Genomic DNA, 288358 nt, shown 5'->3' on the forward strand with positions numbered 1-288358 from the left:
GTCAGAAAGACTGAAGGGGCCGTGTAGCCAGAGTCACTACAGCTCCTGGAGAAAGAGAATTTAAAAGGAAAGGACAGCTTGTGGAAAGTGTGCAGGAGAGAAAAGGCACAGGAGAGTGACACCAGGGGAGCAGAGCAGTGATTTGGCTACCTCCCTGGCTAAGCGCAGATACTGACTAAGGCCGTGTCGGACTCTAAGAGACATAGCTGAAACCGGCAGGACAGCTGAACTTTAAGTTACCTGTCCGCCTTTACACTCAGGAGGCACAGTGACACATAGGGCCCGGGTCGTGATAGAAAACCTGTAAAAAGGCTCGAGTCACCTGTCATACGAGTATGCGTCCTAACCGATATGGGGGACAGAGAGGAACTGTGAGTATCTTATCAGAAGTCATAGGCAGTAAGGGAGTACAACACCACCGTGCTTTGAGGAAGGCTTTCATCTCCACCTGGTAAAGAGGACTCTGGATTCGCTTCCAATCCGGCCAGACCCTGCTTGTACCTGTTCTGGTGCCCTGGACTGCGGTTGCCTGAAGCCTACAGTAAACCAGGTAAAGAGACTGTGTCTTCCATTTTGTACCGCACCACTCACCATCTAAACCTACACACCGGGAGCCCGGGGACCTACTTCACCTGTGGGAAGTTATACCATCTAGCTGCCATAACATCACCCCAGAGGACCCCTTTAAGCAGCATCGGTCCTTACTTACTGAAAACCACAGGTGGCATCACGAACAAACTTTATTCTCAAAACCCCTTAAAAGACATCTCCCTTTAATTGAGCACCGAGAGCCATGGACTGGGTTGCAGCCACTGTGACATCCTCCTGTGAGTAAAGGACCCAGTACCAAGTACCCCACGGCCCTGGTGGGCGACTCATTAGCAGCACAGTTTTGGTAGAGGCATGTTTTTTAAAGTGACGGTTGTATGCTGACGTATTTAAATGAGGCAAAGATACTGAAAGAGAGAGGGGTTGAATATTTTTGCTATGTGAGTAGTGACAGCTGGGGAAATGAACTGGAGGAGATATGCGGGAATAGGGTCACTGGTGCAAGCAGTAGGGCGAGGAGATGCAAGGAGCCTGATCACTTCTTCTTCCATGACATCAAAGACAGAGAGTGAGCTAGATGAGGTAGGGGAGGGAGGACAGTGCATAGTATGAAGGGATTGGGAGAACATGTTCATAATCATTTAGAAACAACAATACTAATGCTTTAACTCAGGAAGATTTCAGAAATCAATATTTTGTGGCATGCTTTCCACCAGTCTTTCACACTGCTTCTGGCGCAAAAATTTAAGCAGTTCTTCTTTGTTTGATGGCTTGTGACTATATACACTGCTCAAAAAAATGAAGGGAACACTTAAACAACAGAATATAACTCCAAGTAAATCATACTTCTGTGAAATCAAACTTTAGAAGCAAAACACTGTTTTGACAATCAATTTCACATGCTGTTGTGCAGATGGGATAGACAACAGATGGAAATTATTGGCAATTATCAAGGCACACTCAATAAAGAAGTGGTTCTGCAGGTGGGGACAACAGACCACATCTCAGTACCAATGCTTTCCGGCTGATGTTTTGGACACTTTTGAGTGTTGGTTGTGCTTTCACACACGTGGTAGCATGAGACGGACTCTACAACCCATTCAAGTGGCTCAGGTAGTGCAGCTCATCCAGGATGGCACATCAATGCGAGCTGTGGCAAGAAGGTTTGCTGTGTCTGTCAGCATAGTGTCCAGAGGCTGGAGGCGCTACCAGGAGACAGGCCAGTACACCAGGAGATGTGGAGGGGACCGTAGGAGGGCAACAACCCAGCAGTAGGACCGCCACCTCAGCCTTTGTTCAAGGAGGAACAGGAGGACCACTGCCAGAGCCCTGCAAAATGACCTCCAGCAGGCCACAAATGTGCATTTGTCTGCACAAATGGTTAGAAACCGACTTCATGAGGATGGTCTGAGTGCCCGACGTCCACAGATGGGGGTTGTTCTCACAGCCCAACACCATGCAGGATGCTTGGCATTTGCCACAGAACACCAGGATTGGCAAATTCGCCACTGGTGCACTGTGCTCTTCACAGATGAAAGCAGGTTCACACTGAGCACATGTGACAGATGTGACAGACACTGGAGATGCCATGGAGAGCAATCTGCTGCCTGTAACATTCTTCAGCATGACCAGTTTAGCAGTGGGTCAGTAATGGTGGGGGGTGGAATTTCTTTGGAGGGCCGCACAGCCCTCCATGTGCTCGCCAGAGGTAGCCTGACTGCCATTAGGTCCCGAGATGAGATCCTCAGACCTCTTGTGAGACCATATGCTGGTGCGGTTGGCTCTGGGTTCCTCCTAATGCAGGACAATGCCAGACCTCATGTGGCTGGAGTGTGTCAGTAGTTCCTGCAAGATGAAGGCAGTGAAACTATGGACTGGCCCGCCTGTTCCCCAGACCTCAATCCGATTGAACACATCTGCGACATCATGTCTCGCACCATCCACCAACGTCACGTTGCACCACAGACTCTCAAAGAGTTGGCAGATGCTTTAGTCCAGGCCTGGGAGGAGATCCCTCAGGAGACTATCCGCCACCTCATCAGGAGCATTTGCAGGCATTGTAAGGAGGTCATACAGGCATGTGGAGGCTACACACACTGCTGAACATCATTTCCTTGTCTTGAGGCATTTCCACTGAAGTTGGATCAGCCTGTAACTTAATTTTCCACTTTGATTTTGAGCATCATTCCAACTTCAGACCTCCGTGGGATATTAGTTGTGATTTACGTTGATAATTTTCAGGTTTTATTGTTCTCAACATTCCACTATGTAATGAATAAAGATTTACAACTGGAATATTTCATTCAGTGATATATATGGTATGTAGGATTTTAGTGTTCCCAGTATATTATTCTCTTGATTACATTCAAGAGGTTTTCAATGAGGTTCAGGTCTGGAGATTGGGCTGCCCGTGACATGGTTTTGATGTTGTGGTCTCTTAATTTTTACCAGAGCTGTATACCATTAAATATGCTTGCAGAGATGGAAATAAGGTTTCAGGATACATGCAGGACATATGCAGCAGATGAATGAAATATATACCTGTATGAATAGAATAGAGGTCAGTGTTAGATTATGGCTTGATTAACTACAAGGCACTTTAAAAAAAAAAAAGAAAATCAAGATAAAATGTAACTTAGGGAAGGATTTTTGTGACAAAAAGATTAAAAAGTTGATCTATGAGGGCAAATGTAGCTGACAATGATCAGATGAGTGACAAACAGCTACTTCCTGCTCCAGAAGCTGAAGTAACCAGATTTATACGATACAAATAGCTGCACGTACTAACCTTATAGTCATCTGGCACTTGGTTCACGGTCGAAATTTGCTTTCCGGTCAGAAGAATGATTAAAAAAGGGTTGTGCCAATAGTGTTGACTCTTTTTCTAAAGCAAGAATGCCGATGATTAGATGATGGCTATGGTTTCAGTTGCAAAATTTCCCAGTGATTAGTGGAAGAAGTAGATTTTCACATTTCATAATGCAGTGGCTGCTATATGAGTAATGTAGCATTAGATGGCATTTGTTCAAAATAATCTTGACCTCTTAGTTCAGTATCGGTAGAAACATTTCTATGAAATCCAAATGTCCTACTCATAGACATGGATTCACAGACGAGGATTTAGAATGCACGGTTTCAACATTATACAATGTACAGTTTTTAATGCTTCTTAAAATGGGGAAGCTTAAACAGTTCTTGTTCTTCTCTTTACTGCTTCTTGTTCTTATCACATTACCACAGACAGGGACTATGTAACTGTAAACTGTTAATCGATATACATCACTAGATTTCTTATCACATTGTTTAAACTGAAGATGAATACTAATTTTTTGCAAAAAAGTGAGTTCATTATTGGTGCTGACCTCTTAAATCAACGGTATAAAGGAAAAAGGAAAGTCAAGTTAGCAGAAAATACAAAAATATTGGACATTTTTATTTTTGTATGATATTGACATGATCTCACTTATTTCCTAGAAAAAATCAACCACATCCATCAGGATATCTCAGCCCAATCTCCTCAGTGCTTGGATCCCCTTCCCTGGTGCACTTCAAGCTCACTAGACATCTTTGAGCCTGCTTCAGAAGAAGAAGTTTCCAAGCTCCTCGCTTTTGCTTGGCCTACAACCTGCAACAGTGACCTCATTCCTTCACATCTCCTGCAGTCTCTCTCACCAGTGGTCACCACTCACCTGACTAAAATATTTAACCTCTCTCTTTCTTCAGGTATCTTTCCCTCCTCATTTAAACATGCCATCATAACCCCTTTACTTAAAAAGCCATCCCTGGACCAGAACTGCACAGCTAACTACAGACATGTCTCTAACCTTTCCTTTATCTCTAAACTCCTGGAACGCTTGGTCCACTCCCGTCTAATCTGCTATCTCTCAGATAACTCTCTTCTTGACCCCTTACAATCTGGTTTCTACTCTTTACACGCCACTGAAACTGCCCTCACTAAAGTCTCTAATGATCTAATAACAGCTAAATCCAAAGGTCATTGCTCTCTGCTGATTCTCCTAGATCTCTCTGCTGCATTTGACACTGTGGATCACCAGCTCCTTCTCACTATGCTCCGCTCCATAGGCCTCAAGGACACATCCCTCTCCTGGTTCTCCTCCTACCTCTCTGACCGCTCCTTCACTGTATCTTTTGCCGGCTCCTTTTCCTGTCCTCGTCCCTTTACTATCGGGGTTCCGCAGGGCTCAGTCCTAGGCCCCCTCCTCTTCTCTCTATACACGGCCCCTATTGGATAAACAATCAGCAGATTTGGGTTCCAGTATCATCTCTATGCTGACGACACCCAATTATACACTTCTTCCCCTGACATCACCTCTACCCTAATTCAAAATACCAAGGATTGTCTGTCTGCTGTCTCTAACATCATGTCCTCCCTCTATCCGAAATGAAATCTCTCCAAAATGGAACTTCTTGTGTTTCTCCCTTCTACTAACCTCACTCTACCCAACATCGAAATTACCCTGGAGGGTTCAACCATAACTCCCAAGCAGCATTCCCGCTGTCTTGGGGTCATATTCGACACCGAACTTTCCTTTACTCCCTATATCCGACCACTCATTCGCTCTTGTCACCTGCATATTAAAAACATCTCCAGAATCCGACCTTTTCTCACCTTTGAAACTGCTAAGACTCTTACTGTCCTTCTTATTCATTCTCGTCTGGACTACTGCAACTCTCTTTTGATTGGTCTCCCTCTTACCAAACTTTCTCCTCTCCAATCCATCTTGAATGCGGCAGCCAGAGTCATATTTCTGTCCAGACACTTCACCGATGCCTCCATCTTGTGCCAGTCATTACACTGGCTACCCATTCACTACAGGGTCCAGTATAAACTCATCTCTCTCATCCACAAAGCCCTCCACAGTTCTGCACCGCCTTATATCTCCTTTCTCATCTCTGTCTATCACCCTACACGTGCCCTATGTTCTACAAATGACCTAAGACTAACATCCCCCGTAATCCGAACCTCGCACCTCTGTCTCCAAGACTTCTCTCGTGCTGCGCCAGCTCTCTGGAATGCACTTTCCCAGATGATCAGATTGATACCTAGCCCCGACCTATTCAAGCGTGCTTTAAAAACCCATCTCTTCAAACAAGCCTACCACATCAACTACTCAGTAAACTAACTTTGCCCTGTTCCCTCCTTCCAAATATTATTCTGAATCTGCACCCTACTATTCATCTGTCGCCTCACCCTCCATGCACACGATAACTGCACTTGATACTTGACTATTGCACTTAAACACACGGGCTGATGACCAGATCATGCAGCTTTGTACGAAAATCCCTATTTATTATAATTGCCAGACCTGAAATAACAATCACTTTTCACCTATTGTGTCCCCCCATTTCCTTGTAGATTGTAAGCTTGCGAGCAGGGACCTCACCCCTAATGTCACTTAAATTGTCTTATCTTGTATTGAATTTGTCTGTACATGTCCCTGCTTAATTGTAAAGTGCTGTGGAATATGTTGGAGCTATATAAATAAAAATTATTGTTATTATTATCTCACTATACTTTCAGTTGCATCCCATGTATAGAGAGGTGCATGTGGCAAACTTACCAAGCAAGTACTCTATGAGTATGGTTGGTTACCTAGTAACAGGGTTAGCCTGTTCCAAAAAACTATTTATAACCAGAATGCTACCCATACACCGCAATGCAACATACACTTATGATAATGTCAGCAAAACGCTTTGTTAATGGTTTCTTTTTTGAGCAAAACTGGCATATCAATATAAGTCTTGTTAAAGGGGTTGTCATAGACTTTAACATTGGTGGTCTATCCTTGGTATAGGTCATCAATGTCTGGTGGGGGTGTGATACCTGGCACCCTTGCCAATCATCTATTCAAGGTGTCGGCCGTGGTCAGAGCTGCTCAGTTGCTGAGCTGCACAGTTCTATTAGTGGAATAGTGGCTGTTAGGGTTGAGCGACTGTTTCTTCTTTAAGGTCGAGTCGGGTTTCGCGAAACCCGACTTTCTCAAAAGTTGAGTCGAGTGAAATCGGCCGATTATCGCGAAAAGTCGGGGTCGGGGATCGACAGAAACACGAAACCCAATGCAAGTCAATGGGAAATATATAATCCGCATGGCATCCGTACTGCGAGATTTTCTCGCAGGCTTGCAAAACCGACATATGGACATACAATGGATCCATGTGCTCAAAAAATCCTAAAAACATATGTACTGTCTATATATATATATATATATATATATATATATATATATATATGAAAAGAAAAAGGGAACAGCACAGAAATACTTATCTTCAGGTGCAGGGCCCCCAGACAATCAGTCGAACGATCATCCAAATTTTCATAAAAGTTCAAAAAAGTGGGAACTTTTCTGAATATTTTCACAGCCTCAAGGTCATATGAGGACATCTAGCAGAGGGCGCATCACCGCGAATGAAGGTAACTACAGGTCATTGACCTACTTTCCATTCATTTGCTGGAGTTTTACTGGCATGAGCACAGCTGCATTAGCAGAGCTCCTGCCTGTAAAATAATTTAACCCCTTCAGATGGATTTACATTGTGGGATGTGACAGATCATCGGAAGGTATGGGATATTGTTGGTTTATTATTTTTAATTTGTTACAGGTTGAGTGTCTTCAGGTGGATTGAGAGTGGAATAAAATATTACAACAACCTGTGTGTTTATTTCATTAAAATACTTTGCAATATTGTGTGTGTGTTTTTTTTAACCATTTCATACTATTGGATTAATAATGGATAGGTGTCATAATTGACGCCTCTCCATTATTAATCTGGCTTAATGTCACCTTACAATAGCAAGGTGACATTAACCCTTCATTACCCTATATCCCACCACTACACGGGAGTGGGAAGAGAGTGGCCAAGTGCCAGAATAGGCGCATCTTCCAGATGTGCCTTTTCTGGGGTGGCTGGGGGCAGATGTTTTTAGCCAGGGGGGGCCAATAACCGTGGACCCTCTCCAGGCTATTAATATCTGCCCTCAGTCACTGGCTTTACCACTCTGGCGGAGAAAATTGCGCGGGAGCCCACGCCAATTTTTTCCGCGATTTAACCCTTAAATTTAATTACATTATTAATTAACATTAGTAGTGTGTAATATGCAAAAAAATGGGAATATGACATGGTTTATTGTATGTAAGGAGAAATGAAGGAGAAATGTAAATTTAATAGCTACAGCGCCCAAATTTTGCACATACACACTACTAACATTGGTAGTGTGTAATATGCAAAAAAATGGGAATATGACATGGTTTATTGTATGTAAGGAGAAATAAAAAGCCGGCAATTGAATTACTGGCTTTTCTGCAATATCCCGCTGAAGTAAATATAAATATATATATATTTATATGCGATCTTCGCACCAAAGTCGGGTTTCGTATGACGCGTTCAGCGCCATTTTTATATATATATGTCATTGAGACACATATATATATATATATACATATGCGTCTCAATGACATATATATATATATATATAAAAATGGCGCTGAACGCGTCATACGAAACCCGACTTTGGTGCGAAGATCGCCGACCGCATGGTCAATCCCACACTAGGATCGGGTCGGGTTTCATGAAACCCAACTTTGCCAAAAGTCGGCGACTTTTGAAATTGTCCGATCCGTTTCGCTCAACCCTAGTGGCTGTGGCTAGGTACTACACATCTAACCCCTATTGATTCAAATAGTGGTTTGATGTGGAGTACTCAGTCATGTCTACTATATATCTGACAAAGCCGTGCAGCTCTCAACTGAGCTGCTCCATAAGCCGATATCGGGAAGAATTAATCAGCGGGAGTGCCGCTTATAATTAATGCTGGATCCTACCTGCCCATTAAATTTGTAGTCTTATAACACGGAAGAGGAATGGTGGATAAATATTAGGTTTAGAGTCCCATCAAAGAAAGGCCAGTGAGCCTTGCTACTGTACCAGGAAAGATCTTTGAACAAGTTATTAAACAGCATGTATGTAATTACTTGGATAAGAATACAGTAATTAATCAGAGTCAATATGGGTTTGTAGCAAACAAGTAATGCCAGACTAATCTATTTTCCTTCTATGATGGAATCACCACTTCCTGGGTGGATCAGGAAAAATGCAGTATAGTATTTCTCGACTTCAGTAAATCATTTAATAAAGTATCTCATACTATCCTTAATGAAATAATGCCCAAGTATGGGATTGACAAGGCTACGGCTAGGTGGATTCGTAACTGGCTCAGTGATCGTACTCAAAGAGTGGTGATAAATGGTTGCATGTCCAATTGGAAGACTGTTTCAAGTGGAGTACCACAGGGCTCTGTTCTGGCCCCAGTGTTGTTCAAAATTTTTATAAATGATCTAGATAAGGGAACTGAAGGTAAACTAATCAAATTTGCAGATGAAGCAAAGCTAGGATTGATAGCTAACACTTGATAAGACAGAGAAAGGATCTAGAAAAGCTTGAACAATGGGCAGCAACTAATAGAATGGTATTTAATGGAGAAATGCAAGATTCTACATTTGGGCAAGAAAAACGAAATTTACATCTACAGAATAGAAAGAATGGAACTAAGCAACAGCACATGTAAAAAAGACTTGAATATCTGAAGTAATTTCACAGTATTCAGGGATCATCCATATTCTTATTTGCACATGGAAACACAAGAAGCAATGGAATGACACTGAAGGTAGCAGATACAGATTAGATATTATTAAAAAACTTTTTGACAGTGAGGGTGATCAATGAGTGGAACGGGCTACCATGTGAGATGGTGAGTTCTCCTTCAATGGAAGTTTTCAAACAGAAGCTGGACAGACATCTGTCTGAGATGGTTTAGTGAATCCTGCATCGAGCAGGGGGTTGGACTTGATGACCCTGGAGGTCCCTTCAAACGCTAACATTCTATGATGCTGTGAAAGATCATATTTTATGGGCACACAAGAATTAACCAATTTATACACTGTGAATCTTCATTTTTATAAATATATTCTATATAGAAGTAATGCAGTTCAACATTCATATATTCAATAGCTACATACATCTTAGCGTTTAAAATGTGCTACTGTATTCTCTTGTTTATATATTATGCAGTCATGGCGGCTTGCATCTGCTCACACTTTATCCTGTTCATAGGTGCTAGTCAGTTTTTTGTTTTTTTTTTGTAATTAACTATTGGTGGTTGTGACTGCCTTCTTTTCTGACTGAGTACTCCTCCCATCATTCTATGGCTGTTTTTAATTAATGCTGGATCCTACCTGCACTATGTTTGTAGGCTTATAGCTCGGGAGAGGCATGTTTGGATAAATATTAGGTTTATGGTCCCATCAAAGAAAGGTCACCTTGCCGTCGTTGATAGGTACAAATGAATTGGGAAATTTACATGTTAAGTACCTTCATTGTTATAAGTATATTCTATATAGCAGTAATGCAGTTGACATTTCATGTATTCAATGTTTGCATACATCTTAGCGCCTGCAGAGTGCTGCTGTATTTTCTTGTTTGTGGACCCCCAAATTTGTCACACAGGGTCTTCATAGTAAGATATCTTAAAAGGACTTTTCTAGTGAAAAATAAAAGTGTAAATATAATGACTATTTCTGTCTTGTGAAGGCTTTGTGCTTCCTATTACTTGTTATTACAGCATAATTTTAGCATTGTGTTACCAAGTGGTTGTCATGTCTATGACACAGGGATTTCCAAGTCATTTCACATGTCAGCTTTATGAAGAGGTGTAACTATAAGGGCTGTAAAATGAGCTGTAAAGGGCTATATTAGGGCTGTAAAAAGACAAGAGTAATTTGAAGGAAATCTGTCATGTTATTTTTAGATATTAAACTGGTTCCATTGTGTTGTTAGTGACGCAAAGTGCAAAACATGTTGTTTTCAAGCAAAACGGCGCAGAATTTATTCCAAAAAATAACTTTGCATAGTTACATTCTAGCTTGTCTTTAAGCCATAGGGGTGGGCTTCCATTGCTTTCAGTCATGGTCTCATCATCTTATCCACGCCCATGCACTTTGATTGATCTGCAGTACTGGCCCTACGTCACGGAAATCACATTGCACGCTAACAACAAACTGGGGCCAGTTTAATAGTGAAAAACGACGTGACAGGTTCCCTTCAAATAATAGCTTATCAAAGGCTCTGATACAGATCTCTTATTAAAGGGGGTGTCCACTACTCGGTCAACACCTACTGAATGATATGTTTCCCCAATAAAATATTAACACTAATACTAACTAACACTAATACTCACTTCCAGACTTCCAGTGCTTGTGCCATTCCAATGGTGTCGTCACTGGCTCTCTCTGGGCTCACATAATATTGTTATGTCATGGGATCCCTGTGGCCAATCAGCACTGGCTATACTATTAATCTTTCGACATCCAGAGCAGAGTGAGAGGGCATACTCCGGATGTCTGGTTAGTGGACACGAAGTTTATGCTGCCCAATCTAAGGCAAAAAAAGTAGGGATATATACCGCGATTTTGGTGTACTTACTTACTAGGCTTCTTCCAGTAGTGTTAATAGCTTTGGAAGCGATTTACTAAGCTAAATGTGCCATGGCATGTAATATGTTTATTATGGATTTTAAACACTTTGGTTTAGATTCCTCAATTGCGGTCACTTTTCTTCTTTACCTTCGTTGGTATTTGTTACTGTTTTTGTGGCAAATTCTATAAAATGACGGACGTGGTTCATGAATGTCCGGTGTGTATAAAATCATTGCAGGAGACACTGGAGTACATTTATGCCAAATGTGGCAATTTTTTAAGTTGCAATTTAAGAATCAGCTGAAAACATTTTGAAACTCCAACCTCCACCCACAATAACGAACATAAGAAAAAACAGGCATACATATAAAATGGACTTTAAAAAAAGGTGCAGGTGAAAAGAAGAAATAGGAGCAAATGTTGAATAGGTGAAAAACACCAAACACTGGACAAAAAACAGTGCAAATGCAATAGTGAATTAGGCCCTTAAGGGTCTGGCTTTACAAATATGAAACAATTGGTTCCCGACTTGATGTGCCACACTGTGCTCCAAAAATGCTATAGAATTTTAGCTCATTTTTCTGGCACATGTAATCCAAATATTAGCTAATGTAGCCTTAAATTAGAGAGACTAAATATGTCCAAAATTCAATAGGCAAAACGCATCCCTCATCAGCTGACAATGGTGGATCTTAAAGTAACCCATGTTTCAGCTTGGCTGCTGCATGATATACTCCGTCACTGCTTTATTCTGCTTGCACAGACACTACCAACATATGCAGCATCACATTCAGTGACTGGAGAACATGTTTTGTCTCATATGAAATTAGCAGACCAGCTATAGCCACCACCTTCCTCAAGCAGGAATATTTATTTAAGACATTTTGCTAAACTGAATTTAAGATGAAGACGATGGAGGGAGTGTGAGTTACTTTTCCTAAACGTAAGGCAGACAGAATGTTCCATGCATTGTTTCTCAATGCCCAGCTGCAGCTAATACGAAGCCATCCCGTGTGAGTTTTGCTGCTTGATGCATAGCAGCATCTTGTCTACTATATAGCTTTTGTCCCGCATGGCAGTGCTTTACCTTGCATGTATGAAAAGAATGAGAGCAGCATGACCTCTTGTAGGTGATGGGGTCATGCCATTTCAGTAGGATGCAGAGGAAGTGTAAGAGCCTAGTGGTAGAAACAGGCATAGCTCCCAAGTACTCTGAAATGACAAGTATTACTAATGGATGATGACAATGGCAGAGCCGGCGTTAGGGGCAGGCAGACCAGGCATCTGTCTGGGGCCCCCATCTAGCGGCACATCACGCAGCCGCTATGGGAGGCAAGGGGGCCAACCTGCCACCAGTGCCGACTCTCCCTCCGCATTGAACTATACCGGCGTCTGCCGGTACAGTTCAAAGCAATGATGGAAGAGCGTCACCTGACGCTTCCTCTCCCATCATTCTCCGCTGTGCCTCTGACACTGCGGGTGCGCGATGACGTCATCGCGCACTCACTGTGTGCCAGGCAGTGCAGCGGTAGCTGCCGAGACAGGAGCAGGAAACAGCGCGGGCACGAGGAGATGTGAGGAGTGTGTTGTTTTTTTACTGGACTGTGGGGCCATTCTCGGAGGGGGGGAGGAGAGATGTGGGGTGTGCTGTATACTACTGCGTGGCCTGTGCTGTATACTACTACGTGGGCTGTGCTGTATACTACTACGTGGGCTGTGCTGTATACTACTACGTGGGCTTTGCTGTATACTACCACGTGGGCTGTGCTGTATACTACTACGTGGGCTGTGTTGTATACTACTACGTGGGCTGTGTTAAAAAACTACTATGTGGGCTGTGCTGTATACTACTACATGGGCTGTGTTATATACTACGTGGGTTTTGCTATATACTACTATGTGGGCTGTGCTATATACTACGTGAGCTGTTTTATATACTACTATGCGGGCTGTGCTATAAACTATGGGGGGTATATTCTGTGGGGGAGGCCATGTTATATACTATGTGGATGTGTTATATACTATTGTGGGGGTATATTATATTCTATGGGGGAGGCTGTGATATACTATGGGGGTATATTATATTCTATGGGGGAGGCTGTGTTATATACTATGGGGGCTGTATTATATTCTATGGGGGGGCTACATTATACAGTGGGGCAAAAAAGTATTTAGTCAGTCAGCAATAGTGCAAGTTCCACCACTTAAAAAGATGAGAGGCGTCTGTAATTTACATCATAGGTAGACCTCAACTATGGGAGACAAACTGAGAAAAAAAATCCAGAAAATCACATTGTCTGTTTTTTTAACATTTTATTTGCATATTATGGTGGAAAATAAGTATTTGGTCAGAAACAAAATTTCATCTCAATACTTTGTAATATATCCTTTGTTGGCAATGACAGAGGTCAAACGTTTTCTGTAAGTCTTCACAAGGTTGCCACACACCGTTGTTGGTATGTTGGCCCATTCCTCCATGCAGATCTCCTCTAGAGCAGTGATGTTTTTGGCTTTTCGCTTGGCAACACGGACTTTCAACTCCCTCCAAAGGTTTTCTATAGGGTTGAGATCTGGAGACTGGCTAGGCCACTCCAGGACCTTGAAATGCTTCTTACGAAGCCACTCCTTCGTTGCCCTGGCGGTGTGCTTGGGATCATTGTCATGTTGAAAGACCCAGCCACGTTTCATCTTCAATGCCCTTGCTGATGGAAGGAGGTCTGCTCTCAAAATCTCATGATACATGGCCCCATTCATTCTTTCATGTACCCGGATCAGTCGTCCTGGCCCCTTTGCAGAGAAACAGCCCCAAAGCATGATGTTTCCACCACCATGCTTTACAGTAGGTATGGTGTTTGATGGATGCAACTCAGTATTCTTTTTCCTCCAAACACGACAAGTTGTGTTTCTACCAAACAGTTCCAGTTTGGTTTCATCAGACCATAGGACATTCTCCCAAAACTCCTCTGGATCATCCAAATGCTCTCTAGCAAACTTCAGACGGGCCCAGACATGTACTGGCTTAAGCAGTGGGACACGTCTGGCACTGCAGGATCTGAGTCCATGGTGGCGTAGTGTGTTACTTATGGTAGGCCTTGTTACATTGGTCCCAGCTCTCTGCAGTTCATTCACTAGGCCCCCCCACGTGGTTCTGGGATTTTTACTCACCGTTCTTGTGATCATTCTGACCCCACGGGGTGGGATTTTGCGTGGAGCCCCAGATCGAGGGAGATTATCAGTGGTCTTGTATGTCTTCCATTTTCTAATTATTGCTCCCACTGTTGATTTATTCACTCCAAGCTGGTTGGCTATTGCAGATTCAGTCTTCCCAGCCTGGTGCAGGGCTACAATTTTGTTTCTGGTGTCCTTTGACAGCTCTTTGGTCTTCACCATAGTGGAGTTTGGAGTCAGACTGTTTGAGGGTGTGCACAGGTGTCTTTTTATACTGATAACAAGTTTAAACAGGTGCCATTACTACAGGTAATGAGTGGAGGAAAGAGGAGACTCTTAAAGAAGAAGTTACAGGTCTGTGAGAGCCAGAAATCTTGATTGTTTGTTTCTGACCAAATACTTATTTTCCACCATATTATGCAAATAAATTGTTAAAAAAACAGACAATGTGATTTTCTGGATTTTTTTTTCTCAGTTTGTCTCCCATAGTTGAGGTCTACCTATGATGTAAATTACAGACGCCTCTCATCTTTTTAAGTGGTGGAACTTCCACTATTGCTGACTGACTAAATACTTTTTTGCCCCACTGTATATTATGAGGAGGTGGGCTGTATTATATTCTATGAGGGGCTGTATTAGATTTTATGAGGGATGATTGCATCATACTCTTTGATGGGGCTACATTATATTCTATGGGGAGGTGGGCTGTATTATTCTATTCGGGGCTACATTATATTCTATGGTGGGCTGTATTATATTTAAACTCTATGAGGGGTGATTGCATCATACTCTATGAGGGGGCTACATTATACTATGAGGGGGCTGCATTATATTCTATGGGGGGGTTACATTATACTCTGCGGGGTGGCTGCATTATACTCTGTAAGGTGGTGGCTGCATTATGCTATATGTGGGCTGCATTATACTGTATCGAGGATTATGGGGAATACATTATACTATATGAAGAACTATGGGGTGCATTATACTATGGGAAGTGAATTGTACTACATTGATGACTATGGCGGTGCATTATACTAAATGGAGCACTATGAGGAGTTTATTATGCTATATGGAGGACTATGAGGAGTGTAGTATACTATGTGGAGGACTGAGCAGTGTATTTTAATATATGGAGGACTATAGGGAGTGCATTATACTATATGGAGGACTGTGGTGTACATTATAACCTATGGAGGACTATGGGGTGAATTATACTAAACAAGTAAAATGCTGCATATTCAGATTGTTTTTGCCGGAACAAAAATCATTGTTCTCAGCAGCACATCGCTGGTGTAAACTTTAGATGTGCTGCTGATAACATGATACTGTATGGTGATCCGTTAGTGATCTATTAGTAATCATTCTGTCCCCATCATTCTTTCTCAGATAGGTGGAAAGAGGCCGAGAAACAAGCGTTGAACGACTTCAGTATTATCAATCAAACTCATTTAGCGGCCTGAACTCAGCGCATGTCTATACAACCGAAATGCTTCTGTGTGATGTGCAATATGTTAGCATTTGGGGCCCCATTTTAAACTTTGCCTAGGGCCCCACTTTGCCTAAAACCGGCCCTGGACAATGGAAATGATGACACCGACTATGTGTACTTCTTGAGGATGCAGCCTGGCTGACAGAAAGATGAGTGATTGGAGAAAGGGTAGGAGGACAACTCGAGGCTTGCTTTTCTTGGTGGCCAGCCTGCTTTTTCCAAATGAGTAGGTGATATCGCTTAATGTTCTAATGGAGAACTGTAGTTCTTTGTCTATGCAAGCCTAGACATCTACAGCTTATTTTCCACCTTCAAAGCCTGTAGACTGCCAGAAATTCATGTTGTAGTAACTTTCAAACCAACTTCCACACCCAAGATTTCCACATTTATAACTCACCACTACCCGGACTGGAGCTTTCAGGTGTTGTTGAGTCTCCTCCACCAACTGCACATGCGGCATTATCTGCTCTAGAGCTAGCCTCAGAAATAGCAAATTTTGTCCATTAGTATTGTTTAGCTGTATGTCAGTTCTCCTGTGTATTGCAAAGTCAACACCCTATATCAGTGCCACTTTTTAATTTAGTATACTTTTTAGATACAAGTATAAAGTTTGCAAACATTTTTAACACATCCAACCAGGGAAAAATATGGAATCAACCAGAAATACTTAGTATGGTATACATGACATCCAAAACTGCAAAAGCAACAACAGCCTGCCTGTGGGGACAGTGTTGCATGCAGGTGCCTCCAAATTGCCAACTTAAAGGGAACCTGTCACCAGGTTTGGCCGATGCGAGTTACAGCCTCCCCCTTTCAGAGCTTATATACAGCATTCTATAACGCTGTATATAAGCCCCAACTGACCTGTAAGAGAAGAAAAATAACTTATACTCACCTACGGGGCGGTCCAGTCAAATGGGCATCGTCGTTCTTGGTCCGGCGCCTCGAATCTTCTTACGATCCTGGAGCTCCTGCTTGCTTCATGCAACAGGGCAGGTAAGAACGCGATTTCGGGGAGCCTGTGTGGATGATGCAGGGATGCATCATCCACATGACGCAAGCAGGAGGGCAGCATCGCAAGAAGATGGGAGGCGCTGGACCAAGATGAGCGACACCCATCGCATCGGACCGACCGCAGGTGATTATAATGGAAGTTATTTTTCTTTTCTTACAGGTCGGATCGGGGGCTTATATACAGAATTATAGAATGCTGCGTATAAGTCCTGAAAGGTGGTGGTCGTAACTCGTATTGGCCAAACCTGGTGACAGATTCACTTTAAACAGACCTACACAGATAAATGTCTTGATTTAGTGTAATAATTTATTTTAACCGTAGATTTTTTGTTAAGCAAATTAATTCCCATTGCCCAAAAAGGATGACATAACAAATGCCAGGTAGGTACATGGCTTCCAAATGCGCCAACAGCTCACAGTATAGTTGTGGGGTGCACTGTTGCAAAATTGGACTACAGGTATACAAAAAGTAAAACGCATATACAATTGTTTAAAATGTAATTTTTTTTATTTTAAACACTATTTTCCCCTCTCTGACAAAGACAAACTAAAATTTAGTTGGTATTTACATGCTTAGAAAGGAATATACGGCACCAGCCTCAACAGCTATTGTAGCTGTTAGTGTTGTACACGTACGATTGTTAGATTGGACTAGTAAAACAGTTATGCAAAACGTTAAACAATTTTTGCATTTTTTTTAGTTCTCACCATGCCAATGACAGAAATTCCGTAACCATAAAAAAACTACATTGCTAGGCAGGTTCACGCCAGGAAAGGAACTTATGGAAACAGCATGCAATATTTTTGTGATGCGTATGGTTGTTAAATTGGACTGATAAAACAATTATGCAAAATGTTACCTTTTTTTTCTATTTTTTCCCATAGCTTTGTTTCATATAGTTAAGCCACACAAACTACATTGCTAGGTACGCACACGTAAATACATGCCCGGAAAGGGACATGCACCAACAGCACACAGTAGTGTCGGTAAAGAGTGAAATGGCGCTGGGAAGTTTTTTAAGCAATCCACACAAACCAGAAATTGTTGACATTCGCTGGGACCTGTGAATTTCATGAAATTAGACTTAATCTTTATTCAATCATCTCTAGCTCTAATACCATGCCTGTAGCGGTATGTTATCTTTTATCTGATACTGTCAAATCCAGTATGAGAAGGACCTTGATTAATGTTTTTTCTTCCAGTTCTTATAACATTATTTGAACTAAACCTAGCCAAGAAGCTACAAAAGTTAGACTTTGCAGATGTCGCTGACTCCATTCTTCCATTAGTCAGAATCCACTGCTATTCCTTGATTAATCACATCACGTTGAGCCTTGAGCTCTGTTACATCAGTAAAGTACCGCTCCTCTTCCGCATCTGTTGATGTTTTCAGTTTGTACCCTGCACTTATTTATTTTAACCTTGGGAAGCGATTCATGCATTTACTGTCATATTTCATGTGGGTAAGTTATACATTTCTAAGTAACAAAATATTCTTCCCGATTTCTGCTTCTACTGGTGACCTACTTGTGAATGGATTGGATTTCATTTTGTCTAGTCAAGTCAGACATTTATGAGCACAATGAAATCATTCCCTTTGAATTTCTAGTACAATTCGTTAAATTTCTAGCAGAATTTATCTCCACCTAAAGAACTGTACCTTACTAAAAAAAGGCTTTGCCTACACCTGGTTTTGCCACCCTGTGACTAGTGGGCAGGACTCCTGTATTGTGCAGAGCATTATGCAACATGTATGTTGCACACATGCAGTCAAGGGTAGTTGGGATCTATGAAAGGTAATGGCAGGGTATGCTTTGGCAGTAAGTAGCCTTTCAGAGACCCATACAGGCAATGCAGCATGGGCTGAAAACTGACAGCTTGATGCAGCCTGATGATCGGCAGAGTTTGAGATCCCCAATCTCAGTTTAGCCTTTTATTGACCTGTGAAGTACATTTTCACCACAGGTTGTGTATGACGTGTATGGTGAGGGCTCAGGGTCTGTAAGAAAGCTCCATCTGTGTGTATCCTTCTGCTTTTTCCTCTGCTCCTCTCACATCCTCTTAAAATGCATCTGTAATCTGATACCTCAGTGTGCTAGCAATCCATCTTGTATTGAACAAGAAAAATTTTCATATTTTTCATGAATTCAAGAGGCAGGTAGAAATGGTTCAGAAGTGCAGAAAGAACCATGTTTTTCTGATAACACACATTATAAATCTTCTTATATTTGCTCATGCAATTAATTATCGTAATTTTTTGAATGTAGGACATATTCTACTGTAAGACCCACCCCAAGTTTAGACAGCAGAAAATAGGAAACATTTCCAACTTCCTTGTCGATGATAAGATGTTGAAATGTCAATATCAGTCATTTTAACCCCTTCATGACCCAGCCTATTTTGACCTTAAAGACCTTGCCGTTTTTTGCAATTCTGACCAGTGTCCCTTCATGAGGTAATAACTCAGGAACGCTTCAATGGATCCTAGCGGTTCTGAGATTGTTTTTTCGTGACATATTGGGCTTCATGTTAGTGGTAAATTTAGGTCAATAAATTCTGTGTTTATTTGTGATAAAAACGGAAATTTGGCGAAAATTTTGAAAATTTCGCAATTTTCACATTTTGAATTTTTATTCTGTTAAACCAGAGAGTTATGTGACACAAAATAGTTAATAAATAACATTTCCCACACGTCTACTTTACATCAGCACAATTTTGGAAACAAAATTTTTTTTTGCTAGGAAGTTATAAGGGTTAAAATTTGACCAGCGATTTCTCATTTTTACAACGAAATTTACAAAACCATTTTTTTTAGGGACCACCTCACATTTGAAGTCAGTTTGAGGGGTCTATATGGCTGAAAATACCCAAAAGTGACACCATTCTAAAAACTGCACCCCTCAAGGTGCACAAAACCACATTCAAGAAGTTTATTAACCCTTCAGGTGCTTCACAGCAGCAGAAGCAACATGGAAGGAAAAAATGAACATTTAACTTTTTAGTCACAAAAATGATTTTTCAGCAACAATTTTTTTATTTTCCCAATGGTAAAAGGAGAAACTGAACCACGTACGTTGTTGTCCAATTTGTCCTGAGTACGCTGATACCTCATATGTGGGGGTAAACCACTGTTTGGGCGCACGGCAGGGCTTGGAAGGGAAGGAGCGCCATTTGACTTTTTGAATGAAAAATTGGCTGCACTCTTTAGCGGACACCATGTCACATTTGGAGAGCCCCCGTGTGCCTAAAAATTGGAGCTCCCCCACAAGTGACCCCATTTTGGAAACTAGACGCCCCAAGGAACTTATCTAGATGCATAGTGAGCCCTTTAAACCCCCAGGTGCTTCACAAATTGATCCGTAAAAATGAAAAAGTACTTTTTTTTCACAAAAAAATTCTTTTAGCCTCAATTTTTTCATTTTCACATGGACAACAGGATAAAATGGATCCTAAAATTTGTTTGGCAATTTCTCCTGAGTACACCGATACTTCACATGTGGGGGTAAACCACTGTTTGGGCACATGGTAAGGCTCGGAAGGGAAGGAGCGCCATTTGACTTTTTGAATGAAAAATTATCTCCATCGTTAGCGGACACCATGTCGCGTTTGGAGAGACCCTGTGTGCTTAAACATTGGAGCTCCCCCACAAGTGACCCCATTTTGGAAACTGGACCCCCCAAGGAACTTATCTAGATGCCTAGTGAGCACTTTAAACCCTCAGGTGCTTCACAAATTGATCCGTAAAAATTAAAAAGTACTTTTTTTTCACAAAAAATTTATTTTCGCCTCAATTTTTTCATTTTCACATGGGCAATAGGATAAAATGGATCCTAAAATTTGTTGAGCAATTTCTCCCGAGTACGCCGATACCTCATATGTGGGGGTAAACCACTGTTTGGGCACACGGCAGGGCTTGGAAGGGAAGGCGCGCCTTTTAACTTTTTGAATGGAAAATTAGCTCCAATTGTTAGCGGACACCATGTCGCATTTGGAGAGCCCCTGTGTGCCTATGCAATGGAGCTCCCCCACAAGTGACCCCATTTTGGAAACTAGACCCCCCAAGGAACTTATCTAGATGCATACTGAGCACTTTAAACCCCCAGGTGCTTCACAGAAGTTTATAATGCAGAGCCATGAAAATAAAAAATAATTTTTCTTTTCTCAAAAATGATTTTTTAGCCTGGAATTTCCTATTTTGCCAATGGTAATAGGAGAAATTGGACCACAAATGTTGTTGTCCAGTTTGTCCTGAGTATGCAGATACCCCATATGTGGGGGTAAACCACTGTTTCGGCGCACGGCAGGGCTCAGAAGGGAAGGCACGCCATTTGGCTTTTTAAATGGAAAATTATCTCCAATCATTAGCGGACACCATGTCGCGTTTGGAGAGCCCCTGTGTGCCTAAACATTGGAGATCCCCCACAAATTACCCCATTTTGGAAACTAGACCCCCAAAGGAACTAATCTAGATGTGTAGTGAGCACTTTGAACCCTCAAGTGCTTCACAGAAGTTTATAACGCAGAGCCATGAAAATAAAAAAAAAAAATTATTTTCTCAAAAATGAATTTTAGCCCGCAATTTTTTATTTTCCCAAGGGTAACAGGAGAAATTTGACCCCAAAAGTTGTTGTCCAGTTTCTCCTGAGTACGCTGATACCCCATATGTGGGGGTAAACCACTGTTTAGGCACATGCTGGGGCTCTGAATTGAAGTAGTGACGTTTTGAAATGCAGACTTTGATGGAATGCTCTGTGGGCTTCACGTTGCGTTTGCAGAGCCCCTGATGTGGCTAAACAGTAGAAACCCCCCACAAGTGACCCCATTTTGGAAACTAGACCCCGAAAGGAACTTATCTAGATGTGAGGTGAGCACTTTGAACCCCCAAGTGCTTCACGGAAGTTCATAACACAGAGCAGTGAAAATAATAAATACGTTTTCTTTCCTCAAAAATAATTTTTTAGCCCAGAATTTTTTATTTTCCCAAGGGTTACAGGAGAAATTGGACCACAAAAGTTGTTGTCCAGTTTCTCCTGAGTACGCTGATACCCCATGTGTGGGGGTAAACTACTGTTTGGGCACACGTGGGGGCTCAGAAGGGAAGTAGTGACTTTTGAAATGCAGACTTTGATGGAATGGTGTGCGGGCGTCACATTGCGTTTGCAGAGCCCCTGGTGTGCCTAAACAGTAGAAACCCCCCATAAGTGACCCCATTTTGGAAACTAGACCCCCAAAGGAACTTATCTAGATGTGTGGTGAGCACTTTCAACCCCCAAGTGCTTTACAGAAGTTTATAACGCAGAGCCGTGAAAATAATAAATACGTTTTCTTTCCTCAAAAATAATTTTTTAGCCCAGAATTTTTTATTTTCCCAAGGGTTATAGGAGAAATTGGACCACAAAAGTTGTTGTCCAGTTTCTCCTGAGTACGCTGATGCCCCATGTGTGGGGGTAAACCACTGTTTGGGCACACGTGGGGGCTCAGAAGGGAAGTAGTGACTTTTGAAATGCAGACTTTGATGGAATGGTCTGCGGGCGTCACGTTGCGTTTGCAGAGCCCCTGGTGTGCCTAAACAGTAGAAACCCCCCACAAGTGACCGCATTTTGGAAACTAGACCCCCCAAGGAACTTATCTAGATATGTGGTGAGCACTTTGAACCCCCAAGTGCTTCACAGACGTTTACAACGCAGAGCCGTGAAAATAAAAAATCATTTTTCTTTCCTCAAAAATGATGTTTTAGCAAGCAATTTTTTATTTTCTCAAGGGTAACAGGAGAAATTGGACCCCAGTAATTGTTGCGCAGTTTGTCCTGAGTATGCTGGTACCCCATATGTGGGGGTAAACCACTGTTTGGGCACACGTCGGGGTTCGGAAGTGAGGGAGCACCATTTGAATTTTTGAATACAAGATTGGCTGGAATCAATGGTGGCGCCATGTTGTGTTTGGAGACCCCCTGAAGTGCCTAAACAGTGGAAACCCCTCAATTCTACCTCCAACACACCCCTAACCCTTATCCCAACTGTAGCCGTAACCCTAATCACAACCCTAACCCCAACACACCCCTAACCACAACCCTAACCCCAACACACCCCTAACCCTAACCACAACCCTAATTCCAACCCTAACCCTAAGGCTATGTGCCCACGTTGCGGATTCGTGTGAGATATTTCCGCACCATTTTTGAAAAATCCGCGGGTAAAAGGCACTGCGTTTTACCTGTGGATTTACCGTGGATTTCCAGTGTTTTTTGTGCGGATTTCACCTGTGGATTCCTATTGAGGAACAGGTGTAAAACGCTGCGGAATCCGCACAAAGAATTGGCATGCTGCGGAAAATACAACGCAGCGTTCCCGCGCGGTATTTTCTGCACCATGGGCACAGCGGATTTGGTTTTCCATATGTTTACATGGTACTGTAAACCTGATGGAACACTGCTGCGGATCCGCAGCGGCCAATCCGCACCGTGTGCACATAGCCTAATTCTAAAGGTATGTGCACACGCTGCGGAAAACGCTGCGGATCCGCAGCAGTTTCCCATGAGTTTACAGTTCAATGTGAACCTATGGGAACCAAAAATCGCTGTACACATGCTGCGGAAAAACTGCACGGAAACGCAGCGGTTTACATTCCGCAGCATGTCACTTCTTTCTGCGGATTCCGCAGCGGTTTTACAACTGCTCCAATAGAAAATCGCAGTTGTAAAACCGCAGTGAAATGCGCAGAAAAACCGCGGTAAATCCACGATAAATCGGCAGCGGTTTAGCACTGTGGATTTTTCAAATCCGCTGCGGAAAAATCCGCATAGGACCAGAATACGTGTGCACATACCGAAACCCTAACCCTAGCCCTAACCCTAACCCTAACCCTAACCCTAGCCCTAACCCTAACCCTAACCCTAGCCCTAACCCTAGCCCTAACCCTAGCCCTAACCCTACCCCTAACCCTAACCCTAGCCCTACCCCTAACCCTAACCCTAGTTCTTACCCCAACCTTAGTGAAAAAAAAAAAAATTCTTTATTTTTTTTATTGTCCCTATCTATGGGGGTGACAAAGGGGGGGGGTCATTTACTATTTTTTTTATTTTGATCACTGAGATAGGTTATATCTCAGTGATCAAAATTCACTCTGGAACGAATCTGCCGGCCGGCAGATTCGGCGGGCGCACTGCACATGCGCCCGCCATTTTGGAAGATGGCGGCGCCCAGGAAAGAAGACGGACGGACCTCGGGCGGCCAGGTAAGTATAAGGGGGGGGAGATCAGGGCACGGGGGGGCGTCGGAGCACGGGGGGGTGGATCGGATCATGGGGGGGGGTGGATCGGAACACGGGAGGGAGGATTGGAGCACGGGGAAGGATTGGAGCACGGGGTGAGGGATCGCTGTGCGGGGGGGGGTGGATCGGAGCACGGGGGGGTCGCTGTGTGCGGGGGGGGGGGGTCGCTGTGTGCGGGGGGGGGATCGGAGTGCGGGGGGTGTGATTGGTGCACGGGCAAGCGGACAGGAGGACGGGGGAGCGGAGCACAGGACGGAGGGGAGCGGACCACAGATCGGGGGGCTGGGGGGGCGATCGGAGGAGTGGGGTGGGTGCACATAAGTGTTTCCAGCCATGGCCGATGATATTGCAGCATCGGCCATGGCTGGATTGTAATATTTCACCAGTTTTTTAGGTGAAATATTACAAATCGCTCTGATTGGCAGTTTCACTTTCAACAGCCAATCAGAGCGATCGTAGCCACGAGGGGGTGAAGCCACCCCCCCTGGGCTAAACTACCACTCCCCCTGTCCCTGCAGATCGGGTGAAATGGGAGTTAACCCTTTCACCCGGCCTGCAGGGACGCGATCTTTCCATGACGCATATGCTGCGTCATGGGTCGGAATGGCACCGACTTTCATGACGCAGCGTATGCGTCAAAGGTCGGGAAGGGGTTAATGCACAAGCTTAGAATAGGGAACTAATACTTATGTTATTGTTTCTCTGCAGCATACCGTATTTTTCGGACTATAAGACACACCAGACCATAAGACGCACCCCAAATTTTCAAACTTATCGTCAGTACTTGAATACAGTGCGAGAACTACTATCAGTACATGAATGCAGCACCAGACCCACCCTCAGTACATGAATAAATCACCAAACTTAGTACAGCAATCAATTGCAATGTCAAGTCAGCCCCTTTTACTGTACAATTGTATCATATGAACCTGCAACTCCCAGAATGTCTTTAACAATGGTAAGTAGTGACTAGAAGTTGTTGTTACCAGCCATCCTCAGACTGCGGACCATACAGGAACCACAGTACTGATGAGAAACAGGCAGGATCACACGTAAACATTTACATCCAGGTATCTTATAGGTGACATCTTCTCAGAAGTCAAGGGTTAAAGGTACTGCGTCATTGTAAAATATTTCAAATATACACAGATTACTTTACGTCTATTGCAGGGGCGGACATACCATTGGTGCAACCTGTGCGACGGCACAGGGGCATGAGAGGTAAGGGGGCACATTTTCACCTCCAAAGCAAGGTGGAAATGTACATAATGGTGAGGTACTGGACTGCAAGGGGCTCATTCATTGTTCTTGCAGGGGGCACGGTTCTGTTTGTGTCCGCCAGTGGTCTATTAGTCACATGATTCAGAAAATATGGGTAAATGAAAACTGTAAGTCATGTAATAGGTCATTTATGTAGCACAGCATTATGTTGTTGTTATTTTCAATTTATCAGTGATTGCAAAATGCATGAAATATATTGAAACAAGAGCCAGTACTGATGGGTCAGAAACATCTGAATCATCGTAATAGTTTTTATGTTCCTCTTTCATAAATTACTGTGGTATAAACAAATGTCAGTGACTTGCCTTTTGTATTTTTTTAATTGGGATTTAATACATTTTAAAGGGAATCTGTCACTTAATTTTGGCAATATAAGCTACGGCCTCCACCATCAGGGGCTTATCAACAGCATTCTGTAATGCTGTAGATAAGCCCCCGATGTAACCTGGAAGATAAGAAAAACAAGTTAGATTATACTGAACCAGGGGTGGTCCGGTCCCATGGGTGTCGCAGGTCTGGGTCCGGCACCTCCCATCTTCATACGATGACGTCCTCTTCCTTGCTGCTGTCGCGGCTCCTGCGCAAGCGTAATTCTCTGCCCTATTGAGAGCAGAGCAAAGCACTGGCCCAGGTGCTGGGAAAGGTCAGAGAGGCTTGGCGCTTGCGCACTGCCGTACTTTACGCTGCCCTCAACAGGGCAAATCAGTACGCCTGCGCAGGAGCCGCAACAGAAGCAAGGAGGGTGATGACATCGTATGAAGATGGGAGGCGCTGGACCCAGACCGGCGACGCCCATCGGACCGGACCGCACAGGGAACCGGACCATCCCCCCCGGTGAGTATAATCTAACTTGTTATTCTTATCTTGTCAGATTACATCAGGAGCTTATCTACAGCATTACAGAATGCTATAAATAAGCCACTGATGGCGGTCGCCGAAGCTTATAGGTCCAAACTTAGGTGACAGATTCCTTGTAATAGATACAAATTTGCAAACAGGTAAACTGTTATGGCTGGCAATCAGGCAACACAGCGTGCAGTAATCAGCGCACATACAGAGATCTGGCAATAACCAAAAACAATAGGACGAGCTCTGAGACGTGGAATCTCTGTAGACTGCAGTACCTGATCTATCCTCACACAACTATAAGCAGCAGTGGATTGTGCCTATCACTACCTATGCAACTCGACACTGCCTGAGGAGCTGACTAGCCTGAAGATAGAAATACAAGCCTGACTTACCTCAGAGAAATACCCCAAAGGAATAGGCAGCCCCCCACATATAATGACTGTTAGCAAGATGAAAAGACAAACGTAGGAATGAAATAGATTCAGCAAAGTGAGGCCCGATATTCTAGACAGAGCGAGGATAGCAAAGAGAACTATGCAGTCTACAAAAAACCCTAAAACGAAAACCACGCAAAGGGGCAAAAAGACCCACCGTGCCGAACTAACAGCACGGCGGTGCACTCCTTTGCTTCTCAGAGCTTCCAGCAAAAGTTAATAGCAAGCTGGACAGAAAAAACAGAAAACAAACTAGAAGCACTTAACTAGCAGAGCAGCAGGCCCAAGGAAAGATGCAGTAGCTCAGATCCAACACTGGAACATTGACAAGGAGCAAGGAAGACAGACTCAGGTGGAGCTAAATAGCAAGGCAGCCAACGAGCTCACCAAAACACCTGAGGGAGGAAGCCCAGAGACTGCAATACCACTTGTGACCACAGAAGTGAATTCAGCCACAGAATTCACAACAGAACCCCCCCCCCCCGTTGAGGAGGGGTCACCGAACCCTCACCAGAACCCCCAGGCCGACCAGGATGAGCCACATGAAAGGCACGAACAAGATCTGGGGCATGGACATCAGAGGCAAAAACCCAGGAATTATCTTCCTGAGCATAACCCTTCCATTTGACCAGATACTGGAGTTTCCGTCTAGAGACACGAGAATCCAAAATCTTCTCCACAATATACTCCAATTCCCCCTCCACCAAAACAGGGGCAGGAGGCTCCACAGATGGAACCATAGGTGCCACGTATCTCCTCAACAACGACCTATGGAATACATTATGTATGGAAAAGGAGTCTGGGAGGATCAGACGAAAAGACACCGGATTGAGAATCTCAGAAATCCTATACGGACCAATAAAACGAGGTTTAAATTTAGGAGAGGAAACTTTCATAGGAATATGACGAGAAGATAACCAAACCAGATCCCCAACACGAAGTCGGGGTCCCACACGGCGTCTGCGATTAGCGAAAAGCTGAGCCTTCTCCTGGGACAAGGTCAAATTGTCCACTACCTGAGTCCAGATCTGCTGCAACCTGTCCACCACAGAATCCACACCAGGACAGTCCGAAGACTCAACCTGTCCTGAAGAGAAACGAGGATGGAACCCAGAATTGCAGAAAAATGGAGAGACCAAGGTAGCCGAGCTGGCCCGATTATTAAGGGCGAACTCAGCCAACGGCAAAAATGACACCCAATCATCCTGGTCAGCGGAAACAAAACATCTCAGATATGTTTCCAAGGTCTGATTGGTTCGTTCGGTCTGGCCATTAGTCTGAGGATGGAAGGCCGAGGAGAAAGATAGGTCAATGCCCATCCTACCACAAAAGGCTCGCCAGAACCTCGAGACAAACTGGGAACCTCTGTCAGAAACAATATTCTCAGGAATGCCATGTAAACGAACCACATGCTGGAAGAACAAAGGCACCAAATCAGAGGAGGAAGGCAATTTTACCAAGGGCACCAGATGGACCATTTTAGAAAAGCGATCACAGACCACCCAAATGACCGACATTTTTTGAGAAACGGGAAGGTCAGAAATGAAATTCATCGAAATATGTGTCCAAGGCCTCTTCGGGACCGGCAAGGGCAAAAGCAACCCACTGGCACGTGAACAGCAGGGCTTAGCCCTAGCACAAATTCCACAGGACTGCACAAAAGCACGCACATCCCGCGACAGAGATGGCCACCAGAAGGATCTAGCAACCAACTCCCTGGTACCAAAGATTCCTGGATGACCGGCCAGCACCGAACAATGAAGTTCAGAGATAACTTTACTAGTCCACCTATCAGGGACGAACAGTTTCTCGGCCGGACAACGATCAGGTTTATTAGCCTGAAATTTCTGCAACACTCTCCGCAAATCAGGGGAGATGGCAGACACAATGACTCCTTCCTTGAGGATACTCGCCGGCTCAGATAACCCCGGAGAGTCGGGCACAAAACTCCTAGACAGAGCATCCGCCTTCACATTTTTAGAGCCCGGAAGGTATGAAATCACAAAATCAAAACGAGCAAAAAATAACGACCAACGGGCCTGTCTAGGATTCAAGCGCTTGGCAGACTCAAGATAAGTAAGGTTCTTATGATCAGTCAAAACCACCACGCGATGCTTAGCACCCTCAAGCCAATGACGCCACTCCTCGAATGCCCACTTCATGGCCAGCAACTCTCGGTTGCCCACATCATAATTACGCTCAGCAGCAGAAAATTTCCTGGAAAAGAAAGCACATGGTTTGAACACTGAGCAACCAGAACCTCTCTGTGACAAAACCGCCCCTGCACCAATCTCAGAAGCATCAACCTCGACCTGGAACGGAAGAGAAACATCAGGTTGACACAACACAGGGGCACAGCAAAAACGATGCTTCAACTCCTGAAAAGCTTCCACGGCAGCAGAAGACCAATTAACCAAATCAGCACCCTTCTTGGTCAAATCGGTCAATGGTCTGGCAATGCTAGAAAAATTACAGATGAAGCGACGATAAAAATTAGCAAAGCCCAGGAATTTCTGCAGACTTTTTAGAGATGTCGGCTGAGTCCAATCCTGGATGGCCTGAACCTTAACCGGATCCATCTCGATAGTAGAAGGGGAAAAGATGAACCCCAAAAATGAAACTTTCTGCACACCGAAGAGACACTTTGATCCCTTCACGAACAAGGAATTAGCACGCAGTACCTGGAAAACCATTCTGACTTGCTTCACATGAGACTCCCAATCATCTGAGAAGATCAAAATGTCATCCAAGTAAACAATCAAGAATTTATCCAGATACTCACGGAAAATGTCATGCATAAAAGACTGAAAAACAGATGGAGCATTGGCAAGTCCGAACGGCATCACCAGATACTCAAAATGACCCTCGGGCGTATTAAATGCCGTTTTCCATTCATCTCCCTGCCTGATTCTCACCAGATTATACGCACCACGAAGATCAATCTTAGTAAACCAACTAGCCCCCTTAATCCGAGCAAACAAGTCAGAAATCAATGGCAAGGGATACTGAAACTTAACAGTGATCTTATTAAGAAGGCGGTAATCAATACACGGTCTTAGCGAACGATCCTTCTTGGCTACAAAAAAGAACCCTGCTCCCAATGGTGATGACGATGGGCGAATATGTCCCTTCTCCAGGGACTCCTTCACATAACTGCGCATAGCGGTGTGTTCAGGTACGGACAAATTAAATAAACGACCCTTAGGGAATTTACTACCAGGAATCAAATCGATAGCACAATCACAATTCCTATGCGGAGGTAGGGCATCAGACTTGGACCCTTCAAATACATCCTGAAAGTCCGACAAGAACTCTGGGATGTCAGAAGGAATGGATGACGAAATAGACAAAAATGGAACATCACCATGTACTCCCTGACAACCCCAGCTGGTTACCGACATAGAGTTCCAATCCAATACTGGATTATGGGTTTGTAGCCATGGCAACCCCAACACGACCACATCATGCAAATTATGCAGTACCAGAAAGCAAATAACTTCCTGATGTGCAGGAGCAATGCACATGGTCAGCTGGGCCCAGTACTGAGGCTTATTCTTGGCCAAAGGTGTAGCATCAATTCCTCTCAACGGAATAGGACACCGCAAAGGCTCCAAGAAAAATCCACAACGTTTAGCATAATCCAAATCCATCAGATTCAGGGCAGCGCCCGAATCCACAAACGCCATGACAGAATACGATGACAAAGAGCACATTAAGGTAATGGACAAAAGGAATTTGGACTGTACAGTACCAATAACGGCAGAGCTATCGAACCGCCTAGTGCGTTTAGGACAATTAGAAATAGCATGAGTAGAATCACCACAATAGAAACACAGTCTGTTCAGACGTCTGTGTTCTTGCCGTTCTACTTTAGTCATAGTCCTGTCGCACTGCATAGGCTCAGGTTTACTCTCAGACAATACCGCCAAATGGTGCACAGATTTACGCTCGCGCAAGCGACGACCGATCTGAATGGCCAAGGTCATAGACTCATTCAAACCAGCAGGCATAGGAAATCCCACCATTACATCCTTAAGAGCTTCAGAGAGACCCTTTCTGAACAAAGCCGCTAGTGCAGATTCATTCCACAGAGTGAGTACTGACCATTTCCTAAATTTCTGACAATATACTTCTACATCATCCTGACCCTGGCATAAAGCCAGCAGATTTTTCTCAGCCTGATCCACTGAATTAGGCTCATCGTAAAGCAATCCCAGCGCCTGGAAAAATGCATCAACATTACTCAATGCAGAATCTCCTGGTGCAAGAGAAAACGCCCAATCCTGTGGGTCGCCGCGCAAAAAAGAAATAATAATCAAAACCTGTTGAATAGGATTACCAGAAGAATGAGGTTTCAAGGCCAAAAATAGCTTACAATTATTTCTGAAGCTCAGGAACTTAGTTCTGTCACCAAAAAACAAATCAGGAATCGGAATTCTTGGTTCTAACATCGATTTCTGATCAATAGTATCTTGAATCTTTTGTACATTTACAACGAGATTATCCATTGAGGAGCACAGAGCCTGAATATCCATGTCCACAGCTGTGTCCTGAAGCACTCTAATGTCTAGGGGAAAAAAAAGACTGAAGACAGAGCTAAGAAAAAAAAATGCTGTCAGGATTTCTTTTTTCCCTCTATTGGGAATCATTGGTGTGGCTCCTTGTACTGTTATGGCTGGCAATCAGGCAACACAGCGTGCAGTAATCAGCGCACATACAGAGATCTGGCAATAACCAAAAACAATAGGACGAGCTCTGAGACGTGGAATCTCTGTAGACTGCAGTACCTGATCTATCCTCACACAACTATAAGCAGCAGTGGATTGCGCCTATCACTACCTATGCAACTCGACACTGCCTGAGGAGCTGACTAGCCTGAAGATAGAAATACAAGCCTGACTTACCTCAGAGAAATACCCCAAAGGAATAGGCAGCCCCCCACATATAATGACTGTTAGCAAGATGAAAAGACAAACGTAGGAATGAAATAGATTCAGCAAAGTGAGGCCCGATATTCTAGACAGAGCGAGGATAGCAAAGAGAACTATGCAGTCTACAAAAAACCCTAAAACGAAAACCACGCAAAGGGGCAAAAAGACCCACCGTGCCGAACTAACAGCACGGCGGTGCACTCCTTTGCTTCTCAGAGCTTCCAGCAAAAGTTAATAGCAAGCTGGACAGAAAAAACAGAAAACAAACTAGAAGCACTTAACTAGCAGAGCAGCAGGCCCAAGGAAAGATGCAGTAGCTCAGATCCAACACTGGAACATTGACAAGGAGCAAGGAAGACAGACTCAGGTGGAGCTAAATAGCAAGGCAGCCAACGAGCTCACCAAAACACCTGAGGGAGGAAGCCCAGAGACTGCAATACCACTTGTGACCACAGAAGTGAATTCAGCCACAGAATTCACAACAGTAAACTTAAAGTGCACAAAGTGGGTGTTAGGACTGGCGGAACGCACCAAGTATAAGGTGTAATGGTATTAGGTGCGTTCGCCGTCCGAGGTCCACCGTGCAGGTGAAAACCCTGCTGCTAGTAGAGACGGACGAGATGGCGGTACAATATGAATACACACTTGGGTTAACTTCACCCAGTGTGAAGGAAGCGAACCCTGTTGAGTCACAGGGCCGCGGTACCGCACCAAGAGAATATATTTAGAGGCACGAGAGTGCGTGCGGTGCCGCACTGGCGGACGCCACTAACCACCCAGGCTTGGGTTAGGAAAGCGCAGAGAAAGCGCACGGCGCCGCACTGGCGGTCACAGCAATAAGACGCTGTAATGTGTGTACCGTGCTGATGGCTAAGTCGGGCGCTAGGTAGCAATCACCCACCTTCCGCGAGCAGTCATACAATAGGGAGGGGATTTTAAAGAACGACTTTCACTCACAACACACACACATTTACAAAAGACAATACTAGCGCATGGCCGTGCGGCCATGCGAGGCTTAAATAGCTGCAGCATGTTTAGGACCTTCCAAAGAAGGACCAATGGAGTGCTGCAGCACCTGAGCATGTGACCCTGGATCTCCACTGAGAGATCTCGCCCTGGGCATGCTCAGAGTGCAAAGCAGGATTTAGTCCTAGCAGCTACAAGGACCTTAGCTGCAGTATCTGATCATGTGACCCTCGATCTCCACTGAGAGATCTTACTCTGGGCATGCTCAGAATGTAAAAAGCAGGACTTAGCCCCAGAAACGTCCGCTCGCCGCTGCCCAGCACTGACTTCAATGGGAGAAGCAGGAAACGCAGCAGTAACTCTAAGCACAGAGTCAGACTGAGCGAGACGCTGGGATCGACGTCTCTGCTGAGCAAGCTCCACTGCGGCAGGAGAAGAATGGGAGACCGCAGTGGAGATGACCCGAGATTCCCCCTGTGCAGAGGCAGGAACTCGACCCCTAACATTACCCCCCCTCCTAGGGCCCCCCCCTCCTTGGGCCTCGCTACGTTCGAAGGCAGCAATGAGCTGCGGAGCCCGAATGTGCTAAGCAGGCTCCCAGGACCTGTCCTCAGGGCCATAACCCTTCTAATCCACCAAATAGAATTTTTTACCACGTACCACCTTGTACCCCAAAATAGCGTCCACCTCGTAATCATCCGTAGACGAACCCGATGTCCCGGCAGATGACTCAGAAAACCGGGACATGTATACGGGCTTAAGGAGGGACACATGAAAGGTGTCGGTGATACCAAGGCGTGGAGGAAGGGCCAGACGGTAGACCACAGGATTAACCTGTTCAAGGACCTTGAAGGGACCCAAGTAGCGAGGTGCAAACTTAGTGGACTCTACACGCAGCCTGATGTTACGGGCGGAGAGCCACACTAAATCGCCAGGAGCAAAGGTCGGGGCAGGGCGCCGATGTGCATCGGCCGAGGACCTCATTCTCTCCTTTGAGGCCCGAATGGCATCCTGAGTGCGGTCCCAAATGTCCCGTGCCTCCACTGCCCAGTCTGCCACCCTGGAGTCAGCAGAGGACACGGGCATAGGCACAGGAACCCGCGGATGCTGGCCGTAATTAAGGAGGAAAGGTGTCTGACCAGTGGAGTCGGCTACAGCGTTATTAAGGGCGAACTCTGCCCATGGTAATAAAGATGCCCAGTCATCCTGCCTGGCAGAAACAAAATGTCGTAGATATGTGACCAGAGTCTGATTGGCCCTCTCTACCAACTCATTCGTCTCGGGATGATATACGGAAGAGAGATTTAACTCCATGCTGAGAAGACGACAAAGCTCTCTCCAGAACCGAGACGCAAACTGGGGACCCCGGTCACTGACAATTTTGTCTGGCATGCCGTGTAGGCGGAAGATGTGTCTTATGAACAACGCTGCCAAGGCCCGTGCAGAAGGTAACCGTGGGAGCGGCACCAAATGCACCATTTTCGAGAAATGATCGGTAATAACCCAAATGACGGTACAGCCGCGAGACTTGGGCAAACCCACTACAAAGTCCATCCCGACCATCTCCCAGGGCCTGTCTGCCACCGGCAAGGGATAGAGTAACCCAGACGGCCGTTGTCGAGGAGACTTATTTTTGGCGCATGAGACACACGCCAGAACGTAATCTCTGACATCTCGGAGCATATGCGGCCACCAGTACGTCCTCGCCAGCAGCTCAGATGTCCTTTTTGTCCCAAAGTGTCCACCCACCCTGGAAGAATGAGCCCAAGAGAGAACCTCCGGTCGCAAATTTATGGGCACAAAAGTCTTGCCCGGAGGCACAGACTCAAGCGACACCGGAGCCACGGTTCTCAAGCTCTCAGAAGGAACAATAAGCCGAGGCTCTCCTTCCTCCTCCTCAGATGACACAACAGAGCTCGATTGTTCTTCTCCCCAGCGAGATAATGGAGGGTGAAGTGGAATCGGGAGAAGAATAAGGACCATCTGGCCTGGCGAGAATTTAGCCGCTGGGCTGTTTGCAAATATAGCAAATTTTTGTGGTCTGTGAAAACTTGAAAGGGAAAACGAGCCCCCTCCAAGAGATGTCTCCACTCTGAGAAAGCCAATTTCATCGCTAGCAACTCCCTGTCCCCGATGGAATAGTTCCTCTCCGCTGGTGTGAAGGTCTTGGAGAAGAAGAAGCACGGATGCTTCCGACCTTGAGCATCCTTTTGGAAGAGGACTGCTCCAGCACCAACGGAAGAGGCATCCACCTCCATTATAAACGGCTTATCGACATCGGGACGATGTAGGATGGGAGCGCTAGCAAAATGAGACTTAGTAGAAGAAAAGGCCCTGGAGACCTCTTCAGACCACACTTTGGGATTTGCTCCCTTCTTGGTGAGGGCTACCAAGGGAGCTACCAGAGTTGAGAAGTGGGGAATGAACTGGCGGTAATAATTAATGAACCCCATAAAGCGCTGCACCGCCTTAAGAGAATGGGGCTCTTGCCAGTCCATCACAGCCTGTAGTTTGGCAGGATCCATAGCCAATCCCTGGGCGGAGATGATATAGCCCAGGAACGGTAAAGACTCCTGCTCAAACATACACTTCTCCAACTTTGCATAAAGAGAGTTTGCCCGTAGGAGGTCGAAGACTCTGCCAACATCTCTCCGGTGGGAGTCAATATCTGGAGAAAAGATGAGAATATCATCCAGATAGCCTACAACCGAGGTGGAAAGCATATCCCGGAAGATGTCGTTGACAAAGTCTTGGAAAACGGCTGGGGCATTACAGAGCCCGAAGGGCATCACCAGATACTCATAGTGCCCATCTCTGGTGTTAAACGCCGTTTTCCATTCGTCCCCCTCACGGATGCGAATCAGGTTGTAAGCACCCCGCAGATCTAGTTTGGTAAACACCCTTGCTCCCCGAAGCCTATCGAAAAGCTCAGATATCAAGGGCAAAGTATACTTGTTCTTAACGGTGATAGCGTTAAGACCCCTGTAGTCTATGCATGGACGTAGTTCCCCATTCTTCTTCTGCATGAAAAAGAACCCTGCCCCAGCAGGTGACACTGACTTCCTGATGAACCCTCTTGCCAGATTCTCTTGAATGTACTGAGACATTGCCTCCGTCTCCGGGAGAGATAATGGATAGTCTCGACCCCGGGGAGGCTCAGCACCAGGCAAGAGATCAATAGGACAGTCGTAGGGGCGATGGGGCGGAAGGGTCTCCGCCGCATTTTTGGAGAACACGTCTGCATACGACCAATATTGCTTGGGGAGAGAGGATAGATCTGCGGGTACCTCTGTAGTAGCAACCTGAACGCACTCTCGGTGACACCTACCCCCACATGATTCACCCCATCCCAGAATTCTGCCTGAGGACCACTCGATGTGAGGAGAGTGGTACCGTAGCCAAGGTATCCCCAACAGGACCTCATCAATCCACCCAAGGAATGATGAGCAGAGATATAATCTCCTGATGGGATGGTGACATGGACAGAGTAAAAGGGATGGTCTGATGTGTTATCTGTGCAGGCAGTGTCGACCCATTCACCACTCGTACCGTTACTGGTTGAGGTAGCATAACCAGGGGTATTGCGTGACGTTGGGCGAAGGCAGAAGACATAAAATTGCCCTCCGCCCCAGAATCCACGCAGAGGTCTACCGAGTGGGAGGATGAGCCTAATGTTATTGTCCCCTTAAAGGATAATTTGGAGGCAAACGTCGCCGTGTCTAGTGCACCTCCACCTACTACCACTAGACGCTGACGTTTCCTCGACCGCTGGAGACATCTGGTGGCAAGATGTCCTGACTGTTGGCAAACATGACAAACCTGGAGTGCACGAGCGGTCCGGGACTTAGATCCCGCTTGTGACACTACCATAGGCTCATGGGACTCAGGAGCCTGGACTGGAGATTCCAAAGGTTTGGCGAAGGTGGGAGCCAGCCGAAACCTCTGCCTACACTGGGCTCGCTCTAACCTCCGCTCGTGAAAACGGAGGTCAATACGAGTGGATACTGTTATTAATTCCTCCAGTGTGGCGGGAATCTCCCTAGTGGCCAGGGCGTCCTTAACGTGGTCAGCCAGCCCCCTCCAAAATATAGGAATAAGGGCCTTATCCGACCACTCCAGCTCAGATGCTAAGGTGCGGAAGTGGACGGCAAACTGGCTGACCAAGGACGAGCCCTGAGTCAATGCCAACAGTTGGAGCGCCGTATCATGGGTGACACGAGGTCCTAAAAAGACCTGTTTCAGAGTGCTCAGGAATAATGGAGCACTCTGCACCACATGATCGCCACGCTCCCACAGCGGCGTAGCCCACTGCAACGCCCTGTCCGACAATAAAGATACGATAAAGCCCACCGTAGCCCGCTCTGTAAGGAAACGAGAGGCCAGAAGCTCGAGATGTATTGAGCACTGACTCACGAAACCCCTACAGGACTTACTGTCACCAGAAAATTTCTCTGGTAGCGGGAGGCGAGATAGCGTCGGTACAGGGGCGGCAGTGGACAAGGTAGCTGCAGCCACACTTGCAGCCTGAACAGCGACAGCAGTAACATCCACAGCTGAGGTTGAACGCTCAAGAGCCGCCAACCTTCCCTCCAGCTGCTGGATGTACCGCTGTGAACGCTGATCGTCCGTCATTACTAGCCAGACCTTGGCGGTAGTATTATGTTAGGACTGGCGGAACGCACCAAGTATAAGGTGTAATGGTATTAGGTGCGTTCGCCGTCCGAGGTCCACCGTGCAGGTGAAAACCCTGCTGCTAGTAGAGACGGACGAGATGGCGGTACAATATGAATACACACTTGGGTTAACTTCACCCAGTGTGAAGGAAGCGAACCCTGTTGAGTCACAGGGCCGCGGTACCGCACCAAGAGAATATATTTAGAGGCACGAGAGTGCGTGCGGTGCCGCACTGGCGGACGCCACTAACCACCCAGGCTTGGGTTAGGAAAGCGCAGAGAAAGCGCACGGCGCTGCACTGGCGGTCACAGCAATAAGACGCTGTAATGTGTGTACCGTGCTGATGGCTAAGTCGGGCGCTAGGTAGCAATCACCCACCTTCCGCGAGCAGTCATACAATAGGGAGGGGATTTTAAAGAACGACTTTCACTCACAACACACACACATTTACAAAAGACAATACTAGCGCATGGCCGTGCGGCCATGCGAGGCTTAAATAGCTGCAGCATGTTTAGGACCTTCCAAAGAAGGACCAATGGAGTGCTGCAGCACCTGAGCATGTGACCCTGGATCTCCACTGAGAGATCTCGCCCTGGGCATGCTCAGAGTGCAAAGCAGGATTTAGTCCTAGCAGCTACAAGGACCTTAGCTGCAGTATCTGATCATGTGACCCTCGATCTCCACTGAGAGATCTTACTCTGGGCATGCTCAGAATGTAAAAAGCAGGACTTAGCCCCAGAAACGTCCGCTCGCCGCTGCCCAGCACTGACTTCAATGGGAGAAGCAGGAAACGCAACAGTAACTCTAAGCACAGAGTCAGACTGAGCGAGACGCTAGGATCGACGTCTCTGCTGAGCAAGCTCCACTGCGGCAGGAGAAGAATGGGAGACCGCAGCGGAGATGGCCCGAGATTCCCCCTGTGCAGAGGCAGGAACTCAACCCCTAACAGTGGGTACACGAAAACATTAACAATCGAGAGAAAAGAAGCCTTGGTGAAAACAAGTTACATAGAACATACATATTGGAAAACAAAATGGTTTACAATATTTTGTTCAATGGTAAGATTGTGGGGGTCTGCATTCCTCGCAATGAATATGAAGCCTCAATGCATGGCTCATATTTGCCTATTGGGCCACAATATCATATCTTGTTAAAGGGAACCTGTCACCCTCCTCAGGCGTTTGTAACTAAAAGAGCCACTTTGTGCAGCACAAATGCTGCATTCTGACAAGGTGGCTCTTTTAGTTATGATGCCTGCACACGCTGAAATAAACGTTTATAAAATGTGCTCCCTCATACCATGAAACCATCCCGGAGGCGGGACTTAACTAAAAGAGCCACCTTGTCAGAATGCAGCATTTGTGCTGCACAAGGTGTCTCTTTTAGTTACAAACGACTGAGGGGGGTGACAGGTTCCCTTTAACCCCTTAGCGACCGCCGATACGCCTTTTAACGGCGGCCGCTAAGGGTAATTAAACCACAGCGCCGTTAATTAACGGCGCTGTGGAAAAAGTGAATAGCGTCCCCCAGAGGCCGATTTTCTCCGGGGTCTCGGCTGCCGGGGGTAGCCGAGACCCCAGAGAACATGATTCCGGGGGTTTTTAACCCACCCCGCATTTGCGATCGCCGGTAATTAACCGTTTACCGGCGATCGCAAAAAAAACAAAAAACGCGGTCTCTTTTTAATTTCTCTGTCCTCCGATGTGATCGCACATCGGAGGACAGAGAAAAGGGGTCCCAGGTGGCCCCCCAATACTCACCTATCTCCTCCGATGCTCCTCGTGTCTCCCGGTGGGCGCTGCCATCTTCAAAATGGCGGGCGCATGCGCAGTGCGCCCGCCGGCCGGCCCCGCGAGAATCTTTTGGGTCTCGGCTGCCGGGGGTAGCCGAGACCCCAAAGAGCATGATCGGGGTCGGTTTAACCGACAACTGTTTTGCGATCGCCGGTAATTAACTGTTTACCGGCGACCGCAAAAAAAAAAAAAAAAAAAGTAAAGTGTAATTCTCCGTCCTCTGATGTGATCGCACATCAGAGGACAGAGAAATAGGGGAATTCGGGGACCCTACAATACTCACCTGTGTCCCTGGATCCTCTTGCTGCTCCTCCTGGCCGCCGGCAGAAGAAAATGGCGGGCGCATGCGCAGTGCGCCCGCCATCTGTCTCCATCTGCCGGCCGGCAGGAGAACAGCAGTTGGGGCTAAAATTAGGGTTAGGGGTAGGGTTAGGGGTAGGGTTAGGGCTAGGGTTAGGGCTAGGGTTAGGGGCTAAATTTAGGGTTAGGGTTGGGGCTAAATTTAGGGTTAGGGTTGGGGCTAAATTTAGGGTTAGGCTTCTTTCACACTTACGTCGGTACAGGGCCGTCGCAATGCGTCGGCCCGACATACCGACGCACGTTGTGAAAATTGTGCACAACGTGGGCAGCAGCTGTAGTTTTTCAACGCATCCGCTGCCCAATCTATGTCCTGGGGAGGAGGGGGCGGAGTTACGGCCACGCATGCGCGGTCAGAAATGGCGGATGCGACGTACAAAAAAACGTTTCATTGAACTTTTTTTGTGCCGACGGTCCGCCAAAACACAACTGATCCAGTGCACGACGGACGCGACGTGTGGCCATCCGTCACGATCCGTCGGCAATACAAGTCTATGGGCAAAAAACGCATCCTGCGGGCACATTTGCAGGATCCGTTTCTTGTCCAAAACGACGGATTGCGACGGAATGCCAAACGACGCAAGTGTGAAAGTAGCCTTAGGGCTAGGGTTAGGGTTGGGGCTAAAGTTAGGGCTAGGGTTGGGGCTAAAGTTAGGGTTAGAGCTGGGATTAGGGTTAGGGTTTGGATTAGGGTTAGGGTTGGCATTAGGGTTACGCTTGGGATTAGGGTTAGGTTTGGGATTAGGGTTAAGGTTAGGGTTGTGATTAGGGGTGTATTGGGATTAGGGTTAGGTTTGAGGTTAGGGTTGAGATTAGGATTAGGGGTGTGTTGGATTTAGGGTTTTGATTAGGGTTATGGTTAGGGTTGACATTAGGGTTGTTTTGGGGTAAGGGTTGTGATTATGGTTAGGGTTAGTGATTAGGATTATGGATCAGGTTGGGATTAGGGTTAGGGGTGTGTTGGGGTTAGGGTTGGAGCTAGAATTGGGGGGTTTCCACTGTTTAGGTACATCAGGGGGTCTCCAAACACGACAGCCAATTTTGCGCTCAAAAAGTCAAATGGTGCTCCCTCCCTTCTGAGCTCTGCCGTGCGCCCAAACAGTGGGTTACCCCCACATATGGGGCATCAGCGTACTCGGGATAAATTGGACAACAACTTCTGGGGTCCAATTTCTCTTGTTACCCTTGTGAAAATAAAAACTTGGGGGCTACAATATCTTTTTTGTGAAAAAAAAATATTTTTTATTTTCACGACTCTGCATTATAAACTTCTGTGAAGCACTTGGGCATTCAAAGTTCTCACCACACATCTAGATAAGTTCCTTGGGGGGTCTAGTTTCCAAAATGGGGTCACTTGTGGGGGGTTACTACAGTTTAGGTACATCAGGGGCTCTGCAATCGCAACATAATGCCCACAGACCATTCTATCAAAGTCTGCATTCGAAAAAGGCGCTCCTTCCCTTCCGAGCTCTGCCGTGCGCCCAAACAGTGGTTTACCCCCACATATGGCGCATCAGCGTACTCGGGATAAATTAGACAACAACTATTGCAGTCCAATTTCTCCTGTTACCCTTGTGAAAATAAAAACTTGGGGGCTACAACATCTTTTTTGTGGAAAAAAAAATATTTTTTATTTTCACGACTCTGCATTCTAAACTTCTGTGAAGCACTTGGGCATTCAAAGTTCTCACCACACATCTAGATAAGTTCCTTGGGGGGTCTAGTTTCCAAAATGGGGTCACTTGTGGAGGGTTTCTACTGGTTAGGTACATCAGGGGCTCTGCAAACGCAACATAATACCCGCAGACCATTCTATCAAAGTCTGCATTCCAAAACGGCGCTCCTTCCTTCCGAGCTCTGCCGTGCGCCCAAACAGTGGTTTACCCCCACATATGGGGTACCAGCATACTCAGGACAAATTGGACAACAACTTTTGGGGTCCAATTTCTCTTGTTACCCTTGTGAAAATAAAAACTTGGGGGCTAAAAAGTCTATTTTGTGGAAAAAAAAATATTTTTTATTTTCACGGCTCTGCATTATAAACTTCTGTGAAGCACTTGGGCATTCAAGGTTCTCACCAAACATCTAGATAAGTTCCATGGGGGGTCTAGTTTCCAAAATGGGGTCACTTGTGGGGGATTTCTACTGTTTAGGCACATCAGGGGCTCTCCAAACGCGACATGGCGTCCGATCTCAATTCCAGCCAATTCTACATTGAAAAAGTAAAATGGCACTCTTTCTCTTCCAAGCTCTGCGGTGCGCCCAAACAGTGGTTTACCCCCACATATTGGGTATCGACGTACTCAGGAGAAATTGCACAACAACTTTAGTGGTCTAATTTCTCCTGTTACCCTTGTGAAAATAAAAATTTGTGGGCAAAAAGATCATTTTTGTAGAAAAAATGCAATTTTTTTTTTCACGGCTCTACGTTATAAACTTCTGTGAAGCACATGGGGGTTCAAAGTGCTCGCCACACATCTAGATAAGTTCCTTAAGGGGTCTAGTTTCCAAAATGGTGTCACTTGTGGGGGGTTTCCACTGTTTAGGCACATCAGGGGCTCTCCAAACGCAACATGGCGTCCAATCTCAATTCCAGCCAATTCTACATTGAAAAAGTAAAACGGCACTCCTTCTCTTCCAAGCTCTGCGGTGCGCCCTAACAGTGGTTTATCCCCACATATTGGGTATCAGCGTACTCAGGAGAAATTGCACAACAACTTTTGTGGTCTAATTTCTCCTGTTACCCTTGTGAAAATAAAAATTTGTGGGCAAAATATCATTTTTGTAGAAAAAATGTGATTTTTTTTTTCACGGCTCTACATTATAAACTTCTGTGAAGCACATGGGGGTTCAAAGTGCTCACCACACATCTAGATATGTTCCTTAAGGGGTCTAGTTTCCAAAATGGGGTCACTTGTGGGGGGTTTCCACTGTTTAGGCACATCAGAGGCTCTCCAAACGCGACATGGCGTCCAATCTCAATTCCAGCCAATGCTACATTGAAAAAGTAAAACGGCGCTCCTTCACTTCCAAGCTCTGCGGTGCACCCAAACAGTGGTTTACCCTCACATATGGGGTATCGACGTATTCAGGAGAAATCGCACAACAACTTTTGTGGTCTAATTTCTCCTGTTACCCTTGTGAAAATAAGAATTTGTGCGCGAAAAGATCATTTTTGTGTAAACAAAAGCGATTTTTTATTTTCACGGCTCTACGTTATAAACTTCTGTGAAGCACTTGGGGGTTCAAAGTGCTCACCACACATCTAGATTAGTTCCTTAAGGGGTCTAGTTTCCAAAATGGTGTCATTTGTGGGGAGTTTCCACTGTTTAGGCACATCAGGGGCTCTCTAAACGTGACATGGCGTTCGATCTCAATTCCAGCCAATTCTGCATTGAAAAAGTCAAACGGCACTCCTTCACTTCTAAGTTCTGCGGTGCGCCCAAAAAGTGGTTTACCCCCACATATGGGGTATTGGCGTATTCAGGAGAAATTGCATAACAAAATTTATGGTTACATTTCTGTTTTTACACTTGTGAAAATAAAAAAAATGGTTCTGAATTAAGATGTTTGCAAAAAAAAGTTAAATGTTCATTTTTTCCTTCCTCATTGTTTCAGTTCCTGTGAAGCACGTAAAGGGTTAATAAACTTCTTGAATGTGGTTTTGAGAACCTTGAGGGGTGTAGTTTTTAGAATGGTGTCACTCTTCATTATTTTCTATCATATAGACCCCTCAAAATGACTTCAAATGTGATGTGGTCCCTAAAAAAAAATGGTGTTGTAAAAATGAGAAATTGCTGGTCAACTTTTAACCCTTATAACTCCCTAACAAAAAAAAATTTTGTTTCCAAAATTGTGCTGATGTAAAGTAGACATGTGGGAAATGTTATTTATTAACTATTTTTCGTGACATATCTCTCTGATTTAAGGGCATAAAAATACAAAATTTGAAAATTGCAAAATTTTAAAAATTTTCGCCATATTTCCGTTTTTTTCATAAATAATCGCAAGTAATATCGAAGAAATTTTACCACTAACATGAAGTACAATATGTCACAAAAAAACAGTCTCAGAATCAGCGGGATCCATTGAAGCGTTCCAGAGTTATAACCTCATAAAGTGACAGTGGTCAGAATTGCAAAAATAGGCCTGGTCATTAAGTACCAAATTGGCTCTGTCACTAAGGGGTTAAGGGCAGACAGGGTCCAATTAGGAATAATGTTGAACAAGTAGACAGGTAGACAGGAGCGGCTTTGGGAGAGTGCAACATGGTAATAAAGCAATGCTTGGGTGGGGCATTGGGGGGTGCACTGTGAGAAAACAAGGGGAGGGTGGAGATCACTCTAGAAATTTTGTTGTTATTTTGTTTTTGTAAATTTCCACTGTACCATGCTGTTTATTTCAATAGAAAGGGTTCTTCTTACTCTATATTGTTTTTTGTGTAAACTTATGAAAAGAATTTCTAGATAGAGATAGGGATCCAATCCTTCTCAACCGTTTTTGTCTGAGGCAGTTACATAGATGAGGTTATCATTCTTATAATGTAACAAATATTGAATATATATGGGTGATGCCAACCACGAGGAGACATCTTGAATGTATGCTATTGGCCTTTACTATGACCAGTTAATAGAAATTCTCTAAAACAATTTTTTTATTAATACAAAATAATTCATAAACATACAATTATCATGCAAAAATATTTAGTTCATCTATAAATATAGCTATGGACAGTATGGGTTCAAGACAAAAAATATGATACTAAATCCTAATAGTCCTCAAAGATGTGTCACTACCTAGCCGCAGAGGTTGGCACACTAAAGTGAATGCAAATGGCACTCCTGCCCATTGATTCCTTCAATGCTGTATTAAGACCATAGACACCCATCAGACCGGACTGTGCCGTCTGTGAGTATAATAATAGGTCTTTTTTGTGCCTTGCATAGGGAATTGAGGATATACAGTGGGGGAAATAAGTATTTGACCCCTTGTTGATTTTGTAAGTTTGCCCACTAGCAAAGACATAAACAGTCTATAATTTTAAGGGTAGGTTAATTTTAACAATGAGAGATAGAATATCAAAAATAAAGTCCAGGAAATCACATTGTATAAATTATAGAAATTTATTTGCATTTTGCAGTGATAAATAAGTATTTGATCCTCTACCAACCAGTAAGAGTTCTGGCTCCTACAGACCAGGTAGACGCTCCTAACCATCTCATTCATTACCTGAACTTTTATAAAAGATTCCAGTCCACAGACTCAATTAATCAGTCAGACTCTAACCTCTACAACATGGGCAAGACCAAATAGCTTTATTAGGGTGTCAGGGACAAGATCATAGACTTGCACAAAGCTGGAATAAGTAAGACGCTAGGTGAGAAGGAGACAACCGTTGATTCATTAGTAAGAAAATGGAAGAAATACAAAATGACTGTCGATCGACATCAGTCTGGGACACCATGCAAAATCTCACCTCGTGGGGTATCTTTGATCATGAGGAAGGTGAGAGATCAGCATAAAACTACACGGGGGGACTTGTTAATGATCTCAAGGCAGCTGAAACCATAGTCACCAAGAAAACCATTGGTAACATATTATGCCGTAAAGGTTTAAAATCTTGCAATGCCGCAAGGTCCCCCTGCTCAAGAAGGCACATATGCAGGCCCATCTGAAGTTTGCCAATGAACACCTGGATGATTCTGTGAGTGATTGGCAGAAGCTGGTCAGGTGAGACAAAAATTGAGGTCTTTGGCATTAACTCGCCATGTTTGGAGGAAGAGAAATGCTGCCTATGACCCAAAGAACACTGCCCCCACTGTCAAGCATGGAGGTGAAAACATTATGTTTTGGGGGTGTTTCTCTGCTAAGTGTACAGGACTACTTCACAGCATCAATTGGAGAATAGATGGAGCCATGTACTAGAATAGAGCATAACCCCTATGTAGCAGAGCCGATCATGGCAAAAGCAAAAAAAAATGCAATAATGGGCGATCCAAAGAACGTATCTGCAACAAAATGGTATCACAAAAAACCTCAGCTTGCCACGCAAAAAATAAGCCCTCACCCAACCCGAGATCATGAAAAATGGAGACGCTACAGGTCTTGGAAAATTGCGCAATTATTTTTATTTAGCAAAGTTTGGAATTTTTCTACCACTTAGGCTTCTTTCACACTTCAGTTGTTTGGCGTCAGTCACCTCCGACATAGTGACGGATCGACGGATCCGTCACAATTGTTGAGAAAACGGTTCTAACGTATCCGTTTTTTTGACGGATGCGTTACTTGGGGGTTGTCTGGGAAAAGTATCTACTTTTTGAGCATGCGCAATTGAAAAAGCGGATTGGGGCGACGGATCCGCCGAAATGACGGTCGCAACGGATCCGTCGCCCATAGGCGGCCATTCTATGGAATGGCAGACGCGATGGATCCGTCGCGATCCGCCATTTCGGCGTTGACAAAAACGTTATAATGTCCGTCTATGTCTAGATGACGTCCACCAAATTTCGACGGATCCGTCGCATGGCGGATGGAACGGACGACCATCCGCCACAATCTGTCGCTAATGCAAGTCAATGGGAAAATAGCGGATCCACCAAAAAAAAATGGCGGATCCGCTATTTGAGGAAAATGGCGGTTTTTGACTGACGCCAAAAGACTGAAGTGTGAAAGAGGCCTTAGATGAAAAAAGAACCTAGACATGTTTGGTGTCTCATAATGACCTGGATAATCAAAATGGCAGATTAGTTTTAGTATTTAGTGAACCTAGCAAAAAAGCCAAACAAAAAACAAGTGTGGGATTGCACTCTTTTAGCAATTTCACCGCACTTGGAATGTTTTTCCCGTTTTCTAGTACACGACATGGTAAAACCAATGGTGTCGTTCAAAAGTACAACTCATCCCGCAAAACAATAAGCCCTCACATGGCCATTTTGGCAGAAAAAGAAAAAAGTTCTGGGAAGAAGGGGAGCGAAAAACGAAAATGCAAAACCGAAAAAGCTCAGGGGGTTAAGGGGTTAAAAATGGGTCGTAGCTGGGTCTTCCAGCAAGACAATGATCCAAAACATACAGCCAAGGCATCATAGGAGTGGCTCAAAGAGAAGCACATTAAGGTCATCGAGTGGCCTAGCCAGTCTCCAGACCTTAATCCCATAGAAAACTTATGGAGGGAGTAGAAGCTCCGAGTTGCCAAGCGACAGTCTCAAAATCTTAATGATTTAAAGATGATCTGCAAAGAGGAGTGGACCAAACTTCCTCCTAACATGTGAGCAAACCTCATCATCAACTACAAAAAACGTCTGACTGCTGTGCTTGCCAACAAGGGTTTTGCCACCAAGTATTAAGTCTTGTTTTATTTTTGATATTCTATCTCTCAATGTTAAAACTAACCTACCCTTTACATGATAGACTGTTCATGTCTTTGTCAGTGGGTAAACTTAAAAAATCAGCAAGGGATGAAATACTTATTTCCCCCACTGTACCAGAATGCTGCAACAGAGGGCGTATAGGTGTTGGCCGTACTTTATATGGGGAAAACCTTGTCATATTCCCTTTAATTTTATTGTGCCTTAGTTATGTGTGCATTATAACAGGAAAAGGGAAAATGTCCAGTTCCATGTACATAGGCATTAATTACGGAATTGCATCTTTGCATCTAAAAGAGCTTTGCATTCTTTTGGGAAGGCTTTCTACTGGACTTTGGAGGGTGTCTCTGGGAATTTTTCCTAGTTATCCAAAGAACATTTGTAAATTCAAACACTGATGTTGGACAAGAGGGCCTAGTTTTCAATCTCTGTTCTAGTTAATCTCAAAGGTGTTTGATGGGTTGAGGTCAGGAGTTTGTGCGAACCAGTTAAGTTCTTTCTCACCAATATCGCCCAACCATGAATGTATGGACCTTGCTTTGTGCACAGTGTCATAGTCAAGTTGGAACCGAAAAGAGGCTTCTTTACACCGTTCCCACAAAGTTGGAAACATACAATTGCCCAAAATGTTTTCTGTATTCTGAAGAATTAAAGGGAACCTGTCACCAGGTTTTTCCCATATAAAGAAGGGCCAGCACCTGTAAGCCTTAGGCCTCTTTCACACTTTCGTCTTTTTCCTCCGGTCGAAATCCGTTGAGTTTTGAAAAAAAAGGATCCTGCAAATTTTTCTGCTGGATTCTGTTTTTTCCCATAGACTTGTATTAGCGACAGATTGTGAGGGATGGCCATCCGTTTCATCCGTCATGCACTGGATCCGTCGGAAAATATCGGTCCGTCGTGCGGAGAAAATGTTCAGAGGAATGTTTTTTCTGAACGTCGGAAAATATCTCAGTGATGGGTCCTGCCCTGTCCGTCGTTGGCTATAATAGAAGCCTATGGACGCAGGATCCATCACTGACCGTCAAACACAGGACTCCAGCGACGTATCTCGTTTCTTCATTCTGAGCATGCCCGGAAGGATTTTTCAAGTCAGGGAAATATCTCTCTCTCTCTCCATCATAACACTGGATGCGTTGCACACGTTTTTCACTATTTTCACAACATCCGTCGATACGTCGCTTCACTGCATTATGACGCACCCCGACCGACGGAAGTGTGAAAGAAGCTGTCAAGGTAAAAATATACGTCTTTATACACTTTTGTACTTTTATATATTCTTATGCTGTGAAACAATAAGTTTTTCCCCTTCGCTTGCTAATGCAAATTTAACTGTATTTAAGATGGCTGCCAGTATTCACCTTTGCCCCACTTTCAGGCTGAAGAAACAAGTTTCACATTCCAGAAGGACAAGTATCATTTCTCTGGAAATGATACTTAAAGCGATGTGGACAAGATGTGGACAAAGGAAGATTCATCAGATGATGTCAGAGCCAATCAGAAGGACTGAATACTAGATACATTGCTTAACCCCCGCCTAACCCCGCCCTCTGCACACCTTCCCCCAATGGACCATGTAATATTGTGTTTTAGGAAATAAAGTTCAGTAGTTGCTGTGAGGTTACCACTACGTGTGGAAGCATAAGCAGACTCTGAGTTTGAACCAGATTTTGTCTGACTCATTCTTCACTCCGGTACCACTGCTTTAAATCTGATTTGGAATGACTGGTGGATGAAGGGTATTGTCGTGACGACCCCGACAATTTGGCACAACCAACGTGGGGCGTGGCCCGCGATCCGAGACCCCCTGGACCCATGCCTGGACGTCCGTGGACGACACCCGTAGTGGCTGACCTCGAGGACTGATCACCCTCTAAGCACGGTAAGTGGAGAATGCATACTATGTATGTGTCACACTTGCTAGTGTTTCAGCCGTTATTGGTTAGTCTGTGGTCTCCTTGGGTCCGGGGAGTGACCGGTCGAGTGGTGAGACCGAGCGCGATCCCGTGCCACGCTTCGAACCAGCAACTGAGAGACGTCGCACTCTGCGTGTCCTCGTGTACACCACGCCTCCTCCACCGGTCATTGTACTCCATTCAACCACCCTACCCGTGACTGTTGCCTAGTAGTGATAGAGTGAAAGATTGAGGAAGTTTGTGGATTGGGGGCGGCTGAGAGAAGGGACAGGAGACGCAGCCTCTGTGATATTGTACCAACTAGGTAATTAAGACGTCCCGAGAGGGGACCACCTGTTTTTCTGTGGAGGGCTCTCACTAGGAGACCGCCTCCCGACTGGTTAGAATATCGTGACAGGGTAGACTGTTAATCACGGGTGTTCAGGTTAGGGACAGGATATCGAGCGCGAGGCTCTTTATTCATGACACGTCGAACGAGAAGCTCCGTGTTAAGGACACACGTGTTGTTACCGCTGTCAGTGATCCTGGGCTGCAGCAGGGCATAGTATTCTGTGAGTCATGTTGCGTCTCTTATGGCAGAAGAAGTCCGTGCCCCACAAGTTAGATGAGGATGCTGTGGAAGTCAAGACAATAGTAGAGTCACGGGAGGGCAAGAAGGCAGTCAAGAATGTTGAGAGGTTGTACAAGCATGTAGGATTGCCCTCGAAAGGGAGATTGCAGCCGTCTATATGGCACAATCTCATAGAGAACAAAAAGGGCATATTGAAAGATAAAGGACTGTTAGAACAAACGCAAGCTCATCTGCGAGTTGCGCGAGGTTTAAAGAATGAGAAATGGAAAGAGGTTGATGGAGAGGAAAGATGAAAGGATGCAGAGCCCGTGTTTGGTTATAAAATATCTCAATCATTGGTTTTTCTAAGGTGTTTTGGTATATGAATTCTGTGAAGGTTTTGTAGAAATTAATTGAGTCTGAGAATTGCTGTATTCCGTTACTGTGGTTTTCCAAAACACCCGATGGGAGGGGGGAGTCAAATAGCTGCGTTATTGTTTTCTTTTGTGTTGAGGAATGCTGTAAATTCTTATCTCTGTGTTTACAGCCGATGGGAGGGGTGAACCCCTGCGTGAATTGTTTTTTTTTTACTTCTCCTCTTTGTGCTGCGGGCCAGAGAAAGGGGGGCCAAAGTTTTCAGAAGAACTTAACCCAGTCTGTATCAGCAGCTGCAGCAATTTTTACTCGCTCTCTAGTCCTCCCCCCCGCCGCAGCTTCAAGGACACGGCACGCAGCTCGCTTCCTAATCAGTGGCCCAAGAAACAGATTTCAGCTCCAGCCCCCCTCCCTTACACAAATCCAGTGTCATATTCCAATATCCATTTTAACCCTATGTCTGGAAATCTCCCTCCCAAGCCTCGCTATGTTAATTCTCAGATCAAGAGCTTGTTTTAATTAGAGTAGATGGCAGACCCAATTGATAGACTCTCACAAAACCCATCCCTGTGGGACCTTCCCCTGAAGTTACTGCTCAGTTTGTAATCTCTCCCTTATGTCCGGTAAATTTACTGGGGACAGATTTATTATCACAGTTCCACTCGAGTATAATTCCAAGATGATGGTCAGATGGTATTTACGTTATATAACCCCTATGTAGATGAGTATAATGAGATGCGTTATAAAAAAAAAAAAATAGTGGGGATAGTGTCTCTAACCCTGGCAGTTAGAATATCCCTATGTTATGCTGCTTCAGTATGCGGGTAATTTTTTTGTTTTTTTGTTGTGTGCACAGACAGAGCAGGAAGCCATTGTTGCCACTGTTAGTTTTCGCAAGTATCTGGCAGATCTGAACTGTCGGGTTTCGGCCTTGAAACTTCGGTTCTGCCTTGGTCAAGTGATATTTTTGGGTCACTGTCTCCTTCAGGGTGCCAGACACCTCACAGAAGAAAGAAAAATAGCCGTCAGCTACAAAGGATGAGACTGAGCTCCAGCGTTTCCTTGGACTATGTACTTATTGTTGTCAGTGGATACCGGACGCATCCCGGATAATGCAATTTCTCTACAAGGCCCTGAAAGACTGTTCAAGATGTGCTGATGATTTTGGCAGACTCCACACTGGATACGCTGTTACTACGGATGACACTGTAGTGCACGGAGCTGCACTCACTCCCTCCCAACCTGTCAACACAAGAAGCAGAATTTCGGGATCTGTCTACTGCATGTGTTCTGGCCAAAGACAGGCGGGCTAATATATACACGGACTCACAGTATGCATTTGGTATTGTTCATGATTTCAGAGCCCTATGAGCCAATCGAGGATTTGTTACTACCGCCGGGACTCAGTGAAGAATGCTGAAGCTGTTAAAGCCCTCATGGACTCAATCGAATTACCTACCCAGGTGGCCATTATCAAAGTTAAGGAGCACGGTACTATGGAACAGTCCACAGACTGGTGGTAACGCCTTTGCGGATATGCAAGCAAAAGCCGCTGCTCTTCTGCCCGTTGAACAGACCATACCAGCTATGGTGACCACACGCTCTCAGCGTAAACAGTTACAAGAAACACTGACTCTACAGGAACCTGATGATCTATGCCAGACTGAGGTTTTCTGCCGGACCCCGCAAGACCGCTTAATGACGATGCAGAGAATGTCTCCAAAGGAAGAAGTGAAGCAGTGGAAAGCTGATGGAGCACGTATGGACAATGGTCGCTGGAAAAAGGGCCAACTTGTGTGTCTCCCTAAGCGGATGTACCCTGCTATTGTCACGTGGGCGCATGGGCCCACACATCGAGGTATCTGTCAGATCTGCAATCCCGGTCAACTTCAACGTGTACCCCCGAAGTATCTTGCTAAGCCCGACTATCCTTTACAAAAGCTCCAGGTGGACCTCATCACGTTGCCGAAGTCTGGAAGGTATGAATATTGTCTGGTGGTTGTCGACATGTTCTCCAGTTGGCCAGAAGCATTCCCCGTTACCAACGTGACTGCAAAGACCACAGCAAAGAAACTGGTGATGGAAGTTATATGCAGATATGGTGTTCCAGAAGTTGCTGAAAGTGACCAAGGCCCGGACTTTTCTTCTCATGTGTATCAGGAGGTTCTGACAATGCTTGGATCCACTGTAGCGCTCCATACTCTCCACAATCCAGTGGGAAAGTTAAGAGGCTGAACGGCACACTGAAGGGACAATTGACCAAAGTGATGCAGGAGACTACGGCTCCATGGCCAGGGCTCTTACACATTCGTACTACCCCTATTTCAAAACATAGCCTGTCCCCATATGAGATATTGTTTGGTGCTAGGTTCTCAGTTGTAAATTTTCAGTCTCAGTAGTTGTCAGAAGAAATTGACTGTGCTGTTCAATATGTTATTCAGTTTAGTAAAAAATGTTGCTAACACCCATGTTTTAGTTTCTTTTTCCCTTCCAGATTCAGCAGAAACCGATATTGGTCACAATTTGAAGTCTGGTGGTTTTATGGTCGTGAAAAGCTATGTCAGTAAAACTTGAAGGAAAGAGTACCTGGAACTACGCTTCACACTGCAAAAGAGACCGAACCAGCGCTTAGTCACAGTGGTGATCGAAGGAAAATGTTGTTGTTTTTGGTCCTGAGGCTTGGGGTCATCCTCACCCCTACCTCCTCGGCCCCTATTGTAAATAAGAATTCCGGAGCCACTTTTCTCTGGGTAAATCTAACGGCCCCGGTAAATATCTGGTGATTTGATTTCTGCAATGTAGTCAAGTGCCCCGAGACTCAGCGGGTGGTAGAGGGAATTATCCAGTATTATATATGTGTTACCAGAGATAACAATTGTGCTGGGAAGATATTTTCATAATGTGTTTAATGGTGGATACTATGGGAATTTAGGCCATATACAGCTCCAGGATATTAGTTTCAGACCAACCAAGGCCCCCATTACCAGTACAGCTAAAACAGGCCCAGGTGAACGTTTGCAAAATATAGTTAATGAAGTAATCCCCATTCCAGGTCTCAGTTGGCAAGAAGTTTTCTCCATAGAAACACAAACAGTCCCAAGAAAAAATTTATGGTTAGAATGGGTAAGATACAATGTAAGAATCCAGAATATCTCTGTAGGATGTGTTGCTTGTGCTGCAGCGAATACACATCTATACACACATGCATTGTTTTTTCCTGATGACAATACCACTGCCTGTGTTATGAATCTGTTGAAGGGTTTAAAGCCCACTAATTGCTCAGATTATGTCCCACTAATTCATGAAGCACCTAAACTAAAGGTCCCAGGGGGAATAACTGTATTAGCTGATAATTATACCTGCTATAATTCCCACGACACTACAGGTACACCAGTAGGGGTCTTCGAAACAGGTTTCTGCAAAGAGAACAGTTCTCTAGATACTGATTTGCTAGCTAATCATACACAGTATATGTACGACATTTATTGGTTATGTGGAGATGGTAAGTTCCATCCTAGGTTGCCTAATACCTGGACAGGTCAATGCACCCTTGTTAAACTAGCTGTGCAGTTCAAGATTTTACCTTGGGATCCAGAGACACCTGATGAATATACCAGAAATAGGAGAAGTCTCGATCAGCTCCACATGAGTTATGAAGAAGATCCATTGGTGTACATTGATGGCATTGGAGTGCCAAGGGGGGTGCCTGACCAATTTAAAGCCCAGAACCAGATCTATGCTGGCTTTGCTTCCATAATCCCGCAGGTGCAGATTAATAAAAATGTTGATTGGATCAATTACATATATTACAGTGAACAAAGGCTTGTCAATTTTATCTGTGATGCTTTCCAAGGTATAGTTGAGGAATTGGGCCCTAACACTAGAATGACCCTTCAAAACTGACTAGCCCTTGATATGATCTTAGCTGAGAAAGGAGGAGTCTGTGGGATGGTGGGAGAGGAATGTTGTACCTATATCCCTCAGAACTCTGGGGTAAATGGAAAGACCATGATAGCCCTTAAAAAGATAAATGGGTTAGCAGCAGAATTAAAATCTAATGCTGGAGTAGACACATCTTTCTTTTCCGGTTTATTGGGAGGGCTCAAAGGATTCCTTCAACAAGCTTGTCTAGTACTGATTGCCCTTCTTGTAGTTAGATCGATAATCCTCTGTTGTGTTATTCCCCTGTATAAAAAAGGTTATCACTGAGGCAACTCCGACTGGCACCTTCCTCAACCAAGAAGTAGACTCACCAGAGTACGATGGTACTGATCCAGGGGAAATCTCTAAGTACGCCCCCTCAAGATGTTAGACAAAACCCCTTACTCTCAGATGATGCAAAGAGAGTTAGTTTAGGGACAGCGGGAGAACTTCATGTGAAGCTAGTGAAGGGTTCAGCTGCCTGGAGGCCTCTCACAAGGGGAGAGCTTCTGAGGTGTCTGGATGAAGAAATCCACCTCCCCTTTCCCCATCACATGGACAGTCTCGAAGGATCTTTCTTTTTAGGGAAAAACTTAGTGTTTAGGGGGGATTGTCAAGGTAAAAATATACGTCTTTATACACTTTTGTACTTTTATATATTCTTATGCTGTGAAACAATAAGTTTTTCCCCTTCGCTTGCTAATGCAAATTTAACTGTATTTAAGATGGCTGCCAGTATTCACCTTTGCCCCACTTTCAGGCTGAAGAAACAAGTTTCACATTCCAGAAGGACAAGTATCATTTCTCTGGAAATGATACTTAAAGCGATGTGGACAAGATGTGGACAAAGGAAGATTCATCAGATGATGTCAGAGCCAATCAGAAGGACTGAATACTAGATACATTGCTTAACCCCCGCCTAACCCCGCCCTCTGCACACCTTCCCCCAATGGACCATGTAATATTGTGTTTTAGGAAATAAAGTTCAGTAGTTGCTGTGAGGTTACCACTACGTGTGGAAGCATAAGCAGACTCTGAGTTTGAACCAGATTTTGTCTGACTCATTCTTCACTCCGGTACCACTGCTTTAAATCTGATTTGGAATGACTTGTGGATGAAGGGTATTGTCGTGACGACCCCGACAAAGCCTTATGTGACAGCATTCTAGATTGTTGTCTATATGTCCACAATGCGCTGTCCATAATTTATTATACTTACCTACGGGGTGGTCAGGTCCGATGGGCGTCACTGTTCTTGATCAGGCGCCTCCTCTCTTCTTGCTTCATGTCGATAATGCATTCTATGTCATCACGTATCCTTGGCATCACATTCCTGCGCAAGTGCACTTCTGTCTTGCCAAGAGTAGAGCAAAGTATTGTAGTGCACATGCGCCAGTGCTCTTTGACATTTCCCCACTCATCTGCATTGCCATGAAACACATATCATGAGCTTTTGTGCTGATGTGAATCTCAGAGGAGACATGGAATTTTGCAGGTATTGAGTCAGTGATATGTTCGAGTCTTTTATATAGAGAATTGTTCATAATCAAGCCAAACTATTGTTAAAGGGGTTATCCGGTCCAAATCAATAAGTCTGCAGTCAATTTGTGTGGATGCAGACTTATGAATCCCACCAGCGTATTCACTCTGCACTGTCGGGATTCTCTGGTTTCTGTGGTGGGATCAAAGGGTATGTATGAGTTATACATACTCCCGGGCAGAAGCTATCTAGTGGGCATGGCCTCGCTCCATATGCTTGTATAGAGTGAGGATGCGCCCACTGGACAAACTCTTGCTGGAAGCATGTATAACTCATAGATATCTTTCTGTCCCAGGTTAGAAATTGGCGAATCCCTGCACCGCACAGTGCGTGTGCTGGGGGGATTCATAAGCCCGCAATCACACAGAGTGTTTGCAGACTTATCGATTTGGAGCGGATAGCCCCTTTAAGCAAATTCATGGAGAGAAAGAATCTAGCGAGGTGATTGTTGAATGAAAATACAGCACTACATCATGACCATTTTAAATATTAATGTAATGCATGACAGAAGAGACAGTTTTACGAAGAATTCTCAAGGGTGCAAACATTTTGGAAATATCCAACCATATATAGCACATGGATGTTACACTAGTGTGTGATATCATTCAGCAAATTCTTCATGTAAGAAGTAATGTTTAGAATACGCTTTATCAGAGCCCAATGTAGGAAAGCTAAAACTGTGAGGCATCTTTCAGACAAGCATATTTCAGGGTCCATACATGGACTACTATGCCCGGACTGACTGAAGGTCTTCAGACCTGAACTTACTTCCTCATGGACATGTGTGAGGCTGTGAGACTGAGAGACCCACATTTATTTTGGGCATTGCAGTTCGTATACGCTCATGTGAATCTGGACTCAGGCTGGTCTCACCAGTGAGGTTCCCCCTAGTTGTTATTGAGGTTCAACTGAAGAATCAGTAATGACAAAAGGGATCATAAGCTGCATAATGCTTTTCTGGCTTCAAATATCTCAAGTTTAGCAACACAATTCAGGAAACAAAAAAAAAATCAACTGAGCAGTAATTTTCATCTTGGCCTAACCTTGCTTCACCCTTTAAGAGGCCCAGGATCATCTCGGTGTCTCTGGTAGGGCACTAGAAAAAAGGGTTGAGAAACTCATTGTTAACAATAGTTGAGTTATAAGGACAGCAGTTTCCTTTCTATGGAAATGTCTTTCTAGTTTCATTTCTCCTCCATCGTGTAAAGAGGAGTGGTTGCTGGTAAAGGGTTATTGTTATGTGTTAAGAGAGAAATATCCAGTAGATAAACACAGTTCTTAATTACACAATTGTAAGTTAGTATTGCAAAATCATATAAAGAAGAATCAACTTGCATTGCAAAGGTCAAATTGCATAACATAAATCATTGTAAAATGTAATATACACTGTAGTGCAGTGGTGTGCAGTGAGAGGGCAGTGACCCGGCAACAGTTCAAAATGAAGTCTCGTTTAATGTACAGCATACTCACAAAACAAAGTAAAATGGATCCTCTGGATCGCAGTCGGGAAACAACAAAGACAGTCCGTGACCAGTTGCTGAGGACTACAGTACTGCCATGTACGTTGAGGGTGCCAGACTTCTTGTCTCTGCTTTGCCCTGTGTTGCCTTACATGGGAAGTGCTCCACAGAGCTGTCTGCTCTGCCTGCTTTCAAAACAAAACTGACCCCCCAAAACCCCTCTTGCAGGGTTTTTCTCTAAAAAATCTGTGGCCATAGACCACTTACAAGATCCGGTCTGGAGGAAACGGACTGGCCCCACTTCCTTCCTGCAGTCCGTTTTACAAATAAAAGCCCATACCAGCTTTTCCTGAACAATACCTAGGCCAAATAGCTTGACCAGGTCCATGCTTTTTTTTTTTTTGCCCTGTGACTCACAGGCGTCCTGCTGCTGTGACCACAAGGCAATCCAGCCGGTTTAATAGGACTCTGTATGCATCCTTGGGGATACATATCAAACCTGGTATACGATCCCCCTAGCTGCCACACATATCTCCCCAGCTATGGAAACTTGTGGTGTTGGTGTTGAACACTCATCATCACACAGTACAGGGGGCTTGTGGCATGGCATCTGCATGTCCCTGCGACTTCCTAGCATGATGTTCAACGGGGAAATTAAAATTCTGCAGGGAAAGAAACCATCTGGTGACCCTCGCATTCCTCTCCTTGGCATTCCTCATCCATACCAAGGGTGAATGATCTGTCACCAAGCAAAACTGACGCCCGAGTAAATAGTAGCGTAGGGACTCCAAGGCCCATTTAATTGCCAAGCACTCCTTCTCCACAATGCTATAATTTTTCTTTGCCGGTGTCAATTTCCTGCTCAAGTAGGTGACTGGATGCTCATCCTCATCCACCTCTTGCGAAAGCACCGCTCCTAGGCCTACGTCTGAGGCATCCGATTTCTAGAAGTTGGGGCTGATGATGATCGGCTGTCCACACAGCGCTGACTTCAGGGACTGGAATGCTTCCTCCACTTGAGGATTCCACCAGACCATCACTGTCTTCTTACCTTTTAACAGGTCCATTAGGGGTGCTGATTTCCCAGCAAAATTGGGTATAAATCGATGGTAGTACCCAATGATGACAAGGAATGCCCTCACCTGATTGGTACTTAAAAGCTTGGGCCACTTTTGAATGGCCTCAATTTTGTTTACTTGGGGCTTGATAATCCTGCAGCCGATCACGTAACCTAAGTACCAGGCCTCCGTGAGTTCTATCACAGCATTTCTTTGGGTTTGCTGTAAACCCTGAGATTCTAAGAGACTCCAGCACTGCTTGCACCTGGGACAGGTGGGTATCCCAGTGGGTAGCCTACAGCCTACAGTGATCCTCAACCTACTGAACAGCCGCACAGCCAGCTCTTCCCTCTCCTAGTGTATCCTCACCCACCCCCTGCAGACTGTGAGCCCTCGCGGGCAGGGTCCTCCCTCCTTATGTACTTGTGTGCCTTGTTATCTGCTCATGTTTAATGTATTTGTCTATATTTGCCCGTATTCACATGTAAAGCGCCATGGAATAAATGGCGCTATAAAAATGTATAATAATAATAAATAATAATACTAAGGGTGACTATGTCATCCAAATAGGCTGACGCGTAATCCAGAGGCTCTAACACAATGTCCATCAGCCTCTGGAATATGGCAGAGCCCCATGTAACCCAAAAGGCAAGACAAGATACTGGTAGAGACCTTTTGGTGTGGTAAAAGCGGTCTTTTCTTTCATCGCTGCTGTTAATGGGACCTGCCAGTAACCTTTGGTGAGATCGAGCGTGATGACGTACTGGGCTTCCCCCAGTCTCTCAATTAGCTCATCCATTCAGGTCATTGGATAGAGGTCAAACTTAGATGCCTCATTTAATTTCCTAAAGTCATTACAAAACTGTAACAACCCGTCTGGCTTTGGGATCAGCACAATGGGGCTAGCCCACTCTGGGATTCCTCAATGACTCCCAACTGAAACATTTGCTTCACTTCGACCTTGATGGCCTGCCTCCAGGCTTCTTGCACTCGGTACGGTTTCATCCGTACCCTTACCCGGGGCTCAGTGACGATGTCATGTTGTATCACAGAGGTCTGCCCCAGCAGTTGCCCCAGAGCCCGAGCCTCCCGCCACTGCTGTTTGGTGAGGGCATAATTTATTTTAACCTGACCCCCTGCTGGGTCCTTGGCTGGTGCCAGTGGCATCCCCGTTGGCACGACCGGGAATGTTTGGTCGCGGAGGGTCCGGTCACCTCCGCGACCAAACATTCCCGGTTCTTCCAGACTTTTAGCAGGTTGATGTGGTATAGTTGCTCAGGGGTTCCTTCTTAAAGGATGGTACACTCTATAATTCACCTCTCCTACCTTACCCTGTACCTCATATGGCCCTTGCCACTTGGCCATGTGCTTACTCTCTGGGGTGGGCACTAGTACCAACACCCAGTCCCCTTCATTAAATGTCCTGACCGTGGCTCTCTTATTGTACGTGCGGCTCTGTGCTGCCTGGGCATCCATTAAATGCTCTTTTACTATGGGCCGTACTGCCGCAATCTTGTCCTGCATGCTCGCCACATGCTCAATTATGCTCTGATGCGGAGTTGGCTCCTGTTCCCACGTCACCTTTGCTACATCCAGCAGCCTCCTTGGGTGCCTGCCATACAATAGCTCAAATGGAGAGAACCCCATAAATGCCTGTGGTACCTCAAGGATAGCAAACATTAGATAGGACAGTAACATGTCCCAATCCCTCCTGTCCTTGGCGACAAACTTTTTTAGCATGGACTTAAGAGTCTTACTAAATCTCTCCACCAACCCATCTGTTTGTGGGCAGTACAGCAACGTGCATAGCTGTTTAATCTGGAGCAGCTTACATAGCTCCCTAGTCACCTTGGATATAAAAGGAGTCTCCTGATCTGTAAGGATCTCCTTGGCAGCCCAAGGCAACAAAACACGGCAAATAGCTCGCGGGCTATTAACTTGGCCAATGTGTGGCAGAGAGGTATTGCCTCTGGGTACCGGGTAGCATAGTCCACTATGACCACAATATGTTGATGGCCACGGGCGGATTTTACTATTGGGCCTACCAGATCCATTGCGATCTGCTCAAATGGCAGAGCTACCAATTGACTCCAGTAGTTTGTGGTGGGTGAGGATAATTGGCACTCTGGACACGTATCACAGTACCTCTGGACCTCCGCGTGGACCCCAGGACAAAAATAAGCTGCAGAATGCGTTCCTGCATCTTTTTGGAACCCAAGTGCCTTTCTAGTATATGGGTGTGAGCCATGTCGAGCACCGCCCGATGGTAGGGTTGGGGCACCACCAGCTGTTCATCACAGATTTTATCCACCCAGTACAACTCCTGGTGGATAGCCATGTGAGAAAAAATTGTCTCAGCACCCGGTTGTTGAGCTATCTCATTGATTTCAACCACCCTTTCTCGTGCCTGAGCCAGGGTGGGATCCTGGAGCTGAGCTGTCCCGAACTTACCAGGGGACACCTCCAGCTCAGGGATCAGTGGGGTCTCCTTGACCTCCCCTGCCAATACCTCTAGGGGAAGTCTATCGGGATTACACTCTGTCCATATGTTGGCGACCCCTTATAGCAGGTATCTCTGACTTGGGATCTTTGCCTGCAATAGCAATTAACTTGGGGCGGTTAACCCTGGTCTCCCACAGGGACCAGAACAGGGGCATGTTTCCTCCCAACACAGTCCCATACAGAAGAGTTTTTACCACTCCCACCACATCTTATTTACCCACATGGTGTGGAAAACATAATCTCCACCGTTGGGTACTCCTGGAGATCACAATGGATACACACCACCCCCACTTTACGTCCATTGGGGTTGTCCCCGGCAACAAGGGACCCATGAACCCTAGCCGCTAAGGTCCCTAAGTCCAATAGAGCCTCTGTCTGGTACTCATTGATGAGTACCTGGCACAGTTGAGGTTCACTGATGGCATTGCCTGTAGTTGAGGTGCAGACAGGCTAAGCGTACAGAGACACTTGGCAAATATACTCACAATCTCCATGGGTTCAGTTGTTAGGAGGCAGTTGGCAGCCACATGTCCGAGCCCTTGGCACTGCAAACACTTAATAGCTGCGACACAAAGGGACCTCGAGGCCGATTTAGGGCACACAGGTTTGTTGTTCCTCTCCTTTCAGGAAACCCCCTCAGTACCGTCTTGGTTCGGATTGGCCCGATGGAGGATTGCAAACTTCTCGCAGGCTCCTGAGCTGGCGGAGCCTTACGTGACAGCCAAGGTGAAGCAGTGTCCCATATAAAATCCAGAAAAGATGTATACAGCTCAACAAGTCCAACCACCTGGTCCAGAGAGCCCGGCTCCCACCCAACACTGCATGGCTGCTGGCAGAGACCTCACCAGCCATTGACTTGCATTGGCAAGTCTCGGCCGATGTTCGCAGCAAATCGAAGAATGCTGCAATTTCACTCGCATGTATAATATGGTCGTGAAAAAAAAATGGTGATGGGAACTGCCCCATAGATTAACAGCGGTCTGAGTGCTATGCGATTTTTTTTCCGCATAGCATTCATCCGTATTCCTCGACAGTGTGACTCCGGCCTTTAGAATTTGCAGATAAAATTCTGAATGAATTGTTCTATCAATGAAGGTAAGCTATCTTGACCCAGATGCATCAAAACACCCCCACAATGATACTGCTGCCATCATGATTCATAGATATTATGAGGCTTTAAAGGGAACCTGTCACCCCGAAAATCGCGGGTGAGGTAAGCCCACCGGCATCAGGGGCTTATCTGCAGCATTCTGTAATGCTGTAGATAAGCCCCCGATGTTACCTGAAAAAGGAGAAAAAGACGTTATATTATACACACCCAGGGGCGGTCCCGCTGCTGGTCAGGTCGGATGGGCGTCTCTGGTCTGCTCTGGCGCCTCCCATCTTCATTACAACATGTCCTCTTCTGATCTTCAGCCACGGCTCCGGCACAGGCGTACTTTGCTCTGCCCTCTTGAGGGCAGAGGATAGTACTGCAGTGCGCAGGCGCCGGAAAGGTCAGAGGCCCGGCGCCTGCGCACTGCAGTACTTTGTCTGCCCTCAACAGGGCAGAGCAAAGTACGCCTGCGCCGGAGCCGTGCCTGAAGATCAGAAGAGGACGTCTTGTAATGAAGATGGGAGGCGCCGGAGCGGACCAGAGACACCCATCCGACCTGACCAGCAGCCGGACCGCCCCTGGGTGAGTATAATATAACGTCTTTTTCTCCTTTTTCAGGTAACATCGGGGGCTTATCTACAGCATTACAGAATGTTGCAGATAAGCCCCTGATGCCGGTGGGCTTACCTCACCCGCGATTTTTGGGGTGACAGGTTCCCTTTAATGCTGTAATACAATGTTTTTCTGTTTCCAAACATAAAGCTTCTTATTTAACTTAAAAAGCTCTGTTTTGGTCTCATGTGTCCACAATAGGCTTGTGGCTTATCCTGATGATTTTCTCAAATTGTTCTTTTTGGAGAACAGTGGCTTCCTCTTTGCAATCCTGCCATGCACACTACTAACGTTCAATGTCCTGATTGAGGACTTTTGAACATTAATATTAGCTATTGTGATAGACACCTTTAGTTGCTTAGGGGTATCCTTGGGTTCCTTTGTGACTTCACAGATTATGTTATTTGTTCCTGGAGTGATCTTCTTGGTTGAACACTCCTGGGGAGGGTAATAATAGTCTTGAATTTCCTCAATTTGTACCCAATCTTTCTGACTGTAGATTTATGGCATCTAAACTCTCTAGAGATGGTTTTGTAACAACTCTTCTTCTGATATCCTTAGAAATATTCTTTGTTTGTGCTTGACATACTTCTACAAATGTGTTGTGAAGATCAAACTTTGAAAGATCCCTGTGACTCGATTTTCACCTTAAAATATCTGTTAATCTTAAAGGTTTGCATACATTTGCCACTCACATACATGTGATAGTGGATCATTTTTATTAGTAAAATATGACAAAGTGTATTTTTGGTCCATTTGGTTATTTGGTTCTTTTTATCTACTTTTAGGGCTTCTGTGAACATCTGATGTAGTTATAGTCAAATTTATGCAGAACTATGGAAAATTCTGAAGCGTTTACTGACTTTCAAGAACCACTTCATGTGCATGTTCTAAGACAAAGCAGTGAGACAAGTAAAGTTGTTCAAAATCTATTACCTGTACCACAGGACCTACTGTTCACGCAGCTGATTTTAACAGATAAGCTTCTTTTAGCTGGTCATTTTTCTTTGCCTCCTTTAAGAGCCTATAAAATAAACTGGAATAGTATTTTTGGATGAGACAAGCAAAAAAAAAACTGTTACCACTCCACCAAGTTGTTTTATTGCTAAAATATAAAAAGTATGTGCCATCACTTTTTGACGCTTGTAACAGGTTTTTTTTCAATACTATTTGTACTTTTTAAAAATGTCACTATACTGAGATGCTTATTAAGGGTATGTTCACACGTTCAGGATTTCCATCCTTTTTTTTTCAGGACTGTTTTTTTAAAAAACTGCAGCTCTTGGCAGAAAACGCAGGTCCTTTTTTTGGTCCTTTTTTGATGCGTTTTTTGATGCGTTTTTTGATCCTTTTTTTTTTATGCAGTTTTCTAACCCTAACCCTAACCCTAACCCTACCCCTAACCCTACCCCTACCCCTATTCTAACCTTAGTGAAAAAAAAAAAAAAAATTCTTAATTTTTTTATTGTCCCTACCAATGGGGGTGACAATTTACTATTTTTTTATTTTGATCACTGAGATAGGTTATATCTCAGTGATCAAAATGCACTTTGGAGCGAATCTGCCGGCCGGCAGATTCGGCGGGCGCACTGCGCATGCGTCCGCCATTTTGCAAGATGGCGGTGCCCAGGGAGAAGACGGCCGGACGGACACCGGGACGCCGGGTAAGTATAAGGGGGGGAGATTAGGGCACGGGGGGGGCATCGGAGCACTGGGGGGGGCATCGGAGCACGGGGGGGGGGGGGGCATCGGAGCACGGGGGGGGCATCGGAGCACGGGGGGCGGGATCGGAGCACGGGGGGGCAGCCACACTCCGCCCACGCACTTCCGCCCGCTCCCCCGCACTTCCTGCTGCAGCGGTTCTGCACATCAAATCGCAGTAAAACCCGCAGATATATTTTTGATCTGCGGGTTTTACTGCGGTTTTGACCTCACAATGGAGGTCTATGGGTGCAGAACCGCTGCGGTTCAGGAAAAAGAAGTGACATGCTCCTTCTTTTTTGCCGCAGCTATTCTGCGCGGCTTTTTAAACGAAATTCCGGATCATGTGCACAGCAGTGACTGTTTTCCATAGGGTTACATTGTTATGTACCCTGCTTGGAAAACAGCTGCGGAACCGCAGCGGCAAAACCGCTGCGGTTCCGCAGTAAAAAACGCACTGTGTGAACATGGCCTAAGGCTACGGTCAAACTATCAGTAATTGGTCAGTATTTCACATCAGTATTTGTAAGCCCAAACCAGGAGCGGGTCAAAATTCAGAAGTGGTGCGGTGTTTCTATTAGACTTTTCCTCTGATTGTTCCTCACCTGGTTTTGGCTTTCAAATACTGAGGTGAAATACTGACCAAATACTGATAGTGGGATCGTGGCCTTATGCTGGTATCTGGAGCCGATGCATAGAATTTTTGCAGGGCAATAATTCATAGTTCAAAGCTAAATTCACGTTGAGTTTTTTAGGGGGATTTTGAAATGGATCCACTCAAAAACCCACATGAACAATAGCTTCAATTACTCTTTTAACACTTTTTAATGTAGATTTTGAACTTGATCATCTTCAAACTCTAAGGGCTCATTCGCACATCAGTTTTTTCACGTATGAATGCTATCCAATATTTTTCACAGTTAGGAATCAATGACAGTCTATAGGGCTGATCACGTCACACTCTTCTCTTGAACCAAGTGGTCCATGCAAAATCTCGGAGACATGTCCGCTATTAATCCTAGCCTAAGATCAAAATCAGCAATGCAAGTCTATGGGTCATTGAAAAAAATCGTACACCACTCAGATGCCATCCGTGTGATGTCTGTTTTTCACTGACAGAAAGGAGAAGGTAGAGAAACTTTTTTTTCTCATCGATGAAAAAACTGATGAAAGTCTAAAGGTACTCTGATAAAAATCATATGTCAAAATACTGATGCCTAAATGAGGCCATTTGTGTTCCATCTTAGCACGTCATTTTTCTATGGGCAGAAGAAACTCGGCAAAGCACCCGTGTGAATGAGCTCTAAAAACAATTCTCTAAAAAGCAAGATATCATGTGCACGTTCCTCACACAAATTGGTATGGATTATATACCAACTCTCCTATGTGGCTATCTCTTATTTCTATTATTCTTTAGCCATTTTCATGTTTCCTAGCCTTTGTGATTTTGTTGGAGCAATTTGCACTTGTGACCTTTAAGCAATTTACTCACAAGATTTTCTCTGTCCAGCTAAATTACCTTGTTAGTTTACCTAGTCATGTAGCATCTATCATCATTACTTTGTACACACACTTAGCAACTACTGCTAAAAGAGAAAAATGTCAAGAAGGAGCTGTAATTTGAAATTGTACCACCGTGTTCTGATTCTATAATTCACAGTGCTACCTTTGCATCTTAACTTTGCTTATTCAAGAGATCTTTTATTACTGATGACCTTATTTTTTCTCCATTTGCTGGCCAGCAAAGACTAATGAAGCCGCTTCCTCCCCAGTAATCCTATTTAGCTGAAGAATGATTGGTCTGGATTATCTTATGGCTGGTAATAGGACATCTCACAGTTTTCCTATTAGAATGCACAACAAAAGGTCATTGGTGCAATAGATAAATAGTCACTATCACTTATATATCTAGTGGATCATCAGAATTTACTATCATCTTTTTATTTTCTGTAAATGTTCAGATAGACAAAGGTTACCCTGAAGGGATAATGTCACTTCTCTGCATATTTGCACAAAATATTGATCTAGAGCTATCAATCAAACCGTATAAACAACACATAGCTCGATAGTGCCTTCACATTACCTAAGGGAAAAACAGCTGGCCAATGGATCTTGAGTGTAATCAGACTCAATCATGGCGTCCAATGGTTCCAGGAGGAGACAACCTAATCTGAAGCAGAGAGAACCTTTCCAATGAGAAGTCAAAGTGCACTGTTGCTGGAGAGTCCTTGGTATCATTAGCTCTAGTATCCCCAGTTACTTCCATTACTGAGTAAGAGTATTTTAAAAAAGAACAGTCACGCAGAGAACACTTAATAAATCAGGTACGTGATACATCATTAAAGTGACACTCCTTGCTAAAATGAATGATGGGCCCATCTGACCTACTGCATATCATATCGTATCTGACTCAATCTGTTCCCCGGCAGCCCATTTTCCAGGTGTTCTGTCCAAGACCCCATAGACAAAAAAAAACCAACACATTGCAGATTAAGACTTGCAGCAGTGACTGTCAAAGCCACTTCTTAGTTTCTTGATGCAGCTGCAGTGCGCTTATGGCATACCTGTCTGCGCTACACTAGGATTCTGATCACACCAGCACTTTTGTTAGTATGTTGGGCTTTCTGGTATCTTTATCTGCATGAATGGTATAGTCGTAGTCTGCAGCAGTATTCTTAGCAAAGATATACTTTTGCTTATACTAATTATCAAACCTTTTAACTATTGGGTATGTTCCCACGATCAGTGTTCATTCAGGCTTTCTCACAGCTAAATTTCCACATGAATACTGCACCTCAACTCACTTTCATTTTTCCTTGCGTTTTTGTATGGGTTTTTGACGCATTCATTTGTGGTATCTGTTTAGATGAACAAAGCTATCGATAGCAGGGATGGACATATCATTGGTGCAACCTGTGCGGCCGCACAAGGGTCCAAGAGGTAAGGGGGCCCATTTCTACCTTCAAAGCCTGTGCAATTTAGCATTTTTAGAAACTCTTGAGTTGAAAAGCGCCCATATATTGTTCTTGCACAGGGGTCCTTTTCTTTCTGTCATTGTCCTCCAGTGATAGACAGATGTATGCAGGCATGCAGATCATAGAAAGCTGAATAAAATGATACTTTGCTATATGCAACTCAATGTTGTATTACAAAGTAATCTTCATTTTTCTTAATATGTAAATGCTGTTAAAATCTATGGGCCGGATATAGATCTTTCCAAAAATCTACCTCCAGAGCTTACTTTAAATGAAACGGGGTGTTCCAGCGTGAGACATGCAATAACTGACAGTCTACTCTCCTGATCTACATGTCTCATACTGGTAACTCCAGCTATCATTTAAAATAAGCTTTGTAGGCAGATTGTCAGGGAGATCCAGGTCTGATCAAGTGGAATAAAATAGAGAAAAATATGCAAATCTGCCACAGATTTTTTTTTTTTACGGTGTTCATTGTGCAGAAACAATGACCTGGTTACATGATTATCCACATCAGTATGATTACAATGTTGTCAAACTTCAATATATATTTTTTTTATTTAAGTGGTGAAAGTAAAACGCTTTTATTCCTCCATCGATGAATCTGTGTGAGGGCTTACCGGTACTTTTTATGTTGCGAGCAGGCAGTTTAATTGATACCCTTTTAGGGCTTTCGTTTAAGCGAGTGTTACACCCGCAAAAAAACACAACTCTATGTTGTGTCAGAAACCTTGCGTTCTCACCTCTAGACGTAGAGAATGTCCCTATGTTATAGACATCATCCTGGGTATATATTTATGATATATTTATACATAGTTATTGTATTACTGAAACTAATCAAAATGGTTTTCTGAGATTGGAATACATTTGGCATCCTACGACGACAAATCCTGAAATTATGCAATATGCACAGTATCAATCATCACTCTCAATATCACACTATCAATCTTCTCTATTGGGAGAAGCTGATTAGAAGTTAATTTGCATGTGACCGCAATTATGCAAATCACATAATAATGCTCACATGACCTCCTGCCTGAGCTGGAAATAGAGAGGATTCCTGACAGTGTGCACATTGCATATTGTCAACAGTCTGATATTTGCAGTTATATAGAGTGGCATTAGAAAAGGATGCTAAAACCAAAAAAAACCCTTAAAACCCTAATTTTGATCATTTTTTTTTTTTTAGGTATTGTAGTCCACCTATTGTATTTATTATTTTGGTTACAGGCCTTAGAATCTTCCAAGAAAGTTGAAAAACATTCTTTCATAACTTATGGTATATGATATGATTGCTTAAAAGTACGAGCTAAAAGTATGAGGATGTACTCTTGAAAGATTCCTAGAAATTGTGATACATTCCTTTTTAGAATTAAAAAGATAGTAGAATAAGTTACTAACAAATGTTTCGTGTTCTGATAAGTAAAAAAATAACAGGATGTAAGATGAAAGCTCTGTGAGAATGTCAAGGGCTTTTCCACTGTGGCAATTATCCTGGTTGACATTTATGCCGTAGATTATAGCTTCAGCAAATATTAGGTTTATGGACTTTGTTTTGGAGTATATCCATGCTATGGCTTACATAAAAGTGTGGATTAGAACATAAGGTCTTTAAGTGTTGGGTTACATAATTGATTTGCCTATTTTTCTTGCCTCTGGATTTTGGCTAATTGCTTAGGATTATATAGCTCTAGTAATTTAAACTGTTGCATACACAAAATGAAAAAAATTCTGGTCACGGCTTTTGCCATGCTTCATTAATTATTTTCTTTCTATATTATAGAAAGGATAGAAAAGGTGTTTCCACCAACATAGGAGAGGATTCTTTACTGTTAGGGCAGTGAGAGTCTGGAATTGCTTGCCTGAGGAGGTGGTGATGGCGAACTCAGTTGAGAGGTTCAAGAGAGGCCGGGATGTCTTCCTGGAGCATAAGAATATTGTATCTTACAGTTATTAGGTTCTTTAGAAGGACATAGATCTGGGGATTTATTCTGACGGAATATAGGCTGAACTGGATGAACAATTGTTTTTTTTCAGCCTTGCTAACTATGTTACTATGTTACTATATACGGCATACCCTGTTTTCTTGAAAATAAGCCCTACCTCGAAAATAAGCCCTAGTAGGAATTTTCGGCCTTTTTGAAGTAAGCTTGAAATAAAAGTCCTTCTCCAAAAATCAGCCCTAGATGAGGTTAAATGAAGAAGTGTCCAGGCAGCTAAAAGAAATAGAAATGGTAAAGAATACAGCAGGACCCTTAAGCATGGAGGAGGTGTGATGGTGTGGGGGTGCTTTACTGGTGACACTGTTGGGGATTTATTCAAAATTGAAGGCATACTGAACCAGCATGGCTACCACAGCATTTTGCAGCGGCATGCTATTCCATCCGGATTGCATTTAGTTGGACCATCATTTATTTTTCCACAGAACAATGACCCCAAACACACCTCCAGGCTGTGTAAGGGCTATTTGACCAAGAAGGAGAGTGATGGAATGCTACGCCAGATGACCTGGCATCCACAGTCACCAGACCTGAACCCAATCGAGATGGTTTGGGGTGAGCTGGACCGCAGAGTGAAGGCAAAAGGGCCAACAAGTGCTAAGCATCTCTGGGAACTCCTTCAAGATTGTTGGAAGACCTTTCCTGGTGACTACCTCTTGAAGCTCATCAAGAGAATGCCAAGAGTGTGCAAAGCAGTCATCAAAGCAAAAGGTGGCTACTAGAACCTAGAATATAGGACATATTTTCAGTTGTTTCACACATCACATAAGTATATAATTCCACATGTGTTAATTCGAAGTTTTGATGCTTCCAGTGTGAATGTACAATTTTCATAGTCATGAAAATACAGAAAAGTCTTTAAATGAGAAGGTGTGTCCAAACTTTTGGTCTGTACTGTATAATTATTGTACCAGTCTGTCATTGTAAATTTGTTTACTGTAAACGATATCTATAACTCTGTACGTAACCCCTTTCTCATGTACAGCACCATGAAATTAATGGTGCTATATAAATAAATAATAATACTACTAATAATAATATATTTAGCTAGTACATGGCACCACATACAACAGAGAAAAAACAATAGTGTGTGAATAAGTGCCCACCTCAAAGTTCATAGGACCTCACAATGTCAAATACAATACAGCAAATTATGAGAGTTTATATTAAAACTTAACTTTTACTAGGTCACTAACATGAAAAATAAGTGCTCCCTAGGATATGTGACCTTTGGCATTAGGTGGAGGCCCAGGATCCTACAGAATTAGATAGTAAACGCACAGAGAGAGAGTGCAGGGCCTCCATATTAGGGCTACTTGTGGACTAACTTAGGCTATTGCCATATCTCCTGGATGGATTCTTACCAGGATTGATATTGCTTTCCCCTACATGAATGAACATCAATTGGGTGAGGATATTCCTATTCTTTTCATTGTTTGGTGGTGTTACATGCCATAAACTGTTTATAGGATTGCCGCCCAAACAGGCACTACTGTCATCTGCACTGTTTCTCACTTCTATCTTTCATTATGATCTAATATGAGTATTCTGGCTTGTTTCTCTGTACCGTATCTGACCACTGTCAGCTGATATTTCATTATGCCCTTTTAGAATCTGACCACTATTGGCCTATATACTGTCATAATTAATCAGATACCTTTATGTTCAGCAACGATTTGTGATTGCCAGCAAGACATTTTGTTACCCGGATCAGCATTGACATATTGAAGCGTGTGGTTAGATGTCTCGCTGTCATCTGTGTTACTACACCTCATGTGTTTTTTTCTGATTCTGGATTTCACTAATTCATGGTGGACCAGGATTTGAGATTTTGTTACTCTTGCATTTTATTATAAAAGGGTGGGCCTCCACCAGATGCCAAGGGAAAAAAGTATTTAGTCAGCCACCAATTGTGCAAGTTCTCCCACTTAAAAAGATGAGAGAGGCCTGTAATTGACATCATAGGCAGACCACAACTATGAGAGACAAAATGAGAAAACAAATCCAGAAAATCAACTTGTCTGATTTAGCAAGATTTATTTTGCAAATTATGGTAGAAAATAAGTATTTGGTCATTAACAAAAGTTCATGTTAATATTTTGTTATATATCCTTTGTTGCCAATGACAGAGGTCTAACGTTTTTTGTAAGTCTTCATAAGGTTGGCGCACACTGTTGATGGTATGGTGGCCCATTCCTCCATGCAGCTCTCTAGAGCAGTGATGTTTTGGGCATGTCGCTGGGCAGCATGGACTTTCAACTCCCTCCAAAGATTTTCTATGGGGTTGAGATCTGGAGACTGGTTAGGCCACTCCAGAACCTTGATATGCCTCTTACGAAGGCACTCCTTTGTTGCCCTGGTGATGTGCTTGGGATCATTATCATGCTGAAAGACCCATCCACGTTTCATCTTCAATGCCCTTGGTGATGGAAGGTTTGCACTCAAAATCTCACGATACATGGCCCCATTCACTTTCACATACAGTCATCCTGGTCCCTTTGCAGAGCAACACATGATGTTGCCACCCCCATGCTTCACAGTAGGTATGATGTTCTTATGTTTTGTTTCTACCAAACAGTTTGGTTTCATAAGACCATATTACATTCTCCCAATACTCTTCTGGATAATCCAAATGTTCTCTAACAAACTTCTTATTGGCCCGGACAAGTACTGGCTTAAGCAGGGGGACATGTCTGGCACTGCAGGATCTGAGTCCCCTGTGGCGTAGTGTGTCACTGATGGAAGCCTTTGTTACGGTGGTCCCAGCTCTATGCAGGTCATTCACTAGTTCCCCCCATGTGGTTCTGAGATTGTTGCTAACCGTTCTTGTGATCATTTTGACCCCATGGGGTGAGATCTTGCGTGGAGCCCCAGAGCGAGGGAGATTATCAGTGGTCTTGTATGTCTTCCATTTTCTTATTATTGCTCCAACAGTTGATTTCATTACACCAAGCTACTTGCCTATTGCAGATTCAGTCTTCCCAGATACAATTTTGTTTCCGGTGTCCTTCGACAGCTCTTTGGAGTGTGACTGAGGTTGTGGGCAGGTGTCTTTTATACTGATAACAAGTTCAAACAGGTGCCGTTACTACAAGTAATGAGTGGAGGACAGAGGAGCCTCTTGAAGAAGTTACAGGTCTGTGATAGCCAGAAATCTTGAATGTTTTTAGGTGACCAAATAATAATTTTACACCAAAATTTGCAAAAGAAATCTTGCCAATCAGACAATGGGATTTTCTGGATTTGTTTTCTCATTTTGACTCTTATAGTTGTGGTCTACCTATGATGTCAATTATAGGCCTCTCTAATCTTTTTAAGTGGGAGAACTTGCACAATTGGTGGCTGATTAAATTCTTTTTTCCCCCACTGTATATACCCTAGTTGGAGCCCCTTTTCCCTTTTTTATGTAGCATTTTTTTTATTTTAGTGACCTAATAAAAGTTATATTTTAATACAAACTTTCACGTTTTGCTGTATTGCACTACATACAACAAATAGGGAAAGGTATGAACATGCAAAGTTATGAAAGGTCCCAAAATCAACAGACAACCCTGGCACACCAGCCTGACCAAAGAACTGAGATGGGCTTCCAGGGTTGCTGAGCGGAGATGAAAAAGATCACACTCCAACGAGGACATCACCGCATTCAAACAGTCCCTCACTAATTTCACGACCACACTCGCTGCCGCATAACAAACCTATTTCTCATCTTTCATATCCTCCCTGTCTCACAACTCTAAAGAGCTATTCAACACCTTCAATTCTCTCCTCCATCCCCCAGCACCTCCTCCTTCTCCACTCATCTCAACTGAAGAATTTGCCTCATTCTTCAAACAGAAGATTGACAACATCAGAGAAAGATTTGGCCTACAACACTCACAACCTCTATTCCTAACTACTCAGCCCTCCTCCTCCAAAACCAGCTTCGCCACCATTATAGAAGACCAACTTTCCACCCTACTCTCAAGATCACATCTCACCACCTGTGCACTTGACCCGATGCCATCCCACTTCATCAAAAACCTCACCAGTCTTCCTCTCAACACTAACCCATCTCTTCAACCTATCAATAACTGGTGTTTTCCCCTCATGCTTCAAACATGCCTCAATCACACCTATCCTCAAGAAGTCCTCTCTTGACCCATCCTCTGTATCTATTGCCCAATATTACTTCTCCCCTTTGCCTCAAAACTACTGGAACAACATGTCCATTTCGAACTGTCCTCCCACCTCTCTTCCTGCTCCCTCTTCGACCACTTACAATCTGGCTTCTGGCTGCACCACTCCACTGAAACTGCCCTAACTAAAGTCACCAATGACCTGCTGCCAAAGCCAAGCGACACTACTCTGTCCTCCTTCTCCTGGACCTGTCCTCTGTCTTTGACATAGTGGACCATTCCCTATTACTACAAACCCTTTCACCTCTTGGCATCACAGACTTGGCCCTATCTTGGATCGCATCATACCTACAGTAAAAGCCTGGACATTCAGTATCTCCCACTCACACACCACCTCCTCATCTCGCCCCCTATCTGTGAGAGTCCAGAAAGATTCAGATTTAGGGCCCCTGCTCTTCTTCAGTTACACCTCCGGACTGGGACAGCTTATAGAATCTCACGGCTTGCAGTATCACCTCTATGCTGATAACACACAGATCTACCTCTCTGGACCAGATATCACCTCCCTACTAACCAAAAACCCACAATGTCTGTCTGTTATTTCATCCTTCTTCTCTGCTAGATTTCTAAAACTTAACATGGACAAAACAGAATTCATCATCTTTTCCCCATCTCACTCAACTCCCTCAACAGACCTATTGACTAAAGTAAATGGCTGCTCACTCTCCCCAGTCCCACAAGCTCGCTGCCTCGGGGTAATCTCCTTCAAACCACATATCCAAGCCCTTTACACCTCCTGCTGACTTCAACTCAAAAACATCTACCAGATCCGTACATTCCTCAATATAGACTCTGCAAAAATTCTAGTGCATGCCCTCATCATCTCCCGTCTTGACTACTGCAACCTCCTGCTGTGTGGCCTCCCCTCTAACACTCTCATGCCCCTCCAATCTATCTTAAACTCTGCTACCCGGCTAATCCACCTATCCCCCTGCTATTCCCTGGCCTCTTCTCTCTGTCAATCCCTTCCTGGTTCCCCATTACCCAGAGACTCCAGTTCAAAACCCTAACCATGGCATACGCCATTCACAACCTGTCTCCTCCATACATCTGTGACCTCGCCTCCCGGTACCTACCAGCATGCAACCTCCGATCCTCACAAGATCTCCTTCTCAACTCCCCTCTTATCTCTTCTTCCCACAATCAAATACAAGATTTCTTCCACGCATTCCCCTTCCGATGGAACTCTCTACCCCAACATATCAGACTCTCGCCTACTGTGGAAACATTCAAAAGGAACCTGATGTCCTACCTTTTCCAACAAGCCTACACCTGCAGTAACCACCGATCCATCAAACCGCTACATGACCAGCTTTGCCCTCACCTATTGTATCCTCACCCATCCCTTGTAGATTGTGAGCCCTCACGTGTAGGGTCTTCTCTCCTCCTGTACCAGTCATGATTTGCATTGATTAAGATTATTTTGCTTGTTTTTTATTAATACATCACGAGAAGAACACAGCCACTATGTCCCCTAAAATATAAACCTTTATTCAATCAATATAAAACACTTGTTCTGATGTTCTGTGTTTTATATTGATTGAATAAAGGTTTATATTTTAGGGGACATAGTGGCTGTGTTCTTCTCGTGATGTATTAGGATTCCTGTCTTACAGTTGTCCCTAGTATTTTGGTCCTTACATGCACACGTATCACATTACACTTTATTATAAATATTAATTATCTGACATTTTTGTATGTGATTTATGTGTGTAATATGTGTACTACAATTGTTTTACCAATTGTTTTTTATTAAGCATACCCCTCCTCACATGTAAAGCGCCATGGAATAAATGGCGCTATAATGATAAATATTAATAACATATTATGAATAAATTATAAAATCATGTTTTTATTAATTGTATTAATTATCATAAAAGGATAAAAACAAGAAAATTACTTTATTTATTCATGGCTATACCTCATTTGTGAATACTGTTTAACTTTTTTTACATGTACCGTATACTGTTACGGTAACTTCATGGATACTATTTTACTGATTCTGCTTTTCTTGGTGTATATGAATAGTTATGCTGATGTTACAGAAGATGATGCCATGACTGTGTTTGAATAAATGTTGATTTTTTGTTTATGAATATCGGTTAATGTAGATTGTTGTATATGGGAAAAGGAAAGACCATAGGGTCTAAAAAAAAATTATCTTGGAATTCAGAGTTTGGAGAGTTATGATGATGCTACAGAATGTGACGACAAGATTATATTTGAATAAATGTTGATATTTTGTTAAATAATAAATGTGGATTGTTGTTCATGTAAAGTTATAAGTCATACCCTGATAATCAGCCCTAGCGCAGATGTTTCTGTCCATCATGTTATGTGCTGAAAGGGGCTAATCAGCCATGACAAGGTTGGGTTTTCCTATGAGTAGCTGTAAGAGATGGGCGAGATAGTTACTTACTATATCTCTACCCCAAGGGTGTGCTGGATTCTGTTGATTGTACCCTGAGCGGGCGGATCCCGCGGGCATAAGGACTGTGCTATGTTATCTTTTTGTTTCCCGGTTTTGCCAGAAAGGCCATATTTATTTTGTTGAACTCTGCACTGGTTTATGCCATGATGTAAATAAACCAGAGGAAGAAATGTTTTTGTGTCTACCTCTATGAGCAGCTGAGTCAACCTACCACAGTTGGTGCTTCGAATGTGGGCAATGTTCCAGGAACATGTGTAGCTGCTACAGATAACCTGTATGTCTTGGATGAAGTTAGCAGTAAGCCAGAAAGCAAAGTCAGACAGCATGGAGGACCTGATTAAGCACATAGCACACTGAGAAAGCACAGCAGCAGCAAGAGCTGGCACATCAGAAGACAAGTAAACTGCTTATTCAACAGATTCAGCAGCGCCAAGACCAGCACCAACAACAGCAGCAGATAGCAGCAGATTGAGTTGAGTTGCTAGCGAGGTGGTTCGTGGAAGACCAGAAGCCCCTTCCCCAAGGCCAGGCAGTGATTCACATGCCCAGAAGGTGGTAAGATGAGCATGCGGATCCCATATGTATAAGGACTGTGCTATACGTTATCTTTTTGCTTCCCAGCTTTGCCAGAAAGGTCATATTTATTTTGTTGAACTGTACACTGGTTTATGCCGTGATTTAAAAAAACCAGTGAAAGAAACGTTCCAGTGTCTACCTCTGTGAGCAGCTGAGTGAGTTAACCTACCACAGTATACACAGTATATCACAAAAATGAGTACTCTCTCACATTTTTATACTTTATTACATCTTTTCCTGGGATAACACTGAAGATATGACACTTTAATACAATGTAAAGTAGTCAACGCACAGCTTGCATAAAAGTGTAAATTTGGTGTGCCGTCTAAATAACTCAACACACAGCCTTTAATGTCTAAACTGCTGGCAACAAAGGGGAGTATACCCCTAAGTGAAAATGGCCAAATAGTGCCCAAAGTGTCAACATTTTGTGTGGCCACTATTATTTTCAAACACTGCCATAACACTCCTGGGCATGGAGTTCACTAGAGCTTCACAGGTTGCCACTGGAATCCTCTTCCATTATGAAATCACGGAGCACTTGGATGTTAGAATAGAATGATAGAATGTTAGAGTTGGAAGGGACCACCTGGGTCATCGTGTCCAACCCCCTGCTCAATGCTGGATTTACTAAACCATCTCAGATGTCTGTCCAGCCTCAGTCTGAAGACTTCCATTGAAGGAGAACTTACTACCTCTCATGGCAGCCTGTTCCACTCATTGATCACCCTGTCAAGGTTTTTTCTAATATCTCATTTGTATCTTCTGCCTTTCAGTTTCATTAAATTGTTTCTTGTGTTTCCATGTGCAAATTAATGTAAGGATAATCCCTCAACACTGTGACATCCCTTCAGATATTTGTAGAAAGCTATTAAGTCTCCATTTAGCCTTCATTTTGCAAGCTAACAATTCCAAAATCTTTTAACTGTTCCTCTGAGGACATACGCTCAGTCCGCTCACCATCTGGGAACCTTTTCTCTGAACTTGCTTTAGTTTTATCAATGTCTTTTTAAAACCTTGTGATCCTCCACCTTCCATTTGAGGATGCCCTTCAGATGCTAGAGACATGCTTGGCCAGTACAGCACCTTTGCTCTCAATTTACTTAGCAGGGCAGCGGTCATTATGAGGTGAGGTCATTATCATGTTGTAATACTGCCATGCTAACCAGTTTCTGAAGAGAGGGGATCATGCTCTCTTTCAGAATGTCACAGTACATGTGGCATTCATGGCTCAATGAGTTGTAGCTCCCCACAGCTGCCAGCACTCATGCAAACCCAAACCATGACACTCCCACCACCTTGCTTGACAGAAGGCAAGACACACTTGTCTTTGTACTCCGCACCTGGCTGCCGCCACACAAAGTTGACACTAAGCCACATAAGATTATCTTGGTTTCATTAGACCACAGGACATGGTTCCAGTAAGCGATGTCCATGGTCTGCTTGTCTTCAGCAAACTGTTTGCGGACTTTCTTTTGCATTATCTTCTGGGAGGATACTTTCTGGGATAACAGCCATGCAGACCAAGTTGATGCTGTGTGTGGTGTATAGTCTGAGTACTGACAGGCTGCCCCCACCATTTTGACCTCTGCAACAATGCACATCTATTTTGAAAAGACGATCTCTGAATATGACGCTGAGCAGGTGCACTCAACTTTTTTGGTCGACCATGGAAAGGCCAGTTCTGAGTGGAACTTCTCTTGTTAAACTGCTGTATCACCTTGGCCCCTGCACTCCGGCTCAGTTTCAGGGTGTTGGCAATCTTACTATAGCCTGGGCCATCTGTGAAAAATGGGGGGGGGGGGGGTTAATGGCAGCTTGCAATCCTCCTTCAGCATGTATAGCTGCAACAGGACACCAGCTAGTTTCCAAGCTCTCAGTCAAGGTGACCTTGATTATGCTATGTAACTGCTTTGTCCAATCAGAGGGATATTTCATAAAGACATTTAAGATGAATATGAGTTATAGTAAATTCTAGCCACACACCCGTTACATTTTTGAGATCTGTGGAACGGGACGAATGCTTTCCAGGATCTCAATCCATTCTAGCACCACAGAGTGGGAAAATATGCAGAATGGCAAGTAGAGGCTGGGTAGCGAAGCTGCGTTTTGTCCCCAAGCATAACAGGGGCTTGAACGGATCCGATGGAACCAGAACCGTCTCCCTATGACCTTCCATTGGAGAGCTACAATTCTTTATAGGTTTTGGGAGTTTTAGCTTCAAACACCCAGGGAGGAAGTTTAAGGCCACTCCCAGAGGCAAAAAGGGTGTGTCCAACCAAGGAGAAAAATTCTTGTGCAAAGCTATGTACTCTCTCTCTCTCTCTCTTTGTCATGCTTGCTATTCACTTCTAAACCACATTGTGTAACTGCTGGGAGGAACGGGAATCAGCTGACAGCCCATGCCCCCAAGCACACATGGTCAAACATCAACCCAGTAATTAACGATTCATCTGCTTTTAACTTTTGTACTATCACTTGTATTTGCATATCTGTGTATATAGTGCATTGTCTAGTGTGCCCTAACGCCCCCCCAGAGTCAGAATTTCTCTGGGGTCTCGGCTACCGGGGGTAGCTGAGACCCCAGAGAACATGATTCATGTCGGTTTTTACCGACCCCAGTGTTGCGATCGCCATTATTAACGGTATAAAGGTGACTGCAAAAAAAGGCTGATTTTCCATTCAATTTCTCTTTCCTCTGATGTGATCGCACATCAGAAGAGAGAAATAGGGTCACCCGATCCCCCCCCAGTACCTCCGTTGTCCCTGTAACCCCCCGTGAAGTCCCTCGGGCTGCTCCCTACTTCTCCTGGGAGAAAATGGGGGACGCATGCGCAGTACACCTGCCGAGATCTGCTGGCCGGCACCCAGCAACAATAGGACATTTTCCTATTGGTTCATTTTAATCACTGTAAAAGACCCTATCACAGTGACCAAACTAAAAAAAATTATAAATCAAACCCCCCTTTATCACCCCCTTAGTTAGCTAAAAATAATAAAATAAAAAAAAGTATTTATTTCCATTTTTCCATTAGGCTAAGTGCACACATTGCAGAATTGCCGCGGAAATGTCGCAACTCCTGCCGCTGGTATATCGCATGCGGAATTGTCATGTGTATTCCCGCTAAACACTAGCATTTTGCAAGCGTAATTATCTTGCAGAATGCTAGCGTTTTCCAAGCGATCTGTAGCATCGCTTGGAAAACTGATTGACAGGTTGGTCACTCTTGTCAAACATAGTGTTTGACAAGTGTGACCAACTTTTTACTATTGATGCTGCCTACGCATCTGCGTCTCGGTCTCCTCAGCGGTGCACGCGGCGGCTTCCGTTCCCATGGATGCTGTGTGCGAGGGACCTGCGATGATGTCAAGGTCACGTGACCGCGACATCATCGAAGGTCCCTCGCACACAGCATCCCGGGGAAGTGAAGGTGCCTCGTGCACCGCTGAGAGGCGGGAGGACTCCAGGGGCCATCGGAAGGTGAGAATATCACAATTTTTTATTAAAAATTTTTTTTTTAACAATTATATGGTGCCCAGTCAGTGGAGGAGAGTCTCCTCTCCTCCACCCTGTGTAACATCCGCACATGATCCGCTTACTTCCCGCATGGTGGGCATAGCCCCATGCGGGAAGTAAGCGGATCAATGCATTCCTATGTGTGCGGAATCCCCGCGATTCCACAAATTAATGAATATGCTGCGTTTTTTTCTGGAATAAGTTTCCACTCAGGAAAAAAACGCAGCATGTGCATACAAAATGCGGATTGCATTCTTTTAAATAGGATGCTTAATGTGAGCGTTTTCATAGTGAAAAATGCAAATGCTGGGTTCACATTGCGTTAATGGCAATGCGCTGACGGCATCTGTTACATAGCAGCACTAACGCTATATAACGGATGCATTAGCGCACCCATTAACTGCCATTATGTAGCGCATCGCTAACGCATGTCATAATTGGCATGCGTTAGCGATGTGCCGTCATTCTGTGACGGACCCTCGGACGCAGTCTGCAGCGTTTTCGGATCCGTCACCGCTAGCACAGATAGAGCATCTGCGCTTGCGCGATCGCATAAACGCGAACTTTTTCCGCACTTGCGTTAACGCAGTCCGTTTAACGTATGCGTTGAACGGACTGCACTAACGCAATGTGAACACGGCCTTAGGGTTAGAGGTGGGCTAAAGTGAGTTGGGCTAAAGTTAGAGTTAGGGTTGGACAAATGTGACCTGAGCTAAAGTTAGGGTTAGGATTGGGCTAAATTTAGGGTTAGGGTTGGGATTAATTTAGGGTTAGGGTTGAAATAGGGTTAGAGTTGGGCTAGGGTTAGGGTTGTGGTTATGGTTGGGATTATGGTTAGGGTTGGGATTAAGGTTAGGGGTGTTTTAGGGTTAGGTTTGTGGTTAGGGTTGGTATTAGGGGTGTGTTGGGGTTAGGTTTGTGGTTAGGGTTATGGCTGGGATTAGGGTTAGGGCTGTGTTGGGGTTAAAATTGGGAGGTGTCCACTGTTTAGGTACATCAGTGGGTCTCCAAAAGCGACATGGTGCCACCATCCAGCCAACTTTGCATTCAAAAAGTCAAACGGTGCTTCCTCCCTTCTGAGCCCTGCCATGCACCCAAACTATGGCTTTTCCCTACATATGGGGCATCGGCGTACTCAGGAGAAATTGCACAACAAATGTTGTGGTCCATTTTCTCCTGATACCTTTGTGAAAATAAAAAAATTGGTTCCAAAGTAATTTTTTTGTGAAAAAAGTAAAATATTCATTTTTTCTTTCAACATTACTTTAGTTCTCGTGAAGCACCTGAAGGGTTAATAAACTTCTTGAATGTGGTTTTGCGCACCTTGAGTGGTGCAGTTTTTAGAATGGTGTAACTTTGGGGTATTTTTTGTTATACTGACCCCCAAACTCACTTCTAGTGTGAGGTGGTCCTTTAAAAAAATGGTTTTGTACATTTTGTTGGAAAAATGAGAAAACGCTGGTCAACTTTTAACCCTTATAACGTCCTAACAAAAAAAAATTGTTTCCAAAATTGTGCTGATGTAAATTTGACATGTGGGAAATGTTATTTATTAAGTATTTTGTGTGACACCACTCTCTGATTTAAGGGTACAAAAATTAAACGTTTGAAAATTGCAAAATTGTCTACATTTTTGCCAAATTTCCATTTTAATAAATAAACGCAAGTCATATCGATGAAATGTTACCACTTTCATGAAGTAAAATATGTCACAAAAAACAATCTCAGAATCGCCGAGATCCGTTGAAGCGTTCCGGAGCTATAACCTCATAAACTGACAGTGGTCAGAATTGTAAAAATTGGCTTGTCATTAAGTACCAAATTGGCTCTGTCACTAAGGGGATAAATTAAGGTCTTTGTTATTAAGGGAAAAAGAAATCCAAACCTACAGGGCCATTTGTGAAAAAGTGCTTGTCCCCAATCACAAAACATAAATTACCTGTGGTTTATCACATTTTTGGGAGGCGGAGTTCAAATTCAATAGCCACACCCAAGCCTAATTACTGCCACACAACCTTTTCATGAACCAACCACTTATTGAGACTGGCATAAACCACTTCAGTTTTGATGAATAAGGCTACTTTCACACTAGCGTTAACTGCAATCCGCCGCAATGCGTCGTTTTGCAGAAAAAACGCATCCTGCAAAAGTGCTTGCAAGATGCGTTTTTTCCCCATAGACTTGTATTGACGACGCATTGCGACAGATTGCCACACGTCGCATCTGTCGTGCGACGGATGCGTCGTGCTTCTGCGGACCGTCGGGAGCAAAAAACGCTACATGTAACGTTTTTTGCTCCTGACGGACCGCTTTTTCCGACCGCGCATGCGCGGCCGGAACTCCGCCCCCACCTCCCCGCACCTCACAATGGGGCAGCGGATGCGCCGGAGAAATGCATCCGCTGCCTCCGTTGTGCAATGCGTTAAACGCTAGCGTTGAAATCTCTCCCCGACGCATTGCGACGGGGAGATTCCGACGCTAGTGTGATAGTAGCCTAAGGGCTATTGAGCCTGATTACAGAAAGGGAGGGGGGTATTAGTCTCTCTGCTACTGCTCTACTGCAATGAATGGTGGAAAGTGTGGAAAAAGAATTTCCAGCACCTATAGTGCTGACAAAATGCTGATAAAAAGGAATGCTGTCTCCAAAAATGTGAATGTCAGATTACAAAGCATGACATTCAAATTAGTTTCTGGACACAACAGACTAGTAAACTCAGCATGTCTATTTCTGCACATTGTTTAATTTTGCAATGTGCCTGTTGAATGCATAGCAGCAATGGCACTATAATGAGTAGTTAATGGGGAAGCAAGTGAACTAAAGACTTATAATTTTTTTTTTCCATTCTTAACAAACATTAGGTTTGGCTGTTGTATATTGACGTTCTGTGCTCATAGTTGTGACATTTGGTGTTAAGTTCTTCTGAGCCCCAAAGAAAACATTTGTGACCTTATTAACATGCATTATACGTACCTGATAAGTTTAACATCTACCCACACAAGAGGATGAAGATGACGATTTCACAACAACATTATTATTATTTAACATTAACGTATTGCCAAATTTGTATCACACCATCAAGATTCACTTAAATCATTGGGCATTTGACAATTATTTACATTTAATATTTGTTATGCAAACTAATCCAAGAATAAAGGTTCTGTTTGATTTTCCTCTAAGCTCTGCTGCTGAAGAACAATATACAGTAGGACATGAATAGGTCATTACTGCCATATGCGGATGCTTGGAAACCTGCCAACATCGTCAAGACTGATCATTTTAGGTTGCAAAATTACTTGGTGAAACACTATAGTCATTTAATGGCTAATGTTTAACCTTCCCTCACACAATAGGGCACTTTCTGATTGATGTACACATCCCAGTGTTTCTGATTCAGACTTGACCTCCTTTACTAATCGACTAATGTAAAAACTCTTTGAAAACAGAAAGACGCAGGAGAAATCATTTCAACATCCCAGGACACTGAACAGTTATAAAACAACATATATATAAAAAAATGACAATTTCATATAAAATGACTTGTTAGGAATAACTAGGTCATTCTTCAGGAGATATGTTGTTGTTTTTTTGTAGACACTGCAATTGTAATTTTCAGTTTTAAAAATAAAATCATAAACCTCCTCATTTTTTCATGGACTTTTAGAATAAAGACACACAGACAGCTATGGCTGCTCCAGTCGATCATGACAAGGATGTTAGGGTGCATGATGCCCCTACAGCCCCCTTACAGACATGATGGCCTCCACTGAGCCCTCACATACAGTATGATGGCCCCACAGCTGCCCTACACACAGAATTATGACCCCACCCTTACATACAGAATGATGGCTCCATAGCCCTCTATATACAGTACTAGCTATTGAACCCGTTCTACGCCCGGGTGGCGAGCATTTATATTGGTATATGGTCTCCATCCTGGTATGTGCTGCTCCATCCTGCGCCCCCATCCTGTCATGTGCTGCTCCCATCCTGCGTCCCCATCTTGTCATGTGCTGCTCCCATCCTGCGCCCCCGTTCTGTCATGTGCTGCCCTATTCTGTCATGTGCTGCTCCCATCCTGCGCCCCCATTCTGTCATGTGCTGCTCCCATCCTGCGCCCCCATTCTGTCATGTGCTGCCCTATTCTGTCATGTGCTGCACCCATCCTGCGTCCCCATCCTGTCATGTGCTGCTCCCATCCTGCGCCCCCGTTCTGTCATGTGCTGCCCTATTCTGTCATGTGCTACTCCCATCCTGCGCCACCGTTCTGTTATGTGCTGCTCCCATCCTGCGCCACCGTTCTTTAATTTGCTGCTCCCATCCATATGCCCCATACGCTGCTCCATAAAGGTTTATGGCCACCATAAAATGCTCCATAGTATATGGCCTGTACACTGCTCCATAAAGGTTGATGGCCCCCATAAGATGCTCCATAGTATATGCCCCCGTACACTGCTCCATAAAGGTTTATGGCCCCCATAAGATGCTCCATAGTATATGCCCCTGTACACTGCTCCATAAAGGTTTATGGCCCCCATAAGATGCTCCATAGTATATGCCCCCGTACGCTGTTCCATAAAGGTTTATGGCCCCCATAAGATGCTCCATGGTATATGCCCCCGTACACTGCTCCATTATGGTTTATGGCCCCCATAAGATGCTCCATAGTATATGCCCCGTACACTGCTCCATTATGGTTTATGGCCCCCATAAGATGCTCCATAGTGTATGCCCCGTACACTGTTCCACAAAGGTTTATGGCCCCCATAAGATGCTCCATACTATATGCCCCCGTACACTGCTCCATTATGGTTTATGGCCCCATAAGATGCTCCATTATGGTTTGTGGTGTTAGGGTTGGCGGAACGCACCAAATATATAATTTATTAAATGGAATTGGTGCGTTCGCAACCCGGGATCCACCGTGCAGGAAAGCACCTGCTGCTAAATAATGGCGGCTCTATATGGCGGTATATACCAACTCTGTTAGCTTCACAGAGTAACCGCGAGAGGAAAGCTCTGTGCCCTGTTAGACTTTCACAGAGGCACAGGCCAACTACCCAGATGTGAGCAGTGAGTGGTCATGCATGCATACAAAACTCCTCGCCGGAGATGCCAGCATTCTAGGGGCTTATTTCAGCCGGGTCCCTGAACACATTCAAACACATGACCACATTAGCGCAAAGCATATAGCATAAGACGATACTAGCGCATCGCCGTGCGGTCATGCGCAGTTTATATAGTTGCAGCACAGGAAGCTGCTACTGAAGTTTTTGCCCTTTCAGGACCTTCCAGAAGGCCCAATGGAAAGTGCTGCAGTACCTGAGCATGTTTTGCCCTTTCAGGACCTTCCAGAAGGACCAATGGAATGTACTGCAGCACCTGAGCATGTGACCGAACATGTGGCCCTCGACCTCCAATGGGAGACCCTGCCCTGGGCATGCTCAGTGTGTGTAAATAAGGACTTAGTCCCAGAGAGGCCTGCTCACCGCAGATCAGTGCAGGGTACCATAGGAAAGCCAGAAAAGGCAGTAGTGACCCTATGCACAGAATCAGCCTCAGCGAGACGCTGGGAGCGACGTCTCCGCTGAGCAGACCCCACTGCGGCCGATGCTGGATGGGAGACCGCAGCAGACACGGATCGAGATTCCCCCTGTGCAGCAGAGGAAACTCGACTCCTAACATGGCCCCCCCTCCTTGAGCCTCACTACGCTCAAAAGCCGCAATAAGCAGCGGAGCCCGAATGTGCTCCACAGGCTCCCAGGTTCTATCCTCTGGGCCGTGACCCTTCCAGTCCACCAGATAAAATTTCTTGCCACGTACCACCTTGCACCCCACAATAGCATTCACCTCAAACTCATCCGTGGATGAACCCGATGTCCCAGCAGATGACTCAGAAAACCGGGACAAACGAACGGGCTTTAAGAGGGAAACGTGAAAAGTATCGGTGATACCAAGGCGTGGAGGAATAGCCAAACGGTAGACCACAGGGTTGACCTGTTCCAGAACCTTAAACGGGCCAATGTAGCGAGGAGCAAACTTAGTGGACTCAACTCGCAGCCTGATGTTACGGGCGGAGAGCCACACTAAGTCGCCAGGAGCAAATACCGGAGCGGGGCGCCGGTGTGTATCAGCCGAAACCCTCATTCTCTCCTTGGAGGCCCGGATGGCATCCTGTGTGCGGTCCCAGATGTCACGTGCCTCCACCGCCCAGTCTGCCACCCTAGAATCGGTGGATGACACGGGCATGGGCACAGGGACACGCGGATGCTGGCCGTAATTAAGGAGAAAAGGAGTCTGACCAGTGGAATCGGCTACGGCGTTGTTCAAGGCAAATTCCGCCCAAGGCAGCAAAGATGTCCAGTCATCCTGCCTAGCAGAGACGAAATGTTGCAAATATGTCACCAGAGTCTGGTTGGTTCTTTCCACCAACCCATTCGTCTCGGGATGATATGCAGAGGAGAGGTTCAACTCTATGCTGAGTAAACGGCAGAGCTCTCTCCAAAACCGAGACGCGAACTGGGGACCCCGATCGCTGACAATCTTATCAGGCATACCATGTAATCGGAAAATGTGCTTAATGAACAACACCGCCAAGGCCCGTGCAGAAGGTAACCGAGGGAGCGGCACCAAATGCACCATCTTAGAGAAATGGTCGGTGACAACCCAAATAACGGAGCAGCCACGCGACTTGGGTAAGCCCACCACAAAGTCCATCCCGACCATCTCCCAGGGCCTGTCTGCCACCGGTAGAGGGTAAAGCAACCCAGCAGGCCGTTGCCAAGGAGACCGATTCTGGGCGCAAGAAACGCACGCCTGAATATAGTCCCTGACATCTCGGGCCATATGCGGCCACCAGTATGTTCTCGCCAAAAGCTCAGATGTCCTCTTGGTCCCAAAATGCCCACCCACTCTGGAGGAGTGAGCCCAAGAGAGAACCTCCGGTCGCAAGTTAGCTGGCACGAAAGTCTTGCCCGGGGGCACAGACTCTAGCGAAACCGGAGCTACAGTTCTCAGGCTCTCAGAAGGGACAATAAGCCGAGGCTCCTCCTCCTCCTCCTCAGATGACACTACGGAGCGGGAGAGAGCGTCGGCACGAACGTTCTTCTCCCCGGAGAGAAAATGGAGAGTAAAATGGAACCGGGAGAAGAACAGGGACCATCTAGCCTGGCGAGAATTCAGCCGCTGGGCCGTCTGTAGATACACCAAGTTCTTGTGGTCAGTGAAGACTTGGAAGGGAAAGCGAGCTCCCTCCAAGAGGTGTCTCCACTCTGAAAAAGCCAACTTCATGGCTAGCAACTCCCTGTCCCCGATGGAATAATTCCTCTCCGCTGGTGTGAAGGTCTTGGAGAAGAAGAAGCAAGGATGCTTCCGACCTTGAGCATCCTTTTGGAAAAGGACTGCTCCAGCACCAACGGATGAGGCATCCACCTCCAAGATAAATGGTTTATCTACATCGGGGCGATTTAGGATGGGAGCGCTAGCAAAGTGTGACTTAATCGAGAGAAAGGCCTTGGAGACCTCCTCTGACCACAACTTGGGATTTGCTCCCTTCTTGGTGAGGGCAACCAAGGGAGCTACCAAAGTTGAGAAGTGTGGAATAAACTGGCGATAGTAATTGATGAACCCCATAAAGCGCTGCACCGCTTTAAGAGAATGGGGTTCCTGCCAGTCCATTACAGCCTGTAGCTTGGCAGGATCCATAGCCAAACCCTGGGCAGAGATGATATAACCAAGGAAAGGCAAGGACTCCTGCTCAAACACACACTTCTCCAACTTGGCGTAGAGGGAGTTTGCCCGTAAGAGGTCGAAGACTTTGCGAACATCTCTCCGATGGGAGTCAATATCTGGAGAGTAGATATTAGATAGTAGATAGTAGATAGTAGATATCATCCAGATAGACTACGACCGAGGTGGTGAGCATATCTCAGAAGATGTCGTTCACAAAGTCTTGGAAAACGGCTGGGGCATTACAGAGCCCGAAGGGCATCACCAGATATTTATAGTGCCCATCCCTGGTGTTAAAAGCCGTCTTCCATTCATCCCCCTCACGGATGCGAATCAGGTTGTAAGCACCCCGCAGATCTAACTTTGTAAATACCCTTGCTCCCCGTAGCCTATCAAAAAGCTCAGATATTAGGGGTAATGGGTACTTGTTCTTAACGGTGATGGCGTTAAGACCCCTGTAGTCTATGCATGGACGTAAGTCTCCAGTCTTCTTCTGTACGAAGAAGAACCCAGCCCCTGCCGGTGACACTGACTTCCTAATGAATCCTCTTGCCAGATTCTCTTGGATGTACTGGGACATTGCCTCAGTCTCCGGGAGAGATAACGGATAGACTCGACCCCGGGGAGGCTCAGCACCAGGCAAGAGGTCAATAGGACAGTCATAGGGGCGGTGAGGCGGAAGGGTCTCCGCAGCTCTTTTGGAGAACACGTCTGCATAGGGCCAATAGTGCTTGGGGAGAGAGGAAAGATCTGCGGGTACCTGTGTAGTAGCAACCTGAACGCACTCCCTCTGACATCTACCCTCGCAGGATTTACTCCATCCCAAAATTCTCCCAGAGGACCACTCAATATGAGGAGAATGGTAGCGAAGCCATGGTATCCCCAACAGGACCTCATCAATTCCCTCAGGAATGACTAATAGGGAGATTATCTCCTGATGTGATGGAGACACAGATAGCGTGAAAGGAATGGTTTGGTGGGTAATCTGTGAAGGTAGTGTTGACCCGTTTACCACTCGAACGGTCACTGGCTTGGCGAGCATCACCAGGGGTATTGCGTGACGCTGGGCAAAAGCGGAAGACATAAAGTTACCCTCTGCCCCAGAATCCACGCATAGCTCGACCATGAGAGTGGATGGGCCTATGGTAATTGTCCCCTTGAAGGACAACTTTGAGGCAAACGTCGCCGTGTCTAGTGTACCTCCTCCAACTGCCACTAGACGCTGACATTTCCCCGAACGCTGAGGACCCTTGGAGGCAAGATGTCCTGACTGCTGGCAAACATGATGGACCTTATGTGCACGGGCGGACTGAGACTTGGATCCCGCTCGTGTCACCTCTAAGGCCTCATGTGACTCGGACGCCTGGACCGGAGATTCCAAAGGTTTGGCGAAGGTGGGAGCCAGCCGAAACCTCTGCCTACACAGGGCTCGCTCCAACCTTTGCTCGTGAAAACGAAGGTCTATGCGAGTAGATACGGCTATGAGCTCCTCCAGTGTGGCGGGAATCTCCCTAGTGGCCAAAGTGTCCTTCACATGGTCAGCCAGCCCCCTCCAAAATACAGGAATGAGGGTTTTATCTGGCCATTCCAACTCAGACGCTAATGTCCGGAAGTGAACAGCAAAATGGCTGACCATGGTTGAACCCTGAGTCAAAGCCAGCAGTTGGAGCGCTGTATCATGGGTGACTTGAGGTCCTAAAAAGACCTGTTTCAGAGTGTCCAGAAACCTAGGAACACTCCGCACCACATGATCGTTGCGCTCCCACAGCGGCGTAGCCCACTCCAACGCTCTGTCCGACAGGAGAGAGATTATGAATCCTACCTTTGCCCGCTCAGTAGGGAAACGTGCAGCCAGAAGCTCGAGGTGTATACCACATTGGCTCACGAAACCCCTACAGGACTTACTGTCCCCAGAGTATCTCTCAGGCAAAGGAAGGTGAGATAGGGTCGGAACAGAGGTGGCAGTGGGTAAAGCTGCTGCAGCCACGCTAGCAGCCTGAACAGCTATTGCGGTAACATCCACCGCCGAGGTTGCACGCTCAAGAGACGCCAACCGGCCCTCCAGCAGCTGGATGTACCCCTGCAATCGCTGTTCATCCGCCATTACTTAGCCAGATCCTGGCGCTAGTATACTGTTAGGGTTGGCGGAACGCACCAAATATATAATTTATTAAATGGAATTGGTGCGTTCGCAACCCGGGATCCACCGTTCAGGAAAGCACCTGCTGCTAAATAATGGCGGCTCTATATGGCGGTATATACCAACTCTGTTAGCTTCACAGAGTAACCGTGAGAGGAAAGCTCTGTGCCCTGTTAGACTTTCACAGAGGCACAGGCCAACTACCCAGATGTGAGCAGTGAGTGGTCATGCATGCATACAAAACTCCTCGCCGGAGATGCCAGCATTCTAGGGGCTTATTTCAGCCGGGTCCCTGAACACACTTAAACACAATCTCCTCGCCGGAGGTGCCAGCATTCTAGGGGCTTATTTCAGCCGGGTCCCTGAACACATTCAAACACATGACCACATTGGCGCAAAGCATATAGCATAAGACGATACTAGCGCATGGCCGTGCGGTCATGCGCAGTTTATATAGTTGCAGCACAGGAAGCTGCTACTGAAGTTTTTGCCCTTTCAGGACCTTCCAGAAGGACCAATGGAAAGTGCTGCAGTACCTGAGCATGTTTTGCCCTTTCAGGACCTTCCAGAAGGACCAATGGAATGTACTGCAGCACCTGAGCTTGTGACCGAACATGTGGCCCTCGACCTCCAATGGGAGACCCTGCCCTGGGCATGCTCAGTGTGTGTAAATAAGGACTTAGTCCCAGAGAGGCCTGCTCACCGCAGATCAGTGCAGGGTACCATAGGAAAGCAAGAAAAGGCAGTAGTGACCCTATGCACAGAATCAGCCTCAGCGAGACGCTGGGAGCGACGTCTCCGCTGAGCAGACCCCACTGCGGCCGATGCTGGATGGGAGACCGCAGCAGACACGGATCGAGATTCCCCCTGTGCAGCAGAGGAAACTCGACTCCTAACATATGGCCCCATAAGATGCTCCATTGTATATGCCCCATATGCTGCTGCAATATATATAAAAAAATACCATACTCACCTATGGTCGCTGGGCGCCGAGTGCTGGGGGGCTTGAGTAGGCGGGGACACCGGCGCGCTGTGGGGGTCAGGTGCCGGTATCGCCGCCAGCTCAGGCCCCCTAGCACTTACTATATTCACCTGGCCCTGTTCCACCGCTGCGTGCCGTCATCTTCCCGGTCCTCTGGCTGTGACTGGTCAGTCAGAGGGCGGCGCCGGCGCGCATTAAGCGTGTCATCGCGCCCTCTGAACTGAAGGTCACAGGACGAGGACCGGGAAGATGGCGGCGCGCAGCGGTGGAACGGGGCCAGGTGAATACAGCTCATACTTACCCTCCTGGCGGTCCCTGCTTCTCTGTTGGAGATCCCGGTGTGCGTTCAGTGTTTACGCATACCGTGATCTCCTGGGAGCGTCACTCTGTGAGGCCCAGACTGCGCCGGCGCTTGCGCTTGCGCAGTCTATAAAGGCTTCGGACAGAGTGTCGCTCCCAGCGTTATATTATAGATGGCTCCCACAACCCCCTTACATACAAAATGGCAGCCCCCACAGCTGTTTATATACAATGATGGCCCAATCTCCCAGTTACGTACAGAATAATAACAGTATGATGGTACACCCAGCCCCCTTATATAAAGAATGACAGCCCCACTGCCGCCTATATTCAGCATTCTGGCCCCCAAAGACCCCATACATACAAAATGATGGCCCCACTGCCCTCTTACACACAGAATGATGACACCCAAAGTCCCCTTACATACAGAATTATAGCCCCACAGCCACCATACATAATGTAATGCATAAAAAATGATGACTCTCAAAGGCCCCTATGTACAGAATAATCACCCTCATGGCCCCCTTGCATACAGAGTGAGGGACCCACAGCCCCCTTACACGTAGATTGATGCTCTTCCCAGCCACTTACAGTGCCTACAAGTAATATTCAACCCCCTGCAGATTTAGCAGGTTTAATAAGATGCAAATAAGTTAGAGCCTTCAAACAAGAGCAGGATTTATTAACAGATGCATAAATCTTACAAACCAAAAAGTTTTGTTGCTCAGTTAAATTTTTATAAATTTTAAACATAAAAGTGTGGGTCAATTATTATTCAACCCCTAGGTTTAATATTTTGTGGAATAACCTTTGTTTGCAATTACAGCTAATAATCGTCTTTTATAAGACCTGATCAGGCTGGCACAGGTCTCTGGAGTTATTTTGGCCCACTCCTCCATGCAGATCTTCTCCAAGTTATCTAGGTTCTTTGGGTGTCTCATGTGGACTTTAATCTTGAGCTCCTTCCACAAGTTTTCAATTGGGTTAAGGTCAGGAGACTGACTAGGCCACTGCAACACCTTGATTTTTTGCCTCTTGAACCAGGCCTTGGTTTTCTTGGCTGTGTGCTTTGGGTCGTTGTCTTGTTGGAAGATGAAATGACGACCCATCTTAAGATCCTTGATGGAGGAGCGGAGGTTCTTGGCCAAAATCTCCAGGTAGGCCATGCTATCCATCTTCCCATGGATGCGGACCAGATGGCCAGGCCCCTTGGCTGAGAAACAGCCTCACAGCATGATGCTGCCACCACCATGCTTGACTGTAGGGATGGTATTCTTGGGGTCGTATGCAGTGCCATCCAGTCTCCAAACGTCACGTGTGTGGTTGGCACCAAAGATCTCGATCTTGGTCTCATCAGACCAGAGAACCTTGAACCAGTCAGTCTCAGAGTCCTCCAAGTGATCATGAGCAAACTGTAGACGAGCCTTGACATGACGCTTTGAAAGTAAAGGTACCTTACGGGCTCGTCTGGAATGGAGACCATTGCGGTGGAGTACGTTACTTATGGTATTGACTGAAACCAATGTCCCCACTGCCATGAGATCTTCCCGGAGCTCCTTCCTTGTTGTCCTTGGGTTAGCCTTGACTCTTCGGACAAGCCTGGCCTTGACACGGGAGGAAACTTTCAAAGGCTGTCCAGGCCGTGGAAGGCTAACAGTAGTTCCATAAGCCTTCCACTTCCGGATGATGCTCCCAACAGTGGAGACAGGTAGGCCCAACTCCTTGGAAAGGGTTTTGTACCCCTTGCCAGCCTTGTGACCCTCCACGATCTTGTCTCTGATGGCCTTGGAATGCTCCTTTGTCTTTCCCATGTTGACCATGTATGAGTGCTGTTCACAAGTTTGGGGAGGGTCTTAAATAGTCAGAAAAGGCTGGAAAAAGAGATAATTAATCCAAACATGTGAAGCTCATTGTTCTTTGTGCATGAACTACTTCTTAATACTTTAGGGGAACTAAACAGAATTCTGGTGGGTTGAGGGGTTGAATAATAAATGACCCTCTGAAAAGACTTTTCACAATTTAAAAAAAAATAAACAAAGAAATAACATTCTTTTTTGCTGCAGTGCATTTCACACTTCCAGGCTGATCTACAGTCCAAATGTCACAATGCCAAGTTAATTCCAAATGTGTAAACCTGCTAAATCTGCAGGGGGTTGAATACTACTTGTAGGCACTGTACATACAGAATGATGGTCGCACAGTCCTCTTACATACAAAATGATGACCCAGCAGCCACTTTACATACAGGATTAAAGTCGCGCAGCCCCTTTACTTACAGAATGATAGCACACTGCCCCTTACATACAGAATGAAGGTCCCCAAGCCCCTCACATACATAATAATGGCAACGCAGCCTCTTACCTGTAATATGATGTCCCCACTGACCCTTTACATATAGAATGATGGCCACAACAGCCCCCTTACATATAGACTGATGTCCCAATAGCCTCTTTACATACAGAATGACCCCACAGCCTCCTTATACACAAAAAAGGGCACCACAGCCCCTTCAAGCACATAATGATGGTCCCACAGAACCCTTACCTACAGAATGATGGTCCCCAGCCATATGTAATATGATTCTGTTAATGGTAGACATGGAAAACTTATATATGGAGTTTAACTAAAAAAAATAGTGTACTGTTATGTATCTGAAATTTTATGAAAAAATGAGCATAATGAAAAAATATATGATGCAAACAGAGGATCAGTTCCTATGTTGCAGAATGGGGTCACTAGTGATGAAGGATTAAGAGAAAATCTTTTAAGAGTTGTAAGATACCGGAAAGCAGAAGAAAATATGAAGAAAAAACATGTGAGTCACTCTGAGACAATGATAAGTGTCAATCAGCCTTTCAGAATATGAATAATAACATTTGAGTCAACCGACATCTTAATCCCTTTTTAAGGGGAATAGAAATAGTAATATTTCCTGTGAAAATTCAAAGTCAAAATTTGAAGACATTCATAAAAGATGAATTGCAAAAGCTAGTAGAAATCTAATATATAAAGCTGAATGTGTGTGTGTATGTGTGTGTGTGTGTATGTGTGTGTGTGTATGTCCGGGATTGGCATCTGCACCGTCGCAGCTACAGCCACAAAATTTTGCACAGTCACACGTCTGGACCCCGAGAGCGTCAAAGGCTATGTTGAGAGGTGAAATTTTAACCCCGCGCGTTCCAATTCACCAAACAATTTTGCCCCTATCTACATAATGGGGAAAATGTGAAAGGAAAAGTGTTGGAGGCGTCGCAGCTACAGCCACAAAATTTTGCACAGTCACACGTCTGGACCCCGAGAGCGTCATAGGCTATGTTGTGAAATGAAATTTTACCCCCGCGCTTTCCAATTCACCAAACAATTTTGCCCCTATCTACATAATGGGGAAAAGTGAAAGGAAAAGTGTTGGAGGCAAATTGACAGCTGCCAGATGTGAACAAGGGGGACTTAAAGAATGAGAGCGATGGCGCCAAAGAGTATATACCGTACAGTTGCTAAGGTGGGGCCCCGACATGGGATACTCATCACACACAGGGATATGAACACACACACAAAATGCGCCAAACACTACCACGTGCTTGAACACATATTACCCTCAGCACACATTTCACCACACATACACCAACCTCGCCACATAAAAGTCGAAACACAAAAGTCGCCGCTCAAAACTCGCCACACGCAAAACTCGCCACATGCAAAAACTAGGCTCACGCAAAACTCTCCACAAGTGCAAAACTCACCTCATGGAAAACTCGCCACATGCAAAACTTGCACACGCGGAAAAATTGCCACATGCACAAAAGTTGCAACACATGCAAAAGTTGCCTCACACAAAACTTGCACATACTCAAAAGGCACCACACATAAAACTCACCACGCGCAAAACTCGCCATGCGCAAAACTTGCTGCACACAACTTGCTACACTAACCTGTCACATGCAACTCGACACACAAAAAGTTGCTACACGCATGTTGCCACACAAAACTCATCTCACAAAAGTCGCTACATGCATGTCGCCACACGCAACTCAACACACACAACTTGAGAAACGAAACTCGCCCTAAAACACACACAAGTCTGGTATCATCCTTCAAAAATAAAAATCTGATTAATAAGCAGACAAACTACAAGAGCAACAAATGTACCATACAGGAAATACGGCAGTTGTCAGTCACATGACCTGTCTATTATGTGTATGTGTGAGCTAATATATACTACCAGGGGGAGGGCTTCCTGTTGGCTGGGGATTTATCAGGCTGCCAATTTAGCTTACAAATACTGAGGTAAAAATACTGAGCAAATAACGTATGAATGAGGTCTAATACAGGAGGAGATGACACACAGATATATGCTATATACAGGGGAGATGACACACAGATATATACTATATAGAGGAGATGACATGCAGGTACATACTATATACAGGAGGAGATGACATACAGGTATATACTATATTCAGGAGGAGATGACACACAGGTATATACTATATACAGGAGCAGATGACCTACAGGTATATACTATATACAGGAGATGACATACAGGTATATGCTATATATAGAAGATGACATAGAGGTGTATACTATATACAGGAGGAGATGACACACAGATATATAATATATACAGGGGAGATGACACACAGGTATATACTATATACAGGAGGTGATGACATACAGGTATATACTATATATAGAAGGAGATGACATACAGGTATATACTATATATAGTAGGAGATGACATACAGGTATATACTATATACAGGGGAGATGACACACAGCAGGTATATACTATATACAGGGGAGATGGCATATAGGTATATACTATATACAGGAGATGACATACAGGTGTATACTATATATAAGGGAGATGACAAACCTGTATATACTGAGGTGAAAATGAGAGGTGTGAGGTGAAAATGAAAAGGTGTGAGTGCAAAATGAGAGGAGTGAGAGAAAATAGTGGAGTGATCGGAAAATGACAGATGTGAGGTCGAAATGACAAGTGTTAGGGGGGAATGAGAGGAGTGAGGGAGAAAATGAGAGGTGTGAGGGAGAAAATGAGAGATGTAAGGGACAAAATGAGAGATGTGAGGGGGAAAATGAGAGGCGTGATGGGAAAATAAGAGAAGTGAGGTGCTATAACTAACCACAGATATTTACTATGCCCAGGCAATGCCTGGCTCTTCAGCTAGTCTAATATATAAAGCTGAATGTGTGTGTATGTGTGCATGTGTTTATGTCCGGATTTGGCATCTGCACCGTTGCAGCTACAGCCACAAAATTTTGCACAGTCACACGTCTGGACCCCGAGAGCGTCATAGGCTATGTTGTGAGGCGAAATTTTAACCCCACGCGTTCCAATTCACCAAACCATTTTGCCCCTATCTACATAATGGGGAAAAAGTGAAAGGAAAAGTGTTGGAGGCAAATTGACAGCTGCCAGATGTGAACAAGGGGGACTTAAAGAGTGAGAATGATGGCGCCAAAGAGTATATACCGTACAGTTGCTAAGGTAGGGCCCCGACATGGGATACTCACCACACTGGGGGATATGAACACACATACAAAATGCACCACACACTACCACGTGCTTGAACACATATACCACCCTCAGCACACATTTCACCACACATGCACCAACCTCGCCACAAAAAAGTCGAAACACAAAAGTCGCCGCTCAAAACTCGCCACGCGCAAAACTCGTCACATGCAAAACTAGGCTCACGCAAAACTCGCCACGCGTGCAAAACTCACCTCATGGAAAACTCGCCACACGTGGAAAAATTGCCATATGCACAAAAGTTGCAACACATGCAAAAGTTGCCTCACACAAAACTTGCACATACTCAAAACGCACCACACATAAAATTTGCCACACGCAAAACTTGCTGCACACAACTTGCTACACTAACCTGTCACATGCAACTCGACACACAAAAAGTTGCTACACGCATGTCTCCACACAAAACTCATCTCACAAAAGTCGCTACATGCATGTCGCCACATGCAACTCAACACACACAACTTGACACATGAAACTCGCCCTAAAACACACACAAGTCTGGTATTATCCTTCAAAAATAAAAATCTGATTAATAAGCAGACAAACTACAGGAGCAACAAATGTACCATATAGGAAATACGGCAGCTGTCAGTCACATGACCTGTCTATTATGTGTATGTGTATGTGTATGCTAATATATACTGCCAGGGGGAGGGCTTCCTGTTGGCTGGGGATTTATCAGGCTGCCAATTTAGCTTACAAATACTGAGGTAAAAATACTGACCAAATAACGTGTGAACGTGGTCTAATACAGAAGATGGCATACAGATATATACTATATACAGGGGAGATGACACACGGATATATACTATATACAGGAGAGATGCCACACAGGTATATACTACATATTTTTAAAGTATTATCTAGAGAGTCCATATATATGCTGAACATAAATATAACAGATATTACCCAAAGCCTATATACGGCCATGGGTATATTTGTATACTGATAAAGTACATTGATAAAAGTTCATATCTTCTCACAGGGGGTCCTCTTGTTTAATTTCAGAATCTTGGCTCCCTTTGAATCATCCCAGCACTCCTCAGAGACACCGCTCCACTCCAGACCATCAACTCCACACCACCAGGCCCCGACAATCATGCTCCGAAGAAAAAAACTCCAAGAGCCACCGGTAAGTATTTACTGTAAACTAACAAAAAAGGTTATTAAAAACTGACAGTATCCACAATAAAACTAACACAGAAAAGAACACCTCTTAAAAACACCACTCACATAAAACTTAAAGAAAGGGGGCAAAACTCAACTTTTCATTTAAACCTTTTGGATAAACACAATCAATCCTTTTAATCCATTTGGTTTCCAACTGTGCGAGGGTTTTCTTCCAGTTACCACCTCTTTGGTCAATGAGAATTCTATCAATTCCCGATACTCTCAATAATTTGGCATCGCAGTTGTACATAGTAACATAGTTAGTAAGGCCGAAAAAAGACATTTGTCCATCCAGTTCAGCCTATATTCCATCATAATAAATCCTCAGATCTACGTCCTTCTACAGAACCTAATAATTGTATGATACAATATTGTTCTGCTCCAGGAAGACATCCAGGCCTCTCTTGAATCCCTCGACTGAGTTCGCCATCACCACCTCATCAGGCAAGCAATTCCAGATTCTCACTGCCCTAACAGTAAAGAATCCTCTTCTATGTTGGTGGAAAAACCTTCTCTCCTCCAGACGCAAAGAATGCCCCCTTGTGCCCGTCACCTTCCTTGGTATAAACAGATCCTCAGCGAGATATTTGTATTGTCCCCTTATATACTTATACATGGTTATTAGATCGCCCCTCAGTCGTCTTTTTTCTAGACTAAATAATCCTAATTTCGCTAATCTATTTGGGTATTGTAGTTCTCCCATCCCCTTTATTAATTTTGTTGCCCTCCTTTGTACTCTCTCTAGTTCCATTATATCCTTCCTGAGCACCGATGCCCAAAACTGGACACAGTACTCCATGTGCGGTCTAACTAGGGATTTGTACAGAGGCAGTATAATGCTCTCATCATGTGTATCCAGACCTCTTTTAATGCACCCCATGATCCTGTTTGCCTTGGCAGCTGCTGCCTGGCACTGGCTGCTCCAGGTAAGTTTATCATTAACTAGGATCCCCAAGTCCTTCTCCCTGTCAGATTTACCCAGTGGTTTCCCATTCAGTGTGTAATGGTGATATTGATTCCTTCTTCCCATGTGTATAACCTTACATTTATCATTGTTAAACCTCATCTGCCACCTTTCAGCCCAAGTTTCCAACTTATCCAGATCCATCTGAAGCAGAATACTATCCTCTCTTGTATTAACTGCTTTACATAGTTTTGTATCATCTGCAAATATCGATATTTTACTGTGTAAACCTTCTACCAGATCATTAATGAATATGTTGAAGAGAACAGGTCCCAATACCGACCCCTGCGGAACCCCACTGGTCACAGCGACCCAGTTAGAGACTATACCATTTATAACCACCCTCTGCTTTCTATCACTAAGCCAGTTACTAACCCATTTACACACATTTTCCCCCAGACCAAGCATTCTCATTTTGTGTATCAACCTCTTGTGCGGCACGGTATCAAACGCTTTGGAAAAATCGAGATATACCACGTCCAATGACTCACCGTGGTCCAGCCTATAGCTTACCTCTTCATAAAAACTGATTAGATTGGTTTGACAGGAGCGATTTCTCATAAACCCATGCTGATATGGAGTTAAACAGTTATTCTCATTGAGATAATCCAGAATAACATCCCTCAGAAACCCTTCAAATATTTTACCAATAATAGAGGTTAGACTTACTGGCCTATAATTTCCAGGTTCACTTTTAGAGCCCTTTTTGAATATTGGCACCACATTTGCTATGCGCCAGTCCTGTGGAACAGATCCTGTCGCTATAGAGTCCCTAAAAATAAGAAATAATGGTTTATCTATTACATTACTTAGTTCCCTTAGTACTCGTGGGTGTATGCCATCCGGACCCGGAGATTTATCTATTTTAATCTTATTTAGCCGATTTCGCACCTCTTCTTGGGTTAGATTGGTGACCCTTAATATAGGGTTTTCATTGTTTCTTGGGATTTCACCTAGCATTTCATTTTCCACCGTGAATACCGTGGAGAAGAAGGTGTTTAATATGTTAGCTTTTTCCTCGTCATCTACAACCATTCTTTCCTCACTATTTTTTAAGGGGCCTACATTTTCAGTTTTTATTCTTTTACTATTGATATAGTTGAAGAACAGTTTGGGATTAGTTTTACTCTCCTTAGCAATGTGCTTCTCTGTTTCCTTTTTGGCAGCTTTAATTAGTTTTTTAGATAAAGTCTTTTTCTCCCTATAGTTTTTTAGAGCTTCAATGGTGCCATCCTGCTTTAGTAGTGCAAATGCTTTCTTTTTACTGTTAATTGCCTGTCTTACTTCTTTATTTAGCCACATTGGGTTTTTCCTATTTCTAGTCCTTTTATTCCCACAAGGTATAAACCGCTTACACTGCCTATTTAGGATGTTCTTAAACATTTCCCATTTATTATCTGTATTCTTATTTCTGAGGATATTGTCCCAGTCTACCAGATTAAGGGCATCTCTAAGCTGGTCAAACTTTGCCTTCCTAAAGTTCAGTGTTTTTGTGACTCCCTGACAAGTCCCCCTAGTGAAAGACATGTGAAACTGTACAATATTGTGGTCGCTTTTTCCTAGATGCCCAACCACCTGCAGATTTGTTATTCTGTCAGGTCTATTAGATAGTATTAGGTCTAAAAGTGCTGCTCCTCTGGTTGGATTCTGCACCAATTGTGAAAGATAATTTTTCTTGGTTATTAGCAGAAACCTGTTGCCTTTATGGGTTTCACAGGTTTCACTTTCCCAGTTAATATCCGGGTAGTTAAAGTCCCCCATAACCAGGACCTCATTATGGGTTGCAGCTTCATCTATCTGCTTTAGAAGTAGACTTTCCATGGTTTCTGTTATATTTGGGGGTTTGTAACAGACCCCAATGAGAATTTTGTTACCATTTTTCCCTCCATGAATTTCGACCCATATGGACTCGACATCCTCATTTCCTTCGCTAATATCCTCCCTTAAAGTGGACTTTAGACAAGACTTTACATAGAGACAAACCCCTCCTCCTCTCCGATTTTTACGATCCTTTCTAAACAGACTGTAACCCTGTAAGTTAACTGCCCAGTCATAGCTTTCATCTAACCATGTCTCGGTTATTCCCACTATGTCAAAGTTACCTGTAGATATTTCTGCTTCTAGTTCTTCCATCTTGTTTGTCAGGCTTCTGGCATTTGCGAGCATGCAGTTTAGAGGATTTTGTTTTGTTCCAATCTCCTCACTGTGGATTGCTTTAGAAATGTTCTTACCTCCCATCTGAGTATGTTTTCCTGGGTCTTCTTTGTTCAAGTCTAATGTTTTTCTTCCCGTCCCCTCTTCTTCTAGTTTAACGCCCTCCTGATGAGTGTAGCGAGTCTTCTGGCGAATGTGTGTTTCCCAGGTTTGTTGAGGTGTAGTCCATCTCTGGCGAGGAGTCCATCGTACCAGTAATTCACACCGTGGTCCAGGAATCCGAATCCTTGTTGTCTGCACCATCGTCTTAGCCAGTTGTTTGCATCAAGGATCCTGTTCCATCTCCTGGTGCCATGCCCGTCTACTGGAAGGATAGAAGAAAAAACTACCTGTGCATCCAGTTCCTTTACTTTCTTCCCCAACTCTTCAAAGTCTTTGCAGATTGTCGGTAGGTCTTTCCTTGCCGTGTCATTGGTGCCAACATGTATCAGAAGAAATGGGTGGACGTCCTTGGAGCTGAAGAGCTTTGGTATCCTATCGGTCACATCCTTGATCATCGCACCTGGAAGGCAGCATACTTCTCTTGCAGTTATGTCCGGTCTGCAGATGGCTGCTTCTGTGCCTCTCAGTAGTGAGTCTCCCACCACCACCACTCTTCGTTGCTTCTTGGCTGTACTTTTTGCTGTCACTTGTTGCTGTGTGCCCTTTTCTTTTTTGCTTGCTGGTATTGCTTCATCCTTAGGTGTGCCATCTTCATCCTCTACAAAGATTTGATATCGGTTCTTCAGTTGTGTGGTTGGTGATTTCTCCATGGTCTTCTTGCTTCTTTTGGTCACATGCTTCCACTCATCTGCTTTTGGAGGTTCTCTGACACTTTTTTCACCTTCTGTGACCAGTAGAGATGCTTCTGTTCTGTCTAGAAAGTCTTCATTCTCTTTGATGAGTTTCAAAGTTGCTATTCTTTCTTCCAGACCCCGCACCTTTTCTTCTAAAAGGGCCACTAGTCTACACTTCTGACAGGTGAAATTTGATTCTTCTTCTGGTCGGTCTGTGAACATGTAGCACATGCTGCAGCTCACCATGTAGGTTGTCACATCTGCCATGTTGCTCCTAGATCCTGCTGACTTGCTGTGTGTTTTCCTTCTTGTGTAATCTACTCAGCCAAGCTCTCTTGCAATAATATCCTACAGGCGCGCGGTTTGGCGATGCTTTCCAAGCAGCTGGTCCCGGCTGTACCCAACGATCTTCTAGCTTAGGGAGACTTCACTTTTCCCAGAAGGCACCTGGAATATGCAAATTAGCCTCCTCAAGCTTGAATCCCTGGTTGTGTGCTTGTTTAAAATGCCGAGGTATTGGTTTCAATTCCGCCATATCAGTCGCCTCTCGCGCATTCAGGATGTCCCGGACGTGTTCTCGGACTCGTAGTTTCAGTGGTCTTGATGTTAAACCCACATAGATTTTCCCACATGGGCACTTAGCGTAATATATTACGCCCATCGTGTTGCATGTTATGTGTTGTGTGATGGTGAAATTTTTACCCCCATCACTTGACTCAAACATTGACGCTTTCTGCATATTTGGACATGCAATGCAGTCATTGCATGGGAAGAAACCCCATTTAGGTCCTTTAGATCCAAATGCTTTACTTGGGTCCTCCCCAGGATGGTAGCTGTGGACTAGGATGTCTTTTAAGTTTTTTGATCTTCTATACGTAATAGATGATGTGTTGCTGATGTGTTTGCTGAGGGTTTGATCAGTTTTTAATATTGCCCAATATTTATTCAGGGCTTGTCTCATATCTCTCCACTTTTCGTTATACGTTGAGATGAATCTGATCATTGGGTCTTGTGCATTCCGTTTCACTTTCGGCTGTAAAAGGTTAGTCCGATTTTCTGCCGCTGCCCGTCTCCATCCCTTCTTAATGCTCCTGTTTGAGTAGCCTCGGTTTCTAAATCTTTGTGCCAACTCACCCGCTTGTTGGTTGAATGATGTCTCATCAGAGCATATTCTTTTTATCCGCAGGAATTGTCCCGTGGGTATAGCATTCACCACCTGTTGAGGGTGGGAGGATGTGGCGTGAAGAAGGGAATTTACAGCAGTTTCCTTGCGGAACACATCAGTCACTAACACATTAGATTCTCCTTTCAAAATGAGTATGTCAAGCAATTCAATCCTGGTTTGACTATACTTACACGTCAGTTTCACGTTGATGTTGTTGTTGTTCAACATGTTCACAAACGCCAGGAGCTCCTCCTCTGTTCCCTGCCAAATCATAAGGATGTCGTCGATAAATCTAGCCCAAAACAGGACTTTTTCGATGTCAGCAATGGGATTAGTGAAGAATATTTTACGTTCCCACGCCCCTAAAAAGAGATTTGCATATGAGGGGGCAAATGCCGCCCCCATAGCCGTACCTTGCTTTTGTAGGTAGATGGTATTTTTAAACATAAAATAATTGTGTTCCAGTGCAAATCCTAACAAGGCCATGAGGAAGTTAGACAATCCAATATCATAGTCGGACATTCTTAGGAACATTTGTACGGCTTGCATACCGTCTTTGTGTTGAATCGACGTGTAGAGAGATTCTACATCTAAGGATACAAGCCACATGTCATCTTCCATGGGGATACCTTCCACTTTGCTCAACACATCTCCAGTGTCTCTAATATGTGATGGCAGGGTTTGTACAATGGGTTTAAGATGAAAATCTAGGTACTTACACGTTGTTTCGCATAGGCTTGCATTCCCCGACACAATGGGTCTTCCAGGTGGGTTTGACAGACTTTTATGGATTTTTGGGATAAAGTAAATACATGCTGTCATCGGATACACAGGTACAAGGTTGTCTCTCAGATCTTTCGTTATTATCCCCTCTTCGAAGGCTTTGTTAAGGATTTCACACAGCTCATTCTGGAAGGCAGATGTAGGGTTATAAGTTAGTCTTTTATAACAGCATGTGTCTCTAAGTTGTCCATACTATATACAGGGGAGATGACACACAGGTATATACTATATAAAGGGGAGAAGACACACAGGTATATACTATATACAGGGGAGATGACACACAGGTATATACTATATACAGGAGATGACACACAGGTATATACTATATACAGGTGAGATGACACATACATATATACTATATACAGGGGAGATGACACACAGGTATATACTATATACAGGAGGAGATGACATACAGATATATACTATATACAGGAGGAGATGACACACACATATATACTATAGACAGGGGAGATGACACAAAGGTATATACTATATACAGGAGGAGATGACACACAGGTATATACTATATAAAGGAGCAGATGACACACAGGTATATACTATATACAGGAGATGACTTACAGGTATATACTATATACAGGAGGAGATGACACACGTATATACAGGAGATGACATACAGGTATATACTATACAAAAGAGGAGATGACACATAGGTATATAGAGGAGGAGATGACATACTATATACAGGGGAGATGACACAGGTATATACTATATACAGGAGATGACATACAGGTATATACTATATATAGGAGATGACATACAGGTATATAGTATATACAGAAGAGATGACATACAGGTATATACTATATACAGGAGATGACACATAGGTATATACAATATACAGGAGATGACATACAGCAGGTATATACTATTTACAGGGGAGATGACATACAGGTATATACTATATACAGGAGATGACATACAGGTGTATACTATATATAAGGGAGATGACAAACATGTATATACTGAGGGGAAAATGAGAGGTGTGAGGTGAAAATGAGGGGTGTGAGGTGAAAATGAAAAGGTGTGAGTGCAAAATGAGAGGAGTGAGGGAAAATAGTGGAGTGATCGGAGAATGACAGATGTGAGGTCGAAATGACAAGTGGTAGGGGGGAATGAGAGGAGTGAGGGGGAAAATGAGAGGTGTAAGGGAGAAAATGAGAGATGTGAGGGGGAAAATGAGAGGCGTGATGAGAAAATAAGAGAAGTGAGGTGCTATAACTAACCACAGATATTTACTATGCCCAGGCAACGCCGGGCTCTACAGCTAGTGGATGAATAAAATAAAGGTCTCACAATCCCAACATTAAGAGCACTGTGCATTTTTTAGACATTACATAAATCATTTTGAGAAATCCAGACTTCAAGATTTAGGAACCAATTTATTGAGACTAACGTTATACATGCCAGTCTATATGAGGAGACATTTTGAAGTAGCATGTGCCAAATTCATTAAGAGGAACATGACACTTAAAGCACCACTGCAGCGTTTTTTTTTTAAATTTCACCATTGTAATAAAATGTAACGAAAGTTCCCTGACTTTAGTATTATAATATTAGTATTATCCTCACCTTCAGTTGTTCCCAGCACTGTTCTGGTCCTGTGCCACTATCTTGTGACCGTAACTTCTGACTGATCAGAAGTGAAAGGTATCTGGCACAAGTTCTCTATATAAGTTTACAAAAGCCTTTTTCTGGCTCTCATAGTCTTACATTGAGCAGTGACTTCCCGCTCACCCAGCAAACACTGGAACGATCCGGCGGGTCACAAACTGCAGAAGACGAGAGGAGCAGCTGGAAAATATAATACTATGGGAACTTAGCTTAACCCCTCTCTGACCTTAGACATACTATCCCGTCGAGGTGCCCTGGGCCTATCTGACCCTCGACGGGATAGTACATCAAAGCGATCAACCGCGCTCACTGCCTATCGCAGCTGACATCCGGCACAATGTGCCAGGAGCGGTCATGGACCGCCCCCGGCACATTAACCCCTGGAACACCGCGATCAAACATGATCGCGGTGTGCCGGCGGTATAGGGAAGCGTCGCGCAGGGAGGGGGCTCCCTGTGGGCTTCCCTGAGACCCCCGTAGCAACGCGATGTGAACGCGTTGCTGCGAGGGTCTCCTTACCTCCCTCCCTGCTCCAGGCCCGGATCCAAGATGGCCGCAGCATCTAGGTCCTGCAGGGAGGGAGGTGGCTTCACAGAGCCTGCTCAGAGCAGGCACTGTGAAGCCTGCAGTGCTCTAAGTCAGATCACTGATCTGACAGAGTGCTGTGCAAACTGTCAGATCAGTGATCTCTGATGTCTCCCCCTGGAACAAAGTAAAAAAGTAAAAAAAATTTTTTCCAAATGTGTAAAAAAAAAAAAAAAAAAAAAAAACCAAAATAATGAAAAAAAAATATTCCCATAAATACATTTCTTTATCTAAATAAAAAAACAAACAATACAAGTACACATATTTAGTATCGCCGCGTCCGTAATGACCCAACCTATAAAACTGTCCCACTAGTTAACCCCTTCAGTAAACACCGTATGAAAAAAAAAAACGAGGCAAAAAACAACGCTTTATTATCATACCGCCGAACAAAAAGTGGAATAACACGCGATCAAAATAACAGATATAAATAACCATGGTACCGCTGAAAACGTCATCTTATCCCGCAAAAAACGAGCCACCGTACAGCATGATCAGCAAAAAAATTAAAAAGTTATAGTCCTCAGAATAAAGCGATGCAAAAATAATTATTTTTTCTATAAAATAGTTTTTATCGTATAAAAGCGCTAAAACATAAAAAAATAATATAAATGAGGTATCGCTGTAATCGTACTGACCCAAAGAATAAAACTCCTTTATCAATTTTACCAAATGCGGAACGGTATAAACGCCTCCCCCAAAAGAAATTCATGAATAGCTGGTTTTCGGTCATTCTGCCTCACAAAAATCGGAATAAAAAACGATAAAAAAATGTCACGTGCCCGAAAATGTTACCAATAAAAACGTCAACTTGTCCCGCAAAAAACAAAACTTCACATGACTCTGTGGACTCAAATATGGAAAAATTATAGCTCTCAAAATGTGGTAACGCGAAAAATATTTTTTGCAATAAAAAGCGTCTTTCAGTGTGCGACGGCTGCCAATCATAAAAATCCGCTAAAAAAACCCGCTATAAAAGTAAATCAAACCCCCCTTCATCACTCCCTTAGTTAGGGAAAAATTAAAAAAATGTATTTATTTCCATTTTCCCATTAGGGTTAGGGTTAAGGCAAGGGTTAGGGTTAGGGTTACAGTTAGGGTTGGGGCCAATTCTGCGTTGAAAAAGTAAAACAGTGCTCCTTCCCTTCTGAGCTCTCCCGTGTGCCCAAACAGGGGTTTACCCCAACATGTCGGGTATCAGCGTACTCAGGACAAATTGGACAACAAATTTTTGGGTCCAATTTCTCCTGTTACCCTTGGGAAAATACAAAACTGGGGGCTAAAAAATAATTTTTGTGGGAAAAAAAAAGATTTTTTATTTTCACGGCTCTGCGTTATAAACTGTAGTGAAACACTTGGGGGTTCAAAGTTCTCATAACACATCTAGATACGTTCCTTGAGGGGTATAGTTTCCAATATGGGGTCACTTGTGTGGGGTTTCTACTGTTTAGGTACATTAGGGGCTCTGCAAACGCAATGTGATACCTGCAGACCAATCCATCTAAGTCTGCATTCCAAATGATGCTCCTTCCCTTCCGAGCCCTCCCATGCACCCAAACGGTGGTTCCCCCCCACATATCGGGTATCAGCGTACTCAGGACAAATTGGACAACATTTAGGGTCCAATTTCTCCTCTTACCCTTGGAAAAATACAAAACTGGGGGCTAAAATATAATATTTGTGGAAAAAAAATAATTTTTATTTGCACGGCTCTGCGTTATAAACTGTAGTGAAATACTTGGGGGTTCAAAGCTCTCACAACACATCTAGATGAGTTCCTTAGGGGGTATACTTTCCAAAATAATGTCACTTGTGGGGGGTTTCTACTGTTTAGGTACATTAGGGGCTCTGCAAACGCAATGTGATGCCTGCAGACCATTCCATCTAAGTCTGCATTCCAAATGGTGCTCCTTCCCTTCCGAGCCCTCCCATGCACCCAAATGGTGGCTCCCCCCCACATATGGGGTATCAGCGTACTCAGGATAAATTGGACAACATCTTTTGGGGTCCAATTTCTCCTGTTACCCTCAGGAAAATACAAAACTGGGGGCTAAAAAATCATTTTAGTGGGAAAAATTTTTATTTTTATTATTATGGCTCTGCATTATAAACTTCTGTGAAGCCCTTGGTGGGTTAAAGTGCTCACAACACATCCAGATAAGTTCCTTAGGGGGTCTACTTTCCAAAATGGTGTCACTTGTGGGGGGTTTCAATGTTTAGGCACATCAGTGGCTCTCCAAATGCAGCATGGCGTCCCATCTCAATTCCTGTCAATTTTGCATTGATAAGTCAAACGGCGCTCCTTCCCTTCCGAGCTCTACCATGCGCCCAGTGGTTTACCCCCACATATGGGGTATCAGCGTACTCAGGACAAATTGTACAACAACTTTTGGGGTCCAATTTCTTCTCTAACCCTTGGGAAAATAAAAAATTGGGGGCAAAAATATAATTTTTTGTGAAAAAATATGATTTTTTATTTTTACGGTTCTGCATTATAAACTTCTGTGAAGCACTTGGTGGGTCAAAGTGCTCACCACACCTCTAGATAAGTTCCTTAGGGGGTCTACTTTCCAAAATAGTGTCACTTGTGGGGGGTTTCAATGTTTAGGCACATCAGTGGCTCTCCAAACGCAACATGGCGTCCCATCTCAATTCCTGTCAATTTTGCATTGAAAAGTCAAATTGCTCTCCTTCGCTTCCGAGCTCTGTCATGCGCCCAAACAGTGGTTTACCCCCACATATGGGGTATCGTCGTACTCAGGACAAATTGTACAACAACTTTTGGGGTCCATTTTCTCCTGTTACCGTTGGTAAAATAAAACAAATTGGAGCTGAAGTAAATTTTTTGTGAAAAAGAGTTAAATGTTCATTTTTATTTAAACATTCCAAAAATTCCTGTGAAACACCTGAAGGGTTAATAAACTTCTTGAATGTGGTTTTGAGCACCTTGAGGGGTGCAGTTTTTAGAATGGTGTCACACCTGGGTATTTTCTATCATATAGACCTCTCAAAATGACTTCAAATGAAATGCGGTCCCTAAAAAAAAATGGTGTTGTAAAAATGAGAAATTGCTGGTCAACTTTTAACCCTTATAACTCCCTAACAAAAAAAAATGTTGGTTCCAAAATTGTGCTGATGTAAAGTAGACATGTGGGAAATGTTACTTATTAAGTATTTTGTGTGACATATCTCTTTGATTTAATTGCATAAAAATTCGAAGTTGGAAAATTGCGAAATTTTCTAAATTTTCACCAAATTTCCATTTTTTTTCACAAATAAACGCAGGTAATATCAAATAAATTTTACCACTATCATGAAGTACAATATGTCATGAGAAAACATTGTCAGAATCACCAGGATCCGTTGAAGCGTTCCAGAATTATAACCTCATAAAGGGACAGTGGTCAGAATTGTAAAAATTGTCCTGGTCATTGACGTGCAAACCACCCTTGGGGGTAAAGGGGTTAATATCACTCCAGCGGTAAAATAAAAAAATAACGCTGAAGTGGTGCTTTAATGAAATCGGTACATTAGTGGCGTATGCCTTCTTATGCCTTGCCAGAAATGTTAGGCAGGTCAGGGACTGGAGTAGCATGCCACCGCTATTAATGAATGTGATGGGCAGGCGTAGACACACCCTTCACTGGTAGAGCTGCCGGAAACTGGCAAATGATGCAGAATTTTTATGCAGCTTGGTGTTGTGCAATAACTTCAAGACTAGCCAAAACAATCCAACTCTGTACATACCTACTACAACTATCTACGGATACAATTACCATTGCTGCCACCTGAAGAAGGCATCTTTGCCTGTTTATCACCTTGAGGTATTACAGTATCTGTTAATTCACAGTTGCCACCATAACTTGTTACTCATCTGCCTGGCTCCATGCTCTCTTCCATCCTTCCTCTATAGCCAGTTCCCTATGTGCTATTCCATGCCAATGCAATGCTATGGGGCAGTGCAGATCAGCGATTATTTTCCCATGCCGATTCGGCAAGAGAAAACAATCACAGCATGCTGTAAGTGCATCTTAGAATTGGCTTGCATGCACCCATACAAGTCTATAGGTGCGTGTGATAAATCAGACTGAACTCGGATATCATCCGAGCGCAGTTCGATTACCTTGGATGGAGGAAATGGAGAAATTACTTTCTCAGTCTCCTCCGCACCTGTGCTGCAATTCTCTCAAGGAAGAGAATCGGAGCAGTGAGCTGACAATGGGATCAAACTCTGACAGACTCCCTTAGGCCAGTCTCACACGTCCAGATAATTCCGGTACCGGAAAAATTGGTACCGGAATTATCCATGTCCGTGTGCCCGTGCGTCTCTGTGGCACATCAGTGTGGCACACGTGTGCCGCCCATGTGCCGAATGGGTACCACACGCACCGTGCAGGAGACAGCGCTAGAGATAAGCGCTGTCCCCTGCATCTGGTGCTGAAGCCGCGATTCAAATCTTCTCTGCAGCAGCGTTTGCTGTCGAGAAGATATGAAAAATAAAATACTCACCCGGCTCCCTCACAGTGTCCTGTCCTGGCCGCAGCTTCTCCTGTATGCGGTCACGTGGGGCCGCCCATTACAGAAATGAATATGTGGCTCCACCCCTCCACATACATTTACTGAATGTATGTTCAGTAAATGCACTCAATACTTGGTCGGGGCTCCTTTTGCATCAATTACTGCATCAATGCTGCGTGGCATGGGGGCAATCAGCCTGTGACACTGCTGAGGGGTTATGGAAGCCCAGGTTGCTTTGATAGCAGCCTTCAGCTCGTCTGAATTATGGGGTCTGGTGTCTCTCATCTTCCTCTTGACAATATTCTCTAATTTCCTGGTAGACAGCTGTGCTGACTTTGGTCTTGATAAAACACAATGTATCTATACCAGCAGATGACATGGCTCCTCAAACCATCACTGATTGTGGAAACTTCACACTAGACCTTGGAAATCAAGGTCCCAGAGTCTGGAGGAAGAATGGAGAGGCAGACAATCCAAGCTGCTAGAGGTCTAGTGTAAATATATATTTTCTAGTCTATACAGTATGTAAAATAAAGGGCAGGTCACTGAAAGATCAGTGACCTGTCATAAGCCATACAGTTGAATATGTAAGCTGAGCACCACATAAAGCCCCACCCACAGGCCGCCCCGCAGCAAGAGAATTTAACTAACTGAAAATAAAGATTAAACAACAACCACAAGAGGGATTTCATCAACCAAGGTATCATTTTAATCAGTATAACAGTGCCAAACTGACAGAGTATGTAGTTTACTGAGCAAAATCCTGCTGACAGGTTCGCTTTAAATCTCATTTGCTAAGTCCTAGTTACCCGTTCAGTCGTCTTATTCACAATGACTCTTTGCTTCCTGCCTTTTAGCCAGGTCCTTTACCTATCTGCATTTAGTTTTTCCTCGTCTCTGCTTGTGGAGCTTCAGCATAAGGTTAGACGTGACTTATCTTTCATGAATCCGTGCTGGTTGTCAGCTTAGAGTGTGAGCCTGCAGCTGTGATCGGAGGTATAAAGTTTACCTCTGGTCACTGTCGTCGGCTGATGGGCCCTCAACTCCCATCAGCCTATACCTGCTGCCGCTAATAACTGTGAAAGCAGGCTGTGGCTGACAGAAGTATTTATCAGCTGCCGCCTGCGTTATGAATGAATTAAAAAAACTGGCATGGGATCTCCTGTTTTTTGATAACCAACCAGGAAAAACTCACAGCTGGGGGTGCAACACTCAGCTGTCAGCTTCAGCAAGGCTGGTTATCAAGAATAGAGGGGTCCCCACACTTTTTTTTAAATTATTTAAATAAATAATTTAAAAAAAACGTTGTGAGGTTCCCTCGTTTTTGACCATCAGTCTTGGCTGGTAGTCTCAGGCTGGTAAGGGGCCATGGATATTGCACCCCCCCCCCAGCCTCAAAATAGTCCGCAGCCAACCCAGAAAAGGCGCATGTATTAGATGCACTTTGCTGGGCTCTTCACACTTGCCCTGTAGTGGTGGCAAGTGGGGTTCATATTTGTGGGGTTGATGTCACGTTTGTATTGTCCGCTGACATCAAGTCCAAGGCTTAGTAATGGAGACGCATCTATAAGACACCTATCCATTAATAATCCTATAATTATATTGTAAATAAACACACAATCAGAATAAAGACCTTTAATTGAAAGACTGACACAGACTCCTTTAATGATTCTAAATTAAACCATACTCACGTCATCACTTATTCCATTGAAGCCATCGTCTCCTGTAATAAAACAAAAATAAAAAACAACAATATCCCTCACCTGAACAAAGGACTGAGAAAAAGACACATGCTGAAAACTTCCCTGCTCACCAGAAACTGGTGAAACAATTTTTTGGTATTATCTGCTGTGTATCCTTGTAGTTTCTATTGTGGTCTTGTTATTTCATGCATTTATATCCTTTTTCTTCGCCTTACATGTGGCATGCACCTATTCACTTTATATCTATATTGCTTGAACCTATTGAAACTATATTACTATTTGTTTTAAGGCCCCGTCACACATAGCGAGATCGCTAGCGAGATCGCTGCTGAGTCACAAGTTTTGTGACGCAACAGCGATCTCAGTAGCAATCTCGCTATGTGTGACACGTACCAGCGATCAGGCCCCTGCTGTGAGATCGCTGGTCGTGTCGGAATGGCCTGGGCCATTTTTTGATCGTTGAGGTCCCGCTGACATCGCTGAATCGGCGTGTGTGACGCCGATTCAGCGATGTCTTCGCTGGTAACCAGGGTAAACATCGGGTAACTAAGCGCAGGGCCGCGCTTAGTAACCCGATGTTTACCCTGGTTACCATCCTAAAAGTAAAAAAACAAACGCTACATACTTACCTATCGCTGTCTGTCCTCGGCGCTCTGCTTCTCTGGTCTGGCTGGGAGCGCCGGTCAGCCGGAAAGCAGAGCGGTGACGTCACCGCTCTTCTTTCCGGCCGCTGTGCTTACAGCCAGACCAGAGAAGCAGAGCACCGAGGACAGACAGCGATAGGTAAGTATGTAGCGTTTTTTTTTTTTTACTTTAACGATGGTAACCAGGGTAAACATCGGGTTACTAAGCGCGGCCCTGCGCTTAGTTACCCGATGTTTACCCTGGTTACCGGGGACCTCGGGATCGTTGGTCGCTGGAGAGCTGTCTGTGTGACAGCTCTCCAGCGACCAAACAGCGACGCTGCAGCGATCCGGATCGTTGTCGGTATCGCTGCAGCGTCGCTCAGTGTGACGGGGCCTTTAGGGTCTATTATCTGTGTGTAGTAAAATTGATAAGGCAGCTTCATTCTTTGGGTCAGTACGATTAGAGTGATATCACATTTATATAATTTTTTTATGTTTTGGCGCTTTTACACAAAGACTATTTTATAGAAAAAAAGAATTTTGTTTTGCATTATTTTTGTTCCGAGAGATATAACTTTTTTATTTTTCCACTGATGGAGATGTATGGTGGATTATTTTTTTGCGGGACAAGATGACTTTTTAGCAATATAATTTTTATTTACATTTGCCTTTATGATCAATATTGATCATAGCGTTTTAGTTGTTAAACTGATTCGCTGATTGGTCTCGGCAACTGCCTGTCATAGCTGCCGCGACCAATCAGCGACGGCCACAGTCCGGAAGAAAATGGCCGCTCTTTCCTTCCCGCAGTCAGTACCCGGCGTCCGCATACTCTCCTCCAGTCAGCGGTCACACAGGGTTAATGGCAGCGTTGTCCGCGGTGTAACGCACTCGGTTAACGCTGCTATTAACCCTGTGTGACCACCTTTTTACTATTCATGCTGCCTATGCAGCATGAATAGTAAAAATATCTAATGTTAAAAATAATAAAAAAAATAAAAAATAGTTACATACTCACCCTCCGGTGGCCCCCCGGATCAGGAACCGGCCTTTCCCGCTCCGCGCGACGCCCCGGTGACGGCTGCATGCATTGCGGTCTCGCGAGATGATGATCTACGGTCTCGTGAGACCGCTACGTCATCATCTCGCGAGACCGCAATGCAATCTTCAGACCGGAGCGCGCGACACGCATCGGGAAACGGCTGCTTCGATCCAGAGGCTCCAGGAGGTGAGTTTGTAACTATTTTTTATTTTATTTCTTTTTTTTTAACAGGGATGTGGTGCATACTACGTGACTGGCCAATATACTACGTGACTGTGCTGTATACTACATGGCTCTGTGCTGTATACTACGTGACTGGGCAAGCTGGGCAATATACTACGTGGCTGGGCAATATACTATGTGACTGGGCAATATACTACATGGCTGGGCAATATACTACGTGGCTGGGCAATATGCTACGTGGCTGGGCAATATGCTACGTGGCTGGGCAATATGCTACGTGGCTGGGCAATATACTACGTGGCTGGGCAATATACTACGTGGCTGGGCAATATGCTACCTGGCTGGGCAATATACTACGTGGCTGGGCAATATACTACGTGGACATACATATTCTAGAATACCCGATGCGTTAGAATCGGGCCACCATCTAGTGTTCATATATAGCTTCTTCTTTGCATAAAGCTTTAACTTGCATTTGTCGATTGCGCAGGGAAAACTACATTCACAGACAAGGATTTCTGGCAGCATTCCCGAGTCCATGAAGTGACTTGAACAACAGAGTAAGGGTATGTGCACACGTATCTGTGAGGGCTTCGGATTTTCCGCAGCGGATTTGATAAATCTGCAGTGCAAAACCGCTGCGGTTTATCCTGCGGATTTATCGCGGTTTCTATTGCAGATTCCGCTGCGGGTTTACACCTGCAGTTTTCTATTGGAGCAGGTGTAAACCCGCAGGGGAATCCGCACAAAGAATTGACATGCTGTGGAATGTAAACCGCAGCGTTTCCACGCATTTTTTTCCGCACGTGCACTGCGGATTTTGTTTCCCATAGGTTTACATTATACTGTAAATGCATGGGAAACCGCTGCGGACCCGCAGCACAATCCGCAGCGTGTGCACATACCCTCATGCAGTGCTGCTTGAGGGTCCATAGATCATGAGTATCTTAGGCTACTTTCACACTAGCATGGCGATGGCCCCGTACCAACGCAAACTGCGAAAAAAATGAACAACGGGGGCAGCGGATGCAGTTTTACAATGCATCAACTGCCCCATTGTAAAGTCCGGGGAGGAGGGGGCGGAGCTCTTGCCGCGCTTGCGCGGTAGAAATGGCGGACACGACGCACAAAAAAAACGTTACATTCAACGTTTTTTTGTGCTGACGGTCCGCCAAAACACAACGCATCCGTCGCACGACGGATGTGACGTGTGGCCATACGTCACAATGCGTCGCTAATTCAAGTCTATGGAGAAAAAACGCATCCTGCAGGCAACTTTGCAGGATGTTTTTTCTCCAAAACGACGCATTGCGACGTCCGTCACACGACGCTAGTGTGAAAGTAGCCTCATACTGATCACTTACTTTTCTAGGCTTTTGCTAACCCTGCCACAACTTTTTCAGATGTGTGGCTGCTATCAAATTCTAAATAGGCACAGTTTTACAATCTCTAAATAGTGTTCTATGTTCTGTTGTGAGTAAAGTATGGCTATAAAAGATCTCCAAATCCCATTCCCTTCTTGCATTTCAAATATTAGAAAGGTCAGATGTTTGCTTGTGAGCCAATTAGAAACTTTGAATTATCATATACAGCTCTGGCAAAAATTAAGAGACCACTGCAACATGTTCAGTTTGTCTGATTTTTCTCTTTAGGCCGGCGTCACACTGGGGTATCGCATCTGATGCGAGAATATCGGATGCGATATGCTAATGACACTCGGCTCTTGCTCGCAGTGTCATGCGTCTGTGCTCCGATTCTCTCGCACAGGGAGGATCGGAGCACAGCTGCGGAGGAGGCGGAGAAATGAATTTCTCCATCTCCTCCATTGCTGGGGTCCGCTTATAGTGCACATCACTCTGATGATATCCGAGTGGTGTGCGCTGTCTCACTCGCACCCATAGGCTTATATGGGTGCGAGTGAGCTGAGAGTTTTCCTCGGTCCGAGACAATCGCAGCATGCTGCAATTGTCTCGGACCGAGAAAAACGGCCGACAAAAAGTCGGCTGCTGGGAGCGGCCCCATATGGTAACATTGGTCCGAGTGCAATGCGATTTTTTATCGCATTGCACTCGGCCGTTTTAAACGCCAGTGTGACGCCGGCCTTATAGGTATACTAGATGGTGGCCCGATTCTAACGCATCGGGTATTCTAGAATATGCATGTCCACGTAGTATATTGCCCAGCCATATAGAATATTGCCCAGCCACGTAGTATATTGCCCAGCCACGTAGTATATTGCCCAGCCACGTAGAATATTGCCCAGCCACGTAGTATATTGCCCAGCGACATAGTATATTGCCCAGTCACGTAGTATATTGCCCAGCAATGTAGTATATTGCCCAGCCACGTAGTATATTGCACAGCCCACGTAGTATACAGCACAGAGCCACGTAGTATATTGCCCAGCCACATAGTATTTAGCACAGCCCACGTAGTACGGTATATTGCCCAGTCACGTAGTATATTGGCCAGCACAGAGCCACGTAGTATAGAGACTTTAAAAAAAACAAAAAACATATACTCACCTATAGCCCGTTGGAAGTCGTGCTATACTTACCATCCGCCACCTTTGCCGCTCCTCGCCACGTTCCTGGGATCGCTCCATTGCAAGCTGCAGCTTGCAGTGCCAGGGCTGGTGTGAGCAGGACCTATGATGACGTCGCGGTCACATGACCGTGACGTCACGGCAGGTCCTTGCCGCACACCAGCCCTGGGACGGGACCGGAAGCTGCTGCTTGCAATGGAGCGGTCCCGGGAGCGTGGCGAGGAGCGAGAAAGGCAGCAGAGGGTGAGTATAGCAGGATTTTTGTTTTTAATTATTTTTAACATGACATATTTTTACTATTGATGCTGCAAAAGCAGCATCAATGGTAAATAGTTGGGGACACACAGGGTTAATAGCAGCGGCAACGGAGCGCGTTACACCACGGGCGGTTACCACTGCCATTAACCCTGTGTGAGCGGTGGGGATTACGGAGCGGGCGCCGGGCAGTGAGTGCAGGGGAGTAGGGGAGGAACTAATCGGACTGTGGCCGTCGCTGACTGGTCGCGGCAGCCATGACAGGCAGCTGCCGAGACCAATCAGCAAACGAATAACCGTGACAGAAGGACAGACAGACGGAAGTACCCCTTAGACAATTATGTATATAGATTTGTGAGTAAAATGTAAATTGTTCTTTTATTCTATAAACTACTGAAAACATGTCTCCAAATTTCCAAGCAATAAATTTTGTTTTTTTTTCTGAAAAGGAGAAATGGTCAAAATAAAAAAAACAGTGCTTTCAGGCCTCAAATAATGCAAAGAATACAAGTTCATAATCATTTAGAAACAACAATACTAATGCTTTAACTCAGGAAGAGTTCAGAAATCAATATTTTGTGGAATAACCATGATTTTTAATCACAGCTTTCATGCGTCTTGGCATGCTTTCCACCAGTTTTTCACATTGCTTCTGGCGCAAAAATTTAAGCAGTTCTTCTTTGTTTGATGGCTTGTGACTATCCATCATCCTCTTGATTACATTCCAGAGGTTTTCAATGTGGTTCACGTCTGCAGATTGGGCTGCCCATGACAGGGTTTTGATGTGGTGGTCTCCTAATTTTTGCCAGAGCTGTATGTAGTGGGGAAGAAAACTATTACAGTATATTTACCATAGTGTACCAAACAAATGCTTTTCTATCTCAGCCTTCGAGTTTGGAGGCAGAGCACACAGTCATAAAATTTTATGTGCACCACTATACAATAATTATTATTTATTTATATAGCACCATTAATTCCATGGTGCTGTACATGAGAAAGGGGTTACATACAGAGTTATGGATATCATTTACGGTAAACAAATTTACAATGACAGACTGATACAGAGGGGAGAGGACCCTGTCCTTGTGGACTTACACTCTACTTATGCAGGTTATTGGTGTTCCACCATGGGATGGTCTCAGGATGAGAAATATGTTACCATATACCTTATACGCATTAAACATACAGTTATATGAAAAAGTTTGTGCACCCCTATTAATCTTAAGCTTAATGTTTTATAAAAATAGTTTTTTTGCAACAGCTATTTCAGTTTCATATATCTAATAACTGTTGGACACAGTAATGTTTCTGCCTTGAAATGAGGTTTATTGTACTAACAGAAAATGTGCAATCTGCATTCAAACAAAATTTGACAGGTGCATAAGTATGGGCACCCTTATCATTTTCTTGTTTTAAATACTCCTACCTACTTTTTACTGACTTACTAAAGCACTTTTTTTGGTTTTCTAACCTCATTGAGCTTTAAACTTCATAGCCAGGTGTATGCAATCATGAGAAAAGCTACTTAAAGTGGCCACTTGCAAGTTGTTCTCCTGTGTGAATCTCCTCTGAAGAGTGGCATCATGGGCTCCTCAAAACAACTGCCTAATGATCTGAAAACAAAGATTATTCAACATAGTTGTTCAGGGGAAGGATACAAAAAGCTGTCTCAGAGATTTAACCTGTCAATTTCCACTGTGAGGAACATAGTAATGAAATGGAAGAACACAGGTACAGTTCTTGTTAAGGCCAGAAGTGGCAGGCCAAGAAAAACATCAGAAAGGCAGAGAAGAATGGTGAGATCAGTCAAGGACAATCCTCAGACCACCTCCAGAGAGCTGCAGCATCAACTTGCTGCAGATGGTGTCACTGTGCATCGGTCAACTATACAACGCACTTTTCACAAGGAGAAGCTGTATGGGAGAGTGATGCGAAAGAAGCCGTTTCTGCAAGCACGCCACAAACAGAGTCGGCTGAGGTATGCAAAAGCACATTTGGAGAAGCCAATTTCTTTTTGGAAGAAGGTCCTGTGGACTGATGAAACCAAGATTGAATTGTTTGGTCATACAAAAAGGCATTATGCATGGCAGCCAAAAAACACAGCATTCCAAGAAAAACACTTGCTACCCACAGTAAAATTTGGTGGAGGTTCCATCATGCTTTGGGGCTGTGTGGCCAATGCCGGCACCGGGAATCTTGTTAAAGTTGAGGGACGCATGCATTCCTCTCAGTATCAACAGATTCTTGACAATAATGTTCATGAATCAGTGACAAAGTTGAAGTTATGCAGGGGATGGATATTTCAGCAAGACAATGATCCAAAACACCGCTCCAAATCTACTCAGGCATTCATGCAGAGGAACAATTACACTATTCTGGAATGGCCATCCCAGTCCCCAGACCTGAATATCATTGAACATCTGTGGGATCATTTGAAGAGGGCTGTCCATGCTCGGCGCCCATCAAACTTAACTGAACTGGAATTGTTTTGTAAAGAGGAATGGTCAAAAATACCTTCATACAGGATCCAGGAACTCATTAAAAAGCTACAGGAAGCAACTAGAGGCTGTTATTTTTGCAAAAGGAGGATCTACTAAATATTAATGTCACTTTTCTGGTGGGGTGCCCATACTTATGCACCTGTCAAATTTTATTTGAATGCATATTGCACATTTTCTGTTAGTACAATAAACCTCATTTCAAGGCAGAAACATTACGGTGTCCAACAGTTATTAGATATATGAAACTGAAATAGCTGTTGCAAAAAAAACTATTTTTTATAAAACATTAAGCTTAAGATTAATAGGGGTGCCCAAACTTTTTCATATAACTATTAGGTCAACTAGCCATTTTCATTGTTTGTTGCTGTCACGAATGATCTCACAGGGTACAGCCATATTCTATGTTTTTCTTGACTTCAATGCCATACTGAGGATGTTGTCTTCTAGAAAAAAAAGGTATAGGAATAATCCTTATGACTAAAAAGCACACACTAAACATGCAGTTGATTTAATTGTCGCCTCTGTACAGAGTCTTTGATCCTTGCCCAGCATATTCTCATGACATGATCGTGAGGATGACACAACATGCATTAAAATCAGAACTTATCCAACTATCAAAGTTGCAGAGTATTTTCTCTAATTTAGGATTCATATCCATTTGTGCGAGAAACGTCTCATCTGTAATTTTTTTCTCAGCCGAAATCGGACTGAGAAGAAAAAAAAATCACAGCATTCTGCGGTTTGCTACGTATCTCAGATGAGACTCGCCAATGTAAGTCAATGGGTGCGAGAAAAAATCTCACAGCACTCGCACCATGCGAGTGCTGTCTGATTTTTACCTACCGGTGTCCTTTGAAAAGACAGTAATTCATATGCGGCTACTGTAAAATCACACTGACAGGTTATAATAGAAAAGATAGAATAGATACAGTGGGGCAAAAAAGTATTTAGTCAGTCAGCAATAGTGCAAGTTCCACCACTTAAAAAGATGAGAGGCGTCTGTAATTTACATCATAGGTAGACCTCAACTATGGGAGACAAACTGAGAAAAAAAAATCCAGAAAATCACATTGTCTGTTTTTTTAACATTTTATTTGCATATTATGGTGGAAAAGAAGTATTTGGTCAGAAACAAAATTTCATCTCAATACTTTGTAATATATCCTTTGTTGGCAATCACAGAGGTCAAACGTTTTCTGTAAGTCTTCACAAGGTTGCCACACACTGTTGTTGGTATGTTGGCCCATTCCTCCATGCATATCTCCTCTAGAGCAGTGATGTTTTTGGCTTTTCGCTTGGCAACACGGACTTTCAACTCCCTCCAAAGGTTTTCTATAGGGTTAAGATCTGGAGACTGGCTAGGCCACTCCAGGACCTTGAAATGCTTCTTACGAAGCCACTCCTTCGTTGCCATGGCGGTGTGCTTTGGATCATTGCCATGTTGAAAGACCCAGCCACGTTTCATCTTCAATGCCCTTGCTGATGGAAGGAGGTTTGCACTCAAAATCTCACGATACATGGCCCCATTCATTCTTTCATGTACCCGGATCAGTCGTCCTGGCCCCTTTGCAGAGAAACAGCCCCAAAGCATGATGTTTCCACCACCATGCTTTACAGTAGGTATGGTGTTTGATGGATGCAACTCAGTATTCTTTTTCCTCCAAACACGACAAGTTGTGTTTCTACCAAACAGTTCCAGTTTGGTTTCATCAGACCATAGGACATTCTCCCAAAACTCCTCTGGATCATCCAAATGCTCTCTAGCAAACTTCAGACGGGCCCGGACATGTACTGGCTTAAGCAGTGGGACACGTCTGGCACTGCAGGATCTGAGTCCATGGTGGCGTAGTGTGTTACTTATGGTAGGCCTTGTTACATTGGTCCCAGCTCTCTGCAGTTCATTCACTAGGTCCCCCCACGTGGTTCTGGGATTTTTGCTCACCATTCTTGTGATCATTCTGACCCCACGGGGTGGGATTTTGCGTGGAGCCCCAGATCGAGGGAGATTATCAGTGGTCTTGTATGTCTTCCATTTTCTAATTATTGCTCCCACTGTTGATTTCTTCACTCCAAGCTGGTTGGCTATTGCAGATTCAGTCTTCCCAGCCTGGTGCAGGGCTACATTTTTGTTTCTGGTGTCCTTTGACAGCTCTTTGGTCTTCACCATAGTGGAGTTTGGAGTCAGACTGTTTGAGGGTGTGCACAGGTGTCTTTTTATACTGATAACAAGTTTAAACAGGTGCCATTACTACAGGTAATGAGTGGAGGAAAGAGGAGACTCTTAAAGAAGAAGTTTCAGGTCTGTGAGAGCCAGAAATCTTGATTGCTTGTTTCTGACCAAATACTTATTTTCCACCATAATATGCAAATAAAATGTTAAAAAAACAGACAATGTGATTTTCTGGATTTTTTTTTCTCAGTTTGTCTCTCATAGTTGAGGTCTACCTATGATGTAAATTACAGACGCCTCTCATCTTTTTAAGTGGTGGAACTTGCACTATTGCTGACTGACTAAATACTTTTTTGCCCCACTGTATATACACATAGAATACATATATATATATACATATACATGTCAGTGACACACACAAATATATGCTAGTTCATTTTCCCACACTCCAAAGTTTAGCGCGAGTCAGGCTGTGGCGGAGCGCAGCTTCAGTGACGTCACCGCTAGTTACTGAAGCTCCGCTCCCTAATCTCATTCATTCATCAGTGGTTTACAGCCGGGGCAGTCACATCTCGGCACCGTCCTTGTTGTAAACTGTATATACCCCAGTTATGGATTACGGCGTGGGACACATCGACCGACAGGTATGGGTATATTGTTGGTTTATGATTTTATGTTTATTACAGGAGATCGAGGGCGTCGGGGAATTCTGAGTACAGTAAAGATGGGAAACTGTGTAGTTGTATTTTATTAAAATATTTTATTCTGGCTGTGTCTTTATTTAACCCCTTAACTTTTGGATTAGTCATAGATAGGTGTCTTATTGACACCTCTCCATTACTAAGCTGGGCTTGATGTCACCTTTCAATACAAAGGTGACATTAACCCCAAACTAGTATCCCACTTGCCATCGCTACAGGACAAGTGGAAAGAGCGAGGCTAGGTGCTGGAATTGGTGCATCTTACAGATGCGCCTTTTCTGTGGGGGCCGAGTGCTGATGTTTTTAGCCGGGGGGCAATATAGTCGCTTCCTAGACTATTAATATCAGTCCAAAGCTGTCTGCATAGCCTTCGCTGGTTATTAATTATGGGGGGATCCCATTTTGGGGTGGTCCCCATTTTAATAGCCAGTGAAGGCTAAATATACAGCTGTGAGCCGATATTAATAGCCTGGGAAGCTCCATGGGTATTACCCACTTCCCAGGCTATAAACATCTGCCTCCAGTCGCTGGCTTTCCCTCTGCTGGTTTTGAAAATTGCACGGGAGCCCACGCCATTTTTTTTGTAAAATAATCTTTTATTAATTGCATACATGTCCCCTAATTTGCACACACTGTACTAATTGTATTTGTCAGTGACATCTATGAATTTACCTATTCTATATGTATTTACTGTATGTAATCCATCTCTTTTATCCTGTTGGATCCTGCAGTGATTTTCTCCAGGCAGCGGGGCTCTGTGTGCAGGCGCAGGGCAGGTTTAGAATGCTATTGACCTGCAGATTAACCCCAAATCTGCAGGTCAATAGTGTTTTTTAGCATGTTGTGCTAATTATTATTTTTTCTCTCTCACTCTGTTTCATTTATTTATTTTAACCCCTTTCTGACATCAGACGTACTATCCCGTCGAGGTGGGGTGGGCCCCCATGACCACGGACGGGATAGTACGTCTAGCGCGATCGGCGGCGCTCACGGGGGGAGCGCGGCCGATCGCGGCCGGGTGTCAGCTGCCTATCGCAGCTGACATCCGGCACTATGTGCTAGGAGTGGTCACGGACCGCCCCCGGCACATTAACCCCTGGCACACCGCGATCAAAGATGATCGCGATGTGCCGGCGGTGCAGGGAAGCATCGCGCAGGGAGGGGGTTCCCTGCGGGCTTCCCTGAGCCCCCCGCAGCAACGCGATGTGATCGCGTTGCTGCGAGGGTCTTACCTCCCTCCCTGCTTGTTCCAGGCCCGGATCCAAGATGGCCGCGGATCCGGGTCCTGCAGGGAGGGAGGTGGCTTCACAGAGCCTGCTCAGAGCAGGCACTGTGAAGCAGCCTGCACTGCTATCAGATCGGTGATCTGACAGAGTGCTGTGCAAACTGTCAGATCATCGATCTGTGATGTCATCCCCTGGGACAAAGTAAAAAAGTTAAAAAAATATTTTCCAAATGTGTAAAAAAAAAAATAAAAAAAAATATTCCTAAATAATGAAAAAAAAAAAATATTATTCCCATAAATACATTTCTTTATCTAAATAAATAAAAAAAAACAATAAAAGTACATATATTTAGTATCGCCGCGTCCGTAACGGCCCAACCTATAAAACTGGCCCACTAGTTAACCCCTTCAGTAAACACCGTAAGAAAAAAAAAAAAAACGAGGCAAAAAACGACGCTTTATTATCATACCGCCGAACAAAAAGTGGAATAACACGCGATCAAAAGGACAGATATAAAAAACCATGGTACCGCTGAAAGCGTCATCTTGTCCCGCAAAAAAACAAGCTGCCATACAGCATCATCAGCAAAAAAATAAAAAAGTTATAGTCCTGAGAATAAAGCGATGCCAAAATAATTATTTTTTCTATAAAATAGTTTTTATCGTATAAAAGCGCCAAAACATAAAAAAAATGACATAAATGAGGTGTCGCTGTAATCGTACTGACCCGAAGAATAAAACTGCTTTATCAATTTTACCAAACGCGGAACGGTATAAACGCCTCCCCCAAAAGAAGTTCATGAATAGCTGGTTTTTGGTCATTCTGTCTCACAAAAATTGGAATAAAAAGCGATCAAAAAATGTCACGTGCCCGAAAATGTTACCAATAAAAACGTCATCTCGTCCCGCAAAAAACAAGACCACACATGACTCTGTGGACCAAAATATGGAAAAATTATAGCTCTCAAAATGTGGAAACGCAAAAAATATTTTTTGCAATAAAAAGCGTCTTTTCAGTGTGTGACGGCTGCCAATCATAAAAATCCGCTAAAAAACCCGCTATAAAAGTAACTCAAACCCCCCTTCATCACCCCCTTAGTTAGGGAAAAATTAAAAAAATTTATTTATTTCCATTTTCCCATTAGGGTTAGGGCTAGGGTTAGGGCTAGGGTTAGGGCTAGGGCTAGGGTTAGGGCTAATGCTAGGGTTAGGGCTAGGGTTAGGGCTAGGGTTAGGGCTAGGGCTAGGGTTGGGCCTACAGTTTGGGTTGGGGCTAAAGTTACAGTTAGAGTTTAGATTACATTTACAGTTGGGAATAGGGTTGGGATTAGGGTTAGGGGTGTGTCAGGGTTAGAGGTGTGGTTAGGGTTACCGTTGGAATTAAGGTTAGGGGAGTGTTTGGATTAGGGTTTCAGTTATAATTGGGGGGTTTCCACTGTTTAGGCACATCAGGGGCTCTCCAAAAGCGACATGGCGTCCGATCTCAATTCCAGCCAATTCTGCGTTGAAAAAGTAAAACAGTGCTTCTTCCCTTCCGAGCTCTCCCGTGTGCCCAAACAGGGGTTTACCCCAACATATGGGGTATCAGCGTACTCAGGACAAATAGGACAACAACTGTTGGGGTCCAATTTCTCCTGTTACCCTTGGGAAAATACAAAACTGGGGGCTAAAAAATATTTTTTGTGGGAAAAAAAAGATTTTTTATTTTTACGGCTCTGCGTTATAAACTGTAGTGAAACACTTGGGGGTTCAAAGTTCTCACAACACATCTAGATGAGTTCCTTAGGGGGTCTAGTTTCCAAAATGGTGTCACTTGTGGGGGGTTTCTACTGTTTAGGTACATTAGGGGCTCTGCAAATGCAATGTGACACCTGCAGACCATTCCATCTAAGTCTGCATTCCAAATGGAGCTCCTTCCCTTCCGAGCCCTCCCATGCGCCCAAACAGTGGTTCCCCCCCCACATATGGGGTATCAGCGCACTCAGGACAAATTGGACAACAAATTTTGGGGTCCAATTTCTCCTGTTACCTTCAGGAAAATACAAAACTGGGGGCTAAAAAATAATTTTTGTGGGAAAAAATTTTTGTTTTATTTTTACGGCTCTCCATTATAAACTTCTGTGAAGCCCTTGGTGGGTCAAAGCGCTCACCACACATCTAGATAAGTTCCTTAGGGGTTCTACTTTCCAAAATGGTGTCACTTGTGGGGGGTTTCTACTGTTTAGGTACATTAGGGGCTCTGCAAACACAACATGGCGTCTCATCTCAATTCCTGTCAATTTTGCATTGAAAAGTCGAACGGCGCTCCTTCCTTTCCGAGCTCTCCCATCCGCCCAAACAGTGGTTTACCCCCACATATGGGGTATCAGCGTACTCAGGACAAATTGTACAACAACTTTTGGGGTCCAATTTCTTCTCTTACCCTTGGAAAAATAAAATATTGGGGGCGAAAAGATAATTTTTGTGAAAAAATATGATTTTTTATTTTTACGGTTCTACATTATAAACTTCTGTGAAGCACTTGGTGGGTCAAAGAGCTCACCACACCTCTAGATAAGTTCCTTAGGGGGTCTACTTTCCAAAATGGTGTCACTTGTGGGGGGTTTCAATGTTTAGGCACATCAGGGGCTCTCCAAACGAAACATGGCGTCCCATCTCAATTCCAGTCAATTTTGCATTGAAAAGTCAAATGGCGCTCCTTCCCTTCCGAGCTCTGCCATGCGCCCAAACAGTGGTTTACCCCCACATGTGGGGTATTGGCGTACTCAGGACAAATTGTACAACAATGTTTGGGGTCCATTTTCTCCTGTTACCCTTGGTAAAATAAAACAAATTGGAGCTGAATTAAATTTTTTGTGAAAAGAAGTTAAATGTTCATTTTTATTTAAACATTCAAAAAATTCCTGTGAAGCACCAGAAGGGTTAATAAACTTCTTGCATGTGGTTTTGAGCACCTTGAGGGGTGTAGTTTTTAGAATGGTGTCACACTTGGGTATTTTCTATCATATAGACCCCTGAAAATGACTTCAAATGAGATGTGGTCCCTAAAAAAAAATGGTGTTGTAGAAATGAGAAATTGCTGGTCAACTTTTCACCCTTATAACGCCCTAACAAAAAAAAATTTTGGTTCCAAAATTGTGCTGATGTAAAGTAGACATGTGGGAAATGTTACTTATTAAGTATTTTGTGTGACATATCTCTGTGATTTAATTGCATAAAAATTCAAAGTTGGAAAATTGCGAGATTTTCATAATTTTCGCCAAATTTCCGTTTTTTTCACAAATAAACGCAGGTACTATCAAAGAATTTTTACCATTATCATGAAGTACAATATGTCACAAGAAAACAATGTCAGATTCACTGGGATCCGTTGAAGCGTTCCAGAGTTATAACCTCATAAAGGGACAGTGGTCAGAATTGTAAAAATTGGCCCGGTCATTAACGTGCAAACCACCCTTGGGGGTAAAGGGGTTAAGTTTTAAATACTCACCTCTCCATATGATCTTCTGCAACTCTCATCTTCTTGTGGCTGGTGCAATGAATTCATCACGCAGGCGCCAGCTGAGGCATCAGTGCCAGCTAATGATGGACTTTGCCACCTACTTCAAAAAGAAGATAGACCAAGCAAGGCAACCCTTTACTGTTCCACCACTCCATATACCAGACCTCTGCCCTTCCCCAACAACATCCCTCTCCAACATCACTGAAGGAGAACTTACTCGCCTCCTTTCCAAATCACCTCACCACCTGTGCACTTGACCCCATTCCTTCCCACCTGCTCCCCAACCTCACTAACATGGTCATTCCAGCCCTAACCCATCTCTTCAACCTATCGCTATCTTCTGGTACTTTCCCCTCTGCCTTCAAACATGCCACCATCACACCCATCCTCAAAAAAGCTAACATTGACCCAAATGCTATGCCCAGCTATCGCCCCATATCACTGCTTCCGTTTGCTTCCAAACTCCTTGAACAGCATGTCCCCTACTTTTTTCCATCTATACCCTTGGCCTAGCACAACTCAAAGTCCCATGCCTTCCAGGACCACCTATATGCGGACGACACTCAGATCTACCTCTCTGGCTCAGACGTCGCCTCTCTTCTGTCCAGAATCCCGAAGTGTCTGTCAGCCATATCCTCCTTCTTCACTCTCACTTCCTAAAACTCAATGTAGACAAAACCGAACTCATCATCTTTCCCCCATCTCACGTTTCCCCCCTACCTGATCTATCTATTATGGTAAACGGCATCACGCTCTCTCCCGCACCTGAAATCAGCTGCCTCAGGGTAACTCTTGACTCTGCCCTGTCCTTCAAACCGCACGTCCAAACTCTTGCCAACTCATGTCACCTCCAACTCAAAAATATTGCCAGAATCTGTTCCTTCCTCAGCCCACAATCTACCAAAACTCTTGTGCATGCCCTCATCGTCTCCCACCTCGACTACTGCAACACCCTCCTCTGTGGCCTCCCCGCTAACTCTCTTGCACCACTCCAATCTGTCAACTCTGCGGCCCGGCTAATCCACCTCTCTCCTTGCTACTCCCCTGCTTCCCCCCTCTGCAAATCCCTCCACTGGCTCCCAATTGCCCAACGAATCCAGTTCAAACTACTAACACTGATCTACAAAGCCATCCACAACCTGTCCCCTCCCTATATCTCTGAACTAATCTCCCACTATCTTCCTTCACGTAATCTTTGATCCTACTCTCCTTCACACTTATTCGTTCCTCACACAACCGCCTCCAAGATTTCTCCAGAATATCCCCCATCCTCTGGAATTCCACGCCTCAACACATCATATTATCCACCACCCTTGGATCCTTCAGACGGATCCTGAAAACCCATCTCTTCAGGAAAGCCTACCGCCTGCAATAACCATTCTGCCGCCTCACCAACCAACCGAGCTGCCGCCCCACCAACCACCTGAACTGCTGCTGCCTCACCAACCACCCAAGCTGTAGCCTCACCAACCACCCTAGCTGCCGCCTCACCACCACCAGAGCTGCAGCACCCCGACCTCCTGTCTCTTCCCCATTATCCTGAAGAATGAAAGTCCGCAAGTTCAGGGTCCTCTCCCCTCTGTACCAGTCTGTCAATGTAAATTTGTTTACGGTTAATGATATCTATAACCCTGTATGTAACCCCTTTTCACATGTACAGCACCATGGAATTAATGGTGCTATGTAAATAAATAATAATGATGTCATGGCACCGGCACATCACAGAAAAGGCGGTGGAAGCTCCCTAGAGGTGTGCTGTCATTCTGTTTTGCCAGAAGCGGAGCTTCAGGAAAGATCTCTAGAAGAAGACTTGTGCCGCCAATGGTGGCGCACAAAACATTAATAGGGCAATCTGGCCATGGACCCCCTCCGGAGCACTGGGCCCCAGGTGGTAGCCCAGATTGCCCTCATTATCTGCCTATGCTTGTAATAATTTAATTGTATTGCATATTCAACTCCAGTATCGGCTGAACTGCAAAACCTGAAAGAATACTGTAAACATGCCATAGTTTGGCAGTATGCCATTATGCTTTCTATTACCAGAGGGCATCTTCTGCGCTCCGTTTAGTGGTAGCTTTGAATTGAATAGATGAATATCAAAGATACACTGATTATTATGGATGTGATTCTTTTGGTTGTTTGGCAGTGTACTCCCACTAACTTGTCTACAAGATATGACAAAGTTGAGTAAAGACAGTACAAATTCACATGGAGAACCTATTGAAAATGTATGTGTAGCCTTAAGCACATTATAACATTTCCAGTAATATAATTTTCTAATGATTTTTCATTTTGTTCTTTAAGGTATTATACATAGTAACCATTTTGTTCCTGTAACTCATTGTAATGCATTGCCATAATTACATTTTACATGAAGCCTTTTGTTGAAATCATTTATGTAATTTTAGCTTTCTTGAATTACACAAAAAGCAATTAAAATATTTAACATTTTGGTAGCCCTTCGAGCACCATTATCCGATACTCAAAGGTACATTGTTACTGACAGCAGGAACATTTCCTGGAGATAATTTATGTTGCAATTCAGGAAACATAAGTTGTAGATTTACTTACATTTGACAGATTTCAACATATTACAAAATATTTTCTCCTTTTGAAGAATGATAGGTGGGTGCTGCTGGTATTTTAATGTTCACTGATCAGTTGTCAAATATGATCATAATGCACTGTGTAAAATTAAAGATCTCTAAACCTTAGCTTTATTGATTAGTAAATGTGGAGAAACTGCTCTTGTGATTTATCAAAGTGTGTTACCACTACTTGAGATACATAAAGTGTTTCTGAATGAGCTTGAAAAGTTGAAAGTTCTTTAAAAAAAAAAAAACGCTCAAGAGAGTCAGCCCTGGTCCTAACTGAGATTATGGGAATACACATCTATACTTTTCCTTATTTACAGCAGGTCACACTTTAGCTAATAGTTTAATGTAAGGGGAAGAATCAGGGGTTGGTAGAATAGTCAGTTATCCAGGACAACACAAAGGTGAGGCATAATTTAAGCAGTTTAAGACTAGTTCATTTTCGCTTTTCCCTATCACTAGATAGGCCATCAATAGGAGATCCACCAATCAACTGAAAACTCCTCCAACAGAGGTTGGAACTAAGGCTTCTTTCACATTTCCGTCGGACTGCAGGGTGAGGAAAGATCGTGAGAGCGATATTTCCTGCTGGGCATGCGCAGTCTGAAACACTGGAAGCGATGCACAGAAAAACGTTCCCTTGAACGTTTTCTGTGCCGACGGTCCACCAAAACCCAACGCAACCAGTGCACGACGGACGTTTTTTTTCCCAAGACGACGCATTGTGACGGATTAAAAAAAACAGAAATGTGAAAGTAGCCTAAGGGATGGTCAAAACAAAGCAGCCTGATACATTGCTTAGTGGCTGCTGCTGAGTAGAATTACTAGTCTATAGATGCACCAAATTTATCTTCCAGCATTAGATGTGGTGACACATTAGGTGCATTTTCAGACTGTGTAGTCTAAGTTTCATTATTTTTTTTAATCAAGTTAAAAGAAAAAAATACCTAAGTATTTAATACAGTGGTAAGATTTGTGATAGAGGAAGTAGCTAGTTTCCCTAGTGAGAAGAATTATGGGATGCAGCATTGTCAGCATACAGAAACATCAGTAAAATTACTGTATCACATGGTAGTATTTTTTGAAAATTCCTTTTGTATTGAAAAGTGAGGGTATGTGCACACGTTCAGGATTTTTCGCGTTTTTTCGCTATAAACATATACATATGCATCCTATCATTTAGAATGCATTACGCAATTTTTGTGCACATGAAGTGTTTTTTTCAGCAAAAAAAAGCATCGCGGTAAAAAAAGCAGCATGTTCATTAACCCCTTTACCCCCAAGAGTGGTTTGCACGTTAATGACCGGGCCAATTTTTACAATTCTGACCACTGTCCATTTATGAGGTTATAACTCTGGAACGCTTCAACGGATCACAGTGATTCTGACAATGTTTTCTTGTGACATATTGTACTTCATGATAGTGGTCAAATTTCTTTGATATTACCTGCGTTTATTTGTGAAAAAAAGGGAATTTTAGCGAAAATTTTGAAAATTTCGCAATTTTCCAACTTTGAATTTTTGTGCAATTAAATCACAGAGATATGTCACACAAAATACTTAATAAGTAACATTTCCCACATGTCTACTTTACATCAGCACAATTTTGGAACCAACATTTTTTTTTGTTAGGGAGTTATAAGGTTTAAAAGTTCACCAGCAATTTCTCATTTTTACAACACCATTTTTTTTTAAGGGACCAAATCTCATTTGAAGTCATTTTGAGGGGTCTATATGATAGAAAATACCCAAGTGTGACACCATTCTAAAAACTACACCCCTCAAGGTGCTCAAAACCACATTCAAGAAGTTTATTAACCCTTCAGGTGTTTCACAGGAATTTTTGGAATGTTTAAATAAAAATGGACATTTAACTTTTTTTTCACAAAAAATTTACTTCAGCTCCAATTTGTTTTATTTTACCAAGGGTAACAGGAGAAATTGGACCCCAAAAGTTGTTGCACAATTTGTCCTGAGTATGCCGATACCCCATATGTGGGGATAAACCATTGTTTGGGCGCATGGCAGAGCTCGGAAGCGATGGAGCGCCATTTGACTTTTCAATGCAAAATTGACTGGAATTGAGATGGGACGCCATGTTGCGTTTGGAGAGCCACTGATGTGCCTAAACATTGAAACCCCCCACAAGTGACACCATTTTGGAAAGTAGCTCCCTAAGGATCTTATCTAGATGTGTTGTGACAGCTTTGAACCCCCAAGTGTTTCACTACAGTTTATAACGCAGAGCCGTGAAAATAAAAAATCTTTTTTTTCCAAAAAAATTATATTTTAGCCCCCAGTTTTGTATTTTTCCAAGGGTAACAGTAGAAATTGGACCCCAAAAGTTGTTGTCCAATTTGTCCTGAGTGCGCTGATACCCCATATGTGGGGGGAACCACCATTTGAGCGCATGGCAGAGCTCGGAAGGGAAGGAGCGTCATTTGGAATGCAGACTTAAGGTACCTTCACACTAAACGACGCTGCAGCGATCCAGACAACGATCCGGATCGCTGCAGCGTCGCTGTTTGGTCGCTGGAGAGCTGTCACACAGACCGCTCTCCAGCGACCAACGATGCCGGTAACCAGGGTAAACATCGGGTTACTAAGCGCAGGGCCGCGCTTAGTAACCCGATGTTTACCCTGGTTACCATCCTAAAAGTAAAAAAAACAAACGCTTCATACTTACCTTCCGCTGTCTGTCCCCGGCGCTGTGCTTCTCTGTACTGGCTGTGAGCACAGCGGCCGGAAAGCAGTGCGGTGACGTCACCGCTGTGCTTTCCAGCCGCTGTGCTCACAGTGAGTGCAGGAAAGCACAGCGCCGGGGACAGACAGCGGAAGGTAAGTATGAAGTGTTTGTTTTTTTTACTTTTAGGATGGTAACCAGGGTAAACATCGGGTTACTAAGCGCGGCCCTGCGCTTAGTAACCCGATGTTTACCCTGGTTACCAGTGAAGACATCGCTGAATCGGTGTCACACACGCCGATTCAGCGATGTCAGCGGGAGAGCCAGCGACCAAATAAAGTTCTGGCCTTCTAGCCTCGACCAACGACATCACAGCAGGATTCTGATCGCTGCTGCGTGTCAAACTGAACGAGATCGCTAGCCAGGACGCTGCAACGTCACAGATCGCTAGCGATATCGTTTAGTGTGAAGGTACCTTTAGATGGATTGGTCTGCAGGAGTCACATTGCGTGTGCAGAGCCCTTGATGTACCTAAACAGTTGAAACCCCCCACAAGTGACCCCATATTGGAAACTAGACCCCCCAAGGAACTTATCTAGATGTGTTGTGAGAACTTTAAACCCCCAAGTGTTTCACTACAGTTTATAACGCATAGCCGTGAAAATAAAAAATCCTTTTTTTTTTCCACAAAATTTATTTTTTAGCTCCCAGTTTTGTATTTTCCCAAGGGTAACATGAGAAATTGGACCCCAAAAGTTGTTGTCCAAGGTGTCCTGAGTATGCTGATACCCCATATGTTTGGGTAAACCCCTGTTTGGGCGCACGGGAGAGCTCGGAAGGGAAGGAGCACTGTTTTACTTTTTCAACGCAGAATGTGCTGGAATTGAGATCGGACGCCATGCCGCGTTTGGAGAGCCCCTGATGTGCCTAAACAGTGGAAACCCCCCCCCAATTATAACTGAAACCCTAATCCAAACACATCCCTAACCCTAATCCCAACAGTAACCCTAACCACACCCCTGACCTTGACACACCCCTAACCCTAATCCCAACCCTATTCCCAATCGTAAATGTAATCCAAACCCTAACCCTAACTTTAGCCCCAACCCTAACTGTAGCCTTAATCCTAGCCCTAACCCTAACCCTAATGGGAAAATGGAAATAAATACATTTTTTTTAATTTTTCCCTAACTAAGGGGGTGATGAAGGGGGGTTTGATTTACTTTTATAGCGGGTTTTATAGCGGATTTTTATGATTGGCAGCCGTCACACACTGAAAGACGCTTTTTATTGCAAAAAATATTTTTTGCATTACCACATTTTGAGAGCTATAATTTTTCCAGATTTTGGTCCACAGAGTCATGTGAGGTCTTGTTTTTTGCAGGACGAGTTGACATTTTTATTGGTACCATTTTTGGGCACGTGTCATTTTTTGATCGCTTTTTATTCCGATTTTTGTGAGGCAGAATGACCAAAAACCAGCTATTCTTGAATTTCTTTTGGGGGAGGCGTTTATACCGTTCCGCGTTTGGTTAAATGGATAAAGCAGTTTTATTCTTCGGGTCATTACAATTACAGCGATATCTCACTTATATCATTTTTTTATGTTTTGGCGCTTTTATACGATAAAAACTATTTTATAGAAAAAAATAATTATTTTTGCATCGCTTTATTCTGAGGACTATAACTTTTTTATTTTTTTGCTGATGATGCTGTATGGCGGCTCGTTTTTTGCGGGACAAGATGATGTTTTCAGTGGTACCATGGTTATTAATATCCGTCTTTTTGATCGCGTGTTATTCCACTTTTTGTTTGGTGGTATGATAATAAAGCGTTTTTTTTGCGTTTTTTTTTTTTTTTTTACGGTGTTCACTGAAGGGGTTAACTAGGGTTAACGAGTGAGACAGTTTTATAGGCCGGGTCGTTACGGACGCGACGATACTAAATATGTGTACTCTCATTGTTTTGTTTTTTTTATTTAGATAAAGAAATTTATTTATAGGAACATTTTTTTTTATTTTTATTGTTTTTAGGAATTTAGGAATTTTTTACATTTTTTTACACATGTGAATATTTTTTTTTTTACACTTTTACACATCGCGTTGTTCTGGGGGTCTCAGGGAAGCCCACAGGGAGCCCCCTCCCTGCGCGATGCTTCCCTATACCGCCGGAACACGGCTGCGATAGTCAGCTGGCACCCGGCCGCGCTCACAGGGGGATCGCATATGACATACTATCCCGTTGGTGGTCATACGGGCCCACCTCACCTCGACGGGATAGTACGACACGTCAGAAAGAGGTTAATTTTGCGGATTTTTCGCGTTTTTCCCGCTACTTAATGCATTGGGAAAGCTCCGGAAAAAAACGCGGAAAAACGCGCAAAAAATGCGGAAAAAAACGCATGCGGATTTCTGGCAGAAATGTCCGGTTTTTGTCAGGAAATTTCTGCAAGAAATCCTGAACGTGTGCACATACCCTAAAGTTGAGCATCATAAACAATGCAACCTGACACAATAGTCACTGAACATATTACTATGATGCCTTCTGGTCAAAGCCTACAATTTGGGGTACAGGCTTCTTTGAGCAGAATAACACACCATGTTACATAGTATATACCGTATATACTCAGGTATAAGGCGACCTGAATATAAGCTGAAGGACCTAATTTTACCAAATAAATGGGAAAACTTATTGACTTGAGTATAAGCCTGGTATACATTGTCCCCTCATCCCATCCTTGTATGAATGGACCCCTCATCCCTATGCTGGTATGCACGTCCTCCTCATCCCCATCCTTATATGCATGGCTCTTCATCCCCATCCTTATATGCATGGCCTCATCCCCATCTTTATATCCATGGCCTTCTTATCCCCATCCTTGTATGCATGGCCCTATCCTGGCATGCATGGTTCTTCATCTCTATCCTGGTATGCATGACCCCCTCATCCCCATCCTTGTATGCATGGCCTCCTCATCCCTAACCTGGTGTGCCTGGCCCCGTCATCCCTATCCTGGTATGCATGGCACCCTTGTCCCTATCCTGGTATGCATGGCCCCCATCAGAAAAACATTTAAAAAAATCCTACTTACCTTTCCTGCGTGCCCTCGCAGCGTCTTGCTTTAATGTTAGTAGCTGATTTCTGCTTGCAAGCAGCGCATGGCAGGGACGTCATGCGCTCCTTACCAGCAGAGGAAAGCTGCTGGAATACTCACTGCTCCTCACGCCGGGACTATGTGTGTGGAGAGCAGTGAACATTCATTCCCTTAAGTAGCACATGATCACCCGGCAGCTGCAGGAAGCCGGCTGCTGAGGCTAACAGTGTCACCACTTTTAACCCCTTCCCCACCTGTGACAGCACATAGGCGTCATGAAAGTCGGTGCCAATCCGACCTGTGACGCCAATGTGGCGCAATGGAGGGATCGTGTCCCTGCAGATCGGGTGAAAGGGTTAACTCCAATTTCACTCAAACTGCAGGGACAGGGGGAGTCGTACTTCAGCCCCCTGTGGCTACGATCGCTCTGATTGGCCGTTGAAATTGAAACAGCCAATCAGAGCGATTTGTAATATTTCACCTATGAAAACTGGTGAAATATTACAATCCAGCCATGGCCGATGCTGCAATATCATCGGCCATGGCTGGAAACCCTGATCTGTCCCCCACCCCACCGCCACCGATCTCTTCCCCAGTTCTCAGTCCTGTGCTCCGCTCCCCTCCCCTCCATCATCCTGTCCGCTTTCCCGTTCTACTGTCCGCTCCCCCCGTGCTCCGATCCCACCCCCCGTGCTCCGATCTCCCCCCTCATACTTACCGAGCCTCCCGGTGTCCGTCCGTTCATCTTCTCCATGGGCGCCACCATCTTCCAAAATGGCGGGCGCCTACGCAGTGCGCCTGCCGAATCTGCTGGCCGGCAGATTCATTCCATGTACATTTTGATCACTGTGATAAAACCTATCACAGTGATCAAAATAAAAAAAATAGTAAATGAACCCCCCCTTTATCACTCCCATAGGTAGGGACAATAATAAAATAAACAAAATATATTTACTTTTATTTTCCCACTAGGGTTAGAACTAGGGTTAGAGTTAGAACTAGGGTTAGGGCTAGGGTTAGGTTTAGGGCTAGGGTTAGAATTAGGGTTAGAACTGGGGTTAGGGTTAGAATTAGGCTATGTGCACACGGCACGGATTGGCCGCTGTGGATTCGTAGCAGTGTTCCATTAGGCTTACAGTACCATGTAAACCTATGGAAAACCAAATCCGCTGTGCCCATGGTGCGGAAAATACTGCGCAGAAACGCTGCGTTGTATTTACTGCAGCATGTCAATTCTTTGTGCGGATTCCGCAGCGTTTTACACCTGTTCCTCAATAGGAATCCGCAGGTGAAATCCGCACAAAAAACACTGGAAATCCGCGGTAAATCCGCAGGTAAAAGGCAGTGCCTTTTACCTGCGGATTTTTCAAAAATGGTGCGGAAAAATCTCACACTAAGCCGCAACGTGGGCACATAGCCTTAGGGTTAGGGTTGGAATTAGGGCTAGGGTTGGAAATAGGGTTAAGATTAGGCTTGTGGTTAGGGTTATGGTTAGGGGTGTGTTGGGGTTAAAGTTGTGGTTGGGGTTGTGGTTAGGGGTGTGTTGGGGTTAGGGTTGTGATTAGGGTTATGGCTAGAGTTGGGATTAGGGTTAGGGGTATGTTCAGGTTAGTGTTGGAGTTCGGATTGAGGGGTTTTCACTGTTTAGGCACATCAGGGGTCTCCAAACGCAACATGGCGCCACAATTGATTCCAGGCAATCTTGCGTTCAAAAAGTCAAATGGTGCTCCCTCCCTTCGGAGCCCTGACATGCGCCCAAACAGTGGTTTACCCCCACATATGGGGTATCAGCGTACTCAGGACAAACTCGGCATCAAATATTGGGGTCGACTTCTCCTGTTACCCTTGTGAAAATAAAAAAATTGCTTACTAAAACTTAATTTTTGAGGAGAGACAAAATGATTTGTTATTTTCACGGCTCTGCGTTGTAAACTTCTGTGAAGCACTTGGGGTCTCAAAGTGCTCACCACATATCTAGATAAGTTCCTTGGGGGTTAAGTTTCCAAAATGGGGTCACTTGTGGGGGGTTTCTACTGTTTAGGCACATCAGGGGCTCTGCAAACGTAACATGATGCCAGCAGACCATTCCATCAAAGTCTGCATTCCAAAACATCACTACTTCCCTTCCGAGCCCCGACATATGCCCAAATAGTGGTCCCCCCCCCCACATACAGTGGGGCAAAAAAGTATTTAGTCAGTCAGCAATAGTGCAAGTTCCACCACTTAAAAAGATGAGAGGCGTCTGTAATTTACATCATAGGTAGACCTCAACTATGGGAGACAAACTGAGAAAAAAAAATCCAGAAAATCACATTGTCTGTTTTTTTAACATTTTTTTTGCATATTATGGTGGAAAATAAGTATTTGGTCAGAAACAAACAATCAAGATTTCTGGCTCTCACAGACCTGTAACTTCTTCTTTAAGAGTCTCCTCTTTCCTCCACTCATTACCTGTAGTAATGGCACCTGATTAAACTTGTTATCAGTATAAAAAGACACCTGTGCACACCCTCAAACAGTCTGACTCCAAACTCCACTATGGTGAAGACCAAAGAGCTGTCAAAGGACACCAGAAACAAAATTGTAGCCCTGCACCAGGCTGGGAAGACTGAATCTGCAATAGCCAATCAGCTTGGAGTGAAGAAATCAACAGTGGGAGCAATAACTAGAAAATGGAAGACATACAAGGCCACTGATAATCTCCCTCGATCTGGGGCTCCACGCAAAATCCCACCCCGTGGGGTCAGAATGATCACAAGAACGGTGAGCAAAAATCCCAGAACCACGCGGGGGGACCTAGTGAATGAACTGCAGAAAGCTGGGACCAATGTAACAAGGCCTACCATAAGTAACACACTACGCCACCATGGACTCAGATCCTGCAGTTCCAGACGTGTCCCACTGCTTAAGCCAGTACATGTCCAGGCCCGTCTGAAGTTTGCTAGAGAGCATTTGGATGATCCAGAGGAGTTTTGGGAGCATGTCCTATGGTCTGATGAAACCAAACTGGAACTGTTTGGTAGAAACACAACTTGTCGTGTTTGGAGGAAAAAGAATACTGAGTTGCATCCATCAAACACCATACCTACTGTAAAGCATGGTGGTGGAAACATCATGCTTTGGGGCTGTTTCTCTGCAAAGGGGCCAGGACGACTGATCCGGGTACATGACAGAATGAATGGGGCCATGTATCGTGAGATTTTGAGTGCAAACCTCCTTCCATCAGCAAGGGCATTGAAGATGAAACGTGGCTGGGTCTTTCAACATGACAATGATCAAAAGCACACCGCCAGAGCAACGAAGGAGTGGCTTCGTAAGGAGCATTTCAATGTCCTGGAGTGGCCTAGCCAGTCTCCAGATCTCAACCCTATAGAAAACCTTTGGAGGGAATTGAAAGTCCGTGTTGCCAAGCGAAAAGCCAAAAACATCACTGCTCTAGAGGAGATATGCATGGAGGAATGGGCCAACATACCAACAACAGTGTGTGGCAACCTTGTGAAGACTTACAGAAAACGTTTGACCCCTGTCATTGCCAACAAAGGATATATTACAAAGTATTGAGATGAAATTTTGTTTCTGACCAAATACTTATTTTCCACCATAATATGCAAATAAAATGTTAAAAAAACAGACAATGTGATTTTCTGGATTTTTTTTTCTCAGTTTGTCTCACATAGTTGAGGTCTACCTATGATGTAAATTACAGATGCCTCTCATCTTTTTAAGTGGTGGAACTTGCACTATTGCTGACTGACTAAATACTTTTTTGCCCCACTGTATGGGGTATCAGCGTACTCAGGACAAACTGGAAAACAACTTTTGGGGTCCAATTTCTCCTGTTACTTTTGTGAAAATAAAAAATTGAAGGCTAAAAAATAATTTTTTGAGGAAAGAAAAATGATTTTTTATTTTCACGGCTCTGCATTATAAACCTCTGTGAAGCACTTGGGGGTTTAAGGTGGTCACCGCACATCTAGATTAGTTCCATGGGAGGTCTAGTTTCCAAAATGGGGTCACATGTGGGGGAGCTCCAATGTTTAGGCACACAGGGGCTCTCCAAACGCGACATGGTGTCCGCTAAGATTGGAGCTAATTTTTCATTCAAAAAGTCAAATGGCGCTCCTTCCCTTTCGAGCCCTGCCGTGTGCTCAAACAGTGGTTTACCCCCACATGTGAGGTATCAGTGTTCTCAGGAGAAATTGCCCAATAAATTTTAGGGTCCATTTTATCCTGCTGCCCATGTGGAAATGAACAAATTGAGGCTAAAATTTTTGTGAAAAAAAAGTACTTTTTCATTTTTATGGATCAATGTGTGAAGCACCTGGGGGATCAATGTGATCACTATGCATCTAGATAAGTTCCTTGGGGGTCTAGTTTCCAAAATGGGGTCACTTGTGGGGGAGCTCCAATCTTTAGGTACACAGGGGCTCTCCAAACGCGACATGGTGTCCGCTAACGTTTGGAACTAATTTTTCATTCAAAAGTCAAATGGCGCTCCTTCCCTTCCGAGCCCTGTCGTGCGCCCAAACAGTGGTTCCCCCAACATATGGGGTATCGGCGTACTCAGGACAAATTGTACAATAACTTTTGGGGTCCAGTTTCTCTTTTTACCCTTGGGAAAATAAAAAAATTGTTGCTAAAAGTTCAAACGTAAACAATACCGCGCTAAAAGATAAAATATATATGGGGCTGGTAAACTATAGAAAACCACAACTACGCATCCATGTATACATAATTCATTTCAAACCGTTCGATTACCCTCAGAGGTTTATGTGCTGGGGTTCTGTACTTAACTATGCATTCACTACATCAATTGTTATGGACCTGGTGGTTAGGAGCACCCGGAACGACCTGATGGTTAAACTCACACAGGACAAGCTCTGGGAAGTGGGAGCTCTGCTGACCGCAACCCCTAATCCTATCACACAACTAGAAATAGCCGTGGAGCGTACCTAACTCGGCCTAGACGCCTCTTCACAGCCTAAGAGCTAACTAGCCCTAGAGACAGAAAATAAAGCCTACCTTGCCTCAGAGAAATTCCCCAAAGGAAAAGGCAGCCCCCCACATATATTGACTGTGAGTAGAGATGAAAGTCACAAACACAGAAATGAAACAGGTTTTAGCAAAGGGAGGCCAGACTTACTAAACAGACTGAGGATAGGAAAGGTATCTTTGCGATCAGCACAAAAAACTACAAAAAGACCACGCAGAGTGTGCAAAAAGACCTCCGCACCGACTCACTGTGCGGAGGTGCCACTCTGCATCCCAGAGCTTCCAGCTAGCGAGACAAAATCATGATAGCAAGCTGGACAAGGAAACAATGAACAAATAATTAACTAGCAGGGACTTAGCTTCTGCTGGAGTAGACAGGTCACCAGAAAGATCCAAGAGCGAACTGAACCAGTACAAGAACATTGACAGCTGGCATGGAGTAACGATCTGAGTGGAGTTAAATAGAGCAGCCAGCCAAAGAATAAACTACGTCACCTGTGGAAGGAACCTCAGAAGCAGCAGCTCCACTCACAGCCACCAGAGGGAGTCCATGGACAGAACTCGCCGAAGTACCATTCATGACCACAGGAGGGAGTTCGATAACAGAATTCACAACAGTGCACCCCCCTTGAGGAGGGGTCACCGAACCCTCACCAGAGCCCCCAGGCCGATCAGGATGAGCCAAATGAAAGGCACGAACTAGATCGGCAGCATGAACATCAGAGGCAAAACCCCAGGAATTATCTTCCTGACCATAACCCTTCCACTTGACCAGGTACTGGAGTTTCCGTCTCGAAATACGAGAATCCAAAATCTTCTCCATCACATACTCCAACTCCCCCTCGACCAACACCGGGGCAGGAGGATCAACGGAGGGACGCATAGGCGCCACGTATCTCCGCAATAACGACCTATGGAACACATTATGGATAGCAAAAAAAGCTGGAAGGGCCAAACGAAATGACACAGGATTGAGAACTTCAGAAATCTTATACGGACCAATGAAACGAGGCTTAAACTTAGGAGAGGAAACCTTCATAGGAACATAACGAGACGACAACCAAACCAAATCCCCAACGCAAAGTCGGGGACCAACACAGCGCCGGCGGTTAGCGAAACGTTGAGCCTTCTCCTGGGACAATGTCAAATTGTCCACCACATGAGTCCAAATCTGCTGCAACCTGTCCACCACAGTATCCACACCAGGACAGTCCGAAGGCTCAACCTGCCCTGAAGAGAAACGAGGATGGAAACCAGAATTACAGAAAAAAGGCGAAACCAAAGTAGCCGAGCTGGCCCGATTATTAAGGGCGAACTCAGCCAAAGGCAAGAAGGACACCCAATCATCCTGATAAGCAGAAACAAAGCATCTCATATGTTTCCAAAGTCTGATTAGTTCGTTCGGTTTGGCCATTTGTCTGAGGATGGAAAGCCGAAGAAAAAGACAAATCAATGCCCATCTTAGCACAAAAGGACCGCCAAAACCTCGAAACAAACTGAGAACCTCAGAGATAACTCTACTAGTCCATCTATCAGGGACAAACAGTTTCTCCGCTGGACAACGGTCAGGTCTATCAGCCTGAAACTTCTGCAGCACCCGCCGCAAATCAGGGGATATGGCAGACAAAATTACCCCCTCTTTGAGAATACCCGCCGGCTCAGGAACACCCGGAGAGTCAGGCACAAAACTCCTTGACAGGGCATCAGCCTTCAAATTCTTAGAGCCCGGAAGGTACGAAACCACAAAATCAAAACGGGAGAAAAATAGCGACCATCGAGCCTGTCTAGGATTCAACCGTTTGGCAGACTCGAGATAAGTCAAATTCTTGTGATCCGTCAAGACCACCACGCGATGCTTGGCTCCTTCAAGCCAATGTCGCCACTCCTGGAATGCCCACTTCATGGCCAACAACTCTCGATTGCCAACATCATAATTGCGCTCAGCAGGCGAGAATTTTCTAGAAAAGAAGGCACATGGTTTCATCACCGAGCCACCAGAACTTCTTTGCGACAAAACCGCCCCTGCCCCAATCTCCGAAGCATCAACCTCGACCTGAAATGGGAGCGAAACATCTGGCTGGCACAACACAGGGGCAGAAGAAAAACAACGCTTTAACTCCTGAAAAGCCTCTACAGCCGCAGAGGACCAATTGACCACATCAGCACCTTTCTTGGTTAAATCAGTCAACGGTTTAGCATCACTAGAAAAATTAGCGATGAAGCGACGGTAAAAATTAGCAAAGCCCAAGAACTTCTGCAGGCTCTTCACAGATGTCGGCTGAGTCCAATCATAAATGGCCTGAACTTTAACAGGGTCCATCTCGATAGTAGAAGGGGAAAAAATGAAACCCAAAAATGAAACCTTCTGAACTCCAAAGAGACATTTTGACCCCTTCACAAACAAGGAATTCGCGCGAAGGACCTGGAACACCATTCTGACCTGCTTCACAAGAGACTCCCAATCATCCGAAAAGACCAAAATATCATCCAAATATACAATCAGGAATCTATCCAGGTACTCTCGGAAGATGTCATGCATAAAGAACTGAAACACAGATGGAGCATTAGAAAGCCCGAATGGCATAACCAGGTACTCAAAATGGCCCTCGGGCGTATTAAATGCTGTTTTCCATTCATCGCCCTGTTTAATTCGCACAAGATTATACGCCCCTTGAAGATCTATCTTGGTGAACCAACTAGCCCCCTTAATCCGAGCAAACAAATCAGACAGCAGCGGCAAAGGGTACTGAAATTTGACTGTGATCTTATTAAGAAGGCGGTAATCAATACAAGGTCTCAAAGAACCATCCTTCTTGGCCACAAAAAAGAACCCTGCTCCCAACGGTGATGACGACGGGCGAATATGACCTTTCTCCAAGGATTCCTTTATATAACTCCGCATAGCGGCGTGCTCTGGCACAGATAAATTAAACAGTCGGCCCTTAGGAAACTTACTACCAGGAATCAAATTAATAGCACCATCGCAATCCCTATGAGTAGGGCACTGGATTTGGGCTTATCAAATACATCCCGGTAGTCTGACAAAAACTCAGGGACTTCAGAAGGAGTGGAAAGCGAAATTGACAGCAATGGAACATCACCATGTACCCCCTGACAACCCCAGCCGGACACAGACATAGATTTCCAATCCAATACTGGATTATGGACCTGTAGCCATGGCAACCCCAAAACGACCACATCATGCAGATTATGCAACACCAAAAAGCGAATATCCTCCTGATGTGCAGGAGCCATGCACATGGTCAATTGAGTCCAGTACTGAGGCTTATTCTTGGCCAAAGGCGTAGCATCAATTCCTCTCAATGGAATAGGATACTGCAAGGGCTCCAAGAAAAAACCACAGCGCCTGGCAAACTCCAAGTCCATCAAATTCAGGGCAGCGCCTGAATCCACAAATGCCATAACAGAATAGGACGACAAAGAGCAAATCAGAGTAACGGACAAAAGACATTTTGACTGTACCGTACCCTTGCAGTGAGATGATCCACACAAGAGGACAGACCTTGAATATCCATATCTACACCTGTGTCCTGAACCACCCAGAGGTAAAGGGGAAAAGAAAGACAAAACACACTGCAGAGAAAAAAAAATTGTCTCAGAACTTCTCTTATCCCTCTATTGAGATGCATTAATACTTTAGGCCAGCTGCACTGTTATGGACCTGGTGGTTAGGAGCACCCGGAACGACCTGATGGGTAAACTGACACAGGACAAGCTCTGGGAAGTGGGAGCTCTGCTGACCGCAACCCCTAATCCTATCACACAACTAGAAATAGCCGTGGAGCGTACCTAACTCGGCCTAGACGCCTCTTCACAGCCTAAGAGCTAACTAGCCCTAGAGACAGAAAATAAAGCCTACCTTGCCTCAGAGAAATTCCCCAAAGGAAAAGGCAGCCCCCCACATATATTGACTGTGAGTAGAGATGAAAGTCACAAACACAAACACAGAAATGAAACAGGTTTCAGCAAAGGGAGGACAGACTTACTAAACAGACTGAGGATAGGAAAGGTATCTTTGCGATCAGCACAAAAAACTACAAAAAGACCACGCAGAGTGTGCAAAAAGACCTCCGCACCGACTTACGGTGCGGAGGTGCCACTCTGCATCCCAGAGCTTCCAGCTAGGGAGACAAAATCATGATAGCAAGCTGGACAAGGAAACAATGAACAAATAATTAACTAGCAGGGACTTAGCTTCTGCTGGAGTAGACAGGTCACCAGAAAGATCCAAGAGCGAACTGAACCAGTACAAGAACATTGACAGCTGGCATGGAGTAACGATCTGAGTGGCGTTAAATAGAGCAGCCAGCCAAAGAATAAACTACGTCACCTGTGGAAGGAACCTCAGAAGCAGCAGCTCCACTCACAGCCACCAGAGGGAGTCCATGGACAGAACTCGCCGAAGTACCATTCATGACCACAGGAGGGAGTTCGATAACAGAATTCACAACAATCAATTACCACATTGGTGCACTCCACATACTTTTGGAAGAGGTTAAATTAGTGAACGCTGAAGTGTTGTAAGAGAAAGCTTTGTAATTTGCTGGGATGACAGCTAATGCCCATAAATTGGCATCGCGTTTCAACAGGTACACTTAGTTGCTGTGCCACTCATTGACTTGAGTGACAGGCACAAGGAAAAAAAGCCAAAAAGTGCAGAGCCAGAGAGCGCCCCGGCCGGTGGCGTCCCTGGTTGCACAAGGAGGGGAGGAAAAAAAAATGGCTGATGCTTCTCAGCCGCACGACCAAAAAAGTGACGTCACTGGTTTACGGAAACACAGAGGGGTCAGATTAAACCAACGCGTTTCGAAGTGAGTCGCACTTCTTCCCTGATGAGGAAGTGCGACTCACTTCGAAACGCGTTGGTTTAATCTGACCCCTCATAAAAAAATGCAGAAAACTCAGCTTATACCTGAGTATATGCTGTACATCATTTCAAGTCGGTTCCACTGACGTGACACTGAGAGCACTTGGGGAGACCAATAGCACTCCAAACTATAGAAAAAAGAGCTTTATTCACCCAGGAGTGGTTTCATCTTTCTCAAACTAGCCTTGAAACATTGCATTAGTGAATAAAGCTCTTTTTTCCCCAATAAATGTTTGGAGTGCTGCCAGTCCCTACAAATGGATACTGAGCGGAGGTTCATTATTTGAGGCTCAGTGAAGTGCACCCTCTACTGTAGGCATTCACAGTGATTAAAGAACAATGTACTAAATAATTTGTGCAGTTGCTAGATATGAATATAACAGAGCATCTTAGCAATTTGATATAACAAGAGTGTTGTAACCAGAAAGAAAACTCAACAGTGACCAGACTTTCAAAGAAATGTGTCCAGCACCTTGTTCAGTCCACAACGCAAAACATTATGACAGTTCTAGATGCACCTATGGTACGCACTAACATTTGGTAAGGAATGTAGCTTTTAAGTGAACCTACAATTTAATGACTCTACAACTATGTAAAAAAGTGCTAAATATGGAGACTGTTTAACTTACCCTATCGTTACGCTAAGTTTCCACTGTGCAAAAATACAGTGCACATGTCCCCATAAGGCCTATAACTATAATTATAATAATCACAAGACACCTTTAATGGTTGGAATAAATGGCCGTGAGGTTTTATTTTGAGTTACAAAATCCAATTAATTAAATAAATAACCAATAAATAATATCCATAAGTTCATAAGTCCAAATGTCCATAAACTTCCAGAAACCAAATCCACCCAAAGTTGAGTGATTTTTACCCACAAATAAAACCAAACGACAGGTGAATGATAACATAAAGGGAGGGAGGGCGGGTTCTTCTTTTCTTCAAGCGCCGGCGAACTGAGTATCCAACGCCGGTGCTCAGGTATATATCATAACAAAATCTGCCCAGCAACTGATTGACAACCAATCATCCATCAAAAATTTAGGCGGGCAAAAAGCCAGTCAGAACCAGATCTGGCTGCTTTTACATACAGTAACAGTAAATACCCTGACCTCAACTTGACCCCTAATATTCATGGCATAAATGAATGTGCCAGGCCTATGTGGACATGGGACCCCCGCTATATTTCTGCTGTCTGAGCGGGGGGGCTTACATGTCCCCATAAGGCCTATAACTATAATTATAATAATCACAAGACACCTTTAATGGTTGGAATAAATGGCCGTGAGGTTTTATTTTGAGTTACAAAATCCAATTAATTAAATAAATAACCAATAAATAATATCCATAAGTTCATAAGTCCAAATGTCCATAAACTTCCAGAAACCAAATCCACCCAAAGTTGAGTGATTTTTACCCAAAAGGCCAAGGTTCAAAGAGCCGAGGCCCCCCCCAAACCACACAGCCATTTTTCGATTATATTGCCCATGTTAAGATTAAATATATCAAGTCCGATATCGGACAAATGAACCAAATCATTTCTGAACATCCCTGGTAAAAAGCCTTCTAAGTCTGTATGTCTAAAAGAAAACCCAGAAATAAGAGGTAAAAACTTCTTCATGGAGAAATTAACCCTCTTCCGGATCTTATCCAAAAATGAAAGTTGATTACAGTGCCAAGCACGCCTGGGAATGATTTCTGAAAAAACGACACCAGACAATGGAAAAGTCTGTCTTAAATAAGTAAGATCTGACCGCATAATGGCCAGTAAATTCAAAGTGTTGATTCTTCCTAAGTCATTCCCAGCGAGATGCACTACAATTAAATCCGGATAAGGGAACCTCTCCAAACAACTCTTTACCTCGGACACCAAAGAAGGCCATTTCAGGCCGCGAATGCCGTGCCAAAAGACTTGAACTTTAGAAGAATGGAACGACAAATTTTCAGAATATGATCGAAGGCCGGCCCTCTTCTGAGCCCAGAAGACAAATGAATGCCCAACGATCCAAATAACTGCAGGGTATAAGAGAAATAAAAATTAATCGGGATATAAATCAGGACGAACATAAACTTTGAATCTTTTCGACTCCCATCTTCCCATTCTTTTAATTCTATCGTCAGATAGGCCAGCTCTTGAGGCTTCTGTAGCCGCACCTATTCTGAAAGAATGGGAAGTAATTTTGAGATGACTTTTACCCAAAAATGCCAAACACTTCTTCAAAATAAAATTGAATTGAAAAACCGTCACCGGGGAAGAATCTCTATGAATAAATAGGGAGCCTTCAGCCGGAGGCCTAAACGTAATCCATTTAGACAGATTAGCCACAGGACAAATTTTAGATTCAGGGAACGAATTCAATCTTAGTTCAGATCCTCTCCCCAGCTGATCCGTTTTAGACTTCCTGATAAACAAGAGAAGAAACGATTCAAAAATTCTGACGTCCGAAAGCATGAGCCCGGATGAAACAGCTTTCTTGGCTGATACTACCTCACTGACCCTCAGTGCCCCAAAAAAGGAGATAGAAAATATGGAATTAAACAAAAGCGCTTCCTCAAAATTCTTACAAACGTGCGCAAGGGCAGAACAAATGTCAATTAACAAAGAAATAGAAATAGGGCACCTTGAATCCGGAAAAAACCTTTCCCTTTTCAGGCCCTTCAAAAATTGCTTAACTAAGAAAAATTCCGTTAAAGCAGTACCGCCATGTAATTTTAAAAAGAAAGAGACTCCCGCAAAGCTTTTGGCTATTGCGGAGTAAGATAAGCCCTGTTTGACCAGAGACTCAGCGAATTTCAAAGCCGAAGTCGGGTCAGGAACAGAGGCGTCAAAACCGAAAAGCACAGAAAAATCGACCCATTTCTTCCATGCAGCTGAGTAATCAGCCCATGATCTGTTTGATAAAGAATTCTGAATAAAATAAGGAATTATATCGGAATCAGGTCCTGAATTGAAAGGGGGCAATCGTACGCCTCTTTGTCTGCCATTGGGACCTGTAGATAAAAATCAAGCCACTGACGGTGCAATATAAGATCAGTTAAATGACTAACTTTACCACCTCCCGAGACTGCTTTTAACCAAATATTGCAGTTCAAACATTCCAAAACCAATTTTCTCAAAATTTTTGCTGCATTCGCATTTTTGGATGATAGGGTATTGATTGAAAAAATTACTGCCTGATTCATGGAATGTAGTAGAACCCTGGAATTTTGCAATTCACGGCCCCATAAGCAAATACATAGAAGGATTGACAAAAGTTCAGTAATAAAAGGGTTCTTGTTTAATTTTCTAGCAACCCAATTGACAGGCCAGTTCAGGGATACCCAGTGAGATTGAAACAAACAAGCTACTCCTAGAGTGGCGTCTGCAGAAAAAACGAGGGGAATAGAATCCGAAGAGACAAAAGGGGATTGGATTATTGATCTGCCATTAAAACCCGCTAAAAATGCTAGCCAGATTCTGGCGTCCTCTTTCACCTCGGAACACAATCTGATATGAGAATTGGGGGAAGAATGCCCTTTAGTAGCTTCGTAAAGCGACCTGGAAAAAACCCTGCCAATCGGAATGACCCTTAAGGAAAAGTTCAGTAGCCCCAGCAGGGACTGAAGCTCCTTAAGAGTGATTTTGTCTTTTGCTAGTAAGTTTTCCAGAGAACTACGAAGCTTGTCAATTTTTTCCTGGGGCAGGACGGTTTCCATTTTGACCGAATCGATCATGATGCCCAAAAATTCAATGCGACAAGAAGGGCCTACTGTTTTCTCGTGGGCAATTGGGACTCCAAAAAATGCGCACAATTCAAGAAGCCTAGAAAGAGTATTTTCACAAGACATAGATTGGGATGGGCCAACAAAAAGGAAGTCATCTATATAGTGTAGAATACCCGCCTCACAACCGCTAGATTCCAAAACCCAATGCAAAAAGCGGGAAAAATTCTCAAAATAAAAACAGGACAGGGAAAAACCCATAGGAAGGCATTTGTCAAAAAAGAAGCAGTTATCAAAATGAAAACCCAATGAATTAAACCCCTCCGGATGAACTGGGAGAAGTCTGAAGGCAGATTTAATGTCTGATTTGGATATAAGGGCATTAGGGCCGAATTTTCTAAGCATATCCAGAGCGCCATCAAAGGAGGAGTAGGTGACAGAACACATTGTCTTGTCTACCTCATCATTCAGTGATTGGCCGACTGGATAAGATAAGTGGTGAATCATCCGGAAAGAACCAGGCTCCTTTTTGGGAACAATACCCAGGGGGGATAAGCGAAAATTTAAATATGGGGGGGACAAAAAAGGGCCGGCGACTCTGCCTAGCTCAATTTCAGAAAAAATTTTCTCCCTAGCGACATCAGGAAAGTCGGTAATGGACGGGAGATTTTTAACTAAAACACAACCAGAACCTTTGAATTGAGGAACACGAAAACCTAGAGAAAAACCGTCATATAGTAAACTACTGATCTCCCTGTCTGGGTATTTGCTTAGCCAGTGGACCATTTTTTCCAGCCTCACTGGCGATTGAGCCCTTTGAAATTGATTCCTTAGAGGATTGCTGGGCAGCCTGCTTTTTAAAGCATTTGGACATTGAGTGGGAATTCCCACAGAAAGAACATTCATGCCGAAAACGGCAACTATTGTTCCACTTACAGAAAGAATCATTGTAAGCAAAACAAACACCTTTTTTGCTGACAGAAACAGAAGGCTGCCTAGTAACAGCATTCCTCATAGGAAGCATGAGATTGATCCATAAACCAATGTCTTTGGAGCCCCATTTTACTTCGGGATGAACTGACAGCTTATGTCTAAATGCCTCATCATAACTGAGCCATGCGGAGCCACCAAAATTTTTATAAGCCTCCAAAATAATGTCGACGTGTTGGAAGAGACTACTACAAAGGTTAGGTGATTTCTCTCCCAACACGGCAGCATAGATGGCAAACGCCTGGACCCAGTTATTAAAGGACCTAATACTACGCTTAGGATCATCATGGTCAGATTTGTCATCTTTCTTCTCTGACTTAGGGGGGTGATCCCTACTTGGTAACAATGAAAACAGATCGACAAATTGATTATTCCAAATGAGCTCCTTAACTGAGGGGCTCAAATGGAATCCCAGTGGGGAAAGCTCACAAGTTAAAGCCTCCTTGAAAGGATTCAAAGGAGGCATACTAAGGGCAGGAGCTTCTGAGCGAAAAGGAGCAGGAGAAGCTGCTGCCCGAGATGAGTTATTAGCCTCGCTTAATGCTTCAGCTACTACGGATTTAATTAAGTCTCTTAACTGGCTCTGAGGGACAGACAAGGGGATATTACAAGTCTCACCCCTCGCAGGTCGGTCGTCCGGTCTTCTTCCTCCTTCACAGCCTGCGCTCCAGCCCGCAGAATGGGGCGAGCGCAGCTGCCTGGCAAGTCTTGGGTCACGATCCTCCTCTTCATCAGATGACAGGGGGGGCAGAGCAGACCTCGAGCCCCGTGCAGCAGCTGCAGGAGCCGACCGGGCGCCAGCGGAGAGGGGCACCGCAACGCTTTTACGGCCGGTGCCCTTTCTGGCTCTTCCGGCCGCTCCCGATGACGTGGACGGCTCACCCAGCTGATTGTCGCCAAAATCTCGCGGAGGGCTGCGAGACTTCGACGCGCAGCGGCGGCGTGACTTCCCGCTTGCTTCTGACAGACCGGGCCTGGACGCCGCAGGAGACGGAGCAGGGGAGGAAGCCGCCTTCTGTCTTCTGGTCCTCGCCGGAGGGCTCACAGCAGCCGGAGCTCCCATTTCTTGCCCCGCAGCTGGCACCACAGGTTCCGGAACAGGAGGAGGAGCGACGGCTTCGGAGGCTGCTAATGGAGGTTTCATAGCCAAGCAGCTCCTCAGCCAATCCTGCCCGTCCTCCCCGCCAGCTCTTGATAGGAGTTCCTGCAGGAGCTTCTCCATTGCTCGGTGAGGTCTCTTCTTTTCTTCAAGCGCCGGCGAACTGAGTATCCAACGCCGGTGCTCAGGTATATATCATAACAAAATCTGCCCAGCAACTGATTGACAACCAATCATCCATCAAAAATTTAGGCGGGCAAAAAGCCAGTCAGAACCAGATCTGGCTGCTTTTACATACAGTAACAGTAAATACCCTGACCTCAACTTGACCCCTAATATTCATGGCATAAATGAATGTGCCAGGCCTATGTGGACATGGGACCCCCGCTATATTTCTGCTGTCTGAGCGGGGGGGCTTACATTCTGCACATTGATTTGAAAAAAATCTGCTCCGATTTAAAGTGTCACCACAGTGCTTGAGATTTTCCAGGAAATCTGTCACCAGATGTCATAGATAACAGCAGAGAGGAGGGGTTAAGCAGATTCCACCACTGCCATCAGTTTGTCAACTGCCTCCAGTCCTCAGGGCAACTACGCAATTATCTAATGTGCAGCACGGTGGCTCAGTGGTTAGCACTGCAGCCTTGCAGCACTGGGGTTCTCGGTTCAAATCCCACCAAGGACAACATCTGCAAGGAGTTTGTATGTTCTCCTCGTGTTTGCGTGGGTTTCCTCCGGGTACTCCGGTTTCCTCTTACATTCCAAAGACATACTGATAGGGAATATAGATTGTGAGCCCCATTGGAGACAGTGATGATAATGTGTACAAACTCTAAAGCGCTGCGGAATATGTTAGCGCTATATAAAAATTAAGATTATTACTATTAGGCTGCCGTCACACTAGCAGTATTTGGTCAGTATTTTACATCAGTATTTGGAAGCCAAACAATTAGAAGAAAAGTATAATAGAAACATATGCACCACTTCTGCATTTATTACCCACTCCTGGTTTTGGCTTACAAATACTGATGTAAAATACTGACCAAATACTGATAGTGTGACGGCAGCCTGAGCGTATGGTATATACAACGCATGGAATATATACAGTATATATAATACGTACAGTCACTGCCAACTCCACAATAACAAAAAGAACTATCAGCTGCCACAATCAATCATTTATACAGGCTGATTTGACACCCATAACAGGTAACGTATGGCTTCAGGGGTGCAGTTTATATAGCAGGAGGAGCATAGCTATTAAATATTATATATTTAATCAGGAAAAATAGGCAGTATTTATAAAAAAATATATAATGATGATACAAAGTAGGAACAAAACAATATGGTATACACAATTACAAGCAATTAAATGTATAGGAAAAGAAAATTACTAAACCTGATGTCACGGAAATGGCTCACAGATTAGCAAAGGTAGTTACGCCTTAGGAAAATGGAAAGAAACCCCAGCAAGCTGTACCTTCTAGGACTGACAAATGAAAGAAATCCAAATTCTGTCTTTTATTAGATCAAGGTTATGCCCACATACCTCCCCTTTGTGAGCTCATGTAGGGACTGGTTGTGGGATGTGCTACGTCTGTTAGAATTTTATGAGATTCCCATCTTACAGGATACCTTCACCCCTGGATGTCCCAGGTGGAAGATATTGTCGTCATGTTTCTTATCACGATTTTACCTGTCTATAGAGATAACACATGGCATGGATAACACCATCCATCAGACCAATATTAAGGTGGAGCGGTTTTGACAGTCTTACCCCCTAAATGCTGAAATCAAACTCGATCGCAGCTTTCCGGGAGCAGGCAGAGGGATGACAGGCTCCCTGCCCTTGGATCAGAGACCCCGCGACATCATGCTAGGTCACGATTGTTGCCATGGTGACCCTATGTCATCATGACGACATCCAGAGCATCCAGTCACCAGAGCTAGGAAAGTTGCTAAATAAAGCTCAAAGCATGATCCGCAACTTACCCTGTCAGTATAGAACTGACAGTTTGCATAGCACAGGGATGCTGCTGAATCCCCATGCTATACAAGCAAAAATGATAGTCCCATAATGGAACAAAGTAAAAAAAAAAAAAAAGCTTAAAAAAAGTAAAACTTTATTTTTTTTTAATAATTGTAAAGATATCTTCAAAAAATTCTAATAAGAAAAAAAAATATTGTATCCATAAATTAATATTTGTATGAACAAAAATATAAACAATAAGGGTATGTGCACACGATGAGGAAAACGCTGCGGATCCGCAGCTGCGGGTCCGCAGCAGTTTCCCATGAGTTTACATTACATTGTAAACCTATGGGAAACACAACAAGGCTGTGCACATCACTTGTTTCTGTGGATTCCGCAGCGGTTTTACAACTGCTCCTATAGAAAACCGCAGTTGTAAAACCGCAGTGAAATCCGCAGAAAAACCGCGGTAAATTGGCGATAAATCTGCAGCAAAAATGCAGCGTTTTTGCCCTGCAGATTTATCAAATCCACTGCGGAAAAATCCGCAGTGGACCATTATACGTGTGCACATAGCCTAAAAGTACACATTTGCTATCACCGTGTCCGGAACAACCCAACCTATAAAACTGTCCCAACAGGTTATCACCTTCAGTGAACAGCATAAAAAAAATAAAAAACAAGGCAAAAAAACAATGCTTTATCATCATACCACCGAACAAAAAGTGGAATAAAACACGATCAAAAAGACAGCTATAAATAAACATTGTACCGCTGAAAATGTCATCTTGTCCTGGAAAAAACAAGCCACCATACCGGTCTATGACAGGAAAAATAAAAAAAGTTATAGCTCCCAGGATAATGCAATGAAAAATAATTATTTATTTTGTGTAAAAACGCCAAAGCATAAAAAAAGATATAAATAAGGTATCGCTGTAATCGTACTGACTGAAGAATAAAACTGCTTTATCAATTTTACCACACACGGAACGACATAACCCCTCCCCCCAAAAAAGAAATTCCTGAATTTCCACGCAGCTCTGTCATCTGTTAACGGAAATATAGGGGGCTTCCATGTTACTGGTAGTACAAATGCTCTGCAAAAGTGAAATGGCTTCTCACCCGCCAAAAGAAATTCAGCAAATTCTGCTCTCCCGAATCCAAATACCCCCCTCCCTTCTGAGCCCCACAGTGTAACTATGCCACATATAGCATCCACATGTCAGGAATTTCTGAAGCGATGAGAGCCCGCCTAACTTATGGGTGCATGCATCCAGAAGCATGGGCTTGGCATAACGTACTGGTCATTACAACGTGCTGGTCACTACAACGGCAGTTTGCAATTTTCACTCGGCAGTCACAATCGTCACTACACCTGTAAATAGATTCCCAAAGGGGTATAATTTCCAAAATGGGGTCACTTGAGGTGGGATTTTGCTCTTCTAGTCCGCAAACTGTTCTAGGAAAATCTGTGCTCCAGGAGGCAAATAATGCTCCGTCCCTCCAAGTCTGTACTGTACAGCCACATAGCATGTATTGCCACATTCAGTAGAAATTGTGGGACAAATTTTTGTGCCATTTTTAAACAATTCTTGTGTGAAAATGTAAAATTTGGGGCTAAAACTAAATTTTGGTGGTAAAATTGTAGTTATTTATTCTTCACTGCCCAATGGTATAAAATTCTGTGACACACCCGTGGTGTAAATATGATCACTGCACCCCTAGATTAATTCATTGAGAAGTGTAGTTTGCAAAATGGGGTCACTTATGGAGAAATTCTGCTGTTCTGACACCTCATGGGCTCTCCCAGTGGGTCATGGCACCTGCAAACCATAACAGTAAAATCTGGTGTTCCTTGCCTTCTGAGCTTTGTGCTGTGCCTGAAAAATATTTCCCAATTACATGTAGGGTATTGGCGCACTCAGGAAAAAATGGACCTCAGTTTTTTGTAAAAAAAAAAAAAATTCCTATGAGGCTGCCGTTACACTATCAGTATTTGGTCAGTATTTTACATCAGTATTTGTAAGCCAAAACCAGGAGTGGGTGATAAATACAGAAGTGGAGCATATGTTTCTATTATACTTTTCCTCTAATTGTTCCACTCCTGGTTTTGGTTTACAAATACTGATGTAAAATACTGACCAAATACTGCTAGTGTGACGGCAGCCTTAGCCCTCAGAAAAATTAAAACCTTGAGGCTAAAACAACATTTTAGTGGTAAAAATGTAATTTATTCTTTCTACACCGCTCAATGGTATACAATTCTGAGGCAAATGTGATGTCAATATGATCACTGCATCACTAGATGAATTCATTGGGGAGTGTAGTTTGTAAAATGAGTTCACATATAGGGGGTTTCTGTTGTTCTGGCACCTCAGGGGTTCTGCTAATGTGACATGGCACCCTCAAACCATTCCAGCAAAATCTGAACTCCAATATGGCACCTCTTCCCTTCTGAGCTTTGCACTGTGCCTCAAAAATAGTATTTCCACAGAAAAAGTAATGAAAGAAAAAGAGAGCAGTCACCAACTGCTGTGATCGTCCTTACTTTATTGTGGTGATGATATACACATATCAAAAAGGCGGCAGGGAGAAAATGTGGTTCCTGAAGACTACGGCCGTTTCGCGCTGGCGGCGCTTCAACGGGTCTTGAAGCGCGAAACGGCCGTAGTCTTCAGGAACCACATTTTCTCCCTGCCGCCTTTTTGATATGTGTATATCATCACCACAATAAAGTAAGGACAATCACAGCAGTTGGTGAGTGCTCTCTTTTTCTTTCATTACTTTTTCTGTGGAAATAAGTGTTATTTTCTGAGGATGCACCCGGACACTGCTTGGGTAACTGCTTGTTTCTCCATTGGGACATAACCGGCATTTTTTTGACTGATTGTGCGACACTCTGTTTCTCTATTTCAAAAATAGTATTCCCCCACATTTCGGGTATCAGTGTACTCAGAAGAAATTGCACAAATTGTATGGTGCAACTTCTCCTGTTACCAGGGGTGGATTAAGGGTAGCCAGGGCCCCGGGCTGTTCAGACACTGTGGGCCCCCCCGGTCATGTGACGGGGGTCATGTGACGGGGGTCATGTGACGGGGGTCATGTGACGGGGGTCATGTGACGGGGGTCATGATATACCTGAACCAAATTATTCCAGAAAAATGGCCGGGCCCTAGTCTACTGTAACCTATTAAATATTTGTTAAAATATACAATACAATTTAGGTATATTTTGACCAATATCACATACAAGGAACAAATACCACTGCACCATGACCAGACCACAAATTACAACCACAGTGATTGAATAATATCACATACAGGGAACAAACACGGTGCACCATGTCAAGACCACATATTACCACCACTTGGTGACCAAATAGCACATACAAGGGACAAATACCACAACACCATTTCCAGACCACATATTACCACCACATAGTGACTGAATACTACAATACTGATCAGTAATTAAAAAAAAAAAACACAATACTATCACCATAAGTGCCAGTATTCACAGGAGATCTGTACTTAGTATGCAGTGCCTGTGTAGAGGTAATACAGAGATCACTGGTGGTATTATACACAGGAGCTCTGTATATAATGTATAGGTAATACAATGATCACTGGTGACATTATACACAGGAGCTCTGTATATAATGTATAGGTAATACAGTGATCACTGGTGACATTGTACACAGGACCTCTGTATATAGTATACAGTGTATAGTCAGTGTATAGGCAACACTGACTCACCAGTGACGTCTCTAGATGAAGTCCTTCATCTTTCATCCAGCACAGACCGCCATCATTTCTTTCAGCCGGGACTCATCTCTGCAGGAAATAACACAGTTATCTCAAGCTCCGCTTCCAGAACACATTACTTAATTTTTAACAACTTCTACATAACACCACATGAAGAAAAAAAGGCGACAGTGTCACTCTGCACAGTAACAGGACCGCCCCCCCCCCCCCATTTAAAACAGTATACTCAAAAAAATAAAATAAATACATCACTGCAGTAATAATATCCCTTAATTAGTCCCTATGGTAATAATATTCCCCATCCTGGCCCCGTTTATCTCATTCCTGGCTCCAGCCCTATGTTCTCGCATCCTGCCCTCATGAGTATCCATCATACCCCATATGATCTCCCCATCCTGCCCCATCTGTCTCCATCGTATCCATCCTGCCCCATGATCCAATCCTGCCCCATGTCTTTTATTCTGCCCCGTGTCTCCAATCATGCCCCGTATCTACATTCTGCCATTGCCTCCTGTCCTGCCTCCAGTGTGTCCAGCATATTACCCCCAGTGTGTCCAACATATTACCCCCAGTATGTCCAGCAATCTGCCCCAGTGTCCAGCATTGCCCCCAGACAGTGTGTCACGCAATCTGCTCCAGTGTCTGACTCCAGCATATTGTCCCCAGTGTGTCCAGCAATCTGCCCCAGTATGTCCAGCATTGCCCCCAGACAGTGTGTCCAGCAATCTGCCCCAGTGTGTGCAGCATATTACCCCCAGTGTGTCCAGCAATCTGCCCCAGTATGTCCAGCATATTTCCCCAGTGTGTCCAGCATTGCCCCCAGTGTGTCCAGCAATCTGCCCCAGTGTGTCCAGCATATTACCCCCAGTGTGTCCAGCAATCTGCCCCAGTGTGTCCAGCAATATGCCACAGTATGTTCAGCATATTGCCCCAGTGTGTCCAGCAATCTGCCCCAGTGTGTCCAGCATATTACCCCCAGTGTGTCCAGCAATCATCTGCTCCAGTGTGTCCAGCATTGCCCCCAGACAGTGTGTCCAGCTTTGCCCCCAGTGTGTCCAGCAATCTGCCCCAGTATGTCCAGCATATTACCCCCAGTGTGTCCAGCAATCTGCCCCAGTGTGTCCAGCATATTACCCCCAGTGTGTCCAGCAATCTGCCCCAGTGTGTCCAGCATATTACCCCCAGTGTGTCCAGCAATCTGCCCCAGTATGTTCAGCATATTACCCCCAGTGTGTCCAGCAATCATCTGCTCCAGTGTGTCCAGCATTGCCCCAGCGTCTCCAGCATTGCCCCAGTCTCTCCAGCAATCATCTGCTCCAGTGTGTCCAGCAATCGTTAGGTTAGCAAAAAACAAAAAAACAAACCTAGTTCTCCTCACCTGACCAGCGCTCCAGGCGGCGAGCTCCCTCCAGCAGCACACACTCGCCGGCGACTGACAATGACGTCAGACGCCGGTGACGTATGCGCTGTGTGTGCGCCTGACTTCAGCTGCCAGTCTCCAATTGGCTGGCGGCTGTTGTTGTTAACTATTGACATGCGGGCACGCGCCCGCACGTCAATAGGAAACCGACGCAGCGCCGGTAAGGGCCCAGTGAGCAGATGAGATGGGGCCCGATGCGGGCCCCCTCTTTCTGTCCACCGGGCTCATAAATGATACACCAGTCAGAGCACGGGCAGTAATGCCCTGATGGCGGCGGGCAATCTGTGCGGTATCCCAGGGCCCCTCCACACCACTGGGCCCGGGGCTACCACCCATATTGACCCTCTTATAATCCACCCCTGCCTGTTACTTATGAAAATGCAAAATTTGGGGCCAAAATAATCAAAATAATATTTTTTGAGGGGAAAATGTGATTTTTTTTTTTTTACTTCCACGGCTTAACGTTATAAACTTCTGTGAAGCACCTGGGGTTTCAAGGTGGTCACCGCACATCTAAACACATTCCTTGAGGGGTCTAGTTTCCAAAATTGTGTCACCTGTGGGGGGTTTCCACTGTTTAGGCACATCAGGGGTTCTCCAAATGGGACATGACGTCTGCTAATGATTCCAGGAAATTCAAAAACAAACATTCAAAAAGTCAAATGACGCTCCTTCTTCCAAGCCCTGCCATGAGCCCAAACTGTAGTTTTCTCCCTCATATTGGGTATCAGCGTACGCAGTAGAAATTGCACTAAAAAATGTATGGCACAATTTCTCCTGCTACCCTTGTGAAAATGCATCATTTGGGGCTAAAAACATTTATAGGGAAAATCTGAAATAGTTCTCTGAGTTTGCAAATGGTGTCACTTGTATGGGATTTTCACTGATTAGGCACATCAGAAGCTCTCCAATTGCGACATGGCATCCAGCAAATTTTGCATTAAAAAAAAAAGTCAAATGGTGATCCTTTTCTTCCAAGCTCTGCCGTGAGCCCAAACAGTGGTGTTCTCCCTGATATGGGGTATTGGCATTCTTAGGAGAAATTATGGGGGATCGATTTTTTTTCCTGTTACCCTTGTCAAAATAAAAAAAATTGGATCTAAAGTAAATATTTGGGAAAAAAGTTAAATGTTATTTTTTTTTCCATATTCCAAAAATTCCTGTGAAGCACCTGAAGGGTTAATAAACTTCTTGAATGTTGTTTTGAGCACCTTGAGATGTGTAGTTTTTTGAATGGTGTCACTTTGGGCATTTTCTGTCATATAGACCCTTAAAGTGACTTCAAATATGATGTGGTCCCTAAAAAAAATATTTTTGTAACTTTTGCTGGAAAAATGAAAAATTGCTGGTCAACTTTTAACGCTTATGACAAAAAAAATTGGTTCCAAAATTGTGCTGATGTAAAGTAGACATGTGGGAAATGTTATTTATTACCTTAACTATTTTGTGTGACATATCTCTGTGATTTAAAAGGAACCTGTCACCCCCAAAATCGAAGGTGAGCTAAGCCCACCAGCAGCAGGGGCTTATCTACAGCATTCTGTAATGCTGTAGATAAGCCACTGATGTATCCTAAAAGATGAGAAAAAGGTTAATTATACTCAACTGGGGCGATCCTGCTGCGGTCCGGTCCGATGGGCGTCACGGTCCGGTCCGGCGTCTACTATCTTCATCAGATGACGTCCTCTTCTTGTCTTCATGCTGCGATTCCGGCGCAGGCGTACTTTGTCTGTCCTGTTGAGGGCAGCGTAAAGTACTGCAGTGCGCAGGCGCTGGCCCTCTCTGACCTTTCCCGGCGCCTGCGCACTGCAGTACTTTGCTTTGCCCTCAACAGGACAGACAAAGTACGCCTGCGCCGGAGCCGTGGCAGGAAGACAAGAAGAGGACATCATCTGATAAAGATGGGAGGCCTAGGACCGGATCTAACCTTTTTCTCATCTTTTAGGATAGATCGGGGGCTTATCTACAGCATTACAGAATGCTGTAGATAAGCCCCTGATGCTGGTGGGCTTAAGGTACCTTCACACTGAACAACATTACAACGATAATGATAGCGATCCGTGACGTTGCAGCGTCCTGGATAGCGATATCGTTGTGTTTGACACGCAGCAGCGATCTGGATCCTGCTGTGACATCGTTGGTCGGAGCTAGAAGGCCAGAACTTTATTTCGTCGCTGGATCACCCGCTGACATCGCTGGATCGGCGTGTGTGACGCCGATCCAGCGATGTGTTCACTGGTAACCAGGGTAAATATCGGGTTCCTAAGCGCAGAGCCGCGCTTAGTAACCCGATGTTTACCCTGGTTACCATTGTAAATGTAAAAAAAAAAAACACATACTCACATTCCGGTGCCTGCCACGTCCCCGGCGTCCGCTTCCCTGCACTCCTCCTGCATCCTGTGTCAGTGCCCGCCGGCCGGCCGTAAAGCAGAGCACAGCGGTGACGTCACTGCTCTGCTTTACGGCCGGCGCTTACACAGGATGCAGGATTGCAGGGAAGCGGACGCCGGGGACGTGACAGGCACCGGAATGTAAGTATGTGTTTTTTGTTTTTTTTACATTGGTAACCAGGGTAAACATCGGGTTACTAAGCGCGGCCCTGCGCTTAGTAACCCGATGTTTACCCTGGTTACCCGGGGACCTCAGCATCGTTGGTCGCTGGAGAGCTGTCTGTGTGACAGCTCTCCAGCGACCACACAAGGACTTTCCAACGATCACGGCCAGGTCGTATCGCTGGTCGTGATCGTTGGAAAGTTGCTGAGTGTGACGCTACCTTTAGCTCACCTTCGATTTAGCGGGTGATAGGTTCCCTTTAAGGGAATGAAAATGCAAAGTTTGAAAATTTTCACCAAATTTCCATTTTTTTCACAAATAAACAAGTCATATCGAAGAAATGTTACCACTACCATGAAGTACAATATGTTACAAAAAAACATTCTCGGAATCACCAGGATCTGTTGAAGCTTTCCAGAGTTATCACCTCATTAAGTGACTGTGGTCAGAATTGTAAAACTTGCCCCGGTCATTAACGTGCAAACCACCATCGGGGGTAAAGGGGTTAACCCTATCAACACCCTGAATTATGACTGATGTTTGCTATGACAATTCATGGACAAAAAAATGGCCTTAGAGTCTGCTGGCTATAGTGGTTTATTCAAAAGTTTGCAACATTTAGGTTGTAAAAATTACATTTTTCCTTTCTGTTAAGGTACCTTCACACAAAGCGACGCTGCAGCGATACCGACAACGATGTCGATCGCTGCAGTGTCGCTGTTTGGTCGCTGGAGAGCTGTCACACAGACAGCTCTCCAGCGACCAACGATGCCGAGGTCCCCGGTAACCAGGGTAAACATCGGATTACTAAGCGCAGGGCCGCGCTTAGAAACCCAATGTTTACCCTGGTTACCATTGTAAAAGTAAAAAAAAACAAACACTACATACTTACCTTCAGCTGTCTGTCCCCGGCGCTCTGCTTCCCGCACTGACTGTGAGCACAGTGGCCGGAAAGCAGAGCGGGGACGTCACCGCTCTGCTTTCCGGCTGACCGGCGCTGACACATGATGCAGGAGGAGTGCAGAGAAGCAGAGCGCCGGGGACAGACAGTGGAAGGTAAGTATGTAGTGTATGTTTTTTTTACTTTTACGATGGTAACCAGGGTAAACATCGGGTTACTAAGCGCGGCCCTGCGCTTAGTAACCCGATGTTTACCCTGGTTACCAGTGAAGACATCGCTGAATCGGTGTCATACACGCCAATTCAGCGATGTCTGCAGGGAGTCCAGCGACGAAATAAAGTTCTGGCCTTCTAGCTCCGACCAACGACATCACAGCAGGATCCTGATCGTTGCTGCGTGTCAAACTGAACGATATCGCTATCCAGGACGCTGCAACGTCACGGATCGCTATCGTTATCGTTGTGAAGTTGTTTAGTGTGAAGGTACCTTTATGTCACTTTGTAATTACTCCTGAAAAGCACCTGAAGAGTTAATAAATTACCTGATAGCAGTTTTGAAAACACTGAAGGTTTGCAGTTTTTAAAATGCATATAAAACAAAAAAACAGAGTATATAGATCCCAATACACATATTTAAAAATATACGTTTTTTATTAATCAACAATATTCTGAAAACATTACATCAGTAAATACATATATAGCACAGGATAAAGTGAGGAGGAAACAGATGGTAGCGGCGAAACAGAAAGAAAAGTATATATCACATCCCTGGGGCTGCTAGTACAAGATCATTAGTATAAGGATTTCATGTGACAAATGCCACAATCTTCCATAGTTAAATTATTAGTTAAAGTGCCACAGTGCAAAGATATTACCATTCATAAGTACCAAGCAGCTTACCCATCGTGTATGGATGTCTTTCCAAGTTCCACACGCAGCCCCCCCTGACGCACGTTTCGCGGTCTGCTTTTTCAAAAAGGGGTCTGTTTGTTAACTGCTCTCACAGGAGTTAAAATAGGGCACATACAGGAAGTGTAATCAGGCATAACGGCGCGCACACACCCAGGATCAAGCTCCATTGTACCCGGCGGTCGTCAGGGCAACACACACATGGGGCGGAAATCCGCCAGATGACGTCACAAATTATGTGTGTAGCTCCTATTGATAACTGCCCAGGAAGTCAAGAGCAAAAGATAGAGGGCGCGTGCGCATCTGCCTAAAACCCTCCCACCGAAGACCATAGGGGCCGCCATTTTGTAAGTGATACTGGATAAGTGAAAAGGGGGGCTGCTGTATATAGCGGCAACAGGCGCACTATCTATATGCCCATAGCCCACCCATCAAGGGCCACGGGAACCGCCACACCCCAGGTAATATTATACAAATCACTTATATGTTACAAAGGTGAGTACACCACATATACAGCTAAGGACCTCCCACCGGAGACCATGGGGGCCGCCATTTTGTAGGTGACATTAACCAAAAAAAAAAAAAAAAAAAAGGAAAGCGCTGTGTGTTAAAACAATAACATGCACTAGTCATATACCCGCGGTCCTCCCACCAAAGGCCACGGTGAATACCATATTGTGAGTGATAATATGTGGCCTGCTTCCTATTACAGCAGCAATTACACCACATATATTAACTAAGCCCCTCCCACCAGAGACCATGGGAGACGCTATTATATAAGTGATAATGAATCAGTACACAAAACTGTGTTCTACAGTGTCGAGTGCACATTCTACGTGCCCCCCTCACCAAGGATCGTGAGACTCGTCATATTGGTGAATAAAATCAGGAACGCAATAAAAAATCCTAGCAGCACAAAAATGCGTACCTTCCGAACACAGTGTAAACATATAATAAATCTCTGAGGTGAGCACGTGCAAAAGTGGATGAACATATCAGATCACATGTTAATGTCACACACAGACAATATAAAAACTAGCGGCTGAAGAAGAGTCCTTTTCATCCATATGTGGTGGTAAGTTCAAGGCGAATCCGGTAGATGGTCACATAGTGGGCCAGGTTACGATAATGTCCCATATAATTAAAATAACTAAAGACAGAGAACAAACAAAAATTAGAATCAAGATTTTAAAAACATAGAGGAGAGTCACATGAGGAGAGGATATACTCTAATAACCACTAGGGTTATATCCATAAAAATATTAATATAAAATCAAAGCACTCAAAGGAGGGCGAGGATGGCTCCATTGAGACGGATCTCTATCGAAAGGAGACGGCCGTTAATTCTATACTCCATGCCTCCTCGGCACACAACTACTCTGTAATTAAAGCCATCCCAGTTGGCCAGTTCTTGAGGAACAGGCGTGTCTGCTCCACGGAGGCCCGTTCCAAGGGACAGTCCACGATACTCTCAGATAGGTTTAAGGCCAGGGGGTACAGTCGTCGGTGCATTAAGGCAGGCTATAAACGGGCGAAACAAACTAGGAGAGAGGATTTATTGTTACCATCCAGGAAGACCATGAAATCGAGGGACTCTGAGATACGTTTTATCTCCACGGCCAACTGCCGCTGGGATCGGATCCGTGATGTTTTAACCAAACATTGGCCAGTTTTATTGACGGATAGTGTCCTGGCTAAACACTTGTCTCCAGCCCCATGTATGGTACAACGCAGGGGAAGGAACCTTAAAGATATCTTGTAAAAAGCCATTACGTGGCAAAACATGATACCTTTTTGGCTAAGATAAATCCCAGACTCGGGTGCTTCCCCTGCGGGTCAAGTGTCGCGTGTCCTAATATCCTTAGATGTGGGACATTTAAGTCATCTGATGGGAGCAGGGAATATAAAATCCGTGAATATATTTCTTGTAATACCACCTACGTAGTGTATTATGCTACGTGTCCCTGCTCCCTGATTTATGTAGGTCTCACGTCTAGGGAATTGAAAGTTAGGACGCGCGAGCATGTCCGTGACATTGTGGCTGTAAGAGAGACAAGGGATATATCGACATTAAAAACTCTGCCGAGGCACTTCCGTACACTTCATGGGTCCGATCCCGGCGGTTTGAAGGTAAGGGGGATTGATAGGATTCATGGGGGCATCAGGGGTGGCAATATTAAACAACTACTTGCACAATGCGAATGCAGGTGGATTGTCACCCTTGATACTATGTCCCCCAAAGGATTGAACGAACAACTTAATTTTGTTCCTTTCCTATGAGACATTCCCCCAACTTGGGTACAGGCCTTTGTGTTCCGCCGCTCCATCGCCCTCCTTTGAGTGCTTTGATTTTATATTAATATTTTTATGGATATAACCCTAGTGGTTATTAGAGTATATCCTCTCCTCTATGTTTTTAAAATCTTGATTCTAATTTTTGTTTGTTCTCTGTCTTTAGTTATTTTAATTATATGGGACATTATCGTAACCTGGCCCACTATGTGACCATCTACCGGATTCGCCTTGAACTTACCACCACATATGGATGAAAAGGACTCTTCTTCAGCCGCTAGTTTTTATATTGTCTGTGTGTGACATTAACATGTGATCTGATATGTTCATCCACTTTTGCACGTGCTCACCTCAGAGATTTATTATATGTTTACACTGTGTTCGGAAGGTACGCATTTTTGTGCTGCTAGGATTTTTTTATTGCGTTCCTGATTTTATTCACTAATACGATGAGTCTCACGATCCTTGGTGAGAGGGGCACGTAGAATGTGCACTCGACACTGTAGTACAGTTTTGTGTACTGATTCATTATCTAATATATAAAGCTGAATGTGTGTATGTGTGTGTGTGTATGTATGTATGTCCGGGATTGGCATCTGCACCGTCGCAGCTACAGCCACAAAATTTTGCACAGTCACACGTCTGGACCCCGAGAGCGTCATAGGCTATGTTGTGAGGCGAAATTTTTAACCCCACGCGTTCCAATTCACCAAACAATTTTGCCCCTTTCTACATAATGGGGAAAAAAGTGAAAGGAAAAGTGTTGGAGGCGTCGCAGCTACAGCCACAAAATTTTGCACAGTCACACGTCTGGACCCTGAGAGCATCATAGGCTATGTTGTGAGGTGAAATTTTAACCCCGCGCTTTCCAATTCACCAAACAATTTTGCCCCTATCTACATAATGGGGAAAAGTGAAAGGAAAAGTGTTGGAGGCAAATTGACAGCTGCCAGATGTGAACAAGGGGGACTTAAAGAGAGAGCGAGGTGGGGCCCCGACATGGGATACTCACCACACACGGGGATATGAACACACACAAAATGCGCCACACACTACCACGTGCTTGAACACATATTACCCTCAGCACACATTTCACCACACATACACCAATCTCGCCACATAAAAGTCGAAACACAAAAGTCGCTGCTCAAAACTCGCCACATGCAAAAACTAGGCTCACGCAAGACTCGCCACAAGTGCAAAACTCAAATCATGGAAAACTCGCCACACGCAAAACTTGCACACGCGGAAAAATTGCCACATGCACAAAAGTTGCAACACATGCAAAAGTTGCCTCACACAAAACTTGCACATACTCAAAAGGCACCACACATAAAACTCGCCATGCGCAAAACTCGCTATGCGCAAAACTTGCTGCACACAACTTGCTACACTAACCTGTCACATGCAACTCGACACACAAAAAGTTGCTACACGCATATCGCCACACAAAACTCATCTCACAAAAGTCGCTACATGCATGTCGCCACACACAACTCAACACACACAACTTGACATATGAAACTCGCCCTAAAACACACAAGAGTCTGGTATTATCCTTCAAAAATAAAAATCTGATTAATAAGCAGACAAACTACAAGAGCAACAAATGTACCATAAAGGAAATACGGCAGCTGTCAGTCACCATGACCTGTCTATTATGTGTATGTGTGAGCTAATATATACTGCCAGGGGGAGGGCTTCCTGTTGGCTGGGGATTTATCAGGCTGCCAATTTAGCTTACAAATACTGAGTTAAAAATACTCAGCAAATAACTTGTGAACAAGATCTAATACAGGAGGAGATGACACACAGGTATATACTATATACAGGAAAGATGACACACAGGTATATACTATATAGAGGAGGAGATGACATACAGGTACATACTATATACCGGGGGAGATGACACACAGGTATATACTATATACAGGAGCAGATGACCTACAGGTCTATAGTATATACAGGAGATGACATACAGATATATGATATATATAGATGACATACAGGTATATACTATATACAGGAGGAGATGACACGCAGATATATACTATATACAGGGGAGATGACACACAGGTATATACTTTATACAGGAGGAGATGACATACAGGTATATACTATATATAGAAGGAGATGACATACAGGTATATACTATATATAGGAGGAGATGACATACAGGTATATACTATATACAGGGGAGATGACATACAGATATATACTATATACAGGAGAAGACATACAGGTGTATACTATATATAACGGAGATGACAAACATGTATATACTGAGGTGAAAATGAGGTGTGAGGTGAAAATGAAAAGGTGTGAGTGCAAAATGAGAGGAGTGAGGGAAAATAGTGGAGTGATCGGAAAATGACAGATGTGAGGTCGAAATGAAAAGTGTTAGGGGGGAATGAGAGGAGTGAGGGAGAAAATAAGAGATGTGAGGGAGAAAATGAGAGATGTGATTGGGAAAATGAGAGGCGTAATGGGAAAATAAGAGAAGTGAAGTGCTATAACTAACCACAGATATTTACTATGCCCAGGCAACGCCGGGCTCTTCAGCTAGTCACTTATATAATAGCGTCTCCCATGGTCTCTGGTGGGAGGGGCTTAGTTAATATATGTGGTGTAATTGCTGCTGTAATAGGAAGCAGCCCACATATTATCACTCACAATATGGTATTCACCGTGGCCTTTGGTGGAAGGACCGCGGGTATATGGCTAGTGCATGTTATTGTTTTAACACACAGCGCTTTCCTTTTTTTTTTTTTTGGTTAATGTCACCTACAAAATGGCGGCCCCCATGGTCTCCGGTGGGAGGTCCTTAGCTGTATATAAGGTGTACTCACCTTTGTAACATATAAGTGATTTGTATAATATTACCTGGGGTGTGGCGGTTCCCGTGACCCTCGATGGGTGGGCTATGGGCATATAGATAGTGTGCCTGTTGCCGCTATATACAGCAGCCCCCCTTTTCACTTATCCAGTATCACTTACAAAATGGCGGCTCCTATGGTCTTCGGTGGGAGGGTTTTAGGCAGACGCGCACGCGCCCTCTATCTTTTGCTCTTGACTTCCTGGGCAGTTATCAATAGGAGCTACACACACATAATTTGTGACGTCATCTGGCGGATTTCCGCCCCATGTGTGTGTTGCCCTGACGACCGCCGGGTACAATGGAGCTTGATCCTGGGTGTGTGCGCGCCGTTATGCCTGATTACACTTCCTGTATGTGCCCTATTTTAACTCCTGTGAGAGCGGTTAACAAACAGACCCCTTTTTGAAAAAGCAGACCGCGAAACGTGCATCAGGGGGGGCTGCGTGTGGAACTTGGAAAGACATCCATACATGATGGGTAAGCTGCTTGGTACTTTGTTATGGCTGGCAATCAGGCAACACAGCGTGCAGTAATCAGCGCACATACAGAGATCTGGCAATAACCAAAAACAATAGGACGAGCTCTGAGACGTGGAATCTCTGTAGACTGCAGTACCTGATCTATCCTCACACAACTATAAGCAGCAGTGGATTGCGCCTATCACTACCTATGCAACTCGACACTGCCTGAGGAGCTGACTAGACTGAAGATATAAATACAAGCCTGACTTACCTGAGAGAAATACCCCAAAGGAATAGGCAGCCCCCCACATATAATGACTGTTAGCAAGATGAAAAGACAAACGTAGGAATGAAATAGATTCAGCAAAGTGAGGCCCGATATTCTAGACAGAGCGAGGATAGCAAAGAGAACTATGCAGTCTACAAAAAACCCTAAAACGAAAACCACGCAAAGGGGCAAAAAGACCCACCGTGCCGAACTAACAGCACAGCGGTGCACTCCTTTGCTTCTCAGAGCTTCCAGCAAAAGTTAATAGCAAGCTGGACAGAAAAAACAGAAAACAAACTAGAAGCACTTATCTAGCAGAGCAGCAGGCCCAAGGAAAGATGCAGTAGCTCAGATCCAACACTGGAACATTGACAAGGAGCAAGGAAGACAGACTCAGGTGGAGCTAAATAGCAAGGCAGCCAACGAGCTCACCAAAACACCTGAGGGAGGAAGCCCAGAGACTGCAATACCACCTGTGACCACAGAAGTGAATTCAGCCACAGAATTCACAACAGTACCCCCCCCTTGAGGAGGGGTCACCGAACCCTCACCAGAACCCCCAGGCCGACCAGGATGAGCCACATGAAAGGCACGAACAAGATCTGGGGCATGGACATCAGAGGCAAAAACCCAGGAATTATCTTCCTGAGCATAACCCTTCCATTTGACCAGATACTGGAGTTTCCGTCTAGAGACACGAGAATCCAAAATCTTCTCCACAATATACTCCAATTCCCCCTCCACCAAAACAGGGGCAGGAGGCTCCACAGATGGAACCATAGGTGCCACGTATCTCCTCAACAACGACCTATGGAATACATTATGTATGGAAAAGGAGTCTGGGAGGATCAGACGAAAAGACACCGGATTGAGAATCTCAGAAATCCTATACGGACCAATAAAACGAGGTTTAAATTTAGGAGAGGAAACCTTCATAGGAATATGACGAGAAGATAACCAAACCAGATCCCCAACACGAAGTCGGGGTCCCACACGGCGTCTGCGATTAGCGAAAAGCTGAGCCTTCTCCTGGGACAAGGTCAAATTGTCCACTACCTGAGTCCAGATCTGCTGCAACCTGTCCACCACAGAATCCACACCAGGACAGTCCGAAGACTCAACATGTCCTGAAGAGAAACGAGGATGGAACCCAGAATTGCAGAAAAATGGAGAGACCAAGGTAGCCGAGCTGGCCCGATTATTAAGGGCGAACTCAGCCAACGGCAAAAATGACACCCAATCATCCTGGTCAGCGGAAACAAAACATCTCAGATATGTTTCCAAGGTCTGATTGGTTCGTTCGGTCTGGCCATTAGTCTGAGGATGGAAGGCCGAGGAGAAAGATAGGTCAATGCCCATCCTACCACAAAAGGCTCGCCAGAACCTCGAGACAAACTGGGAACCTCTGTCAGAAACAATATTCTCAGGAATGCCATGTAAACGAACCACATGCTGGAAGAACAAAGGCACCAAATCAGAGGAGGAAGGCAATTTAACCAAGGGCACCAGATGGACCATTTTAGAAAAGCGATCACAGACCACCCAAATGACCGAAATTTTTTGAGAAACGGGAAGGTCAGAAATGAAATCCATCGAAATATGTGTCCAAGGCCTCTTCGGGACTGGCAAGGGCAAAAGCAACCCACTGGCACGTGAACAGCAGGGCTTAGCCCTAGCACAAATTCCACAGGACTGCACAAAAGAACGCACATCCCGCGACAGAGATGGCCACCAGAAGGATCTAGCAACCAACTCCCTGGTACCAAAGATTCCTGGATGACCGGCCAGCACCGAACAATGAAGTTCAGAGATAACTTTACTAGTCCACCTATCAGGGACGAACAGTTTCTCGGCCGGACAACGATCAGGTTTATTAGCCTGAAATTTCTGCAACACTCTCCGCAAATCAGGGGAGATGGCAGACACAATGACTCCTTCCTTGAGGATACTCGCCGGCTCAGATAACCCCGGAGAGTCGGGCACAAAACTCCTAGACAGAGCATCCGCCTTCACATTTTTAGAGCCCGGAAGGTATGAAATCACAAAATCAAAACGAGCAAAAAATAACGACCAACGGGCCTGTCTAGGATTCAAGCGCTTGGCAGACTCAAGATAAGTAAGGTTCTTATGATCAGTCAAAACCACCACGCGATGCTTAGCACCCTCAAGCCAATGACGCCACTCCTCGAATGCCCACTTCATGGCCAGCAACTCTCGGTTGCCCACATCATAATTACGCTCAGCAGCAGAAAATTTCCTGGAAAAGAAAGCACATGGTTTGAACACTGAGCAACCAGAACCTCTCTGTGACAAAACCGCCCCTGCACCAATCTCAGAAGCATCAACCTCGACCTGGAACGGAAGAGAAACATCAGGTTGACAACACAGGGGCACAGCAAAAACGACGCTTCAACTCCTGAAAAGCTTCCACGGCAGCAGAAGACCAATTAACCAAATCAGCACCCTTCTTGGTCAAATCGGTCAATGGTCTGGCAATGCTAGAAAAATTACAGATGAAGCGACGATAAAAATTAGCAAAGCCCAGGAATTTCTGCAGACTTTTTAGAGATGTCGGCTGAGTCCAATCCTGGATGGCCTGAACCTTAACCGGATCCATCTCGATAGTAGAAGGGGAAAAGATGAACCCCAAAAATGAAACTTTCTGCACACCGAAGAGACACTTTGATCCCTTCACGAACAAGGAATTAGCACGCAGTACCTGGAAAACCATTCTGACTTGCTTCACATGAGACTCCCAATCATCTGAGAAGATCAAAATGTCATCCAAGTAAACAATCAAGAATTTATCCAGATACTCACGGAAAATGTCATGCATAAAAGACTGAAAAACAGATGGAGCATTGGCAAGTCCGAACGGCATCACCAGATACTCAAAATGACCCTCGGGCGTATTAAATGCCGTTTTCCATTCATCTCCCTGCCTGATTCTCACCAGATTATACGCACCACGAAGATCAATCTTAGTAAACCAACTAGCCCCCTTAATCCGAGCAAACAAGTCAGAAATCAATGGCAAGGGATACTGAAACTTAACAGTGATCTTATTAAGAAGGCGGTAATCAATACACGGTCTTAGCGAACCATCCTTCTTGGCTACAAAAAAGAACCCTGCTCCCAATGGTGACGACGATGGGCGAATATGTCCCTTCTCCAGGGACTCCTTCACATAACTGCGCATAGCGGTGTGTTCAGGTACGGACAAATTAAATAAACGACCCTTATGGAATTTACTACCAGGAATCAAATCGATAGCACAATCACAATTCCTATGCGGAGGTAGGGCATCAGACTTGGACTCTTCAAATACATCCTGAAAGTCCGACAAGAACTCTGGGATGTCAGAAGGAATGGATGACGAAATAGACAAAAATGGAACATCACCATGTACTCCCTGACAACCCCAGCTGGTTACCGACATAGAGTTCCAATCCAATACTGGATTATGGGTTTGTAGCCATGGCAACCCCAACACGACCACATCATGCAAATTATGCAGTACCAGAAAGCGAATAACTTCCTGATGTGCAGGAGCAATGCACATGGTCAGCTGGGTCCAGTACTGAGGCTTATTCTTGGCCAAAGGTGTAGCATCAATTCCTCTCAACGGAATAGGACACCGCAAAGGCTCCAAGAAAAATCCACAACGTTTAGCATAATCCAAATCCATCAGATTCAGGGCAGCGCCTGAATCCACAAACGCCATGACAGAATACGATGACAAAGAGCACATTAAGGTAATGGACAAAAGGAATTTGGACTGTACAGTACCAATAACGGCAGAGCTATCGAACCGCCTAGTGCGTTTAGGACAATTAGAAATAGCATGAGTAGAATCACCACAATAGAAACACAGTCTGTTCAGACGTCTGTGTTCTTGCCGTTCTACTTTAGTCATAGTCCTGTCGCACTGCATAGGCTCAGGTTTACTCTCAGACAATACCGCCAGATGGTGCACAGATTTACGCTCGCGCAAGCGACGACCGATCTGAATGGCCAAGGACATAGACTCATTCAAACCAGCAGGCATAGGAAATCCCACCATTACATCCTTAAGAGCTTCAGAGAGACCCTTTCTGAACAAAGCCGCTAGTGCAGATTCATTCCACAGAGTGAGTACTGACCACTTCCTAAATTTCTGACAATATACTTCTACATCATCCTGACCCTGGCATAAAGCCAGCAGATTTTTCTCAGCCTGATCCACTGAATTAGGCTCATCGTAAAGCAATCCCAGCGCCTGGAAAAATGCATCAACATTACTCAATGCAGAATCTCCTGGTGCAAGAGAAAACGCCCAGTCCTGTGGGTCGCCGCGCAAAAAAGAAATAATAATCAAAACCTGTTGAATAGGATTACCAGAAGAATGAGGTTTCAAGGCCAAAAATAGCTTACAATTATTTCTGAAGCTCAGGAACTTAGTTCTGTCACCAAAAAACAAATCAGGAATCGGAATTCTTGGTTCTAGCATCGATTTCTGATCAATAGTATCTTGAATCTTTTGTACATTTACAACGAGATTATCCATTGAGGAGCACAGAGCCTGAATATCCATGTCCACAGCTGTGTCCTGAAGCACTCTAATGTCTAGGGGAAAAAAAAGACTGAAGACAGAGCTAAGAAAAAAAAATGCTGTCAGGATTTCTTTTTTCCCTCTATTGGGAATCATTGGTTTGGCTCCTTGTACTGTTATGGCTGGCAATCAGGCAACACAGCGTGCAGTAATCAGCGCACATACAGAGATCTGGCAATAACCAAAAACAATAGGACGAGCTCTGAGACGTGGAATCTCTGTAGACTGCAGTACCTGATCTATCCTCACACAACTATAAGCAGCAGTGGATTGCGCCTATCACTACCTATGCAACTCGACACTGCCTGAGGAGCTGACTAGCCTGAAGATAGAAATACAAGCCTGACTTACCTCAGAGAAATACCCCAAAGGAATAGGCAGCCCCCCACATATAATGACTGTTAGCAAGATGAAAAGACAAACGTAGGAATGAAATAGATTCAGCAAAGTGAGGCCCGATATTCTAGACAGAGCGAGGATAGCAAAGAGAACTATGCAGTCTACAAAAAACCCTAAAACGAAAACCACGCAAAGGGGCAAAAAGACCCACCGTGCCGAACTAACAGCACGGCGGTGCACTCCTTTGCTTCTCAGAGCTTCCAGCAAAAGTTAATAGCAAGCTGGACAGAAAAAACAGAAAACAAACTAGAAGCACTTATCTAGCAGAGCAGCAGGCCCAAGGAAAGATGCAGTAGCTCAGATCCAACACTGGAACATTGACAAGGAGCAAGGAAGACAGACTCAGGTGGAGCTAAATAGCAAGGCAGCCAACGAGCTCACCAAAACACCTGAGGGAGGAAGCCCAGAGACTGCAATACCACCTGTGACCACAGAAGTGAATTCAGCCACAGAATTCACAACAGTACTTATGAATGGTAATATCTTTGCACTGTGGCACTTTAACTAATAATTTAACTATAGGAGATTGTGGCATTTGTCACATGAAATCCTTATACTAATGATCTTGTACTAGCAGCCCCAGGGATGTGATATATACTTTTCTTTCTGTTTCGCCGCTACCATCTGTTTCCTCCTCACTTTATCCTGTGCTATATATGTATTTACTGATGTAATGTTTTCAGAATATCGTTGATTAATAAAAAACGTATATTTTTAAATGTGTATTGGGATCTATATACTCCCTTTTTTTGTTTTATATATATTGGGGAGTATCCTAGGCTGTCCCAGAGATTTGGGCAAAAATATTGGGAGAGATATATTTATTTTCTCTCGGCCAAAAATTTATGTTAATTTTTGTGAGTTTTGTGTGGAGTTTTTAAAATGCTCAGTTTTGGGTATTTTTAGGGTACGTGTCCACGTTCAGGATGGCCGGCGGTTTTGACGGAGCGGCGAACTCGCTCCGCCCCCTTCTGGAGACGCGATGATGCCGGATGTGTTCATTGCACACATCAGGAATCATCGCACCCCACACATAGGGCCCTGTGTTATACCTTGCGGCAGCGCACTGTTGCCGCAAGGTAAACGGACATGCTGCGATCTAAAAAAACGCGCTGCATGTCCGGAATCGCAGGGCCACCGGATGCGTGTTACCACGCATAGTGGAGATGGGATTTCATTAACCCCTTTACCCCCAAGGGTGGTTTGCATGTTATGGACCGGGCCAATTTTTACAATTCTGACCACTGTCCCTTTATGAGGTTATAACTCTGGAACGCTTCAACAGATCCCGGTGATTCTGACATTGTTTTCTCGTGACATATTGTACTTCATAATAGTGGTAAAATTTCTTTGATATTACCTGCGTTTATTTGTGAAAAAAACGGAAATATGGCGAAAATTGTTAACATTTCGCAATTTTCCAACTTTGAATTTTTATGCAATTAAATCACAGAGATATGTCACACAAAATACTTAATAAGTAACATTTCCCACATGTCTACTTTACATCAGCACAATTTTGGAACCAAAATTTTTTTTTGTTAGGGAGTTATAAGGGTTAAAAACTGACCAGCAATTTCTCATTTTTACAACACCATTTTATTTTAGGGACCACATCTCATTTGAAGTCATTTTGAGGGGTCTATATGATAGAAAAAACCCAAGTGTGACACCATTCTAAAAACTGCACCCCTCAAGGTTCTCAAAACCACATTCAAGAAGTTTATTAACCCTTCAGGTGTTTCACATAAATTTTTGGAATGTTTAAATAAAAATTAACATTTAACTTTTTTCACAAAAAACTTACTTCAGCTCCAATTTGTTTTATTTTACCAAGGGTTACAGGAGAAAATGGACCCCAAACCTTGTTGTACAATTTGTCCTGAGTACGCCGATACCCTATAAGTGGAGGTAAAGCACTGTTTGGGCGCATGGCAGAGCTCGGAAGCGAAGGAGCGCCATTTGACTTTTTAATGCAAAATTGACTGGAATTGAGATGGGACGCCATGTTGCGTTTGGAGAGCCACTGATGTGCCTAAACATTGAAACACCCCACAAGTGACACCATTTTGGAAAGTAGACCCCCTAAGGAACTTATCTAGAAGTGTGGTGAGCACTTTGACCCACCAAGTGCTTCACAGAAGTTTATAATGCAGAACCGTAAAAATAAAAAATAATTTTTGTGAAAAAAAAATGATCTTTTCGCCCCCAATTTTTTATTTTCCCAATGGTAAGAGAAGAAATCGGAACCAAAAAGTTGTTGTACAATTTGTCCTGAGTACGCTGATACCCCATATGTTGGGGTAAACCACTGTTTGGCCGCATGGGAGAGCTCGGAAGGGAAGGAGCGCCGTTTGACTTTTCAATGCAAAATTCACAGGAATTGAGATGGGACGCCTTGTTGCGTTTGGAGAGCCACTGATGTGCCTAAACATTGAAACCCCCCACAAGTGACACCATTTTGGAAAGTAGACCCCCTAAGGAACTTATCTAGAGGTGTGGTGAGCACTTTGACCCACCAAGTGCTTCACAGAAGTTTATAATGCAGAACCATAAAAATAAAAAATAATTTTTGTGAAAAAAAATGATCTTTTCACCCCCAATTTTTTATTTTCCCAATGGTAAGAGAAGAAATCGGAACCAAAAAGTTGTTGTACAATTTGTCCTGAGTACGCTGATACCCCATATGTGGGGGTAAACCACTGTTTGGCCGCATGGGAGAGCTCGGAAGGGACGGAGCGCCGTTTGACTTTTCAATGCCAAATTCACAGGAATTGAGATGGGACACCATGTTGCGTTTGGAGAGCCACTGATGTGCCTAAACATTGAAACCCCCCACAAGTGACACCATTTTGGAAAGTAGACCCCCTAGGGAACTTATCTAGATGTGTGGTCAGCACTTTGACCCACCAAGAGCTTCACAGAAGTTTATAATGCAGAGCCATAGAAATAAAACAAATTTTTCCCCACAAAAATTATTTTTTAGTCCCCAGTTTTGTATTTTCCCGAGGGTAACAGGAGAAATTGGACCCCAAAAGTTGTTGTGCAATTTGTCCTGAGTGCGCTGATACCCCATATGTGGGGGTAAACCACTGTTTGGGCGCATGGGAGGGCTCGGAAGGGAAGGAGCGCCATTTGGAATGCAGACTTAGATGGAATGGTCTGCAGGCGTCACATTGCGTTTGCAGAGCCTCTAATGTACCTAAACAGTAGAAACCCCCCACAAGTGACCCCATATTGGAAACTAGACCCCCCAAGGAACTTATCTAGATGTGTTGTGAGAACTTTGAGCCCCCAAGTGTTTCACTACAGTTTATAACGCAGAGCCGTGAAAATAAAAAATCTTTTTTTTTCCCACAAAAATTATTTTTTAGTTCCCAGTTTTGTATTTTCCCAAGGGTAACAGGAGAAATTGGACCCCAAAAGTTGTTGTCCAATTTGTCCTGAGTACGCTGATTACCCCATATGTTGGGGTAAACTCCTGTTTGGACACACGGGAGAGCTCGGAAGGGAAGGAGCACTGTTTTACTTTTTCAACGCAGAATTGGCTGGAATTGAGATCGGACGCCATGTCGCGTTTGGAGAGCCCCTGATGTGCCTAAACAGTGGAAACCCCCCAATTATAACTGAAACCCTAATCCAAACACACCCCTAACCCTAATCCCAACGGTAACCCTAACCACACCTCTAACCCAGACACACCCCTAACCCTAATCCCAACCCTATTCCTAACCGCAAATGTAATCCAAACCCCAACCCTAACTTTAGCCCCAACCCTAACTGTAGCCTTAACCCTAGCCCCAGCCCTAACCCTAATGGGAAAATAGAAATAAATACATTTTTTTAATTTTTTTATTTTTCCCTAACTAAGGGGGTGATGAAGGGGGGTTTGATTTACTTTTATAGCAGGTTTTTTAGCGGATTTTTATGATTGGCAGCCGTCACACTGAAAGACGCTTTTTATTGCAAAAAATATTTTTTGCGTTACCACATTTTGAGAGCTATAATTTTTCCATATTTGAGTCCACAGAGTCATGTGAGGTCTTGTTTTTTGCGGGACGAGTTGACGTTTTTATTGGTAACATTTTCGGGCACGTGACATTTTTTGATCGCTTTTTATTCCGATTTTTGTGAGGCAGAATTACCAAAAACCAGATATTCATGAATTTCTTTTGGGGGAGGCGTTTATACCGTTCCGCGTTTGGTAAAATTGATAAAGCAGATTTATTCTTCGGGTCAGTACGATTACAGCGATACCTCATTTATATCATTTTTTTTATGTTTTGGTGCTTTTATACGATAAAAACTATTTTATAGAAAAAATAATTTTTGCATCGCTTTATTCTGAGGACTATAACTTTTTTTTTTTTTTGCTGATGTTGCTGTATCACGGCTCATTTTTTGCGGGACAAGATGACGCTTTCAGCGGTACCATGGTTATTTATATCCGTCTTTTTGATCGTGTGATATTCCACTTTTTGTTCGGCGGTATGATAATAAAGCGTTTTTTTTTTTTTTTTCTTACGGTGTTTACTGAAGGGGTTAACTAGTGGGACAGTTTTATAGGTCGGGTCGTTACGGACACGGCGATACTAAATATGTGTACTTTTATTGTTTTGTTTTTTTTATTTAGATAAAGAAATGTATTTATGGGAATATAGGGATTTTTGTGTGTACTCACCATAAAATCCTTTTCTCCGAGCCACTCATTGGGGGACACAGGACCATGGGTGTTATACTGCTGTCACTAGGAGGCTGACACTAAGCTGAGACAAAAAAAAGGTTAGCTCCTCCCCTGCAGTATACACCCTCATGCTGGCTTCCAGAGACCCAGTTTAGTGCAAAAGCAGTAGGAGAATAACAACAAAATATCAAGAAACATTAGAGTATAACATTTCAAAAAACAGTCAAAACCTGAAAAAGGTAACGAGCCGTAAGGCTAACAGGGTGGGTGCTGTGTCCCCCAATGAGTGGCTCGGAGAAAAGGATTTTACGGTGAGTACACACAAAAATCCCTATTTCTCCTTCGCCACATTGGGGGACACAGGACCATGGGACGTCCCAAAGCAGTCCCTGGGAGGGAAACAATACAACAATTAACTCCGTGTACCATCTGACTACAAATGCGCAACGGCCGCTTGCATAATACGTCTGCCAAGGGCCGCGTCCGCAGAGGAGTGAATGTGGACATTGTAGTGCTTTGTGAAAGTATGCAGGCTGGACCACGTTGCAGCCTTGCACACCTGCTCCGCTGTTGCCTGGTGCCGGATGGCCCAGGAAGCACCCATCGACCGAGTGGAGTGTGCTCTAATCCACGCCGGGATAGGACTGCCCCTGACCCGATAGGATTCCTGGATAGCAGATCGAATCCATCTGGCTATCGTGGCTTTAGACGCAGCCAAACCCTTTCTGTGACCCTCCGGGAGCACGAAAAGGGCGTCCGATTTTCTGAAATGAGCCGTTCTGGAAATGTACCTCCTAAGGGCCCGTACCACGTCCAGGGTATGAAGGGCTTTTTCGACCCTGTGTTTAGGTTGCAGGCAAAAAGAGGGAAGAATGATGTCCTCGTTAAGGTGAAAAGATGAGACCACCTTAGGGAGAAAGGCCGGAGATGGGCGTAGAACTATCTTGTCCTGGTGGAAGGCAAGAAAAGGAGCCCGGCAGGATAAAGCGGCCAATTCTGAGACCCATCTGATAGACGTCACGGCTACAAGGAAGGCAACCTTCCAGGAGAGGACAGAGAGGGGAACGTCCTGAAGGGGTTCAAACGGAGGTTCCTGAAGAACCCCCAGGACCAAGTTGAGATCCCAGGTCTCTAACGGCATTCTGTAGGGAGGTACCACATGGGAGACCCCCTGAATGAAAGTCCTGACTTGAAGGTTGGCAGCGATCCTGCGTTGGAACAGCACGGATAACGCTGAGATCTGACCTTTGAGAGAACTCAGTGCCAAACCGGAACCCAAGCCGGACTGAAGGAAATCCAAGATGCAAGGGATAGAGAAGACTAGCGGAGGGTGACATCGGAGCCTGCACCAGGAGAAGAAGTTCTTCCAGGTGCGGTGGTAAATGGAAGCGGAAGACGCCTTGCGAGCGCTTAACATAGTGGGAATGACCTGCTGAGAGAAACCAGCTCGAGTTAGAATCCAGGTTTCAACAGCCACGCCGTTAAACGTAGGGCCCCTGAGCTCTGGTGGCAGATCGGTCCTTGGCGAAGCAGGTCTGGGCGGTCTGGTAACCGCCAGGGGACATCGGCTACGAGCTGAACGAGCTCCGCGTACCAAGCGCGAGGTGGCCAATCTGGGGCGACGAGAATGACCGGAACCCCCTCCGTCTTGATCTTTCGGATCACCTTCGGCAGTAAGGGAAGTGGAGGAAACACGTATGGGAGTTGAAACTGATGCCACGGGAATATCAGCGCGTCCACTCCGATAGCCTGGGGATCCCGAGAACGAGCAATGAAGTTGTGAACCTTGGCGTTCAATCTGGACGCCATCAGATCCACGTCCGGGGCCCCCCAGCGAAGGCAGATCTGTCGAAAGACCTCTGGATGGAGTTCCCACTCCCCCGAGGCAAGGCCCTGACGGCTCAGAAAGTCTGCCGCCCAGTTTTCGACTCCCGGAATGTGCACCGCGGAAATGGTGGAGTGGTTGATCTCGGCCCAACGAAGAATGTGGGAGACCTCCTGCATCGCCGCCCTGCTGCGGGTACCCCCTGGTGGTTTATGTAACCCACCGCTGTAACGTTGTCCGATTGGACTCGTATCGGGTGACCCGCAAGCAGGGCGTGAAAGTGACTCAGGGCAAGCCTGATCGCACTAATCTCCAGAATGTTGATAGGGAGCCTCGACTCCCGAACAGTCCAACGGCCCTGGGCAGAGTGGTGAAGAAACACCGCACCCCAGCCGAGGAGACTGGCGTCGGTAGTTAGCACTAACCAGCGGATCGGGAGAAAGGACTTCCCCTGGAGAAGAGATGGCCCCAGGGTCCACCATACAAGAGATTGTCTCACCCGCGGAGACAATGGGCAAGGACGGTCGAGAGATGAGACGCCTGTCCCAATTGTCCAGCAGAGCCTGCTGCAAGGGACGGAGATGGAGTTGAGCGAAAGGCACCGCTTCGATTGCTGCAACCATTTTGCCCAGGATCTTCATAGTGAACCGAATGGATCGCGGGTGAGGATGGCAGAGAGTCCGGGCTCCTAGCTGAAGCACTTGGGCCTTGGACCGAGGAAGCAAGACCAGACCCCTTGAAGTGTCCAGGATCATTCCCAGAAAGGAGATGCGCCGGGCAGGAACGGGAGAGGACTTGCTCAAGTTGATCAACCAGCCCAGGCGCGAAAGGGAATCCAAGGTAATGTGGACGCTTGCCTCGCAGGCCTGATAAGACGGACCCTTTATGAGGAGGTTGTCTAAGTAAGGTAGCACGACCACTCCTCGCGAATGGAGAATGGCCATGACAGCTGCCATGACCTTCGTGAATACCCTGGGTGCCGTGGCAAGACCGAAGGGTAAGGCCGTGAATTGAAAATGGTCCTCTAGAATGGCAAAGCGGAGGAACCTTTGATGTGGAGGGAATATTGGAATGTGAAGATAGGCAACCTTGATGTCTATCGATGCCAAGAATTCTCCTCTCTCCATCGAAGAGATGACCGACCGGAACGATTCCATCCTGAAGTGTCGTACCTTTACGCACTTGTTCAGGAGCTTCAGATCCAAAATGGGGCGCACTTTCCCGTCCTTCTTTGGCACGACGAAGAGGTTTGAGTAGAAACCTTTGAACTTCTCGTGTTCCGGAACTGGAACAATGACCCCGCTCTGGCGGAGGGCGTGGATGGCGCAAGGAAGGGTGCGAGACTGAGCTCCCGAACTGGGGAGACGAGAGGGAAAAAACCGAGTTGGAGGAGGAGCAGAGAACTCTATTTTGTAGCCAGACGACACCAGATCCCTGACCCATTCGTCGTGAACGACGGAGAGCCAGGCTTGCTGAAAAAGAAGTAGACATCCGCCTACTCTGGTGGTATCGACTGGCGCCGTTCCCGAGTCATTGTGAAGGGAATCTGGGGGGCCTGGAACCTCTGGTCCTGGGCTGCCTAGGCTTTCCTCGCCATGACGGATTCGGCCTGAAAGAGGGACGAACGTCTCTATCTGAGCGAGCGGAGCGGTCTGATCTGGAAAAACCTGCAGGGTTGGACCAGACTGGACTGGTACGAAAGGGCCGAAAACGAAAATATGGCTGGCGCTGGAAGGCCGCCTTGGGCCTCTGTTGGGGAAGGAACTTGCTCTTTCCCCCTGTAGCGTCGGAAATAAGCTGGTCTAGCTTTTCTCCAAAAAGACGCCCGCTCTGAAACGGGAGAGAAATCAGAGATTTTTTAGAGGAGGAATCTGCGCGCCACTCTCTGAGCCAAATAGACCTTCTGATAGTGATGGCGTTTGAGGCCGCCCATGCTGCGCAATTCGCTGCATCAAGAGATGCGTACATCACGTAATCACCAGCCATGGCAATCTGTTTAGCAAGGTCCGCCATCTCAGATGGGAGATCCTGTTCATGAATGGATTTCGCTAGAGCATCCGCCCAGGAAACCATTGCCTTGGCCACCCAAGCCGCGGCGAAGGAGGGAGATAGGGAAGAACCTGAGGCTTCGTACACTGAGCGAGCTAGGGAATCTAGCTGGCGTTCTGTGGGATTCTTAATCGAAGCGCCATCCGGGACGGATAGGAGCGTTTTGGAAGCAAGGCGCGAAACCGGAGGATCTACTAGTGGGGAATCCGTCCAGTCTTTCACGAGATCTGCCGAAAAAGGATACTTCGATACCAGGTCCTTTTTTCCCGTGAAACGCTTATCCAGACGCTCCCTGTGTCGCCTGACTATATCCAGAAAATCTGGGTGGGAGGCGAAAGTCTAGTGAGAACGCTTGGTTCTAGTAAAGGAGACTGAGTGGTCCGGAGCAGAATTAGAGTCATCATCCACCTTAAGAGCGTGATTGACTGCCTCAATGAGGGAGTCAACAGTAGATCTAAACTCCGGAGCATCCGGGTCTAAGGATACATCGGACTCATATTCAGAGTCGTGAACGCTACGAGCCCCCAAAGAGGGTGAGCGAGAGGTGGAACTGCCAGAAGCTGACTGGTGTGGAGAGCGCTCAGGAGAGGTAGTGCGGATCCGTTTTCTGGATGACCGTGCCTCTTTCTGGAGAGAGCGGCCCCTGCTGGCCGATGATTCCCCTGTTATGGAGGGATCTCTTAACACCTGTAACGGATTGCCCCGTTCCCCAGGAGGGTTCTGAATGGATTTGATGGCATTGGCTTAAAAATCCACCGACTGTGAAAGGGAAGCGACCCACGCGGGGGGACTAGATACGCCGGAGTCGGTGGCGGTGGAGGGCTCCTGGGCACATGGGGCATCGCAGGCTGAGCGGAGGGGGGAACTTTGAGGCCGAGGAAGTGGAGCCTGGCAGGTGGTACACGCAGAAAAAAAGGTCGTATGCACCTTAGAGGATTTTTTAGACCTTGACTGGGACATGGTGTACCTAATGCAAAATAGACCACAGGGTCTATAAACTATGGAAGCGAGGGCGGCACTGCAGAGGAGAGGCTGACGTAGTCTCCTTACCCGAGGTCCTGTGTCCCGCAGGAGATGGAAGACGTAGACGACGGCCGGCGATCACAGCGCTGCATGTGGGAGAAGCTGCGGCTGAGAGAGCTGGAGCTGCGGCGTGCAGTGAAGAGATCCAAGATGGCCGCCGAGATCAGGGAGAGAGATCTCGCAGGCGGCGAGAAGCGCCAGGACCGGGGGGCGGCGCCGCAAGATGATGCGAAAAAGGGGGCGGAGCCTATCGGGATGCGGCCTGCAGCTAGGCCGAAGCCGGGGACTAAATTTGCGGCTTCGGCCCGGCGCGCAGCCGCTGAGGACCGGAATATGCGGGGCCCAGAAGAAAGTGTGCCACTGCTAAGAGGGAGCCCTCCGGACCGCAGAACCGGCGACCCCCCCCCCCCCCGAGAAACTTACCCCGATGGAGCATGCAGCACAAGGGGCCTAGGTGAAGTGTGCCTGGGGTGCAAAAAGGACGGTGCAGGGGTTGGGAAGCCTCCATCCACCAACCCCTAAAAGGGGGGTGGAAAGGAGCCGTCCACCACCTGAATCAGCCGCATAAACAGTGGTGATGCAGTGTGGGCTGCACGGACGCCACAGCAAATAGTGCCTCTGTACAGCCGAGGGTGAAACCTGGTGGACAGGGCAGATGTCCGGCAATAAAAAGGCCTGGCTGCAGAGGAGGATACTGGAGGTAAAACACCAGTGCTCGTCTGTACTTGGTGGGGAGATCGGTGACCGTGAAAGGGTCCGTCGCCCAAAAGGGTCAGCTCAGGCAGTGGCTCCCACGTCGCAGGAGAGGATAGGGAGAGGTGGAACTCCCGTGCTCGCCTGTTGTTGGTTCGGGGGAGATCGGAACATGAAAGAATCCGTCGCCCCCTTCGTCCGGATAGAAAGGATAAAAATCAGTGTGCCTCCTACGGACACTAAGCTTGAACTGGGTCTCTGGAAGCCAGCATGAGGGTGTATACTGCAGGGGAGGAGCTAACCTTTTTTTTGTCTCAGCTTAGTGTCAGCCTCCTAGTGACAGCAGCATAACACCCATGGTCCTGTGTCCCCCAATGTGGCGAAGGAGTAAATAATTTTTTTTTTTTTTTTTCATTATTTAGGCTCTTTTTTTTTTTCTTTTTTTTTTACACACTTGTGTAAAAAAATTTTACACTTTTTTACTTTGTCCCAGGGGGGGAAAATACAGATCGGTGATCTGTCAGTTTGCACAGCACTCTGACACATCACCGATCTGTCTCAGAGCGCTGCAGCGTTACCAAGTGCCTGCTCAAAGCAGGCACTTGGTAAGGCACCTCCCTCCCTGCAGGACCCGAATCCGCGGCAATCTTGGATCCGGGACTTGCTGCAGGAAGGAAGGTAGGAGACCCCCGGAGCAACGCGATCACATCGCGTTGCTGCGGGGGTCTCAGGGAAGCCCGCAGGGAGCCCCCTCCCTGCGTGATGCTTCCCTGCACCGCCGGCACATCGCGATCATGTTTGATCGCGGTGTGTCGGGGGTTAATGTGCCGGGGGCGGTGCGATAAGCAGCTGACACCCGGCCGTGATCGGCCGCGCTCCCCCCGTGAGCGCGGCCGATCGCCTATGACGTATTATTCCGTCCTTGGGAAGTAAGGCCCACCCCACATGGACGGAATAGTACGTCTAATGGCAGAAAGGGGTTAAATCCCCTCCACTATGCTGTAACATCTGGACGCTGCGGGTTTGACGCTGCGTCTCTATGCAGCGTCAAACACGCAGCGTTTCCTGAAGGTGGACACATACCCTTAGACATATAGCTCCCCCAATGTCACTTCAAACCTTAATAGGTCCCTAAAAAAATGGTTTTGCAAATTTCCTTGAAAAAATTAAAAACTACTGCTAAATTTTTAAACATTCTAATTTTCTAACAAAATAAAAGGATATTTTAAAAAAGGTGCTAATTTTTTGGGCAGATTTCTGATATTTTTATAAACGTAGAAAATATTGACAAATTTACCATTAGTACAATGTGTCACAAAAAAAACGCTCTCAAAATTACTTAGATCTGTTGAAGCGTTCCAGAGTTATTAGCACATAAAGTGACTGGTTAGATTTGAAAAATTTGGCCCGGTCCCTAAGGGGTTATACATGTAAATGAGATCTCCTCTGAAGCTAAACGAGCCCAACTTTTCTAACATCTCATCATATGAGAGGCCTTCGATCCCCTGTAATAATCTAGTTGCCCGCCTTTGAACTGACTCATTTCTGAATATACGTCTTAAAAGTCCTGTATCCCGTATTCTAGATGTGGCCTCACTAGTGATATATTAAGGCATAACAATACGTTTGGATTTTTTCTCTTTCTAAGGCCGGGGTCACACTAGACCGTAATACGGCCGAGTGCAATGTGATTAAAAAAAAAAAAAAAAAAAAAATCGCATTGCACTCGGACCAATGTTACCATATGGGGCCGCTCCCACCAGCCGACTTTTTGTCGGCCGTTTTCCTCGGTCCGAGACAATCGCAGCATGCTGCGATTGTCTCAGACCGAGGAAAACTCTCGGCTCCCTCGCACCCATATAAGCCTATGGGTGCGAGTGAGACAGCGCACACTACTGGGATATCATCCGAGTGATGTGCGCTATAAGCGGACCCCAGCAATGGAGGAGATGAAGAAATACATTTGTCCGCCTCCTCCGCAGCTGTGCTCCGATCCTCCCTGTGCGAGAGAATCGGAGCACAGACGCATGACACTGCGAGCAGGAGCCGAGGGTCATTAGCATATTGCATCCGATGCTCTCGCATCAGATGCAATACGCTAGTGTGACCCCAGCCCAACTTAAATACTGCGCTTGAGCAGTTCATATTGCGGTCTTTGTAAAAAAAAAAAAATTACCGTAAGCTTTTACATACAGAGAACTGCTGTATGTAAAACCTCATGTTAAAATCGCATTGCATAAGGATTGCATACGCATGTCATATGGATGTTCTGTGGAAAAAAAATCGCACGGAAATCACAAGACACTCACAAAGCACTCGTCCATTTTTTCAGTCCGGATATCGGACAGTTTTTTCTCACAAATGGGTATGAGCCCTTAAGCTGAAAGTGGGGACTGAACAGGACATTAAAGGGTCAAAAAATGGTAAATTGGTGCAAAATGTTTACAAACCATTACATTTTTATACAAATTTGGATGAACAATGCTCACGATTCTAAAGCGCGATGATGGCGCTGTCACAATATGTCAGGTGTCCACTTTGAGAACATATATGGGTGTGACGCAGCAGCAGTGCTGAATGGCCTTGCCCCACCTGGCCCCGGGCCACTTCTCACATCTGCCCTATGTACGCAGCTGAAGTTGGGGGGATTTGTACGGAGCTTGTTCAGGTGCTGAGCACACTCCATACATGTCGAGTGCCAGCTGTTTTACACGGCAGACACCCATCAGTACGTGCTGCTACTGGAGTAATGTCTGTGCAGCAGGTTAACCCCTTTTGATGAGGTCGTGAACAGGGACCATGGCATCAAAGTGTATGACAGGGAAAGAGGGTGGCATTGCCATTCCGACTGTGCCCCCGTTACACTATTGTGGGATTGCTTAATGATAGCAGGAAGCCTATTAGAACCCCAAATTTGGACTCTTATAAAAGTACCCCTGATATTTTATGCAGCCCTTCTGGGTAAAGAAGCACTCCCAGCAAACTTTCTATTACCTGAACCTGTGTAAATGTATATGTTGTGTAATGTGGGAATATGCTCCCGAAACGCCATCTTTCCCCGTTTCCAGCATCACTCAGGTCTTCTCTTTGGTGACATGACAGCTATCCCACTTGCTGGCTCACACTGGGATCTGTGTGTGAGCCCAAAGTCACTTTAGGCTATGATCAGACGGCCGTAGCGAGAATCTGGTTGACTATGCACATAGAGTGTCAGCATAGTGTGATCTGATTCTCTTAGATGAGGAAAAGGTGGTGAACAAAATTTCCATTGCGTGAGTCTGCGAAAATGGACTGCACTCGGATGTCATCCAAGTGCAGTCAGATGTGTCACACACGTGTAAAGTTGTATGGGTGCTCTCGGTCCGAATATCCGTGCCACTCACGTTGTGATTGTTTTCTCGTGCCGAATAGGCAAAGAAAATAATGGCAGATCTGCGATGCCCCATAGTATAACATTGGACAGAGTGCTATCAGATAAAACATCGCACAGCACTTGGCCACGTTATACGCTAGTGTGAGCGAGCCCTAAAAGTCACGTCTGGGTCATACAGTCAAAATAGAAGTGATGTGAATGAGGAGACATTGCGGCGTCCGGGGAGCACATCACTGCACTTACATTACATATACATCTGGGCAATACTAATGTGGTGTGTGATTTAATGTCTTTGTAAAATATGCCCTGGCAACGAAATGGTTAAAGGAGGGCTAGCTGCAGGCTTCACCTACGCGCTAAAAAGCTTGAGAAACGTGTGCAACTATGAAAGCAAAGTGCTATGAGCCGAGGCGACAAGTCAGCGCCACACGTCGGCCATTACTGGGGTGACTGGCGGCTACAGGTGGTCACTGATTACTGATGGCAGGGGTCGCCCATTACACTGGCCCCCTCAGGTCACAGCGCAGATGAATCATCAGGGAATGGCTCTCCTCACAATGTAATGCTTCCGGTATTTGTACACTGGGAGGTAAAGTAAATGGAGGCATGTGGAGGGCTGAGCCAAGGACTCTGCCCAGCAGTAAAGCGTCCCGGGGACATTACCGGCCATTACTGTTCGGTAGTGACGTGTGAGGGAGAGGCGACAGCACTGAACACACGCAGGCTGTTACCTCACACACTCGGCCGGCTCCACTTCATGGTGACCGACAGCCAGCAGGCGGCGCTGTTGTTCTGCAGCTGACCGCAGCTCCTCGGGCAATGGAGCCAGAGCTGTGACTCAGGGGGCGAGACGAGTACTGTCGGTGTGTGTTCTCAGTGCGACATAAGCATGTGCGCCATGTACCGGGGAGCAAACATAGTACATAGAGTGCCCACACACCCGGAATACACCGGGGAGCAAACATAGTACATAGAGTGCCCACATACCCGGAATACACGGGGAGCAAACATAGTACATAGAGTGCCCACATACCCGGAATACACGGGGAGCAAACATAGTACATAGAGTGCCCTCACACCCGGACTATACCGGGGAGCAAACATAGTACATAGAGTGCCCTCACACCCGGAATACACCGGGGAGCAAACATAGTACATAGAGTGCCCACACACCCGGAATACACCGGGGAGCAAACATAGTACATAGAGTGCCCACATACCCGGAATACACCGGGGAGCAAACATAGTACATAGAGTGCCCACACACCCGGAATACACCGGGGAGCAAACATAGTACATAGAGTGCCCACACACCCGGAATACACCGGGGAGCAAACATAGTACATAGAGTGCCCTCACACCCGGACTATACCGGGGAGCAAACATAGTACATAGAGTGCCCACACACCCGGAATACACCGGGGAGCAAACATAGTACATAGAGTGCCCACATACCCGGAATACACGGGGAGCAAACATAGTACATAGAGTGCCCACATACCCGGAATACACGGGGAGCAAACATAGTACAGAGAGTGCCCTCACACCCGGACTATACCGGGGAGCAAACATAGTACATAGAGTGCCCACACACCCGGAATACACCGGGGAGCAAACATAGTACATAGAGTGCCCTCACACCCGGACTATACCGGGGAGCAAACATAGTACATAGAGTGCCCACACACCCGGAATACACCGGGGAGCAAACATAGTACATAGAGTGCCCTCACACCCGGACTATACCGGGGAGCAAACATAGTACATAGAGTGCCCTCACACCCGGAATACACCGGGGAGCAAACATAGTACATAGAGTGCCCACACACCCGGAATACACGGGGAGCAAACATAGTACATAGAGTGCCCTCACACCCGGACTATACCGGGGAGCAAACATAGGGAGTACATAGAGTGCCCACACACCCGGAATACACCGGGGAGCAAACATAGTACATAGAGTGCCCACATACCCGGAATACACGGGGAGCAAACATAGGGAGTACATAGAGTGCCCACACACCCGGACTATACCGGGGAGCAAACATAGGGAGTACATAGAGTGCCCACACACCCGGAATACACCGGGGAGCAAACATAGTACATAGAGTGCCCACACACCCGGACTATACCGGGGAGCAAACATAGTACATAGAGTGCCCACACACCCGGAATACACCGGGGAGCAAACATAGTACATAGAGTGCCCTCACACCCGGACTATACCGGGGAGCAAACATAGGGAGTACATAGAGTGCCCACACACCCGGAATACACCGGGGAGCAAACATAGTACATAGAGTGCCCACACACCCGGAATACACGGGGAGCAAACATAGTACATAGAGTGCCCTCACACCCGGACTATACCGGGGAGCAAACATAGGGAGTACATAGAGTGCCCACACACCCGGAATACACCGGGGAGCAAACATAGTACATAGAGTGCCCACATACCCGGAATACACGGGGAGCAAACATAGGGAGTACATAGAGTGCCCACACACCCGGACTATACCGGGGAGCAAACATAGGGAGTACATAGAGTGCCCACACACCCGGAATACACCGGGGAGCAAACATAGGGAGTACATAGAGTTTCCACACACCCGGAATACCCCGGGGAGCAAACATAGTACATAGAGTGCCCACATACCCGGAATACACCGGGGAGCAAACATAGGGAGTACATAGAGTGTCCACACACCCGGAATACCCCGGGGAGCAAACATAGGGAGTACATAGAGTGCCCACATACCCGGAATACACCGGGGAGCAAACATAGGGAGTACATAGAGTGTCCACACACCCGGAATACCCCGGGGAGCAAACATAGTACATAGAGTGCCCACATACCCGGAATACACCGGGGAGCAAACATAGGGAGTACATAGAGTGCCCACATACCCGGAATACACCGGGGAGCAAACATAGTACATAGAGTGCCCTCACACCCGGAATACCCCGGGGAGCAAACATAGGGAGTACATAGAGTGCCCACACACCCAGACTATACCGGGGAGCAAACATAGGGAGTACATAGAGTGCCCACACACCCGGAATACACCGGGGAGCAAACATAGTACATAGAGTGCCCTCACACCCGGACTATACCGGGGAGCAAACATAGTACATAGAGTGCCCACACACCCGGAATACACAGGGAGCAAACATAGTACATAGAGTGCCCACATACCCGGAATACACGGGGAGCAAACATAGTACATAGAGTGCCCTCACACCCGGACTATACCGGGGAGCAAACATAGGGAGTACATAGAGTGTCCACACACCCGGAATACACCGGGGAGCAAACATAGGGAGTACATAGAGTGTCCACACACCCGGAATACACCGGGGAGCAAACATAGGGAGTACATAGAGTGCCCACACACCCGGAATACACAGGGAGCAAACATAGTACATAGAGTGCCCACATACCCGGAATACACGGGGAGCAAACATAGTACATAGAGTGCCCACATACCCGGAATACACAGGGAGCAAACATAGTACATAGAGTGCCCACACACCCGGACTATACCGGGGAGCAAACATAGGGAGTACATAGAGTGTCCACACACCCGGAATACACCGGGGAGCAAACATAGGGAGTACATAGAGTGCCCACACACCCGGAATACACAGGGAGCAAACATAGTACATAGAGTGCCCACATACCCGGAATACACGGGGAGCAAACATAGTACATAGAGTGCCCACATACCCGGAATACACGGGGAGCAAACATAGTACATAGAGTGCCCTCACACCCGGACTATACCGGGGAGCAAACATAGTACATAGAGTGCCCTCACACCCGGACTATACCGGGGAGCAAACATAGTACATAGAGTGCCCACACACCCGGAATACACCGGGGAGCAAACATAGTACATAGAGTGCCCACATACCCGGAATACACGGGGAGCAAACATAGTACATAGAGTGCCCACATACCCGGAATACACGGGGAGCAAACATAGTACAGAGAGTGCCCTCACACCCGGACTATACCGGGGAGCAAACATAGTACATAGAGTGCCCACACACCCGGAATACACCGGGGAGCAAACATAGTACATAGAGTGCCCTCACACCCGGACTATACCGGGGAGCAAACATAGTACATAGAGTGCCCACACACCCGGAATACACCGGGGAGCAAACATAGTACATAGAGTGCCCTCACACCCGGACTATACCGGGGAGCAAACATAGTACATAGAGTGCCCTCACACCCGGAATACACCGGGGAGCAAACATAGTACATAGAGTGCCCACACACCCGGAATACACGGGGAGCAAACATAGTACATAGAGTGCCCTCACACCCGGACTATACCGGGGAGCAAACATAGGGAGTACATAGAGTGCCCACACACCCGGAATACACCGGGGAGCAAACATAGTACATAGAGTGCCCACATACCCGGAATACACGGGGAGCAAACATAGGGAGTACATAGAGTGCCCACACACCCGGACTATACCGGGGAGCAAACATAGGGAGTACATAGAGTGCCCACACACCCGGAATACACCGGGGAGCAAACATAGTACATAGAGTGCCCACACACCCGGACTATACCGGGGAGCAAACATAGTACATAGAGTGCCCACACACCCGGAATACACCGGGGAGCAAACATAGTACATAGAGTGCCCTCACACCCGGACTATACCGGGGAGCAAACATAGGGAGTACATAGAGTGCCCACACACCCGGAATACACCGGGGAGCAAACATAGTACATAGAGTGCCCACACACCCGGAATACACGGGGAGCAAACATAGTACATAGAGTGCCCTCACACCCGGACTATACCGGGGAGCAAACATAGGGAGTACATAGAGTGCCCACACACCCGGAATACACCGGGGAGCAAACATAGTACATAGAGTGCCCACATACCCGGAATACACGGGGAGCAAACATAGGGAGTACATAGAGTGCCCACACACCCGGACTATACCGGGGAGCAAACATAGGGAGTACATAGAGTGCCCACACACCCGGAATACACCGGGGAGCAAACATAGGGAGTACATAGAGTTTCCACACACCCGGAATACCCCGGGGAGCAAACATAGTACATAGAGTGCCCACATACCCGGAATACACCGGGGAGCAAACATAGGGAGTACATAGAGTGTCCACACACCCGGAATACCCCGGGGAGCAAACATAGGGAGTACATAGAGTGCCCACATACCCGGAATACACCGGGGAGCAAACATAGGGAGTACATAGAGTGTCCACACACCCGGAATACCCCGGGGAGCAAACATAGTACATAGAGTGCCCACATACCCGGAATACACCGGGGAGCAAACATAGGGAGTACATAGAGTGCCCACATACCCGGAATACACCGGGGAGCAAACATAGTACATAGAGTGCCCTCACACCCGGAATACCCCGGGGAGCAAACATAGGGAGTACATAGAGTGCCCACACACCCAGACTATACCGGGGAGCAAACATAGGGAGTACATAGAGTGCCCACACACCCGGAATACACCGGGGAGCAAACATAGTACATAGAGTGCCCTCACACCCGGACTATACCGGGGAGCAAACATAGTACATAGAGTGCCCACACACCCGGAATACACAGGGAGCAAACATAGTACATAGAGTGCCCACATACCCGGAATACACGGGGAGCAAACATAGTACATAGAGTGCCCTCACACCCGGACTATACCGGGGAGCAAACATAGGGAGTACATAGAGTGTCCACACACCCGGAATACACCGGGGAGCAAACATAGGGAGTACATAGAGTGTCCACACACCCGGAATACACCGGGGAGCAAACATAGGGAGTACATAGAGTGCCCACACACCCGGAATACACAGGGAGCAAACATAGTACATAGAGTGCCCACATACCCGGAATACACGGGGAGCAAACATAGTACATAGAGTGCCCACATACCCGGAATACACAGGGAGCAAACATAGTACATAGAGTGCCCACACACCCGGACTATACCGGGGAGCAAACATAGGGAGTACATAGAGTGTCCACACACCCGGAATACACCGGGGAGCAAACATAGGGAGTACATAGAGTGCCCACACACCCGGAATACACAGGGAGCAAACATAGTACATAGAGTGCCCACATACCCGGAATACACGGGGAGCAAACATAGTACATAGAGTGCCCACATACCCGGAATACACGGGGAGCAAACATAGTACATAGAGTGCCCTCACACCCGGACTATACCGGGGAGCAAACATAGTACATAGAGTGCCCTCACACCCGGACTATACCGGGGAGCAAACATAGTACATAGAGTGCCCACACACCCGGAATACACCGGGGAGCAAACATAGTACATAGAGTGCCCACATACCCGGAATACACGGGGAGCAAACATAGTACATAGAGTGCCCACATACCCGGAATACACGGGGAGCAAACATAGTACATAGAGTGCCCTCACACCCGGACTATACCGGGGAGCAAACATAGTACATAGAGTGCCCTCACACCCGGAATACACCGGGGAGCAAACATAGTACATAGAGTGCCCACACACCCGGAATACACCGGGGAGCAAACATAGTACATAGAGTGCCCACATACCCGGAATACACCGGGGAGCAAACATAGTACATAGAGTGCCCACACACCCGGAATACACCGGGGAGCAAACATAGTACATAGAGTGCCCACACACCCGGAATACACCGGGGAGCAAACATAGTACATAGAGTGCCCTCACACCCGGACTATACCGGGGAGCAAACATAGTACATAGAGTGCCCACACACCCGGAATACACCGGGGAGCAAACATAGTACATAGAGTGCCCACATACCCGGAATACACGGGGAGCAAACATAGTACATAGAGTGCCCACATACCCGGAATACACGGGGAGCAAACATAGTACAGAGAGTGCCCTCACACCCGGACTATACCGGGGAGCAAACATAGTACATAGAGTGCCCACACACCCGGAATACACCGGGGAGCAAACATAGTACATAGAGTGCCCTCACACCCGGACTATACCGGGGAGCAAACATAGTACATAGAGTGCCCACACACCCGGAATACACCGGGGAGCAAACATAGTACATAGAGTGCCCTCACACCCGGACTATACCGGGGAGCAAACATAGTACATAGAGTGCCCTCACACCCGGAATACACCGGGGAGCAAACATAGTACATAGAGTGCCCACACACCCGGAATACACGGGGAGCAAACATAGTACATAGAGTGCCCTCACACCCGGACTATACCGGGGAGCAAACATAGGGAGTACATAGAGTGCCCACACACCCGGAATACACCGGGGAGCAAACATAGTACATAGAGTGCCCACATACCCGGAATACACGGGGAGCAAACATAGGGAGTACATAGAGTGCCCACACACCCGGACTATACCGGGGAGCAAACATAGGGAGTACATAGAGTGCCCACACACCCGGAATACACCGGGGAGCAAACATAGTACATAGAGTGCCCACACACCCGGACTATACCGGGGAGCAAACATAGTACATAGAGTGCCCACACACCCGGAATACACCGGGGAGCAAACATAGTACATAGAGTGCCCTCACACCCGGACTATACCGGGGAGCAAACATAGGGAGTACATAGAGTGCCCACACACCCGGAATACACCGGGGAGCAAACATAGTACATAGAGTGCCCACACACCCGGAATACACGGGGAGCAAACATAGTACATAGAGTGCCCTCACACCCGGACTATACCGGGGAGCAAACATAGGGAGTACATAGAGTGCCCACACACCCGGAATACACCGGGGAGCAAACATAGTACATAGAGTGCCCACATACCCGGAATACACGGGGAGCAAACATAGGGAGTACATAGAGTGCCCACACACCCGGACTATACCGGGGAGCAAACATAGGGAGTACATAGAGTGCCCACACACCCGGAATACACCGGGGAGCAAACATAGGGAGTACATAGAGTTTCCACACACCCGGAATACCCCGGGGAGCAAACATAGTACATAGAGTGCCCACATACCCGGAATACACCGGGGAGCAAACATAGGGAGTACATAGAGTGTCCACACACCCGGAATACCCCGGGGAGCAAACATAGGGAGTACATAGAGTGCCCACATACCCGGAATACACCGGGGAGCAAACATAGGGAGTACATAGAGTGTCCACACACCCGGAATACCCCGGGGAGCAAACATAGTACATAGAGTGCCCACATACCCGGAATACACCGGGGAGCAAACATAGGGAGTACATAGAGTGCCCACATACCCGGAATACACCGGGGAGCAAACATAGTACATAGAGTGCCCTCACACCCGGAATACCCCGGGGAGCAAACATAGGGAGTACATAGAGTGCCCACACACCCAGACTATACCGGGGAGCAAACATAGGGAGTACATAGAGTGCCCACACACCCGGAATACACCGGGGAGCAAACATAGTACATAGAGTGCCCTCACACCCGGACTATACCGGGGAGCAAACATAGTACATAGAGTGCCCACACACCCGGAATACACAGGGAGCAAACATAGTACATAGAGTGCCCACATACCCGGAATACACGGGGAGCAAACATAGTACATAGAGTGCCCTCACACCCGGACTATACCGGGGAGCAAACATAGGGAGTACATAGAGTGTCCACACACCCGGAATACACCGGGGAGCAAACATAGGGAGTACATAGAGTGTCCACACACCCGGAATACACCGGGGAGCAAACATAGGGAGTACATAGAGTGCCCACACACCCGGAATACACAGGGAGCAAACATAGTACATAGAGTGCCCACATACCCGGAATACACGGGGAGCAAACATAGTACATAGAGTGCCCACATACCCGGAATACACAGGGAGCAAACATAGTACATAGAGTGCCCACACACCCGGACTATACCGGGGAGCAAACATAGGGAGTACATAGAGTGTCCACACACCCGGAATACACCGGGGAGCAAACATAGGGAGTACATAGAGTGCCCACACACCCGGAATACACAGGGAGCAAACATAGTACATAGAGTGCCCACATACCCGGAATACACGGGGAGCAAACATAGTACATAGAGTGCCCACATACCCGGAATACACGGGGAGCAAACATAGTACATAGAGTGCCCTCACACCCGGACTATACCGGGGAGCAAACATAGTACATAGAGTGCCCTCACACCCGGACTATACCGGGGAGCAAACATAGTACATAGAGTGCCCACACACCCGGAATACACCGGGGAGCAAACATAGTACATAGAGTGCCCACATACCCGGAATACACGGGGAGCAAACATAGTACATAGAGTGCCCACATACCCGGAATACACGGGGAGCAAACATAGTACAGAGAGTGCCCTCACACCCGGACTATACCGGGGAGCAAACATAGTACATAGAGTGCCCACACACCCGGAATACACCGGGGAGCAAACATAGTACATAGAGTGCCCTCACACCCGGACTATACCGGGGAGCAAACATAGTACATAGAGTGCCCACACACCCGGAATACACCGGGGAGCAAACATAGTACATAGAGTGCCCTCACACCCGGACTATACCGGGGAGCAAACATAGTACATAGAGTGCCCTCACACCCGGAATACACCGGGGAGCAAACATAGTACATAGAGTGCCCACACACCCGGAATACACGGGGAGCAAACATAGTACATAGAGTGCCCACATACCCGGAATACACGGGGAGCAAACATAGTACAGAGAGTGCCCTCACACCCGGACTATACCGGGGAGCAAACATAGGGAGTACATAGAGTGCCCACACACCCGGAATACACCGGGGAGCAAACATAGTACATAGAGTGCCCACATACCCGGAATACACGGGGAGCAAACATAGGGAGTACATAGAGTGCCCACACACCCGGACTATACCGGGGAGCAAACATAGGGAGTACATAGAGTGCCCACACACCCGGAATACACCGGGGAGCAAACATAGTACATAGAGTGCCCACACATCCGGACTATACCGGGGAGCAAACATAGTACATAGAGTGCCCACACACCCGGAATACACCGGGGAGCAAACATAGTACATAGAGTGCCCTCACACCCGGACTATACCGGGGAGCAAACATAGGGAGTACATAGAGTGCCCACACACCCGGAATACACCGGGGAGCAAACATAGTACATAGAGTGCCCACACACCCGGAATACACGGGGAGCAAACATAGTACATAGAGTGCCCTCACACCCGGACTATACCGGGGAGCAAACATAGGGAGTACATAGAGTGCCCACACACCCGGAATACACCGGGGAGCAAACATAGTACATAGAGTGCCCACATACCCGGAATACACGGGGAGCAAACATAGGGAGTACATAGAGTGCCCACACACCCGGACTATACCGGGGAGCAAACATAGGGAGTACATAGAGTGCCCACACACCCGGAATACACCGGGGAGCAAACATAGGGAGTACATAGAGTTTCCACACACCCGGAATACCCCGGGGAGCAAACATAGTACATAGAGTGCCCACATACCCGGAATACACCGGGGAGCAAACATAGGGAGTACATAGAGTGTCCACACACCCGGAATACCCCGGGGAGCAAACATAGGGAGTACATAGAGTGCCCACATACCCGGAATACACCGGGGAGCAAACATAGGGAGTACATAGAGTGTCCACACACCCGGAATACCCCGGGGAGCAAACATAGTACATAGAGTGCCCACATACCCGGAATACACCGGGGAGCAAACATAGGGAGTACATAGAGTGCCCACATACCCGGAATACACCGGGGAGCAAACATAGTACATAGAGTGCCCTCACACCCGGAATACCCCGGGGAGCAAACATAGGGAGTACATAGAGTGCCCACACACCCAGACTATACCGGGGAGCAAACATAGGGAGTACATAGAGTGCCCACACACCCGGAATACACCGGGGAGCAAACATAGTACATAGAGTGCCCTCACACCCGGACTATACCGGGGAGCAAACATAGTACATAGAGTGCCCACACACCCGGAATACACAGGGAGCAAACATAGTACATAGAGTGCCCACATACCCGGAATACACGGGGAGCAAACATAGTACATAGAGTGCCCTCACACCCGGACTATACCGGGGAGCAAACATAGGGAGTACATAGAGTGTCCACACACCCGGAATACACCGGGGAGCAAACATAGGGAGTACATAGAGTGTCCACACACCCGGAATACACCGGGGAGCAAACATAGGGAGTACATAGAGTGCCCACACACCCGGAATACACAGGGAGCAAACATAGTACATAGAGTGCCCACATACCCGGAATACACGGGGAGCAAACATAGTACATAGAGTGCCCACATACCCGGAATACACAGGGAGCAAACATAGTACATAGAGTGCCCACACACCCGGACTATACCGGGGAGCAAACATAGGGAGTACATAGAGTGTCCACACACCCGGAATACACCGGGGAGCAAACATAGGGAGTACATAGAGTGCCCACACACCCGGAATACACAGGGAGCAAACATAGTACATAGAGTGCCCACATACCCGGAATACACGGGGAGCAAACATAGTACATAGAGTGCCCACATACCCGGAATACACGGGGAGCAAACATAGTACATAGAGTGCCCTCACACCCGGACTATACCGGGGAGCAAACATAGTACATAGAGTGCCCTCACACCCGGACTATACCGGGGAGCAAACATAGTACATAGAGTGCCCACACACCCGGAATACACCGGGGAGCAAACATAGTACATAGAGTGCCCACATACCCGGAATACACGGGGAGCAAACATAGTACATAGAGTGCCCACATACCCGGAATACACGGGGAGCAAACATAGTACAGAGAGTGCCCTCACACCCGGACTATACCGGGGAGCAAACATAGTACATAGAGTGCCCACACACCCGGAATACACCGGGGAGCAAACATAGTACATAGAGTGCCCTCACACCCGGACTATACCGGGGAGCAAACATAGTACATAGAGTGCCCACACACCCGGAATACACCGGGGAGCAAACATAGTACATAGAGTGCCCTCACACCCGGACTATACCGGGGAGCAAACATAGTACATAGAGTGCCCTCACACCCGGAATACACCGGGGAGCAAACATAGTACATAGAGTGCCCACACACCCGGAATACACGGGGAGCAAACATAGTACATAGAGTGCCCTCACACCCGGACTATACCGGGGAGCAAACATAGGGAGTACATAGAGTGCCCACACACCCGGAATACACCGGGGAGCAAACATAGTACATAGAGTGCCCACATACCCGGAATACACGGGGAGCAAACATAGGGAGTACATAGAGTGCCCACACACCCGGACTATACCGGGGAGCAAACATAGGGAGTACATAGAGTGCCCACACACCCGGAATACACCGGGGAGCAAACATAGTACATAGAGTGCCCACACACCCGGACTATACCGGGGAGCAAACATAGTACATAGAGTGCCCACACACCCGGAATACACCGGGGAGCAAACATAGTACATAGAGTGCCCTCACACCCGGACTATACCGGGGAGCAAACATAGGGAGTACATAGAGTGCCCACACACCCGGAATACACCGGGGAGCAAACATAGTACATAGAGTGCCCACACACCCGGAATACACGGGGAGCAAACATAGTACATAGAGTGCCCTCACACCCGGACTATACCGGGGAGCAAACATAGGGAGTACATAGAGTGCCCACACACCCGGAATACACCGGGGAGCAAACATAGTACATAGAGTGCCCACATACCCGGAATACACGGGGAGCAAACATAGGGAGTACATAGAGTGCCCACACACCCGGACTATACCGGGGAGCAAACATAGGGAGTACATAGAGTGCCCACACACCCGGAATACACCGGGGAGCAAACATAGGGAGTACATAGAGTTTCCACACACCCGGAATACCCCGGGGAGCAAACATAGTACATAGAGTGCCCACATACCCGGAATACACCGGGGAGCAAACATAGGGAGTACATAGAGTGTCCACACACCCGGAATACCCCGGGGAGCAAACATAGGGAGTACATAGAGTGCCCACATACCCGGAATACACCGGGGAGCAAACATAGGGAGTACATAGAGTGTCCACACACCCGGAATACCCCGGGGAGCAAACATAGTACATAGAGTGCCCACATACCCGGAATACACCGGGGAGCAAACATAGGGAGTACATAGAGTGCCCACATACCCGGAATACACCGGGGAGCAAACATAGTACATAGAGTGCCCTCACACCCGGAATACCCCGGGGAGCAAACATAGGGAGTACATAGAGTGCCCACACACCCAGACTATACCGGGGAGCAAACATAGGGAGTACATAGAGTGCCCACACACCCGGAATACACCGGGGAGCAAACATAGTACATAGAGTGCCCACACACCCGGAATACACAGGGAGCAAACATAGTACATAGAGTGCCCACATACCCGGAATACACGGGGAGCAAACATAGTACATAGAGTGCCCTCACACCCGGACTATACCGGGGAGCAAACATAGGGAGTACATAGAGTGTCCACACACCCGGAATACACCGGGGAGCAAACATAGGGAGTACATAGAGTGTCCACACACCCGGAATACACCGGGGAGCAAACATAGGGAGTACATAGAGTGCCCACACACCCGGAATACACAGGGAGCAAACATAGTACATAGAGTGCCCACATACCCGGAATACACGGGGAGCAAACATAGTACATAGAGTGCCCACATACCCGGAATACACAGGGAGCAAACATAGTACATAGAGTGCCCACACACCCGGACTATACCGGGGAGCAAACATAGGGAGTACATAGAGTGTCCACACACCCGGAATACACCGGGGAGCAAACATAGGGAGTACATAGAGTGCCCACACACCCGGAATACACAGGGAGCAAACATAGTACATAGAGTGCCCACATACCCGGAATACACGGGGAGCAAACATAGTACATAGAGTGCCCACATACCCGGAATACACAGGGAGCAAACATAGTACATAGAGTGCCCTCACACCCGGACTATACCGGGGAGCAAACATAGGGAGTACATAGAGTGTCCACACACCCGGAATACACCGGGGAGCAAACATAGTACATAGAGTGCCCACACACCCGGACTATACCGGGGAGCAAACATAGGGAGTACATAGAGTGTCCACACACCCGGAATACACCGGGGAGCAAACATAGTACATAGAGTGCCCACACACCCGGAATACACCGGGGAGCAAACATAGGGAGTACATAGAGTGTCCACACACCCGGAATACACCGGGGAGCAAACATAGTACATAGAGTGCCCACACACCCGGACTATACCGGGGAGCAAACATAGGGAGTACATAGAGTGCCCACACACCCGGAATACACCGGGGAGCAAACATAGGGAGTACATAGAGTGCCCACACACCCGGAATACACCGGGGAGCAAACATAGGGAGTACATAGAGTGCCCACACACCCGGAATACACCGGGGAGCAAACATAGTACATAGAGTGCCCTCACACCCGGACTATACCGGGGAGCAAACATAGGGAGTACATAGAGTGCCCTCACACCCGGAATACACCGGGGAGCAAACATAGTACATAGAGTGCCCTCACACCCGGACTATACCGGGGAGCAAACATAGGGAGTACATAGAGTGCCCACACACCCGGAATACACCGGGGAGCAAACATAGTACATAGAGTGCCCACACACCCGGAATACACCGGGGAGCAAACAGGGAGTACATAGAGTGCCCACACACCCGGAATACTCCGAGGAGCAAACATAGGGAGTACATAGAGTGCCCACACACCCGGAATACACCGGGGAGCAAACATAGGGAGTACATAGAGTGCCCACATACCCGGAATATACCGGGGAGCAAACATAGTACATAGAGTGCCCACACACCCGGAATACTCCGGAGAGCAAACATAGGGAGTACATAGAGTGCCCACACACCCGGAATACTCCGAGGAGCAAACATAGGGAGTACATAGAGTGCCCACACACCCGGAATACACCAGGGAGCAAACAGGGAGTACATAGAGTGCCCACACACCCGGAATACACCGGGGAGCAAACAGGGAGTACATAGAGTGCCCACACACCCGGAATACTCCGAGGAGCAAACATAGGGAGTACATAGAGTGCCCACACACCCGGAATACACCGGGGAGCAAACATAGGGAGTACATAGAGTGCCCACATACCCGGAATATACCGGGGAGCAAACATAGTACATAGAGTGCCCACACACCCGGAATACTCCGGAGAGCAAACATAGGGAGTACATAGAGTGCCCACACACCCGGAATACTCCGAGGAGCAAACATAGGGAGTACATAGAGTGCCCACACACCCGGAATACACCAGGGAGCAAACAGGGAGTACATAGAGTGCCCACACACCCGGAATACTCCGAGGAGCAAACATAGGGAGTACATAGAGTGCCCACACACCCGGAATACACCGGGGAGCAAACATAGGGAGTACATAGAGTGCCCACATACCCGGAATATACCGGGGAGCAAACATAGTACATAGAGTGCCCACACACCCGGAATACTCCGGAGAGCAAACATAGGGAGTACATAGAGTGCCCACATACCCGGAATATACCGGGGAGCAAATATAGTACATAGAGTGCCCACACACCCGGAATACACCGGGGAGCAAACATAGGGAGTACATAGAGTGCCCACATACCCGGAATATACCGAGGAGCAAACATAGTACATAGAGTGCCCTCACACCCGGACTATACCGGGGAGCAAACATAGGGAGTACATAGAGTGCCCTCACACCAGGAATATACCGGGGAGCAAACATAGGGAGTACATAGAGTGCCCACATACCCGGAATATACCGGGGAGCAAACATAGGGAGTACATAGAGTGCCCTCACACCAGGAATATACCGGGGAGCAAACATAGGGAGTACATAGAGTGCCCTCACACCAGGAATATACCGGGGAGCAAACATAGGGAGTACATAGAGTGCCCACATACCCGGAATATACCGGGGAGCAAACATAGGGAGTACATAGAGTGCCCTCACACCAGGAACACACCGGGGAGCAAACATAGGGAGTACATAGAGAGCCCACACACCCGGAATAGAGCGGGGAGCAAACATAGGGAGTACATAGAGTGCCCACACACCCGGAATAGAGCGGGGAGCAAACATAGGGAGTACATAGAGTGCCCACACACCCGGAATACACCGGGGAGCAAACATAGTACACAGAGTGCCCTCACACCCGGACTATACCGGGGAGCAAACATAGGGAGTACATAGAGTGCCCTCACACCCGGAATACACCGGGGAGCAAACATAGGGAGTACATAGAGTGCCCACACACCCGGAATACTCCGGGGAGCAAACATAGGGAGTACATAGAGTGCCCACACACCCGGAATACACCGGAGAGCAAACATAGGGAGTACATAGAGTGCCCACACACCCGGAATACACCGGGGAGCAAACATAGGGAGTACATAGAGTGCCCACACACCCGGAATACACCGGGGAGCAAACATAGGGAGTACATAGAGTGCCCACACACCCGGAATACACCGGGGAGCAAACATAGGGAGTACATAGAGTGCCCTCACACCAGGAATATACCGGGGAGCAAACATAGGGAGTACATAGAGTGCCCTCACACCAGGAATATACCGGGGAGCAAACATAGGGAGTACATAGAGTGCCCACACACCCGGAATACACCGGGGAGCAAACATAAGGAGTACATAGAGTGCCCACATACCCAGAATATACCGGGGAGCAAACATAAGGAGTACATAGAGTGCCCACATACCCGGAATATACCGGGGAGCAAACATAGGGAGTACATAGAGTGCCCTCACACCAGGAATATACCGGGGAGCAAACATAGGGAGTACATAGAGTGCCCACACACCCGGAATACACCGGTGAGCAAACATAAGGAGTACATAGAGTGCCCACACACCCGGAATACACCGGGGAGCAAACATAAGGAGTACATAGAGTGCCCACACACCCGGAATACACCGGGGAGCAAACATAAGGAGTACATAGAGTGCCCACACACCCGTAATACACTAGGGAGCAAACATAGGGAGTACATAGAGTGCCCTCACACCCGGAATACAGCGGGGAGCAAACATAGGGAGCACATAGAGTGCCCTCACACCAGGAATATAGCGGGGAGCAAACATAGGGAGTACATAGAGTGCCCACATACCCGGAATATACCGAGGAGTAAACATAATACATAGAGTGCCCACAAACCCGGAATACACCGGGGAGCAAACATAGGGAGTACATAGAGTGCCCACACACCCGGAATACACCGGGGAGCAAACATAGGGAGTACATAGAGTGCCCACACACCCGGAATACACCGGGGAGCAAACATAGGGAGTACATAGGGTGCCCACACACCCGGACTATACCGGGGAGCAAACATAGGGAGTACATAGAGTGCCCTCACACCCGGACTATACCGGGGAGCACGTATAGGGAGTACATAGAGTGCCCACACACCCGGAATACACCGGGGAGCAAACATAGGGAGTACATAGAGTGGCCACACACCCGGAATACACCGGGGAGCAAACATAGGGAGTACATAGAGTGCCCTCACACCAGGAATATACCGGGGAGCAAACATAGGGAGTACATAGAGTGCCCTCACACCAGGAATATACCGGGGAGCAAACATAGGGAGTACATAGAGTGCCCACACACCAGGAATACACCGGGGAGCAAACATAGGGAGTACGTAGAGTGCCCACACACCCGGAATACTCCGGGGAGCAAACATAGGGAGTACATAGTGCCCTCACACCAGGAATATAGCGGGGAGCAAACATAGGGAGTACATAGAGTGCCCACACACCCGGAATACACCGGGGAGCAAACATAGGGAGTACATAGAGTGCCCACATACCCGGAATATACCAAGGAGCAAACATAGTACATAGAGTGCCCTCACACCCGGAATACACCGGGGAGCAAACATAGGGAGTACATAGAGTGCCCACACACCCGGAATATACCGGGGAGCAAACATAGGGAGTACATAGAGTGCCCACACACCCGGAATACACCGGGGAGCAAACATAGGGAGTACGTAGAGTGCCCACACACCCGGAATACTCCGGGGAGCAAACATAGGGAGTACATAGAGTGCCCTCACACCAGGAATATAGCGGGGAGCAAACATAGGGAGTACATAGAGTGCCCTCACACCAGGAATACACCGAGGAGCAAACATAATACATAGAGTGCCCACAAACCCGGAATACACCGGGGAGCAAACATAGGGAGTACATAGAGTGCCCTCACCAGGAATACAGCGGGGAGCAAACATAGGGAGTACATAGAGTGCCCTCACACCAGAAATACAGCGGGGAGCAAGCATAGGGAGTACATAGAGTGCCCTCACCAGGAATATAGCGGGGAGCAAACATAGGGAGTACATAGAGTGCCCTCACACCAGGAATACAGCGGGGAGCAAACATAGTGCCCTCACACCTGGAATATACCGAAGAACACGTACAGGGAGTAAATAGAATGCCCTCACACCCGGAATACAGCGGGAAGCAAACAGAGTACAGAGTTCCCTCACACCCGGTATATACCAGGGAGCACTTCGCACGTATAGGGAGTACATAGAGTGTCATCACACCAGGAATACAGTGGGGAGCACATATAGGGAGTACATAGGGTGCCCTCACACCAGGAATATAGCAGGGAGCAAACATAGTGCCCTCACACCCGGAATATACCGGGGAACATGTACAGAGAGTACATAGAGTGCCCTCACACCCGGAATACACCGGGGAGCACATATAGGGAGTACATAGAGTGCCCTCACACCCGGAATATACCGGGGAACACGTATAGCGAATACATAGAGTGCCCTCACACCCAGAATACAGCGGGGAGCAAACATAGTGCCCTCACACCTGGAATATACAGGGGAGCATGTATAGGGAGTACATAGAGTGCCCTCACACCCTGACTATACCGGGGAGCACATATAGGGAGTGCATAGAGTGCCCTCACACCCGGACAATACCGGGGAGCAAACATAGGGAGTACATAGAGTGCCCTCACACCCGGAATACACCGGGGAGCAAACATAGGGAGTACATAGAGTGCCCACACACCCGGAATACACCGGGGAGCAAACATAGGGAGTACATAGAGTGCCCACACACCCGGAATACACCGGGGAGCACGTATAGGACGTATACATTGCAGCCCTATAAGGAGACCCCAGTAGAAGCAGCATAGAGTGTGTAGTCATATAGCAGAGACCCCCTGTGTGAAGTACAGCTAAGTGCATATATATTTGGACAGAGACAACATTTTTCTAATTTTGGTTATAGATATTACCACAATGAATTTTAAACAAAACAATTCAGATGCAGTTGAAGTTCAGACTTTCAGCTTTCATTTGAGGGTATCCACATTAAAATGGGATGTAGGGTTTAGGAGTTTCAGCTCCTTAACATGTGCCACCCTGTTTTTAAAGGGACCAAAAGTAATTGGACAATTGACTCCAAGGCTATTTCATGGACAGGTGTGGGCAATCCCTTCGTTATGTCATTCTCAATTAAGCAGATAAAAAGCCTGGAGTTGATTTGAGGTGTGGTGCTTGCATTTGGAAGGTTTTGCTGTGAAGTAAACATGCGGTCAAAGGAGCTCTCCATGCAGGTGAAAGAAGCCATTCTTAAGCTGCGAAAACAGAAAAAAACCATCTGAGAAATTGCTACAATATTAGGAGTGGCAAAATTTACAGGTTGGTACATCCTGAGAAAGAAAGCAAGCACTGGTGAACTCATCAATGCAAAAAGACCTGGGCACCCACGGAAGACAACAGTGGGGGATGTTCGCAGAATAATCTCCATGGTGAAGAGAAACCCCTTCACAACAGCCACCCAAGTGAACAACACTCTCCAGGAGGTAGGCGTATCAATATCCAAATCTACAATAAAGAGAAGACTGCATGAAGGTAAATACAGAGGGTTCACTGAACGGTGCAAGCCACTCATAAGCATCAAGAATAAAAAGGTTACACTGGACTTTGCTAAAAAAACATCTAAAAAAGCCAGCACAGTTCTGGATGAACATTCTTTGGACAGATGAAATCAAGATCAACCTCTACCAGAATGATGGAAAGAGAAAAGTATGGTGAAGGCGTGGTACAGCTCATGATCCAAAGCATACCACATCATCTGTAAAACACGGCGGAGGCAGTGTGATGGCTTGGGCATGCATGGCTGCCAGTGGCACTGGGTCACTAGTGTTTATTGATGATGCGACACAGGACAGAAGCAGCCGAATGAATTCTGAGGTATTCAGAGACGTACTGTGTGCTCAGATCCAGCCAAATGCAGCCAAACTGATTGTCCATCTGTAGTATGAAACGACGACCAATGACCCAAAACTTAAAGCCAAAGCAACCCAGGAGTTTATTAAAGCAAAGAAGTGGAATATTCTTGAATGGCCAAGTCAGTCACCTGATCTCAACCCAATTGAGCATGCATTTCACTTGTTAAAGACTAAACTTCAGACAGAAAGGCCCACAAACAAACAGCAACTGAAAACCACCGCAGTGAAGGCCTGGCAGAGCATCAAAAAGGAGGAAAAACAGCGTCTGGTGATGTCCATGAGTTCAAGACTTCAGGCAGTCATTGCCAACAAAGGGTTTTCAACCAAGTACTAGAAATGAATATTTTATTTAAAATTATTTAATCTGTCCAATTACTTTTGGTCCCTTTAAAAACAGGGTGGCACATGTTAAGGAGCTGAAACTCCTAAACCCTCCATCCCATTTTAATGTGGATACCCTCAAATGAAAGCTGAAAGTCTGAACTTCAACTGCATCTGAATTGTTTTGTTTAAAATTCATTGTGGTAATGTCTATAACCAAAATTAGAAAAATGTTGTCTCTGTCCAAATATATATGGACTTAACTGTATATAGGGTAGTAATGTAAGGCTTCTTTCACATTTCCGTCAGGACTCTCCCATCCTGCTGTGTCGCCGAGACGTAGCGACGGATGTTAACAAAATAGTGTCAAACGTATGTGACGGGTGCACTGGGCCCGTCTTTCTGACGGACTCGTCGAGGCTATGTGCACCTGTTATATATACGTCTTCGCACCAGTTTTCCGCTGCGAAAACACATATACAACACAAACCAGGTTAAAAATAATTTTAAAAATATCAATATTCTCACCTACCGGCGTCACGCGCAGTGTTACCGATGCTCCCGGCAGCTAGCGTCCCTAGTAATACATTTTGAAATCTCGCGAGAAGGCGACTTCTAGTGAGATTTCGCAATGTATTACTAGGAACGCTAGCTGCCGGGAGCATCGCTGCGGGGGATGCCTGTAGGTGAGAATACTGCGATTTTTTTTTAACCTGGTTTGTGTTGTGTATGCGTTTTCGCAGCGGAAAACTACTGCGAAGACGTGTATATATAACAGGTGCACAAAGCCTCGACGGGTCCGTCAGAAAGACGCGCCCAGTGCACCCGTTTTCCACAATCTGCACAGGATCCGTCATTTCAACGTCTTGACAGATCCTGTGCGGATTTGGGAGACGGAAGTGTGAAAGAAGCCTAAGGAGACAACTTATAAGCTGTATATATGATTGATCATGGAGCACGCCGTACACCAGGGACCCCCTACAAGCTGTATATAGGCCCCCTGCAGCACGCCATACACCAGGGACCCCCTACAAGCTGTATACATATACCCACTGCAGCACGCCATACACAGGGACCCCCTACAAGCTGTATATAGGCCCCTACAAGCTGTTTATAGGCCCCCTGCAGCACGCCATACACCAGGGACCCCCTACAAGCTGTATAGGCCCTCTGCTTCACGCCATACACCAGGGACCCCCTACAAGCTGTATATATACCCCCTGCAGCACGCCATACACAGACCCCCTACAAGCTGTATATAGGCCCCCTGCTTCACGCCATACACTAGGGACCCCCAACAAGCCGTATACATATACCTCCTGCAGCATGCCATACACCGGGGACCCTCTACAAGCTGTATATAGGCCCCCTGCAGCACGGCATAAACCAGGGACCCCCTATAAGCTGTATATCTACCCCCTGCAGCACACCATACACTAGGGACCCCCTACATGCTGTATATAGGCCCCCTGCAGCACGCCATACACCAGGGAACCCCTATAAGCTGTATATAGGCCCCCTGCAGCACACCATACACCAGGGACCCCCTACAAGCTGTATATAGGACCCCTGCAGCACACCATACACCAGGGACCCCCTACAAGCTGTATATAGGCTCCTGCAGCACAACATACACCAGGGACCCCCTACAAGCCGTATCTAGGCCCCCTGCAGCACGGCATACACCAGGGACCCCCCACAAGCCGTATATAGCCCCCCCTGCAGCACGCCATACACCAGGGACCCCCTACAAGCTGTATATAGGCCCCTAAAGCACGCCATACACCAGGGACCCCCTACAAGCTGTATATAGGCCCTCTGCTTCACGCCATACACCAGGGACCCCCTACAAGCTGTATATATACCCCCTGCAGCACGCCATACACAGAGACCCCCTACAAGCTGTATATAGGCCCCCTGCTTCACACCATACACTAGGGACCCCCTACAAGCCGTATACATATACCCCCTGCAGCATGCCATACACCGGGGACCCTCTACAAGCTGTATACAGGCCCCCTGCAGCACGGCATAAACCAGGGACCCCCTATAAGCTGTATATCTACCCCCTGCAGCACACCATACACTAGGGACCCCCTACATGCTGTATATAGGCCCCCTGCAGCACGCCATACACCAGGGACCCCCCACAAGCCGTATATAGCCCCCCCTGCAGCACGCCATACACCAGGGACCCCCTACAAGCTGTATATAGGCCCCTAAAGCACGCCATACACCAGGGACCCCCTACAAGCCGTATACAGGCCCCCTGCAGCACGCCATACACCAGGGACCCCCACAAGCCGTATATAGACCCCCTGCAGCACGGCATACACCAGGGACCCCCTACAAGCTGTATATAGGCCCCTAAAGCACGCCATACACCAGGGACCCCCTACAAGCCGTATACAGGCCCCCTGCAGCACGCCATACACCAGGGACCCCCTACAAGCCGTATATAGCCCCCCTGCAGCACGGCATACACCAGGGACCCCCTACAAGCCGTATACAGGCCCCCTGCAGCACGCCATACACCAGGGACCCCCTACAAGCCGTATACAGGCCCCCTGCAGCATGCCATACACCAGGGACCCCCCACAAGACGTATACAGGCCCCCTGCAGCACGGCATACACCAGGGACCCCCCACAAGCCGTATACAGGCCCCCTGCAGCACGCCATACACCAGGGACCCCCTACAAGCCGTATACAGGCCCCCTGCAGCACGCCATACACCAGGGACCCCCTACAAGCCGTATATAGCCCCCCTGCAGCACGGCATACACCAGGGACCCCCTACAAGCCGTATACAGGCCCCCTGCAGCACGGTATACACCAGGGACCCCCTACAAGCCGTATATAGCCCCCCTGCAGCATGCCATACACCAGGGACCCCCTACAAGCTGTATACAGGCCCCCTGCAGCACGGCATACACCAGGGACCCCCACAAGCCGTATACAGGCCCCCTGCAGCATGCCATACACCAGGGACCCCCTACAAGCCGTATATAGCCCCCCTGCAGCATGCCATACACCAGGGACCCCCTACAAGCCGTATACAGGCCCCCTGCAGCACGCCATACACCAGGGACCCCCTACAAGCCGTATATAGCCCCCCTGCAGCACGGCATACACCAGGGACCCCCTACAAGCCGTATACAGGCCCCCTGCAGCACGGCATACACCAGGGACCCCCTACAAGCCGTATACAGGCCCCCTGCAGCACGGTATACACCAGGGACCCCCTACAAGCCGTATATAGCCCCCCTGCAGCATGCCATACACCAGGGACCCCCTACAAGCTGTATACAGGCCCCCTGCAGCACGGCATACACCAGGGACCCCCTACAAGCTGTATACAGGCCCCCTGCAGCATGCCATACACCAGGGACCCCCTACAAGCCGTATATAGCCCCCCTGCAGCATGCCATACACCAGGGACCCCCTACAAGCTGTATACAGGCCCCCTGCAGCACGGCATACACCAGGGACCCCCTACAAGCTGTAGACAGGCCCCCTGCAGCACGGCATACACCAGGGATCCCCACAAGCCGTATATAGGGCGCCCTGCAGCACGGCATACACCAGGGACCCCTACAAGCTGTATACAGGCCCCCTGCAGCACGGCATACACCAGGGACCCCTACAAGCCGTATATAGACCCCCTGCAGCACGCCATACACCAGGGACCCCCACAAGCCGTATATAGGGCGCCCTGCAGCACGCCATACACCAGGGACCCCCTACAAGCCGTATATAGGGCGCCCTGCAGCACGCCATACACCAGGGACCCCCACAAGCCGTATATAGGGCGCCCTGCAGCACGCCATACACCAGGGACCCCCTACAAGCCGTATATAGGGCGCCCTGCAGCACGCCATACACCAGGGACCCCCACAAGCCGCATATAGACCCCCTGCAGCACGGTATACACCAGGGACCCCCACAAGCCGTATATAGGGCGCCCTCCCTCGGGCTGTCTGTCACAGCGGGGATGCCAGCGTTCAGCATGTCACTGAGGGAGATCCTGGCCCCGCCCACGCTCTCGCACGGCACACGAGCTGCTGACGTCAGAAGAATGTATTTGCGTCACGGCACTCGGATTGGTGGGCATCGTCTGTCTGTCACCGCGCGCAATCTGTCAGCTGTCCGTGGCCCGCAGCAGCTAATAATAGAGGCCGGCCCGCCGTGGGCCCCTGAGGCAGCAGAGGGGCTGCTCTCCCCGCCGGTCTGCCCCGCCGTCATTACCGTGTCTGGGAAGAATCGATTCTCCTCATTAGAAGATTACAGTTCTCCATGACGCAGGCTGCCCGGGTCAGTGTGACAGCCCGGCCCCGCCCCACACGGCGCTATGCTAATAGGGGGCGTGGCCGTGCGCGCAGCCGATCCCCCTATATAAGCAGTGTGGGTGCGCACGGCCCGCAGACGCTGAGCGCAGCAGGTACGGCAGCACGGCATCGCACCATGGCAGACGAGGAAGGCGGCACATGCCAGGGGAACTGCAACGTCCTCAGCTGGGAGCAGGTGCAGCGCCTGGACTCCATCCTCACCGAGACCATCCCCATCCACGGCCGGGGGAACTTCCCCACTCTGGAGATGAAGCCCCGGCAGATCGTGAAGAAGGTGCGCTGCCGGCTGGAGGAGCGCAGCATCCGCGTCCGGGACGTCCGGCTGAACGGCTCTGCGGCCAGTCACATCCTCCATGAGGACAGCGGGCTGGGGTACAAGGATCTGGACCTCATCTTCTGCGTGGACCTGAAGGGGGAGGCCGAGTTCCAGACGGTGAAGGACGTGGTGCTGGACTGCCTGCTGGACTTCTTACCCGACGGGGTTAACAAGGAGAAGATCAGCCCGCTCACCCTAAAGGTAAGCCCCCACCTGTCAGGGTGTGCTGGGAGTTGTAGTTGTGCCCATCCCCGACCATCTCCTGCCCTCCATCATTGCCACTTCTCCCCGCCCCCCTCTGGCAGTGGGGGCCACAGATCAGGTGGGGGGGGGGGGGTTGTCTGCTGAGCTCCTGTCACTAATTACCTCTTGTCTGTCTTTCCAGGAGGCGTATGTCCAGAAAATGGTGAAGGTCTGCAATGATTCCGACCGCTGGAGTCTCATCTCCTTATCCAATAACCATGGCAAGAACGTGGAGCTGAAGTTCATGGATTCCCTGAGGAGGCAGTTTGAGTTCAGTGTAGACTCCTTTCAGATTAAGCTGGATTCCCTCTTACTTTTCTATGAGTGCTCCGAGAACCCGATGACTGAAACGTTCCACCCCACCATTATTGGGGAGAGTGTGTATGGGGATTTCCAGGAAGCCTTTGATCACCTTTGTCACAAGATCATTGCCACCAGAAACCCTGAGGAGATCCGTGGTGGTGGCCTTCTTAAGTACTGCAACCTGTTGGTGAGGGGCTTCAGGGCGGCCTCGGAATCCGAAATGAAGTCCCTGCAGAGGTACATGTGCTCGAGATTTTTCATTGACTTCTCAGACATTGGAGAACAGCAAAGGAAGCTGGAGTGCTACCTGCAGAACCACTTTGTGGGCTTAGAAGACCGCAAGTATGACTATCTCATGACTCTGCATGGCGTGGTCAATGAAAGCACGGTGTGTCTGATGGGACATGAGCGGAGGCAGACTCTGAGCCTTATCACCATGCTCGCCATCCGCGTCCTGGCAGAACAGAACATTATTCCCAACGTAGCCAACGTGACGTGCTACTACCAGCCAGCCCCCTATGTAGCAGATGCCAACTTCAGCAATTACTACATTGCCCAGGTGCAGCCTGTCTTTACATGCCAGCAGCATACCTACTCCACTTGGTTACCCTGTAATTAAGACTGACGATGGGCAGCGTTCCAGATCCATATTAAGCAGGGGCAGACCCAGTTATGTAATACGGTGTGAGTTTGACGACGATGATGATCTGCTCTAGGTTTCTATCTTTGTGAAGCTTGTGGTTCCTATAGAATTCATGAGAGCACGATCCGAATGATAAGCTCCTAATTTATTGGGTTCAGCCCCCAAGAGCACGAAGGCAAGCTGTCAATTAAGGCGACGGCGCCTCCTGCAGTTTGGGGCCTGCTTGATGGAAGTACAGGTTGGCGGTTCCTGCTCGCTTTCCATTTGATAGTAAGAGGTTGGTTAGTGGAAAGAAGTGAATGCTCGTCACACGTCCTTCTGTATTTCAATTGTCTATAGCAACGTGTGAAGGAGGATGCATTGGGTGAATGTATGACCGGCCTGCTCGCTTCCTAAGCTTTCATGGACGCGGTGAACGGCAGCAGGGTGGCACAGTTCTTGCAACTGTCTATCTGACCGATAACGCAGATACTTTCCAGATATCTGCATGGATCGCATTATCACAAATGTGACCGTGAGATGGTAGCAAATGTAACGCTCGAGGACCAAAGATTTCTTAAAGAAACCTACCCAAAACAGGGAAGGAGGGGGGAGAAGAGAGCTGACTTGTGTACCTGTTTATTTACTGTATCAAAGTGCCTGTTTCCTTCAATTACCAACGTATCTTCGTGATTGAACCGCACACTTATCAGGGATTCACAACTGAAAGCTAAAATCCTGACCTTGTGATGAACAGTGCAGTTATGCCATGGTTCTCCTTGGCAGACACTTCTTTGTGAACTCTTTGCCGTAGCGAGGAGACTTATTGAATTCTGGAGGGGGGATAAATGTAGCACTTAGTGTCACACACCTTCACGCTAGAAAAGCCTTCCAGTGAGGCTTCCGCTCCGACCTGGTAATGTCTCAATGTCCCCACCCTTGTCTCCATCTTGGAGGTGTCAGTAGATGTAATCAGTCACTTGTGGCTTTTAGAAGTCTGTTCTTATCATAGTGATGGCAACCATATCTTTTCTCCCGACTATTCACCCCATAAATGCCGCCGAATTCCAGCGGCTCTCCATCTGCTTGGAAGAAGAGCCTTGCAGCGTAGTAGGACCACTAGAGGTATTAATGTGAAGTCTCGCTGAATTGCACGCCTCTCGTAGCTCAGTATTTCTGCCTTTCCCCTCCGGTCAGCGTTTACAATGTTAGTACTGTAACTTTTATTTAAGTAACTTCTCCCAATAAGTCGCCGTTTCGCTGTAGCTAGTGTTAACCCTCCAGGCGCCATTGTGGTGTTACAATCTGTATAGCATTCATCTCAGCAGGACGTGGTGACAAGTAATGTAGCGTAATCCTCTGTATACCCCGACCCCTTGTTTTACAACTCTTTCTGATTTATTCTCTTGGTCTGTGATTGCGCTCACAGTCTGGTGCCTCCATCTGATGTGCAGAGACTTGACTGAAAGATTCAATATCTGGATTAATTTATTGTTTGCAGCTCCTGGTGCTTACTAAATCATCTGCTAAAGTCGAACTATGCAGACACTCTTCTGCCAAGCCTTTTGTTCTGCAGGGTCTCCCATTGTAGATCATTTGGAAGTCCTCATATAGTCATGTATAGTGACAGATTGACTTGTCTTTTTGCAGAAGTTAGTTGAACTGGATTTATTACTACCGTTTTTTTTTTTTTGTTTGTTTGTTTTTTTGAGTAAGCGGCATGAAATATCAGCGATTAGTGCATCTTGCATGACGTTGACTAAGTCTGATAGAACTGTAGTGCCAAAATAATAAAAATTCCAGAATAATCTTAACGGCACAGTCGGGATTGCAAAATCCTATTTGATCTGAGTAGCTGAAGAGCAGTCGGGTCCGGCAGTGGAGTGGTAAGTCTGGCTGGCCCCCAAGGCTTCTTTTCAGACTGTTTGCCGGGATTGAAGTTCTGTCATTGTCTAAATTGCTAGATCGAATATCTGTCTAGTGTTTTTTTTTCTACTTTTTCATATCCAGTCTTTAAAGGCAGTCTTTTTTAGCAGGAATCTGATTTGTTTACTGTAGCACCATTCCTGCGAATTTAGCGGGATCTGTTCAAGCGATTGCACTGCCAACTCTGTTTACACGGAAACTTCTGGCCTCTTCGGTGACGGCTCCTGTTTGGTCAATGGAGAAGCCGTTCCTTGATTAATCGTGAAGAGAGGGGCTCGATTTTCCCAGGTCTCAGTTCCTCCAGACAGTAAATCAGATTTGAGATGGGCTTGTCTACATCAAATCCTATCCATAGATAGATTCACATGTGGTGCAGGGGATGGCTGGGGAGATGGGATCAGCTGGTGATGGGGTATAGCTATTCTTCCCACAACTATGTGCATTGCACAAATAGCTCATCTCCCAGTGGATGGGGTGGAAATACGTAGCGTTCTGACACAAGCACCACTATGATAACCTGCAATCTTTATACCACACTTTTTTTTTTTTTTTTTTTTTCTACACTCTAACATTTCTTTTTTTTTATTTTTTTTTTTTATCTTTATTTGACACTTTCCTGCAGCCGATCTTATTTCCAGCAGTCAGGACATAGACTTGCTTGTTTTATCCATATTTTATTTATCATGGCTTCCCAGCACATTTTTAATTTTTTTTGGCTGTATTCTGTAGGGCCATTTCTTGCAGCAATCGTTGAAAATGACTTGTCTGTCATCCAGTATGTTGGAAAGCCGAGGATTTTTTTTTTTTTTTTTTTTTTTTAGGAGAAACAAAGCCCCCTTTGAAATCATGACTCCTTAAACACCAGCCATTGGACAGTTTGTATGGCGGACGGATTTATTGCTAATCTATGGCGAGATAAACCTTCTAATACAAATGTGATGAAACATCAGAACTCTTTCAAGCCAAACCATTGTATGTTGTTGCACAAAAAAAAAAAAAAAATGCACGGATGTTACGTCTAAGGAAGGGGGGCAGTGTTTTAAATTTGTACTTTTTTTTTTTTTTTTCTTAATATTATTTTGCTTTACACACTGATGCTTTTTGACTTTACGTACCTATATTTTATTCAGAGTTTTAAATGATTCATGTAAAATGCTTTGTACATGACTTGTATTATGTTGTTGGTTGATGACTTTGCCAATTAAAAAAAAAAAAAAATGCAACAGAAAAGAAAAAGCAAAAGCAAAAAAAAAAAATATTTTCTTGTAGACTTTAAATGTCTTTTAGAGATCATTCTGCCAAAGCAGAAATATATTTTACATATCTATAACAACGCGTGGGTTTTATTTGCAAAGCGGAGATTTCAGCGTAAAGTAATTGGAGATGTAACGTGGGGTTGCATGCGAGCGAAAAAGGCTGCAAAGTCTAAAATAATAATAGGAAGTAGCTGGGCTGATTTGGCTCTCCCCCTTTTCTCTCTACGATCTGAAGGCTGCCTCTTCACAGCTGCAGCATCTGCCCTTTTGCTTCCGCTCCTCTTGGAATACATTGACCATATGTTAAGGACAGGCAGGAGAGGGGATGGAGACGCCGGCTGCTGGCACTCATGCTTGGGAGAAAGGATTGTGAATCTTGTTTACAGAGTCCAATATTTGGATTTGTTTTGTAAATAAAGAAGTTATTTTTTTTCTATCGCTGTGGTATGTCTTTGCTTGGGAAGTGGTGCTAAGCGAAATTCTGTAAGGCTGGGAACAGTCTGGTACAGCAGCTTCCGAGTGGGAGCTCAAAGATCTTTTAATCCGATTTTTATAATTTTATTTTTTTTAAAATATAATCAAATGTGTGCAGTCAGCTAGCTTCCGACATGCCAAAAATACTTGGCTCTGTACCCACTTAGCAATGTAGATAGCCTAAAACAACACTTCTGCTCTCTCACTTAACCCTGCTGTTGTCTTCGGTCTGGGGAGACCGATTTTGAACTTTGGTATTTTTTGGGGTGTTCAAGATGCGGTTCTGAAACTTGTGGTTGATTGACTTAAATGAGGATGGGTCGTTCGGCCACGGGTTTCAGAGCCGCATCTTGAATATTGAAGTTCAAGGTCAGTCGTTTTTGACCGAAGACAACAGCAGGGTTTAAGCAACCATTTCATATTTGGAGACATGACCACAGTCCGAAAAAAGTTTTCTTTTTTTCCCTTTTTAAAATAACTTCCTTTATCAATGGTTTGATTTTAAGTTAATGAAATAAGTGACTTACCTGAAGTTCTATTTACATGTTCGCGGTTTTTGTTTTTTTTTCCAAAAGCAAGGCTGCTGTAATTGTGCCGAAATTGCAACAAATACCGCAACACGTGAATAAACTCTTTAAAGAAGTTCTAAGAGTTTTGATCTTGTAATACCATAATTGCTAACTTGATAGATCATGGATTATGCATCAGGAATAAATCCTCTTGCAGTTTAGAAGCCGCTGAGGGGAAAGTAATTAGAACTAGTGCAAAAAAAAAAGTGACGCAGTTGCCGATAGCAACCAGTGATGGAAAATGACAGCTGATATCTGATTGGTTGCTGGGCTTTTCCTTTTGCTCTAGTTTAGACAAATCTCCCTCTTTAATAAGACATTTAAGTAGCTAGTTCCTAAAGAGATTCTCCACTTTAAATTTATTTTTAGAAAAATCTGGTTAATCCTGAAGGCTAATATGGAGAATGGCATTGTCTGACGACAGGTGCCAAGCTGCTTTTCCTGGTCTCCGCAGTCAGCACTGTGCCAATCCTGTTGTTAACTAAACAGTCCTATGAGCGGGAGCAACTTCCTAAGGGCGCAGACAGTCGGCGAGGGTCGCATTGCACTGCACGGACTGGCCCAGCAGCTTGCCTGAGCATGACAGCGGGATGTATATCTATGCAGTGGTCACGCTCAGGTTAGTAGAGCAGACGGTCAGTCTGAGGGTTGCTGTGCCCCCTAACATCCATTCTTTTCTGGCACCTTCCCTAATAGCTAGTCTGAGGCCCCCTGCACACATCCAGGTAAAATTGGTGCCAGAAATACAGTACTGGTGTCCCCACCATCTGTGTTTTTTCCAGAATGGATAATGAAATTACAAAAGCTCCTATATTTTGCAACGATAATGTTGTACAGCACACTGATGCTGTACATGGTATTTATGGAGCCATAGACTTGTAGTCTCCCGTGTCATCAGTGCTGCTGGTTAAAAAAAAAAAAAAACGTCTCCCTGTGGTTTACATGGACATCCGGTTTGTGTGAACTCTCGGATACGTGAAGTTCGCCATAGGTTATAATGGGAGCATGAGGTATCCATGAAAAAAAAAAACGGATGCCACACGTACCGGAAACATGGACATGTGAAGGAGGCCTCAGATGGAGTTGTACCCCAACTACTCCTTAGGCACATTGCCATCTACATGTTTAGAATTTGGCCCTATAATTAATGCACCAACCCTCCCGTCTTATGCCAGACACTGACAATTATGTCTGTGAGGAGACTATGGTGTGTGGTGACCAGCACAGGAAGTGAAGTCATTTGTCAGATGCCAACAGGAGGCCATTTTCTTGAGCAAAAGGGACAATCCGGCAAGAATAATGACTGCCATCCTATCACGTGGTATGTTGTCATGTGTTTTGTGACAGAACTTGGTCATGAAATGAGGGTTCCCTCTTACTACCATATATTTTTGTTACACGGGCGAGTATAATGGAACAGGCTCTTGTTTTGCTGCTGCTCCGCACATCTGCCTAGTTACAGCTTAAAAAAAAAAAGCCTATTATTACAACTGAACAAACATCATTGCCGGGCAATGCACAGTAACGCACTTTGTTGTTTCCACAGGCCTGTGGTCATTAGATTTAATTGTTATTGTGGCAAATGAAAATATCGGTCTTGTGCTCAATTTGCTCATTTTATTAAGGAAAAACCCCGCTTTCCTTCACCACTATGAAGTCCCCCTGTAATATAGGCTAGAAGATTGTGAGTATATACTTGTGGTTGGTGACTTCCACCTAACAATAGCAAATAACAATGTATAACAGCAAATGGCCAAAAAGCCCAAGTAGCCTGACGACATGACAAGCTGCACAGACCGCAGAGTGCGTTGGGTTACGTAAAATGGCTTTTACGGTTCTCTCTGCTGTCCAACGAGCCTATAAAAAACAAGTCCAACCCGTCTAGATGAGTGTGTGCGAGCGACCTAGGACATCTGGTTTAATTACAAATGTATTTCTATGTAATCACTCAACACTTGAGTACTAATGCCATGGATCATCATGTATCATTCTCATGGCAAGTGGTTACTGCATCCAATAAAGAAAGAAACTTGTTAGACAAGTTCATAAATATGATCCTCAATAGGCGGATGCCACCGAGACTTGTTACCTATCATTTACTATTATTTGCAAGTCAAACAATACGCACAAGCAGACAATCTGCTCCTAGATCATTCATTCCATCAGGACGGGTCAGAAATTGTGATAATTAACATTTTGTTATTTGTGACAAGATATTGAGGTTAGTGCACATTTAGACGATAACCAATGCGACATGGCAGTGCATTGATCAGGGTTTTTTTTAGGAACCTAATTTTGTTTTATGATTGCCATAAACATAAGGCTGGGGTTACATGTTTCCATTTATCACAGGAAAGCAATTTTCAGAATATTCGAGTGAGAAAAGGAGTTTTGTGACTTGGCTGTGTCGCCCTAGATTTTTTGGAACATGCTACAAAGGCTTGCTAAAAAGGGGCTGCAGGGGCCTGACTCCAACACACCTGATCAAGACTGGCATGACCATCAATGGTCTTGATGAATCAGGGCCTTAGGCTTAGTTCGCATGTCTGTGTTTTCATGTGCCTGTGCTATTTGCATTTTTTAATAGATAGCAGCACATGAATACATTACAGCAGCCTATTATTCTCATCATGTGTCTTCTTTTCATAGACTGATAGTGTTCCAAAAAAGCCAAGACCTGTCCGTGTTTGGTCCCATTCAGTGAATGGATTCTACAGGTGAATAGACCGCATACTGATGCCATTCCTGTGATGGCTGTGTGAATTCAGCCTTACAAGGAGATAGCATTACTGTATGGGACTGGCAGGAAAGGAAAAACTCTGCTCCCTTGTATGTTATTCTAAGGCTACTTTCACACTAGCGTTTTTTTCAATACGTCGCAATTCGTCGTTTAGGGGAAAAAACGCATCCTGCAAAGTTGTCTGCAGGAAGCGTTTTTGCCCCATAGACTAACATTAGCGATGCATTGACACACGTCGCAACCGTCGTGCGACGGTTGTGCCGTCTTGTGGTGGACCGCCGGGAGCAAAAAACGTTACATGTTTTTTGCTTCCGACGGTCCGCCATTTCCGACCGCGCATGCGCGGCCGGAACTCATCCCCCACCTCCCCGCACCTCACAATGGGGCAGCGGATACGCTGGAAAAATGCATCCGCTGCCCCCGTTGTACAGCGCATTCACTGCTAACGTCGGTAACCTCGGCCCGACGCACTTCGACGGGCCGAGCCCGACGCTAGTGTGAAAGTAGCCTAATTCTAACCCTTCTAGCCAGCATTACCCTATTACTTGTTACTTTGCCTAGGCATGTGGATTATATTCATGCTATAGCCAGCTGAATGTCATTCCTGGGTGAAGGCTCCTGGCATTTTACCTTTCTTTATGCCAGGCATCAGGTAAGTCATAAGGTTTATGTCAGTTTAATGGGCTTGTTTCGTCTAGCCAACATATTCTAATGCCTTTCAGGGGGAGTTAAGCTAATGAGCCGTTTCCGTTGGGATTATCTTCCATTAGCTTCAGCTGGGATCTCTAGCATCTGTTGAAATCGGTGGACTTCATGTTATCAGCGTTTGCGTAGACCACACTATAATGATAGTAGCTAACGGCAGAAGGTCCTATCAGAAGGAGACCCCCATAATCAACTTACCTCTATAGGACAATCAAGTCAGTAGACAATATCATGAGTGATTTTCGGAGCTGCTACTAGGAATCCTCTGTATAACTCAGGATATTAAAATGTTGGTGTAACTATTCATCTACTCCTTTTTTATTGCACATGTGTTATATGTCATTTTAATAATCTTTTGCTCACCCTATGTCATCAGGAGCTGGTTTATAGAACATTTTATAGCAAGTTCTAATGATGAAACTAATAAAAACACCCATATAATAATATAGTAGCGTTCCAGAAATGAATAATGCAGCAGGGCCAGACAAAACATCTCCACACTTCATCTGCTCATTTGGAGGCAATGGCTGCCGGTGCGGAGCCGTGCCTTGTCTTCGGTTCTTAAAGCACCACTCCAGTGTATTTTTATTTGCAGCGCTGGAGTGGTGCCACTAATCTAAGTTCCCTGCCCCGGGATTATACTTACCAGCTGCCGTTTTCAGCTGTTCCCAAAGCCACTTCAATCCCACAGAGACATTTTGTGACCACAACTTCTGACTGACCATAAGCTCTCAATGTAAATCTATAATGTATGTTTTGAGTATCGATTATGATATTTGGAACGTGGACCCCACTATGACATCCTCCAATATGACTTTGAGGCTGTTCTGTAGGGGTCAGGAGACCCGCAGCTGGTCCGGACATTGTGGTCCACACTCAGTCTGTTAGACTTGTGAAACCTAGTTTAAAGCTGCTTCTAATCTAAGGTCCCTGACCTTAGTCTTATACTTACCAGTTGCCGTCTTCATCTTCTATTGGTGTCCTTCCAGTCCCGCAGTGCCATCTTGTGAGGACAACCTCTGACTGGCTGGATCACACACACTGGATCACAAGCTCTCAGTGTAAGTCTATGAAAGCCAGAATGAGGACAAAATGAGGTTCTCATAGAAAACTGACCTCCATCTCTCTCCAGCAAACAGTGGAGGTCACAAACTACTGGAGTCCTATGGAAGCCGTGAAGATGGCGGCTGATAAGTATAATACTAGGGGCATGGATCTTAGATCAGAAGCACCACTCCAGCTCTGCAATAAAACAACACTGGAGTGGTGCTTTACAAAGACTGGCTGATTGCAAACGATGTATCAAGATTGTTCCTCTACAGCTCTTTCTATATATCAATTCCCCTTGTATTGCTAAATGAATGCAAAATCATACAGTTCTCTAATATAAACCAATTTAAACTAGGGCTCACTTACTTTCCTATACCAGGACAGTATCCTCAGATTAGGCCTGTGCTCTGCATCTATGGGACACCTGAATAGGAGTAAATATGGCGTAAGTCTTATAAAACAAGCACATCATGGCTGTGCCGTCACAAGCAGCTAGGCCGAAATAATAAAACCAAGCAGAGCATAATGAGATATTCATATAGGTGTTCATGCGTGTGAGGAGAGGATCCGCAGACACTGCCGCCAGGGAATCACTGAACGCTTCCACCACCAACCCTGCAACATGCTCCGCTCCAGCCGCGGTCCTGTCAGATCTGTGTAAGCTGGTCCTGAGCTTCATCGTTGGGCGTATCTGTAGAGAGGGGGAGGGACTGTGTGGCGATGTGTCCCACTGTGCGCCTCTACCATCAGATATGATATAATAATGCTTTTATAACAGGCATGCATTGAGAATGTCACTGTTTACTTTTGAAAAAATGCTTATCATTTGATGTGAAAAAGGCCATACCCAGTTTTTCATGACCCCTCTGTGTGTAAGGATAGTTCTGTGCACACTCAGATTCAGTACTTGGTACCAATGTCAACCATATACCCTATGAAGTCTATTACTCCTTGCCTTTAAATCTATTCAACTGTAAGGCTATTTGCACACGTTCAGGATTTTTTGCAGAAATTTCCTGAGAAAATCCTGAAATTTTATGCAAGAAATCTGCATGCGTTTTTGGCGCGTTTTTACCGCGTTTTTGGTGCTTTTTTTTTTTTTTGCGGATTTTTTCCGGACATTTCCCAATGCATTATATAGTTGGAAATCCGCGAAAAATCCGCAAAATTAATGAACATGCTGCGTTTTTTTTACCGCGATGCGGTTTTTTTTTTCGCAGAAAAAAACGCATCATGTGCACAAAAATTGCGGAATTCATTAAAAATGATGGGATGCATAATGTATGCTTTTTTTGCGGTTTTATAGCGTTTTTATCGGGAAAAAACGCGAAACATCAGCAGCGTGTGCACACAGCCTTAAGGGAGTCTGTCACTAGGTTTTTGCCACCTAATCTCGGAAGCATAATGTGGGGACAGAGACCCCGATTCCAGAGATGTGTCACTTCCCAGTAGAGGGCTAGTAGACCTTCTGCCAGGTAGTCCTCCATATTCATGAGCCCTGTATCACCAACCCCCACCCCACCCCACCCCCACCGATTGGCAGTTTTCTGCCTATGCATAGTGTATGCAGAAAGCTGTAAATCGAGGGGGCGAGGTTATACAGAGCTCAGCATTTAGCAAACTGCTAGATTTGCAGCAGATAAAACTGTGATTTTCCAAAAACTTCAGCAAGCAGCCTAGTAACTCATACACCTCTGGAATCTGGGTCACTGACTAAATTTTAGTCTGGTACCTGCAGTCATCTGACAGCTTTTCTATGTACAGCAATGAACAAAACCAAGGATAAAAACAAAATGAGCAAATGCCATGGACCATCCCGAGTGTGTATTTTCAGATTCCAGGAGGGAACAGAGTCTGCTGCCCTGGACTAAGGACTTAAGGACCACAACATGACCCCAGGACTTTGGAAGGGCCCCGCTGAAGGGACTAAAAGCGTCCAGATTCCAGCATGTGGAATACTGCTTGATTTCGGCTACCGTGGCTGTGCTGGGTACGGCCATGGACAGTGTCAGGGAGAGAAGCCAGTGTTGTACCTTCGTCTCATCACTGTTTTATTAAAGTTCATTCCCTGTTGGACCGCAGCTGTGATCCTGGGCTTTAATTGCCTGGACTACTGTGGCTGGGGGAAGAAAAGGTAATGGGGGAAGCGGTGTCCATCCTGTGTTTCATGCGCAAGGGGCCAAGGTGTCTGTGGACTGTGTTTTTGTGGGTGAACTCAGCCAGGACTACCACCCTGGTCTCCCTTGTTAGGCTACTTTCACACTTGCGTCGGTACGGGGCCGTCGCAAACCGTCGGCCCGACGTACCGATGGACAGTGTGTTAAATGTAGCACAACGTGGGCAGCGGATGCAGTTTTACAACGCATCCGCTGCCCATTGCGATGAGCGGGGAGGAGGGGGCGGAGTTTTGGCCACGCATGCGCGGTCGAAAATGGCGGACACGTCGCACAAAAAAATGTTACATTGCACTTTTTTTGTGTGTCGCGTCCACCAAAAACACGACGCATCCGTCGCACGACGGATGCGACGTGTGGCCATACGTCTCAATGTGTAAGTGACTGGGGCATTCAACAGGCTCCCGCCTTCTAAGATAACCCGCTGCCTCTGCAATTTGATAGCCGGGGGGTGTGGCTAGAGGGGGCAATAGTAGTCGATGTCTGCGCGCACCAGCAGTTGCATCATTTAAATACCATGGTCAGTGATTGACAGTGACATTTGAATGGATAAACAGAAGTGATCAGAGCTGGCGCCTGTCACTGTTGTTACAGGCTGATGCTGGCTGTATAACACATCTAGCGGTTGTGGGGGCTTACCTGCTGAGCTCGCCCCATGTATGGGTGGGGATGTGGCAAAAGATATAGTGTAATTAAGCTAGTCCCTGTTTGAGGTGGGGCCTAATAGTACAGATCTGTCAGGCACACGGGCCTTTATTAGGTCAGTAGGTGCCGTGATAACCAATAAAAATCACTACAATTGTGTTACAGCGTGCTAATAGGGTGACAGATAGCCCCCCCCCCCGATTAACTATTTCATTGATGCAGTCAAAATAGACTGCAGCAGCTGTGGGGTTAAACTAACAATGTCAGAGCCTGCTCTGATTGTGGTACTTACAGACGGCAAGTGTCAGCGACCTAAAGACAGTCAACCCGCTCACCGTGCATAGACGAGGGTCTGTTTGTGAGCCAGCTCCATACAGATTAGGCCGAGTTCACATTTCGTTAAACAGCAGCCCGTTCAACACATACGTGAACGGGCTGCTGACGCAAGTGCCGACATTCTCCATCGTGCTAGCGCAGATAGAGCATCTGCTAGCTCTATGCGCTAGCAGTGACGGACCCAGAAACGCTGCAGCCCGCGTCTCAGGGTCCGTCACTCAATGACGGCACATCCCTAGCGCACTCCCATTGTGGGCGTGTGCTAGCAATGCGTCCGACATAGGAATTAATGGCGGCCTTAAAGGGAACGGAATATCTCCTCCCATCTTCATTCCATGGCGTCCTCTTCTGGTCTTCACGCCGCGGCTCCGGCGCAGGCGTACTTTGCCCTGTTGAGGGCAGAGCAAAGTACTGCAGTGTGCAGGCGCTGGGCCTCTCTGACCTTTCTGGTGCCTGCGCACTGCAGTACTTTGCTCTGCCCTCAACAGGGCAAAGTACGCCTGCGCCGGAGCTGCATCATGAAGACCAGAAGAGGACGTTATGGAATGAAGATGGGAGGCGCTGTTCCGGACCTGAGACACCCATTTGACTGGACCGCAGTGGGAACGCCCCTGGGTGAGTATAATCTAACCTCTTTTTCTCCTCTTTCAGGATACATCGGGGGCTTATCTACAGCATTACAGAATGCTATAGATAAGCCCCTGATGCTGGTGAGCTTACCTCACCATTGATTTTGGGGGCGACAGATTCCCTTTAACGGACTACCTTACACCGCGTTTATGCCGTGGTGTAACGTAGTCTGTCTAACGGACGCCCATAAGGCAGTGTGAACCCAGCCTAAGAGTAGGATGGAGATAATGGGGATGTCCTCGACAAATGTGTTGGGGACATGATTTTGTGTCACTAGTATAAGTATGACTGGTCCTCCTCTTTATTGGTGTGTCCTTCATACAGTTCTCAAAAAAGTAGAATGTCCATATATTTCCCCTGAACCCTGTATTGCTTATGTGGGAATGTATAGAGTATATCAGATGACTGGTATATATCAGACTGTTAGTTACTGGTATATTACATGAAAAAAAAAAACAGTTCTGAAAAAAGTACAACATCTTGGAAGGAAAAGAAGATCCCTGTCGATGTGGGACAAGAGAGCGCTTATTGCCTTGGCAAAGAACAGTTGAGCTCTGTTCCTGTTTCTGGGTGCTGGATCGCAGGGTGTTAAAATTAGGCTGAAGAAAGAGTGAAACATATGGCAGGATCACAGCATGCATATGAATCCCTTCCCAGCGCTTCTGCATAAATGTATGAAGTTCTCTTGCACACTTCAGCCATGTGTGCACTCGCCTTGAACTCACACCTCCCTGAAGAAAGTACAGGATGCAGATGTGCCTTTCTTCAAAAGCCCCTTCTCATTACAATATGCAGCCCTGATTCAGTGCTCGGAGCCTAATTGAAAGAAGGTCTAAGTAATAGAAATAGTTCAGTATGGGACAGACACAGGCAAATGCGCATCTTGTATAGGGTGGAAATCCGTAACATCTAAAAATAAATCCATGAATGCCACGTCCCCAGTTTAGTTTTAAAGCATACATTATCCGCTAAACAGATTGTCAACCGGCTGATCTTTTTCTATATGTCCGCACTTTACCTAAAAATCTAGTCTTGCCATGGGACTATCATATTACGGTACAATATTGCCACTGTGTACAATCGAGTATTGACTGATGGCACTATGTGGGCATACAGAAGAGCACTGCAGTGTATACGGGGTATATGGGTCAGTTATTGGGGTGCTGCTAGTCTCTGTAAATCTACAATCATTGACAGATACATACATACCTCACATGTAGTGTGACCAAATAGATAAGAATGATCACCACTATGGTACTAATATATAAAAAACAATTTTATTAAATTCAAGTATAAAATATGTAAAAATACAGTAAACAACATGTAAAGAAAGGTGTAGAATCCACAATAAGGGACTATACTGCCATAGGCTTACTCTAAACCAACGGGATAAGCACTGGCATACAGACATAAAGGTAACCCACTAATGAAAACTGCCTAGGTACATCACAGAAAAACTATGTCAGGATCTGTGAAGGCAATGCTAAAATGGCACCTACCTGTGTGCAAATATCCTAATAGGAGAAGCTAACAGCCATCCAGCTCGCAAGGATCAATAGCCGAAAGCCTAAATGGCATATGACAAGTGGGAGATGTAAGCGACAAAAAATATATACCTTTGCTGTGCGTTCCGTGTGAGAGCCCCGGCGTCCCTCTGCCCCGACGCGCGTTTCGCGTTCGCTTCTTCTGTCGCTTACATCTCCCACTTGTCATTGTCCAGCTCGCAAGGATGAATAGCCGAAAGCCTAAATGGCATATGACAAGTGGGAGATGTAAGCGACAGAAGAAGCGAACGCGAAACGCGCGTCGGGGCAGAGGGACGCCGGGGCTCTCACACATAATGTTAATAGTCCTAAACATTGCCCCTTTCACCAACCTGCTACTATCAAAGATTGTCCACACAGGAAACAAATATTTGGTGAGGATACAAAAATCTGAAAGGCTACGAGCAAAGAGCAAATATTATATTATAGACACATGTGGGGAAGAGATTTGGGTAAATGAATTCATGTTGACATTAAAGGGCATCTGTCATCAGGATTTATCCCTAGAAGGTATTGAGAGCACTTTATCAGCCTCGTAATGATGCCTATGTTATCCCCAAATGCTTACTACAAGTGTTTAAAAACTAAGTTTAAGGGGTCGTTCACACAAGGGTATAACACAGCCATGTGCGCTCCTATATTTTATCTGATAGCACTCAGCCCACTATTGTACTATGGGGCAGTGCCGACTAGCACTTTTTTTTCTAATGCCAGTTTGACATGAGAAAAAAAGCGTGACATGCTGTGAGATCCCCCTGAATGGGACCATGTACACCCATACAAGTCTATGTATGCGTGTTAAACATCGGACTGCATTTGGATGTCATCTGAGGGCAGCCCGACATATGCGGCGTCAGGCAATGGAGAAATGAAGTTCTCGATCTTCTCTGTACTGTGCTGCCATTCTCTCATGTGAGAGAATCGGATCACACTAAGAGCATAATCGACCTAATTCTCTCACATGAGAGAATCTACAGTCGTCTGACAGCAGCCTACCGTAATTGTCTTTCTGTCATTGCCTGAGGACTAGTCCACGTACAGTGTCAGTGAAGCATGCTCACTGCAGTGTAACTGACATCCTGACATATATAGGGAGAGCAGGGAGGCAGAGAAGGACAGCTTCTTCCTCCTGCATTGTCTGCGCACATCGGATATCAGTTCTAATGATATGGGCATGCTTCCACTCCAGCGCAGTGACATTGACACCAGTTCTAGATTAGTCCACAGGCAGGGACAGTTAAACTTAGTTTTTAGAAACTTACGTTTAGCGTTTAGGGCTAATACTATCATCATTACATAGGGCATTAGGAGGCTGATAAATCTCTTGTAATACCTTCTAGGAGTTGATCCAGATGACTGGTTCCCTTTAATTACCGTATATACTCGAGTATAAGCCGACCCGAGTATAAGCCGACCCCCCTAATTTTGCAACTAAAAACTGGGAAAACTTATTGACTCGAGTATAAGCCTAGGGTGGAAAATGCAGCAGCTACCGGTAAATGCCAAAAATAAATACCAATAAAAGTAAAATTAATTGAGACATCAGTAGGGTAAATGTTTTTGAATATCCATATTGAATCAGGAGCCCCATATAATTATGGCCCCATAAGATGCTCCATACAAAATAGGCCTCATATAATGCTCCATGCAGTTCTTTATGGCCCCATAAGATGCCCCATATAATGTTCCATGCAGTTCTTTATGGCCCCATAGATGCCCCATATAATGCTCCATGCAGTTATGGCCCCATAGGTGCTCCATATAATGCCTCATGCAGTTCTTTATGGCCCCATAGATGCCCCATATAATGCTCCATGCAGTTATGTCCCCATAGATGCTCCATATAATGCTCCATGCAGTTATGGCCCCATAGATGCTTCATATAATGCTCCATGCAGTTCTTTATGGCCCAATAGATGCCCCATATAATGCTCCGTGCAGTTATGTCCCCATAGATGCTCCATATAATGCTCCATGCAGTTATGGCCTCATAGATGCTCCATATAATGCTCCATGCAGTTCTTTATGGCCCAATAGATGCCCCATATAATGCCCCATATAATGCTCCATGCAGTTATGGCTCCATAGATGCCTCATATAATGCTCCATGCAGTTATGGCCCCATAGATGCCCCATATAATGCTCCATGCAGTTCTTTATGGCCCCATAGATGCTCCATATAATGTTCCATGCAGTTCTTTATGGCCCCATAGATGCCCCACCCATATAATGCTCCATGCAGTTATGGCCCCAAAGATGCTCCATATAATGCTCCATGCAGTTCTTTATGGCCCCATAGATACCCCATATAATGCTCCATGCAGTTATGTCCCCATAGATGCTCCATATAATGCTCCATGCAGTTATGGCCCCATTGATGCTCCATATAATGCTCCATGCAGTTCTTTATGGGCCCATAGATGCCCCATATAATGCCCCATATAATGCTCCATGCAGTTATGGCCCCATAGATGCCCCATATAAAGCTCCATGCAGTTATGGCCCCATAGATGTCCCATATAATGCTCCATGCAGTTATGGCCCCATAGATGCCCCATATAATGCTCCATGCAGTTCTTTATGGTCCCATAGATGCCCCATATAATACTCCATACAGCTCTTTATGGCCCCATAGACGCTCCATACAGCATTGTGCCACATGTAATGCTGCTGCTGCACTAAAAAAAAATGACATACTCACATCTTGTCGCTGCCCGCTGCTCTCTGACTGTCACCTCTCTGACTGTTCAGGCAGAGGGCGGCGCGCACACTAATACGTCATCGTGCCCTCTGACCTGAACAGTCACTGCAGAGGACGTGGAAGATGAGGCGGCGGTGGAACGCGGAAAGGTGAATATGACATACTCACCTACTCCCAGCGCTCCTGGCACAGTCCCACGTCTCCAGGAGCGGCAGCTTCTTCCTGTAGTGAGCGGTCACGTTGCTCCACTCATTACAGTAATGAATACGCGGCTCCACCCCTATGGGAGTGGAGTCCATATTCATAACTTTAATGAGCGGTACCAGTGACAGCTGAACAGGGGAAGAAGCTGCCGGCGCCGGAGACCATGGGACATGCGGTGACCGTGTCAGGAGTGCTGGGAGCAGGTGAGAATTTGTCAGGCGTCACTCCCCCTCACCCGCTGACCCCCCCCGCCTTCCATGACTCGAGTATAAGCCGAGAGGGGCACTTTCAGCCCATTTTTTGGGCTGAAAATCTCGGCTTATACTCGAGTATATACAGTATATTTACCACATTACCCTCTATAACGATAAATGTTAGGATTCTCAGATTTGTACCCTGGCATTAAATTAAAGCCTCCAAAAATACATAGTCAAATGTTGCTTTCTTTATCCATAAAATAAATTATGAAATAATAAAATTATAAAAGATTTTGCTTTTCTTGAGGCAGAGGCGTAGCTAGGGGTTTGATTTGGGTGGGGGGACTTCTGAGTGGGCCCTTAACCAGGTAAACTGGTAGCCCTGATTACAAATATGCTGGCGAACCCAAATAGTGGATGAAGGAGAACCTCAGCAGATGACCACGCTGATAGTAAAAAAAACTCTACACAAAGACCAACATTGATATTACCGCCATATGGTTTTTGGGCCCCACATCTCTCCACACTGTATAGCGGCCCTCATATAGCATGATGGACCCCACACAAACCTTCACACTCTATAATTGCTTGCATACAGTATAATGCACCCCATAGTCCTCAATACCGTATTATGCACTCTCAATAGTCCTGCATATTGCATAATGTACCCCATCTTCTATACAGCATGATGCAGTCGTAGTCCTCTGTATAGTATAATGCACCCCATAGTCCATATAATATAATACACCTAATAGTCCTCCATGCAGTATAATGCACTCCCCTTAGTTCTCCATATTGTATAATACACCCCATAGTCTATACAGAATAATACACTCCACAGTACTCTGTATACTATAATGCACCACATTGTCCTCTGTATAGTTTAATACACCCCATAGTCCATATAATATAATGCACCCCATAGTCTTCCATACAGTATAATGCACTCCACATAGACCTCCATATAGCATAATGCTGTCACGGGGAGCCTAGGTAGGCTAAAGCTAATAACCCGGGCCCCTGCGATATCCCTCAGACTAGGGAAACCCTGTCTGTCCCTCTCCCAGAGATTATACTGATGGTGTGCTTGTCTGGGCCACCAGGCCTGACCCTGACTCCTGTTTCAGTACTAATCTGAAACCTCCACCCTCCACCCAGTGATAAATCCTCACACCAACCCCTACAGAAAGCACAGACAGGGAAAACCAAAAACGCACCATGCCGCAAACACACTCAGGAAAACACTATAATGTGCACAGGGCAAAACAAAACACAAATATAGGAAGGAGAAATATGACAAAGGATCATACACCACCAGATATGATATTTCCACTCCAAGACCACCACTCCGAATCGAGATCACCAGGCACAAGACACAAGCTATAATCGACGACGCCCAAAGTTCAGAAGAACTATTTAAATGCCGTTGGCGTGACCCAGCCTTCAATCCGAGTACCAGCTAGATTAACCCAAGACAACCTAGATAAAATCTAGCCGGCGCCACTGAGCGCATAGTGGACGAATGCAGAATTACCACTGTCTGTCGGACGCCCTAGTGTGAATAGCGTCCGACATGACAAATGCAACCTCCATATAGTATAATGCGTGCCCCATAGTCCTCCATGTAGTATAGTGCACTCCATAGTCATCCATACAGTATAATTCTCTCCCCATAGTACATACATCATAATGCACCCCATAGTCCTATGTATAGTATAATAGATCAAATAGCCCTCTGCATACCCATAGTCCATACAGTATAATGCACTCCCCATAGTCCTTCATATAGTATAATGCTCCCCATAGTCCTCTATATAGTACTAGATGGTGGCCCTATTCTAACGCATCGGGTATTCTAGAATATGTATGTATATAGCAGCCACATAGTATATAGCACAGGCCATGACATATTCTTGAATACCCTATGCGTTAATACAGGCCATGCAGTATATAACAGTGGCCACACAGTATATAACACAGCCCAAATAGTATATAACACAGCCCAGACAGTATATAACACTGCCCATATAGTATATAACACTGCCCACGTAGTATATAGCAGCCATGTAGTATATAATGCAGCCCACACAGTATATAACACTGCCCACGTAGTATAGAGCGATGTGGGCACTATATGCGTGGTTAAAAAGACTTAAAATAAAAAATAAACATATACTCACCTTCTGAAGGCCCTTGAAGTCCTGGCGCCTGGGTCCGGTGCACGCAGCAGCTTCCGGTCCCAGGGTTGGTACGAGCGCAGGACCTGTGATGATGTCGCGGTCACATGACCGTGACGTCATGGAAGGTCCTTCTCGCATAGCATCCTTGGCACCGGAACCTGCCGCTTGCACTGCCGAGGACAGCGCGCCACGTCGGAGGGTGAGAATAACCTTTTTTTTTTTTATTATTATTATTATTTTTAACATTAGATCGTTTTACTATTGATGCTGCATATGCAGCATCAATAGTAAAAAGTTGGTCACACGGGGTTAATAGCTGCGTTAATGGAGTGCGTTACACCGCGGCATAACGCGGTCCATTAACGCTGCCATTTACCCTGTGTGAGGGCTGACTGGAGGGGAGTATGGAGCAGGCACTTACTGCGGGGAGGAAGAAGGGGCCATTTTGTCGCCGGACTGTGCCCGTCGCTGATTGGTCATGGCAATGGTTGTGGGCGTTTTGCCACGACCAATCAGCGACTTGGATTTTCATGACAGACAGAGGCCACGACCAATGAATATCCGTGACAGACAGACAGACGGAAGTGACCCTTAGACAATTATATACTAGATAATGCACCCAAAGTCTATATAGCATAATGCACTCCATAGTACTCTGTGTAGTTTAATACACCAAATAGTCCTCCATACAGCATAATGCATCCCATAGTCCTCTATGTAGTATACTAAACTAAATAGTCTTCTGTATAAAATAGTGCACCCCATAGTCCATATACGGTATTCTAGGCACCACAATGTTCTAAAAAAAAAAATACAATACTCACCCCTCCTCGTTGCCCCGCTTCTCCATTCTCACCAGCGAGCGCTGTGAATCTCAGTGTAGCGGGTGCTTTGTAGTGACGTCATCACTTCACATCAGAGGCCGCGGAATAATGATGGAGGAGGAAGTGTCATCTGGGATGCCAACACAGTTGAATTTACGATGAGGAGCAAAGGCCCGGTGCTGGCCTCATAGCGGCACTGCAGTCAGATCATGTCTCCCTTCACTGCCAGGGAGCTTAACTGTATCGGTGGCACTGTAAACCCGTTTACTGTAAACGATATCTATAACCCTGTATGTAACCCCTTCTCATGTACAGCACCATGGACATAATGGTGCTATATAAATCTAATATATAATTGCCTAGAATACTACTTCCTGCAATTTGTGCCAACTTCCGTGGCTTTGTCCGGAGCTAATGTCCGGAGCTAATGTCCGGAGCTAATGTCCGGAGATTAATTGCCTAGAATACTACTTCCTGCAATTTCTGCCAACTTCCGTGGCTTTGTCCGGAGCTAATGTCCGGAGCTAATGTGCGGAGCTAATGTCCGGAGATAAGTGACGTCAACAGTGTCCAGTGTCTGATTGGTTGCCGCCTGCTGCGAGCGACCAATCAGAAACGTGCCGTACTGTGACACACTCCGCCCGCCATTTTGGTGTGATTTTTGAATTTTTACCTCACAGCAAGTTTCTACTGCGTGGAGGCGGGCCCAGTGACGTTGCTCTTCAAGCTCCTGCCGAATTTCATCAAAAAAATGATAATACCATTTACCAAAACTATTTATATTTAGTTGTGAAGTGGTTCAATGACATTTTCACACCAATTTTGAACTTTTGTTTGGTGTTTTCTCCATATACTGCCTATTATTTTTGTTCTTTCTTACTATTATTTATTAATTGTATTATTCTTACATTTGAATAAATAAAGTATATATGGATTCTAGACTCCCGATTCTTTAGAATCGGGCTGCCATCTAGTAAATAATAATAACGCTGCACATGCCAGTACAGTTAAAAGTAGCATAGCTCCCGCTGTAGTTGCGCTACTGTCTTGAGGTGAAGATAATCAATGATTAAGGGTGTGCAGACCCCTGAACAGCGTTAATGCGTGTGCTATAAGCAGTATTGCTGACTGTATGTCCTTGAAGCATTTTTGTGAATAAAACATTGGGAATTCGTGGAACTGGATTTATCTTCATTTTGCAAAGAATGAAATTACAAAGCTTCTCCTATACTTTGCAATATTAACCTCTCTCTGGCATCCGACGTACTATTCCGTCCATGTGACCAGGGACTTAATTCCCATGAATGGAATAGTACGTCGCATGCGATCATCCGCGGCATGACGCGGGGTCCTGATCGCTCCCATGGTAACCCGATGACGACATCCGGGTCACCGGAGCTGGGAGACTTCCTGTCATGCACAGTGAGGCCGGCGTCACACTACCGTGTTTTACGGACGTATGAGAGGTGCTGAAAATACGAATTGCAAACGGTACAATGCTTCTCTATGCCCCAGCTCCTATCAGCCGTATTTTACTGATCTGTATTATACGGTGTTCTACGGCCGTAGAAAATCGCAGCATGGTGCGTTTGTCACCGTATTGTGCAAAAAATACGCCAATGAAAGTCTATGGGGGCGAGAAAAATACGGATTACACACGGACCAACAGTGTGACTTGCGAGAAATACGCAGCGGTGTTCTATAGAAAAGCCGGCAATTCAGTGCGGTGTACAGTAAAATCACACAGACAGCTTACAGTAGAATAGGTAGAATAAATGTGTACACATAGAATAGATATATATATATATGTCATTAGTAGTGTGGATTAAGCAAAAAAAAATGGGGATATGAGATGGTTTACTGTATGTAAACCATGTCTCATATCATGTCGGGTTTAGGAAGGAAATAGCAAAAGCCGGCAATTGAATTACCGGCTTTTAAGCTATCTAGCGCTGGATGAAATAATATATGTATATATATATATATATATATATATATGTGTCTCACTGACATATATATATATATGTATATATATATATATATATATATATATATATATACAGTACAAATGTTTTTATGTTTTTGGGAGCACATGGATCCATTGTATGTCCGTATGTCGGTTTTGCAAGCCTGCGAGAAAATCTCGCAGTACGGATGCCATACGGATTACATACGGAGGATGCCATGCGCAAAATACGCTGACACACCCTGCCTACGGAGGAGATACGGACCACTAATTTGGGGACTTTTCTGCGTATTACGGCCGTAAATTACGGTCCGTATTTTTATACGCTGAGTGTGACGCCGGCCTGAATGTCATGAAGTCTCTGAGCTCAATGTGCACAGAGTGCAGTGCTGACAGCTGATATGGCATGCAGATCTGCATGCCATATAAGCGATCAGCCTGCACAAAATGAATGTACCATAGTGGGACAAGGTGTAAAAGTTAGAGTGAATGTAAAAAAAAATGTAAATAATTGTAAAAATATTTTAAAAAATAATAAAAAAATAAATATTTATTCCATCAATAAATAATAAATATACCGTAATAATAATCTTTTTTTTTTATATAGCGCTAACATATTCCACAGCGCTTTACAGACATTATCATCGCTGTCCCCAATGGGGCTCACAATCTAAATTTCCTATCAGTATGTCTTTAGAATGTGGGAGGAAACCGGAGAACCCAGAGGAAACCCACGCAAACAAAGGGAGAACATACAAACTCTTTGCAGATGTTGTCCTTGGTGGGAGTTGAACCCAGGACTCCAGCGCTGCAGTGCTATCCACTAATAAATATTTGAATTAAAAAAAATCTAAACAATACACATATTTAGTATCGCCGTGTCCGTAATGATGCGACCTATAAAACTGTGCCGCTATTTAACCCCTTTAATGAATACCAAAAAAAAGGGTAAATAACTCTTTATCATCATACTTCCAAACAAAAAGTGGAATAACACGTGATCAAAAAGCCGGTTATAAATAAACGTGGTACCCCTGAAAACGTCATCTTGTCCTGCAAAAAACAAACTGCCGTATAGCTCCATCTCAAAAACGCAGCGTTTTCTGAATGTGGACACATACCCTTAGAGTTAGAGAAATGCATACCTCCCAACCGTCCTGGATCCAGCGGGACTGTCCCGATTTTGACAGTCAGCCGCGCGATCCCGGGCGGGACATTGGTTGTCCCGCACTGGTTGGGAGGTGTGTAATATCACCCGGTCAGCTCCCTGAGTCCCTGCACCCACAGAGCAGCACACCACATATTGGCTGCTCTGTGCGCACAGGACCTGTGATGAGGTCACAGGATGGGAGGAGTCAGGGGGTCACATGATCGGGAGGACCTCCGTGTACAGGACTCTGCTGGTTGCCATGGCGCCGGACGAGGGTAAGTGAATGTGTGAGGTCAGGAGGTGTTTACAATGTGGATGTAGCAGAGCCGTGTGTGTACGAGGTGTATGGATCGGAGCAGTGTGTGAAAGGTGTATGGAGCGGAGTCGTGTATGTAAGAGGTGTACGGAGCCGTGTGTACGAGGTGTACGGAGCACAGCCGCGTGTGTATGAGGTGTACGGAGCACAGCTGCGTGTGTACGAGGTGTACGGAGCACAGCCGCGTGTGTACGAGGTGTACGGAGCGGAGCCATGTGTGTAAGAGGTGTGCTGATCGGAGCAGAGTGTGAAAGGTGTATGGAGCAGAGTCGTGTGTGTGCGAGGTGTATGGAGCGGAGCCACATATGTATGAGGTGTACAGAGCAGAGCCATGTGTGTAAAAGGTATACGGAGTGGAGCAGCGTGTGCAATGTGAATGGAGCGGAGCCGTGTGTGTACGAGGTGTATGGAGAGGAGCCGTGTGTGTATGAGGTGTACGGAGCAGAGCCGTGTGTGTGCAAGGTATACGGAGCGGAGCAGCGTGTGCAATGTGTATGGAGCGGAGCCGTGTGTGTACGAGGTGTACGGAGTGGAGCTGTGTGTGTATGAGGTGTACGGAGCGGAGCCGTGTGTGTATGAGGTGTACAGAGCGGAGCCGTGTGTGTACGATGTGTACGGAGAGGAGCCGCATGTGCAAGGTGTATGGAGAGGAGTCGTGTGTGTACGAGGTGTATGGAGCGGAGTCGCATGTGTACGAGGTGTACGGAGCGGACGCTGGCTGTGTCCGATCGAAGCAGATATTGCTCCTCTCTCTAACACTGACTGGCACAGGAGACACGGAGATGTCTTTATCAGTGGCGTATCACAGCTGCAGCGACGTGAGCATGAGCAGTCAGCGGCGCAGCTGGATGACACCAGCGCTGTGGGAGTGGAAGGCGCCGGCTGCTGCGAGGGTGCGCGGCGAAAGGTGTGTGTGTGTGTGTGTGTAGTGATGGAGAAGGCAATGATGGGGGTGGGGTAACCATTTGTGGCCATTATACTGTACCCAGCATTGTGTGGGGCCATTATACTGTATGGAGCATCGTGTGTGGGCCATTATACTGTACCCAGCATTATGTGTGGCCATTATACTGTACCCAGCATCGTGTGGGGTCATTATACTGTACAAAGCATCATGTGGGGCCATTATACTGTATGGACCATCACGTGGGGCAAGTATACTGTACGCAGCATCATGTGGGGCCATTATACAGTATGGAGTATTATGTGGCCATTATATAGTATGGAGCATTATGTGTGGCCATTATACAGTATGGGGCATCATGTGGAGCCATTATATAGTATGGAGCATCATGTGTGGCCATTATACAGTACGCAGCATCATGTGTGGCCATTATACAGTACGAAGCATCATGTGGGGCTATTATACAGTATGAAGCATAATGTGGCCATTATACAGTATGGAGCACCATGTGTGGCCATTATATAGTATGGAGCATCATGTGTAGCTATTATACAGTATGGAGCATCATGTGGTCATTATACAGTATGGAGCATCATGTGTGGCCATTATACAGTATGGAGCACTGTATGGCCATTATACAGTATGGAGCACTGTGTGGCCATTATGCAGTATGGAGCACTGTGTGGCCAGTATACAGTATGGAGCACTGTGTGGCCAATATACAGTATGGAGCATCATGTGTGGTCATTATACAGTATGGAGCACTGTGTGGCCATTATACAGTATGGAGCACTGTGTGGCCATTATATAGTATAGAGCACTGTGTGGCCAATATACAGTATGGAGCATCATGTGGAGCCATCATACAGTATGGAGCATCATGTGTGGCCATTATACAGTATGCAGCATCATGTGGGGCCATTATACAGTATGGAGCATCATGTGTGGCCATTATACAGTATGGAGCACTGAGTGGCCATACTTTTTTTTGTTTATAATTATTGTTTACAAAACATTGTGATCAGAAGTGCTAAATGGGTGTGGTTGGGGCGTTTCTAGTTGTGAAATGGGTGTGGTCAGAGGTGTGGCCTAAAATTTGCCGCGCCACGCTGTGCGCGCCGCTAACTTTGTCCCTCTTTCCCTTCCTCGAAAGTTGGGAGGTATGGAAATGTGTGAGCTCAAAAACGCTGAAAGAAGTGACATGCTCTATGTCCAAAACACGCAGCAAAATACTGATCACACAAAAAACCAATGTGCGTGCATGAGATTTCCGAAATCTCATAGGCTTTGCGGGTATTATAAAAGCAGCTGAAAATTAGCATACAAAAAGCAGCAGAAACGCCCTGTGTGAACTTAACCTTAAGGGTCACAAAGAAATGTGTAAGCGTTTTCTGATACATTTATGGTATATCAATTGTATATAGTGCTAAAGAACTGATAGAAACAAATGGTCAAGGTACAACATGCAATGTGTAAATCAATAAATGACCAATATGAGAAAATTGTACCATATATACTGACACTAATTAAGGTTCTGCAAAAATACTCATAATAGGAACAGAAAAATGCATGATGAGTCAAATAATATTTATTAGATGTATTAAAATATCGTACAAAGATGAATATAATATCCAAAATGCAATTATGTATACCAGAGCAATTAAAAACAAAGTGTGCAGCAGCTAACCTATAAGGCTGCCGTCACACTAGCAGTATTTGGTCAGTATTTTACATCAGTATTTGTAAGCCAAAACCAGGAGTGGAACAAATAGAGGAAAAGTATAACAGAAACATATGCACCACTTCTGTATTTATCACCCACTCCTGGTTTTGGCTTACAAATACTGATGTAAAATACTGACCAAATACTGCTAGTGTGATGGCAGCTTGATAAGGGTACACCACACTTTACAAAAATAGGCAAATGCGACAAATGCGAGCAAGAGAACAACAAAACAACGAGTTTCTAAAGGATATAGGCTATGTGCACACGTTGTGGATTCTCTGCGGATCCGCAGCGTCTTTTGCAGTGCAGAAACGCTGCAGATCCGCAATTGATTTAAAGTACAATGTAAATCAATGAGAAAAAAAAAAAACTGTGCACACTTTGCGGAAAATCCACTGCGGAAACACTGCGGTTTAAAAGAAGTAGCATGTCACTTCTTTTTTGTGAATCTGCAGCGTTTTTGTACCCATTCCATTATAGAAAACCGCAGGGGTAAAAAACGCAGCAAATCCGCAGCAAAACTGCACAAAAAACGCTGTGGAACCGCACAAAAAACGCAACAAATCCACAGGTACGTTTTCTGCCAGGAGAGGCAGAATCCGCACAAGAAATTCCTAAGGCTAATCCGCAACGTGTGCACATAGCCATTTAGTAGTAAATACCTTCATACTGCATAGTATATTAGAATTTAAAGTAATTACATAGAAATGTAAGAAAGTGCAAAAATAGTTCAAAAACATACTGTTAGCCATGCAGTGACTAAAGGTCATGATAACTCATAGACAACTGCATGGGTTATGCATCTCAGAAGTGATAAGAAGTAACTGTAAGTTACAAAGTGTGAAAAAGTGCAAAAATAGTGCAAAAAAAAGTGCAATGCCTACAAAAATGTCTATTGGCCATGCAGTCACTTTAAGAGCATATTATGCAAATTGTCTCTTCAGAGAGGAAGACAGCTAGAACTCTAGTGCCACCTATTGGAAGGTAGCAATCCTACAAGTCAATGTTGACTCTTTAACGAGCCTTGTCACATGACTTAAGATAATAGCCAAACCAGAATCTCAATTTGCTGGTTTGGCTATTATCCTAAGTCATGTGACAAGGGTCAACATTGACTTGTAGCATTGCTACCTTCCAATAGGTGGCACTAGAGTTCTAGCTCTCTTCCTGTCTGAAGTGACAATTTGCATAATTAGCATATTACCCAGAGGAGCATTGCGGCTTTAAGTCGGCATGCTTAGCATTTCGATCTCCGCAAGGAGAAACAGCTGCATAAATAATGCATCTCAGAGAGAGTAAAGGTAAAAAAAATGCAAGTAGCAGGTATAATGGTGAAACTATAGTAGCTGATCATAATAGCAACACATGTTAGTAAGGATAAAGTATTTACCCAAGTGTAAGAGAGCCCCAATGCGCGTTTCAGCAACTTGCCTTCTTCTAAGGTGAGTGGCATAACGTCAGACTATATGGCCTTTAATATATGTACTTAGGCAATGAGAACCTAGTTCAATGGTGATGCCAATATGGAATGGCACATGCCTGGATAATCCCATTGCCAGGCACATCACAACTGGCAACCCACCAGGAAATCTGAAGACATGCACGTGTAGATGATGTGAGCAGGTTTCGGGTGATGTGACAGACACCAACGGGGAAGGGGGACCCAAATGGGAATATCAGCGGTCAGCGCGCATGCGCACCATCAGCAAGAATAGCATTATTGAATGTCGGATAACACAGCTCATATACTAACACGGCGGATACACTAATGCTTAGAGTTCAAAGGATGAGCCCATGGAATCTTCAGGAGTTTCAAAGTGTTTGTATGGACGAATGAACCAAAATACCACCTGAGCAATGCATGCAACTAGTTTCTCCATACAGGAGGTGTCTTGAAGCTGTCATCACCAACAAAGTCTTTTTATGAAGTATTAATAACATTTCAGTAAGTGTGTTCAGTACTTTTCCCTGTGTCATTTCTCATTATTACACATAACTTAATTTATAATCATCTATGGTTTGATTTCTCTGCTTGTGTGGATTGGATGGGTTGTTACCGACATGCGGTGAGGATTTCATGTTAATAGCACCTTTTAGAAATATATTTACTTAAAAATTAGTAATATATTCTATACTTATGTCACTCGCTGTATATACCGTATTTTTCGGACTATAAGATGCATCAGAATATAAGAAGCACCTAGGTTTTAGAGGTGGAAAATAGGGAAAAAAATATTTGAAGCAAAAAAATGTGGTAAAATATTTAATAACATAAATAGCATACTATTATATGTGGTGTTATTTTATATAATAGTATGTTATTATGTTGGAAGCTACGGGTAGAAGATGGTGCTGCGGGACCAGTGTGGTGTCTGTAAAGTACTATATGAAGACGCTGGAGGGGTGAGTATAAGAATGGGGGCACAGGGCTTATATTTAGAGCACCACTCCAGAACTGAAAAATAACACTGGAGTGCTGCTTTAAGATTCCAATGGGAGAACTATAACTCCCAGCATATCCTACAGATCCTACGGCATGTTGGGAGTTATAGTTCACCATCAGAGTGGCAGAGTGCTTTTTTGTGTGTTGTAATGACTAACCTTTTAATTAATTCTTAGTTGTACAGGCAGTGCAGGTCCCGTAGCCAGCCAGCCACGCTGTGGTGAGGTAAAGAAGAGCTGGAGCATCCCTTGACCGCACAGAGCCCTCCCTCTTATTGCCTCTCCACAGGTCATAAGAGGAAGCTTGCAGATTCTAGTGCAGTATCTGAAGGTCCTGTGATGACACCATGAAGAGGGAGGGCTCTGTGCTGTCATTTGATGCTCGAGCCCACCCTCTTCATGACCTCACACAGGTCCTATGCTGGAGCACTCAGCATCCAGCACAGCCTGGGCCAGGGCTGTGCTGTTAGATACGCGGCATCCCTCCCTAATCTGGCACCCTGCTGCCGCCTCCTCCACCAGACACACAATCTGCAGGAATCCGGTGCTGGGGAAACCATGTGGGTCCGCTGTTTAAGTGAAGGAATGTTCATTTGCTGCTCCAGCCCACTGCTCGGCGCTGACAGTTGGGCGGGGAAGCGGCTAATGAATATTTCTTCACTTTAAGTATATGGACCACGTGGTTTCCCCAGTGCCAGATTACTGCAGAGGGGACATTTTCCTGCCTCCTATCAGTGGGATCCCAGTGCGATCCCACTCCACCGCTGCCCCATCACCACATAATACATCCGGACCATAAGACGCACCCCACATTTCCTCCCAAATTTGGAGGAAAAAAGTGCATCTTATGGTCCGAAAAATACGGTAATTTTACAGTTGAGATAATATTTAGATATTCTTTCTGGATTATCCATATAAAACAAAAATGGTATAAAAACACAACTGGGGATAAATGAAGGAAAGAAAATATCGTCAGAGGTAGGTAGGAAGTTTAGGGAAAAAGGGGTATAGTCCTGCGGACAATAGAGTCGTTGCTTACTCTTTAACATAAATATTATTGTAAATCAAAAATGGAGAAACTAGTAATCAAGGGTGACCATAGTTTAATTGTCTGATAGTTGTACTTATTACTAAAATCAGATATTTTATTTCTCTAGTACGGTATTTTCTTATTTAACTTTCTACTTAAATTTATAAAAATCTACTGTGCTCAATGTATCATACAAAGCTATAGGTGAGCTCTAATAGAAGTTAAAGATCAGGAGGTTAGGTTAGCTAGATAGAAAAGCCTATTACATTTTCTGTACACTTATGGGGCGGCCATCATTCATCTCAGGAATTTACCCACAGTTTGTCTCAAAGAGTGCTTTGTTACAAATAAGTCAGTAGTAACCCTATCCCTGATGTGATAGTTGTGAGAGGGAGACTTGAATCACAGGGTAATGCTAATGTGATGGGGTTTCAAAATGAAGTACTTTAATAACTAAAGCTAAATAATGCTTCAGATGCGTGTTGGATGTGTATTGCAGAACCGAGACAAAGGGACTTTATTCTTACATCTAGGTGAGCCCATCGTCCTAGCACTATTTCCGGGTGATAACATTTCTTACTTCATTTGTACAGTCTACATTTTTAGTTTAGCAATAATGTGTCTGTAATTTATATAATTTATTTGCTTGGTGAAGAAATTCATTTTTCTGTAACTTTCTAAATAAATTGGACAACTCTACCGAATATTCTTGATGGCTTTCATTTTTTTTGTAAGGGATTCTAATTTCTATTACCCAGAAATAATGCAGTCATTAGAAGGAAAGATATACCCTAATTAAAGCCTTCCTAAATTAAAGGGAACCTGTCACCCCCCCTGGCGTTTGTAACTAAAAGAGCCATCTTGTGCAGCACTAATGCTGCATTCTGACAAGGTGGCTCTTTTAGTTCGGGTCCCTGGCACTGCTGCGATAATCGCTTTTGAAATTTGTCCCTCATACCTGTGAAATCGTCCAGGGGGCAGGTCTTTCCCCCTAATCCAGACGCCTCACATCCGCCACTCATGGCCTCTGCGCGCCGGGCGCCGCCTCCTCTTCCTTCATTAGCGTCCCCGGTGCCTGCGCTGTAAGTTTGAAGGGCACCACAACTGCGCATGCCCGAAAAAAAAAATAACAGCGCAAGCGCCGGGGATGCTACTGAAGGAAGAGGAGGCGGCGCCCGGCGCGCAGAGGCCATGAGAGACAGATGTGTGGTGTCTGGATTAGGGGGAAAGACCTGCCTCCCTGGCGATTTCACGGTATGAGTGACATATTTCAAAAGCGATTATTGCAGCAGTGCCAGGGACCCGAACTAAAATAGTCACCTTGTCAGAATGCAGCATTAGTGCTGCACAAGGTGGCTCTTTTAGTTACAAACGCCAGGGGGGGGGAGGGGGGTGACCGGTTTCCTTTAAATGTGCATACAATATATCAGACTAAATAGAAAAACACAGCACTTTGATGTTAAAATACATGTTAACAAACAGATAAAATAAAACAATTAAGTTACTGTGACATTATTTGTTTGTAAAGGAAACCCTCTAGGATCATCTATGATTCAGTGGCAGATGGCAACTTTCTTCCATGACTCCCAGTTGTGCCACTTGAAGTTCTCATTTATTGGATATAGTGACTGTACAGTAGTACAAGATGCCACGGCACTCGCTTAAATATGCAATTAAAGTTTTCTTGATGAGTCAGCATGTGGAAATACACTGACCAAAATTACAAACTCATCACTTTTGTTTTTGCTCCCTTTTTTCATCAGCTGAACTCAAAGATCTAAGACATTTTCTATGTGCACAAAAGACCTGTTGTGAGGTTGGTTGGACGTACTGTAAAAATTCTCTGAAACGCATTTGGGGATGGGTTATGGTAGAGAAATGAACATTCAATTCACGGTAAACAGGTCTTGTGGACATTTGGGCAGTCAGCATACCAAGTGCACGTCCCTTCAAAACTTAGAAGATCTGTGCTGTGTGATAAAACTGCACATTTTAGAGTGGCCTTTTATTGTGGCCACACTAAGACACACAAAAGTCATGCTGTCTAATCAGCATCTTTATATGCCACACCTGTTAGAAGAAGAAGTGCTCACTAACACAGATTTTGACAAATTTTTGATGAATATTTGAGAGAAAAAGGCTTTTTGTGTTGATAGAAAAAGTCTTAGATGTTTGCGTTCAGCTCACGAAAAATGAGAGTAAAAACAAAGTAAATTACATTTATATTTTTGTTCAGTGTCGATAAGACGGCCAATGGTTCAGTCTGTCTAAGTCTGAAATGTATTCTCTCCTGAAGAAGAAGTCATAATGATTTCGAAGCGCATTGAGTGAATAAACCAGCAATTCTTTCGTACAACCGTGTGGATCGTGATTTGTACAGCAGCGCAGGTGACATCCACAAATTTCTCCAGTTTGATACCACGTTCTTTGGTCATCAAATCCTTTGATCAGTGGATCTTCAGCAGCTGTCAACTCTGAGGAGTTTCCATGCTCTAAAGTAAAGATACGTCAGGTGAGTGCAATCTGATTGCATACCTTACTATCTCCACCGTATAAGACCCTATTTGCCCTTTTTTCTCTCCTACAGTATTTCTTTTTAAGACCTGAAATAGTTACATAGGTTGAAAAAGATCCAGGTCAATCAAGTTCAGCCTTTCTCCACCAGTTATAAATTCTCTATAGCTAGATTGTTGATAACCCACTGTCCCATTTGTTCTGAGAAAAGTATCCAGCCCTTCTTAAAAGCTGTTATATTGTCTACCTTACTGCCTCTTGGTATTCCACAGCCTGACTGCTCTAACTGTAAAGAACCCTTTCCTATTTAGCTGCCGGAATCGCCTCTCCTCCACCCATAATGAATGTCCCCTGGTCCTTTTGAAGGAATAAATCATGTGCCATTACTTTGTATTGACCACACATGTATTTATACGTACATATAAATTGGATTTCCTTTGAGATGTCTTGTTTTTCTAATCCAACTTTTCCAATGTCCCACTCAGATCTTATGAGTGCCCTTCCATTCCATGTAATAATCTGTTTCCCACTCTCCAATATCCTTTTTAAAATAGGGAGCCCAAAGCTACATCCCATACTCTAGATGTGGCCTTACAAATAATTTATAAAAGGGTAACCATATGATGGGATCACAGGATTTTATACACCCTAAAATCTTATTTGCTTTTGCAGCTGCTGCTTGACATTGAGTACTCCCATTTAATATATATGCAGCAATAGGATTCCTCCGTCCTAGATGCATAACTCTACATTTATCTACATTAAAAAAAACTCTTCTGCCAAGGGTTTGTTCATGCAGACACAATATCTAAATAATTCTGAAATATACTGTAAAGCTCAGTTTTTTCTTGCCCTACAAAGTTTTGTGTTATTGGAAAAGACTGACCCTTTACTCTCAATCCTATCCTTAAGGTCATTAATAACGTGGTAAAAAGAATCAGTCCTAGCACAGATCCCTCCGGTACCCCACTGCTGACAACATCCTATTTAGAAGATGTATTAACTATGACTCTTTGTTTCCTGTCCCTCAGCCAGTTCTTTACCCATGTGCATATAGTTTCCCCAAGTCCTTTCATCTGGAGCTCCAGTATAAGGCTGTTATGTGGTACAGTGTCAAATGCCTTCGTAATGTCCAGATAAATCACATCAGCCGCATTACCAACATCCAGATTTGCACTTACCTGCTCATAGAAACCCAACATGTGGGTTGGACATGACTTCTAGTTAGAGCTTGATCACAGCATATGTCCTGAGTCAGCCACTGTTGTGAACTACAAGACACAGGTCATGATCACGATCTGGAACAGACTGAAACATTGTCCGCCCTTTCTATTTCCACTTGTTGACTTACCCATAAAACTTTAATTGCATATTTATGCGAGTGCTGTGGTATCTTGCACTATTTTTTGTAGGGACGTCCCGATACTGCAGGTCACCATTATCTTCTGGTGACCATGAATTAGATTGGATACAGTGACTGTAGCTGCATTTGTAGCTATAAAGTATCTGTGACATGGCAGACAGTGATAACAACTTCTGTCAGTGTCGCTTCACATGTTTTTGTTTTCTTTATTAGTGTTTTTTTCAATATTCATTCCATTTTTTATTAATGTGTCTGTTATTACCATTAGTGTAGCATCTAACAGACGAAGGTTTCCAGATGTCTCCTAACCTATAAGTGACAGACAACACGTAGATGCAAAATGGATGACATCTGTGTGCTGTCCTTTTTTTTCACAGACCTATCACTGTTCTAGTTGCAAAAAAAAAAAAACAGAACATGACACATATGAAATATGGAATGTGGCATTATGGAATGCAGGAGAGGTCTCTGAAATTACTGTGCCGGTCTCATTTATTTGAATTGGAGTTCCCGTAATCCATGCACATGTTGGAAAAATAACTCCTTTCAGATGATGTAATTGGCTTTGCAGGAGTAAAATTTCCAGCTACAAATCTGGGGTGTGTGAATATAACCGGAGGATTTACAGTGGCACTGTACACAAGGATCTCGGAGAACTCTAAAGTATTCATCTTTTCACAGGAGGTACCTTTTTAACTTCTGCACAAATTTATATAGTGAAGGGAACTTTCATCAAATGAGCAGAGCAGAATAAAACAGTTTTTGTTTTTTTACTTTGCCTCCATTGTAGAGATATTAGCAATCAGAATATTTGGCACCTCATGAGATAACTTTTGTAAAGTCCACTTTGGTGTTATCATATCATTTTCACTGGGGGCATGTACTTCTTCTAGTATGATGCTGACCCATCATAAGCAAGCAGCAACACTCAGAAGAAAGTAGAACACTCCCCATACAGAGCTCCGATCTCCTGGTCTAACCTCCTTCATGAGCCAGTGTGGGAGAAAGGCAGCACAGCTGATTTTAACTTTGTCACAGTACAAACCCTTCAATCAGTTCTCCTCCCCTCACAGCACTGTCACCTCGCTATACAATCCCTTCTTCCATCCTGCCTGTCCGTCCACTGCTTGTACTCACTCTGAAGTGAGATCAGTGCAGTGTGTCTTTGTATCTCACCTAGGAATAGGCCAGAACAGACAGCTCCTGTGTGAGGTATAACGACAGCCCTGATATCACTACAGAGTGGTTCCAAATTGCTTGTGCACAGCAGACATACAGTGGTTTGCAAAAGTATTTAACCTTGCCTTTTTAACTATTTTGTTGCATTACAACCTGTGTTTAAATATTTTTGTAATCAGATTTGTGTGTGATGCATCAGCACTAAAGTCTAAGTATATATTACACTTATGGGGTCAAATAACTAAAAATTGTCATGGGCATATGTATTCATCCCTTTTGCTATAAAGCCCAAAAGATTTCTGGTGGAAGCAATTACCTTCATAAGTAACATGCTTAGTGAACGGAAGTCCCCCTGTGTGCAATCTAAGTGTCACATGGTCTGTCAGTATATACATACCTTTTCTGAAAGGCCACAGGGGCTGCAACACCATTAAGCAAGAGGCAACACTAACCAAACAACACCATGAAGTAGAAAGGAGATCTCCAAACATGTCAGGGACAAAGTTATTGAAAAGTACAAGTCAGGGATGGGTTATAAAAAAATCCTAATCTCTGTTGACCCCCTGAGTACCATCAGATCCATTGTCATCAAATGGAAAGAACATGGTACCACAACACACCTGCCAGGAGAGGGCTGCCCATCAATACTCTGAGCCCGCGCAAGGAGAGCATTAATCAGAGGGGCACCACAGAGACCAAAGGTAACTCTGAAGGAGCTACAGAGTTCCCATCCAGAGACTGGAGTATCTGTCCATATGACCACAATAAGCCGTACACGAAATAGAGGTGGCATTTATGGAAAGGTGAGTAGAAAAAAAACTACTTTCACATAAAAATTATAAGCCCTGTTTTCAGTTTGCCAAAATACTTGTGAGAGACTCCCGAAATGTATGGAGGAAGGTGCTGTGGTCAGATGAGACCAAAATTTAATATTTTGTCCGCCAAAGTGAAAGCTATGACTAGCGCCAAACCAAACCTGTGAACACCATCCCCACAGTGAAACAGGGTGGTAGTAGCATCATGCTGTGGGGATGTTTTTTGGCAGCAGGGACAAAGAAAATGATCGGAGTTGAGGGGAAGATGGATGGTGTGAAATGCAGGGATAGTCTTGAGTAAAACCTGTTTCAGTCTGTCAGTGATTTGGGACGAAGGTTCACCTTCCAACAAGACAATGCCCTAAAGCATACTTCTAAAGGAACACTCAAGTGGTTTAAGGGGATACATGTCAATATTTTTCGAGTGGCCTAGTCAAAGCCCAGACCTTAATCCCATTGAGAATCTGTGGTTAGATTTTAAGATTGCTGTCTACCAGAAGAAATCAACTAACCTAAAGGAGCTGGAGCAGTTTTGTCTTGAGAAATGAGCAAAAAGCCCAGTGGCAAAATGTGGAAAGCATATAGAGACTAATCCAAAGCGACTTACAGCTGTTATTGCCACAAATGGAGGCTCTAAAAAGTATTGACTTTAGGGGATGAATAGTTATGCACACTTAAGTTTTCAGTTATTTTGTCCTATTTGTTGTTTGCTTCACGAAAAGAAAAACCAAATGTTCACAGTTGTTAGAGTGCATCTTACATGAACTGATGTAAACCCTCAAAAAAACAGTGAAATTCCAGTTTGTGAGGTAGCAAAGCATGAAACATGCTAAGGGAAGTGAATTCTTTCACAAGCCACTATAAGTGTATTACATTTTATGCACTGAGAAAACCATTGCGGGGTGTGCTCTTTTTCTGCTCTTGCTACCTGTTTATGATTGATGGTTAGCATCATGCAGGGAGAAAAAGTACACGCCCCTAGTGATAACTATCTGATGATTCCTTGAAAAATCACCACAGGAAAATTGCCAACAGGAAAATTGGCCACAGGAAAAATGCCCACACAGAAAATTGCCCACATGGAAAATTGCCCACACGGAAAATTACCCACAAGAAAAATGCCCACAGGAAAAATGCCCACACAGAAAATTTCCCACATGGAAAGTTGCCCACATGGAAAATTACCCACAAGAAAAATGCCCACAGGAAAAATGCCAACAGGAAAATTGGCCACAGGAAAAATGCCCACACAGAAAATTGCCCACATGGAAAATTGCCCACATGGAAAATTACCCACAAGAAAAATGCCCACACAGAAAATTTCCCACATGGAAAGTTGCCCACGTGGAAAATTACCAACAAGAAAAATGCCCACAGGAAAAATGCCCACACGGAAAATTGCCCACAGGAAAATTGCCCACAGGAAAAATGCCCACACAGAAAATTTCCCACATGGAAAATTGCCCACACAGAAAATTGCCCACAGGAAAAATGGCCACACAGAAATTTGCCCACATGGAAATTTGCCCACATGGAAAATTGCCCACATGGAAAATTGCCCACATGGAAAATTGCCCACATGGAAAATTGCCAATTTCAGCATCACAAAATTTCAGATCTAAGATATTTGAAGTGCAAGGAGAGGATGTTCAAATGATATATGATCAACTTGTGATTTACAGCTAACCTAGTGCAAAACTGCAAAAATGCTGAAGATCTGTGGTTTGCAGCAGTCTGTCATTATCAGCAATAGATAGATCTAGTCTGCTCTCCTCTCTCACTGATTCTGCCTCACTCCTCCCACCTGCCCAGAACAGCAGCACATGCAGAACCAGCAGTAGTGTGATCCAGAGGAGTCATCACTGCTAGCAGTACTCACAAAAGTTTCACTGTATTATCTGTGGAGCTACATGGGACTGCAGGTGACATCTAATACATTATCACCTCAGTGGGAGCCCACCAAAAGCAGGGTGCTGCTGGCATAGAGAGTTGATCCTGGAAGCCCAGAAGGCACAGCAGAAAAGTGAGATTCTGTCACTTGTACCACCTTGTGTTCTTGCTGAGAATGTATGATGTTTTTGCAGTGGTGTAACTGGAGGCTGATGGGCCCCAGTGTGAAATTTGGACCTGCTCCCTCCCCCTCACACGTTGGTCAGATGTCTGGGCCCCTATAGTGTTCTAAATTCTATAAAGACTTATTAATTCCCCCCTCACCCTTCATTATGTAGTAATGTCCCCATCTTGGTATATATGCCCATCATCCTGGTGAATATGTCCACATCCTGGTATATATGTCCCAATGCTGGGACCCATTTTGGTATGTATAGTCCACATGATCTCCATCCTGGTATTTATGCCCCCTTCCTGGTATATATCTCCCTATCTTGGTTTACATGGCCCCCAATCCTAGTGTATGTGTCCACATTCTGCCCCTAATGCATAATTAAAAACATTCTACCACCTTTCCTTTGCTCCCACATCGCCCAGTGTCTTTTGTAGCCTCCGCACAGCCTGGCAGCTGACATTGGAGTGTGCGCCATTGTCGTGCGCTGCTCCCTGTGGCTGCACGTCCGACATCAGCTCACAGCCACTGCGGCGGCAGCATGTATCGCAGTGCAGGGACCCCACAGGAGAATTTGCAGTAAAATAGCTGATTTACAGGTGTGCAACGATTGTTTACTAAACTGGAGTTATTGTTGTTATTAGACCTCCTTAATAAACTGTTCTTAATAAACTTGTGGGTAGTTTTCTGTGTGGGCAATTTTCACAGACATTCTTCTGTGCTACAGAGCATCTCACCTATAACTCTATACTATTCTCCTGCCGGGCAGAGCTGTTATGACCTGGTGGTTAGGAGCACCAGGAATGACCTGATAGTTAAACTTCAAGCAGGACAAGCTCTGGGATGTGGGAGCTCTGCTGACCGCAATCCCTAATCCTATCACACACACTAGAAATAGCCGTGGCATGTAAAGCATGCATCTGCATATTTCCCGTAAGGGATGGGAGCAGTGTTCTGGAATCACTGCGTTGAGAAACACGTGATGGTGTCTCCGCGGTGTTGGATGTTTTGGTCTTATCGAGGCCAATCATCTGTGCCTTTATAGAAATAGCCGTGGAGCGCTCCTGACGCTCCCTAGGTGCCTCGTCACAGCCTAAGAACTAGCTAGCCCTAGAGATAGAAAATAAAGCCTACCTTGCCTCAGAGAAATTCCCCAAAGGAAAAGGCAGCCCCCCACATATATTGACTGTGAGTAAAGATGAAAGTCACAAACGCAGAAATGAAACAGGTTTCAGCAAAGGGAGGCCAGACTTACTAAACAGACTGAGGATACGAAAGGTAGCTTTGCGATCAGCACAAAAAACTACAAAAGACCATGCAGAGTGTGCAAAAAAGACCTCCGCACCGACTAACGGTGCGGAGATGCCACTCTGCATCCCAGAGCTTCCAGCTAGCAAGACAAAATCATGATATCCAGCTGGACAAGAAAACAATGAACGAATTAGATAATATCAGGAACTTAGCTTCTGCTGGAGTAGACAGGTCACCAGAAAGATCCAAGAGCGAACTGAAGCAATGCAGAAACATTGACAGCTGGCATGGAGTAACGATCAGAGTGGAGTTAAATAGAGCAGCAAACCAAAGGATAAACCCCGTCACCTGTGTAAGGAACCTCAGAAGCAGCAGCTCCACTCACAGCCACCAGAGGGAGCCCACGGACAGAACTCACCGAAGTACCATTCACGACCACAGGAGGGAGCTCGACAACAGAATTCACAACAGTACCCCCCCCTTGAGGAGGGGTTACCGAACCCTCACCAGAGCCCCCAGGCCGATCAGGATGAGCCAAATGAAAGGCACAAACTAGATCGGCAGCATGAACATCAGAGGCAAAAACCCAGGAATTATCCTCCTGACCATAACCCTTCCACTTGACCAGGTACTGGAGTTTCCATCTTGAAACACGAGAATCCAAAATCTTCTCCACCACATACTCCAACTCCCCCTCGACCAACACCGGGGCAGGAGGATCAACGGAGGGAACCATAGGCGCCAACAACGACCTATGGAACACATTATGGATGGCAAAAGAAGCTGGAAGGTCCAAACGAAATGACACAGGATTAAGAATTTCAGAAATCTTATATGGCCCAATGAAACGAGGCTTAAACTTAGGAGAGGAAACCTTCATAGGAACATGACGAGATGACAACCAAACCAAATCCCCAACCCGAAGTCGGGGACCAACACAGCACCGGCGGTAAGCGAAACGTTGAGCCTTCTCCTGGGACAATGTCAAATTGTCCACCACATGAGTCCAAATCTGCTGCAACCTGTCCACCACAGTATCCACACCAGGACAGTCCGAAGGCTCAACCTGCCCTGAAGAGAAACGAGGATGGAAACCAGAATTGCAGAAAAAAGGAGAAACTAAAGTAGCCGAGCTGGCCCGATTATTAAGGGCGAACTCAGCCAAAGGCAAGAAGGACACCCAATCATCCTGATCAGCAGAAACAAAGCATCTCAGATATGTTTCCAAAGTCTGATTAGTTCGTTCGGTTTGGCCATTAGTCTGAGGATGGAAAGCCGAAGAAAAAGACAAATCAATGCCCATCTTAGCACAAAAGGACCGCCAAAACCTTGAAACAAACTGGGAACCTCTGTCCGAGATGATGTTCTCCGGAATGCCATGCAAACGAACCACATGCTGGAAAAACAATGGCACCAAATCAGAGGAGGAAGGTAATTTAGACAAGGGTACCAAATGGACCATCTTAGAGAAGCGATCACAAACCACCCAAATGACCAACATCCTTTGAGAAACAGGGAGATCAGAAATAAAATCCATGGAAATATGCGTCCAGGGCCTCTTCGGGACCGGCAAGGGCAAAAGCAACCCACTGGCACGAAAACAGCAGGGCTTAGCCCGAGCACAAGTCCCACAGGACTGCACAAAAGAACGCACATCCCGTGACAAAGAAGGCCACCAAAAGGATCTAGCCACCAAATTTCTGGTACCAAAGATTCCAGGATGACCAGCCAACACCGAACAATGAACCTCAGAGATAACTCTACTAGTCCATCTATCAGGGAAAAACAGTTTCTCCGTTGGACAACAGTCAGGTCTATCAGCCTGAAACTTCTGCAGCACGCGCCGCAGATCAGGGGAGATGGCAGACAAAATTACCCCCTCTTTAAGAATACCCGCCGGCTCCGGAACACCCGGAGAGTCAGGCACAAAACTCCTTGACAGGGCATCAGCCTTCACATTCTTAGATCCCGGAAGGTATGAAACCACAAAATCAAAACGGGAGAAAAAGAGCGACCATCGAGCCTGTCTAGGATTCAACCGTTTGGCAGACTCGAGATAAGTCAAATTCTTGTGATCCGTCAAGACCACCACGCGATGTTTAGCTCCTTCAAGCCAATGTCGCCACTCCTCGAATGCCCACTTCATGGCCAACAACTCTCGATTGCCAACATCATAATTGCTCTCAGCAGGCGAGAATTTTCTAGAAAAGAAGGCACAAGGTTTCATCACCGAGCCATCAGAACTTCTTTGCGACAAAACAGCCCCTGCTCCAATCTCAGAAGCATCAACCTCGACCTGAAACGGGAGCGAAACATCTGGCTGGCACAGCACAGGGGCAGAAGAAAAACGACGCTTTAACTCCTGAAAAGCCTCTACAGCCGCAGAGGACCAATTGACCACATCAGCACCTTTCTTGGTCAAATCAGTCAACGGTTTAGCAACACTAGAAAAATTAGCGATGAAGCGACGGTAAAAATTAGCAAAGCCCAGGAACTTCTGTAGGCTCTTCACAGATGTCGGCTGAGTCCAATCATAAATGGCCTGGACCTTAACAGGGTCCATCTCGATATTAGAAGGGGAAAAAATGAAACCCAAAAACGAAACCTTCTGAACTCCAAAGAGACACTTAGACCCCTCCACAAACAAGGAATTCGCACAAAGGACCTGGAACACCATTCTGACCTGCTTCACATGAGACTCCCAATCATCCGAAAAGACCAAAATGTCATCCAACTATACAATCATGAATCTATCCAGGTACTCTCGGAAGATGTCATGCATAAAGGACTGAAACACAGATGGAGCATTAGAAAGCCCGAATGGCATAACCTGGTACTCAAAATGGCCCTCGGGCATATTAAATGCTGTTTTCCATTCATCGCCCTGTTTAATTCGCACAAGATTATACGCCCCTCGAAGATCTACCTTGGTGAACCAACTAGCCCCCTTAATCCGAGCAAACAGATCAGACATCAGCGGCAAAGGATACTGAAATTTGACTGTGATCTTATTAAGAAGGCGGTAATTAATACAAGTCTTAAAGAGCCATCCTTCTTGGCCACAAAAAAGAACCCTGCTCCCAATGGTGACGACGACGGGCGAATATGACCCTTCTCCAAGGTTTCCTTTATATAACTCCGCATAGCAGCGTGCTCTGGCACAGATAAATTAAACAGTCGTCCCTTAGGAAACTTACTACCGGGAATCAAATTAATAGCACAATCGCAATCCCAATGAGGAGGTAGGGTACCGGATTTGGGCTCCTCAAATACATCCCGGTAATCTGATAAAAACTCAGGGACTTCAGAAGGAGTGGAAGGCAAAATTGACAACAATGGAACATCACCATGTACCCCTTGACAACCCCAGCCGGACACAGACATAGATTTCCAATCCAATACTGGATTATGGACCTGTAGCCATGGCAACCCCAAAACGACCACATTATGCAGATTATGCAACACCAAAAAGCGAATATCCTCCTGATGTGCAGGAGCCATGCACATGGTCAATTGCGTCCAGTATTGAGGTTTATTCTTGGCCAAAGGCATAGCATCAATTCCTCTCAATGGAATAGGATACTGCAAGGACTCCAAGGAAAAACCACAGCGCCTGGCACACTCCAAGTCCATCAAATTCAGGGCAGCATCTTAATCCACAAATGCCATAACAGAATAGGATGACAGAGAGCAAATCAGAGTAACGGACAAAAGAAATTTAGACTGTACTGTACCAATGGTGGCAGACCTAGCGAACTGCTTAGTGCGCTTAGGACAATCGGAGATAGCATGAGTGGATTCACCACAGTAAAAACACAGTCCATTCCGACGTCTGTGTTCTTGCCGCTCAGCTCTGGTCAAAGTCCTATCACACTGCATAGGCTCAGGCCTATTCTCAGAGAACACCGCCAAATGGTGCACAGCTTTGCGCTCACGCAAGCGCCGATCGATCTGAATGGCCAAGGACACAGACTCATTCAGACCAGCAGGCGTAGGAAATCCCACCATGACATCCTTAAGGGCTTCAGAAAGACCCTTTCTGAAAATTGCCGCCAGGGCACATTCATTCCACTGAGTAAGCACAGACCACTTTCTAAACTTCTGACAGTACACCTCCGCTTCATCCTGACCCTAACACAATGCCAGCAAGATTTTCTCTGCCTGATCCACGGAATTTGGTTCATCATAAAGCAATCCAAGCGCCAGAAAAAACGCATCAACATCACGCAATGCAGGATCTCCTGGCGCAAGGGAAAATGCCCAGTCTTGAGGGTCACCACGCAACAAAGAAATAATGATTTTTACTTGTTGAGTGGGGTCACCAGAGGAGCAGGGTTTCAAAGCTAGAAACAGTTTACAATTATTTTTGAAATTCAGAAACTTAAATCTATTCCCAGAAAATAAATCAGGAATAGGAATTCTAGGCTCTAACATCGGATTCTGAACCACAAAATCATGAATGTTTTGTACCCTTGCAGTGAGATGATCCACACAAGAGGACAGACCTTGAATGTCCATGTCTGCACCTGTGTCCTGAACCACCCAAAGGTTTAGGGGAAAAGAAAGACAAAACACAGTGCAAAGAAAAAAAATGGTCTCAGAACTTCTCTTATCCCTCTATTGAGATGCATTAATACTTTGGGCCAGCTGTACTATTATGACCTGGTGGTTAGGAGCACCAGGAATGACCTGATAGTTAAACCTCAAACAGGACAAGCTCTGGGATGTGGGAGCTCTGCTGACCATAATCCCTAATCCTATCACACACACTAGAAATAGCCGTGGAGCGCTCCTGACGCTCCCTAGGCACCTCGTCACAGCCTAAGAACTAGCTAGCCCTAGAGATAGAAAATAAAGCCTACCTTGCCTCAGAGAAATTTCCCAAAGGAAAAGGCAGCCCCCCACATATATTGACGGTGAGTAAAGATGAAAGTCACAAACGCAGAAATGAAACAGGTTTCAGCAAAGGGAGGCCAGACTTACTAAATAGACAGAGGATAGGAAAGGTAGCTTTGCGATCAGCACAAAAAACTACAAAAGACCACGCAGAGTGTGCAAAAAAGACCTCCGCACCGACTAACGGTGCGGAGATGCCACTCTGCATCCCAGAGCTTCCAGCTAGCAAGACAAAATCATGATATCCAGCTGGACAAGAAAACAATGAACGAATTAGATAATATCAGGAACTTAGCTTCTGCTGGAGTAGACAGGTCACCAGAAAGATCCAAGAGCGAACTGAAGTAATGCAGAAACATTGACAGCTGGCATGGAGTAACGACCTAAGTGGAGTTAAATAGAGCAGCAAACCAAAGGATAAACCCCGTCACCTGTGTAAGGAACCTCAGAAGCAGCAGCTCCACTCACAGCCACCAGAGGGAGCCCACGGACAGAACTCACCGAAGTACCATTCACGACCACAGGAGGGAGCTCGACAACAGAATTCACAACACAGAGCATCTCACCTATAGGGTAGAGGCACACTAGGGTATGCGTTATCGGAACAATTTTGATACATGACAGACGCGCGAGTGCTTTCCGTATGGTTATGCGAGTGTGATGTGATGAGATTTTGCATTGTTTTCTCAGCTAAAATCAGTGTGACATCAGTGTGACATCTCTGTGGTGTCCATGTGCATTTTTAACATGGTCTTTCCCATGCTGTATAAAGTAAGAAAAGAGAAGACAGACAGATGCATAGATAGATTGAATAGAATAGACAGATAGATAAATGCTAGAAAAGGTAGATCGGGCTTATCAGTCTCCCGCCCATTAAGCCTCATGCATATTCATTACATTGACTGGCATATTATTCTCCTGCCCTGCAGAGCATCTCACCTATAATTCTATATTATTCTCCTTCCCTGCAGAGCATCAGGCCATTGTTCATATGAGCCTAAACATTGACTTTCGAATTGATGTGTTTTTCTTCAGTGGGTTGAGAAATAGACTATTGTTCATATGAGCCTAAACGTAGAGTCTTGAATTGATTATTGTGTTGCTATCCTTGGAAGAAAAGTAATTGAACAATTGATGTCTAACAACCGTGAATCATGCAGCACGTCCGAGATACTTGGATAACACCTGAGCATTCCTGGATAGCACAATATCGAAGCACCTTCACTCATCGCTAGAAAATATGCAAAGGTCCACTTGTACCAGTATATGAAGCAGAGGCCTAGCTAGGGTTTTGGTTCGGGGGGGGGGGTTGGCGAAACTTCTGAGTGGGCCCCTAACCAGGTAACCTGGATTACAGCTGGGTGATGCACCCTAATAGTGGAGGAGATCCTCAGCAGATGACAGCGATGTTACTTAAAATAATCTCTATTCAAAGAGCAACAAATATATATTACCGCTATATGGCCGGAGGTAGATACCAGTCCTGCAGAACATATAAGAGATCACAGCACAGTTACAGATAATGACTTACCGCTGATGTTCTTTATGATGGAGTCATTCACTTTTCACGTCTCTTCCATCTGGCCCAGACCGACATGACAACTTCTTCCAGCTACAACTTGTCTGCAGAGAATACAACAAAGACACATTTCACTTCTCATAATCCAGCCCCATCACCATCTATTCCCAACCTGCACAAACTCCTCATCCTGCTGATACCCCAAATACTGAGCCACTGCTGCTGCCATATGTGTCCCTATTACTGCCCCTGATACCTCAATACTGAGCCGCTGCTGCCGTATGTGTCCCTATTACTGGACCTGCTGTGTGGTTCTCTGTGCCCTTTAACTTCTAAAGCAACCCTCTATAATATAGTAATGCCGGGAGGAAGTGCCCTAGAAAACAGTTCCCACATTTTGCCCCCTAGAAAGTAATAGTGTTCTGTGTGCCCCTTTGATAGTCACAGTAACCTGAGTTTCCCTTTTAACAATAAGTGCCCACTTTACATTTAATAATGTCCCCAGTCTCCCCGCTGTACAGCTCCCCTACACACAGTATGATGCTCTCTTATACACAGTATAATGCCCCCTCACTGTATAGTACTACCCACACAGGATACTGGCCCCTTAGTAGCCCCAAACTGTTTGATGGCTCCAACACTGTATGATGACCCCCCTCACTGTAATCTCCACACTGTATGATGGCTCCCTAGATAGCCTCCATATAGTATAAGGCACCAGATCGTCCTAAATATAGTATAATGCACACCCCATGGGCCTACTGTATATTGTTTAATGCACTCCCATAGGCAGACTCTGTACTGTAAGGCAGCCCCCATAGGCAGACTCTATAGCACAAGGCAGCACCCATAGGCAGACTTTATAGCACAATGCAGCACCCAATATGCAGACTCTGTAGTATAAGACAACACCTCATAGGCAGACCCTGTAGTATAAGACAGAACCCCATAGGCAGACCCTGTAGTATAAGACAGCACCCCATAGGCAGACCCTGTAGTATAAGGCAGCACCCCCATAGGCAGACACTGTAGTATTAGGCAGAACCCCCATGGGCAGACCCTGTAGTACAATGCAGTACCCCATAAAAAACAATAAATAAATACCTCTCTTCCTCCTTGTTCCAGTGGTGCTCTAAGCTCCCGCTCATCATTTGACAGCGGACGCCGGGTGGTGACGTCATCGCGCCCACTGTCAGTGTCGGCATCAGTGACGTCAGACGCTGACAGGGGGATGATGGGAGAAGGAGCGTAGCACTCCTTCCCTCATCAATATGGTCAGCTGTAGCAGCTAAATGCCGAAACAGCTGACCTTGTTGTGACAGGCGGGGGGTGCACTGCTGGCAGCTGGCCCCCCCACCTCCTCAGGGGCGCCATAGTGGGCTGGTGGCAGAGCAGGGAGATCAATTCTCCCTGCTCTTCCACAGAATGTGCGCCGATACAGTTACAGTAGCGTAGCTCCGGGTGGGCCCCCTCTGAGCTTTGGGCCCCGGGCGATGGCCCCCTCTGCTCCCCTGGTACCTGTGCTATTGATATGAAGGGATGGAACCCCTGGGCTGTCTAGGGATCCAGAGAGAGTGTGGAAATTACTATTGCCCATAAGAAAATGAACTCGATGGTACAAGAAGCTGTGGATTTAAAGGAATAAAGTGAGACTTCTTTGTTTCCTCTACATCCACTGTATTTTTTGCATTTTTACATAAAGAACCACATTGCACGAATACCCTATAATAAGCCTGATGAAGGGTACATTACCCAAAATGTTGACATATTTCACTTTGCCGTGTAATAACTATTTTTGGATGTGAGGGTGCAATATTAAAATCATTCAAAAGAACAATCTTTATTGTGCATATTCTTGTTGTGCTATTCCTTACAGTACAAATTTTTTTCTGACAAAATTGGGAGTAATACAGTCTGCTCCAGGTGAATAAGCACCCAATCTCTTCTTTGCAGCGTAAACTGGAGGTTGATCAACCCACCTTTTCTCTATTATAATCGAATACTGACCCTCATTCATTTCAGTTGTCATAAAGCACACACACACACACACACACCCTATTGTACTGTTTATGTAGGAAGAGAATATGTCCCCAAAGTAGCAACCCTCAACAGAAAGTAAATATTAAATAAATATAAAATAAAAATGTTCATTAGTTATTATCTATATATTTTATTCTAATTTGTGAAACTATAATTAAATATGTGATACAGTCCTGTTATATTACATTCTCACCTAAAAGAATGATTATAGACATTTATTTACCATTCTTGAATAAATTAGAAATAAAATTATTAATATGTATCTAACTTGAACTGAATTTTAAGAATTTCAAGACAGAAACAACATCACATAGGATTATTTCAGATAGCGATAAGCCTGATCTGTAGCTGAAATGTCTATATTGTTATCCCTGTGTCCTAATTTGTTTTGCTATTATTTTGCTCTGGATACTATCACTATAATATAATCTTTGCTTTATCACATTTTATTGGATATGATTTGTCCTATCACATATGAACAAAAATAAAACATAGATGCTTTGCAATAAATGCCACGATAAGTGAAAATATAACAATAAAATAGTATTGTGGGCAAAAAGAGTTGATAAATACTTGATTGATGGTGGTCTGACCGCCAAGACCACCACCCATCACTAAAAATATGGGACTTGTGTTCCCTACTTGATTGAGGATCATGCCTATGCGTTGCTGCTCCTTTTATTCTCTATGGGAGTGCTGGAGATAACAAAGGGCCCTGCTGAGCCTCTGCATCACTTCATTTTTAGTATAAGAAAGACTGATGGCATGCTCATTAACATATCATATTACAAACAGTATTCTCCCCTACAAGAATTGTTACTGCTTGGCACATGGAGGTATACAGAGGTGGCAGCATATGGGTATGAACTGACCTTTGCATTGTCTGTGATGCATGCTGCATATATCTAGTAATAGTCATAGTAATAGTTTTATCATCGTAACCCTAACATTTAGGTCTTTGCCTTCCTGTAAAATATCATTAGAGTGTTGTGTATTTTTTTTTGCTTTGGAATCAATGAGGATCAGCTTGTGTCCTAGCAAAGGGGATTTCTTACTGAAAGCATTTTTGTTCTATCCACCAAATAGATTTCATTGACATAAAACACTAGGGCACCTGCATGATGATAGAGAGGATGAGTTTCAATGTTGCGGTGGTGAAGCATGCATCAGATTCCATTCATTCTCATCACACATCCACTTTTTTCCAAAAACTTAAAATCTTGGTCTTGACTTCAGACTTGTATCCACTTAGTGCTATTAAAGTGGTTCTCTTGGATATTATATTGATGTCCGAACAGAAAATCATTAATATAAGATCAGTGGGACCTGATATATGGCAGCCTCATCAATCAGCTGCTATTAGCTCCGATGCCAGCCAAATGTAAACAAAAAATAAAGCTGCTCTGCACATCTAAATTCAACGTGTAGCTGTCACTGCTGGATACTACAGACTTGGGGCTAAGCTTTACATAGCTCCAATTGATCACATTCTGGTTTGGGCTATATATTTATTCTCCCTTCACTACACTTCCTTGCTGGCTATACTTCTAAGTGGAGTAGTGCTAAGCAGTTTCAGCTCTTCCGTTGGTGTTCCTGCTATGTGTTTGTTTGTCTGACTTCCCTGCACTTTTCCTTTCTCTTCAGTTAGGTTTGTAGTAGATTATTCTTGTTTCATTTATTATTCTCTTTAGTTCTCCTTATTTCCCCTTTGTGCATGCACTTTAAGTTTCCTCACCCTTGGTTTTTGTACCCCTATTCACAATTTCCCCCTCATGGTTAGCTTTGCACATCGATCTCCTCACTGGTTCCTCAGGAGGTAAGAGAAACAACTCGACTGTTTTTTAGGGATCCAGGTCCGAGAAGGTACACGTTTTTTAGTTGTGCGGCTAGGGATTACATAGTCTGTATAGGGACCAGTAGGGTGTGGGTATGGCTTCTCTGTGTTGTAGGCTTTTTTATTCCTGTTACCTGTGTATGAGTGAGTTAGGTGCATTACATACTGCATTACAGCGCTTCCTCCTCCATACACAGTGGTCATGTGATTGCTGTGTACAGGGAGGGAGCATGAGCTGCTAGGTCTAAGGAGGCTGCATTTCCCTTGTAACTGGGCTAATATAACAGCCCCAGTTACAAGGGAAATAAGATGAAAATAAATATATTTAAATATTTTAATGTCCCTCATTTTATGACTTTATGTGGGAAACAATGTGAAAAATAAATCACTAAAATGATAATAAGTACAAAATGAATGAATTAAAAAAAGAAAAAAAAAATTCCATTTTCTATCCAAATTACTGTTACTAGCTCCGTCTCCATAACAAAAAAATGTATCTGGTATCTTAAAACATTTGTTACAGAATGGGGTGCACAATAATTGTATTTTAGTGGTCCTTTGTGGCAATAAAAAAAATGCATAAAATGGGAAAAATAGACACTTATTTTGTTTAGTTTTCCTCCGATATTGCCTGATATCAGCAATAAAAAAGATAAAAGAGAATATGACGGCGGCATAAAAATGAAGTCCCATGGATCACGATAAAAAAAAACCTGCAAAAATGACTTGAATATTCAAAGGAGAAAAAAATGTATAGTCCTTTAAACCACGTGTATGTAAAAAAAACAGAAAATGCACCTGGTCAGAAACTGGGGTAAATGGCCTGGTCTTCAACTGGTTATTGTTCCTTTATAGATATTATATAGCTGTGTTCCCAATTTGATGCATCTTTTTAGAATGTATAAAGGGTATAAAGACAGCCACAAAATGGAATACTTTCGACATTATAGTATAGGTTGATGGTTTTGATCTGAAATAATGCTGAAGAACAAATGCAGCACATTTTTTGTTATGAATGCATATTCTGTTTCACACTCTATATACAAAAAATAAAGGCCCCTTGAAAAAGGAGTCTGAAACGCGCGTCGGGGCGGACGCACGCAGCCCGGTGACAGCAGCAGTGTGGTCTACACTGACTTAAGGTAAGTATACCGCCCTACACATTAGTGGCCTAATGAGGTCCGGATGGGGTGTTACACTATGGAGAGTTGGTCCTGACTGATTTATAGTGGTGGCATAGAGGGTGAAATAATGTGTATATATACTTATTTGTCGGGTGTTCCACTTCCCTAATGTTGGCAGTATGGTTTTTAATGTATTTTTTCAATAAAATTATGTTTTTGTACAAGTATTATTGCCTTCTGATCATCGTTTATCTGGAGTTCTAAAAAATAAAGAGCGACAGGAGGTCGAGGGAGGATTTCACATGGTGACTGCGTGGCTCACAAAGCAGCAGTATGAGAATTAATATGGCTGACAATGGTAACTGTTAAATTCCTAAAAAAAGTTAAATAAAAAAGCTTTGCCAATTTCTGTTCAGACAAGGCATATTTCCAAAAAGCATTATGGTTACAAAATTCACTTATAAGTAGAGGATGACTGCATTATAAATGTATGAAAATTGCTTTGAACCATACTTACAGGTAACAAGGTAAAAGAGAATTGATGGGGCAAGAATTTAGAAAACGTCGTACTGTATTTCAGATTAACCACAGAGTTATTTTAAGTGTGAACAGGCATCTCTGGGGGACTTACATGACAAACATGGAAGGATTGGCACGGGCCAAGTATTTCTATCTTTATATACAGTATGTTTGCACCGATGACTGAAGTATTTCCAAATGCCGATTGAGCCCACAGCCTGACAGGCATACTGTGTCAGAACGTAAGCAGTACAGAGTTAAAGGGAACCTGTCATGTTGAAAATGGTATGGCAGGATGTTAAAGATCACAAGGAGCTGTTCAGATTGATATACATTTATGTAAGAAATTTCAACATAATCTGTATTATATTCATTGAAATCCCTGCATGCATATGGGTCCAGTGGGCAGTCCTACTGAGTTATTGACAGTCTTCCCTGTACGACTGTGCATGCAAAGATAGCTGTCAATCACTGAGGACAAAAAAAGGATACACAGCATCCAAAAATCATCACTCCAAGAGACATATAGTGTTAAAATAGAAAATACAGTGCCTTGCAAAAGTATTCGAGTCCCTGGAACTTTTCAACCTTTCCCCACATATCATGCTTCAAACATAAAGATACAATTTCACAATTGTGTTCCACTTGTTGTTTATTCTTCACCAAAAATTTACATTTGGTATCTTTATGTTTGAAGCGTGATATGTGGGAAAAGGTTGAAAAGTTCCAGGGAGTCGAATACTTTCGCAAGGCACTGTAAATGTTATTATAAATTATAATATATTAAAAAGAGCAGCTAGCCGACCACCCACAGAGCCACGAGCACCTCAACGCGTAAGAATCGGATACATATAGTTGAGACACACTCCCCTTGAGAAACGCGCTTTGGGGTGTTTGTGGCTCTGTGGGTGGTCGACTATCTGCACTATGGATAAGCTTTACTCTGTACCTTTCTCCATGTGGATTTACAAATGTTTGCTGATACTTGTATATTTGTACAGCTACTTACTATCTTTTCTGGCATCCATGATATGAAGGATTTTTATATATTTATTCTATTAGTACCCACAGCCTGACTTCACTCCATTTTTGCCACCTCTTTACACTTGATTTATTCTCTCTTTGATTCTTCTAACCTGTTTCAGGTTTACTTTTTGATTAATGTCTTTTTAATGTATTATAATTTATAACAAAATGTATATTCTATTTCAATACTATACAGTATATCTCTTTGAGTGATAATTTTTGGAAACTTTGTATCCTTTTTTTGGCTTCTTTGATTAGTTACCCAACTACTAATTTGTTTATGATAGGGGTACTTACTATATTCTATATATCATTCAGCTCAAGTTCTTTTACGCCATACCGTGCTGCCCAAAGATCGCACTGCATGTACAACCTGACAACTTAATTTTCACCATCTTAGACAATGAGAAAGCTCTCAAATGATTTGGTGATATTTGTAAAAATATAAAATTTGAGATTTGACATTACTAAACAGCACTTGAAGAATAAAGATCAATGTTTCAAATGGATAACGAGAGTCGGCTAGACCTCCCAAGTTTATAAGAAGAAAGACTCCTGTACATATGGTAATGATCTTGAGTAGTATATGTTTTAAAGTTTTAGATCAATCAAATACTGTGATAGATACAAAAGGTATAATAGCTCTAGTTAAAGTGTCTGTCTGGTATATACTGGTATTTCTGTGACGTCTGGTTCCTCATAGTACTTGTTCAGTCCTATTCTTCCATCTCTTTTGCAATGGGGACACTTTTGGTGTTAGTCATGGCTATGAAGTAATTCTGATGTTTTAGACCATCCTATAGACACAGTGGTATCATATATTGTCTCCTAGGTCTTTTAGTACTTCCTATTGTATAAGGTCTGTAAGACTCATGCTGGTGTGGTAGATGGAGGCAGGTATATCTCGCCCAGGTGTTTGTCCTATGTGAATTAGGCCACTCAGTATCTTCAGGGTGCTAATGGGTTAATGATTGCAGGAATAAAAGATGACCAGCTGGGTGTTTCCAGTGTCTGCCTGGGGCACACAGATTGCCTGCCTGTGTGAGACAAACGTGAGTGAAGAGCTCTGCTCAAGATCTGTGTGATGTTAGCTGGGTGGGAGAAGCCCACCAGTTGTTGAGATAGCAACGTATTTGTTTAGTTAGTGCCGGACAGGCTAGGATTTATTTTTATGTTTTGTTTTTTGTGTTGCTTTCACGTTAATAAATCTGACCTGAGGTCAGCCTGCTCAGAAACCTGCTGTACGCCTCAGATTCAATGCACAAACCACGTGTCCTTTGACCCCAGCAAAGGCGATCCCAGAGTGTTTTGTCACAGGTCTTATCATTCCAGTGTTCATATGACTCTCTTCCTATTCTCAGTCTACTGTAGAAGGTCAATTTAATTTAGCACAGAAGCCAGAATCAAAGGACCTGCACTAATAATAAAAACCACAGCTACTGCAAAAATATATCATATGGACCCAAGCACTACCAAACTTCACAATAAACAGCATAGACGCATCAGACGGCTCTAATAATTTATATTACACAAATGAAATCACACTTATAAAAAAATAAGCAAAACACACAAGAAGTTATCTTTTAATTAGGAATAAATTATCATTTATCAGGCAGTGTTTCTGACAAATAGCAGGCATGTAACCAGGGACTACTACTTGATAGTATCCACACATACAGAGAGTAGGACACTGCAAAAATCATGTATACTATACAAAAAAGGTTGCACTCTATCGTGCCAAAGCATGTCTAATATGAAATACATGAAATATCAATAGCAAAATGGCTTTTGAACATTAGGAAAAATATTTGTGAGACGCTTTGCACAGAATTTGGCCAAATAGTGTGAGCCCATCAACCATCGTCAAGGTGGTCTCATTAAACTGATGGGTACCTGACCTCCCTATCCAAATGTGAACACTTACCGAAGGCTAATGTCTGTATGCTTGGGTGAATATGGACACCTCTCTCAGCAAAGCCTACATATGGGTTGGCCGGAACCAAGTGTGATTAGATGTAATTAACCCCTTTACCCCCAAGGGTGGTTTGCACGTTAATGACAGGGCCAATTTTTACAATTCTGACCACTGTCCCTTTATGAGGTTATAACTCTGGAACGCTTCAACCGATCCCGGTGATTCTGACAGGGTTTTCTCGAGACATATTTTAATTCATGATAGTAGTAAAATTTCTTTGATATTACCTGCGTTTATTTGTGGAAAAAACGGAAATTTGGCAAAAATTTTGAAAATTTTGCAATTTTCCAAATTTGAAATTTTATGCAATTAAATCACAGAGATATGTCACACAAAATACTTAATAAGTAACATTTCCCACATGTCTACTTTACATCAGCACAATTTTGGAAACAAAATTTTTTTTTGTTAGGGAGTTATAAGGGTTAAAAGTTGACCAGCAATTTCTCATTTTTACAACACCATTTTTTTTTAGGGACCACATCTCATTTGAAGTCATTTTGAGGGGTCTATATGATAGAAAATACCCAAGTGTGACACCATTCTAAAAACTGCACCCCTCATGGTGCTCAAAACCACATTCAAGAAGTTTATTAACCCTTCAGGTGTTTCACAGGAATTTTTGGAATGTTTAAATAAAAATGAACATTTAACTTTTTTTCACAAAAAATTTACTTCAGCTCCAATTTGTTTTAGTTTACCAAGGGTAACAGGAGAAAATAGACCCCAAACATTGTTGTACAATTTGTCCTGAGTACGCCGATATCCGACATGTGGGGGTAAACTACTGCTTGGGCGCATGACAGAGCTCGGAAGCAAAGGAGCGCCGATTGACTTTTCCATGCAAAATTGACAGGAATTGAGATGGGACACCATGTTGCGTTTGGAGAGCCACTGATGTGCCTAAACATTGAAACCCCCCACAAGTGACACCATTTTGGAAAGTAGACCCCCTAAGGAACTTATCTAGAGGTGTAGGGAGCACTTTGACCCACCAAGTGCTTCATGGAAGTTTATAATGCAGAACCGTAAAAATAAAAAATCATTTTTTTTTCACAAAAATTATCTTTTCACTCCCAATTTTTTATTTTCCCAAGGGTAAGAGAAGAAATTGGACCCCGAAAGTTGTTGTACAATTTGTCCTGAGTACGCTGATACCCCATATGTGGGGGTAAACCACTGTTTGGGTGCATGGGAGAGCTCGGAAGGGAAGGAGCGCCGTTTGACTTTTCAATGCAAAATTGACAGGAATTGAGATGGGACGCCATGTTGCGTTTGGAGAGCCACTGATGTGCCTAAACATTGAAACCCCCCACAAGTGACACCATTTTGGAAAGTAGACCCACTAAGGAACTTATCTAGATGTGTGGTGAGCACTTTGACCCACCAAGAGCTTCACAGAAGTTTATAATGCAGAGCCGTAAAAGTAAAACAAAATTTTTTTCCCACAAAAATTATTTTTTAGCCCCCAGTTTTGTATTTTCCCGAGGGTAACAGGAGAAATTGGACCCCAAAAGTGCCCCTAGCCCTAACCTTAGTCCTAGCCCTAACCCTAGCCGTAACCCTAACCCTAGCCCTAACCCTAGCCCTAACCCTAGCCCTAGCCCTATCCCTAACCCTAGCCCTAACCCTAACCCTAGCCCTAAACCTAGCCCTAATGGGAGAAGGGAAATAAATAAATTTTTTAAATTTTTTAATTTTTCCCTAACTAAGGGGGTGATGAAGGGGGGTTTGATTTACTTTTATAGCGGGTTTTTTAGCGGATTTTTATGATTGGCAGCCGTCACACACTAAAAGACACTTTTTATTGCAAAAAAATATTTTTTGCGTTACCACGTTTTGAGAGCTATAATTTTTCCATATTTTGGTCCACAGAGTCATGTGAGGTCTTCTTTTTTGTGGGAAAGTTGATGTTTTTATTGGTAACATTTTCGGGCACGTGACATTTTTTGATCGCTTTTTATTCCGATTTTTGTGAGGCAGAATGACCAAAAACCAGCTATTCATGAATTTCTTTTGTGGGAGGCGTTTATACCGTTCCGCGTTTGGTAAAATGGATCAAGCAGTTTTATTCTTCGGGTCAGTGCGATTACAGCGATACCTCATTTATATCATTTTTTTATGTTTTGGCGCTTTTATACGATAAAAACTATTTTATAGAAAAAATAATTATTTTTGTATCGCTTTATTCTGAGGACTATAACTTTTTTATTTTTTAGCTGATGATGCTGTATGGCGGCTCGTTTTTTGCGGGACAAGATGACGCTTTCAGCGGTATCATGGTTATTTATATCTGTCTTTTTGATCGCGTGTTATTCCACTTTTTGTTCGGCAGTATGATAATAAAGCGTTGTTTTTTGCCTCGTTTTTTTTTTCTTACGGTGTTTTCTGAAGGGGTTAACTAGTGATATAGTTTTATAGGTGGGGTCATTACGGACACGGCGATACTAAATATGTGTACTTTTATTGTTTGTTTTTTTATTTAGATAAAGAAATGAATTTATGGGAATAATTTTTTTGTTTTTTTTTTCATTATTTAGGATTTTTTTTTTAAATTTTTTTTACACGTGAGGAATTTTTTTTTTTTACTTTGTCCCAGGTGGGGACATCACAGATCGGTGATCTGACAGTGTGCACAGTACTCTGTCAGATCACCGATCTGACTTGCAGCACTGCAGGCTTCACAGTGCCGCGGCCATCTTGGATCCGGGTCTGGAGCAGGGAGGCAGGTGAGGAGACTCTCACAGCAACGCGATCACATCGCGTTGCTGCGGGGAGCTCAGGGAAGCCCGCAGGGAGCCCCCTCCCTGCGCGATGCTTCCCTGTACCGCCGGCACACCGCGATCATGTTTGATCGCGGTGTGCCGGGGGTTAATGTGCCGGGCACATAGTGCCGGATGTCAGCTGCGATAGGCAGCTGACACCCGGCCGCGATCGGCCGCGCTCCCCCCGTGAGCGCCGCCGATCGCGCTGGACATACTATTCCGTCCTTGGGAAGTAGGGCCCACCCCACATGGACGGAATAGTACGTCCATTGGCAGAAAGGGGTTAAAAACCAGATGGTGAAGGGAGGAGTGCTCAGTCAGTAAGCTAACATAGAAATTACAGAAAAACGACTGGCACATCCAAACTAGTGTGAATAGGTGCATACCAAGAGCAGCTACCTCCATATACAATATACAAAAAAAGGTTGCACTCTATCGTGCCAAAGCATGTCTAATGTGATGCGACGGTGTTCCGCTGGTGGTACTGCTTGTCCCAATATCCCAATATGGAAGTCAGTGATCTTCTGCCGCTTGGAATTCTGGGATCCGGACACATCTGGACGGAACAGGATGTGAAGACATTACACGGTAAGTATATCTTAAGATGTTGGAGTACATATTTGTTTTCAGCGGCGCAGTGTGGGGAATTTTTTATTCATGAGTAGTGTTGAGCATTCCGATACCGCAAGTATCGGGTATCGGCCGATACTTGCGGTATCGGAATTCCGATACCGAGATCCGATACTTTTGTGGTATCGGGTATCGGTATCGGATACATAGAGATGTGTAAAATAAAGAATTAAAATAAAAAATATTGATATATTTACCTCTCCGGCGGCCCCTGGACTCAGCGCGGGTAACCGGCAGGCTTCGTTGTTCAAAATCAGCGCTTTTAGGACCTGAGAATCACGTCCCGGCTTCTGATTGGTCGCGGGCCGCCCATGTGACCGCCACGCGACCAATCACAAGCCGCGACGTCACCGCAAGCTATTAACGCGCTCATTTTTAAAAATGAGCGCGTTAATGGCTTTCAAAGACGTAGCGGCTTGTGATTGGTCGCGGCCACGCGACCAATCACAAGCCGCGACGTCACCGCACGCTATTAACGCGCTCATTTTTAAAAATGAGCGCGTTAATGGCTTTCAAAGACGTAGCGGCTTGTGATTGGTCGCGGCCACGCGACCAATCACAAGCCGCGACGTCACCGCAAGCTATTAACGCGCTCATTTTTAAAAATGAGCGCGGTAATGACTTTCAAAGACGTAGCGGCTTGTGATTGGTCGCGGCCACGCGACCAATCACAAGCCGCTACGTCTTTGAAAGTCATTAACGCGCTCATTTTTAAAAATGAGCGCGTTAATAGCTTGCGGTGACGTCGCGGCTTGTGATTGGTCGCGTGGCGGTCACATGGGCGGCCCGCGACCAATCAGAAGCCGAGACGTGATTCTCAGGTCCTAAAAGCGCTGATTTTGAACAACGAAGCCTGCCGGTTACCCGCGCAGAGTTCAGGGGCCGCCGGAGAGGTAAATATATCAATATTTTTTATTTTAATTCTTTATTTTACACATCCCTATGGATCCCAGGGCCTGAAGGAGAGTTTCCTCTCCTTCAGACCCTGGGAACCATGAGAATACCTTCCGATACTTGATGTCCCATTGACTTGTATTGGTATCGGATATCGGTATCGGCGATATCCGATATTTTTCGGGTATCGGCCGATACTATCCGATACCGATACTTTCAAGTATCGGACGGTATCGCTCAACACTATTCATGAGCAGTGATGAGAAAACATGCTCAGAAAGTGAGTTATCTGAGCATGTTTGGGTGTTATCTGAGTAACTTGGGCGTGCTCGAATAATATGTTAAGATTCCCTGTGGCTGTATGATTCATGGCTGTTAGGCCGGCGTCACACTCAGCGTATGAAAATACGGTCCGTTATTTATGGCCGTAATACGCAGAAAAGTCCCTAAAATAGTGATCCGTATGTCATCTGTAGGCAGGGTGTGTCAGCGTATTTTGCGCATGGCATCCTCCGTATGTAATCCGTATTGCGAGATTTTCTCGCAGGCTTGCAATATGGACATACAATAGATCCATGGGCTCAAATAATCGTAAAAACATATATACTGTCTCTCTCTCTATATCTATAATATAACGCTGGGAGCATCACTCTGTCCGAAGCCTTTATAGACTGCGCAGGCGCAAGCGCCGGCGCAGTCTGGCCCCCACAGAGTGACGCTCCCAGGAGATCGCAGTATGCGTAAGCACTGAACGCATACCGCGATCTCCACCGGAGAGTCAGGGACCGCCAGGAGGGTAAGTATAGTCACCTTTCCCCGTTCCAGCGCTGCGTGCGGCTCCGTCTCCTGGCTCCTCTGCTGTGACAGTTCAGAGGGCGCGATGACGCGCTTAATGCGTGCCGGCGCCGCGCTCTGACTTACCAGTCACAGGCAGAGGAGCCAGAGTGTGTCTTCAAGAAAATGGCGCCAGAAAGTGCGGACTGCGCAGGCGCCGATTCCTGCTGCCGGAATCGGCGCCTGCGCAGTCCGCGCTTTCCGGCGCCATTTTCTTGAAGACAAACTCCGGCTCCACTGCAGGTGTGTCTTCAAGAAAATGGCGCCGGAAAGCGCGGACTGCGCAGGCGCCGATTCCTGCTGCCACCTGCCTGCCGCAATTTTCTTGAAGACACACCTGCAGTGGAGCCGGACGATAGGTGAGTATGGTATTTTTTTTTTTTTATATGGCAGCAACATACGGGGGCATACACACTGGAGCGTCTTATGGGGGGCATATAATACAATGGTGGCGCAGGATGGGAGCAGCACATGACAGAACGGGGGCAGGATGGCAGCAGCACATGACAGAACGGGCGCAGGATGGCAGCAGCACATGACAGAACGGGCGCAGGATGGCAGCAGCACATGACAGAATGGGCGCAGGATGGCAGCAGCACATGACAGAACGGGCGCAGGATGGCAGCAGCACATGAGAGAACGGGCGCAGGATGGCAGCAGCACATGACAGAACGGGGGCAGGATGGGAGCAGCACATGACAGAACAGGCGCAGAATGGGAGCAGCACATGACAGAACAGGGGAGCAGGATGGGAGCAGCACATGACAGAACGGGCGCAGGATGGCAGCAGCACATGACAGAACGGGCGCAGGATGGGAGCAGCACATGACAGAACGGGCGCAGGATGGGAGCAGCACATGACAGAACGGGCGCAGGATGGCAGCAGCACATGACAGAACGGGCGCAGGATGACAGCAGCACATGACAGAACGGGCGCAGGATGGGAGCAGCACATGACAGAACGGGCGCAGGATGGCAGCAGCACATGACAGAACGGGCGCAGGATGGGAGCAGCACATGACAGAACAGGGGAGCAGGATGGCAGCAGCACATGACAGGATGGGAGCAGCAAATGACAGAATGGAGGCGCAGGATGGGAGCAGCACATGACAGAACGGGGGTGCAGGATGGGAGCAGCACATGACAGAACAGGGGTGCAGGATGGGTGCAGCACATGACAGGATGGGAGCAGCAAATGACAGAATGGAGGCGCAGGATGGGAGCAGCACATGACAGAACGGGCGCAGGATGGCAGCAGCACATGACAGAACGGGCGCAGGATGGCAGCAGCACATGACAGAACGGGCGCAGGATGGGAGCAGCACATGATAGAATGGGCACAGGATGGCAGCAGCACATGACAGAACGGGCGAAGGATGGGAGCAGCACATGACAGAACAGGGGAGCAGGATGGGAGCAGCACATGACAGAACGGGGGCGCAGGATGGGAGCAGCACATGACAGAACGGGGGCGCAGGATGGGAGCAGCACATGACAGGATGGGAGCAGCAAATGACAGAATGGAGGCGCAGGATGGGAGCAGCACATGACAGAACTGGGGCGCAGGATGGGAGCAGCACATGACAGAACGGGGGCGCAGGATGGGAGCAGCACATGACAGGATGGGGATGCAGGATGGAGTAGCACATGACAGAATGGGGGCGCAGGATGGAGCAGCACATGACAGGATGGGGACGCAGGATGGAGCAGCACATGACAGGATGGGGACGCAGGATGGAGCAGCACATACCAGGATGGAGACCATATACCAATATAAATGCTCGCCACCCGGGCGTAGAACGGGTTCAATAGCTAGTATATATATATATATTAATATATCATACAGCACTAGATAGCAGAAAAGCCGGTAATTTAATTGCCGGCTTTTCCCATCTCCTTCTGAAACCCGACATGATATGAGACATGGTTTACATACAGTAAACCATCTCATATCCCTTCTTTTATTACATATTTCTCTTTAGTAATGGAAGAAGTGTCTGTATGTTAAATTTGGTGGCTGTATTAAAATAAAGGGTTATATTGCGGAAAAAATTGGCATGGGCTCCCGCTCAATTTTCTCCGCCAGAGTGGGAAAGCCAGTGACTGAGTGCAGATATTAATAGCCTGGAGAGGGGCCACGGTTATTGCCCCCCCCCCCCCGGCTAAAAACATCTGCCCCCAGCCACCCCAGAAAAGGCACATCTGGAAGATGCGCCTATTCTGGCACTTAGCCTCTCTCTTCCCACTCTGGTGTAGCGGTGGGATATGGGGTAATGAAGGGTTAATGTCACCTTGCTATTGTAAGGTGACATTAAGCCAGATTAATAATGGAGAGGCGTCAATTATTACACCTATCCATTATTAATCCAATAGTACGAAATGGTTAATAAAACACACACACATTATTAAAAAGTATTTTAATGAAATAAATACACAGGTTGTTGTAATATTTTATTATACTGGTAATCCACCTGAAGACCCTTGTCACCTGAAACAAATGTAAACAAAACAAACAACAATATTCCATACCTTCCGACGATCAGTCTCGTCCCACGCTGTAAATCCATCTGAAAGGGATAACTAATTTTACAAGCAGAAGCCTGCTAATGCAGCCGCCCCTGCCTGTAAAAACCCGGCGAATGAATGGAATGTAGGTGAATGACCTGTAGTTACCTCGAGTTGTGGTGATGCGTCCTCTGCTGGATGTCCTCATATGAACTCTAGCCTTGGAACTTTTCAGAATATTTTCCGACGCTCAAGTAACAATTAAATTTAATACACCGTATTAAGCTGGTTAATAGGTCAGATTAGGGGTTAATATATAAATTATATCTGAAGTAACCATGCATTGCAATAATAAGGGGTCTATTTGCAGTGTGAGTATAATCTGCACCCTATTACCTCTAATAGTTCCCCCTCATGACCAGATATGATCGGTGGACCAGTCTGTCCGCGGTATCAAGGAAAAGTAGATTTTAAATGTATAATAGTTTATCTTTGGACATGGTGACCTCCCTGTGCTGGAGCGCCTATGAAGTACGCAAGAGGCTCTCATCTCATTGCATACCTTATCGGTACCCAATGTGGTGTAGTTTTCTTTTCCTTTACTTGATAGATGATAGTACAGACCGGGGCACTGGTAACAGATCATGATGGAGAGCCAGGCAGCCTGGAAACAATTTTGGATACACCTGGCCAGGTAGGTATGGAGACCTTTCTTCTGCGCTGTCCTCCTTTTGTTTTCTTGCTGCCTCACTGCTTGTCCTCCTGCAGCTGTTTCTCTCTGTTTTTAAAAACAAACTGTTGCCCGCATGCCAGGCAGCTTGAGCCTATTACAGGTGCTTCTCCTTTGTGTTGGCTCCAGGCTCTAGTATGCTGCAGTGCCGCCGGGTATTAGATTGGGCCAGGAGACCTGCAGTCCCCTGCCCTCTGGATTTAGTTGCCGGGACTTCAGTACCCACGCAACCACAGACTCCGGTATCCGGTTCCTAGCGCTCAGCTCTGGGGCAAGTTTAATCACAGCTCTACTCCCCCGATTCTGCTCTACTTCTCTCCTACTGAAACCTGGTAAGGGTACCCCTCCTTGCTTCCAGGCATGACATTACTCCCTGTGAGTGAGGCAGTGCCACTGTGGCAACTGGACTCTTGGGTGCCACATTATGACTATATAATATAGAAGTTTCACTTTGTGTATTGAAGAACTGAAATAAATTAACTTTTTGATGATATTCTAATTTTGTGAGAAGCTTCTGTAGTTTGCCCTTACCATTTCTTATTACACAGCATCCTCTCTAGTTATGTATAGTGCCGTCACTTAGCATGTTTTCACATTGCATTTCGTTGGCCCCATCAGGGGTTACATCTGATTCCCCCCCCCCCCCGCAAAATGGGATTTTGGCGAGTACATCGACGAGCTCATAGACTATAATGATGCCAACAAAGTGAACGTGTGCTCTGTCATACATCATTTTGAGGCATATACTGTACTGGTGTTTTGGTTTTACACCAGTCATTGTCCAGTAAAAATGACACTACACTATGTTTCTTCACATCAGTATGATTAGGGCAGTGCCAAACGTGTCTAGATTTTTGTTATTTATTTGCAAAAAAATCTGAAATTTGTTAGAAAAAATGAGTTTGTCACCATTTTCTGTGACGCATAACGTTATGATTTATTTTTCTATACATAATGCTATATAAGGAGGGCTTGTTTTATTGTGCTTTGAACTAATGTTTTTATCGATACCATTCTTGGGCACATAAAATATTCTGTTCGATTTTTAATGTCTGAAAAACTGCAGTTCTGGGGTTTCTAGTTTTTTTTTCTCCTTTTCAAAGTTTATCATATGCTTTCAATAATTTTATATTTGAAACCTAGGCTAAAAACAAATAGAGCAAATACCCTTCGTAAGTAAATAACGAATAATAGCACATGTAAGTAATATAGGGTGCTTAGTTGACACTATTTTGATCAAGAGAGTGTAAAATCCATCCAACCTCAACAAGATATACCCAATCAGGATAGTCCCTAACTCTTAAATTCATCCTTCTATGTACCAGCCTCATAAATAGACAGGGGCAGATCAGGACCCAGACCTGACTGTTTCAACACCTGCCATGGAAGGCTATCTAAACAAAATGAACAGCCCAAAAGAGGGAGCCATGCCCCTGTATGTACAAAGTACAAGAAACTAAAGCAAAACCAAATGAATGAGTCATAACACATGTTGGTATAAGTGCAGTGTGTAGTTGTACATACACACCGTGGCCAATAATGGGGAGAACCTAGGATAAAAACAAAAAGAGCAAATATGAGGTCGACTACAAGAGTTAGGGTCCATCTCGATTGGGTATACCTTGTTACGGTTGGATGTTTTTTACGCTCTTTTGATCAAAATAGTGTAAACTACATACCCTTAATTTGAGAACCAAGATGACAGGACCCTGGCTACCATCGCAACTCATCTTTTCCTCACAATCGTGGCATGGGTAGCCGATATAAGCAAGTGATCGCAAGCGCCTGCACTGACATTTTTTAAATGTCGCTGTCAAAGATTGACGTTAGCATTTACCATAAGTGTTTAAACTATTGTGTTTCAGAAGAAAGCTCAGGTCTCTGTAGTTACAGGCAGATGCCGTTTATGTAACAAAGCTAGTGTCTGCCTGGTATGAAGCAGGCTCAGCTCTTGAGACTGCTTCATACAATCCTTAATGAAATATGATGAAAATGTCATTGAGTTAATGCTGTAATCTGTGTAGCTACCTTGAAAAAACATAATTGTCTCAAGATTATAGTCTAGAGTTGCACAGTGATATATGTTGCCCAGATGTCAGTAGACATGGGGGAATTTACCACATGTTTTGCCCCTGAATTTTATAGCTTTTTGTGTTATTGTTACTCTTTTAGACTAACTTATAAAAGTTGTGTACCATTTTAAAGCATTTTACACCTTGTTGTTCATTTTTATTTTTGACCTCATCAAAGGAAGTGGGTCCCAACCATTTATATAGTTTTAGCCATATACTGTATATGACGTAACTTTTTTAACATTTTACACATAATGTTGTAAAACCATTCCAGTAGAGGGATGGTCTAGATAGACGTCTTACAGCTAAAGATTTGCCAAATTCATCAAATGTTCTGCATCACATGTGATACATTTGGTATAAATAACAACATTGTGGCCAAAAGCAAAATTTATTTCAACAATTCCTTTCATTCATAAATTCCGGCCATAGTGTAGGTCTAGTTCTAGGGACTTCTGATTGCCGCTACCTTTCCCCAACTGGTTAAATGCACCGACTGTATACTTTGTCATGTCTCATCAACAGCTGTCAAGTAAGCAGGAGCCTAAAGCAAAGTACTGGATGTAGAGACATTGTTTTTGTAGCTAGTCATAGTACTGCTGAGAACAGATTTGCTCTGAATGTGAAATATGTTACTGACAGCTATTTTGAAGGTAAGATAATTCTGTCACGGCTTTATTAGTTTGGTTTCAGTTATGATTGGCAAATTGTGTTGTTGTTTTTCAACCTCCTTAACGACCATGGGTATTTCCGTTTTTACGTTTCCATTTTTTGCTCCCTTTCTTCCCAGAGCCATAACTATTTTACTATTTTATTTTTCTGTCAATATTGCCATGTGAGGGCTTGATTTTTTTGCGGGACGAGTTGTACTTTTGAATGACACCATTGCTTTTTACCACATCGGGTAATGGAAAATGGGAAAAAAAATCTAAGCACGGTGAAATTGCTAAAACAAAATTAATTCTACAATTGTTCTTTTTTAAAAAAAAAACTATGTTCACTAAATGCTAAAACTGACCTGCCATTATGATTCCCCAGGTCATTACGAGTTTGTAGATACCAAACATGTATAGGTTGTGGCAACAAAAAATCCAAAGTTTATAAAAAAAAGTTGCCATTTTCCGAGACCCTTGTTCGCCTCCATTTTTTTGGATCTTGGGCTGAGTGAGGGCTTATGGCCAGGATCACACTTGCGAGTGTAATGTAAGAAACTCGCGCGAGTCTCTCACATCAATACCCGACATTGCTGCAGGCACTCGGGACCGGAGTTTGCGGCTGCATATATTTCTATGCAGCTGAACGTCCGGTCCCGAGTGTCGGCGGCAGTGCTGGGTATTGATGTAAGAGACTCACGTGAGTCTCTCGCATTGCTCTCGCAAGTGTGATCCCGGCCTATTTTTGTTTTGCACTCTGAACTGACATTTTCATTGATACCATTTTGGGATAGATATGATGCTTTGATCGTCAATTATTGCATTTTATTGCAGTGTTACAGTGACCCAAAAAATGTAATTCTGATGTTTTTATTTTTTTTCTCGTTACACCATTTACCAATAGGATTAATTATTTTATATCTTGATAGACCAGGCGTTTCTGAACACGGTGATATCAAATATGTGGGTTTTTTAAATTATTTTATTTTTAATGGCGCTAAAGGTTTTTTTTAATATTTTTAAATTTTTTCATTGTTTTAAAAACTTTTTTTTTTAAAACTTTTTGCTGGCTTCAATTGTCTCCATGAAAGACTCGAAACTACGATCTTCTGATTGCTTGTGTGACACATAGCATGGCTGCAACACATAGCAGGGCTGTAAAAAAAATGATCATCTGCTATCAGCGTCAACCACCAGACGGCGCTCATGAGTCATGGCAGTTCGGCAGTGCCAACCACAGGGGTGTCCTTCAGACCCCAGTTTGTCATGGCAACCCATTGGCGCCCCACGATAATGTGACAGGGCAGTGCCAAGACGGGCATCCAGTTTGCATGAGTTAAATGCCGCTGTTAGAGATTAACAGCGGCATTTAACTAGTTAACAGCTGCGGGTGGATAGCGATTCCACCCATGGCTGTTTGGCTGTTAGGGGCGCATGAAAGATGATCAGATCAGCTGTCATGTACTGGAAAAGGTGAAGGCTCCAGGGGGAGGTGACCTTTTACGGATGTACATGTCATAGGTCGTTAAGAGGAACACAATAAAATTGCTTCCAAAATACTAGTGTTGACAGCTGACTATCCCACATTAATAGGACAAAGTATCACATGTCATGCCGCCAAGTTCTTTCTAGTTGGCATAGTCTAAAACTCCCATATTTAAAGGGAAGATACCGCATTTGTAGATCATTATAACCAAGTTTTGAATGCATTTAAAATATATTTTGTGTGTTATATGAGTTTAAAGAAGGCACTGGGGGCTAACATCTTGCTTTCACAGTTGCAGCACGAAACTATCAGTGTCATTCGGCACCCCATGGTCATAAGAGATAACAGACGGACGCTGACCTTATCTATTGTAATAGAACGTCGCTGCTGTGAACTGGGCATGCCTCTGTGGGCTGTACAACTCACAGTAGCGGGAGTTTTCTGCTGCCATATTCATGGAGCCCTCAAATCTGCTGACATAAGCAGTACTGCTTCTAGCAGAACATATCCTAGATTGATGGCTGACAGGAGTAAAATGCAGGAGAAAAGTGAGAGATTCACATAACATGGGTGAGAGAGACTGATGGGAGAGAGAGAGACAGTAACTGCTGGTGATAGCAGATCACAGGGCAGTCACCCACAAAATGACACTGCCCTGTGATGCTACTCTTCATTCTGCCCCAGGGATACTAAACCACCCAAAAGGGGAGGGAAATGGTGATGTCAGCAGTTACCCCCAATTTTGATGCTAACAGTAAAGCTAGTAAGTCTTTCTGTAGCTGCTTGAGGTCTAAAATGGAAAATGCTCCCCCTAGTGGTAATTATATATATTTGTAAGAAAATATATAATATTTTTCATATAGAAATGTTTGCAAACAGTGCAATGATACATTTTAATTACTATTTTAAGCTTAATTTCACAAAAAAACAAACTATAAGAAAACTGGTGGCACCTTCCCGTTAATGTACTGTATTCTTATCCTTAAAACATAAGTTCAAGCCTGTTTCACACATTAGTGAAAAACAGAATCTCATCCCTGTTGTCTGGTCTCCTAATGTGAGTTAATTGCCTCATACGTGTATATATACCTATCTGGCACTTGACTCAGGTCAGGGCTGGGCATTGCGATACTCCCACATAGATCAGACCTCTAAATGAAATAAAATAATGTTGGGTGGACAATAAATAAAAGAATCATATTTTCTTTGTGCGGTTTATGCAGGATAAGGCTACATTCACACATCAATGTCTATCCGTAAAATCGATTTTTTTTTCTATCATGTGTGCTTACTTTAAATAAAAGGTGAAGTTACCAGTACGTCATGTAATGGCCACTCCCTGATCTCCCTGCAGGGCTGTGCGTGATTATAAGGCTAGAGTCACACAGAACGTATAAAAAAATGGTCCTTTTTACACGGATGAGAATCACAGAAATGTTCCCTGAACAGTGATCCGTATGTCATGTGTCTGCAGTGCGAGGATGCGATTTTCTCGTATGTAAGCATCCGTGTGACATCCGTATGGCGAGATTTTGTCGCCGGCTTGCAAAATGGACATATAATGGATCCATGGGCTCAAATATTCGTAAAAATATATATACAGTCTCTCTCTCTCTATATATATACGGTGTATATATATATATATATGTCAGTGAAACACATATATATATATATATATGTGTATTTATATTTCATACAGAGCTAGATAGCAGAATAGCCGGTAATTCATTTGTCGGCATTTGCTAAATCTTTACAGAACCCAACAGGATAGGAGACATGGTTTACATACAGTAAGCCATTGCATATCCATTAGATTTATATATGTCCCTCACTAATAATGTTAGTAGTGTGTGTATAAAATTTTGGAGCTGTAGGTGTTAAATTAAAGGATTAATTCACGAAAAAAATTGTTGTGGGCTCCCACGCAATTTTCTCGGCCAAAGAGGGAAAGCCAGTGACTGAAGGCAGATATTAATAGCCTGTAAGGCTACTTTCACACTAGCGTTAACTGCAAACCATCACAAAAACGTCTTTTTCCCGAAAAAACGGATGCGTCAAAAAACTGCAAAACGTATGCACCGCATACAGCATTTAGACGGATCCGTCGCAAATCCGATAAACGGTTCCGTTGAAATGCTGGCTGCGTTGCATACGTTTTTACCATGCGTTGCATCCGTTTTTACGACGGATCCGTTTTTAAAATGGGAGTCACCCAAATTTGATTGGCTACTGGAAACTAAGGGAAATCTATATACTGACTGTATTTACAGCACATCTTTGAGGGTTTTAGTTTAGTGGCAAGGATGGATGGTGTAATTGGGAGGATTTCGAGTTTGGTTACTGAAGTTATATTTGAGACGAATCGCCTGGATATCATAGTGCGGGAGAAGGAGGCGGCAGCAGAAAGACGGAGGATGCAACGGAGAAGGCGACGATTCTGGATACATCCAATCAATGAGCTGCGGATGACCAGGGGTGTACAGTCCACTCTCTATCTGGAGTTGCGGCAGAACCCACAAAAATTCTACAATTATGTACGGATGAGGATGGAACATTTCGATTATTTGGTTGGAAAACTAGAGGAGGTCATCCAAAGGCAGGACACAAGGATGAGGCTTGCCATCACACCGGCGGAGCGGCTCCTGGTGACACTGCGGTAAGCATCTTTTTTTTATGTCATTGCTGATATTGAATGTTATTACATGCTGCAGAGAAAACTGCGCTGACACATTGCGCTGCATTTTCTGCAGCATGTAATTTTATGGTTTTTTTGAGGCCATTCCACTGGTTTTTTTATTCTTGTGTCATTGCTGATATTGAATGTTATTACATGCTGCAGACAAAACTGCGCTGACACATTGCGCAGCATTTTCTGCAGCATGTAATTTTATGGTTTGTTTGAGGCCATTACACAGGTTTTTTTTGGTTGATGGTCTGTGCAAAAATTTTTTTTACATTTTTTTTTTTCTTTTTTTTCTTCTTCAGCTTCCTAGCTACGGGTGAGTCTTTGACTTCACTCCATTTCCAATTCAGGCTGGGAATTTCCACTATTGGCGAAATTGTGAAGGACACATGTCGTGCGATTTGGGACACTTTACAGCCGGAGTATATCCCACAACCAACTATGGAAATCTGGTTGAGAAGTTCCGAACAATTTGAGAGAATTTGCAATTTCCCAAATTGTGTTGGTGCCGTGGACGGCAAACACATAAGGATTGCTAAACCGGCAGGAACAGGATCAGAGTACTATAACTATAAAAAATACTTCTCCATTGTACTCATGGCTATTGCTGACGCCAACTGCCGATTCCTTGCTGTGGATATAGGAGCGTATGGCCGGTCCAACGACTCCCAAGTGTTTAAAAACTCTCCGATGGGTCGCTGCCTGTATGGAGATACATACAATTTCCCGCCAGCAAGACCGCTCCCAGGAACAAGTGAACCAGCCATGCCCTATGTGTGTGTAGGTGATGAAGCCTTTCAACTGTCGCCGCACCTACTGAAACCATACAGCAGCCGTGAATTACACCGTACCAAGCGGGTATTTAATTACCCTCTCACTAGAGCAAGAAGAGTGGTAGAGTGCTCTTTTGGTATATTGACGGCAAAGTGGAGAGTTCTGCTGACGGCAATAAAACTGGAAACAAAAACTGTAGACGATGTTGTCAAGGCATGTGTGGTGCTCCATAATTTTGTCATTTCAAAGGAGCCTGTAACCTTGGATGACGAAGAATTGGAGACATCCTTGTGGGATTACCGCAGTGCCTCTGTTCGCTCCACCGGTTCTGTTACTAGGATGAGGGACCAGTTTGCGGATTATTTTTTGTCACCTGTTGGGCGGATTCCATGGCAAGACATCATTGTGTGACATGTTTTTCTTGGTTTTTGTTGTTTGTCAAAAAATGTTTTTGGAGCAACACCCAAAAAAAAACAAAAACAAAAAAACAAAGTGTGGTTTGGTTGCTAATATAAAACCATTTTGTTATACCTTGAAAACGTCTGGTGTTTCTTTTCACTTAACCTTTAATATTTACCTTAATGAATCAACACACACACAGTAGATTGTAAACCAGAAATATTTTTATTTCTAAAATATAATTATTTTTTGGAAATTTTCCAAAAATTTTCAGATTTTGATAATTTTCAAAAACTTTTTTTTTTTGCCAACAAAAGAATTTTTAACAATGAAATTACAGTCTCACAGGTCTTGGTAGTGTCGGGTGGAGTAACTATGGGAAGAGGGGCTGGAAGGTTGGACCACGTCGGTAGGTGGGATTGGGGAAACCCTACCTGTTTGGTCTGCAGTGGAAGGGGGGTGGAAAACAGGAGGCTGACCAGAGGGGGGTTGTGTTGGGGTAGGTGGAAAACTTCCTGGGGAAGGAAAGCTGGGCAAAGACGATGAAAACACGGGTGAATAAATTTGGGTTGTGGGCCGGGTTGGGTATTGGTACTGATGTGGATATTGGGACTGATGTGGATATTGGGACTGGCGGTGATATTGTGGGGCATGGTGTTGAAATTGGGACTGGGATGTGTGGGGAGGTGTGGGGGTAGATTGGGGTTCGTTTATGACCTTGAGCAGAGCGTTATGGCAGCTATTCATTACCCGCATCTGCTGATCAAAGGAAAGCTTCTCCATGCTCCTGAGCATGGACTGAAAAAAAAAGATTGGCCGGAGCTTGACTTACATCTAAATGCAGTCTATCCAAGCGACTGCTGATTTCATGGTGGTTTTCACTCATGCGTGATTGCACCATGCTGAAACCAGCAGTCACTTGTTCTCCCAAAATTTTAAAAGAATTTTGGAAGCCTGCATTTAGATGCAAGAACTCAGGAGCATAGCTCCTTTCCTGACCCCTCTGACGCTGCCGCCACGAACCTAACGGTGGTGTAGAGGTGGCAGGGTCCGAGGGGTGGGGTAAAGGGAACGCTATCTGTTGACCATCAGATGCGAATAAGGAAGGCTGCGCTCCACTGGTAGAGGTGGATGAAGTGGAGGGGACAGAGGGGTCAGAGGTGTGGGGCCTACCGACGTGGTCCCCGGTGGCGGACTCAGGAGGGATCGCTTCAGAGGGCGCAGAGGTAGATGCAGGCGCACAGTGGCTGGAGTAGGTGCTGTGAAAGAAAAAAAAGAAATTAATATATTGATATGAAAAAGCCCGGACTGAAACAAAAGTTTTGTGATTAGACAGGTTCTTACTGGGATGTTGAATACTTACACTCGACTCAGCATGGTTTGCCTCAGGAAGGAGAGGGCAGGGCCGTATCTGTACCTCCTCTTCTTCCTTCCTGCTGAGCCACTCGGGGCCTGCATCTCCTCGTTAAATTCCCTCTTAAAGCGATCCCTCAGTGACCGCCACCGCTTCCTAACCTTGCAACCTGTGAAGACAGGAATGAAGAAAAATAAAAAAAGGTAAATACAATACATTACATTCATCTTTAAACATCACTGAAAAGTGAATACTTACATAGTTTGCTCTGCTGCTGTGGAAGAAGGTCCTCCCACCTCTGAAAGATGTTCCCGCATACTTCCAACCAGAGCCGACGGGTGACACTGGTATCAGCATGCCTGCGGTCAACCATGTTCCACAGCGGCTCCCGCTCTCGGACCTCCTCGATGAGGGCTTCAATCTCTATCAGAGTCTTCTGCGGGAGCACGCTGTGAAGCCTGTGATAAAAAAAAAAAATATACGAAAAAAATAAAAATTAGTACAATTAAAATAAAAAATTACCAATTGACCCCCTCACCCCCCCAAAAAAATAAAAAACTTACTGATGGCCGACCGCGGCGATGAGTCCGCCGACTCTGGGAGTGCCTGGGAGAACCTTCATGGTGTTCAGCAGCAGCAGCAGCAACAGGAGACTGAAATAAAGGATAAAAAAAATTAGCTTGAATGTATGTATATGTTTTCTTGTTTCCGTTGTATCTGAAAATCTGTTTCATGTATGGTGATTGTGTATGGTGTAAAGCAAGTGATTCACAACTACTTACACTTGGTTCCTCCTCCACTTGTATATCTCCACCCGTCTCGGTCCCTTCTGACAGCTCCTCATCGGATTCTGTTTCCTGTGTAAACATAATAAATGCATGTAGTGAATAAAATTTATGAAAAAAAAAAAAATTGGGGATATTTACTTACCGATACACGCTGTTGCTGTGGAGGAGGGCTGCCAGAAGAGGACATTGTGTTCCGGTAACCTGTGGACCTGGTGGCTGTGGTATGCTGCCTTTTTCCTGGGGCCTGTGGACCTTCTGGCTGTGGACCTGGTGGGTCTGTAAGTTAAAAGACACTTGCAATCTGCTCTACACATTGAAATAGCAGATTTGGGGTCTTCAAAACTTACTTTCAATAATTTGACGATGCGGTCCTGGTGGCTATGGTATGCTGCCTTTTTCCTGGGGCCTGTGGACCTTCTGGCTGTGGACCTGGTGGATCTGTAAGTTAAAAGACACTTGCAATCTGCTCTACACATTGAAGTAGCAGATTTGGGGTCTTCAAAACGTACTTTCAATAATTTGACGATGCGTTCCTGGTGGCTGTGGTATGCTGCCTTTTTCCTGGGGCCTGTGGACCTTCTGGCTGTGGACCTGGTGGATCTGTAAGTTAAAAGACACTTGCAATCTGCTCTACACATTGAAGTAGCAGATTTGGGGTCTTCAAAACTTACTTTCAATAATTTGACGATGCGGTCCTGGTGGCTGTGGTATGCTGCCTTTTTCCTGGGGCCTGTGGACCTTCTGGCTGTGGACCTCGTGATTGTGGTTCCTACTCTATCTGCAATATAATAAGTATAATGGATTTATAGTTAGACCACACCACAACTAGGTAATGTTCAGCAATAAACACCCTGTTAAATTGTGTAAAATAGGTGAACACCCAAACCCAAAAACAGGTGCACGTTATACCATTATTTTCCATGTCCCCCAACTAAAAAAAATTGTAAAAATGTGAGATAACCTTTAAACATATTTTTAAGTTTAACTTTAAAAAAAAAAAAAAAAATTACCTACCCAAAAAAACCTATTAAAGGATAACCTTTATTAAAAAAACAACACTCAACCAACTCTCTATTGCATGTGTAACCATTGGTACATACACCTGTTTTAAATTTACCTTTATGAAATAATACTACGGACAATTTTTTAATAAACAGTTTATTAAAATTTTTTTTTTTTTTTTTTTAAATCACAATGGAGCAGAAATGCTCTTTATTTTAAATACATGTACATCAACTGCGAATCGTTTCAACAGTAAATTAATAAAATTAAAACTTTTTTTTTAAAAAAACACACACATTCTAACCAAAAGCTGCAGACCTATAGGCTTTGCAATAATACATGCAATTTTAAAATAAAAACACACATGCTGCACAAACCACTATACTAAAGGTACCGTCACACTGAACGATATCGCTAGCGATCCGTGACATTGCAGCGTCCTGGCTAGCGATATCGTTCAGTTTGACACACAGCAGCGATCAGAATCCTGCTGTGATGTCGTTGGTCACTGCAGAAAGTCCAGAACTTTATTTCGTCACTGGACTTCCTGCAGACATCGCTGAATCGCCGTGTGTGACGCCAATTCAGCGATGTGTTCGCTGGTAACTAGGGTAAACATCGGGTTACTAAGCGCAGGGCCACGCTTAGTAACCCGATGTTTACCCTGGTTACCGGCATCGTTGGTCGCTGGAAAGCTGTCTGTGTGACAGCTCTCCAGCGACCAAACCGCAACGTTGCAGCGATCCGGATCGTTGTCGGTACCGCTGCAGCATCACTCAGTGTGACGGTACCTTTAGTAAATACATCAAAAATCAACATTAACCAATATGGCATTGACAAATGCACATGCAACCAACAAGACGCACACAAACATACCTGCAAGCAGAGTCATAATGCAAGCATAACACATGAACCGGCATAATATTGACGAAGGCATAATAAGGTGCAGGCACGTGATCACATACATACAAAAGCACACAGCAGTACCAAAATACACACACACACACACACACACACACGGCCATCAGTCCTCTGGCTGGAGCTTGATGTCTTCACAGTGGCAGGCCTCAGGGTAGATCTGGACTGTAGCAGGGCACTGGCTGTTGCAGGACGACGGCAGGCCTCAGGTTGGATTCAGGTTTTAAAAGCTCTTGCTGTAGTCAGTACGGCATAAACTAATGCGCGCACACACACACACACACACACACACAAAAATGGCAATATACTCACACTGTTGTAGTGTGTCTGGTCCTTGCTGCCAGGCTGGGCTCTTGGTGTCCAGGCTGGGCTCTTGGTGTCCGGCTGGGCTATTGGGGTCCAGGCTGGGCTCTTGGTGTCCGGCTGGGCTATTGGGGTCCAGGCTGGGCTCTTGGTGTCCGGCAGGGCTCTTGGTGTCCAGGCTGGGTTCTTGGTGTCCGGCTGGCTGGAGGCTTCTCTTCTTGTCTCTGTGTCTTGCTGGCATATGTGGGGGTTGAAGGCCCAGACCAAGTTTATATAGATTTGGGGATGTCTGGCCAATTAGATAAAAAATCCTGTTTCTGAGCATGCTCAGTAGAAAAAAACGTATTGCAGCGCTGCATTGCGTCGTACGACATGTCTCGACGCATCCGTCGCTCATAGACTTTAATTCTAGCAAAAGACGTATGCCGACGAATGCGCCGAGACACGTTTTATTGTCGGAGCCAAAAAACGTTACAATCTACGTTTTTCCAGACGACGTGTCGCCTCTTTTCGACGCATCCGCCGAAAGACGTATACCGACGAATGCCAATTCGTCGCAATGCGTCGCCAATACAAGTCTATGGGGAAAAAACGTATGCAGCAAAATATTTTGCTGCATGCGGTTTTTTGGCAAAACGACGCATTTTAACGTATTGCAGTTAACGCTAGTGTGAAAGTAGCCTAAAATGTGCCTATTCCGGCACTTAGCCTCTCTCTTCCCCTTGCCCTGTGGCAGATGGGGTAATAAGGGGTTAATGTCACCTTGCTATTGTAAGGTGACATTAAGCCTGGTTAATAGTGGAGAGGTGTCAATAAGACACCTGTCCATTATTAATCCAATAGTATGAAAGGGTTAAAAATACACACACATTAAGAATAAAGTATTTTAATGAAATATTGAAACATACAGGTTTAACATCTTTATTACACTCTCAATCCAAGTGAAGCCCTCATTTGTCTGTAAAACAAAAATCCAAAATAAAAAAGCAACAATATCCCATACCTGTCCGCTGTACAGTCAAGTTCCACGCTGCAATCCATTTCAAGGGGTTAAATAGTTTACA

The 288358-nt window shown here is 45.1% G+C and overlaps 1 protein-coding gene and 2 long non-coding RNA genes across 3 annotated transcripts; 2 read left to right on the forward strand and 1 right to left on the reverse strand.

Moving 5' to 3' along the window:
- Positions 1-18044: 18044 nt before the first annotated feature.
- On the forward strand, positions 18045-48294 carry LOC138680719 (uncharacterized). The gene is made up of 2 exons (XR_011321746.1): positions 18045-18174; positions 48005-48294. It is a non-coding gene; the product is annotated as an uncharacterized lncRNA (long non-coding RNA).
- Positions 48295-96514: 48220 nt separating this feature from the next.
- LOC138637618 (uncharacterized) lies at positions 96515-211190 on the reverse strand. The gene is made up of 3 exons (XR_011312417.1): positions 211114-211190; positions 102750-102939; positions 96515-96891 (listed from the first exon to the last, which is right to left on the reverse strand). It is a non-coding gene; the product is annotated as an uncharacterized lncRNA (long non-coding RNA).
- On the forward strand, positions 211114-216316 carry TENT5A (terminal nucleotidyltransferase 5A). Its single transcript, XM_069726450.1, has 2 exons — positions 211114-211731; positions 211916-216316. Exons 1-2 carry the CDS (start codon positions 211162-211164, stop codon positions 212693-212695), a joined length of 1350 nt encoding a protein of 449 aa, XP_069582551.1. The 5' UTR covers positions 211114-211161; the 3' UTR covers positions 212696-216316.
- Positions 216317-288358: the final 72042 nt, after the last annotated feature.

The sequence above is a fragment of the Ranitomeya imitator genome, chromosome 5 (genome assembly GCF_032444005.1).
Source record: "Ranitomeya imitator isolate aRanImi1 chromosome 5, aRanImi1.pri, whole genome shotgun sequence".
Taxonomy (NCBI): domain Eukaryota; kingdom Metazoa; phylum Chordata; class Amphibia; order Anura; family Dendrobatidae; genus Ranitomeya; species Ranitomeya imitator.

What these genes read in the sequence shown, in the direction of transcription:
- TENT5A (XM_069726450.1), top strand. Translation starts at nt 211,162, where the DNA reads ATGACGCAGGCTGCCCGGGTCAGTGTGACAGCCCGGCCCCGCCCCACA. An exon ending in TCAGCCCGCTCACCCTAAAG is followed by an intron (nt 211,732 to 211,915) that starts GTAAGCCCCCAC and finishes CTGTCTTTCCAG; the next exon opens with GAGGCGTATGTCCAGAAAAT.